Raw genomic sequence first — 256,141 nt, 5'->3', positions numbered from 1 at the left:
CTGGAAAGTAGCTGGTTTCTCTGATGTCTCCAAAGCAGAGTAGCCCAGCAATGGCTATGGGGGAGTTTGGGGACTGGAACCCAGAACCGAGGCTGCCATGGCACTAGGCTGACCAAGGATGACCCGCCTGGCTAAGTGGACCCGAGGTTGCCTGTCCCACCTGCAGGGGTGCTTTAGTTGAGAGCCTAAATGTGCTTTCTGATCCTCAAGCTGTGTGCTGAGGAGCTTCTCAGCTGCCCCCACCCCTGCTGAGGAAAGCTGACTCAGCTGAGCACAGAGTGCTGGCCTGTCCTCCCTGCTACTCAGGAGGCTGAGGCAGGAGGATCTCCTGAGCCATGAGTTCAAGGTCAGACTAGGAAACAATGCAAGAGGCCACTTCAAAAGAGAAAGAAGAAAACGTGGACTCTGACTCTTAACTTCTTTAAGACAAAGAAGTGAAACCAGTACTTCTATTTTCTAATCCATGTTATTTTTTAGTTTCTTTTCTCCCTCTGTTTTGATCTGCCACTCAGTCACTCACTCATTCTTCTCCCCTGTCTTTCATGGAATACTGAAGGTGTGGGGACCCGACACTGGGGGAATCACATGCCTCATCTCTGACTCACAGTCCTCGGGAGCTGACCCCATTGTCCTCCATTTTCACAAATGGGAGACTGAGTTTAAAGAGAGTGACCGATGGCTGAACTGTCCAGAGGTCCAGCCTCAGAGCCAGGTGCAGGCAGAGTTGGTTTGGTTTGCACGCTGTGCTCCTTCCAGGTACCAAACCAACTCTCAGCATCGGTTTATTTCTCTGTTCTCTCTTATTTATTTCCGGGATTTTAAATTATCTTCCTCTACTTTTTTGTAAATTATATATCCTGTTTCTTTTCCTTCTGGTTGGTAGCCTATATACTATAACACATATGTATAACTTCTAGTCTAAAATTGGTACCTTTACCCTTCTTCCAAAAACAAGAGCCTTAGAATACCAGTAATCTTTTGTAAACTATGATCCCTGGATATTTTTGTTGTCTATTTTGTTTTAGTAATTTTTTTAATTGTAGTTCGTCCATAATACCTTTATTTTATGTATTTATTTTATGTGGTGCTGAGCATCTTAACCAGCGCCTCACATGTGCTGGGCAGTCACTCTACTGCTGAGCCACAACCCTAGTCTCTTTTGTTGTCTATTTTAATTCTGCCTTTTAACTGAAAAATCTTGCTTTACATTGGCTTGGATTTGTCACATATTCATTTCATCCATCTAGGTCTTTTGTTTGGGGTCCCTTTCCTTCTGTCTGGTGAATGACACTTGATATCCTTTGGTGGGGCTCTTAGCTTTTGCTTCTCTGGTATGTCTATACTTTACCTATTTTTTTTGCTTCATACTGGTAAAAGAAACAATCCAATAGGATAGAAATTATCAATATGTATGCTCTGCCACGAGACCAGCACACTAACTTCATACTAGAGGTTCCAAACATAGAAGTTAACTAATGGGATCAAAATAAAGACACATAAAACTCAATTTACCTTTTTCTTGCCCAGCTCAGAGACAGCTCCTCCTGGCTCATGCCTCCAGGCATCTGGCGGTAGTGAGGTTTACATAAGAGACCAGCAGGAGAGAGGAAGAAGCACGCCAGAGAGTGGGCTTTTATTGGGAACAAAAAAAAATTCAGGGGAAAATTCCATCCAAAGAAGGTCAAGGGGGACAGCATTCCAAGGTCAGGGTCAGTGATTGGTTTCCAGGTCAAAGGTCAGTCACACCCCCACATGGACAAGCCCTCACACCTGGGAAGGGTGGGGAAGGCTCTGACACAGCTGGTCTGAGCACCTCACACCCAGTCAGAGAGGTAGACCAATCAATCATGTGGGAGAACAGCTTCCCACAATATGCCCCAAACATGGGTGTGTATAATTATATAAAAAGACACTACTCCAAAGGGAGCATCAGATAGACCTCAGTATAAAAATTTGGGTGATTACAACACATCTCTATCACCATCAGATAGACCATGCAGACATAAACTCAGTAAAGACTCTTTAGACCTGAGAAATATTACAAATCAAATGGATTTAACAGACATCTATAGAACATTTCATCCAACAAGAACAGAATATACTTTCTTTTCAGTGATTCATGGAACATTCTGCAATATAGACCATATTCTAGTTTCCAAAAAAAATAGCAAATATGAAAAAAATTTCCTTGCATCTCATCGTATCACAATGGAATGACATTAGAAATCAACAAAACAGTCAGGTAGGATGGGGCATTACTGTAATCCCAGTGGTTAGGGAACTGAGGCAGAAGAATTGTGAGTTCAAAGCCAGCCTCAGCAAAAGAGAGGCCCTAAGCAACTCAATGAGACCCTGTCTCTAAATAAAATACAAAATAGGTAAGGCTCGGGATGTGTACCAAAAAAAAAAAAAGAAAGAAAGAAAAACAAAGAAAGAAATCAACAAAACAAAATCCTACGAAACTATATAACACAATGGAAATTGAACAATATGCCTGTTGAATGATGATGGGTAATAGAATGAATGAAAGGAGAAATTTAAAAATTCTTAGACTCAAATGAAAATAATGACAGAATATATCAGAACCTTGGGGACACTATTAAGGCGATTGTAAGGGGAAAGTTCATCCTATGAGTACCTACAGGAAAAATCAGAAAGATCCCTAATAAACGACCTAATGATGGAGCTCAAGTTCCTTGAAACAGAAGAATGAACCAATTCCAAAGCCAGTTGAAGGAATGATGTAATTAAGATCAGAGGTGAAACCAATGAACGTAATAAAATATACAAAGGATCAATGAAACAAAAAATTGGTGTTTTGAAAGGTAAAGATTATTAATAAGTCCCTAGTTTCTATTTTAGACAAAATAGAGAAGGCCCACATTAACAAGATTGTGATGTAAAAGGAGAAATCAATACATTCTCACAAAAATCCAGCATATCATTCAGGAATATTTTGAAAACTTACACTCTTATACATTATAAAAACCTCAAACAAATTGTGACATTTCTGACAAATATAATCTTCCAAAACTGAGTCCAGAGGACATGGAAAACAGAAAAAAAAAAAAGACTTGTAATGCGATAGAAGCACCAATAAAAAAAAAAAATTCTTCTAGCAAAGTAAAGGGAATCCCCGATGGACTCTCAGTGAATTCTACATACATTTAAAGAATAACATCAATACTCCTTAAATTATTCCATGAAAGAGAAATAAGTGGGATACTTCCAAATTCATTCTATGAAACCAATATTTACATTCACACCAAAACCACATAATGATACATCAGGGAAAGAAAACTACAGAAAAATACCCCTCATGGACTTAAAGCAAAAAATACTAATAAAATATTAGCAAATCATGTTCAACAATACTTTACCGCATAAAGATGTTTATCTTGTTCCATAAACACAAGGATAGTTTAATATAAACCAATAAGTGAACATAATTCATCACATAAATAGACTGAAGGACACATATTACTTGCCTTAGTCATCTCAATAGAAGAGGAGAAGGTCTTGACAAAATTCTGCACCCATTTATGATAAAAAAACAGGAAAAATTAGCAAGTGTAATAAACAAATTTAGTAAAGTAGCAAGTTCCTAAATTAACATACAAATAATGAATGGCCTTTCTGTACACCAATAACTATTCTGCTGAGAATGAAATTAGAAAAACAATTTCATTCACAATAGCCTCAAAAATTACCTAGAAATAAACCCAACCAAGGATGTAAACGATCTCTACAATAAAAACTATAGAACATTGAAGAAAGAAATTGAAGATGACTTCAGAAATGAAAAGACACCCCTTGTTCATAGGTAGACAGAATGAGTATCATAATTAAAGTAGGTCTACTGCCAAAAGCAATATGTAGATTCAATTAAATCCTCCTTCAAAATACCTATGATATTCTTGACAGAAATAAAAAAAATAGGAAGAATAAAAGACCCAGAATAGATAAAGCAATCCAGGCCAAACAGCAATGCTAGAGGTCTTGTGATACCGGACTCAAATTATTGTATAGAGTTATAGTAATTTAAAAAAAAGTGTATGGTATTGGGATAAAAAACAGACACAGAGACCAGTGGTACAGAATTGAAGACACCAAGACAATCCCACACATCTACATTCGTCTAATCCCTGACAAAGATACCAAAAACAGAGACTGGAGAAAAGATAGCCTATTAAACAAATGATGCTGGGAATACAGTTACCCATATGTAGGAGAATGGAGTTGAGCCTTGTGTCTCACCAGGCACAGCAATCATCCTAAAATGGATTGAAAACCTAGTAGTTAGAACAGAAATTATGCAACTCCTAGAAGAAAATATAGGGCTCACACCCCAGTGTACAGGCACAGAAGATGACTTTCTCAGTACATCCCTGAATCTCAAGAAATGATGCCAGGAATAAATAAATGGAATGGCATCAAATTTACAAACTTCTACACAACAAAGGAAACAGTTAGGAATGTGAAAAGACGACCTATATAATGGAGTAAAATCTTTGCTAGCTACGCTTCTGACAGAGGATTAATATCTAGAATATATAAAGAGCTCAAAAAACACCCCGAAGTCAAATAACACCATTAATGATTGGGTAGACAAAATAGACACTTCTGGAAAGAAGAAATACAGATGGCCAACATAAAAAGATGGAAAAATGTCCAACCTCATTAGCAGTTAGGGAAATGCACATCCTTAGAGTCCGTCAAGATTCTCCTTTTTAATACTTGACATTGAAGCAATTAGCAAATGGTTAACTCTGTTGACTCTACCTTCAAACTCTATGGGAATCATTTTCTCCGCATTAAAGAAGTCTCTAGACCTAACCATGATCATTCTTGTTCCTGGAATAAGTCGTCTCATCCAGGCTTCTACATTGAGTTTTGGTCTCATGTATTGTTCAGTTCAGGAGGCTGAGGGGGGCTTTGAGGCTGCAAATGGGCTAGGAAAAGTTGTCCAGGATGAACGCTCAGCATGATGCCCTCACCACTTATGGCCATCTACACCTGACTCTGAAAAAGATCACCAACCAGGAGCCTGCGCAGCCATCGGCCTCAGTGGCTGCCCGAGCTGGCCGCCCGCTGCCCAGTGCTTCACCTATTTTTGAAAGATGGTTTCACTGGGTACAGAATCCTAGGTTGATAGTTACTTTATTTTCTTTTTTAAATTTATATTTTTATTTACAAAGAAATTTTTTGTTGTTGTAAATGGACAGAATGCCTTTATTTTATTCGTTCATTTTTATGTGGTGCTGAGGATTAAACCCAGTGCGCCACGAATATGCCAGGCAAGCGCTCTGCCCTTGAGCTACAGCCCCAGCCCTTAATTTATTTTTTATTCTAATTTATTCTATATGACAGCAGAATGCATTACAATTCATATTACACATGTAGAGCACAATTTTGCATATCTCTGGTTGTGTACAAAGTATGCTCACACCATTCGAGTCTTCATACATGTACTTAGGGTAATGATGTCCATCTCATGTCATCATCTTTTTTTACCCCCATACCCCCTCCCTTACCCTCCTACCTCTTTGCCCTATGTAGAGTTTCTCTAACCCTCCTATGTCCCCCCTCCCAACCCCACTATGAATGAGCTTCCTTATATCAGAGAAAACACTTGACATTTGATTTTGGGGGGATTGGCTAACTTCCCTTAGAATTATGTTCTCCAACTCCATCCATTTTCTTGCAAATGCCGTGATTTTATTCTCTTTTATTGCTGAGTAATATTCCATTGTGTGTGTGTGTATGTGTGTGTGTGTGTATGTGTGTGTGTGTGTATATATATATATATATATATATATCACATTTTCTTTACCCATTAATCTATTGAAGGGCATTTAAGTTGGTTTCACAGTTTAGCTATTGTGAATTGTGCTGCTATAAACACTGAGGTGGCTGTATCTCTGTAGTATGTTTTTAATTTCTTTGGATATAGATGGAGGAGTAGGGTAGCTGGGTCAAATGCTGGTTGTATTCCCAGTTTTCTAATTATTCTCTATACTGCTTTCCAGATTGGCTGCACCAATTTGCATTCACACCAGCAATGTATGAGTGTGTCTTTTCCCCCATATCCTCACCAACACTTATTGTTGCTTGTATTCTTGATAGCTGCCATTCTGACTGGAGTGAGATGAAATGTTAGAGTAGTTTTGATTTGCATTTCTCTAATTGCTAGATATTGAGAGCCACAGCTGAATGAGCCCCAGCAAACTTCCAGCTGCCAGCTGATGATTGGCTCACAATGGCCCCAGCAAACTTCTAGCTGCCAGCTGATTGGCTCCTCTGCGGTGATGCTCATTGGGCTGTTTCCACCCACGTGACCCAGCCAATCGGCCTCAAGAGCAGGAGGAGCGGTGAGAGGCTTGTGGGAAGCCGGTGGTGGCAGTTGGGCTCTGAGGGAATTCCTGAAGAGCTCCTGTGGTGTGGCGTGTGTGTTCTAAAAATAATTTAGTTTCTACTTGATAAGTGGCTCGTGAATTGTGCCCAGCCAGACTGTGGCATTTGGTGGCCCGTAAGGGGAACCACTGAGGGTAAGTGATAAGGTAAACTTCTCGCCCCTGAGGGCAGGTTGAGAGGATGGGTAGCCATTTTAAGATTCTTCTTTTGTTTTGTTTCGTTTTTGTTTTAAGTTGCCTGTCCCTGGAGATGTGTAAGATGGAAGAAAAACTGCTCACATCTGAGGAAAAACTATTTGCGTCTGAGGAACAGATAGGGAGAAAGGACAGATGGACATCTCAGGAGAATATAAAGGCTGATATAATGATGTTTTGTTGTCCCACTTTTGTTTCATTCTGTTTCAGTTTTGTTTGGCGTCATCTTGTTGGGTTATATTATAGTAGAAATATGAGATCAGAAATTAGTAAAAAAAAACAAGCCAAAAGAGCGTTAAGTAAATTGTTAGAGGAAGGAGGCATCCCAGTATAATCAAGAGCAGTCAGGGCATACGTTGATACAATACAAAAATGTAGCTCATGGCTTTTTAAGAAGGAGTCGTTAAATATATCACAATGGGACCATCATGGTGAAGATTTAAGGGAAAAGGAAAAGAAAAACCCAGGAACTCTGCCAATTGGCACATTGCCATTGTGGGCATTGGTATCTTGTTTGCTTAGTCCAAAGCCTTCAGTTCAGACAATGGTAGAGGAAGGAGAAGACATATTGATTCAAGTAAAAGAGAAGGTCTCTCAAGTTAGTCAAACAGAGGAAAAAATTCAAGTAAAAGAGAAGGTCTCTCGAGCTAGTCAGAGGAAAAAATTCAAGTAAAAGAGAAGATCTCTCGAGCTAGTCAGACAGAGGAAGAAAGTTTAGAGCAGAAAAAGCCATCAGGGGAAAAGTTACAACAGGAGACTGCTACTAACACCTTTCTATCACCAGAGGGCATAAGTGTCCAACCAACAGAGCCACCTCTACAGGAGACTGCTACTAACACCTTTCTATCACCAGAGGGCATAAGTGTCCAACCAACAGCGCCACCTCCATATGCTGGGAGGCCCCCAACCCCCGTAGTTGATAGATGGGATCCTGAGACAGGATCTCAAATATTAACATGCCCTATATTTGAGCAGGCAGGAGGGCAGCGAATTCATCATGCTTTAGATTTCAAAACAGTGAAGCAGCTAAAAGAGGCTGTAACAACCTATGGTCCTGAAGCACCCTTCACTGTAAGCTTGGTCGAATCCATTATCAACTTGAACATGACGCCAGCAGATTGGGCTAGTATGTGTAAAGCTGTGCTAAATAGAGGACAATACCTGTTATGGAAGGTTGCCAATGAGGAATTTTGCAAGGAAATGGCTAGGTGAAATGCAGCAGCTGGTTATCCTCAGAGAAATCTAGATATGTTGTTAGGAAAGGGACCTTATGAGGATCAGCAGCAACAAATTGCATATGATCCTGGCGTATACGCACAAATTGCTGCAGATGCAGTTAGGGCATGGAAGACTTTACAAGGACATCGAGGTTTACAAGGTCAATTATCTAAGGTAATACAAGGAGCTAATGAATCTTATGCTAAATTTGTAGATAGGCTTACTCAAACAGCTACCAGAGTTTTGGGGAATACAGAACAAGCAATGCCATTAATAAAACAACTGGCTTATGAATAAGCGAATCATTGGTGCAGAGAAGTCATTAGACCATGGAAACATGAAGATTTAAACACATATATTAAATTATGTAGAGACATTAATGAACAAGGGCAAGTCATGGCAGCTGCAGTACAACAGGTTTTAGATGTCAGGCCAAAAACATGCTACAATTGTGAACAAACAGGACATTTTAAAAGGAATTACCCCATAGAAGGAGGGTTTAACAAAACTAGGTATCAAAGGAGTAGAATACTGGGTAATTGCCCACGATGCCATAGAGGGGGACATTGGGCTAATGAATGCCGTTCTCAAACCACCATAGAAGGTACTCCCTTATGAAAAAAATGAACAAGGACCAGTTGCCTATCCACAATATCGTGGAGAAAGGCATCAGGCTCCATTGCCAAAAAATGGACAGGGAGGCCCAATGCTCTGAGTCCCAAGACCACAAATATACGAAGCACTGGAGGAACCCAGCAACCCCATCAGGGTAGTGCCCAGGACACATTGTCCATTAAATCCCTTACTAGACAAACCAGAGGAGGCACAGGATTAGACATCTGCACCTCCACCAGAACAGTACTAACTCCAGAGATGGGAGTTCAAATCATTCCCACAGGGGTAAAAGGACCTCTTCCCAAAGGAACAGTAGGCCTATTATTGGGACGCAGTTCTTCTACTCTAAAAGGACTTATGATAAATCCTGGGGTAATTGATCCCGATTATGAAGGTGAAATAAAAATTATAGCCAGTTCTCCAAAGTGTATATCAGTAATTTGACCAGGAGATAGAATAGCACAGTTACTAATAATACCAAGCCTACATGATAAATTTTCCAGTCATGCTGTAGAAAGAGGTTCCAAGGGATTAGGCTCCACAGGTGCAGATTGGGCTATGCTTTCTTTAAATTTAGATTCTCGCCCCATGCTAAAACTAAATATTCAAGGATATGAATTTAATGGGCTACTGGATACAGGTGCAGACCTTAGCATTATCTCTCGTCAAGAATGGCCAAAACATTGGCCATTACAACAAGCCACTCAAATGCTTCGAGGCCTAGGAGTGGTGACTAATCCCCATAGAAGTGCAATGGTATTAGATTGGAAGGATCCTGAAGGATGTGAAGGAACTATACAGCCATGTGTATTGGATCATCTTCCCGTAAATTTATGGGGACGAGATGTCCTAGATCAATTAGGTTTGACATTAACAAATAACATCAACCAAAATGCACCCACTATTATGACTAGACAAGGTTTTAGGAAAGGAAAAAGATTAGAAAAACAAGAACAAGATATAGCAGCACCAATACAAATAGATCAAGGAACGGACAGACATGGGTTGGATTTTCAGAAGGTGCCACTGAGACAATAAAAATTACTTGGAAATCAGAAAGACCAGTATGGGTTCCTCAGTGGCCCCTGACTAAAGAAAAGATACAAGCAGCCCATGACCTGGTCAAACAACAATTAGCGGAAGGACATATACAACCTTCTGTATCTCCCCATAATACTCCCATTTTTGTCATCAAAAAGAAATCTGGTAAATGGAGATTATTGCAAGATTTAAGAGCCATTAATAATGAGATGGTTATTATGGGACCTGCTCAATTGGGGATTCCTCAATTGTCTGCTTTGCCAAAAACCTGGTATGTTTTAGTTATAGATATTAAAGATTGTTTTTTTCCATTCCAATTCATCCTGAGGATAGTCCATGTTTTGCATTTACTATCCCTGCACTGAATCATGAAGGTCCTGATCAGAGATATGAATGGAAAGTACTCCCTCAAGGGATGGCTTACAGCCCAAGTATGTGTCAAATTTATGTTAACAAGGTAATCCAGCTACTTAGAAATCAAAATCCTGAACTACAAATATTTCACTATATGGAGGATGTTATTATTAGCACACAAAGATAAAAACACATTGCTAGAATGTTATGCTACACTTACAAACTTATTAAAAAATTATAATCTAGAGATAGCAATAGATAAAGTACAATTAAATTTTCCAATTAATTATTTAGGAGTTCTATTATCCTCAACCAGGGTCCGTCCACCAAAAATTCTAATGCGAGTAGATCAACTCAAATCACTTAACGACTTTCAAAAGTTATTAGGAGACATAAATTGGATAAGGCCTTATCTAGGTATAACAACAGGAGAGTTGGGACCTTTATTTGATATCCTAAAAAGTCCATCAGATCCAAATTCACCCCGAATGTCAAGGCCTGAAGCAAGAAAGGCATTAAAAATCATTGAAACATATATGGAAAATATGCATTTGGATAGAATTGATATAAGTTTGCCTTTATTATTTATTGTACTACCAACAAAAAATATTCCTACAGGAGTATTTTGGCAAGAAGGTCCATTATTATGGATACATTTATCTTATTCTCCTAACACTATTCTTACTAGGTATCCTGAGGCTGTAGGACAATTAATACTCAAAGGAATAAAAGAAGCAAAGGGAGTGTTTGGAATTTCTCCCAATAAAATTATTACTCCATATACTATGAATCAAATTGATGAGTTAGCTAAAGAGTTAAATACTTGGGCAATAATCATGTGCAAATCTAATGTTTCATTTGATAACCACTTACCATCTAATCCTTTATTGTCTTTTTGGTCAGTGCAACCTGTAATTTTTCCAGAAATGACAAGAAAAACACCTATCATGAATGCTCCAAATATATTCACTGATGGGTCAAATAATGGTACAGCAGCAATAGTTACACCTGATCAAACTTTTACATTTTTAGTACCCAAACAATCAGCTCAAAAGGTAGAGCTTAGTGCAGTATTACAAGCTTTTGTGATGCTTAAAGATTCTGTATTTAATTTATTTTCTGATAGTCAGTATATAGTTAATGCTATAGTATCCCTTGAAGATGCTGGTAGGATTTCCCCTTCCTCTACTGTTTTCTCTTTGTTTTCTGCTATACAAACTCTATTCTGGGACAGAAAAGATCCATTCTTTATAGGACATATCAGGGCACATACAGGATTGCCTGGAGCCCTTAGTTTGGGCAATGATTTAGCAGATAAAACTACATATGACATACATATTTTCTCTACACTAGAAGAAGCTACAAATTTTCATAAAAAGTTTCATGTCAATGTTAATACTTTAAAAAAGCATTTTAAAATAACTAAGGAACAAGCTAGACAAATAATAAAACAATGTCAAAATTTTGTGACCTTTTTACCACAAGTTAATCTTGGAGTCAATCCTAGAGGACTGATACCTAACCATATTTGGGAGATGGACGTCACACACTTGCCAGAATTTGGAAAATTAAAATATTTGCATGTTACAGTTGATACTTCTTCTGGATTTTTGATGGGATCCCTTCATGCCGGAGAAAAAACTAAAGATATTATAGCTCATTGCTTACAAAATGTTGCCACTGTGGGGCATTCCAAAACAGTTAAAAACAGATAATGGTCCTGGTTATACTTCTACCTCTTTAAAACAATTTTGCTCATCATGTGGCATTACTCATATAACAGAAATCCCATACAATCCACAGGGACAAGGCATAGTTGAAAGAGCTCATCAAACTATTAAAATGTACTTATTAAAGCAAAAAGAGGGAATTGGAAAGGGGTATATATCCCCCAAGGATAAACTTAAAATAACCCTTTTAACATTAAACTTTTAAAATTTGGATTCATCAGGGCTTAGTGCTGCAGAGAGGCATATGTGTCCAAAAAATGTACATAAGCCCCAGGTACTTTGGAAGGATATTCTAACAGGACAATGGAACAGTCCTGACCCAGTGATTATCTGGAGTCGGAGGTCTTTTTATGTGTTTCCACAGGGAGAACAGCAGCCGATTTGGATTCTAAAGAGATTAACTAAATCGATTTCTACAGACCAAAAAGAAGATGATTTGGCTCAAATCCATAACAGCTGATATCCAAAACTCCAGTTTGGCTATCCTTACATCTGCGACAGAACCAGGATGCTTTTTTCAATATTTATTTTATCATTGCCCTTTCCCACATCATGAAGTTCTATTTTGTTTTTTGAGCTCATACAGACCTAGGTTAATGGTTTGCTGATCAGTTCTATTTTTTGGCTATAGTGTTTTTAAACATTGCCATGGAGATTTCACATGTAAAAAGTTATAAGGCCTTTACTATTATGTTATGTGTTGTATGTATTATATTATGTGTGCACACTTGTGTTTTGTGTTGTATGTTTGCATGTACGTATGTCCATACATCATACATGATGAGCGATCATGAAAAAATGGATCCAAATGTATTTTTTTTATTCATGTGATTTAAATGGTTTAATTTAAATTGGGTAAACAGCTGTTGAGGATTGTTTTAATATGTGAACAAAAAAGGAGATTAACAGATCTGTTTGTTTACTTTCACCTTTTCTTTTCATTATATTTAATAATTCTGTTCAAGATAATGTAAATTTTTCAGAAAATTGTTTTCTTTTAGTGCCTTCTGGAATGTTACATAATTTTTTCTTTAGCCATTATTGCCAGAATTCCTATCTTCCTCCCAGTGCCGGTGAAGACAATGATAAAACCAATCTACAGCTTCTGCAATAACCATCACTGAACTGTTTGCAGAACGTGCCTTGACTATCACTTGTATGCATTGTGAACTCACTTGTATGCATTGTCAACTATCTGTTGGTGCAGCGACTTGTGGTAATGTTGGGGTATTTATGCTGATGGTGTCATCGGTGGTACAATTTTTCCAAAAGGAGCCATCACTGAACTGCTTGTAAAACTTGCCTGGACTATGTATCACTTGTATGCATTGTGAACTCACCTGTATGCATTGTGAACTATCTGTTGGTGCAGCGACTTGTGGTAGTGTTGGGGTATTTTTGCTGATGGTGTCATCAGTGGTACAATTTTTCCAAAAGGAGCCGTCGATTGGCTTGGTATATCCTCCTCCCTTCTGCTTGTCATGGTCGTTCAGCTAAAATTTGGGGGCCAACAGAGGTGAGGCAAAGAACCTCACCCCCACCCCGGCTGTTACAAAGACCTATCCACTGGTGTGGCTGTATGCTGGACCATGAGTCAATGACGGGTAAGATCCAATTGCAATGGTACCAACCTAAGACAGGAGGCTGATGCCTTGAGGTCAGCTCATCCAATGACAGGTAAGGACCATATGTACTATTGGACAACCTAAGGCAGGCACGGTCCCTAAGCCACATGCTTGTTGTTTAAACAGAGAGGGGGAGATGTTGAGAGACACAGCTGAAGGGACCCCAGCAAACTTCCAGCTGCCAGCTGATGATTGGCTCACAGCGGCCCCAGCAAACTTCTAGCTGCCAGCTGATGGGCTCCTCTGTGGTGATGCTCATTGGGCTAATTTCCCCACCCTTTCAGACCTTGGAGCTGCTCATTGGGGGACTTTTTTGGCTCCGCCCATGCGACCAAGCCAATCGGCCTCAAGAGCAGGAGGAGTGAGGGGGGCATTTGAGAGGCTTGTGGGAAGCCGGTGGTGGCAGTTGGGCTCTGAGGGAATTCCTGAAGAGCTCCTGTGGTGTGGCGTGTGTGTTCTAAAAATAAATTTCATTTCTGCCTGATAAATTGCTCGTGAATTGTGTCCAGCCAGACTGCGGCAGCTAGAGATATTGAACATTTTTTTCACATATTTGTTGATTGCTTCTTGTATATCATCTTCTGAGAGGTGTGTGTTCAGTTCCTTGGCCCATTTATAGATGGGGATATTTGTTTTTTGGGGGTGTTTAACATTTGGAGTTCTTTATATACCCTAGAGATCATGCTCTATCTGATGTGGTATTGGTAAAAATTTGCTCCCAAGATATAGGCTCTCTATCACCTCACTGATTTCTTCTTTTGCTGAGAAGAAGCTTTTTAGTTTGAATCTATCACATTTATTGATTCTTGATTTTCATTCTTGTGCTATAGGAGTCTTATTAAGGAACTTGGGGCCTAATGTGACATGATGGAGATTTGGGCCCCCTTTTTCTTCCAATAGGCATAGTGTCTCTGGTTTAATTCCTAGGTCCTTGAGTTGAGTTTTGTGCATGGTGAGACTTAGGGGTTTAATCTCATTTTGTTGTATATGGATTTCCAGTTTTCCCAGCACCATTTATCTAAGAGCCTATCTTTTCTCCAATGTATGTTTCTGGCACCTTTATCTATTATAAAAGACTGTAATTATGTGGGTTAGTATCTGTGTTCTCTATTCTGTACCACTGGTCTATTGTTGGGACCTCTGCTGACCACGGAAATGCAATCGCTGGGGAAAGAGGAAGAAAAACCACTGTTGGGAAATCCCCAGTCTTGTGATTCTGATTTTGTGATTCTCCATGTACCTGACAGTTAGAGCTTGAGAAATGGCTTCCATATACGTGCCTGAACGGCCCCAAGATATGGCTTCCGCAAACATAAAGAATAACTCCCCAGCAACGGGGCACACATACCTAATTGGGTATTGTTTCTGTAACTGGGGTAACGGGGCTCTGTTTCTGCAACTAGGGGAACGGGGCTCTGTTTCTGTAACTGGGGTACCTAGGCTACCCCAACTTGGGGGACTCTCCGATCTCTGATTGGCCCCTGACCTTTGCCCCCACCTCCCTTCTCCTCTCTCTATATAAGTCCTCTCCCTCCACAATAAACTGAGTTGCTGTGCCATCTTGGCTGACTCAACTCCCGACTCGGTGTGATTTTTGCCAGGCAGGGTGGCGGGCCGGGTCGCGACACTCACCCTCTCACTCAACCCAGAGACACTCACTAGCTTGTCTAGTGATTCTCCTCAACCTCCGTTGGAGGGCGGTTCCCACAGTCTATCAGTCTATTTTGGTGCCAATACCATGCTGTTTTGTGACTATTGCTCTGTAGTGTAGTTTAAGTTCTGATATAGTGATGCCACCTGCCTACTCTTCTTGCTAAGGAGTACTTTAGCTATTCTGGGTCTCTTATTTTTCCAGATGAATTTCATGACTGCTTTTTCTATGAGCAATGTCATTGGGATTTTGACTGGAACTGTATCATATCTGTATAGTGCTTTTGGTAGTATGGTCATTTTGACAGAATTAATTCTGCCTATCCAAGAACAAGGGAGATATTTCCATCTTCTAAGATCTTCTTTAATTTCTTTCTTTAGTATTCTGTAGTTTTCATTGTAGAGGTCTTTCACCTCTTTTGTTAGGTAGATTCCCAAGTATTTTATTTGGGGGGAGGGTTATTGTAAATGGGGTAGTTCTCCTCATTCTCACTTCAGAGGAATTGTTACTGACACACATAAATTCATTTGACTTATGGGTGTTGATTTTATATCCTGTTCCTTTGCTGAATTTATTTACTAGTTCTAGAAGTTTTCTGGTGGAATTTTTTGGGTCTTCTAGGTATAGGATCATATTGTCGGCAGATAGTGCTAAATTGTGTTCTTCTTTTCCTATCCATGTCACTTCGATTTCTTTTGTCTGTCTAGTTGCTGTGATCAGTGTTTCAAGAACTATGTTAAATAGAAGTGGTGAAAGAGGGCATCCCAATCTTGTTCCAGTTTTTAGAGGGAATGCTTTCAATTTTTCTCCATTTGGAATGATGTTGGCCTGGGGCCTAGCATAGATAGCTTTTATGATGTTGGGATAGGTTCCTATTCTCTCTAGTTTTTCTAGTGTTTTGAATATGAAGCAGTGCTGTATTTTGTCAAATGTTTTTTCTGCATCTATTGAGATGATCATATGATTCTTAATCTTTAAGTATCTTGATGTGATGGATTATATTTATTGATTTCTGTATGCTGAACCAACCTTGCATCCATAGGATGAACCCCACTTGATCATGGTGCACTATCTTTTTGATATGTTTTTGTATTTGATTTGCCAGAATTTTATTGAGAATTTTTGCATCTATGTTCATTAGAGATATTGTTCTGAAGTTTTCTTTTTTTAATGTGTCTTTGCCTGGTTTGGGAATCAGGGTAATATTGGCCTTATAGAATGAGTTTGGAAGTGTTTACTCTTTTTCTAGTTCACAAAATAATTTGAAGAGTATAGGTATTAGTTCTTCATAGGTCTTGTAGAACTCAGTTGTGTATCCATCCAGTCCTGGGCTTTTCTTGGTTGGTAGGCTTCTGATGGCATCTTCTATTTCATCACTTGAAATTAACCTGTTTAAATTGTGTATATCATTCTAATTGATTTTGGGGAAATCATATAAGTCTAAAAATTTGTGGATGCCTTCGATATTCTCTATTTTATTGGAGTACATGTTTCCAAAATAATTTCTAATTAATGTCTATATTTCTGTAGTGTCTATTGTGATATTTCCTTTTTCATCATGTATGTTAGTAATATGAATTTTCTGTCTCTTTCTCTTTCTTAGCATGGCTAAGGGTCTGTCAATTTTATTTATTTTTTCAAAGAACCAACTTTTTATTGTGTCAATTTTTTCAATTGTTTGTTTTTTCAATTTCATTGATTTCCGCTCTGATTTTAATTATTTCCTGCCTTCTACTGCTTTCGGTGTTGATCTTTTTCTAGACTTTGCAATGTAATGTTAGGTCATTTATTTGTTGACTTTTTCTTCTTTTAAGGAGTGAACTCCATGCAATGAACTTTCCTCTTAGAACTGCCCTCATAGTGTCCCAGATATTTTGATATGTTTTATCTGTGTTCTCATTTGCCTCTAAGAATGTTTTAATCTCCTTGATATCTTTTGGAACCCATTATTCATTCAGTAGCATATTATTTAGTCTCTAAGTGTGGAGTAGTTTTTATTTTTTATTTTATCATTGATTTCTAATTTTATTCCATTGTGATCTGATAGAATGCAGAGTAGTATCTCTACTTTTTTGTTTTTGTTAAGTGTTGCTTTGTGGCATAATATATGGTCTATTTTAGAGAAGTATCTGAAAGAATAATGAAGGCTTGTCATCAGAGAAAATGCCCGTTTATTGAAGAACAGTTCTGCTTATTTTTAGAGCTGAGGGTGGTTTTATAGTTATGACAGTTTAACAGTTTAATGGTTTGACATTTGCATGGGGTGCTTTCTGTCTGGTGGGTAAGGATCATGTGAGCCAGGAGGGATAGTCTGATTGGTGGGTAGGATCATGTGAGCCAGCAGGGCTAGTCTGATTGGTGGGTAGGATCATGTGAGCCAGTAGGGCTAGTCTGATTGGTGGGGAAGGATCATGTGAGCCAGCAGGGCTCACCATTGGACGGCTCTTCTCAGGGGATGGAGAAGTTAGTCTTTGTAGCCCAGGCGACTCCCAACAGGATCCATGTGCTGCTGAGAAGAAAGTGTATTCACTCATTGAAGGATGAAATATTCTATATATGTATGTTCAGTATAAGTTATCAATTGTATTATTGAGTTCTATGTTTTCTCTGTTTAGCTTTTGTTTGGAAGATCAATCCAGTCATGAAAGAGGTGTGTTAACGTCACTCAGAATTATTGTGTTGTGGTCAGTTTGACTCTTGAACTTGAGAAGAGATTTCTGATGAACATAGATGCTCCATTGTTTGGGGCATATATATTTATAATTGTTATGTCTTGTTGCTGTATGGTTCCCTTAAGCAGTATGAAATGTCCTTCTTTATCTTTTTTGATTAACTTTAGCTTAAAGTCTACTTTATTTGATACGAGGATGGAAACCCTGCTTGCTTCCACAGTCCATGTGAGTGGTATGATTTTTCCCATTCTTTAACCTTTATTTTACTTACGTCTTTTCCTATGAGATGAGTCTATGGGAGGCAGCATAATGTTGGGTCTTTTTTTTTTTTTAATTCCATTCAGCTAGCCTATGTCTTTTGATTGGTGAGTTTAAGCCATTAACATTTAGGGTTATTGTTGACATGATTTGTATTCCCAGCCATTTTTGTTTATTTTTGTTTTCTAACTTGACTTGGTTTCTCCTTTGATTAGTTTTTCCTAAGCGTAATGCCTCTCTCTACTGATTTTCATTGTCGTTTTGTTGTAGGGACAGACAAGGCAAGGCATCAAAGATAGGAGGAAACAGTTTTATTTGGCTGCAGCCAGGTCAGAGGGCACAGCTTTTGCTGTAATCAATCAATGCCCTGAACCCTGAGTTCAGGTAGTTTCAGAGTTTTATACCCAGCATGTAAGGGGAGGGGCTCAGAAGTTCACAGTCTGCTGAAGTCACATAAAGCAGCTTTTTTCTTTCACTGTTCTGGGCAAGTTAACACTTCAAGGATAGCACCTGAGAAGGGGAGACCTTCTCCCCTTTCTTTCCTCCCTCTGCTAGCTGTTACCATGGAGCCCAATTGGTAACTTCTCTTCTCTTAGAAATGTAGACATCTCTGTGAAGCCCCAGCTCACAGGCAGAGGCCTTGTTTACACATTTATACAAACTACTATACTGGATACATGTTTGTGGAAAACTAGCAAGGGGGTGTCCAGCACCTGGAGTGGTGATTTTATCCCACCAGTGGCCACGTAAGACAGAGCAACACGAAATTAGTGAGTTTATCTACATTGAACTCTTTTGCAGAGACTCTTTTCTTGAAAGTCCTAAAATCAGCCATGGTGAAGATTTCTGGAGAAGCCCAGTTAAGACTTTTCTGTGGAGAAAGGGGGTGCCACTATAGTTTTTCATTTCCTCTTCATAGACTTTTTCAAGGATGTTCCATAGTGCAGGTTTTCCAGCTGTAAAATTTTTAACTTTTGTTTATCATGAAAGATTTTTTTCATCATCAAATCTAAAGCTTAATTTTGCTGGATACAAGATTCTTGGTTGTCGTTCATTTTCTTTCAAAGTTTGATATATGTTGTTCCAGAATCTTCTAGCTTTCAGGGTCTGGGTTGAAAAATCTGCACATAACCTAATTGGTCTCCCCCTATATGTAATCTGATTCCTTTCTCTTGTGGCTTTCTCTTGTGGCTAATATTCTTTATGTATTCTGTATGTTGGGCATTTTCAGTTTCAGTATAATGTGCCTTGGTGTGGTTCTGTTGTGCTTTTGTACATTTGGAGTCCTATAAGCCTCTTGAATTTGGTTTTCCACTTTATTCTTTATGTTTGGAAAATTTTGGGATATTGTTTCATTGAATAAGTTGTTCATTCCTTAGGTTTGGAATTCTATGCCTTCCTCTCTTTTTATGCTATCCCATATTTCTTGAATGTTCTGCTCATGCTTTCTTACCATTTCCACTGTGTGGCCTATATTCGCTTCAAGGTTATATATTTTGCCTTTATTGTCTGAGATTCTGTCTTCCAAGTTGTCTAATTTGTTGGTGATGGTTTCAATTGAATTATTAATTTGGTTTATTGTTTCTTTCATTTTGAGGATTTCTGTTTGATTTTTCTTTAGAACCTCTATCTCCTTCTTGAAGTAATCTTTGGCTTCCTATATTTGTTTAGGTAGCTCTTTTTCAAAGTGATCTTTTGCTGCCTGCATTTGCTCTCTAATATCATCCTTTAATTCACAAACCATTTAAATTATGTTCATCCTGAACACCGTCTCTGTCATTCTATCTGCGGTGCTGGTCATGGATTCTAATAATGTTGTTTCTTGGCTTGTTTGGGGACTTTCTTCCCTGTCTGTTCATGTTGCTCATGTGTCTTCCCTTCTAGCTCTGTGGATTCAAGGCATTACCATTTTTACCCTATAGGCTTATAGTGCCCCTGTAGGGTTCCAAAGCCTCTCCTTTGAGGGGAAGGACAATGTTAACAGATCCCAATACAAACAATATGCCACCTAAAAACAAATAGTTGGTAATAGATGTTTACAGTTTGATCACAATGTACCGAAATGGTGAATTCAATTATCTTCTACAATAAAATCAGTAAGTTTGTAAAAAGGTTACAGTTTCTGATGGTGGACAAAGAACCAGGGGTGAGGTGCAGGACGATATGCTGAGGAGGCAGGAGGTGAAGATATAGAGTTATTATATCTTAGGAAGTGTGAAAGGGAAATCTAAGTAAGAAGAGGAGTAACAGGTGAGAGGAGAAGAAGTAATTTTAGGTAGACAAGTAACTGGGAAGACAGTAGAGGACATGAAACAAACACCCATAAATATTAAGAAAAATAAATAGGTGAAAATATTAAAAATTGGAGAAAAAAACAAAAAGAAAGAAAGAAAAGAAATGAATGTACAACACAACTGTAAGATACTACTCAGTCATCTCAGGCCTCAGTATCCTAATCCATGCAAAGTACTTGGTTTCACATAATTTGGGGACGTGAGGGCAGAAGAATAGGGAGGAACAAGAAAGAAAAAAAGAAAAAAAATTCTCAAGGGAGAAACAGGGATTGCTTCGGCTGGAGATGAATATCCTTCCTGCGTCCCTTCTCATCTGGTAGGTGTGTTGCCTGTTGTTAGCTGGTGTCTCCGCCCTCAGGATGGTGGGTGGAGGTAACCAGGGAGGGAGGGTTGGTCCTGGGTGAAGGGCACCTGGAAGTGGGGTGTGGTACCCGCTGGTCCCCGAGGGGAGACTGCACCTCAGGGATCTCTTTTTGGCCTGCTCCTGTGATGTGAGCACCTGGTCTTATCTCCTTATCTCACCTGAAGACCTCCAGCTGTTGGTCTCTAAACGGTATGGCAGGCGCCCTCTCCCTTCCCTTTCTCTCTGGGGTCTTGTGTGTGGCACTTGGGGCCTGCTGTGCATCTACCCTGCTGAGAGCTGTTGTGTGTTGGGCAGTCCCTGTGCCAGGTTAGCGGCTGCTGGGAGAGGGGGAGGTAGAAACTGGGTACCTGGCCAGCTGGAGTTCCAAACGGGGAGTTGCCCCCACTAAAGATGGTGATGAAGGTGACCCAAGATGGAGGTCTTTGCTTTCAGCAATGGGGTGTTGGGTGGGGTGGGGGTGCCAGGCGATGGCGTTGGACGATGAGTTCAGAGACTCGGTCTGTGGCATGCAGCCTGTGGCTGTGGCTTTCTTCAGAGCCTGTGTGAAGTTCCCCTTGCAGGCAGGAGGTGACCCAGGGAGCCCAGGTGGGTTGATGGGCGTCCACACAAGAGTGGCAGCTGGAGATCCAGTGTGTGGGTGGCTGTCGGGTGTCCTATGTGGGAGCTGCATCCAGGAGTTCTGCCCAGGTGGGTGGCCAAAAGTTATGCACTGGTGCTGATGCCAATGGTCCTGCTGGGCCTCCGTAGTCCTGCATGGGCGAGTAGTTGGGAGATTGACTCTGAGCTGAGTCAGAGCCCTGCACGGGCATGGTGGCTGTGATTACTTTGTAGAAGCAGGACTATCACTTGCAGAGAAGCAGTATTGTCACTTCTTGAGTCCCAGGTCATGGATCAACACACAGTGCCCCCTCCCCTGGCCCACCATGCTGGATCCCATAGTTACTTTCTGACTTCTGAGATTCCTATGGGGTCTGTCAGACCGTGGCTCCTTCAAAGGCCATCTGTCCCCTGTCTCCCAGTGCCTTTAGAAAATATGCCCCTTCACTGATTCTATACAGTATCACTATTGCATGTTGAGATAGATTTATTTTGGTTTATCTTATTCTGGATACACTCGGATGCTTGCTTTTGTAGCTTTCTTCAGCTCTGCAAGGTCCCCAGCCTTTACTGTCTCACCAGATATCGCTTCTGCCCCCCTCTCCCACTTTCTCCCTTTGGACCTGCTCTGGTACCTAGGAAAGACTGGCCTGCTGCCTGCATGCCTGTTTTATTTGCTTCTTTATTTATTTTTCTTATTTTCCTTCTTCCTAACTTTGTATGCTACATTCTGGGTAATTTCTTTTGGTCTTTCTTTCAGTTATTTCAGAATTCCTTTTTAGCTATATCTAACTTGCTTGATTTGAGTTTTAAATTTTAACAGATATATATTTTTATTTATGGAGGTTCTAAACATTCTTTGTAGCACAAACTTTTTTATTTTAAGACAGAATAAATGTAATTATTTTTTATTTTATTAGACAGCCATCTCTCTGTATCTGCAGAGACTAATTCCCGGTCCCACTGTGGATAGGAAAATCTGCAGATGCTCAAATCCCTTACAAAAATGGCAGAGTCTTTGCATGTAACTTACACAGACCTCCCTCTGTACTTTAAATAGTCTCTATGTTCCTTATAAAACCCAATGCAATGAAAAGGCCATCTAAATAGTGGTTATACTGCATTGTTGCAGAATATGCTCAGGAGATAATAATAATATCCAGGGACAAGTCTGTGCCTGTAGCTTCCAATATCCCAGCTTCTACTCCTTCTCCCCGCGAGTCACCTGCCTGGTTTGTAGTCCTAGAAATGTCGCTCTGCTGTTCTCACCTCGCTGGGCTGTAGAAGGCTTGCTGTTTCTGACTGCTTCTCCTTGAGACATGCCCCTTTTTCGTGATTTTTTTTTTCTTCTTGGAATGCCCTTTTCATCTCTTGACTTGGCAGAATCCTAAATGTGTCTGAGACCAGCAAAGATACCCCCTTCTGACTGAAATCATTTTAGATCTCTCCAGTTGGATGCACTCTCCTTCTGTTCAACCCTGTGGCATTGGTTTCTGTTCTTGCTGCGCCCCTCCCCTGACTCAGGCAATGGCAAGGCCCTACTGAGGTGGATGGCGCAAGGCGTCCATCCTCTGGAGGAGCGAAGGATGTTTCTGGGAATGGGCTGGTTTGTTTTTGTATTCCTTTAATAAGTATAGTTGCGATTTCTCATATGACCATTAAGTATGAAGGAAAAAACATGACTTTCCCAATTAATGCAACTACTTCTAAAGAATAGATCTGTTTGCTCTAAATGCAATGATTCAGCTGTGGAGCGTAAACTGTTAATGTCTGATGAAAAACTCCCTGTATTCCTGTCAGGGAAGTTTTTGAGAAATTAAATTAAAATCTAGAGAATAAAAATTAATGTTAAGACAGATTAGTGCTTAGTACTGGGCAACTTGTTCTTGTTCCTGTGCACAATGGTTTGTGCTCTTACTCTTGTTTGATTAAAATTAATAACAAGTCAACCACTTGCCGTAACCATGGCACCGGTTCCAGTCAGTAAGTCAAGAAAGAATAGTCAAGGTATAGGCCAATAGTTTGGGACATTTGTAACTATTATTAAAAGTTGACTAAGCAGAAACTGCTCAAAACAAAACGCAAACTGAAAGTACAAATGCTTGCTTATGTATAAGCCAAGATACATTCTCTTATTCTAATTGTAGCTACGTAATATTTTGTTTCTTTGAATAATGATTCCTGTTTCGTAACCACAAAGTACTGTGAGCCTGCCAAAATGAAAAGTATATATGATCAACTTCACAAGTAAAGATTGGGATCAGCACCTTCACTTTGGTGTCTGTGTTGTTTCTCCACCCCCTCTTTCGCCGACTCCTCACTATCCCTTCGTCTCCTGAGACCCCCTGTTGGAGCTAGTCTCTTACATGTTCTCTTATGCCACTTTCCACACTCTGCTCTGAGTAATCTCCCTTGTGTGTTTGTCTCATTTCTAGTTGGCTCTTCCCAGCACCTGGCACCCTTTATTCATTCAACAAAGACTGAGCACTTACTGTGTGCCAGGCATTATGCAAGTTTAGGGTTATTAAAAGCCAGTGGAACAGGCAAGGTTCCTCAGAGTGTGTGTGTAACACAGTTATTGATCACAGCATGATATCCTTTAATGAAACAACAGATGGTTGATTGCAAACATGTATGTTTTGAAATAGAGATAAATACAAAGAAGATCACGATGAAGAGCCCACAATCTCCCAGCCAAAATAACTAGTGTTGAACTATTATAAAAAGTAAAGCCAGTGTTCCCTGGGATAATGGGAATGTATACCACTGGTGGTGGGTACTGCTCCCCACCCTTTCAGTTCTCCTAGGGTTGTATGTGTGCTAACTTTCCTATCATGGGGGCGGGGGTGTTGGGGGTGTGGATTTGGAGATCAGAGCCATCAGATGTGGGAAAGGAGGGTGTGGTGTGGGCTTCCCAGCTCTCCCATGCTGTCATTCCCGTATCTAGATCTGTAACAAGCAGGCATTAAGTCCACACTATTCCTGAAGTCACTTCTGAGGCTGGAAGCCTCAAATAGAGCTCCAGATCTCTCAATGAATAAGAGTAAGCTGTCAGTGACAACTTCCACCAGATGGCGCTAAGGTGCAGCTGGAACCTAAGGTTTAGGCTCCTGCAGCCAGAACCAGAACTCCCACCAGGCAGCAAACAGGCCCAGTGGTGCTGTTTCATGCATCTCTCAATAACATCGCTCTGGTTTTTATTTGTGTATTCAGACTCTATTGACTTCCTAATGACAGGTTTTACTGTGCATTTATAAGGCTGGGTCATGTGAATAATCCAGAAACAAATGAAATCGCCTCCTTTTCTGCCTCCACAGTTGCTGAAACTGCTCAGTTGGTTCTCAAATTTTTGGAAAAAAATTATTATTCCAATGTCTGTACATAAGCACCTGCTTACATATTTTATCTCTCCTGCTTTTGCATATACATATTTAATATAAAATGATCATTCTGTTGTGTCAAAACGTATCCCGGCTGTTTCCTTACCCACATACTATCACATTATTTCATCTGATTCAAGTCCTATAGGTTATTTTGGTGGTTTCCAATATTTTGTCATTGATACTATTGAGCATAGGGTCCAGGATATTTGATATTTGCAGGATAGTGCCAAATTTCTCTCCAGGAAATTGTGCACACTCCACAGCACTGATCATACTCAAACATTTTCATCTTTGACTGCTTTACAGATGGAGCGTGCTGTCTAGTTCATTGTGTGTGCATCTTCTCCAGCTGAGAACCTGGCTCAGAGATCTCTGCACCTGTGGGGAAAAAGTCCCAGTGGTGCCCTGACTCTTCCTGTCCAGCAGAGGGCGCGGCCGACTTGAAGTGAGAAGCGGGTGAAGTTCCTTGTTCTTGAATATGACTATGTGGTACTAGGATTGAATTTGGGACCTTGTGCATGGGGAGGCGAGCACTGTACCAACTGATCTATATCTCTGCAGCCTCCTTTGCAGAGTTTTAAAGTGGATGCCACACTTGTATGAATAAGTCACGGCTACCTTCAGGTGTCACTGGCCATCCTATGTATATGGTGAGTGTCCATTTTCAAAGACAGGGGCACGAGTTGCCCCATGTTAGCTTAAACTCTACCTATTTCCAAGAGCTTCTTAGGCCATTCCATATTTTCTGTTGATTCACTTGTATTCCATCCCCTCAAGCTTCAAATTTGGGTTCCTTAAAACACCCAGTTACTCCAAGTTGCACTAAGTAAGGTTTGAAAATTCTATGTAGATTCCTTTCTTGGATAATTATCCTTTATATCACTGTTAAGACTATCAGCATTTTCCAAACTCATCTATCACCATGCAAAACCAATGAATATTTAGCAGCCCTAATATTTGTGATACTTGGTACTTAAGTGTAGGGATGTTGTGTTGATGAAAACAGAGAATGCATGTAATTTTTAATGTATAAAACATAATCAGGGCTCAATTAACGTAGAGTGATTGTTATGATGCCTGGCTAAAGGTCCTGCTGTATCCTGAGCAATGCTCACAAATTTAAGAATACAACTGGATGTGCCAGCTGGTCTTTGGTGATGCCCTGGGAGTGTCAATGGTTGTCATATCCTTTTTCTTTTACATGGTCATTCATTTGGGGCCAGTGGATGAGGTGATGTGAATCTAGGTAAGTACAAGTTTGCTGGCCACAGCTGGCAGCCTACAGAACATCAGGCACATTCTTTTCAGGCAGGGTGGGCAAGATGCACCTCCTTTGACACCCAAGTCCTAGTAGTGTACACCAGCGGAACCAGGACACCGCTCTGGTTCTTGGGGTTCACTCTGAGTTGCTTTGATGTCTTGCTAGACAGGATATAGGGTGTCATCAGAGTCCTGGCATTCGAAATGGTGACATCTTAAACTCCCTGGTGACAGTGAGTTTCAATTCCCACAATCTTTGGGTCCTGAGCTAAGGACCTGGCACCCACACACCTTATTTTCTAAGTTGCATGGGTGCCAGGACCTTATTTCACCCTGATGAGGCTGAGGAAGAATCTCTCACAGGAGTCCTTTAGCCCCAAACAACATATCTCAATTTGAATCCAAAGGAAACAGCTGCTGTTTCCTGTCTCCGAGTCTTTCCAGAAAGACTGCTGCCCTCTGAAAGAAGCATTAAAGCTAGTGGGCAGGATCCTGAGGAGAAGGAGTGCTATGGAGTAGCTGGGAGTATGGAGTGGGTCCAGGGTTTGTGTGCACTTGCCCAGTTGCAGCCTGATATTCTGGGCCCAACTGCTTTACCCTGAACAGAGCGTGGGTTCTGTCCAAGTTCAGGACAGAACTTGGAAGCTTTTCAGCCACTGGTGTAGCCAGTGCCAAAGGTTCCTCTCAAACTGGCATGACCCATGATAGGCATGGCATTCAGGAAAGGAGGTAGAGTTCTCTTGCCACCATGTTGCCAGCACATTCTAGGCATGATGGGCAGGCTAGAGAGCTGATTTCTCACAAAAAGGGAATGATATACATCAATGAAAATGAGGCCCAAGGGGTGATGAAATGAATTAAGATAAGACTGTCTTCCATAGGATTCTAGGCTTTGGTTTCTAACACTTAGGGGTGAGGGATTCCAAAAATGGCTGTAAAACTCTTGTACATGCCTCTCATCAAGGTGTGAGGTTCATGTCACCTGCCTGGATAGACTGGGAACCACTTCACACAATACATTAGGATGGAGCTGATACTGTGTGACCACCAAGGCTGGGGGTAACAGGCACTGGGGCCTCTGCCTTGCCCCCTGGAACCTGTGCCCCGGAGCCACAAGCTGCCAAGTTCTATGTCCAACTCTCCTGAGGCTGCCACACTGGGGAAGCACAGCTGCATGGAGAGGACTCATCCAGGCACCCGACTGACAGTCCTGCTGAGCTCAGTGTGCAAGGCATCCCGGCCCAGGTGCCAGACATGTGAATGAGAGGCTCAGGATTCTAGTCCCCTGCGGTCAAGCCCCCTCATGTCTCCAGTCTTCCTAGATGAGAAATCAAGAACAAGAAACAGAGACAAGCCACCTCCCCCGTCCGCCCACCGTATGCTGTCCTGTAACCATATTCAATCAAAAAATTTTGCTACTAAGCTTTGAGGCAGTTTGTTATTGGGCAATCACATCCAAACCAGATTGTGATGGTGGTGGAAGCCCCTCCCACTCCATACCTTAAAAGCTAATGTCCTTGAGGAAAAAGCATGTCTGTTTATTCTGTTTTATGCCAAATAACTGTTCAGTTTATGAAGGATTAACACATGGCAGTGTAACACAAGGTCGCAGGTTTTATGTGGAGTGCATTTGTAGTTGGTTTCTCTGCAAAATGTGATACAGTGTGTCTCCTTTTTCTATCATGAGAAGAAGGGTATTCCATGTCCAGTGTTGAGATGGTTTAAAATAGTGGAAAATTTTAGACACAAATGTTTCAGTAGATGAAAAGAAGGTATTTGTATGCTCTGAGACAACAGAAATACAGAGTTGCAATTTATTACACATATCAGGCTCTGCTCTAGAGACTTTACATCCTCCCATCCATTCATCCAACCAGCCTGCCAACCACTGAGAGCAGGGCAAAGGACAGGTAGCTGAGTATCAGAAACCAGGAAATAGCAGACAGCTCCTCCCCATCAACTGGGTTCTAAGACCTCCAGAGGGCAGGAAGGACTGCGCTTTCCAACACAAGCCATCACTCCCTGGATGACTCTTCCTGCCTTTGGTTGCATTGTCCAGAAAGAAAGGAAACCTAAAATCTACAAAGGGGCAAAACACCCCCGCTCAGATGGGCACTGGCTATGGGTCCCCTCCTCTCCAGGGGACTCTCTCTCTCTCTCTTTTCTGTCTCTTAAATAAAATTTACTTTTTACTCTTGCCTCAGTGATCCTCGGTGTTTACTCTTCGAAACTGGGGGGCCGAGGACACATCCTAATTTTCAAGACAGGTACCAGCTAAGGGCTCAGCCGGGATCTTTATGAAGGAAGCTCCTCTGCACCCCATATCTTCCTGGGGTGCTCCTTTCATTGTGGGAGGCCATCCTCGCACGTGATTTGAGTTACTCCCTGGCTGGGTGAGAGGCACTTAGAGACAGCTGTGTCAGAGCTTTCCCCACTCTTCTCATGGTCCTGGGGCTTGTCCATGCAGAAGAGTGTCTGTCCACTGTCCTGAAGACCCAATCATAATCCCTGACCTTGGGATGCTGCCCCCCTTAAACTTCACTGAATGGGATTTTCCCTGGAAGTTTTTGTTCCCCAATAAAAGCCTACTCCCCGGCGTGTTCTCTCTTCTGTAAACCTTGCTTCCGCATTAGGTGGCTGGAGGCGGGAGTAGGAGAAGCCATCCTGGAGCTGGTATTAAAGGTAATGAGAGTCGTGTCTCTTTATTTTAAAACTCCCTAGCATTTACTCATGAATCGAACCTTCTAAATGAAGCCAGCACTGATCATGTGGCAGAAGTAGCGCTGTGAAGTGAGGCTCTTGAGTTAAATTAACTAGGTTGAGTTAGGAAGCTCGCTATAGAATTACAGAATTTGTGACATTTTTAGGGTCATGGAAGTACCAGGCAGTTTTGGGATCTAAGGGACTTTAAAAAAAATTTTTAATAAAGGGGAATTCAACTTCTACTGATAAAGACATGTATTTGACTATTTTAGAGACAATAATTATTCAGAAGGGAAAGGAAGTTAAAAAGACTCAGTTGCTACAATTCTTAAAGGTTGTAGGTGAATTTTGCCCTTGGTTTTGTGACCAAGATTCAACAAATTTACATACATGGGACAAATTAGGAAGGAAATTACATAAAATGTGTCTTCCTAATGAATTACCTGGAAACTTTTGAGAATATTCAAAAGGAGTGGAATGCATTAGAGATCTGTCTTTTTGATTGGGGGGGGGCATAGTCTGTGGCCCCCTGAAATCTATTGAAAGGTATTCAGAGAGCCATTAAGTCTATTCAAATGGAAAATTGCCTGAGGCTAAGGAAACCTCTTTTCCTCAAAGCCCGCTTAAAAAAAAAATCCAGGGAAAATCCCATCCAATGAAGGTTAAGGGGGACAGCATCCCAAGGTCAGGGACTACAATTGGGTCTTCCAGGCAGTGGCCAGACACACCTCTGCATGGACAAGCCCTTGGGCCTTGGAAAGGGTGGGGAAAGCTCTCACACAGCTGTGACTAAGCACCTCTCACCCAGCCAGGGAGTAACTCAAATCACTGCGAGGATGGCCTCCCACATTTCATGCTGAGAGCCATAGCCCAGTCAGAATGATGCATGGCATTTTTGCCAGAAGTAGTGGTTGAGAGGTGATGCCAGCGAGTTATGGCGGAGTTCCCATTGAGTTCCAGTTGAGCTCTCCAGGGGATTCCTGAAGAGTTCCCAACGGTTGGGGAAGTGCGGGAGGAGGGATTTCCTGGAGAGGGATTTCTGATAGTTTGTTCCTGCTTCAGTGGCTCCTGATTTGTGCCCAGCCAGACTACGGCAATTTCAGTCTCTCTTTTTTTTTTTTTTTTCTGAAGGACAGTAATGTGCACCCATCACCTAATTCCACGCAGTTATTGCTGGCCACCCTTCTGCAGGACTGGGTTGAGAGGTCTCACAGCCCAGGTGTCATAATCACAGGTCCTGCAGGTCAGGCATGTTGGGTTCTGCCCAAGCTGTTCTCACTGCCCTCTCTAGGCTGACGAAGTCACATGGTGTTAGATATCTCAGTTAAGATATATCTTATGGGGACATCTGTGTTATTATAAAAACTGGAAACTCTGACATTTACAAGCCAAACAGAGGCCAAGTCCTCCCTGGCTGGGGATTGTGGCTCAGGGGTTAAGTGTCCCTGGGTTTATCTATCTTGTTTTCCCCCCTTCTCCAAAGTGCAGCATATAGAGACTTAAAGGCTTTTTCTTTGTATTGTCACATCTCTAAAAATCCATTTCATGTTGAGGACGCTGTGTTTTTCTTGAGTGGCTCTGTTATGCTCGAATTTGGGACCCCCAAAAGACCACCAGAGACCCAGATCGATGTAAGCAGCAAAGAGGTGTTTATTGCAAGCTAGCTGGGTCCTCTGCACACACACAGCAACTGGTGATGCTGAGAGGCCACGAACCCAGTGTTTGCAGCAGTTTCATACATTCTTTGGAGAAGGCAAGGATCCTCACATACATCATAGCATCTCTTAGCAAATCATCACACACCGCGGGAAAATCAAATAACAACTCTAAAACATGATTAGCGTGTCAGGTGGCGGGAAAGAATCTGGAAAGAATTATTGGTTAGTTCAAGGGGTTGACACACTTAAAATTGATTGGTTTAAACCCTGAGCATGTTGCAAGGGGTGAATGTGCCAAGCTGCAGGGCTTCTAGTTTAGATATTGGTCACCACACCTAGGTGGGGCATCTGGAATTTCAGATATTTGGATATCTTGGCCTATCTTAGGCGATCACCATCTGAGGCTTTCCCAAGAACTGTTTCCACAGAGCTTTCCTGGGGTCTTTTCTTGACCTTAGGACTGGGGTTAAGTTTCAGAGCAAAATGAGGTCCCAAGGAGAATGAGGTTGCTGAGGTCTTTCGGCTCTCACGTGTGTATGAAGTATGGTGTCAGGAACTTCGGTTGTTCTCTTGTCGACACCCTTCTCTCCTTTCTCCCGCTTCTTCCTTCTTTTCCTCCCTCTCTTCCTTTCTTTCAGCAGGAGTCTGTTCCCACTAAGGACCTAGGGGGCTGAGGAAACCCCACACAGAGGACTGGCAGAGAGATCAGTCACAAGGCAGGTGGGACTCCAGAGCAAAGGTTTTCATGATGCGCCTGCCATAGTTTGGGAAGGACGTTTTGTGGGTCGCAACATTTGCCAAGAAACTTCTGTGCTGCCAAAGGACTCCTGAGAACCCGGGGACTAAGCCGGGATGCAGCAGGTGGCGCCCCAGTGCCAGTGTGGATGGGTCTGCTCCAGTGTCCCTGTCCCTATCACTGAATAGAAGTGGTGAGAGAGGTGGAGTTGGTGGCCTGCCCCTTCTTGGAGTAGGTCTTGGCTGCTGTGTCCTGAAGTGCCCCCCTTCCCGTGCGGGGGAGGCCTGGACTCCGTGATGCGCTCACCTGTGCGGTCATCACAGCGCAGGTCACACCTAGGGTTCCTCCCGCTTGCGTCACGAGTGGGCGAGCTAGGCGATGATAAAACCCCAAAGCCCTGTCGAGGCACCCTGTCTTTTCCCCGAGGCCCGCAGCCGTCTTCCCCTCGCGGAAAGCTGGGGACGGCGTTTTCCCCGCAAAGCAAAGGGACACCGATCGCGAGTCCGCCCTGTGCCAGCGCCTGTCTCCAAGTAGGTGCCACCCGCCGCTTTGCAGAGGAGAACGCCGCGGGGCCTTGATGCACTTTTCAGCCTCAGCGATTGGCGCTGAAGCCCTGGGCACTGGCTCTCTCTGCCTGGAAAAGCCCCGGCCGCTTCCGCCCTGCAGGGCGCCCCACCAGAGGGGTTCCCAGCGCTGATCCCGCGCAGGTGACCACAGTCTGTCCTGGAACTCGCTGGACGCAGAGAACCGGCCCTGCGCTCCAGGACGGCTGGGACAGGAAAACGGGCGGGCCCAGGCCCCAGGCTGTGCAGAGGATCCAGCCTCCATCCTCCACACACAGCCATGCCCTTCCTCAGACCTAGTTTTCTGGTCTAGGGAAGCTCCTCCGTGAGCCCCGCCAATTGGGAGAGAAGACCTCACAAAGCAAAATTAAACCGCGGAGGGCACCATGGTCTCTGGGTTGCCCACGGATCACCCGTCATTTGATGTCAGGAGGCTTATACTTTAGGACGGGAACATAGGTGAGGACTATTTATTATCTAAGGACCCATATTCTATAGAACTGTGGCCTTGAGCCAGGATTTGGTCTAAGACCTTGATCCCCTGACACCCTCACTGATGTCCAGTGAGGTGGCTGCTGGTACAACCACTGTGCACATGAAACTGGCTCAGAGAGGGAGGCGCTCACCTCTGCTGGCAGCAGGACCCTTTCCTGGTGCCCCTTCCTGCTTCCACCATGAAGACCTGGACCTGGGCCTCTGCCCTCGTTGGAGACTCCTACCCCTCCTTCCCTCAGTTCCCATCACCATCTGCTCCAGACACCAATAACCCCATCCCACGCTTTCCACCACAGGACATCTAGACTCCCTGGCAGTGATGTGTGCGGAGAATTTTAGCCTGGATGATGATGATGATGATGATTTTGTGACGAGGGATTGAACTCAGGGGCTTGTAACCGCTGAGTCACATCCCCAGCTCTTTTCATTTTTTACTTTGGGACAGGGTCTCATTCAGTTCTGAGGGCCTCACTGAGATGCTGAGGCTGATTTTGAACCTGTGATCCTCCTGCCTCAGCTTCCTAGGCCACTGGGATGACAGGACTATGCCACTGCACCCAGCTTAACCAGGAGTTTGGCAACCCCTTAGGCTGGACAAGGAAAAACTACAAAGAAATGAAATGAGCCAAAGCCGCAATCTATTGAAATGACTCAGGTGTAGCCAGCACAGGCCCTGGCTCACTACATGTCCTTAACAGATTCTGCTCCTTGAAGTGGTGGCACATATGGTTGCAGCTAGTTAGGGACACAGGAAGTGCTGAGTGCATGAACTTAAAGGAAGGGGCAGATGACTAGTGGGTGGAATCAGGAGGATCATTGAGGCCAGCCTGGGCAACACAGGGAAACCCTGTTGCAAAATAAAGTGAGGTGGGGCGGGGATGCGGGCGGGGATGGTGACTGACTGTTTTTCTGGGTGGTGCTCCCCAGGGCCTTGAGCAGCGCTGGGCACTGAGCGCTTCTGTCTTTTGCAGATGTTCCCCCTTCCTCAGAAGGAATGCAGGGAGCCTGCCACCTGTCTGGGCTCGGCCTCCACCCAGGACATGGGCCGATACTGTCAGGGTGACGTGGAAGGAGAATGCTCCAGAAGAGCAGAGCTGAAGCTGCCAGAGCTCTGTGGAGTTGGTGATCCCATCGCCATGTTCTCCTCTGCCAGCTCCTGCCTGTCCTCCAGAGGCAGAGTCATCAAATGGTTCTGGGACTCGGCGGAGGAGGGCTACAGGACCTACCACAGGGATGAGTATGACGAGGACAAGAACCCCAATGTGAGCAAAGCCCTTCCCAGGCCCAAGAGGGAACTGCGGGGCGGGTACCTTCCTTGACTGCTGGGCAGCACCCAGCTGGCACCTGTAGGGGAAAATCACGGTCCTCTGCCTCCAGGAGGGCTTCTGATGGAGGTCCTAGAGGCCCATAAGCAGGGGCCTATTATAGTGACCCCCCATTTATAATTAAGGGGACAGGGACTTTGAAGGAAGAGTTCAAGAGCTGTAGAGTGATCCTGCTTGGATAGCCTGACAACCATTCACCTTGATTTTGTTTTCTTTTTGTGGGGCTGGGGTTAGGATCAAGCTCTCCCTCATGCCAGGCAAGTGTTCAACCCCCGAGCTGTCCCCACCCCCAACCCTTCAACTCTGGAGCTAGGACAGAGCTGGGTTCAGTGCAAGATGGTTCCGTTTCTTTCATTCTCTGCTCATCTCCAAAATCCGATAATTATATCTGCTGCAGAAGAGTGGAGACTAAATGGGATTTATGATGGGATTAGCCCAGGGCTTGCTCTGGGGTACAGGGAATAAATGTTGCTGCTATTATAGTGATATTATCTGCCCAATTATTATGAGGTATTACTAACTACTGTTAGTAATACCTGCACAGATCACAGCGATGCACAAATTACTCTTTAATAATCATTATATCTTCAGCATCCCCCAGGTACCAGCCGCTCTCCTAGGTGCTGGCAGTTTTAACAGTGAGCAAGAACAAAGTTTTTCTCTTCTATGCATTTATGTTCTGGGTGGGAGATAGCGGACAGACAAAAGCATCTCTACATAATATAAGGTTATAATAGCTGTAGAGAAAAATAAAGCAGGTGAAGTGGATAGAGAATGGTGTTAATGTTGCTATTCAATAAAAGTGGCCACAGATAGTGGTCACCTATTTTAATGAGGTGACATTTGGACAGACCTGAAAAAAAAAAAGGGTGAGAGGTGGTATTAGCTATCAATTGCTGTAACAAATTCCTTCAAATCTCAGAAATTCAGGTAGGAAGAGTTTCAGTTTCTGGAATCCTGGTGGGTGCCTCACATTCAGGATTGCCCTGAAGCGGGGGGCTGTGGGGACATCTCCCGGGGGAGGGACAGGGAGAGAGTGGGGAGGCGCCATTTGCAAGCTCACTCACCTGGTGACTGGAGGGCCTCACTTCCCTCCACAGGGGCTTTCCCACCAGCCCACTTCCTACCTGGCAGCTGCTTTTCCAGGGCAAAAGACCTGGGAGAATGAGGCCAGGTGTTCCCAAGACGAAGCCACAGACTCTGAATTACCCAATCTCAGAAATGGCATCCCATCACGTACGCATATTTTATTTTGTTCATCAGAAATGAGTCGCTAGGTCCAGCCCACATTCGAGGGTGTGAACAGCAGGAGGTGGGGATCCCTGGGAGGCACTGTAGAGGCTGCTCATCAATGGGAGTGAGCCATGTTGTACCTGGGGAGGAGCCCAGGGGGGAACCATGCTGGATGGTTCAAGGGACATAAAGGGACCATTGGTCTACTGAGAATCCAGACTGGAGGACTGTGAGGTTTGAAGGTCATGAGGTGGTGTGGTCATAGGTCCCATGGGTGTCACGGACCACTGTGAGCCTTCTCATGTTGGATCAAGTGGGCGAGGAGGTGTTGCAGGGAGATGCGATATGGCCTGATTTCTGTTTTTAAGAGATGCCTTGGACTGTGCATGAGGCTGGACGACAGGTGAGGGAGTGGGGAGGACAGGAAGTGGAGAAGCTGGTGGGTGATGGGGTTGGGCCAGGATCTCTGCAGTGGAGCTTGGCAGCTGGTGGACTGTGCGTGTATTTGGAAGGCAGAGCTGTCAGGGTTTGCAGGTGCATTGGCTGTTTGTCCCCCAGGGGGAGATCACAGCCCCTTAGGTGTCTTCACCTCCGCTCATTCCAGGTCTACGTTTCATCTTTCCTTCTTCCTTTCCTCCCTTTCGCTTCCCTTAATGCAGATATCAGTAGTCAGCTGGGGGGAGGGAGGTGCACGGCAGGGCGGAGGGTGGCCCTGTGTCTCTGGGGACTGTAAGGGAGAGCTTGGGCTAGGCCTCCCATCATTTCTCTCCTATGAGAATAAAGGCCTTCTGGGGTGGGGATAGGTGTTGTGTAAAGGAACACCTGTGGGGAACACCTGTGGGGGAGGCCCACAAAGGACAGACACAAACACATGGGGAAGGTGCAGACAGACAGAAGGGTGGCAGACAAAGGAAGCCTACCCCTCTCTGCCGTTGTCTCTAATTACCACAAAAGTTACATATTACCCACCACCAATGACTACACTTTAGCCAGTGTTCCTGTTAATCCCAAGTGCTGAGATAAGGTCCAGGTTAATGGGGACACAGAGCCTCTGTCTTCAGAGGATGTCACTGTGTAAACCAGGTGGTGCATCCACATAAAATAGCTCAGTGGGGAATTACTGGGCATTGAGCTGAGAGGTGCTTAACCACTGAGCCACATCCCTGGCCCCTTTTGGTATTTTATTCAGAGACAGGGTCTCACTGAGTTGCTTAGGGCCTCTCTAAGTTGCTGACGCTGGTTATGAACATGCGATCCACCTGCCTCCCATTCCCGAGGTGCTGGGATGACAGGTGTGTGTCACTGTATGTGCCGAGGGCTCATCCTTTTGACCTCCACCTGGTTTCTGATCCTGGAGAACATGGTTCTGTGTGTACATTCTTTCATCCTGTAAACATGTATGGATTCCTGCTAAGCAGCTGAGAGATACTGTAAGGTCCTGGGTGAGCATCTGCCTTTAGGAGTTCGCCTGCAGCAGGCGAGTAGAGCATGGACTTCTGTCCCCATGGCCTGGAGCAAAAAGTCAGCAGTGCTCTAGAGGGTGACAGATCAAGAGCCATGGAACCCAGAGAAGAAAAAGCCCTTCTAGGTGGGATTGGGGGGCAGGCTCCTGGAGGAGATGGCACTTGAGCAGAACTTAGAAATGGGAAGAGAGAGCCTGGGGCCAAGGGGGCAGGGATGGAGTGAGACCGGGAGGGGTGGCGGGAGGGCAGGGTGGCAGAGCTCCCGATTGCTGACCCTGTGGGCTCCTTTCGCGGGCACTCCTCTGCCATGCTCACGTGGCCCCGTTCCTCTCCTCTCCAGGGCGTCATTAACTTGGGCACCAGTGAGAACAAACTCTGCTTTGACCTGCTGTCCAGGCGGGTGAGTCCAGGGGATCCCTTCTTTGGAACACTTGTCCCTAAAGGACCTGCTGTGGCCTCTTGGCCTGGCCAGGGAGTCAGGGGACCCAGGTTGCCTTGGGAACCACTTTCTGGGTGATCTAGGCCCATCTCTTCCCTGAGATCCTCATTCTTCATCAGTTCAGGCTCTGCCCCTTTGGTCCCTCCTGCTGTGTTGGGTCCCTCACTCCAGGGGACTCAGTGCCCTGCTTTTTTTGTTTGTTTGTTTGTTTGTTTGTTTTTGTACCAGGGATTGAACCCAGGGTGCTTAACCACTGAGCCACATCCCCAGCCCTTTTTATATTTTATGTAGAGGCAAGGTCTCGCTGAGTTGCTTAGGGCCTTGATGAGTTGCTGAGGCTGGCCTTGAACTCTCGAGATCCTCACGCCTCAGCCTCCTGATTACAGGCATGTGCCACATGCCTTTCAGGGGGAAACCAAAGCCCTAATTTGTGACTTTGCCAATTTCCATGATCAATTTCAAGCTCCTGTGTGCCATCCCAGCACAGAAGGGTTGGAAGAGAGACATGGTGGCCCAAGCTCATACATGTTCCCACCGTATAGACCATAGAAGTCACTTTGAAAGTGGGGCGGCGGCACAGTGCAGGAAAGCAGGAAGTGACAATGCTCATTACCTTACTTATAGAATCCTTGACTAGGTTTTAAGCTTAAATTAAATTAATTTTAAAAAATGACTGATTCCAGCATAGCTTGCAGCATTCCTGGAAATCTGGGAAGTTCCTGGATGTCATAATCCAGTTCCTTGAGCAGGGGGTCTCCAGTTGGAGCTTGGGTTTGTGGAGGCAGCAATGCTTCCCCAGAGGACAGCTTTCCAAAGGAGAAAAATCCAAGCCGCAGGGGGTGGGCTGTAGGGAGGGTCTTCAAAGCCTGTTTTCCCTAAAGCCAGCTCTTCCTGAGACAGCTCAGCACTGAAAAAAAATAGAAGCTGAGTCACATATATAATTTGAAATTTTCTATTAAAAAGTTAAAAGAAAGCTTGGTAAAATGAATTTAATAATTTATTTCATTCACATGGTGTAACTAAGACATGACCATTTCACCATGTAATCAATAGAACGACTGTCAACATAGTTTACATACTTCCTCATAGTAAGTTTTCAAAATCCAGTGTCTCATTTAGACTCACCACGGACCAAGAGTTCAGAAGCCACAGTGGGCCATGGGGACATGTGGGACCAGCTCTGAGGGATGCCAGGAGGAGGGAAATGGCTGGACACGTGGCTGATCCCATTCCTCTGCTCCCACCACCCAAGGACCCTGCGTTATTAGTCCTTCTTTGACATTTGGCCTGTGATGCCCTAGAGGTCTAACCAGCACCTGGTCACAGAGGTGATGGTCCAGAAAATGCCACCTTTTCCACAGCGTGATACTAAGCCAAACCTGCCAGAGAGCAGTGGCCCCAGTCCTTCTAGAAGTTGGAGCCAAGACCGAGGTGACAGCACCCTGCTCCCTCTCCTGGCACTGTCTGTGCAAGCCACACCTTTTTTTTTTTTTTTTGATGGCAATGTTGTATGAAGAGACTCGACCAGAGTCCAGATTTCTGGGTTTGGGTCTCAGCTATGCCACTGAATGGCTGTGGGACCTTGGCAGAGTCACCTCACTGTTTTAATCCTCAGTCTCTTCATCTGCAAAATGGGCATGGGACATGCTGTCCCTCTGGGGTTTCTCTGGGACTTGCTGCTGTGTGGAAGCAGGAGGCAGTGGATCCCTCAGCCCCTCCCTCTCCTCTTTGTCCCCAGCTGACTCAGAGTGACATGCTGCGGGTAGAGCCGCCCCTGCTGCAGTACCCTGACTGGAGGGGGCACCTGTTGTAAGTACTGCTGTGGGACAGTGGATCTCAACATGGGCGGTTTTGCTCCCCCAGGGATGTTGGGCAAGGTCTGGACACAGGTTGGAGGGTCATAACTTGGAGGTGGAGATGCTCCTGGCCTTCAGTGGGTAGAGGCCAGAGATGCTGTTAGACCTACTATGCACAGGACAGCTTCCCCAACAAAGAATTGTCCAGCTCCAAATATCAGGGGTGGCAGGTGGAGAGAGCCTGCTGAAGGCCAAGGGCCGAGTCCTGGAGGCCTGGAGATCCTGGGGTTCCCTGCCCGTCCCCTCCCGGCTCAGGAGCTCCCAGTTTGGTTTCCATGGACCTGGGTCTGACATACAGACAGGGCCTTTGGGTGAGGAGTCTGTTCTTCTTGTCAGTAGCTGATAGAAGCCAGATCCCATGTCGGGCAACACTGATGCTTGGCTCTACTGGCTGAGGAGAGGGGTTCAGTGGCTGAAGACTTGATCCCAAGACTGATTCCAAAGCTCATGTTCTTAAACACAGTGGTTAGCGTGCTGAGCCTGGAGACAGGCTCTAGCAAATGCCTTGATGCCTTCAGACGTGTATTTTTTTTTTTTTTTGATGCCTTCAGACGTGTATTTTTTTTTTTTTTTTGGTGCTGGGTATTGAACCCAGGGAACCTTTACCATTGAGCTACATCCCCAGTCCTTTTTATGTTTTATTTTAGACAGGGTCTCACTGAATTGCTGAGGCTCTCACTAAATTGCTGAAGCTGGCCTAGAATTTGAGATCCTACTGCCTCAGCCTCCTGAGTTCCTGGGATTACAGTGGCTAAACCTGTTTCCTTATCTGTAATATGGAGATATAATAGCAATAGTAATCACCGTGTAGCATTCTCAAAATAATATCTGTGTAGGATAAATGTAGAACTACAGGGAAAGAAGACTCAGTGTATGTGGGAGGGGTTAGAGGGACCTGGAGGTGGAGATTCAGGACGAGCATAATCCCCATGTGGGAAATGAGGGGAGAATAATGGCAGGGGCCTGAGAACTCCCAGAGGAGCTTTGGGGTGGCCAGTGGTCTGAGGACCTTCTGGTAAGCACGGGCTATCTGTCGGCCTGTTCTCTAGCCTCCGGGAGGAAGTGGCTAAGTTCCTGTCTTACTACTGCAAGAGCCCAGCACCCCTCAAAGCAGAGAATGTGAGTAGCCCCCTCCTCTGCTCGTTCCTGCCCTTTAGCTCTGCTCCCACTCTAGGCTGGCCAAGGGCAAGGTGGGTTGGGATCAGCCTGTCAATCTTGATTTGTTTCACAGCAGAATGAGTGGGCTGGGATTGGGGCTCAGTGGTAGAATACTTGACTAGCACGAGTGAGGTACTGGGTTTGATTATCAGCACCACATATAAGTAAATAAATGAAATAAGGTTCATCAACCGCAAAAAATATTTAAAACAAAAAAGAGAATGAGCAATGCCTGCTCCCTTCTTGACACCTGCCCCTAGATGCATTTCTTTTAATTTCTATGTTTTGGTATTGGGTATTGAACCCATGGCTGTTTTATCAAAGAGCAACGTCTCTAGCCTTCATTATTTATTATCTTTATTTTGAGACAGGGTCTTGCAAATTGGCTTTGGGTTTCACGAAATTGCTGAGGCTGGCCTCAAACTTGCACTCTTCCTGACTCAACCCCCAAGTTGCTGGGATTGCAGACGTGCACCACTGCACTCAGCTGGCCCTAGATATTTAGAGTTGGGGTAGAATCTCTGCCCCACATTGTGCTGTGAGCCCTCTTGGCCTCCTCACCTTCAGGCAAGACCCTCTGAGTGACCAGCTCCTGGGTCTTGCTCAGGTGATGAGAGCAGGGTGCCCTCAAATGACTTTGGCTGTAGGGGAGGAGGGTGTTTGTCTAGACAGAGCCCCAGGATGCTGAGGGGGAACCTGACTGTCTTCTGTGCTGAACTGGGACAGAGGTTATGGGTTTTCACTCCCTCTTGGAACTCTGTCATCCTGTCCCTTTATGTCACCCCCAGGTGGTGGTTCTGAATGGCTGTGCCTCTGTCTTCTCTGCTCTGGCCACGGTGCTATGCGAGGTGGGGGGTAAGTGAACTCAGGGTCTGCTCTAAACTGCGGTCTACACGGGTAGGTCCCCCAGTTGTCTGGCCTCACGGGCTGCCCAATGTGCTTAGAATAGAATACAGGAGGCCACTGAGGTCTTACATCAATGGCTTGAGGAGACTCCCAGGGCGTGGCCATACCAGGGGAGGGTAGAGGAGCTGGCTCTGGGCTTTCTGCCTCCTCCTGTGACACCATGGCCCAGAGCAGGAGGAACAGGAGGAGGTTACCTGGTGCCATCTCTTTTACATCGGGGGAGGGGAGTGGGGGAGAACTTCCCAGAAGGGTCTCCACAGAGCCCCTTTGTACTGACCTACAATGACTGAACCCATTGCCAGAGCAGTCCTGGGGCAAAGGGGAGGAGGGAGCCAAACTTAGTTTGTCCCTGACGGCTGGGGAAGGCCTGCCATCCCCTCGTGTCTTAGCAAGGAGGGACACTGGGATGGCCGTTGAGTAGGCACCAGCCAGGCCTGCTGCACAAGCCGTGCTCTTAAGACCTGGCCTTGGTCAGGGGTGTCTGTTGCCAGGGACAGAGGCCTGTTCACCATGGCTTCACCAATACTGGTAATGGCCGGGGTCTATTGACCATGTTCTACATTCCAGGCCTTGGCATAAGGCTCCACACATCCATAATATCTCATTTAACCCCACAGTGTCCCAGGGAGGTTGGTTCTATGGCAAACCCATTCTATAGGTGAGGATCCTGAGGCCCAGAGGTTAAGGAACTGTCACAGAGAAAGAGATAGTCACCAGGAAGATCCCTGGTCAGAATATAATAGACAATTGCCAACCCTTTCTAGAATAATCAAAGAAAGGGACCTTCCCAACAAAAGTTCAGCACAGTCCCCAGCATAGTAAGTGCTCAGCAATGTTAGTCATTAATTGCAAAAGATCTTGACTTACGGGTTTTCACCTTGACCATGGTGTGAAGGCGTGTACAGTCAGTGGGAACTGTACTACAGATTTTGAACTGTATTCCTTGTCCTTGCTGGCGGTATGTGCTACTATATTTTCTGCTATGCTGGGCAGTGGAGTGAGCCCAGCTCCCAGGCAGCCACGAGATCATCGACACCCCCCCATGGCTAATCTGGGAGGTTTGGCAGGTCAGGTGGATTAAATGCATCTTTGACTTAATGACGTTTTGGACTTACGTGGACTTATCCGAACAGAACCCCCATAAGTGGAGGAGCACCTGTATTAGGAAGGGGACCAATGTCAGTGGCCTGAGCTTTAGAGTTTTGGGAATTGAGCTGGAGCGTGTTCCAGATGATACTCCAGGATGCCCAGGGGGTCAGGAGTGTTGCAGCCAGAGGATGACAGGTCCTGCCTGTTCCTGTCCCCAGAGGCTTTCCTGATTCCCACCCCTTACTATGAAGGCATCACGAGGCATGTTTATCTCTATGGCAACGTCCGACTGGCCTATGTCTATCTGGACAGTGAGGTGAGAGTTCCTGCGTCCCAGGTGGGCCTGGGCCTTCCCCTGGCCAGGGATTTCTGGGCCTGAATTGTGGGTGGGCACGGGAGGAAGTCCATGCCGAGGGCTCTGGAGCTGCTGTGGAAAGGGCTTGGAGCCCTCCATTGCCACATGGCTGCCTGTGCCTGGGTCCTGGAGGGTCCCCTGCTCTAGGCTCTAAGATTCTTGGGGTCCACATAGAAGACAAGAACCAGCCACCAAAATAAGGGTGATGGACAAGGGACAGAGACCTTTCCATGGAAGCCCTGGGATCCTACCAGAGGACCCCTGCGGGCCTCTGCTGGAAACCTGAGAGCCATAAGAGGTGTCCCTGCTGTGACTTGTGGATGGAGGACAGGAAGAGGAAGTGGCCCCACCTGTTTTCCAGGGACTGATCTGAGGCGATGGGGGGTAGGGACCTGAGAACTCAGGGTTGGGGGGTCCCTGAATTTGGCTGGAGACGTTGGTGGGTCTTCTTCCAGGTCACCGGGCAGGACACACGCCCCTTCCAGCTCACGGTGGAGAAGCTGGAGACGGCCCTGCAGGGAGCTAGATCTGAGGTCTGCAGATGAGTCCAACCAGGGCTGGGAGTGGGTGGGTCTGGACACAGCCTGGACCCCTCTTCCCGTGGCTCATCTCCTGAGAGCTGGTTGGTGGCCATGATGGGGACACATGGTAGTGTGGTAGCACAGAACCTGGAGCTTCTGCCCATTGGAACAAGACCCTCATGCCTCTGTGTAGAGAGTCAACCCGGGAGCTTTGTGGAACGTGCCCCCTCTCCCCACTGCCTCTGACTCGGCTTCTAGGGGTCAAGTATGGAGCTGGGGGACTGTGGGTTAGTGAGTCTCCTGAGAGGTGGAGGGGTGGTCCTGTTCACTTAGAGGGGATTGAAATGCAGAGGGCCCCCTTCTCTGGTGGCTCTTTTTTGTCCGCTTTTCAACCGTCTGTCTACTTGGGTGATTTTACCTTGGACCTTAGAGCGGTCATGTGTTCACTGTAGGAAAGTTGAAAGTTGCACCCGTGCCCTTGAGTTTTGCAACACAGGCCCTCTCCTGGCTCGTGGGCACATTCCCCTCTGTGCTCTGTGTTGGTTTCCTTTTCACAGTCAGCCCGATGCTGCAGATGTCATTCTGTGTCCTACTATGCTTCAGTGGGTCCTGACCATGTTCCCAGGACACTCACTTCCCTGGGAGCCACCAGGGATCAGCCCCATCTAGTGGGTCTGCCTGGCCTTGGGGAGGAGCTGAGGTCTCTGCCTGTGGATGGTTTCAGGGTGTCAAGGTCAAGGGCCTCATCCTCATCAACCCCCAGAATCCTCTGGGGGACATCTACTCCCCGGGAGAGCTGCAGGAGTTCCTGGGATTTGCCAAGAGGTGAGTCCCCCGCAGTAGGTACTGGGTCCATCCAGGCTCTGGGGTGGGCTCTGCTACAGGCCCTGCGCCCTCTCACCCCATCATGGGCTTCTACCTGCCTTGGCCTCTCCCTGGCAGCGCGGCAATATGAGGGTAGGGCTTTGCTGGATTCCATTTCTCTCTGTTTCATGTTATTTTTAAAATTAAGCTCTTTGTTGTTGTGGAGGTGCTAGGGATTGAACCCAGGGCCTTACACGTGCTAGGCAAGTGCTCCACCACTGAGCTTCATTCCAGCCCTTTTCAAAGTTTTATTTAAGACAGGGTCTGGCCAAGTTGCCCAGGTGGACCTTGAACTATCCTCCTCCTGTCTCAGCCTCCTGGGTGCTGGGATTACAGGGGTTGCCAGTGCACCCAGCATCTCTTCCAAGTGATAGTAATGGCTTCCCTCACTGCACGGCCCAGCCCTTTGCTTGCTGTTTCTTTTAATCGTCGTAACAACTCCATAAGAAATAGACACTTCATGATCCCAGCCCTGGGAGCCCTGGAGTGGACACGTCAAGAGTCGGGCCAGATTTGAATGTGGGTCCGTCTGCCTTGAGCCTCCTCCTTAACTGTTCCTCTCCAGGGAGGACCCGAGGTCAGGCTCTCCCTGACAGGGCTTCAAGCTCCTCTCCCCTTTGCTTTGTAAGTGCTGCTTCCTGCTTGAGAAAATAGGCAAAAGGAGGGTGTTCCTGGGGAAAACGGGTCTGGACACCCTGGGTAGGCGGGTCCCTCTGCGCTGTGACACGCTGCTCCCTGGAGCACATGTGGCTGTAGCATGTGGCCCAGCTCTCCTCCCGCCCTCTGCTCGCGGCAGGCACTCGCTGCACGTGATCGTGGATGAAATCTACATGCTGTCCGTGTTCCAGGAGTCGCTCGAGTTCCGCAGCGTCCTGAGCCTGGAGAGGTGAGGCTGCTGGGCTCCGCTGACCGCCAGCCCCACTGGCCTCTCATGGCTGGGCCCACAGGGTGTGACCTGGCCAGGGCCATGCTGCTCACACCTAGCTGACCCAAGGGGTCCTCAGGCCCCAAGAAGGTGGTGGCTGGGCTGCATCCGTGGGTTTGAGATTGTTCTGTGGAGACCCTGAGACCTCCAACCCGGGGCCCTAGGACTCCAGAGGGCACATGGGAAACTGGCTGCTGGCCGTTCCTTCGTGTCCAGTGGAGCGGCGGTTCCTCCCCCCTCCCTCCATCCCTCCCTCCCTGCCTCCCTCCTTCTTCCTTCCTCTCATTCATGGAGCAAATAAGTGCTTTGGGCTCTTTAAATTCGTGGCCTTATCCATTAGATTGCGTCTGAGCACAGAATTTATAAACAAGATACCTTGGACACACTTGGACCAGATCGTCTGCGAAGTCTGTAATCTGACCCCGAGGCAGGATGACAGTTCCTGCTGTTCCTACCGACTTTTCTGCCCTGCTGTGGCCTTTCTGTCACTTGTCTCTCAAAAGCTCTGTGAGGACGATGGCATGTGGAGTGTGACTCCCATTCATTTTATGCATCAGGAGAGTGAGACACAGAGAGAATAGAGATTTGCCCATGAGCCTTGGGTAGTCATGGGAACAATATCTATGGGGCATCTCTCTTGGCTTGGTCCTGTGCTAGTGCTGGGGGACATCAGTGATCGACCAAGACCTTGGCCCTTCTCATGTAGAACCTTTGATAAACCCCAAACCCTAGCAGCACAACACCCAGGTAGTCATTTTGACCTCGGTGGTGGCAAGTGCTAAATGGAGAATTGTGGGGAGCTCTGGGATGGCCTGCTGGGGTACCCCACTGGCTGGAGTGTGTTGGGAGGTCTTTGAGGAATTGACACTTGAGCTGTGTTCTAGATCAGAAGTTGGCAAATTTCTCCTCTAAGGGGCCAGATGGTACACAAATTTAAGGCTTTACAGGCCTCATGGCCTCTCGCTCAACTCTGTCGTGCACATTCTGTCAGCCAGTGAGCGCGGCTCTGACCTGATGAAACGTTATTTAGGAAAACAGACCCCAGGTAGATTTTCCTGCAGGCTGTTGTTTGCTAACCCTGCTCTAAAGGATGCACAGGAATTGATGGTTCTGAGAGATGGAAACAGGGCCAGGACCCAGGACCAGATCCGTGCATCCATCTCCTCATTTGTTCGTGGAAATGGGCCTGGGCGCCCTGGTTCTGGCTGCCTCTGTTCCCACACTGTGCCCTCTGCAGGCTGCCGGACCCCCAGAGGACCCACGTACTGTGGGGCATGAGCAAGGTGAGTGTCTGGCTGGCTCGGGGAGTCAGAGAGATGGGAGGCAGACAGGTGGGTGGAATCAGCTCCCTCTGTGGAGGGTGGCCACAGCCTCGGCTGTCTCTTCTTGCAGGACTTCGGCATGTCCGGGCTCCGCTTTGGCACGCTGTATACAGAAAACCAGGACGTGGCCACCGCTGTGGCTTCCCTCTGTCGCTATCACGGCCTCAGTGGTCTGGTCCAGTACCAGGTGGCACAGCTGCTCCGGGACCGAGGTGACTTCCTGGGTTGGTGCCCTGAAAGGGGATGGAGGGTTATGGTCTGTCTGGGACCAGCCCGGGATCAGGGGTGCTTTTCCAATGAGAAGATATTAGGGTGGTGTTTAAGAGTGCCGGCTCTGGGTCTGCATTGGGTCCAGGCTTTGCTCTGTCTCTTCCTGGCTGTGTGTCCTATTATGTGATCTCCATGAGCCTCAGTTTCCTCATCTGTAGAGCAGGTATCATAATGGTGCCTGTCTTGTAGGGTGAGTGTGGCACTTGGTCCAGGTGAACTTGTGGTGTGCACCTGTGGTCCTAGCTACTTGGGAGGCTAAGGCAGGAGGATTGCTGGAACCCTGCAGTTTGAGGCCAGGTAAATAGTGAGACTGTCTTAAGAAGAAAAAGAAAGAATGTAAAATAGGAAATCATTATTGTTAGCTCTGAGCACTTAAAGAAGAGAGTAGAAACTACTAAGAAATAGTTGTTAATAGTCGAAATCCCTCTCCCTCTGTGCCTGAATCCTGCTTGCATGTTCAGAAAGCCAGGTCAGATGGCAAAGGGACCTGTCATGGCCACCATTTACTGAGCCCTGCAGGTGCTCTTGCTGTATCTAATTTATCCCTCCCCAGGACCCTAGAAAGCTCAAATTCTTATATTTTCCTCATCATTTTACAGATGAGGAAAACAAGGACCAGATACCCCACCTCCACTGTAACATGTAACAGTTTTAAAAATAGAGGCAACGTCTCCTGCTGACCAGGGGCAGAGCAGCTGGAATTCTCATGCATTGCTGCCCGGAATTCACATGGTTCAGCCAGTTTGGAAAGCCCTTTCGCAGTTGCAGGTTATTCATGACTAAAACACTCAGGGTCACTCAGGAGAACTGGGCTAATTGGGCTGCGTGAAATAACCACACAAGAGACAGAAATACCTTTTTCTATTGGGGGTGCTGTGATATGGCTCCCCTGATCTTAAGGGGGGGGGGAGAGAGAGAGAGAGAGAGAGAGAGAGAGAGAGACAGAGACAGAGAGAGAGAGAGAGACAGAGAGAGAGAGAGAGAAGCAGAATGTGCTGACCCCTTTTATTGAGGAGAAGCTATTCAAATGAGGCATTTCAGAGACTGAGTCTAGCTTCATGATGTCCACTGTAGCAAGTTGACTGACACCTGGGTGGGTCACACCCAAGTGCAGAGTAAGAAGGGGACATACAAAGGATGTTTCCATAGAACATTCTATCCCAAACAGGGCAAAGGGGTAATATCACAAAGGAACAGGTGAGCGTAGCTGGATCCATGGGGCTGTAGGAAAGCATGCCCATGCACGAAGACACATTTGCTCCACCCTGAAGATTGGGCTACCATCTGTGGCTACCTAGGCAACCAGATCACAAGGTGACCCACAATGCCTCACCAATCAGAAGGGGAGACAAATGCTGGTCATGTACTAGGTTGGCCTCTCATAGGCAGTTTCTCATAAAAACACTGACCAAGCCACCCGGCCATCCCACCTCTAGATAGTGCACACACATGCACGCAAAGACCCACGTGGAAATGGAGCTGGAAACAATCTGGTTGTTCTTCCCTGAGTGAGGGGTATAGACACCACCACATGGGCACATCCACGCCATGAAGTGCTTCTGCAGTAAGATCCCCGACAGCACAGATTCGTCCTGGAGGTGTTAGGCTGGTGAAGGAAGCTAGTCTCAATGGATTACATACCATAACGCTCCACTTCCTGGGCATTTTGCAAAAGGCAAACTAGGGTGATGGAAGCAGATAAGGTTGTGGGGCAGAGGCCAATGATGGTGTTTTCTGGAATTAAGGAACTATTCCTAATCCTGCCTAAGGTGGGTTATCATCCACAGAGCTGCACACCCCTCAAAAAGAGGTCGATAAAAATGTGAGGATCAGAGAGGTGAATTTGTCAAAGGTCCCCCCTCTTGTCATTGCCCAGATGGGATCTGGCCCTTGGTCTGTGTGGCTCCGAAGCCTCACTTTGTAACCAGGTACATCTTCGGTTTGCTCTGCATCCTGAGGGGCTTTGTGCTCTGGGCTCCTACTGGGCGTGTGGAGGCTGGAGCTGGAGGCCTTAGGGTTGAGGGGGGGCCTTACAGGGACCCCTGAATTCCTGCGCCTCCTGATCCTCCCTCCTCCTCACCCCATCAGCCAGCCTGAAGGGCTCCATGGTCTCAGCAGCTGTGACCTTCTGCTCTTGAGACTAGCAGGGAGAGAGGGCTGAGGGAAGACCTCTCTTTGGTTGCCCTTTCACTCAGACTGGATCAACCGCGTGTACCTGCCTGAAAACCTTGCCCGGCTCAAGGCTGCCCACACCTACGTCTCGGAGGAGCTCAGGGCCCTGGGGGTCCCCTTCCTGAGTCGTGGGGCAGGTCTCTTCATCTGGGTTGACCTGAGGAAGGTGAGCTGGGGTGCAGGCTGGCGGGGCGCAAGATTTCCTCCAGCAGGTGAGAGGCCTGGGGGTCTCCTCTGTGTCCTGAGCCTCTACCCGCCCCTTTCCAGTACCTGCGCAAGGCCACCTTTGAGGAGGAGATGCTGCTGTGGCGCCGTTTTCTGGACAATAAGGTGCTGCTGTCCTTTGGCAAGGCCTTTGGGTGTAAGGAGCCCGGCTGGTTCCGCGTGGTCTTCTCAGACAGGCTCCACCGGCTTCGCCTGGGTGAGCAGCCACCTGTCCCTGCCCCTCGCAAGGGTTTGCTGGTCCCCACCTGTGCAGCACCAGCGCTCACAGCCCTCACTTCTTCTCAGGGATGCAGAGGGTCCGGCAGGTGCTTGAGAGCAACCCCAAGTGACAGAGGAAGCCCCTCCCTGGCAGGTCCGGGAGCCCAGGACCAGGGCAGATGGGCTGCTCAGTGTCTGGTCAGCAGCCACTGCCTCCCACCTGGACCACCTGGATCAGGGCTGCAAGACGGGCTGGACTTGCCCCGAGGACCTCTTTCCTGCCCGTCTGGGTGGCAGCAGGAGACTCCTTAAGCCGAGCTTCATCTTGGCCATTGCTGTCCCCTATTAAAGAACCTGGGACCCGTAGACGTCTCTGTGTCTCTGTCGTGAGTCATTTGTGGAACAGGGGAGTGGAGAGGGCTCCTGGCCACCGCCCTCAGCTCCAGGAGGAGGGCAGAGCCCACAAGCCACCTGGACCTTCTTGGAGATGGCGTCTGCATGCTTCTTTGTTGCCAGGAAAACAAGCCAGAGGAGCAGCGCACACAGAGTACACCAAGAAGGAAAAGGAAGTGACAACCTGCTAGGGGAAGGGGGCAAAGTCAGTCTGTTCAGATCTGAGCACATCAGGAACCTAGTAAGGTCTCAGCTGGGGACCAGTGGACAGGACCCCAAGGTGGGAGTCAGGAGGGGCTTCTCAATGCGCATTGAAGTGGCCTCTCAGGATTGGGGACTGGAAAGTAGCTGGTTTCTCTGATGTCTCCAAAGCAGAGTAGCCCAGCAATGGCTATGGGGGAATTTTGGGATTGGAACCCAGAATCGAGGCTGCCCTGGGGCTGGGCTGACCAAGGATGACCCGCCTGGCTAAGTGGACCCGAGGTTGCCTGTCCCACCTGCAGGTGTGCTTTAGTTGAGAGCCTAAATGTGCTTTCTGATCCTCAAGCTGTGTGCTGAGGAGCTTCTCAGCTGCCCCCACCCCTGCTGAGGAAAGCTGACTCAGCTGGGCACAGAGTGCTCGCCTGTCCTCCCTGCTACTCAGGAGGCTGAGGCTGGAGGATCTCCTGAGCCCATGAGTTCAAGGTCAGATTGGGAAACAATGCAAGAGGCCACTTCAAAAAGACAAAGAAGAAAACATAGACTCTGACTCTTAACTTCTTCTTTAAGACAACAGAAGTGAAACCAGTACTTCTATTCTCTAATCCATGTTATTTTTTAGTTTGTTTTCTCCTTCTGTTTTGATCTGCCACTCATTCACTCCTCATTCTTCTCCCCTGTCTTTCTTGGAATACTGAAGGTGTGCGGACCCAACACTGGGGGAATCACATGCCTCATTTCTGACTCCACAGCTGACCCCATTTTCCTCTATTTTCCCAAATGGGAGATTGAGTTTAAAGAGAGTGACCGATGGCTGAACTGTCCAGAGGTCCAGCCTCAGCGCCAGGTGCAGGCAGAGTTGGTGTGGGTTGCACACTGTGCTCTTTCCAGGTACCAAACCAACTCTCAGCATCGGTTTATTTCTCTGTTCTCTCTTAGATATTTCCGGATTGTTAAATTATCTTCTACTTTTTTTTGTAAATTGAATACCCTGTTTTTTTCCTTCTGTTTGTTATCCTATATATTATAACACATACGTATAACTCACTAGTCTAAAATTAGTCTCTTTACTTTTCTCCCAAAGATAAGAGCCTTAGGATACCAATAATCCCTTATAAACTATAATCCCTGGCTATTTTTGTTGTCCCTTTTAATTCTGCCTTTTTTACTGAAAAATCTTGGTTTATATAGGCAATGTTTGCTTTGATTTGTCACATATTCATTTCATACATGTAAGTCTTCCATTTGGGATCACTTTCCTTCTGTCTGGAGTATAACACTTGAATGTCCTTTGGTGATGCTCTTAGGATTTGCTTCTCTAACATGTCTATACTTTACCTCTTTTTGAGAGAGAGTTTTACTGGGTATAAAATCCTAGGTTCATAGTTACTTTCTGACTTCTGAGATTCCAATGGAGTCTGTCAGACCGTGGCTCCTTCAAAGGACATCTGTCCCCTTCTCCCAGTGCCTTTAGAAGATATGCCCCGTCACTGATTCTATACAGTATCACTACTGCATGTTGAGATAGACTTATTTTGATGTATCTTTTTTTAAGAGAGAGAGAGAGAGAGAGAGAGAGAGAGAGAGAGATTTTAATATTTATTTTTTAGTTTTTGGTGGACACAACACCTTTATTTTATTTTTATGTGGTGCTGAGGATAGAACCCAGTGCCCTGCGCGTACCAGGCAAGTGCGCTACCACTTGAGCCACATCCCCAGCCCCTATTTTGATGTATCTCATTCTAGATATACTCAGATGCTTGCCTTTGTAGCTTTCATCAGCTCTGCAAGCTCCCCAGCCTTTACTGTCTCACCAGATATTGCTTCTGCCCCCCTCTCCCACTTTTCTCCCTCTGGACCTGCTCCTATTCATAGGAGAGACTGGCCTGCTGCCTGCATGCCTGTTTATTTATTTATTTTTCTTCTTCCTAAGTTTCTGTGCTACATTCTGGGTAACTTCTTTTGGTCTTTCTTTCAGTTATTTCAGAATACATTTTTAGTTATATCTAACTTGTTTTGGTTTTTTTTGAGTTTTAAATTTTAGCAGATATATAATTTTGTTTATTGAGGTTCTAAACATTATTCTATTTTTTATTTTTAAACTATTTTTTATTTTTAAGACAGAATAAACACAATTGTTTTGTATTTCAAATAGAGCCATCTCTCTGTATCTGCAGAGACTAATTCCCGGTCCCACATAGGAAAATCTGCAGATGCTCAGATCCCTTACAAAAATGGCAGAGTCTTTGCATGTAACTTACACAGACCTCCCTCTGTACTTTAAATAGTCTCTATGTTCCTTATAAAACCCAATGCGATGAAAATGCCACCTAACTAGTGGCTATGCTGCATTGTTGGAGAATTATGCTCAGGAGATAATAATAATATCCAGGGATAAGTCTGTGCCTGTAGCTTCCAATATCCCAGCTTCTATTCCTTCTCCCCGCGAGTCACCTGCCTGGTTTGTAGTCCTAGAAATGTCGCTCTGCTGTTCTCACCTCGCTGGGCTGTAGAAGGCTTGCTGCTTCTGACTTCTTCTCCTTGAGACATGCCCCTTTTTTCGTGATTTTTTTTTTCTTCTTGGAATGCCCTTTTCACCTCTTGACTTGGCAGAATCCTAAATGTGTCTGAGACCAGCAAAGATACCCCCTTCTGACTGAAATCATTTTAGATCTTTCCAATTGGATGCACTCTCCTTCTGTTTTCAACCCTGTGGCATTGGTTTCTGTTCTCTTATGCCACTTTCCACTCTCTGCTCTGAGTAATCTCCCTTGTGTGTTTGTCTCATTTCTAGTTGGCTCCTCCCAGCACCTGGCACCCTTTATTCAATCCACAAACACTGATCGCTTACTGTGTGCCAGGCATTATGCAAGTTTGGGGTTATTAAAAGCCAGTGGAACAGGCAGGGTTCCTCAGAGTGCGTGTGTAACACAGTTATTGATCACAGCATGTTCTCCTTTAATGAAACAACAGATGGTTGATTGCAAACATGTATGTTTTGAAATAGAGATAAATACAAAGAAGATCACGATGAAGAGCCCACAATCTCCCAGCCAAAATAACTAGTGTTGAACTATTATAAAAAGTAAAGCCAGTGTTAATGGGAATGTATACCACTGGTGGTGGCTACTGCTCCCCACCTTTTCAGTTCTCCTAGGGTTGTATGTGTGCTAACTTTCCTATCATGGGGGCGGGGGTGTTGGGGGTGTGGATTTGGAGATCAGAGCCATCAGATGTGGGAAAGGAGGGTGTGGTGTGGGCTTCCCAGCTCTCCCATGATGTCATTCCAGTCTCTAGATCTGTGACAAGCAGGCATTAAGTCCAGACTATTCCTGAAGTCATTTCTGCTTCTAGAAGCCTCAAATAGAGCTCCAGATCTCTCAATGAATAAGAGTAAGCTGTCAGTGACAACTTCCACCAGATGGCGCTAAGGTGCAGCTGGAACCTAAGGATTAGGCTCCTGCAGCCAGAACCAGAACTCCCACCAGGCAGCAAACAGGCCCAGTGGTGTTGTTTCATGCATCTCTCAATAACATCACTCTGTGTTTTTATTTGTGTTTTCAGACTCTATTGACTTCCTTGTAACAGGTTTTACTGTGCATTTATAAGGCTGGGTCACGTGAATAATACAGAAATTTAATGAAAATGCCTGCATTTCTGCCTACACAATTGCTGAAACTGCTCAGTTGTTTCTTAAATTCCTTGGAGAAAAAATTATTATTCAAATATCTGAACATAAGCAACTGCTTACATATTTTATCTCTTCTGCTTTTGCATATACATATTTAACCTAAAAATGATTATATCTGTTGTTTGGACCATGCTGTTGTATTAAGACGTATCCTGGCAATATTTTCTTATCCACACACTATTACATTATTTCATCCAAATCAAGTCCTATAGGTTATTTTTGTTCCTTCCAATATTTTGCTATTGATACATATTGAGAATAGTGTCCAGGATATTTGATATTTGCAGGATAGTTTCCTCCAGGAAAGTCTGCACACTCCACAGCACTAATTATACTCAAAGATTATCATCTTTGACGGTTTTTACAGATGGAGTGTGGTGTCTAGTTCTTTGTGTGTGCATCTTCTCCAGCTGAGAACCAGGCTCAGAGACCTAGGAGCCTGTGGGGAAGAAGCCCCGGCGGTGCCCTGACTCCTCCTGTCCAGCAGAGGGCGCGGCCCGGCCGCTCCCGCATGCGCAGTGAGCGGTGTGTCAGATGCCGGGGAGCCTCGCAGCCGGCGCGGTGTTCCCAGCTGGCTCGCGCAGACCTGGCCCTGGCGGCGGCCCCCACCTCCCCGCCTTCGGACCCGGGCGGCCGTGGCCCGCGCCCAGCGGCATGAGCCGGTGACCGAGCGCGAGGCCGAGCGGAAGGCAGCCGTGGCTGAGGTGAGCGCGGCGCGCAGGGGCCTGGCCCCGGGGTGGGCGCGCGGGCAGCCAAGGCCCGGGGAAGGCCACCCCGAAACGACTTCCGTCAGTGGGGACGCTAGGATTCTGGCACCCGCTTCCGGGCTGCGCCGACGCCGCTGGCCTCCCCACCGGTCCCCCTCGCGCGCTGCCCCTGCCAGGCCTCTCTTTGCTCCCGCACCCCTCCGACTCCTGGCTCCCGGCTGCCGCCCCTCAGGCCGAGGCCTTGCGCCCCTGGGTGCGCCCGGCGCACTGCTGCGCTCCTGGGCAGGGCTCGCACCCCGCGGAGGGTGGCCAAGGGCGTGCTGGCCCTGGGCGTCGCCTGGAAGCTCAGAGGCCTTTGGAGCTTTGTGCCGGTGGTGGGAGCAGATCTCGGAATAGTGTGGAGACTCCAGGAGTTGCTTGGGGAATCGCTCCTCCAGGAGGGTCCTGTGCTTGTTTGTCCTGAGATAGAAATTATCTAACTTTTCTTGTAAGTGAGTTAATTGTCCTAAATACTTCAACTGGCCTTGGTTTATATGTTTCAGAGCTCAAAGTCTATTCATGGTAATAAAATATACGATTCCATTTCTATCACTCTTCCCTTTCCCAGACGCAATCCTCCTGGTTGCGAGCCTGTGCCGGTGTAAATGGACAGTGGGCTCTAGAGCTAGACGCCTGCTGTGTTTGGGATTCTAACTTTGACATTTTCTAGTTTTGTCCTATTGGACAAGTACTTGCCTTTACTTTCTCCATCTGTAAAATAAGGGCAGTATTCGTTTGTCACCCAGCAGTGTTATGAAGATTAAATAAATTAACACTAATAAAGTGCTTGAAACAGACCCTGGCGTGTAGTAAGTGCTCAGTATAGTTACTGGTTATTTAGTGGTATTCATTGTATTAATTACATTATCATTTCCACAATTAAAAGGCACAGTTCTTTTAAATTGGAAACCATTTTTAGAGGCAGTTAGCCATAGTGTAATTGTAAAGAATCATCAGGCAAGGCAATGAATTGTGGATTTTCCTGCTTTTGCTCATATTTGGTTCCTTTGGTTTTTGGAGCAGATTGATTAATTTCTAGTGTGGCAGTGGTCCTGGAAGGCTGTTTGGGCTTCTCTAAAAAGGTTAAAAAGATAAGAAATTGCGATTCGAAAAGTTGGACTCAGCTGGGTGTGGTGGTACATGCATATAATCCCAGCAGCTCAGGAAGTTTGCAAGTTCAGCAATTTAGTGAGGCCCTAAGCAATTTAATGAGACCCTGTCTTAAAAATAAAAAAGGCTGGGGGGGGGAGGGGGGAGGGGATGTGGCTCAGTGGTAAAGTGCCCCTGGGTTAAATACCTGGTACCAAAAATAAAATTAAATAAAAATAAAAATGAGTAAAAGGATTGAATATGGTCTGAAACACAGAAGAAATGCTGTTCAGGCAAATTTTTGGAATAAATAATTCCAGGAACAGAAAATGCATCTCATCTTGACAGTAGCTTGGGGTTAAAGGACTTTTCCAGTGACTCAGTGCCCAGAAGACTCAGCTATCCAGAAGATTCCAGTGTTTTGCAGGGATGCATTTGATGTTTTTAAAGGAGGGTGAAGTTTGCAGAGCTTTGATTTGAGATTCCGTTTTTGATCCAGATTGCCGTTATGTGGAACAAACATTTATTTGCAGAAGTTTCCTTTCTTTCTGTCCCCTTCTGGGCCTGTGACTTCTTGCTGGTTCTGAGCGTTCTCTTGGAATGGAAAGATGACAGCTCATTTCCTTGGTGATGGTTTTAGAGGTATCCATCTTCCTGTACTTCAGCATGCAAAAACTCCTGTGAAAGTTGGTTCTGTATGTTATAGAGGTGCAGCTGGGATGCCCCGAGTCGGAACATCATGGGTTCAATCTAGGCAGGAAGTTTTACATAAGGGAGGCAGTTCAGCACAAGTTTGTGAGGGCAGGTGCAGGGAGCAGGGATGTTCTTTGGATGTGTTTATGTGTGATGGGTAGTGGGAGAGGAGGTGTTTAGGGGTGGGTACAGAAAATTCAGAAATAGCTAGCCTTTTTCTCCCTTTTGGAAACTTTTTCCAATTCAGCAAAGACAAAAATTAGAAGCCCTCACCATGTAATAACTCAAACCTGTGTGCCAGTGGAACTGAGGAGGAGAGATTTGTTCATGTAATGAGTGTTTACGTTCTGGACTTGGTATTAGCTGGGGGATACTGAACAAGACTCACTGCAAGAAAATCACAACCAGTAGGGGAGACAGACTTGCAAGTATGTAACTAAGGTAACACTGGAAGTGCTGTAATGGAGTGTGCAGAAGGTAGGTGGCTTCTCAGAGATGGTCTCCAGCTCCCCGGCTTTCATGTCTCACCCCCCATTTCTTTTATCACAAATGCTTACTCTGCCCCAGGTGTTTGCCATAGCCTCAGTTTTTATTCTTCAGAGGCTGATGCAGACTCTTGGGCATTTGCTTAACTGTGAAGGATACTCAGGAGCGGGGAGGAGTGTGCATCTAAGGCTGGGCTTTGGTGGGGAATGCCCTGGCTTCCAGTGCATCTGAGGTATGTTCTGCTTCAATCTGCAGGGGTTCCTAGCCAGGCTCAGCTCTGTTTGCCTGGCTCAGTATGGTGACCAGCTCAGTCGAGTATCTTGAAGGCTTTCTGTTCTTCCCTGACACTCCTCCTTATTCCCTCACTCTAGCTGTCTGGATCCACCTACATGGGCAAGCCATCCAGGTCCAAGATGTTTTTCTTAGTTTGGCAGACCACAGACTAAGGCAGTGGCTCCAGAAAGCAGGCCCTGAGAAGAGTACTTTGAAACTGAACCCTTCACCCTCCGGTGGCAGCAAGGACCCCTTTATCAGTGGCAGTGAGAGGCTGGAAACCCCTGGTGCTCTCTAGTATCACAACTGTAAGACTCTCAGGATGGAAGTTGGGAGGAGATCCAGGTAGGAAGCAAAGCAGTGGCCAGCACGGTACTCTAGCACTGAGGGTGTGTGGCCAGCGGTGGTTGTGAGGAGGGAGGGGTTGGCTGGCTCCTGTTGCATCCATTAGAAGCCTTGGGTTAAGAGAATGCTGGGCTCAAGTCAGCCAGATGTCAACCCCGTGCAGCGTAAAAGACAGGAGTCTCTGCAGCCCTCTCTCCTGCAGCTGGAGGACAGACTGAAGTCAGGCCCAGAACTGAATCGTGATTGTGGCAGAACTCTAAAGGAGGCTGAAGGCGCAGCTCTCACTGGTCACCTCTTCTACAGCAGGGGCTGTGAGAGGGGAGAAGCACCAGGATGGAGAGACTGGGTGGAGGCGCTGAGAACTGTGAACTCCTGCTCTGCCTTAGACCCGGGGCCAGCAGAGCTCCTGCCCTCCGTGGCAGAGGAGAGCAGCCTCTTCTAGCTTGGCAAGGGCAGAGCCCTCACTGAGGTACCAGCTTCAGGACCAATGCTTGTCGTCCTCAAGATCTCCCTCTCATCTCAACATGACCTTAACCGGGAGGCCTGCAGGCCCTGGCTGGCCCTGGCTAATGTGGACCAGTAGGTACCTGGGGTACATGTGGAGCAAATCTTCTACAAGTGGGGTGGGGGGAGAGTCTGTTACCATGGGAGCGTTGTCTCATGATCAGGGTTTAAGGACCTAGCAGGACAACTGCTTGAGGCCTGCACAAGACAGTGATGTGTACTAGTGGTTCCCACCTGGCGCGGTTTTGTCTCCTCTGGGAGGTTTGGCGGTGCCGTAATTGGCAGCGAGGCTGGACTCACAGCCTGGCAGGCAGTCTTGACCCATTGTTCTGCTAAGAGAGCATGGTGCTCATGAGGGCAGTGTAGGTGGGCAGCCAGTTAGGGTCTTGCCTGATTGTTTAGCCTGGCAGAATCAAGGGCTGGCAAGTAGAAGCTGAGATAGAAAGATCACCTGGTGTTCTGACGTGAGCCAGAGCTCAGACCCATGTCCCAGGGACTAAGGGGGAGGCTAGGTCTCTCTGAAAAAGGACCTTGTAACATCCCTGCCAAGTGTAGACCAGCACCCCCACCCTTCTGAAAGGGAACTGCAGCTCTTTATCAGGACAACTGTAGAGGGGGGAAAGGATAATGTCCAGACCTTTAGAGGGCTGTGCAGTACAGAGTTGGAGCTGATCCTAGGACCAGACAACCCCTAGCAAGAATGGATGGGAGCTGCAGGTAAATGCTCTAGCTTCCCAGCCTCCTAAGGGCCAGCATGGAGCCCATGTGGTCGTCAGAAGGCCTTTAGCTACCTCTACCCACAGCAGTAACCAACTACTGGCTTTCCATTGCTCCCCATCTCTCTCCTTGTTTCCTCATTCTGGCTTTCAGAGATCACTTTCCAAGCAAATAACTACTTGCATGCCTTACCCTGGCTTTGTCTCTGCTGACCTTGAACTTGAGAACCTTCTGCCTCCATCTCCTAAGAAGTGCAGACTATAGGCATGCACCACATGCACCACTGTAGCCAGCTTTATTTTTTGAAAAAGCGTTTAAATAATAATAATAATAATAATAATTATTATTATTTTGGGTTTGTTGTGATTATCTTTTTTATAGTTCATGAAAACTAGTAAAATTTGTATGCGGATACTTTTTTTTTTTTTTTCGGGTTACCGGGGATTGAACTCATGAGCACTCAACCACTGAACCACATCCTTAGCCCTATTTTGTATTTTATTTAGAGACAGGGTCTCGCTGAGTTGCTTAGGTCCTTTCTGAGTTGCTGAGGTTGGCTTTGAACTTGCAATCTTCCTGCCTCAGCCTCCCAAGCTGCTGCGAATTTTCTTTTTCTTTTTGGTGTTTTATTTCACAGTGAAACCAAATGATTTATTTGTGCTAAATGAATGGAAATACTTTCCTCTATTCCTCTATACTTATTTTCTTTTCCTCTAAGCAATACAGTATTTTGTGGCTATTTTGCTAAGATAGTCCTATAATGTTCCTCTCAAATAGTATTTTCTAATAGTATTTTGCACTTTTAAGATACTTATTCAGGCTCTTAGGAGAGCACATTAAAAGGGAAACCACATTGGTTCTGTTACAATCCCATTGCCCCCTACAGCAAACATCAAAGACCACATCAGCCACTGGTGGGCTGGACACTTATGGGCTCATGTTAGAGGGGCCAACTTCTGGAGATCAATATTAAGGATAAAGGAAAGAATTACACCTTACAGGCAAGAATTATCCATCCCATGTATGTGGAGAAGATACAGCTGTCTGATTGGTTACTTTAGACTATCCGGTTTACAAGAGACATGGGTGTGGATTTAGATTGAAAATAACTTATAAAAAGTGTATCTGTAGAAAGCTCTACTAAAGTATAGGATAATATCCAGACGTGTTGAGGCTGTTGAGTTAGGGTCTGAGCTGATGCTAGTACCAGGCAACCCCTAGCCAGAGTGAATAGGAGTTGTAGGTAAATGCCCTAACTACGTCTGGGGACACAACACACACCTGCTCTGTGTGTGGTAGACACTGATTCATCCAGCTTCCCACTCTACACTGAAAGTTAGATTTTCAAAGGCCTGAGTTTTAGTGCTGAATTCTTGGTATGTTTGGTAAACAACATTATAATTGGAGGTAGGTTCATGGAAAAACAAAAAAGACATCCTTTTTGTTTTATAAACCTAAAAACCAGGAAAATGAAACTCTGAGACTATCCGAAAGTTTCACATTTTTGCTGTATCGCTGAGTACATACAGCGAATACTCCAGCAGGGAATGAGTGTGCAGTAGATTCAAGGAGAACACTGATAGATGGTCATGGGATTAGTGTGGTGAGCCATAACAGTGGCTGTGCTTCCAGCCAACATTTATAACAGGAGCTGGGAAGCCTAGACAATCTGTCAGATCCACATATGCCAAGGAAGCAAGCCTTTGGCATTGAATAGATTGGCTTTGATGGACATGTCCCGGCTTGAAATTCAGACAAAGCATGTACATAAGGATCCTTTTACTGTTCCCTTAATCCAGTTTCACTGTGTGTAAAAATAGCATTTTTCAAACTGGGTGCTACAACTGATCTTATATGTTAGGGCCCAGATTTATAAAAAAGCAATAGTATAGCAGAATAGGAAAGTAGAGGATTCATTGCATGTGTTTCCTGTATGCTAGGGTTAAATGCCATTTTATGAAACTTATTACAATACACACATGTCTGTGTTGGGTGACAATATTCAATGTACTTCATGCTCCAGGTTTTAGGTAGAAAAAAAGATTGAAAACTACCGTGTTGTTTAATATTAGGAAAGGTTTCAGACATGATTGCACAAAATAAGCACCTGAGGAGCTTGCTGAGTGACTGATTCTATGACCCAATTAGACTATTAAGAACAAGCTCCAGTCGTGGGCCAGGGAATCTGCTTTAACATACTCCCTGTGATTCTCACCCTTGGGATGTTTGGGTGCCACTGATTGGTGTATGAGTGGCCCTTGTGAGTTCCTTGGGAATTTTTGCATGTGGGCCAGTAGAGAGCAGCTCCTGGCATGCATTTGTCCTCACCTCTCAGCACTTTCTCTAGGAGGGATACACAGAGTTGCAGGGAAGCCATATCATAGGGTAGGCCTGGAGGTGGTGGGGCCTAGGGGCAGACTGGGAATGTCCTGCTGGTTGTTAGAATGACAGATGTGAAATAGCTCTATGCTCATATTTCTATTATAGAATCAAGTTAGCAAGTGGGGTGTAGTAGTGCATGCCTGTAACCCCAATGACATGGGAGGCTCAGGCAGGAGGATTGCAAGTTTAAGGCCCGCCTCAGCAATTTAGTGAGGCCCTAAGCAACTTTTGATACTCTGTCTCAAAATGAAAAATAAAAGGGGCTAGGGGTGTAGCTCAGTGATTAAGCACCTTTGGGTTCAATCCCCAGTACCCCCCTCCCCCCACTAATCAGCATATGTTGAATGGCTATTGCTTTTTCCCCAATTATGAGAATTGTTAAGCTTAAAATTCATGAACACATGTACACTAGCCCATGACAAGCTAATTCCTTGATATGTTCCAAATCATGGTCTCAAGAGAGATCAAGTTGAAATCATTCATGACTTTCCAGCACCTTTTACTCAAAAAGCTAACGATGATTACTGTCATCAAGACTGGGCTGCCCTTAGCCAGGGGCCATGAAGCAGTAGTGCTGTGTGGGCGGTGTGGGGAGAGCTTCATTTGTCCTGAGCGAAGTGAGAGTCTGAGCCTCTCAGTGTCTTCCTGTTACAGTCAGCTGTCTCACAGATCAGTGAGTGGAGTGGGACCCTTGTGTAGACTGGGCTTTGACACGCGGAATGCCAAAGTGGCTTGTCCAAGTCAGTGGTAAGTCAGTGACATGATGTAGTCACTCTGCAGGCTCTGCTCTCCACACAGCATCTAGGCATCACAGCACCTAGAGAGTGGGCTTGGTGAGGAGCTTGGGTTGTGCTCTTCAGGGAGCTCCACATTTTCAGCTGAGGATGAAACGTCTTTCTTTAGTCTCAGCCCACGATGCTTGTTGGCTGTTCTGGTATTTACCTACTGCTGTGTAGGAAACCACCCCAAAACTTAGTGACTTAAAACATCCGCCACCAGCTCATGTCCCCTGCTTCTGCAGTCTGCACAGAGCTCCCCAGCGGTGGCTGCTCTGCTCTGCAGGATTTCGGCTGGATCCTCCTGAGGGCACTTGGGAGCTCGGCTTCCTCCTAGGCTTCCTCCTAGTGTGACTGCTGGAAGAGCTTAAGGGGACAGAAGCAGAGGGTGTGGGGTCTCTGAAGGCCTGGGCTCAAGCCTCAAGTGTCACTTCTGCCACCTTGTTATGCTCAGAGAAAATCATAATTAGCCCAGTTTCTGGGGGGGGAGTTCTATCTTTTAATTGCAAAAGTGTCACACACATTTGTGGACAGGAGGAGTGTTCACTGTGCCTTTGGAGAGGGGTCCACTGCACTTTCCCCTCTCTCCTCCCTCTTCCTCTCCCTCCCAGGATCTTCCCTGGCCTGTTCGTTCATTCAGTCCTTCTTCCATCTAAATGTGCCCACTCTAACCTCCACTATCAAACATCAACATATATTTTGTTTAAAGACTAAAGATCTTCTCTGATACCCTTTGTGCTTTTCCAGTGCTTCCGAATGGTGTTTTCACATCTGTGTAGGAAACCACCCCAAAACTTAGTGACTTAAAACCATATTACAGTTTTTTCCTTTAAACAAGGACGTCATTTGCCACACTAAGTGCTTGATTTTTCTTGTTTCTCTCCCTGGTGACCAGGAGTGTGAGGAAGAGGCTGTCTGTGTCATTATGTGTGCGTCGGTCAAGTACAATATCCGGGGTCCTGCCCTCATCCCAAGAATGAAGACCAAGCACCGAATCTACTACATCACCCTCTTCTCCATTGTCCTCTTGGGCCTCATTGCCACGGGCATGTTTCAGTTCTGGCCCCACTCCATCGAGTCCTCAAATGACTGGAGCGTGGAGAAGCGTAGTGTGCGTGACGTGCCAGTGGTCAGGCTGCCAGCCGAGAGTCCCATCCCTGAGCGAGGGGACCTCAGTTGCAGAATGCATACATGTTTTGATGTCTACCGCTGTGGCTTCAACCCAAAGAACAAAATCAAGGTGTATATCTACTCTCTGAAGAAGTATGTGGACGACCTTGGTGTCCCGGTCAGCAACACCATCTCCCGGGAGTATAATGAACTGCTCACGGCCATCTCAGACAGCGACTACTACACCGACGACATCAACCGGGCCTGCCTGTTTGTGCCCTCCATTGATGTGCTCAACCAGAACACACTTCGCATCAAGGAGACAGCGCAGGCACTGGCCCAGCTCTCCAGGTACCACACTTAGAGGGCCAGTGCCTGGGATAGGAGCACTTCTCCTCCTGAGCTGGCCTCCCTGTGCTGTCTTCTCTAGGAGCAGGCAGTGGGCAGTGGGCAGTGGGCCGGTGGTGGTAGGGTGAGGCAGTCCTCATCTCCAGGGCCACTGCCGTTGTTCCCAGCTTCGTAGTTTGCAAACCAAGGATGGTTCTTCTTCCCATGCTTTTCCTTAAAAAATGTAAATACACTGCCCCCCGCCTGTCCCAAGCACTGACAGACACACATTTATGTTAAATAGCAAAAGAAGAATGTAGGATTAATTCTATAATTCTGCCTCTAAGAGGTAGTCATGATCAATATTTTGATGTTACTTTTCAGTCATTGTTTTGTATAAAAAATATACACGTGCGTGTACATCTTTTAGTCTTTTTTTTTGTCAAGATCGTATCACATAAGACATGTTTTTGTTTGCTTTATTTCCCTTAATATATCCAGTAAACATATTTCCAAATAATTTCATGTTCTTGTATTATATAATTTTAAATGTTGCATGATACTCCCTCTTATTTTTTATTTTGTTGGTATCAAGGATTGAACTCAGGGGCACTTAACCACTGAGCTACATCCCTAGCCTTTTTTAATATTTTATTTTGAGACAGTGTCTTGCTGAGTTGCTTAGGGCCTTGCAAAGTTGCTGAGGCTGGCTTTGAACTTGAGATCCTCTTGCTTCAGCCTCCCAGACCACTGGGATTACAGGCGTGCACCACCGTGCCTAGCTTACTTGTGCTAAGTGTAGATTTCCACAGATGACAATGCCAGCCTCTGACACGTCGAGAACACAGCTGGCCTCAGGCTGTTCTCAGGCTCTTTAAATTTTAACAAAATGGTGCACATTTTTAGTTTTTCATTGGGAGAAACGGTTCTTAAGTGGGCACACTTGAAGTACACGTCCACCTGTTTTTCCTTCCACGGATTCAGACTAGTGCCTTATGTACTGTTGGGACTTGTGGGAATCTGCTTTGCTCACTTGAGACATGCTGGCTCTCTGGTGGCTGCCTGTTTCTTCAGGATTGTCATGGAATTCTCTTCCACATTTCATTTCTAAACAGGTGGGATCGAGGTACAAATCACCTGTTGTTCAACATGCTGCCTGGAGGTCCCCCAGATTATAACACAGCCCTGGATGTCCCCAGAGACAGGTAGGCATGTTTGGGGCTGTCCCAGAGATGGGTTTCAAATGCAAGATCCTTTTATTCCTGTGAGATTGTGTTCCTGAGCCTGCTGGGACATTCTTTGTATCGAAATTGTTTATTAAACTAGAAATTTATCCTATGCACTTTTCTCCTCAAGGCATAGAGGATGCTGGGGACAGCCAGTTAGAGCTCATGTCTGAGCATTGCCTCTAAAAAGCTGTCTGTTCTTAGTTTGGGTCATGCTTTCTGACTGGAGCACCCCAACTCCCAAGGCAGGTTGAGGACTGAATTCGTCAGCTCTCCCTGAATTTGGCAAATGCTCCCTCCCAGCCTGGTGGGCGAGGAGGGCGTGGATGAATAAAGTGATGCTTGAGGCATGTGATGTGGGGTGATGTGGGGTCTCTGTCAGTAGATTTCTTCCCCTCTTTCCCTCCCTGCATTTATTTTCCTCTTTCTCCCCCACCACCTTCTTGCTCCCTTCTTTTCTTCCTTTCTGGTAAAACTCCCCAAACAGGCAGATGTCATGACTTAAGATTGTGACTTTGATCTCACTCATGATATTGCCTGCCCTCTCATGCGCTGACTGAATCACTTTGGCCCGAGTTTCTTGGAAGGCTCCAGAAGGAAGTGCTGCGTACACCTTCTTCAGGGCTTTGAGGAGAGCAGCGAGCCTGACCCCAGACGAGTGCGCTGGGCAGTGTTTGAGGTATAGATTGTTGAAGTTCACTGTCTTGTTGGCTGATGTTGAGCAAGGCTGAGAATAGCCTGAGCCAGCCTTGTTCTTGGCTTGACAGAGGCTGACCTTGTCATTTGTGGAAATCTACATTTAGCACTACTTTGCCTCAGAAGATTGTTTTCTCTAAGTGAGTTTTTCAAGTCAGCTTTGAGTTTCTATCTGGAAATACAGATATCACTGGAAGAGACCATGCCCCAGACTCCCCCTTCACTTTGGTGTAGAAACCATTTTGGACACCAGAGGGCAGTGTGGTCACACGTAGGGCCTCCTGGTCGGCTCTGCCTAGTGAGATACACTGGCTCTTGAATGGATTTGGTTGTCCTGGGAAAGGGAGATAGATGCTTCTGAGGACAGAGAAGGGAAGGGAAAGAGCTGTGGGGAGTGCAGTGTCTTCCCTTCCTCCTCTGGCTTTCTTTCCTGAAGGTAAATTTCTATGTGGGACATTTCACATTTTGGTGTGCATCTGCATGGGAGGTGGATTTTATTTTTATGAAGTGCACATGTTAAATGGGGTTTCATTTCTCTGTGGAGAGTGTCAAGTAGACAGGAGAAGTTTGTATTCCTGCTAGTACTAAGGTTTCAGGGATAGGGAAGGTCACATTGTTTTCTCTGTGTGTGATTATGAGTGATTGTAGTGTAGCCAGTGACACGTCAGCATGGGGCCTGCTGTGCCCTGCAGTGGGGTATTTCATTCTGAAACTGGGGTGGCATCTGTGGGGCGGGGAATAGTAGATTTGTTTGTTAATTTTTCTTATCCTTTGTCTTTGCTCCTGGACTCAGAGGAGGCAAAAGCCATGAGTGTAGAATGGTTTTATCAGGGGCTGCATGTCAGTTGTTCATAAATTAGATGACAGAGTAGATTGCTTTAAGATATCCTAAAGTCTACTGTGGTGGTGTGACTTCTTAAAAGTCATTTTACTCAGGGAAATACAAGGACCAGGACTGAAGGGAAATATGTACTCAGCAAATATGTCTTTTGTGCTCTTTTTAAAAAAATATTTATTTATTTGTTCTTATCAGTTTTACATGACAGCAGAATGCTCTTAGATTCACAATAGTCTCAAAAAAAAAAAAAAAAAACCAAAACCAACAACCTCAAAACAAACTTGGAATCAATTTAACAAAAGAGGTGAAAGACCTCTACAAGGAAAACTACAGAACACTAAAGAAAGAAATTGAAAAGACCTTAGAAGATGGAAAGCTGTCCCATGCTCTTGGAAAGGCAGAATAAATATTGTCAGAATGGCCATACTGCCCAAAGCACTATTCAGATTCAATGCAATATCAGTTATTTGGAAAAATAAAAGACCCAGAATAGCCAGAGCAATCCTTAGCAAGAAGAGTGAAGCAGGAGGCATCACAATACCAGATCGTTTGTGCTTCTTAAATCTGTTTCTATTTCTCTTTTAATCTTTGAAAATCAGACACATGATACAAGTATACTTTCTCTGCACCAGAGTAGAGTGGTGTGCAGTGTATAAAGGGTAAAATATTTTCACTTTTGGAAGATACTCATTGTTAAATGTTGTGTATTTTTCTAGTCTTTTTCTATTAGACACAAATACACGCATACCCATTTTAACTTAGGTGGGACCTCCACTGATGTTAGTTTTGCTGAATACATTCTGTAATAGTGCTACTCCTTGGGTTTTTATTATCCTTTCTTTGCATGTATCCCTTACAAGTGTCTCTACTCTCATGTGGGTATATATGTATTTATTTGAACTTGTTCTGAAAACTTCCAAACCTGTACAAAAGAAGAGAGTAGGTCAGTGGACCCTACAGCCCACTGTCAGCCCCACCAGCTCTGTTGGAGGTCAGTTGCATCTGTGCTCTGCCCCTTCGTCCAGGGTATCCCAGGCAAATCCCAGACATTTCATCATTACCTCTGCAGATGTTTCCAAATTAATCTATGTACGATGTGGGCTTTTAAAAAAACAACTAAAATATGATTATTTTCCTATTATTAACAGTACTTCAGTATTATCAAGTAAACACCAAATATCTAGCCATTGTTCAAATTCATTTGTCTCATAATATTTTTTACAGTTTGACTCAATAAATAAATAAGAATGACCAAGGTTGGCCTTTGTGTTGCAAAACTGAAGCTTTGTATTTGAGCGGTTTATGAGTCTGATTATGTGAGTGGCCTGAAGGCCAGCAGAGGATGACCCTGCAAGCTTGCTTTGTCGAGGTGAGGTGGACGCTCTGTAGAAGAACTATGAGGAGTTTGTGCCAGACTGCAGCTGGCCAGATGAGAGATGGAGGCTGTGGGAGAAAGGCTCAGTGACAGAGGAGATGTCCTCGAGTGGGGAGCCCAGGAAAGTGCGAAGACTCTTGGACCGACAGAGTGCTCAGCCTGCCATGAGCCTGATCATCACACTAAGACTTTTTCAACCGCAAGTCTTCTATTCGATCTCTTGTAGCTTTAGGCTGATCCAAGGCTTTTGAACTGATTTCTGATTTGGGAATCCGTAATGGGAAAACAGAAAGTGCTGCTCAGAATTCTAAGTCAATGTAAAACATGTGTTCTGTAAAGCAAGGGTGCTTACAATGTTTTCTCCATTATAACACCATGGAGAGCTTGGCGGAGGAGACTGTGACTTAGATCTCAGGCTTGTCAGTAGCAAGGCTGGGCGAGGCGAGTTGACTAACTGCAGGCAGGCTTTCTGAGATCACAGAGATCGCATGTGTGTGATCCATGACAAAAGGCATGCTTCAGACTGCATGCTGTCCTGCTGCCACTGCATGACGCCTGCCTTATTCCCCCAGAACAAAGTAACAAGTTGGTGGTCGAGGGACAGAGTAACAGAGCTTCCTCCCTACATGCACTCACAGCCAATTCGCCCACACCCTGCCTTACCTGGGCTGCCTGGTGCCTGTCTCTCGGAGCCCTGTCTGCTTCTCTGCACAGAGGCCATGGCCACGTGGAGTCTGCTTGCCATCATGGCCATGGAACCCACCCAAGTTCATGTTGGATGGATTCGAGGCTGCATGCTAATCAGGAAAAATCAGACCGTATGTTGGTACTCAGGGTAGTCATTACAGTTTAGAGAGTAGACTGGCAGCTGGAGAGGTTTTTATCCTGCACATTACCTCACTCACCAGTTCTTGGTTTCATAAAGCTTAAACAAACACAGTGGGATTTCTAGGGGTGGTTTGAAAATCTTTGAATTTAAACTGGTCATGTTAGAAGGGAATGTAGGTTGTCATCAGGGCAGGGCAGGGATTGGTAGCAATCAATATTGCAAAAAATGTGGTTTCTCGGTTCAGACATTTTGGCTTAGACGCTATAGTATGTGCAACTGGCAAAACTGCCCCAGAAAGTGATTTCGATGAGTTTGGGGCCCCTGGGACAGAATAACAATAAAAGTTGGTGTGATATACACCTGTTTCCTTTCTCTGATGAAGTGTCATTGTACTACTTGCTGGTTTCAATTAAAAAAAAATGTGGTCACTGTTTTCTAATTAAGGAGAATAATAGCTAGTGCAGGCCAACTGCAGGAGAAGCACTGAAGGCCTGATTCTGGATTCTGCTTCCTGAACAGGGAATTGGGTTAATAAGACTCAGTGGCTGGAAGGGACAATGTGAGCTGGCAGAGGCTACATGATTGGCATGTGGCTCTGGAATGACAGAGGAAAGTGCTATGCAGGCCAAGGCTGGGGAGAGGCTGGGGTATATGTGATATGAGTCGTGAGACTTTCCAGCCACCTCTGCTTTCCTTGTCATTTTCTCCCAGGATTCCAGGCAGAGGGGTGGGAAATGCCCCAGCCAGTCTTCCTGAGCAGACCTGCTGTTATTCCTGTTGCTGTAAATGTGTTTAAGAATAAAGTAGGACGTTGGGGAGGGAGAGGGGAGTAGGAACTGAATGAGGTGGCAGAGGGGTTATTCGTAGTGTCCCCTGGGGTATGATGTATTTTAAAAAATGGAAAGTAAGAAAGAGTTTCAGGCCTGGGGGAAGGTTGGTGATTCAGGAATAGGATGCAGCTGGAGTCCACGAGATGCGACATGAGTGTGGAACATTGAGCACAGTGTCTTAGAGAGCTGTGCCTCTGTCACTTCAGCTGCTGTTGAACATTAAGACTCAGTCATTGCTGTCCCTGTCACAGAGCTTATCGAATGAAGGCCTTCTTTCTTTCTCATTGTTCGATGAACCTTGCTTTCAGGGCATTGTTGGCTGGCGGTGGCTTTTCTACGTGGACTTACCGGCAAGGCTATGACGTCAGCATTCCTGTCTATAGTCCCTTGTCAGCTGAAGTGCATCTTCCAGAGAAAGGACCAGGGTAAGTGCCTCCTGTGCACGTCCAGTGTGCCTTCACAGAGTCTGGGGGACGCTGCAGCTTAGCCTGGGGGTTTCCCAGCAATCGCAGCATTGCTTTGAGGTCAAGTCTTGAGTGTGCCGTTGGCCCCAGCCACCCCAAGATTGTCCATCCTTGGTCTTTCACTATCTTGGTCAACTCCCAGGCTGTCTTCCAGGTTTCCCAAACCAGGACTCTGCCACATATCTAACTCCTTCCTTCCCTTTACCAATCCAAAATAACAGCATGTCCTTTGACTTTGTATCCAAAACATGCCTCAGAGCTCTCTATCCCTCCTCCCCTCTGCCCACAGCAGGCTGCTGTCACCGCCCTGTGGGCTCCTGAATGGACCCTGTTGGGCATCCCTGACTCCAGCTTGCTGCCCTGCGGCCTGGTCCTTGGTCCCACACTCCTGGAAGGACAGGGCCACCTCCCTGGTGTGTCTGTCAGGGTTCTCTGCCATCTGACCACTCCTTCTCGAGCCTTTTCTCTGAGAACATTTTTTTCCTTTTATGTTCTTAGTATGGGCTTTGCTCTCCCAAGTTTTTCTGGGCTGCAAGTACACTCAATTGCCTGGAAATCTTTTTCCTCATCAGTCTGATGTCCTGCTCGTGCTTTAGGTTTCACCTCGAAACCACTGGTCATGGGCCAGGTGGGTGCACTCTGTTCACTCTGCATTACGCTCCCATGGCAACCGGCCCTTCTCAAAGGTGCTTGGTGTGCTCTGGCATCTGACTTGCTCAAAACCTGTCTTCTCTAGACTTTGGATTGTGTCCGTGCAGTGGAACAGAGGCTGGGCCTGTGTTTCAGCTGCTGCAGGGTGTCTAGCGTGTATAGCTGGCTCATACTTAATATGTGGAATCAGTGGAAGGGTCTGCAGCAGGGATGTGGCAGGCCTTTGTCTAACTTTTTAGCTGTAGTCTCTTTAAATGTTGTGTTATTGGGCTGCAGTTGTGGCTCAGCGGTAGTAGAGCGCTTGCCTGCAGGGTGAGGTCCTGGGTTCGATCCTCAGCACCACATAAAAATAAATAATAAAAAAATGTTGTGTTATTGCATGATGAGAACTCCATGAGCTTTAAACAATGCTAATGAAAACTCCTTTTTAAGTGCCAACATACAAAGGTGACTGAAATTACAAACCTGAAGATATCATACCCATTCACAGAAGCTGAGTGTGATGGCACACACCTGTAATCCCAGATGTCTGAGAGGCTGAGGCAGAAGGATCATAAGTTGGAGGTCAACCTAGTCAATTTACGGAGACCCTAAGACCCTATCTCAGAATAAAATAAAAATGGCAGCTGCAGGGAGGTAGAGCTTAATGGTAGGTCATGTCGGCATCAATCCCCAGTACTGCAAAAAACAAACACAAAACTCATGCTTGGTGGTAGAAATGGGTCTTAAGGGAATAGTTGCTTGGAAACCATTAGAACCATCCTCTGAGCATCCCAGGTTTCCCCTTATCAACCTTCATGGGAGAGAAAGTAGCTCTTCTCCATGTGTGTTTTACTGGGGGACCTGGAACCAAACTCTGAAACTTGGGGGGGCCAATGTTGTTATTTAGTCAGTGCACAAATCCCAGATCAGCTGGAGACCTTTTTTCCTTGTCCTTCAGCAAGTGCAAAGAGAGACTGAGTTGTTCATGAACTTGTCTCAGATTATCTTCCTGAATTTGTTTTTATTATTTTTGAGTTGAGGTTAATTCATATAGTATAAATTCATTGTTTTAAAATTATAATTCAGTGATTTTTAATATACACCAAAGTTGTGCAACTGTTAGTACTATTATTTAATTTGAGAACATTTTCATTACTCCAGAAATAAAATAAAATAAAATCCATACCTGCTTGTAGTCACTTCTAATCCCTACCCCAGGAATAACCATTCTTCTCTTCTGTCTCTGTGTCTGACTACTCTGGATATTTTCTTTAGATGTGATACAATATCACATGCAATATTGTCTTTTCTTCTTATCACAAAGTTTTCAGGGTTTATCCATATTGTAACATGGAATCAGCATGTCATTTATTTTTTGGCAGAATAGTATTTCATCATTTAGATACATATACCATATTTTCTTTATCGTTTGATGTATCATTTTGTATTAGTTTATGGAAATTGGAGTTATTTTCACGTTTTATCTACTATGAGTAATGTTGCTATGAACATTTGTATATGGATTTTTAGGTAAACCTGTTTTCAGTTCTGTCAGATATATACTTAGGAGTGGAATTGCTGGGCTTTGTGGGAACTCGACATTTTAACTTTTTGAGGAACTGCCGGACCATTTCCCATGGTGGCTGTACCATTTTACATCCAATTGACAGTGTATAAAGGTTCCAGTTTTCCACACCTGTGCCAACACTTGTTATTGTCTGCATTGATTCTAGCCATCCTACTGGATATGAAGTAGTACCTCATTGTGGTTTTGATTTGCATTTCCCTAATGATTAATAATGTCAAGCACCTTTTCATATGCTTATTGGATGTTTATATTTGCTTTGGAGAAATGTCTATTCAGATTATTTGCCATATATCTCCTAATATATATGTATTGGTGGTACTGGGGATTGAACCCAGGGCCTCATGTGGGCTAAGCTGCATTCACATTCTACTACCAAGTACATCCAGCTCCAGTTACCAATTTTAAAATTCAGTAGTAGTCTTATAGAGCTCTGAGAGTTTTATATATTCCAGACACTAGATCCTTATTGGATCTGTGATTTGCAAATATTTTCTCCCATCCTGTAGGTTGCTTTTCACTTTGTTGATAGTGTCCTTTGAGGCACAAAAGTTCTTACTTTGATGGAGTCCCACTTATTTATTTCTCCTTTTGCTGCTCATACTTTTCGTGTAATATTAATGTTTAGGAAACTTGCCTGATCCAGGGTTGTAAAAATTTACACTTATATTTTCTTCTAAGAATTTTAATTTTTCAGCTCCTACATTTATGGTTGTGATTTCTTTCAAGTTAATTTTGTATGTGGTGTGAGGTAGGAGCCTAACTCCATTATTTTGCATGTAAATAATCTTGTCGTCTTAGCATCACTTGTTGAAAGGAGTGTTTTCTTATTGAATGGTCTTGGTATTCTTGTTGACAGTCAACTGTACATAGATATATGCTTTATTTCTGGATTCTTGGTCTATATTGTCAATTCTAATGCCAGTACCACACTGGCTTGATTACTGTAGCTTTGTATTTAGTTTTGAAATAGGTAAATGTGAGTCCTAAATTTTTTTACTTTTTTAAGGTTTTTCTGGTCAAAGTCTCTTGCTTTTTAATTATTTTTGTTATACTGTAACTTGAATAAGAACAAACAAAAAATAATCTAAACCCCTTGTGCTTATACAACTATAAAACTAAGACAAAGTTACAAGTTAAATATTAACATATTTACAAAACTTATAGCATTCACATTAACACAATTTAATGCAATAGATGAGTTTTTCTTTGAAATGAAGTTGCATCTTTTAAGGTGAATATGGCGTTGGCAGTGGTCTCATGGGGGTTAGCAAGCCTATGCTGTTGTATGCCGAGTGTCAGTGTACCTTTTACTGTATGCTTTCTATTTGAACCCCTAGGAAGCTTACCTTTATATAACTTATTGTTATATATTGTGACATCATTTATCTTCATCTGAAATGTGATATGTGATTCATATTTTTCACATTTTATTATGAACATTTTTGTGTGAACATAATGGTTACCCATCACCTAGATCCTACTATTTGCATTTGGCTATAATTGCTTTGTATGATTTACATTTTAAGTTTTTCCCTCTTCTAATTGGCTCACTAAATACAACAGTTTCTCTGTTGCTATAACTGAGTACCATACACAGAGTAGTTTATAAAGAATAAAACTTTATAAGACTTATTGTTTTGATGGTTGGGAAATTCATCATTGGGCCGCTGTATCTGGTCAGGTTCTTCTTGCTCATGGGGACCGTTGAGTCCCAGGGTAGTGCAGGGCACCGCGTGGCAAGACAGAACATCCCTGCTCAGGCCTCTTCTCCTCTACTTCTCAGGAAGCCACAGCCCCATAGGATTAGGGACCCACCCTGGTGGCCTCAGCTAACCTAGTTACCCTCCAGAGGTCTCATCTCCAAATACCATGGTCAAATTAAGTTCCCATGCTCTTAACTCCACAGTAGGGATTAAATTTCAACATGAGTTTTGGTAGAAATATTTAAACCATCATTAAATGTGAGCAAAAATATGCCTATTCTAAATTTTTGATTGCCATCAAAATAAAAATACTAAGAATTCTTATGGGGAATTTATAGATTTGTAGACTAGAGAAACTGATACAGTTCAGTACTCTGTTTTGAAGCTTGATTTCTGTACATTGAGAAAGGGTGGTCTGTAGCTTTATAGTTAGTTTTGAAATAGGTAAATGTGAGTCCTAAAACTTTTTTACTTTTTTAAGGTTTTTCTGGTCAAGGTCTCTTGCAAGTTTCTGACTTGTGCCAAGGATCTTAATTTGGCATGTTTTTATAGCACGAATATGAACAACTATTGTAAGTAGAAAGGTTACTCCTCTGATTGATGCTTCTGTGAGCATTTACTAAATTAGTTATGTGATTAAACAAAAAAAAATTACCCTTTTTCCCTTTTTTTCCTGGAGTTCTGGAAATTATTTAATTCAGTTCATGGCGAAGCTTTATGGAAGGCCTATTTGAACCAACTCTTGGGCTCAACAAGGTGAAGGAAGTTAGCTTGTTCCCCAGGGGACATTTGGCAGTGTATACACAGTTTTGATTGTCACCACTGAGGACTGTGTATGCCAAGGGACCCTGAGGCCCCCGTTTCCATGACTTGTTGGGGGATCCGGCGACTCGGTGTGTGGCTGTGCTGGTGGCGTGGGTGCTCTCTGCTGCAGGGGTGAAACTCAGACCCCCAGCAGGAAGCAGGTGGTCAGCACGAACCATCTGCTTTGCACGGTTTGCTCGTCGAGAGCCTCTCACCAGTTCAGAGGATGATGGGGACCTTCCCCGAATCCAGGTTCCCAGAAGCCAGTCAAGGAGCCAGTCTTAGAAGCAAGTCTTTCAAAGGACAGAAACTAGACTTATGACATTGGCTCTTTTGCACAGTCCCCCCCTCCCACCAGAGCAAGTGAGTGCCAGCGTTGGTGTGGTACAGCTGAGAAACCCCGGAGAGGCAGTGGGCATGAGCATCCGTCTGTCGGGGGCTCGGCTGCCTCTGGCCTGCCTTAGGTACAGCTTTCTTGAGACCGCTTATTCTGTTTGCTGCTGTAATCCAGCTCTGTTCTATTGGTTTAGGACTCTTAATTCCCTCCAGATTTAATCCAGGGAAGAAAATGCTGAGAAGATTTAGTCAAAACAAAAAGGAGAACAGACTACTTGGAGCAATAAAGATCATTTTCAAATAATTAATGTCAGAGACTTAAACTGTTATATTGGTGGTATTTTCCTAGTAATTTGAACTCTAGTTTATATGTATAGATATACTGAATTTAAGATCTTTAACTAGATCACTGAAGGTTTCAGTTAGTGTGTAAAGTTCTGTGGTTCAGTCGCTGGGTAAGGAACCTGGTGCAGTGTCAGTGGAGGGCTGTGTGTGTAGCGGGGCTCGTGGGCACCACCCTCCACTGTGGCCCAGGGCTGGGTCTCTGGCCTGTGTCCAGTCTGGCAGCAGAGGCATTGCTTTCATAGAGAACCCCTGTCCCCCAAACAAAGGACAACCACAGTAGGTAAAGACACGTCTTCCAGGAACCTGGGCCAGGGCAGGGTGGCTTTGCTGCCCTACGTGAGAGTTGCTTTCTGAGGGAATTCCCACACCTCCCGAGGTTACAGGAGGAGTGAGGGGAGGGAGGGCTGTTTTTGTTTTTATTTTAAATCTCTCCCAGTAGTTTTTCAATGGGAAGCCGAGGATTGTTGCTATTGATAGCTTCTTCTCACAGCTGTGTTGGCCCCAGCTGGAATTCTTGTCATTTTCCTTCTAAAAGCAACTGAATTGGGAGTTTACCTCCATTACTATTGAGGGCAACTTCAAGTTCTCAGCATGATTTTACTTAAATTTAGATATCAGGCTGCTGGGAGGAAACATGAAAGGCGTAGCTAATAATTCTAGTCTTTGAAAGAAAAACAAATCCACCTTTAAATTTCGTTTGCTTAAAACCAAAATGAGCATACCCCCTCAAGCTGCCTATCGGGTCAGGGAGGGCCAGTAGGAGGGCAGCAGGGGAACACGGTCAGCCTCTTGTTCACATTTGTACGTCCGTGTGGGAGACAGAGTCCCGTGGAGTGGGGATCCCGTGCTCCTGGTAACAGCGTCTGGAACAGAACTTTGTTTCTTAACAGTGAAATCTAACTCTGTGTCTGTCTCCTCAAGAGTTGCTTTGGGCAGTGCACACAGACATCTCTGTGTTCCGGAATCTATGTAGGTGGATCTTTGTGTCTGTGCATCTGAAAGTCGTGCATCTGAAACTGGTGTTGGCACCGCCAGTTCTGTCCAGCACTGCAAGGTCTTCTGGTCTTCTCTGATTGCATATTGGTTGCTCCCTTCTCTGGCTCCCGTCATCCTCAGTGTCTTTATGGGGACTGATGGACCTTTCCATGTCTTTCCATGTTTGTACATAATCAGGCGTTGCTGCCACCGCTTCATGCTGCACAAGTCCTCCTCACCTGCCCAGACTCTCTCCCATGCTGCACTTCACTACTGTCCCCCCACCCTGCTCCACCTTCCTCATGCTTCTCAGTTCTAGCTCTGGAGTGATGCTACCATTGCTGTCATCCTTCTGCCACCTGGGCACTTTTGCAGCCTGCCCAGGCTTTGGCACTGTCTGGGCTGCCCACCTGCCCTCCTAACCACATCCCTTGCTGGGTGGCCACCACAGCTATCCCATTGCCAGTCCCTAGTGTAGAAGGCCTGCTCTCCCTTCTTGGGCTCTGATGCCCTGTGCCAGGCCATGCACTGGTCTCTAGTAAGTAGAAGCTCTCGCCTCACTCTGGTTTCAACATTCCAGGTGCGCTGTCTCCTTCACCATCCCTGCCATGCAGAAAAGGGACCAGTCTGTACAACTAACACAAGCTCTCTCCCTGACGAGCCTTCCAGAGCTTTCTTCTCTCCACCTTATCCTCAACCTCTGGATCTCAGCCCACCTAGGACAGCTCTGTCAAGTACAACTTTATTCGAAGAAAGATGGCCTGTATTTGTGTTTTCAGTTCGCCACCAGCCACACATGGCTATCGAGTACTGGAAATACAGCTAGAGTGCCTGAGGAACTGGATTTTAAATTTTATTTAATTTTCATTAAGCCTAAGTGGCTGCCAATAGCTGATTTCTCCTAGACAGTGAAGTTCTAGCAAATCTGCTGGCCCTGTTCTGTCCTAACTGTAATGTGGGAAATGCCCTTTTGCTCTTAGTTCAGCTGAACAAAGAAATTGCCAAAAGAGAGAGTCTGGGGGGGGGGGCGGTCACAGAGCTGGCTGTGGAGGATGCCGTGCCCCTCTCTGGGCTTATTTAGTGGCTCTGCCTGGTCGGCAGGTGTTCACCTTCCTTACCTATTGCTTGGTGACCCCTGCCCTGGAGCTTCATGCTCTAGGAAGGAAACTGACCTCCTCAGCTGGAGAGGGTCTCTTCTTTGGTTGTGGGTTTCTATGATAAGGCTCTCCTCAGCTGGAGGCTTCAAATAAATATAAGAAAGTAAGGGGAGAAAAGCAAGCAAGCAAAATGGAGATGAGTTCACAACCCGCAGGCTTTTGGTTCTTCCTGAAGCATGGTGTCATCCCGGCTTGCCTGATGGTGCTGCCCATGACACGCAGAGCCCTGGTGTTTCTCTGGGCCTGAGCCGTTTGGACTAGATGTAAGCGATGCTGCTTGCGGGTCCCGTGGTGTTTCATTTCTTCCTGGACCTGCTGTATACGTGTCTTCTCTTTGGTGGTGATTTCTGGTAGTTCCTCTTCATGCCCTGGACTTTGGCACTGTCTGGGCTGCCCACCTACCTTCCAGGAAGTAATTACTTTCCATCTTCTCCCCAAAATCTTTCCCTTGACTTCAGACTTACTAACTTACTTTGTGTTCACTGTTATTTATTTATTTGAGGTTCAGTCCTACCTGTTGCCCAGGCTGGCCTTGAGCTCCTGGTTTCAAGTGATCTTCCTGACTCGGCCTCCTGATTAGCTGGAACAACAGTTGTGTGCCACTGTGCCTGGCTTTTATGTTCATATTTCTGTCTCTTATGGAGGTCTACATAGCATTAGTCTCTTAGAAATCCTTTTTGCCCTCCATTTCCTTTTAAGCATCGTTGGACACCCATGCTTTGGGAATATAGATTTTTCTGCTTCTAATTTTCAACTTCCATTACTGTCCTTGTGGCCTTGACATTGGGGATTCTTTCCTTGGAGCCTCTGCCTGGTGTAGGGATGCCGTTCCACTGTGCTGCCCGTAGAGTAGAATCCCCCACCTCCCTGTTTGAAGAATGCAGCCAACTCTCAGTTTCTTTTCAGAGTCGAGAGTCAGATTTAACTAATGATAACATTTTGATGTTCTTTCCAAATAACCAGTCAGTCAGCTTCTGTTCTCTGCACACAAATGTATTCATAGCATGGGTTCCAGGCATGTACTCATAGAGTGCTGTCTAGGCTTGGCATATAATGAGCACTTCCTTACAGCACTGAGAACTTTCCCAAAAAACTTTTATGATTACATACTATTTCAGAATGTGAACAAATAATACCTTATCTTCTTCCAGTATGTAATATTTTAAATATTCAGTAATGCCACAGAGTATGATTTCCAAAAGACAAAAATCAGTGGATATCAAGACTGGTAAGCCAGCACTTGTTGCTGTGAGTTGAATATCAAAGTTTGTTTAACCTTGACTGACATACCAACTGCAGGTTTCCAGTCACCTTCTCTTCTCTTTGTAGTCCTCGGCGATACTTCCTCCTGTCCTCTCAGATGGCTGTCCATCCCGAATACAGAGAGGACCTAGACGCTCTGCAGGCCAAACATGGAGGGTCGGTGTTGGTGCTGGATAAGTGCAGCAACCTCTCAGAGGGCGCCCTTTCTGTCCGCAAGCGCTGCCACAAGCACCAGGTCTTCGATTACCCGCAGGTGCTGCAGGTGAGTGTTGTTCATGACCTCTATTGGGCTCAGGAGAAGTCACTTCCCGGGGCTGCAGCTGATCCTAGCAAACAGAAGTTGTTTGTTTTCCACATGCAACTAGGAACATTACCCAAAGGGAGAAGAAAATGGAGTATTGCTCTTTGCCATGAACTAAGACCTCCAGGTGCCGGGGTGTATGGTGTACTGTGTTCATAGGAAGCTTGGTCTGTGACAGTTCAGGCTCCTTTCAGATACTCACTGTATTTCACCAGTGCAAATCTGGTAGATGTACAGGAAGCCACATGGACAAAGCAGGCAGGTGCGTTTGCTCTTACCTCTGTGTTCCTGGGCCATCTAGAGACATCCTTCTTTAAGGTGGCAACTTGCTTTGCCGGCCCTGCTAGCCCACAAGACTGCAGTCAGCTATCCCTGGGAGTGCAGGGTTTTGGGGGTTGTTTTCATTTTGGTTTTGGTGTTTACTTCAATCGTGTGTACCTCCACAGACAAAGGCAAACCATCCCTTTAGGGGTGTCTTAGAGGTGAGTGTTTAGCATCCAAGGGCACAGGGGCTGGGGAAGGAGAATATGAGCCTCGTTCATGTAAATATTCAAAATTCAGAATTGTTCAGGAGAAATATCAAGGAGCTAGTGTGATTTTTTTTTTTTTAAATCTCCCGAGAGTGGGCCCATGCTGAGATTGTTAAAATATTTTCTCTCAAGAAACGTGGCCTCTTCCTCTGGAATGTCTGACTGATAACAGTGGTGATGTGAGCAGGAGTAGTTTAGTAACCCTGTCTAGACAGAAGTGGTTATCACACTTGTGTCCACATGTGGGCGCCACTCGGGCGGCGAGCCTTCCACCTGCAGCTCCAGGTGCTGCCGTCTTGCTCCATCTCCCTCTCTCCTCTCTTCTTTCGTTTCTGAACTTTCCTTTTCTCTAGAGATTAGATGATGTTTTACTTTTCAACATTTTTTTTTTCTCTGAAGAGGTACAACCTGGGAGAAACTGAGTGTTCGGGAAGGAATTGTCCCTTATTCTGGTCCCCAGCTGTCTTTCCTCTGTTCCTCTCTCATTTTCCCAAGCACTCCCACATGTGGGGAGGCATTTAAGGGAGGGAGTGAAGAAGAGATTTTTTTCTTGACATCTTTCTTTCGTTGGGTTCATTGTTTCTAGACAAAACGTGTCTGTCTTCATGTCTTTTCAAAGGCATTGCATTCCTAATTGAATGTCTTCTGCGTGCAGACACTGCTAGAAGCCCTGGGAGTAGGAAGATGAGTGGCGATTCCATCTCTCCCTTTAGGTGCTCCTCCAAAGGGCCCTGTGTTCCCCGGCAAGGGGGGTGTGGTAAGCACTGTAAGCCGTGTCAGCAGTGGCCCTGGCGTGCTCACGCAGTCCACCAGTGCTAAGGGAAGCTAGGCTGCAGGAGCTCATGAGGTGGCCTATGCCGAGGAAGACTCTGGTTGGCTTTGAACCCGTGCAGAACACCAGTTCAGACGTCATTTAAATGACACTGCAGAGTGGCAACATAAAGGCTCACATTAAGCTTGTCAATGTTTGATGTGTGTGAACTATGGTCTTGGTCTTTTCTGAATCTAGGTGCCTCGGTGTCGCTTGGTTTTACGCCTTGAGGGGGCTCATGGTTCGAGGGATGGCAAGGCTGGTTGGTAATCCCTACCCTCTGCTTGTGCTCTTGCAGGAGGCTACTTTCTGTGTGGTCCTTCGTGGTGCTCGGCTGGGCCAGGCCGTGTTGAGTGACGTGCTCCAGGCTGGCTGTGTCCCCGTAGTCATTGCCGACTCCTATGTTCTGCCTTTCTCTGAAGTTCTGGACTGGAAGAGGTGGGTATTTCTGTCTCGTCAACTTTAGCTGGTAGGTCTGCAAGCAGTAGAAATCAGCAGCCCCTTGGTGACTGTAATGTGTACCTAGGCTGGAGAACGACAGGGCGAGCATCTGTAATCTGAAAATGCAAAATCAGATATGCTCCAAAATTGGAAATTTTCTGAGCACTGTCATGATGCCACCAGTGGAAAATTCCACCTCATATGATAGGTCCCGGTCAAAATGCAGGTGTACTGTGCAGTTACCTTCAGTTCACGAATGTAGGTTGTATATGAGGCCTAAATGAATTTCTTGTTCAGTCATGGGTCCTGTCCCCAAGATGTCTCATTGTGTATGCAAATATTCTAAAATCTGAAAACATTCAAAATCTTAAGTACCTGGTCTAGCTTTTTGAATAAGTCATGGCCCACCTGTATTCCTTTGGTCTGTTCTGTTGTATTTTCCATCTGGAGACTTAGCACATTGGCTTAGAGCAGTTCATAGATTGAGGCCTCTGGCCCAAATTTGCAGGATGGCTATTTCTGTAAGTAAAATTTGATTGAAACTGTTGTCATGTTACTTGAGTGATTGCACAGAGACTGTGCAGCTTACCAAACTATTTGGCCCTTTCCATAAAGCAGTTCTCAGCTCCTAGCCCAGAGCAGTAGTTTTCAGCTGATAGGGGAGTAGGCTCACCTGAGAGGAGGAGGAGTTGTTGTTGTTGTTTGTTATTTTATGGCACTGGGGGTTGAGCCCAGGACCTTATGCATGCTAAGCAGTCTCTCTTCCATGAACTACATCCTCCCTATTTGAGATAGGGTCTTGCTAAGTTGCCCAGGATGGCCTCAAACTTGTGATTAGAGAGCCTCAGCCTCCCAAGTCACTGGGATTACAGGTGTGTGCCACCACTTCTGGCCCTATCCTTGGGGATTCTGAATTTTAAAACCACCCTTAACCTGATTTGTGGCCTCCACAGACTGCCATGGCTACAGAATTTCTGTTGAATTTGTACAATGTACTGGCCAGTTTTGCAGAGCCTCTGCCTGGGGGTATACTTAGAAACATCCCCAGGGATAAGTACAACCGGGATCCTGCCTTGTGCTATTCCTGGACTTGCCCACTGTTCTCAGCTTTATTTCCCTGAGACTTTGGTGGTTTGTGTTGCAAACTGATTCCTTAGTTGTGTCCCTCTCAGTCTTGCCCTTGCCTCAGATGCTTGACTGCTGTCTTTATCTCATGGCTTTTTTGATTTTTATCCAAGTCTGATCTCCCCAGGTATTTGAACAATTTAAATAGCACTATTTCATTCGTTTGGTTATTCATCCCATATTTATTGAAAGCCTATTGTGAATAACACAGTTTCTGCTTCTGAAGAGACAAGGACCTGGGGGTGGGGTGGGGTGGGAAGGCAAACCATTGATTAAGGTTGAATATCCCTTGAGCATTCCTTATCGGAAATGCTAGGCACCCAAAGTGTTTCAGGTTTTAGTACATTGGCATACACATAACAAGATATCTTGGGGAAGAGACCCAGATCTAAACATGAAATTCATTGAGTTTTTTGTTTGTTTGTTTGGGTATGGGGGATTGAGCTCAGGGACACTTGATCACTGAGCCCCATCCCCAGCCCTATTTTGTATTTGATTTAGAGACAGGGGCTCACTGAGTTGCTTAGCGCCTTGCTTTTTTGCTTTGAACTTTCTATCCTCCTGCCTCAGCCTCCCGAGCTGCTAGGATCACAGGTGTGCTCCACTGCACCTGGCTCACTGATGTTTTATAATCTACCTTATGGCCTGAAGGAAATGTCATACATGATTTTGTGCATGAAACAGTTTCACAGTGTGGAATTTTCTACTTGTGGCATCATGTTGGCACTCCAGAGTTTTCAGATTTTGGAGCATTTTGGATTTTGGACATTTGTATGAGGGATGCGCAACCTGCCCAGCTTTCTGTGATGAATGCCATGGCAGATGTATGCACAGGGGCTGTGAAAACCCAGAAAAAGGAAGAATGTACGGTTATTCACTATATTGTAGAGAAGCGATAAGCTACTTCTAGCATTTAACTGCCTATGAAAACATTTATTGAGCACCTTTTATTTGCCAGGCATTGTTAGGAACACAGATACCAGAATGTGCAAGGTCAAACCTTTGCTCCCAGAAGCTCATGGTTTTTAGTAGTGGAAGACAAACAACTATGCCAGCAATTACCAAAACTGTGACATGACATAGCCCTGGTAGGACGGGATGCTAGAAAAGGAGGTAGCCATTGTTGGCGGTGGGTCAGTGAGGGCTTCTCAGAGCTGGTGATTTGAGCTGGGCATGAACGCCCATTTCTATGAGAATAGACCTGCTTGGGTAGTTGTGATTATGGATAAGTGGTGGAAAGGCCTAGGTTTAAGTCAGATAACCGGCTCTGTTACTGGCTAGCATGTGACTGTGGTCAATTGTTTACTCTTTTTTGAGCCTCAGTTGTCCCATCTGTATAGTAGAAATGGTTGACATGTTTAATAAATGCTTATCACATGGTTACTGCTAGGCAACCTGCCAGGTGCTTGGGCCGTGGGCAGAAATGGGTTAGATTTTAATTAACTTACACAAGCATAACTCTACTCAACGTCCTGCAGGCAGTAGTGGAGTCCTCCTTTCCCCTGTCACCGTGACTCATCCTGAGCACGGCCCTGCCCTTCCCTCACCAGCTCTCCCCTGTCCTCATACCTTGCCAGCTTCTGCAGGGGTCCTGGAGGTCTCCCTGCTCCTGAGCTTGCTTCCTGTAGTTTTTCTGACACTGTAGACCGCACAGTCCTGTGGGAGCATAATCACGCTTGCCGGGCCTTTGCTTAACACCTCCTGGTGGTTTCCATTTGACAGTACCCTGTCCTTATTTGCTTTGCTGTGACCTCCCTCTCGTCTCTCCTTGGCTCCTGGTGTTCTCCATCCTGTTTACTCTACTCTGGCCGTGGTGGCTTGCTTGCTTGCTTGCTGTTCTGGGAACATAACTGATGTGATGCTTCCTGCTTAGTCCTGCCTGGAGCATTCTTCCCTTGGCATTCCCGTGGCCTGCTTACCACCTCTCCTTCCTTGACTGATTTGTCCTGTTGTGTTCCCAGTGTCCAGCACATAGTAGGTCCTCTATAAATAAATGCTGAATAAGTGAGTGGATTTTCATAGACAGCTTAAGGGGGAAGGCAATACAGTTAATGCAGGGAGCACAAAGGAAAGTGGAAAGTAGTGTGCCTGGGAGGTGGGATTCACATGCACAAGCCCCGTGATAGGGCAGAGTGTGGTGTGAAGTGACTGAGAGAATACCAGTGTGACGGGGCCCACGGTGGGGTGGAGGGAGGAATGAGAGCTGCTGAGAGCTCCCCAGAGAAGGCTGGTCAGGAGGAGGGATGGGGAGAGGACCTCCCTGTCCGGATGTGGCTGAAGCAGGCTCGGGTGTTGTTTCTGCTCATACGAATGAAACAAGACTTTCTGTAAGAGAGCTTTCCGTGGAGGGTGATGTGTGCACACTGCTTCTCTGTTGTGTCCAGAGCGTCTGTGGTGGTTCCCGAAGAAAAGATGTCAGACGTGTTCAGCATTCTGCAGAGCATCCCACAAAGACAGATTGAGGAAATGCAGAGACAGGTGAGAGCCCAAGGCCAACAGCCCCGTGGGGAGGAGGCAGGGTGGGGATGACATGCTGGACGCGGTTCTTGGACACAGGGACAGCAGTCAAATGCCAGAGTGGGGTTTGTCTCTTCCCTGTGTCAGCTCACCAAACCTAAATGATAGGAGAGCAGGGCCGGGCGAGTTGCGTCAAGTAAGGTTCAAAATGTTAACTGTCTGGGATGTTCAGGCTCCACTAGGGGAAGCCTGTTGTGGTTCAGGGATGCCAAGTCGAAGCCTTCGGGAAGAAGGTTCACAGTCACAGCAGGTGATGCTGCTCATGACTGAGACAGGGAGTCTGGCCGCTCCAGGCAGTGCTTCTGCGTGGCTGTGACGTGACGGTGGTGCTGTGTACATGACCTCGCTTCCTGGGTCAGCGGCCTTGGTGACAATGCTCCCTTCTGCCTGGTGGAGCATTCGCCCTTCTCCGCCTTTCTCTCCAGACTTTTCCTTGGGCGGCTCTGACTGCCTCAAGGACTCCTCTGGGCTGCCCGGTGAGTCCTCCTGGTCTTTCCTTCTCTTAGAGTAAATCTTACTGGGATTAGAAATTTAAAAGTCTATCCCCAAATTGGTAATATATTTGTTTTTTTCTGTTTCCTTTTATTTTAAAAAAAAAATCTAACTTTTTTGTATCTTTGTTTATTTTTATGTGGTGCTGAGGATCGAACCCAGTGCCTCACATGTGCGAGGTGGGCGCTGTACCACTGAGCTACAGCCCCAGCTCTGTTTCCTTTTTTAAAAATAGATTTTTAAAACCTTTTTATTGTTGTCACATCTCTGCAGGAGACGGCAGGGGAAGAGCCCGGAGTGCTCTGGGCACGCATCCTTGGGTTCAGCTTGGCTCCCCCATCCCCTTGTTCAGCTCGGCTCCACTTCCTTGGGGGCCTGCAGTTACCCTGGCCAGAAAAGGGGCCTCAGGCTTCTGAGTGAGGGGGACAGTCACCTGCTGTGCCCTGAGGAGGCTCTGGGTTGCGGTGCTGCACTGTTGGCAGGCTACCCTGCCCCCCTGGGCCTGAGTGTTGGTGACCACTCCTCCCTCCCTCAGCTCCCACACTTGTTGCTTTGGTCTCATCTCCCATTCTTTTACATAGGGCCACACAGCATGGAGGGAGAAGGTAGTGGAACAAATCCGCTCATTTGATGGCTGGGAAGCTGGAGGTGGGGAGAGGGAGGGTGAGGGGGAAGGGACCAGGTCCCTTTTATAGTACACCCAACAACCTGGAGACTCTCACTAGGATCCGCCTCTTAAAGGTCCTACCACCCCTAGAATCACCATTTGGGAGTCGAGCCCTCTATACGTGGGCCCTGGGACATTTATCCAAAGTACAGAAATACCAAACTTCCTATCACACAGTAATTAAGTCTGTAGGTTCTTAGATTGTCTGTGTTGAATGCCAGCTCTGCTGGATGCAAGCTGTGTGCCCTTGGGCAAGGATCTACCTACTCAGAGCCTCAGAAACCTCATCTGTGAAACATTTTGGCATTTTTTTTTTTTGTACCAAGGATTGAACTCAGAGACACTTGGGCATTGAGCCACATCCCCAGACCTATTTTATATTTTATGTAGAGGTAGGATCTCACTGAGTTGCTTAGGGCCTTACTAAGGTGCCAAGGCTGGTGTGAACTCTCAGTCCTCCTGCCTCAGCCTCCTAAGCCTCTTGGATTACTGGTGATGCCACTGAGCACAGCCAACATGTCGGCATGATTGGAAAACAGTCCAATGATGAGCTTCCCTGCTGGCTGTGTCACAGTGTGCTCATGTTTACTTTAAGTTTTTGGGCTTCCCCCTGTTGCTTAACTACTGACATCATTAGGATTATAAAATCACTTTTGAGATCTCTAGATTTTTATTCTGAACCTGTGGTTCTTAAAACTGATGTAGAGGAGAATACCCTTTGAAGCATCAGGGTGTTTGTACTCCTTGTGTTACGTTTTGTGGCATCTGTATTTATGAACAAAACTAATTATAGAATCACATGCTGAATCATATTCCATAAGAACAAACTGGGGAGGTAAAATTGAGCAGTTCCTGTACATTTACCTCTCTTCCCCACCACCCTACCAGTCCTTCTGGTTGAGAAAGAGTCATTGATTTTCAGACCAGCTCACCGAATACAGTTGTTCTGCAGGAACTAGAGGCCTGAGGCCAGCCTCCGGTCATTTCAGTGGTGGGCTCAGAGTCATGAACTGTTGAGATGGAATGAATGCAATCATTAAAAACAGGGTGCTGTACACTCTGTGGGTTCCAAGAGACACACTTGGAGTCAGAGGACTTGGGCTGGAGCCCTGGCTCTGTCCCTATTAATTACATGACCATGGTAAATCACCCATGCTGCTAGGCTCTCATTTTCTTATTTATGAAATGAAGGGCTTGGCTAAATTATCCCTCATGTTCCTTGGAGCTATTTAAGAACTCCACGAAACTCCTGTCCCAGCAAGACCGTTGCTCTCCCTGAACAGCTCAGTAGTCATCTCTTCTCCCACAAACACCTCTGTTAACAAGGGGTAGTTCCTTCTCTGGTGGCGGACACCCTGCGCTATGCCATCTTACACAGGAGGGCTTCCCGGGCCCTCTTTCCTGGTGCTGCTATCTGACTGTCCACAGTTCTCCATTGGTGCCCTGTTGGTTTGCTTCCCTTTCTCTAGTATTCTGTGATCCCAGACTGACCTCTTTTCCCTTCCAACCCTACATTCCTAGACTGCACTGATAGCAGCTAGCTGTGAGATGATCTGGTTGAAGTAATTCCCAGTTAGGTATCAAGGATGACTGGGTTCAAGTGCTTCTAGATACCAACAGCATCTTCCCCTCTCCCAAGCTGTGACAGCTAAAAATGTCTCTAGACATTGCCAGAAGTCCTCCTTGGGGTCAGGGGAACAAAATTCCTTTAATTGAAAACCACTATACTATTGATAATGTGTCACCTGTAAGATCAGAGAGTGCGTTAGTCAGCTTTGTGTCACTGCAGTGGAGTACCTGAGCAATTAACTTATCAAGAGAAAGGGCTTTTTTAGCTCACAGTTTGGAGGTTCAGATCCAAGATCTGGCAGCCCCCTGGTGTGGCCTCTGATGAGGGCAGTAGATGGCAATGGCAGAAGCACTTGGAGTGAGTGGTCACTCCACTAGTCGGGAAGCAGAGAAAGAGAGGACGGGTCAGGGCCTATGAGCCCCTTTGAGGGCACACTCCCAGTGATTTCCCTCCCCTGAGGCTCCGCAGCATCTCCCGTGCTGCCTGCCCTGAGACCTTTCCCTGCGGACCTTTAGGGGACTACAGTAAAGAGAGTGAAGGTTCTTTTTGTTCTGTAACAAAATATGCTGTTTCTAAACTATGCTTGTCATTTTGCCTTCTGTTTACCTTCCATCTGTTTAACTTGACCTTGGCAGGAGTAAGTAAAAAAATAGTCTCCACCTGATTCTGAAAAACTGCTGAATCTTAGTGAGTTCTCTTAAGGAAGGACAGATTTGGGCCATCTTGTAAGACAGGCATGAACCTTTTGAGACACCTGAGGCTGATAGCTTAATGCTCCTAGGTGATTGCCAGAATGAACTGAGGCTGAGGAAGCAGGCCCTAAGGGAGCTGCATGGACAGCTGTCACCAGCAGAGGTCTCCATCCACTTTTAGGTGACTCATTTCAGTGTTTGAGTCTTTCCAAGAAGTCCCAAATGCCCTGAGCTGCTATTCTTCATAGGAGTGTCAACCTCTTTGCTGCTCAGTGAAGAAGAAACAGTGCTCAGCTCAGGGGTTTGTACTCCCTGGATGAGAGAGAGAATGAGTTTCTGAATCAGTCCAGAATTGTGGGGTGGGATCTTGGTGAGAAAGGTATTGCAACAATAGTCTGCACCAAGTTTGGGGTCAGAAAGGCTGTAGTCGCCTGGTAGATACATGGCCCAGGTCCTTACTGAGCTGGGGAGTTCATTTGTTAAGGGAGAAGAACATTCTTCCTGACAAGGAAAAGAGTTAAATTTCCTCTTGACCTTAGCTGTGGTTGTGCAGCTCCCTGAGGTTAAACGTGAGGCTGGAGCTGCGAGCTCAGCGAGTGCCGTAGTTAGGTGAGCAGGTTGGAGGAAAGGGAACAGAGAAGAGTGTGTCTGGGAAACACTCCCGCAGGCCATCAGCCAGCAGTGTCCACACACAGGCACTGGACAGCCTTGAGGGGCTCACGAGGGTTTTGGGGTGAGTTAAACAGTTCCTTAAATCATTAGAGGATAGTAGTTATAACAATGTGAAGCTGACTTATTGGTTGCCCTTTATGAGCTAACTGGCTAGCCTAGCCAGTTGATTTTTTTGAAGGCCTAGGTGTTGTTTTCCTGGGGAGTATGGGTGATGGTAAGGAATCTGTGATTCCACCCACAATGAGGACTAGTCATCTGGAGGATACGGTACGCGCTCAGAGAAGGTTGACAGGATGACATGAGCTTTCTGCAGCATGTCAGGGGCTGAAGTGGGAGGAGGAGTCAGCTAACATCAGGACAGATGGATTGGAAGTAGCATCTGAGCAGGCTTAGGATGAGGCACTTTCTTACTCTGGAAGGCAGGAGGAGGTGTGCAAATAAACATTTCTCTATAGTCAAATGGCACGTACTTATCCCAGGCCCCTTGATCTACCAGAAAAGGCAGACAAGTGAGGGTCTTGGCAGGCTGGAGGGACTCAGGCTGTGTAGTTAGGAATGTCTGTGAGGTGGGAGGGAGGTGTAAGTGGATCCCCAGTTTATCTGTTGAGCAGAGTTTCCAAACATTCTTTTATTGGTCAGTGGCTCCACCAGCAGTGACCTCTCCCCTCAGCCACACTAGGAGGTGGAAGTCAGGAGCCTGCCTTGCCTTTGAACTCTTCTTTGTACTCAATTGGCTGGGAGCCTTTGAGGTGGCAGAAACATTCAGCATCTTCTCTCCTCTCCAGCCTTCACACACGGGTAAGTTAAAAGGCCACTTTCCCTTCAGCCTGTGACCCTGCCCCATCCCGCAGACCTTCAGGTTTTCCTGCTAAGTGTACCAGCTATTTGTGCTGCAGAGATATCATGGACTGCTTAGGAAAAAGTCAAAACACTCTTTTTAACAAAATAAATCCAGGTGTGTGGAGCCTTCCCTACCAATGCCTCTCCCAGTAGTGAGCTCTAGCTGTGATCTGGGTACCACATGCAGGTGCTTTGTTTGTAGAAGAGCCGTTACCTGGGGGCTCCCATTTTATCTTATTTACACACAATCTTAACGCATTGGATTATGATATTTGGTTTCCAGAGTCATCATAGTTTAGAAGCCACAAATCTGAAGGGGGATAAAAAGGGGGACTACAAGCTAGGGTCTCTGCGATGCCAGTCTGGCAGCCTCCTGACGGAAGCCCAGGCAGTTTCTCAGGGTTCACTGTGTCCTGGGCGTATCGTCAGAAGATGGCAGAATCCCTGGATTCATAGGAGTGCACGTTTGTTTGGTTTTCATAGTTTGGCTTCTGACCTCCAAACAAGCCTTGACATCAATCTGAACATTGAAGTCTCTATTTATTCCTCCCACAGTTGTTGCTAATGGGCATCCTAATCTTTTAGCTAAGGTTTAGTTTTGTTTAGCATATGTATTTTTAATGTTGGATCTTATATAATGTGCTTTGTAAAATTTTCAGTATAGACTGTTGAAGTTTTTTTTTAATTTTTTTTTTCAAGTTGTCAATGGGTCTTTATTTATACATATGTGGTGCTGAGAATCGAACCTTGTGCTTCACACATGCCAGGCAAGTGCTCTACCACTGAGCTACAACCCCAGCCCTGAAGTTTTTCTTTTTAAGAAGTGTTCTATGATTCGCTTCAAGGTATAAACCCTCCCGTGTCTGGAAACCTTGGCAGCCTAGACCCTGTATTGTCTGCGGGTTCCGGTGCTGTGGGCTCAACTATCCTGTCCCTGACAGTTACACAGCAGTCTGTGTCCATTTCTCCTTCATTCCCCACCCCCAACACATGTGTAGTTTACAGAGCAGACTTTCAACAGAAGAGTGAGATAGGCCGTTAGAAGAGTAATCGGAATTTTTTATGTGAAGACACTGAGGATAAAGAGACTTGAAGTAATCCTCCCAGGACCACACGCATGTGAGGACAGGCGGGAAGACACCCCACTCTGCTGCTCACAGCTGTTTAGACCGCAGCGGAGCTGGGCCTGGACTGCGGGTGAGGTTGGGCTGAACTCCCAATAATTCAAGCTGACTGCTTATTGACTAGTCTTCTCCCAAAAGTGGTTGCTTGAGACAGTTAAGGCTGGACACATCTCTGGAAATATATTTGGGGGAATGTGGGAAAGGTTTCACTTCTAATTTCTAGGATTATAATGTCTGTCATTCACCCCACCCAGCTATGAAATCGAGAATTTTTTTTTAATATACATAAACTAGATTCTCAGGGCTTTAAAAAAAATGCCAATGATTCCTTTCCAGCCCCTATGTGCCACTCCAAGCTGTGTTTCCCAGTCTCTTTCATCAGGCTGGGGTGTAGCTCAGTGGTAGCGCGTGTGCTTACCACGCCCGAGGCTGGGGTCAGCCCTGGCTTGCAAAAAAAAAAAAAAAGTAGAGCTACTGCATTGCTTCTCCCTTAAACAGAGCTGGCCGACCAGTCTTGGTGTTCTTCCTGTAAAGTGAACAGGCACTGTGATTCCCACACAGAGCAAGGCCCTTTGGCCCCTGAGAGAGCCTAGGTGGATGGAACCATTTCTGGTGTCTTTCAGATTTCCTAAGATTCTTTTCGGTAGCACTGAGAACTGTGTGTTTGGATTTTCCTGTGTGTATTATTTGGAACTCTTAAGGAAGAGCATTTTCATGTCTGTATGAGTTTAACTTTCTTTTTTCCAACTTTGGTATTAAGAACCTTGTTGGAAAAAGACTTTTCCCAAGTATCTGATGGGAAGCCAAGAAAAGCATTTTAATAGAACTGTCTCAAATTTATAGTGCACTGGGGCCCGTAAATAAATTTTCCTGTCTTTAAGGTTTGGACTGATTTGCAGTTGTTTTGTATAGCTTCTGAGATTTAAATCCTCACAGTCCAGATGGAGAGACCATAGAGCTGCCCTCCCTGGCAGCCTGGGTAGATCTTGTCTGAGGCAAATAGAAGGAAGTAGTGCGTGGGACTCCGTCTCTACTGGTAGCTTTTCTTGCTGTAACACCATTTTCAGTTGATCTGGTAACTTTTCCTAGAACAGCTCAACTTAAGCATTCTCTAAATTTACAAGAACGAGGATCCTTAATTTCATACTGCGATGAAATCAAATAAATATGTTTTAAGCATCTGTTTTGTTCATAATATTGTGTTGGCATATTGAGGAGATTAAAAGAAACCCAGGCGTGGATCCTGTCTTTAGAAAGGCCTACAGGTCACAGGTGAGAGGGCGTTCGGCAGGGTGCAGATGACGAGTCCAGGAGTGCTGCTTGCTCAACTGTGCTGAGGGGTGTTAGGAGTGACCCCTGGATGAGGGGAGTCAGGAGGTTGGGGAGTCTCGAGGACTAAATAGTCTGTGGGAGGAAGGGAGGCTGATCTCTGAGGCTGCTGGCCTCCACCTGAGGACACCTCTGTGGCAGAGGTGAGTGGGTAAGAGGTGCTGGGTAGGGCAGACCTGGTATAGGGAGGACTGAGAATAACAGCAATAGGGAACTTTTAGAGAATTGGAAAGAAGTGAAGTAGCAAGTGGAGAAAAATGAAAAGATGTGTGAAGAAAGTAGGGAGGCTGTGTAATAGAAGAGATTTAGAAAAAAAGAAATCAAACCTTAGAAATTATGCAACCCATCCCTCCTTTATCACAAATGACCAGAAAGCCCTAGAGTCCCAGAGGTGTTGAGGACACATCGATCGCTAGGGACGAGGCTGAGCTGGAACCTTGTCCTCCTGGTTCCAAGTCCAGTGGTTTTTTTGTGGGTGAGGGGCATGGTGTACTGTCAGGTCTTCCACACTCCAGGTAATTATTCATTGATAGACCATGAGGACAATTCAGTGCATCATGACTGGTGTTTTACTATCATGATAGGAAAACTGTCAGAAAGCAGTTTTACATAGTTAAGGGTAAATATTTCCTGAAACCTTTGTTTCAGGTTGAGTTGTCATAGAAAATGTATTTGTGTGTTTCTAACTGTGAGTCTCAGTCCAAAAAGTTGAGAAGGATGGTAGTAGAAGGCATGTGGGCCTTCAAATTGGAGAGGCCTGAATTGGTCTCCGCCGTCTGTTTGCCAGCTTTATCAGTAGGGCAAGCTTTCCCAGGCTCCAGTTTTCCTATCTAAACTCATTGATTGGCCTGGTCCCTGGTCCAGGCCAGCCGGCAGGCATTTGGGAGAGCTCCCTGGGTCTGCATTTGAATTTTGGAGGAAGGCTCCTAGTAAGGAGTGTGGTCTTGAGGAACCACAGCAAGTTACCGACACTGATGTTTTATGCATTTGTTTTTGGGCTTGGAAACTTGAAACAAAATTTTGTCCTGTGAATTGGGGTGTTCTTTTTACATCTTGGCGTGGAAGGCGGTTCACCCCTATGTTTTTCTATTAGGATCAGAATGGCTTATGGGGGGGAAATCAGTGATTCCCTAGCTCGCCTTTTTGTTTCAATCCAGTGGTACCTTAGGATAAGGTATTACTACTCTTTTTCTGCTGTCCAGTGAAAAAAATTTTATCCTTTGTCTTTTTTCCCTTCGTCTAATCTGTTCTTTGCCATATTATGATTTTATTCATTTTTTTTTGAAATAAAAAATTAGAAACAAAATGAACTTGTAGAGGAAAATTTTTTTAAAAAAGAATTGATATCTGGTTGATGAACAGCTGAAGACCTAGAATCTAGTGAGCATGAACTATAAATAAGGGGACATTTTGTGGGGCTCTGAAGGACTGCTCAGATACCTTAGAAACACAGCTGCTCACAGTCCGTTGGAAGGAGAAGGTTCTGGTGGGATTCTCAGGCTGTACTCTGGGTCTCCCCTTCTCTTCTCTTTGCTACTTCAGCTTCCCTTCCCCCAGCCTTTTCTCAACAGCTCCATCCCATATTTAAAGTCCCACCGGAGAGCAGAGAGGAGCCCCAGCCCCCAGATGATTCAGGCCAGGGGCTAAAACACTCCCATAAATCTGTGGCTCATTTTAGTGCCACGTTAAAACAGTGTGAGCGGCTGGTTTCCGTGGCCCCTGCCCTCTTTCTTTATGAGCTTCTTTGGCTCTTCTCTATAAAGAGGCCCTGTGGAGTCATTTGAAAGTTCTTATCAGTTTGCTGACAGCTATATGGGCCTTTCTGCTGAGTTCAGGAGCTCAGGCGGGTGTGTGAAACTTCTGATATTAAAATTGAAGAAAAATGCCAGGCAGAAGGGACCTGGTAGTGGAGCAGCAGTCTGGAGGGGAAAGTCTAGCCAGGTAATTAACCTCTGTGGGTCCTGACCCTGCTGACAGTGTTGGCCAGAGAGGGTTTCCATGGGCTTTGGTTCCCGTCCCACGATCAGAAAGTGCCACTCCCTTGTGGTCTGTGCTTCTGGGCCTCTGCGTGTGAGGTTGGCAACCCCAGGGGGTTAGGGTGGCCAGGTTGGCAGTCTCATTGGCTAGATCTCTGGAGGCAGGTTCTTGCCAGCTCCGGCCTGTCTGTGTCCACAGCATCGCTCTTGTTGGATTTGAAGGGACTCATGCCGTCTGCCATGCTGCCCCTTTTAACGCGGATTGGTAATCGTCCCCGGGTGCTTCCTGGAGACCGAGTCCCCTGAAAAGGTCATCCTGCCGTGCTGGGCCTCCTGCCTTCTCCCTGCCTTCTCCCTGCCAGGGAAGGGGCTGGAGGCCGCCTCTCCCTCTCCCCTGCCACTTTGCCTTTCTTTCTTAGCTGGAAAACTTTTGCAGCGGCAGCTGAGGGAAGGAAAAACCATTACCTGGACTGTGGCCAGCGGCTTGATGGGAGCTTCAAAATCTTTGGCATCTCCTGCCCAGAATGTTTTTCCAGGCATTTCACAAAGATCATCCTTACTCTCCACCTTCCAGCTCTCCAGCCTCGATTTCCAGAGAGCGAGGGGAGGGCGCACGTGCCCTTAGAAAGTGCTTGGTGTCTTCCTGCTCCTCTTCTGACTAGCTTTAGGAAGGGGTTGGTAGTGATAAGCAAAGTACTATGGACTTTTTTTTTTTTTTTAAAAACTACTCCCATTCCTTTTTGGCATAAATATGTTATTTTTCCCTTTTCAAGTAGTTTTGGAAGTGAGCAATTTTCCAAGTGTGTTCAATTTAAAACAGTCGTTTAACTTGAGGTAAAAGCAAGGACTTTTGGTAGTATGTTAGTCAAACATAGAACTGTTAATCTAGGATTATCATTGAGCAATCAAAAAATAATTTTATTACTCCCAGCAAACAATAAAAATACTGATTCATTTTATTACTCACACAGCTCCTGTAGGGAGAGTAATTAGGCACAGAAACCAAATGAGCGGCAAAGCAAAACCAAGTGCCCCGAAATCCAAAGTGGGAGGGTTACTTTTCATCCTTTCCTGTGATTAAATGGATACCCTGCAGTTAGTTCAGAAGTTTAATTTAGGGCCAGAGCTGGGTGTAATCACAGTATAATTTTAATGTGCTAAATAACTTAGATGTGTGGGAGTTGTCGTAAGTGGACAGCCACGGGCATTCTTCAGCACACAGCCCTCTCCAGGGGCTAGGGTGGATGGAATGGCCACCATTTCCTTCTTGGACATTGGTTAGAGAACTGTCCCTAATCAGTGGGTTAACCATGATTATAATGTAATGACCCCCCAACATGGGGTCTGGCTTCAGGAAATGGCCTCTCTAATAAAGGTGTTAAATATTAATTTTCAGGGGCTGTGGCTGTGGCCTAGCATGTGTGAGGCACTGGGTTCGATTCTTAGCACCACATATAAATAAGTAAATAAAATTAAGATCCATCAACAACTAATAAAAATATTTTTTAAAAATGTTAATTTTCAGTCTGTATTATAAGAAATGTCTGGCTCTTTGGGGCCCATGTCCCACAGGGTGAAACTGTTTGCCAAGCAGTTCTGAGAAGCAGGGGTCATTGCAGGAAATGCCTCGTAGGTTTTGTATGTATCACATACCTACTTAGAAAAATATCTAGGTTTACAAATGACTTGTAAACGATCAGTGTTGATATGTTTGGTAGAGAATTCACTTTTTTCAAGCTGATTCACGAAATAACCCATTCTGTTTATTTGCATGACTTAGTACGCTGATGCTGTGACAGGCTGTGAGTATCAAAATTATTTTTGGCAGGGTGTAATTGTAGTTTGTAACAACAGAGTTCTCTCACTCTCTGCTGCTGGTCTTGGGAATGTGACAGCAGTCACATTTGTATATTTCATTGTCTTCATTTGAGGTCTGTTAATGCTGAGTCAGGCCAGATTGCTAGAAATTAGCTCCATGTAACCATTTCTGGCAGTATAGTTCTCTCTCCGGAACACTTGGAGGCCAGTTTGTTATATTTAAATGTGTACTCACCGCCCTTTCTGATTAAGGCTTTAGTAGTAGGAAAACACTTTATCTTTCGGATTCTGTTGCTTTTTATGGGAAGGAGCAAGTGGTGTCTTTTAAAATGTTTGAAGTCTGTGTGTGTGTTGAAGGGATATTAAGCTTCAGGTTAATTTTGTCAGGCCTTCATGGTCTTAAATATATATCACTTTAGAAAGACCTTCGAGGTTTTCCTTTTGGTTATAAGTTGCTGATGAAGGTTGGGTGCAGCAGTGTGGCACCCTGGCATTTGATGGAAATGAGAAGCCCACATTGAAGGGGCTGAGGCACATCCTCCGGTTGCCATGCAGAACGTGGGGAACAGCGGCCAACCGTGCTCCCTTCAGCTTAGAATAGCCACGAATCTTCCCGACTCTGCCGCGTAACTGCAGGGGGTTTTGTAAGTGACGTGGCTACAAGCACACTCTTTGGAAGGTTTTAGATTGGAAGCTATAGAAGAGGAAAATTGCCACTGTCTAATCAGCTACTGAAGCAATTTCTGAGATGAGGGGGTGGGCTGGAGTGGGGTCGGGACCTGAGGGACCAACTCTGCATCCCCCTCCCACTCCGCAGGGCTGCCTGTGCTGTGGTTGGGTGTGGCTCTCTGGAGGCCTGGCACAGTGGACCAGCCAGCCCTGCTAAAGGCACATGACATCTTCAGGTGGGAAGAGCAGGCATAGAAAGTGAGCAGCACAGACAGGGCTCAGCTGTCCCCATGTCTAGTCCAGGGAAGTGCTCCGCAGCCCTCAGTGAGAGCAGTCCTGGAGGACTCGCGTGCCTCTGGTCCAGTGGAGAAGTGGCACATGGCATTGGAGCCACATGAGTCTCAGATTTATTTTTTTCTAGGAGTGTGTGGTGATGGCGGAAGGGCTGCCTGGCAGCCTAACTGCTGAGTTAGAATTTCATGCAAAAAAAAGAGAAGAAACTGCCAAAAGTGTCTCCTTGCCACACAGGAAGAGGAACTGAGTTGAGAACCTCTCCTGGACCTGGCTGTCACCATGGTAGCTTAGGGGACGAAGAGAGCTTTCGGGCTCTGCCCTGAGTTCCTTCTGGTGTTGGTGTGCGTCTGTTTTCGGTAGAAGGGACAGGCCTTTCAAGTGGGCCTGGTTGGAGTAAGGCTTGTTTTATATTCGCCTTTTCAAACAATCGCATGCTTGCTTTCTCCTGGTTTTAGCATAGCAAACATGGGAAGTCTCACCCCAGGCAGATTCCTTTACGGTTGGTGGACCCAAGTGGTGCTCTTATTTATTTGTTTTTGATGACACATCTTGATTAAAGGTTTCCAATCCACATTTCAGCTCTTCCATGGAAGCAGCCGGCAGAGAGAGCTGGTCATTTGCTAATCCCTTGAGAGGCTCCCTGATCTGGCCTAGGGAACAGTGGTATTTGGAGGTGGGATGACTCAGAAAACTGGGCACAGTGGAATGAGTCTCTAGTCTCTCTGCCAAGAAGGTTGGCCAAACAAATTTTATTGGTCAGTGGCTCCTGCTTTAGTAACCTTTCACCCCGTGGCTCTTGGAGGTGCGAGCAGAGGCCTCCTTGCCTTTGAACTCCTCACGGCTCCCGCCTCCTCAAAGGCTCCCAGGCAGGGGCTTGTGTTTTGCTTGGGACCTCGCCTCCCAGCAGGGTCTCAGTGGTTGGGAAAACTGATCCACCCTGAGAACACTGACATATTTGAAGGTGATACCCCTGAGACTTGCAACCTATGGCTTTCTATTTCAGGAGCTGTCTGTCACATGTCAAGAAACATGACTCGGGTTTCCCCGTTTTCCTCTCTTCCCTTCTTGTCTCCTCTAGGATGGGAGGTCACAGCACTGGGGCGTTTCCTGAGCATTCACAGCGCCCTCTTTTACCTCTCGTCCTTTCACCTTTCTTCTAACCTGCCCCAGGTGCCATTTATCTTGAAAGATTTTTTTTTAAGAGGGCAAAAGCATGCAAGTCCCGAGCCATCTTTTGTGTCTGGGAGCATAATTAATGGTGAGGATGCCCAGGGAAGGTGTTATAGGACGTCCATGTTCAGTCCCACTACCTTCAGATCAGATAGGCCTGGTGTCAGACAGCCCAGCTGCACTCTGCAGTGCCTCTGTTTCCATTCCAGTGCAGGGAAAACGGGCTCTTACAAGAGGACTTAGAAATAGCGTGGATTACTTTCCCACATCTTCTGGGTTCTTGCCTGAGGAGCAGGAGCCAAAGCTCACCCAGGTACTGTGGACGTTAGATGACTTCAGCATAGCTTCTTTGGGAAGAAATTCACTTCTCATTCTGAAAACATTGACAGAAAATCCCTCTTCTGCTTATGATGCCTTTAGCTTTGACAAGGAACTAATGATCTCTGTTGAGATCCTTTGCTTTTCTAGAATTCAAATATGATGCTCTTAGAGATAGCATGATCTTTGGTAGGAAGGGCTATCTAGCTGGGTCTTTTTCTGCCTCAGAGAAATGGTTAAATGTGTTGCAGGTGCCCAGGTATCAAAAGAGCTAGGTCTGATTTTGCTGCTATCTTGTTCCATGTCATATTGTCCTGTGTGTGGTCACGAGCTCACACCTCCCACTTGGCAGGGGCAGGGGATAATTAGTGTTTCTGTCCACTACCCTGCAAGAACTGCAGTGGGCGCTCCCTTGGGAAATCTGGTCAGGCACCTGCTGTTCTCCATCTTACAGAAGGGAAACATAACCTCAGAGGCTGAGTAGGTGGCCTGAGGGATTGGGAAAAGTTAGTGGCGTGTGATTAAAAAGCATGAAGTTTATTTATGAAGCTCTATTTTTCTTTGTTTAAAGCACCTTTGAAACTGTTATAATCATCTGAAATATTTATAAGATGCCTACTTTGGTAAGAGAACTACATTTTTCAGAGTTGTATGAGCTGTGGCCCTGGTTCTCAAGCAGTCTTAAAGGGGGCAAATATAATATTCGTTAATGTCTATATTTGTTTGCTAGGGCTGCTGTAAAAGAACATTACAAACACCAGAAATATATTTCTCAAGAGATGGCAGCCCAAGTCTAAGATCAAGGTGCTGGTGGGTTGGATTCTCTGAGGCTTCCTCCTGGCTCCCTGTTGGCTGCCTCCTGCTGCCTCTTCACGTGCTGTCCCTCTGAGCTCATGTACCTTTTTGTGTCTCAATTCCCTTTTCTCATAAGGACATGGATTGCACAGGGGTCACCTTAACAACCTCATTATAACTCAATCACCTCTTTAAAGTCCTTTCTCCAATACAATCACATTTTAAGTCACTGTGGGTTGAAGCTTCAACATTCAACTTTGGACACAGTCCAGCTCATGCTGATGTCTACATCAGGTACAAGAGACAAAGCCAAAGTGGTTGATTAGTGGCATAGTTAAGAAAGGATTCATCCCTCACTTTGGAGTCTGCTCCTGAAGTGTGTTTTCCTACCCCTCCTTGGCTCCTTACTGGGGAGAAACTGTAGTAATAGTGTAAAGGCCAAAATGACGACAGGAAGAGTCATGGTTTAAGCATCACGCTGTTCATGAAAACACCAAAACCTGGCCTACTGGGCCAAAGTCAGAATTTGTGAGCCCACTCTGCCTGGATGTTACCCAGTTAGGTAGCACTTATGTCAAGGTCCCTAATCGTAGCAGGATGGTGAGTCTATTATTAAAAAGTTTGTTAACTTTTACTGGTAAAAGTTCAGGTTTAGGTTTTCTTCTTTTTTTACGATATTAATGAAATGATTCTTGGAGGTAAGTTTTTTTTTTTTTTTTTTAATTAAAATTTTGGGGTTGTGGCTCGGTGGTAGAGCACTTGCCCAGCATCTGTGAGGCACTGGATTTGATTCTCAGCACCAAATATAAATAAATAAATAAATAAATAAAGGCCCAACAACAACTAAAAATATATTTTAGAAAAGTTGACTATTACAGTTTATGTTCTAATTCCAGAAATGGAAGATTGGAGGCATAGTACGTATACTAGATTGAGAGTTTTAGGCCTTTTACAAATGGTTGAGAACTTAGAAAGACTTGATAACACAGAAAACCTTATAGTAGAAGTGATTCTTCATTCTTGAGTCTGTGTTGCTCAAGATGGTTGTTTGGCGGAGTGGGCAGGAGAGGAGGACCCCTATCCTGAGGAGACTGCTAATTACCCGGTGACACACTTGCCTCGCCCAGATGCATCAGCTGAATGATCACCCACCCCAACACATTCTTGCCCATCCCAGCCCTCGGAGTCAGCTGGTGTAGTGGTGAATTATAATAAAAAAGAAATCTTTGGGACAGTGTTATTTAATACTTTTCTTTTTTAGTGTCAGAAATCAGTGCCCCTTGGCCTAGCTAAGTCATGGCCTTTCCTGCCTCATCTATATCTTTTTTAGAGTGTTGGATTCTACTTGGCTGATAGCCAGGGCACAATTATTTAAAAGACTAAGGAGACAGTGGTTTCTAAGTTCCTCTTCTGTGAAACATGTAAATATCCCCTGCTGAAGTGTTGGCTGTCGACCCATTAATAAAGCTCACTAGCTGCCCTCTCTCAACAAGAAGGCAACAGATGCACTGAGTCCTGAGTTGAGGGTATCTGTTTTTTTTGACTTTTTTTTATTTCCCCTCTCATACTCTGCATTGTTTTTTCGGTAGCAAGTTTGTTGACATCACTGGGGCATTTGACATTCTGGTTTTGGACCTGAGAGACGGGAGTTATCTTTAAGGAAGTAGTTTCTTTTATCTGATTGTAACCCACTACTTTTCAGGTAATGTGGGTTCTCCCTGTCTCCCCTCCAAAGAAAGTCACTTTCAAGGGAATGACTTGTGCTTCACCAGGCTTGGAGAAGGCACGTCAGAACACCAGGGGTGGGCACGAGAGGCAGAGGGGTGACAGTCAGTGTGTCTGTCACCCTGTCCTCCTCAAGCTTCTTAGGGTGTAACTTGGGTTCTTGGAGTAACAGGTCACTTGCCTTCAAATATCTCGATTTCATCATCTGTTTTTATATTTTTTGGTAAGGACTAGTTCCCACATGCACTAGAATAGCCATGGAAAAGAGATCAAGGGTGAAAGTGGGTATTATGTTGCTTAAATACTGAAGAAACTTCTTGGTTATGGTCATTCTTAGAAGTGTCCTCATTGCCACTCAAGATAGACTTACAGCAGTTCTTTCACTGTGGTGGGTCAGATGTTAAATACCTCTCTTAAATTAGCTCAGAGGACATGGGTTCAGGGCTGGAAGAGAGGCTTCTGGAGCAGCTGAGCTTGTTGGGGTGTTAGGAGTCTGGCTGTCACTGCGTGGACCCCGGGTGAGCTCTGCAGGCGTTGGCACAATATGTGCTTCAGCCCCCGAGTTAACAGGAACAGGGGACCTCCATGCACCTGTCAGTGGCTCAATTTTCTTGTCATAAAGAAGGGATAATTCCCTTGGGTTGTAAGGCTTAAATAAATTAATACAGGCGAAGCACTTAAAATAGTGCCTGCTGTGTAGGAAGTGCCTCCTCTGGTCAGCAGATACTTACTGAACTCCTGCTTTATGCTCAGCACAGCTCTGAGTGCAGGGGTGTACCAGCGAACAAATGGGCAGAGATCTCTGCATGGAACATGCATTTCTTGGGGAAATACATGTAATATGCCAAAGAGCATCATCCATATCTGGGGTCATCGATGTTGGATGCCCATCATCTGTGAGCATAGATCTGCTCTTCTACCCTTTCTCTGGGGCATTTGTCCTGACACTGAGATGTGTGTCTTGGGGATGGTTTATAGGCTGCTTGCCTGTGCCTTCTCTTTCTGTTTTCCCTCTAATTGCAATGTTAGACTGGGAGTGCCCGTCCAGCATTTGCCTCTCTGTCTCGTGTTCTAGTTCTTTCTCTGTTGAGAACTAGGAGTTTAAACTCTTCATAGGAATCAGCCATGTAATCTGCCATCTAAACTTATAAAGAGCTTGTGAAGATGTATTGATGCTTGAAAAAACACCTCGTCTCATTAAAAACTCTTGTGAACTTTGAGCACAGTTGTGCCCTTAGAAATTATTGCCCTGGGTTTCAGCATTTAGGTTTCCCTTGCATTCTGTAATTGTTAAGGAGTATGTGTCGTGGCTCTGCACTGTGGTGGAACTAGCTGCCTTTAATTCTGTAATCACTGCCCCCGCCACTCCAAGTATAAATACTAAGCCTGGAGATGAATAGAAGGAATACTTTGCTTCCAAATGGACGACATGTGCTTATATATGGACCTTTGGGGATTTTCCGGGCAGCTCTACTTGAGACTAGGATTTGAGTACTGATCCATGTACTTTATTGTTTTTCTAACCTTTGAGTGACTCATAGTTTAGGATGTAAAGTAAGATCTAGAACGCCTAGAAATTAAGGTACACAGAGGGAAACCATAGTGTGCTTCGTATGGGATAGGACTGCTGCTAGTGTTGAGAGTTCTTCAAGAATTCTCTGGAGAATGCTCAGGAGAAGTGGCCTGGATGACAATGTGAAACCCCTTTTATTTCAGTGCCAGGAAGATGGGATTGACCTGGGGGAGGTTAAGAGATGGTTAACAAAAATGCTAGGGGTGGAGAAATTTAATATAGAGGAGCGAGTTCTGTGTAGCCAACCTAGGGCAAGGGTTGTGAGCAAGCTCTCAAGGTCCTGAGGAGGGCGAGGAGGAAAGGGTCCATTTGTATGCCAGTTTCTATTTGTTAGTGTTCATGACCTACCTACATACCAACTGGGTAGAAGCTATTTTTAAAAAGACAGGCTGGGCACGCTTTGGCACACACCTGTAATGCCAGTGGCTCAGGAGGCTGAGGCAGGAAGATCACGAGTTCAAAGCCAGCCTCTGCAGAAGCAAGGCACTAAGCAACTCAGTGGGAACCTGTCTCTAAATTAAATACAAATCAGGGCTGAGGATGGGGCTCAGTAGTCAAGTGTCCCTGAGTTCAATCCTCAGTACCCCACCCCATGGGAAAAAAAAAAGATAGTAGCAGTAACCATCCACTGTGGATTCTAAATTCAAATATATTTTTAGAAGGAAATGTAGGACAGGAAAACTGAGATTAAATTCTAGGAGAAACTAATTGCTAGCAAAAACTACTGGCTGTGTATGGAACCCAGAAGAGGACCTAGTGTTCCCCAAGGTGTGCAGCCTTAGATCTCGCCCTGGGAAGTGGCTGCTTGAAAATGGTTTTCAGCTGTTCCCAGGAGCAACGGGGCTTAAAATAGAGTCTCCACTGGTTTGGCCAAGTCTAGTCTTGCTCTGCGGCTACTGGAAAAAACTAGCTGTGACATTGAGGGTGGAGTTCTGCCTCCTTAATTCATTCCAATTTTCTGAGACTCCAGGGCCTTGCTCCAGAGGAAGGTTAGGGTTCTAGTGTGAAGAAGCTGGGAGAACGTGGGAGCTGCCCCCAGCTGGGGTGTTCATGGGGATTTCTTGAATCATTGCCTGTAGGTGGGAGCTGGTAAATTTTGCTTGTTGTTATAAACCTGCAGTCAAATTTTGATCTATCTGGAAAGAAAATTTTGTTCCCCAATAAGATAGCAGTAGGGCAGGGAATAGTTACTGACCGCTGTGAAAAATTGTGTCAGATGGATTAGAAGAGCCTCAGGATACTTTTTAAGGAGGAAATGAATATTGAAGTACAAATAGAGGTATTTTTTTAAAAAAAATTAATGCATTTTATTTTTTAGAGCAGCTTTAGGTTCACAACAAAATGCAAGAGAAAGTAGAATGTTCCCATACAGCCCCTGGCCCTACAGGTGCACAGCCTCCCCCCAGTGACATCCCACATGCCACAGTGATACGTTTCTGACAGCTCATGCACCAATGTTGGCAGATCATGTCCCCCAAGTCCATAAAGTTCACATCACCCTCTTGGTGCTGTGCATTCTGTGGGTTTGGACACGTACTTAGTGATGGTCTCCACCAGCACAGTACCACGTGCAGCGGTCTCTTGCTCTCAGAATCCTGTGTTCTGCCTGGTCGTCACTCTCCTGCCATCCCTGGCAGTCACTGATCTTTGTACTGTCTCCGGAGTCTGCCTTTTCCTGAAGCCTTATGGTGGAATCCTGGTGTATGGCTTTTCCGATTGGCAGCTGTAATTTAGCAGTATGTGTTTACATTTCTTCTGGGTCTTTTCCTGGCTTCACAGCTCATTTCTTTCCAGCCCTGAGTAATGTTCTACTGCCTGCAGGTACCACAGTCTACCGGTTCACCCTCAGAAGAGCATACTGGTTGCTTCCAGGTTTGGATTATTGTGAATAAAGCTGCTATAAATAACTGTGCACAGGTTTCTGCATGGATCTAAGTTTTTAGTGCATTTGGGTGAATAGCAAGGAGCATAGTTACTGGGTTGAGTGGTTAAGAGGTGTTTACTTTTGTAAGAAACGGCCAGGCTGTCTTCCTAGGGGTCTGTGCTGCTCTGCATTCCCTCAGGGAGTGAATGGCAGTGCTTGTTGCTCCACATCCTCACCAGCATTTGGTATTGCCAGAGTCATGGATTTTGGCCATTTTAAAAATTGTGGCTTTTTTCTTTTGTTTTGTTTTTAGTTGTAGATGGACACAATACCTTTATTTTATTTATTTATATGTGATGCTAAGGATTGAACCCATTGCCTCATGCGTGTTAAGCGCTCTACCACTGAGCTACAGCCCCATCCTGGATTTTAGCCATTCTAATTGGTACATATTGTGTTGAATTTGTAATTCCTTAATCCATGTGTTTAGCATCTTTTCATATGCTAATGTCCCATCTGTATAGCTTTTTTGGTAAGTTTTCTATCCAGGTTGTTTGCTAATTTTTAAAATCTGGTGTTTCATCTTCTTATCGTTGAGTTTTATGAATTATTTCGAATAGCTGTCCTTTATCAGATATGCCTTTTGCAAATATTTTCTCCCAGTCTGTACTTGTCTTTTTTAAAAAAAATGTATCTGTACTGAACATGTATGGACTTTTTAGTTCTCGTTCCTAAACAATACAGAATAATGACTCTTCATGCAGCATTTACATTGTATTGGTATTATGAGGGACCTAGAGATGATTTGCAGTGGACAAGAGGTTGTATGTAGGTTGTAAGTGAATGCTGTTCTTCTTCCTTAGCACATCATTTTTAAAGTCATTGCCCTATAGTTTGCACTGCACATTTACAGCTAATCCAGTTCTGTTTTCAAACAATGGTGCCCCTTCCCAGGTGCCTGTGAGGGCAGGTCGCTCCCCTCCTTCCCTCCTCTCCTGCATCAGCATAACAGTCCTGTCAGTTCACAGGAGCTCAGGTATGTGGACACACGCGAGCACACGTGACCAAGAGGTGTGTGAACACACGTGAGCACATGTGTGACCAAGTGCATCGTGGCTGTGATTATCTCGAACAGCTATTAAAAATTTTAAAACTACTTATAATTTGACCTTTGATTATTCTGTTTCTGATCTATATCATTTTCCTTCTCTTTGGAGAACTTCTTGTAGACATCTTTTGCAAGGTGAGACTGCCAGTGACAGACTCCCTCATTTTTGTTTGTTTGATATACCTTTTGCAAATATTTATTTTTCCTTTACTTGTGAAGGATAAAGATAATTTTGCAGGATAAAGAATTCTTAGATTGTTTATCATTTTCATTTCAATTTTAAATTGAATATTTTGCTCTACTTTCTTCTTGCTTAGATGGTTTTAGAAAAAAGATGTAATTCTTTTTTATTTTCTTTTGCGGACCTGGGGATCCACCCAGGGCCTCACACGTGAGGCAGGCGCTCCACCACGGAGCCACAGCCCAGCCCTGGCATTATTCTTGTCTTTGCTCCTCAGTAGGTAGGGTGCCTTTTTCTTTTCTGGCTTCTTTTTTTAAAATATTTTTTTAGTTGTAGATGACACAATATCTTTATTTTTGTCTATTTTATGTGGTGCTGAGGTACAAACCCAGGGCCCCACATGTGTGAGGCAGGTGCTACACCACGGAGCCACAACCCCAGCCCCTTTTCTGGCTTCTTTTGAGATACTACTCTTTGATTTCCTGCCGTTTGATTATGATACACTTAGGTGTAGTTTGTTTGGGAGTTTTGTTTTGTTTGCATTTTTTCTGCTTGTTCTGTGAGCTTCCTGCATCTGTGAGCTGGTGTCTGACGTTAATTTAGGGAGGTTCCCAGTCACAGTTGCCTCAGATATTGTTGCTGTTCCCTCCGCTGCTGCTCCTTCCCCCAGTGCAGCCGTTACAGGCGGGACATTCTTGTTCCAGGGGCTTGGATATTCCGTTCTGTCCCCTCTCCCTACTTTTTTTCCCCTCTTCTTTTGCAGTTTTGAAGTTTCTCTCGTATCTCCTCCAGCTCAGAGATGCTGTCTTAGCAGGTCTGTGAGTGAGCCGTTGGAGCCTTCCTCACTCGGCAGGGTCCCTTTTCTGTTCTTTCTGAGACTATCCTGTCTCTGCTGACGTCGTCCATTTGTTTTTACATGTTGTCCGCTTTTTTTTTTCTTTCTTTTTTACTAGCACCTTCAGCGTGTTACAGTTATTTTAAATTCCTGTTCTGATAATCCCAGCATCCCTCCTGTGTCTGATTTGGGGTTGGATGCTTCTTCAGTCTCTTCAAATTGTGTTGGCTTTTGAGAGGCTTTATTTTTTTGTTGCAGTCTGAACAAAGTGAGCTGGTTGTGAGGAACTCTGGTAGGCAGGCATGGGAGGGGTGTGTTCTTTGTGCCCCCGGAGCAGGTCTCAGTGTTTTGGTGAACCTGTCACCTCATCAGTGAAGTTCAGGAATGCTCCTAGTTGCCCATTCCTGGGGGGCCAGGGGCACCCATGAGTACAGGGGCCACAAATGGGTATTTCCGCAAGTAAGATAGGCTTCAAAAAAAAGCCCAGAAGGTTAGGGTTTGGTAAAACATTTCTCTTGCTGCAGGCCTTGTTGAGTACAGAATGCTCTGCAGTGTTTGAAAATGACCTTGTCCCCCACCAGCCCCTTGCCATAGCACCAGGGGTTTTTCTCTGATAGTTATTGTGAGAACCTGATTGAGTTCCTGGTTATAAAACTCACAAAGCATTGTCATCCCCCATGCCTGCGTTCCCTTGGATTTTTTTTTTTTTTTTTTAATTATTGGACTTGTCCATGCTGAGCCTGTAGTGCTTTGTCCATCCAGTTCAGGTTTTCTGGTTCCCACAGGAGGTTTCTGGCCCAGTAAGTCATGATTCTCTGTCTTTACCGTCTGTCCAGTTTGGGGGGCAGTGTGTTGCTCTCTGACCTCAGTCGTGTGAAGGGTCTGAGAAGAACTCTTATTTCTGAGGTTGTTCACCTTTTTACTTGTGTTAAAATAGTGGTGACCTTGAAACTCCTTAGATGCTAGACTGGAGACCAGTGTCCCTTAGGGTTTAGTCGATGCAAGAAGGGAGGAGAGCTTTCTAGCAGAAGGGGTACCATGAAGAAAGCAATGGTCACAAGTTTGGGGGCCTGTGAGCTGTGCAAAGGGACTTCCACAGACTAATAGGAACATGGTGCAAACAGGAGGCTGTGCGGAACAGATCCTGGAGGATGTTGACCGTCAGGCAGAGGAGGCGAGTCTAGGAGCATTGGGAGGTGAGTAGAGACAGCAGTTTGTCTGGAGAGTCTTTGAATTTCAGGTGTGGAAGAGTTCTTAAGGATCGTGTGGTCCTATCTCAGTTTTCAGATATGGACACTGAGATTCTGAAATGCTAAGTGACTTGTCAACATTTTTATAACTAATTCATGGCAGAACCCAAATTAGGGTCAGATTAGAGTCAGATCTATCCTGTTCTTGTCCTCTTTCCACTACCATGTTAAAGGTAATGTCACAGACAAGAGTGGCAGTTGCGGTCATCTTCCAACTGACGCTCAATTGCGTAGCCAACGATCCTAGTTTTCCTGGGACTCATGCTGCATCTGTACATATCAGAGCCATTTAATCATCCTTGAATAGTCGGGGCCTTTCTTACTCACTTAGAACATGTGGTGTTGGTAATGGTACTCCTTGATGAAGTGTTTGAGAAACATGTTCTGTGTAATTAAGGACATTCAGAGAAATCTGTGCTGGTGAAAAGCCTTAATAGGTTCGCCCAGCCTGGTTATATGTCTGGCTGCAATTCTGGGTTTGCTCTTCAGAGCAGTTTTTTGACAGGACCGTGATGAAAAGAACATGTACTTTAGGGTTAGACAAGATACCTATGAGTTATGGGTCTGTCCGTTACAAGCTTTGGCCAGGAGTGAGTCACTGTTAATCTTTCAGAGCCTGGCTTTCTTATATTTAAAGTGGAGCTGTGTCAACTATAGGATCATTATGAAGGTCAAATAAAATATGTGTATCCTGTATTTAACTGATTCTAAGACCCATATTTTTTCACATTTAAAAATTTCAAATATCAGGATTGTGTTACAGTTGATACAGTTTTAGCATTGTGCTGTATTTTAATTGAAAACTTTTTCTTAGTATTATATAAAATAATGATGTGTCTTCTAATCAGTGGTGTCAAGCAGCTATGCCATATTAACATAGATGCAAAAGGCCTAAAACAAAATAATGCAGAAGATGTAAAAAGGGACATAATATATCATTACTACATGAACCAGGAATTCAAGGCTGGTTAACATTCAGCAAATTTAATCAATGCAGATTACTACATTAACAACATAAGGGGAAAACCCATCTTATAAATGTAGGAAAATCACTTGATAAAATTTATCAGTAATTATTGAGAAAACGTCTCACCTAAAAGAGGATTAGAAAGGAACTTCTGCAATTTGATGAAGTATGTTTACAAAAATGTTATAGCTAGCACTATACATAATGGTGAAACATTGAACACTTTTCTCAGAGATTGGGATCTTGCATTTAGTAGTGTACTAGGCGGAAAAAAAAAAAAAAGAGAGAGAGAAAGAAAAACCACAAAAAATTAGAAAAGAAAGTCAGACTTTCCATCTGAAGATGATGTGATTGTGTACTCAAAAAAGCTGAAGAAGTCTGCAAACACTACTGAACCAATATGTGAATACACATATAGCACAATTGCAGGATACAAACTGTTCAACTTTAAAGAAAATTCAGATTTTTATTTTGTTCAGTGTTTTCTTGTTGTGAAATGGTTTATGGGATTTTTTTTGACATTCTTTAACTTAACAGAAGTGGAATATTGCTATTAATTTTATTAAGTAAATTTTTTAATCACTCACTTCCTTGATTCTAGGATTACCTTGCATATTGTTAGCTGATTCTGTAGAGTTTTCCAGTTAATCATATCACCAGCAAAATTGATTGCTTTTGTATTTCAGGAAATGAAGTCCATATTATGGTCTTCACGTATGAGGACAGTATCAGGAGGAGATTTAACTGACTATAAAAGAAATCTCTACTAGCTGTGGCTTAAGGAAATACGGGTCTATCTGTCTCACCTTGAGAGCAGCCTGGAGGTGGGTAGTCCAGGGCAAGTGTGGTGACTGATCGATGACATTAGGGAACCTGGCTTTTTCTGTTTCTGCTCTGTCAACTTCATGTTGGTCCTTGTCTCAGTCACAGTGCACCTGCTTCACCTGCAGCCAGCCACATCTGCCTTCTCGGCAGACAGAAGTGAGAGCAAGGGAAAGAAGGAAGAGGCTGACTGCTTGTTTAGGAATGCTCACACATCCAGGGAGGACACCTCACTGACCAGTGTTGTATCACATTGTCACTCATCACTCAAGGAGAGCTGGGAATTTAGTATTTTAAATGGATTTTGTTGGCAAAGATAAAGGAGGTAATAGATGATTAATAGTCTACACCAGGACTGCAGGAGACCTGGGCCGCGAGAACGGACTCTGCTGCCATCGTGTGTGTGTGTGTGTGTGTGTGTGTGTGTGTGTGTGTGTAAAGTCTCACTGCTTCAGCTGGGATGTAAGGGTTTTTGTTTAATTTATGTAAAACAATCATCTATAGCTGACTACTTCCTTATTAGCTTTCATAGATTTTGATAGATTTTTCAGCTGATTCTTTAGAATTCTATTCATAGCCCAAAATGCTTGGATTTATTTTCATATTCCTTTTTTCTGTTTTCATATTCATTTATTACTTCTAATTTTCTTAAATTTGTTTCATTCTTTTCCATACTATCAAATTGGACATTTACTTATATTTCTCTACAGTAATTCTATGCAGATAACTGAGTAAATTTAAAGTATGGAACTAGAAGGAATTTCAGAAGTATATGAGGGCTCAGATTTCATCTCTGAGATTTTAAACCTAAAAAGTGGCTATAGGGCTGGTGTTGTAGCTCAGTGGTTGAACACTTGCCTAGTCTGCCTAGGCACTGTGTTCGATCCTCAGCACCACATAAAAATAAGAAGACATTGTGTCCATATACAACTAAAAACAACAACAACAACAACAAAGAACTCTTAAAAGTGGCTATATATTTTTCTCTTAAACAGATGAGATATGTTATCAGTCTTCAACTTAACATTTAAGGCAAGTGTTAGATTTTTTAATTTGAGCAAAGTTGTTAATAAGAAAACATTTCCATTTTTCCCCTAGCCACATTCCCTATAGAGTTAAGGATTTTAGTGGGATGCCATATTGTATGTGTATAATAAGGTTAAAAATTGTAATGTTCAATGAATACAGATTCAGAATTTTTAATCCTTTCCAAGTACACTGAAAATGGTGTGCTGGATTCTTTGATACTCCTTCCTCCAGGAGGTGGAGCTTTACTACCTCCTCATCCATGTGGACTGACCATAGTGACTTGCTTCTAAGGACTAGCATGTGGCATGGGCACAAGAGTAACTTTACAGTGGCAGATCCCACCGTGACCCTTTGAGCAGGGTCAACATCACTAGTAAGTCATGTGGACAGCACGCGTCCCTGACACCACGGGAAGAGAAGGGTACATTACCTTTGACCTATACTCCGAAATCCATATCATCAATATCACAAGAGAAAACAACAGACAACCCCAAATGGAGAAACATCCCATAAAATTCCTGACCAGTGCTATGCATCAGTGTCAATCAAGGTCTTGAAGGGCAAGGAGAGGCTAAGAAACGGTCAATGACAAATAAATCACTGTGGACTCCTGGATTCTTGGAATAGATAAAGGGCCTTAGAAGAAAACTGGGGAAATCTGGAGAAGAAAAAGTAGTTACAAGAACTGTACCAGCGTTAACCTTTTACTTGCGACCCTTGCATCACGGTGATATGAGACATCAACAATAGGGCAAGCTGGCTGAGGGGTGTTTGGGAACTCTGTACCACCGCTGCAGCCGTGCTTTCAATCTAAAACTATTGCAAAATAAAATGTTGAAAGGAAAGCAGTTACAACTTTACATGACAGAGAAAAAAAATAGTTACACCTATCAAAAAGTTATAAGAGGAACTCTGCTACTCTTGTGTGAATCAGAGGCTGTGGCCTTGTAAATTCCAGTTAATGTCAAACACGTGAGTTCCTAAAGTACTGTGTTCAAGTTAGAGGCGAAGTTGACGGGGCTGGGAAAACTGTACCAGGTGATGGAAGTGTGGAGGCTTCAGGTGAATCAAAGGCTTTAGGGAGGATGCAGGTGGAGGGAGCAGGTAAATAGCTCCAGAAATAGAAAGTGAATCAAAAGTGCTCCCACAAGACTTACTAATATAGCAAAATTAACAAAATAAATATTTTCTTAAAGAAAAAGCTGGTATTCTGATAGAGCCCAGGTACATTAGTCTTTCTTGCTTCAGAAATCCTTTATTATTTTTAGGAAGGTGAATTCTGCTTGAAGCTTGTTCTGGAGTCCCTGAGTAAAGCTGTACCCATGTCCCTGAACTCCCTTTACAGACCACCTGCAGCGGAAGTGCCTGTGAGGGGCTTTGTTGTTGTTCCCTCTCTAATTTGAAGTAAGCTGTCATGTGACTCCCATGTCCATGACAATGGAGCAGCAAAAGAAGGAACAACTAAAAAGGTCTTGGTATAGTGATTCTCCACTAGAAGTAAGGATGCTGGATTATCAGTTGACCTCACCCTGGAGTTTTTCCCACTGTCAGATAAAGATTATTAGAGGCCAGCCCTGGGGCCTCTGGTCTGTTGTAAGGCTGTGGGGAAGGGCGGCAGGTGGGCTCCCTTCTCCTGTACCCTCACTTTACGATTGGTGGTGAGGAGAGAAGCAGCAAGGCCTTGGGACGCCTGGGAGGCTTGAAGCTATACAAAAGGAAGGGAGATACGGGGCCCCTGGTACACATGTTTGGAAAGGCTTAGAAGCCTTTTGGAGGTTTTCAGGTTCACCCTTAAACACAGCTTTGAAAAATAAATCCATGAAGCGTGGAAATATTTTCCAGTCCTTCACCTGAAATAAATGGTCTGTCAGGGTTGGTGTGTTAAGAGAAAGTTTCCTGTACTGCAGCTTTCTTGAATCTCCTGCTTGCTCAGAGGGAGACGGTACTTCAGCATTTTTAACAGTGCAGCATTCTGAACTTCTGGAGGGAGAGGAGAAAGCTTTATTAAATCTCTGAGGTTCTTGAATCTCTTTAATTTTGGAAAAGCCTTAGCAGCTGTCCTTTAAATATATCTGTTGCCTTGTTTCCACCCCCCTTTCTCTTCTCTTCTGGGCTCCCAATTATAAGTATTTAGGGTGTTTGATATTCTCATACAGTCCTAGGATACTCTGTTTGGTTTTTGCCTTTAGTTTTATTTTATTTAATTGGCATATGTTAATCATGCATAATGAATGCGTTTCGATACACATGATTGTGTAATGATCAAATCACACACCTGAATTGTCACCTCAAACAAATGACTGAATTATCTACTGTCTCAAACATTTATCATTTCTTTATAATGAGAACATTCAAATCCTCTCTTCTAGCTATTTTGAAATATAGAATATGTTAGCTGTGGTCACCTTGCTTCAATGGAATACCTGAACTAACTCCTCCCAACTCTGACTTCCTACCCATTGACCCAGCTCTGTCTGTGCACTCCTCCCCTCCCCCACAGTCTCTGGTGACCACTGTTCTACTCTTTTCTTCTGTGAGATCCGCTTTTTTACATTCACATATGAGTGAGATTGTGTAGTATTTGCCTGGCTTTTTCACTTAACATAGTGTCCTCCAGGTCATTCATATTGTCTCAAATGACAGGATTTCATTATTTTTTTTTATCTGTTTAGTATTCCCTTGTGTATATATACCATACTTCTAAACCACATTTGTCTGTTAATGATGGACACGTAGGTTGAATGCCTGACTTCCACGACTTGGCTACTGTGAACCAGGCTACAGTGAGCACGGGAGTTCCGGTATCCTTTGGACATGCTGATTTCCTTTCCTCTGGATATGTACCCAGTTTTGGGATTCCATTTTTAATTTTTTGAGGATCCCTATAGTGTTGTCCGTAATGACAGTACTAATTTACAGTCCCAACAGAGTGTTAGATTTTCCCTTTTCTACATCCTTACTACCATATATTTATTTATTTGGTGGTGAGAGGAGAGTGTGCTGGGGATTGAACCCAGAGGTGCTTCATCACTGAGCCACATCCCCAGAGGCTTTTTACTTTATTTTATTTTAAAGAGAGAGTGAGAGAGAAGAGAGAGAGAGAGAGAGAGAGAGAGAGAGAGAGAGAGAGAGAGAGAATTTTTAATATTTATTTTTTAGTTCTCTGTGGACACAACATCTTTGTTGGTATGTGGTGCTGAGGATCGAACCTGGGCCTCACGCATGCCAGGCGAGCATACTACCGCTTGAGCCACATCCCCAGCCCCCGGCTTTTTATTTTTTATTTTGAGACAGGATCTCACTGAGTTGCTTAGGGCCTCACCTGCTGAGACTGGCTTTGAACTTGAGATCCTCCTGCCTCAGCCTCGTGAGCTGCCAGGATTACAGGTGTGTACCTCTGTGCCAGCCATTTTTTGTCTTTTTGGTAATAGCCATTCTAACAGTGTGAGGCGATATCTCATTAGAGTCTCAGTTTGCATTTCCCTGATAATTAGTGATGTTGAACTTTTTTCATAAACCTGTTGGCCATTTGTATGCACTTTCTTTTTTTCCTCCCAGTGCTGGGGATCAAATCAAACTCAGAATCTCACACACGCTATGCAAGTGCTGTACAACTACCATTTGTCTAGTCGAGTCTTCTGCCTATTTTTAAACTGGATTATTTGAGTTTTTTTTTGCCACAGTCTTCAGTTCTTTATATAACCGGGGTATTGTCCCCTTATCAGATGCATAGGTGGCAAATGTCTTCTTCTGTTCTGTGGTCATCTCTTCACTGTGTGGATGACTCCCTTCACTGTGCAGAAGTCTTTAGATTGATATAATCTCATTTGTCTGTTTTGCTTTGGTTGCCTGTGCTTTTGAAGTCTTATCCAAAAATGTCATGAAATATTTCCCCTGTGTTTTTTCCTCATAGTTGCACGTCTTTTAATTACTGCTTTAATCCATTTTTCTGTATGATGAAAGATAGGGGTCCAGTTTCCTTCTTCTGCATGAGGATATCCTGTTTTCCCAGCATCATTAATTGAAGAGGCTGTCCACTTTTCGTGTGTGGTATTGATATCTTTGCTGAAATCCATTGGCTCTAAATGCATGGACTCGTTTCTGGACAGTCTGGTCTATTGCATGGACCCATGTGTTGATACCATGCTATTTGGTCACTGCAGTTTTTTTTGTTGTTGTTTATTTTTTTAGTTGTAGTTGAACACAGTATCTTTATTTTATTTATTTATTTTTATGTGGTGCTAAGGATTGAACCCAGCACCTTGCATGTGCTAGGCGAGCACTCTACCACTAAGCCACACCCCCAGCCCCAGCACTACAGTTTTGTAAAGTGTTTTGAAGTAGATATTGTGTCTCCTCCACTTTTTTTTTTTTTTTTTTTGCTCAAGAGTGCTTTGGCTATTTTGGGTCTACTGTGATTTTATGTGAATTTTAGGGTTTTTCCCCCCTATTTCTGTGGTCATTAGTATTTTGAAAGATATTGCATTGAATCTGTATATCTATTTTATTTTACTCTTTTTTCCTACAAATTTCTGTTTCAGTTTGGATAATTGCCATTGTTCTGTTCAAGTTCACACTTTCTTTCCTCTTCTGTGTTGAGGGTACTCACAAGCCTGTTGAAGTAATTCTTCATTTGTGATATTATGTTTTCACTTTTCATTTGACTACTGTGTTTCCCATCTCTTGAAAATTCTCATTTGCTTATGCAGTTTTCTGCCTTTTTCACTAGATCCTTAAACATATTAATTAGAGTCATTTTAAAGTTCCTCTAATATCCAACATCTTGATCATTTTGGGGTCTAGTTCTGTTGGCAGCTGTATTTGATGACAGTGGGTTGCTTTCTTGCTTTTGTTTCTGATAAATTTGGTTGAATCATGGACATTGTATGAGAAAACAAAAGAGTCTAAGGTAAATATGTTCAGAAATGGGCCAACTTCTCAGGCCATTCGTGTGGAAGGTTGGCTCAGCCTACTCAGAAACACGGCAAGTGGGTTTGGGCGCTTTGCACACCACAGATGTCAGATGGATCGTGGCCAGCTGCCGCCGCCTTGTGCATCCACACCCCTGCGTTTCCAAATGCTCACCTAGCCCTCAACTTCCACTGCAGGTGCTATCTTTCTCCACACTCCTGCCTCCTCCGCAGTGATGGACTGAACTATTGCTTGCTCTTGGTGCTTGGCACACAGTGAGACAGTGGGATTCTTGGTTCTCTGGTCCAGCCTCTGTCCTGGGCTTTGTGCTGGAGCCTCCAGGAAGGTGCCTTCTCAATGCTCCTGCTCCTTCCTCTGGCAGCTCGTACCACCCTTCATCTTTGGGGGGGTCTTGGGCTGGGGGTTTCCTGCCCTTGCTGTGTCAGTGCAGGATCCTGACCCGGGCTGGTGTTCCTGCTCATCCCTCTTGGCAGGTGGCAATTGCTCCCCCCCACTCGACACCTGGTCTACCTTTGCCTGGCATTGCAGGGAGGATGTCCTGCCCCTCAACCCTGAAGGTGAGTTGCCTTCTTGCAAGGCGTGTGATGGGGCAGGGGTTCCCCGATAACGCCTCCCCTGCCGCGAGGTGGAAGGCTCTACCGGACCGATGTTCAGCTGCCTGCTCTTTAACTGGGTGCTGTGCTAATGCTGAATTCCGGAGTGAGCAAGTGAGTAGAGCAGAGGTATTCCTGCTGGGGTTCCCAGAGGGGACTATCCACTTCCTTGGCATCTTCGTGTCAAGCTAGAAGGCACGTGTCATTGACTGCTACACCTTCAGCGTGAAGCGCTGGCCCACCCCTCTATGTGTGCTTGCTGTTTCTGAGTCTCATCTGACTACTTGGGCTTCCCCACTGTCCTCAGGAATTGGGATTCATACCAGCTCCCCTCTTCCCTCCATCCTTCTCACTCTGGACATGCTGCAAGTGTTGAATGTATTGTCACGTAAGTTCGAGAGACCCCACGGCTCAGGCTGGGTGTGTTGGGAAGCTGTCGTCCGCTGGTCGCTTGTCTTGCACCAGCTGAGGAGAGGCTCTGCAGACTTCCTCAGTGAGTCTCCACAGCTCCTGAGATGCTGCATCTCCACCCAACAGCTGCAGAGGACACCTCCAGGCTTAGGAGCATGAACTGTGCACGGTGCTCCCTCACAGGGGTCCCTTCTACCTTAGCACTGTCTCCTCTCAAATGCTTGTCACTCAAATCCCATTGGGTTTTCATTCCTGAAAATTAAGATACTAATTTCATTTAATTGATATTCAGACTGAAATCATGATTTCACTTTGGAGTTCCTGTTTGGTGTGATAGTTTTAAGCCAGTCAGTCCCTGCCCTCTAGGCACTTCTCTGTGGGAAGGTGTTCTGCTGTGAGTCTGCATGTTTGAAAACCACAGTGCTGACTGTTTAACCAAGAAAGGTTAAAGGCCTTGTTCCAGGTCGTGTGCTGTGACCTGCTCATGTGTGACAAACACTTCAGCTGAGTAGCCGCCTGGGCTTCCAGTGGCTGGGAAGGTGCGTAGCTGTGGAACAGCCCTCACTTACACTTTTTAGACAGAAACCTGGTTGTGTTTTGGGGGGACCGGGGAGCATCGTCATTTCTTTGCTCCATGAGAACAGAGGTGCTGTGGCACATTGCCAGCATAGCTGAAGACTCAGCTCCTTCCTCTCAGTGGTCAAGTAGCTGACACGGGCCCTGCAGGGCCTGTGAATTATCACGCCTTTTGAGTACTTTAAGTTGTCACAGTGCTCCTGCAGAAACAATTAGGCCTGAGAAACTCACTTACGCTCAGGCTGAGGCATTTGAGCTGTGATTGTTGGCAGCACCTGCTTCCTTTCCATGTGACTTGCCATTTGTGGACAGGGAGAGATGATTTGAGACATCTTGAATTAAAAGCTGTGTTCCACAATTGTACCTTTGGCTGGTATTCTGGGTAGATCTGCTACCAATTCTCTGTTTTCTGTTAATCCCCAAAGCTGCTCTGCAGTGGATCACTTGGGGGCATAAAGCTTTGGGGATGCTTGGGTGTGGTTTAATTGAATCCAATTTAAATTATTTTAAAAATACGATAATGGACCCAATTGAGTAGAAAGGAAGACAAGTATTCAGGATATATGTGTGTTTATGCATGAGCTCAGGCTTGTTATTAGGTTTTACTGCTTGGAAAAGATCATTTCCTTAAATCTCCCCTGTGTTGGTACTCCTTATACTCCAGAATGGGGTGGGAAGAGGTTGGAATTGAGAGTTAGGAGTCATGGGTTAGAATTTTGATTCTGCCACTTAACATTTTTGTATCTAGTTTCCTCACATATAAGATGAAGCTTGAGTCTGTCCCAAGTAAGTAACAAGATGGCTATAAAGAGTAGATGAGATCATGGGTATAAAAGTTTACGCTTTGCAGCAGGTAAACTCTAACATTTGCAAGGATATTAGTTTAAAAAAGAAAGAACCAGTTTTTATGCTCAAGGAACTCATGATCTAGCTGAAAAGAGAAGAGTGACCATCTGAAAACCACAGAAGGCAATTTTCAAAGGAAGCCATTCTCAAGCAGCCTGTGGTAGGACCTACCTGAATGGAAAAGCTCTCAGTGCTGAGGCTTTCCTAGGAAGGAAGATGGTATTTGAGGGGACCAGTTATCTCTGTCACAGATGAGATAGGTTCTCTCAAGTCTCATGAAATGTAAACATTTTGCGTGGTTGATGGGAAAGAAGCAGCAACGTTAACTAAAGTACGAACGCCGTTGCAGTGATAAGGGCTTCTCCAGGTGGCAGTGCCAGACAGCCAGCTGTACCCAGATGGCAGCTGCAGGACAGCAGCAGTAAGCCAGATGCTCTTGGCTCAGTCTGCACTTCAGCTTTTCCTTGGATAGGAGATCCTTGTTGTGATGCTTTGCCTCCTCCTTATTAAAAGAACAACACTCACATAACTCAGAAGGTAGCATTGGCGCTTGACTCATAGTTGAACACTCACCAAAGAAAAAGAACTCAAACTGGCAGGTTTAATTAGGAAATATCTCTTTCTTGCACCTCTTTTGGCTGACCTTCCCGTTCCCCAGGTTAAGTTTTCACATGTCCATGCACTTGCATAAGCTGCTTAGCCTCTGGTTTCAGTGGAATTAAAGACGTGAGTGAAGCTGGACAGCTCGTTTAGATCGGCATCCTGCTTCTGTTAGGGACTGAGATGAACCTCTGCTTGGTAAGAACTGTCTTCTTTCAGAAGGCTGTATTGGTCCACAGCAGAACAGCTGATAATGGAGTAACATGCTAGTCAAAAATAGAGAACAAAGCTATGCTTTTCAGAATAGACAAAGCACTGTTTGGAGGCACTGGAGATAGCCTGTGCAGTTGTGAGCTTGAGGGAGCCAGAGTATGGAATTACAGCAGCAGGCAACAGTGCCTTGGGGCTTAGTGGTCTCAATTAGGGGCTACCAAAGTATCTGGGATTTCAGGGACAAAAATCCAAGAGAAGACAGAACCTCAAGGGAAGAAAGCGAAACATGTGCATGCAGCCTTCCCTCCAGGTGTTTGCTGCTTCCCAAGTACATATGGCCTGAGAGAGACCCAGGAGCCCTGTAGAAAGTGGCAGCTGGGAGCTAATGAGCAGTGCAGGTAATCCAGCATCCATGCAGAGCACTGTGAGATAAAGTTGGTGTTCAAGGCCTGACAAGGGAGAGGTGTCGTGGTAAATACCCTGGCCTTCAGGTGGAGGTCCAAGAGGGTCACACATTTGGAGTAAAGAGAGCTAGAATAAGCTAACTGTGATGTGGCTAGAAACTGCCTCTGAGTGCATTAAAGGGGTCTCACTGCGTTCTCTGTGGCTGCCATGAGAATATGCCAGACTTTTAGGAGGAAAATAACCCAGGTCATCCAAACCCTCTACAGTTGTTCAAGAGCATGCCTGACATCCAATAAAGAATTAAAACATGGGACTCGGGTTGTGGCTCAAGTGGTAGAGCACTCGCCTGGCATGCATGAGGCACTGGGTTCGATCCTCAGCACCACATAAAAGAAAATAAAGATATTGTGTCCACCTAAAATTAAAAAATAAATATTAAAAAAAGAATTAAAAACATGCTAGAAGTTGAAATCAGATGACAAAACTGAAGAGAAAAAACAGACAGTAGAAAGAGACCAACAAGTGATTCAGATATTGAAGTTATTAGTCATTAACTGACTGTGTTCAAGAACATAGAAGAAGAAAATATGAGTAAGATATAAGATCTACTTTAAAAAGGTCTGGTTTGGGGTGTAACTTAATGATAGAGTATATTTGTAGATTCATGAGGCTCTGGGTTTGACTCAGCCCCCCTCAAAAAGGTCAAGTAGAATTGAAAAATACAGGATTTGAAGCTAAGAATTCAAGATGTGGGGTTATTAGTAGGTTGGACACCAAAGAGAAGTAAAAATTTTTTTTGAATTAGAGGGAAAGTTAGAAAACACCCAGATGAAAACAAAGAGAAGAGAATAAGAGACATGTGGACACAGTAAAAACACTGTGAACTGTTTCACACACGTGTACTTGAAGTCCCAGAAGAGGAAGAGAGAGTGAATGAAGCAGTATTTAAAGATTATTTGCAGAGAGTTTTCTAAAATCAGTGAAAAACACTGAACCACAATTCTCAGGAAAAATTCCAAAAACCACATCTAGGCACATCTTAGTTGAACTATATAAGCCAAAGACAGAGAAAAGCTTAATTGTAGTCAGCAGGAAGGCATATTACCTTCAAAGGTACCCTAGTCAACCTCAGTATCAGTAAAAATGTGTGTTAAGCCAGAAGACAGTGGAGTTATATCTTGAAAGTTATATCTTAAAAGACAATGAGTGTCTAACTAGAATTCTTTACCCAACAAAAATATCCTTCCAAATTTAATTGGATTTTAAAAAGTTTTTAAACCTGTAAAAACAGAGAATTTGTCACCAGCTGATCTGCAGCAAAGGAAATAACAAAATAAGATCTTGTGGTAACAGGAAGGTAATTTGAGATGGAAGCTTATATGCATGAAGAAAAGAAATGGAAATATATGATAAATATGAATTTACTTTTGACAACAATAATAAGGTTTTGTAGGATTTAAAATATGTGAGTAAAAAATATTTGACATTGATACAGAAGATGGAAGAAAGTTTTTGCATTGTTTGGTAAGCTATAAAATTGCTTATTTAAGATACAATAAAAAAGTATCATTAATCTAATTTAAGATATAATAAAATAGATTAAGGATACTTTGTTAGGATAGCTACTAAAAGAATCATGAAAGACTAAATAACCAGCAAACTAATAAGTAAGAAAAATATGGAGTAATTATGTGTGTGTGTGTGTATGTGTATATTTAGTTAGTTAGTTTTAAAGGTGAGAAAAGAAAAATGAAGGAACAAAGAATAGAAGAGCAAATAAATGGAGTGATCAGACACTTAAACCCAGTCATATCAATACAGGCTATATGTAATTAGAAGCTAAAGATGATTGGAGATGATAAAATATTAAAAACCAATTACATGAGGACTGCCCCACCAACCACCTGACCCATGCCAGAGCTCAGGCCCTGCCCCAGGACCACCCTACCAACCAGCAGACCCATGCTGGAGCACAGGCCTAGCCCACCTCCATCTTGGGAGACTGCAGCCATCACCATAGCCCTTCCCACGCAGTATCCTCCACCTTGGGACAATAAATGGGGCCTGGAGACAGCTACATCTCTGAACAGGCAGCCCAACCTTTCAGCCCCATCTCTGAAAGTGGTTGCATCCATCTTGGGACACCCCCACTGCTATCTTGAGTTACCTCTGCTATTGCCATTTATGGTGGGACACCAGCCAGGGTCTAGAAGCCCAACACCAAGGTGAGGTACAGGTCATCTGCAGGGACACTATAAGATAGGGTAGAAACTGAAAACTTCAGATCCTCACTGCAAGAAAGGAAGACACATATACAACATGAAAAAACAAGGGAAGAAAGTGCCCAAAACAAACCAAGATAATACAATGTTAGAATCCATTGACAGCACAGTTGATGAAAAGTCAGAGAAGGAGTTCAGAATGTACATAATTAAAATGATCTCCGAATTAAAGAATGACACAAGTGAGCAAATACAGGCAAAAATTGATCATTCCAACAAAGAGATAAGGGAGTAAATTCAGGTAACCATTGATCATACCAACAAAGAGATAAGAGAGCAAATACAGGTAGCAAAAGATTACTTCAAGAAAGAGATAGATTCTGAAAAAAAAATCAGAAATCCTTGAAATGAAGGAAACAATAAATGAAATAAAAAAACTCAATAGAAAGCATCACCAACAGACTAGATCACTTGGAATACAGAATGTTATATAATGAAGACAAAATATACAATCTGGAAAATGAAGTTGACCACACAGTGAAGATGGTAAGAAAACATGAATAGAGCATCCAAGAATTATGGGATAGCATTAAAATCTAAGTTTTATCAGGATAGAGGAAGGAGATTCAAATCAAAGGAATGCACAATCTCTTCAATGAAATAATATCAGAAAATTTCCCAAACATGAAAAATAAATTGGAAAATCAAATATAAACTGTAAGATACAGAAATCCCTCATATCATGCTCAAAAAAATTAAATTTAATTTAAAAAAATCAAATACAAGAGACAGGATACCAAATGTACAAAATTACAATAGATATACATCAAGGCACATTATAATGAAAATGCCTAGCATACAGAATAAGGATAGAATCTTAAAGGCCACAAGAGAAAGAAATTAGATCACATATAGGGGGAGACTAGTTCAGATCTCAGCAGATTTTTCAATCCAGACCCTCAAAGCCAGGAGATCCTGGACCAACATATACCAAGCTCTGAAAGAAAATGGATGCGGATCAAGAATCTTATAGCCAGCAAAATTAAGCTTCATATTTGATGACAAAGTTGAAACCTTTCATGATAAACAAAAGTTAAAAGAATTTACATTGAGAAAGCCTGAACTACAGGGCATTTTCAGCAATATATGCCCAGAGGAGGAAATGAAAAACAACAATGAAAATCAGTAAAGGGAGGAACTACACTAATGGAAAGGCGAATCCAGAGAGAAACCAAGTCAAGTTAAATACTATAAATAAACAAAAATGACAGGGAATACAAATCATGTCTCAATAATAACCCTGAATGTTAATGGCCTAAGCTCACCAATCAAAAGACTAGCAGATTGGATAAAAAAAAAAAAAAAAGAAGACCCAACAATATAACAATATGCTGCCTCCAAGAGACTCATCTCATAGGAGAAGACATCCACAGACCCAAGGTAAAGGGTTAGGAAAAATCATACCACTCACATGGACTGTGAAGCAAGCAGGGTTTCCATCCTAATATCAAATAAAGTAGAATTCAGGCTAAAGTTAATCAAAAGGGATAAAGAAGGACATTACATACTGCTCAAGGGAACCAAACACCAACAAGACTTAACAATTATAAATATATATGCCCCAAACACTGGAGCATCTACATCAAACAAACTCTTCTCAATGTCAAGAGTCAAATAGACCACAACACAATAATTCTGGGTGATTTTAACACACCTCTCTCACCACTGGATAGATCTTCCAAACAAAACTAAACAAACTATAGAACTCAATAATATAATCAATAATTTGGACTTAACAGACATATATAGACTATTCCATTCATTAACAAACGAATATACTTTCTTCTCAACAGCACATGGATCCTTCTCCAAAATAGACTATATGTTATGCCACAAAGCAACTCTTAGCAAATACAAAAAAATAGAGATACTACTCTGCATTCCGACCATAAGGACTGAAATTAGAAATCATTGATAAAATAAAAAATAGAAGCTACTCCAACACCTGGAGACTAAACAATACCCTGTTGAATTATGCATGGGTAGCAGAAGACATCAGGAAGGAGATAAAAAAAATTCTTAGAGGTAAATCAGAACACCAATATAACTTATCAAAATCTGTGGAATATTATGAATGCAGTACTAACAGGAAAGTTCATTGCATTAAGCTCATTCATTAAAAGAAGAAAAAGTCAACAAATAAATAACCTGACATTATATCTCAAAGCCCTAGGAAAAAAAGAACAAACCAACACCAAAAGTAGTGGAAGACAGTAAATAATTAAAGTCAGGGCAGACATCAATGAAATTGGAACAAAAGAAACAATTCAAAAATTAACAAAAGAAAAAGCTTGTTCTTTGAAAAAATAAATAAAATTGACAAACCCTTAGCCACCCTAATGAAAAGAAAGAAAGAGAAAACTCAAATTAATAAAATTTATGATGAAAAAGGAAAGATCACGATAGACACTATTGAAATACAGACAACAATTAGAAACTATTTGAAAATCTATACTCCAGTAAAATAAAAAAACCTCAAAAGATATCGAGAAATTTCTAGAGACATATGATCAAACCAAACTCAGTCAAGAGGACAAACACAATTTAAACAGATCAATTTCAAACAAGGAAATAGAAGATGCCATCAAAAGCCTACCAACCAAGAAAAGCCCAAGACCAGACGGATTCATAGCTGAGTTCTATAAGACCTACAAAGAAGAATTAATACCTAATTCTCAAATTATTCCATGAAACAGAAAAGGAGGGAACCCTTCCAAACTCATTCTATGAAGCTAGTATCATCCGGATACCAAAACCAGGCAGACACATCAAGGAAAGAAAATTTTAGACCGATGTCCCTGATGAACATTGATGCAAAAAAATTCTGGTAAATCACATACAAAAACTACTTTTAAAAGTAGTGCACCATGATCAAGTGGGGTTCATTCCAGGGATGCAAGGTTGGTTCTAAATATGGAAATTAATAAATATAATTCATCACATCAATAGACTTAAAGATAAGAATTGTATGATTATATCAATTGATACAGAGAAAGCATTTGACAAAATACAGCACCCTTTCATATTCAAAACACTGAGAAAACTAGGGATAGTAGGAACATGCTTCAATATTGTAAAAGCTAAATATGCTAAACCCAAGGCCAGTATCATTCTAAATGGAAGAAAATTGGAAGCATTCCCTGTAAAAACTGAAACAAGTCTGGGATGCCCTCTTTCATCACTTCTGTTCAACACAGTCCTTGAAACTCTAGCCACAAAGTTAAAAGAAATGAAGTGTCAGAGAAGGAGTTCAGAACGTACATAATTAAAATGATCTACAAATTAAAGATTGACTTAAGTAAGCAAATTCAGGCAAGAATTGATCAGCAATTAGACCAAAGAAAGCGATACAAAAGGAAAAAAAGAACTCAAACTATCATTATTTGCTGACGATGTGATTCTGTACTTAGAGGATCCAAAAAATTCCATCAGAAAACGTCTAGAATTAATAAATGAATCCAGCAAAGTAGCAGGATATAAAATCAATACCCATAAATCAAGTGTATTTCTATACATCAGTGATGAATCCTGAAAGAGAAATTTGGAAAACTACCCCATTGCCTCAAAAAAAAAAAAAAAAAAAGTGAGAACCAACAAGAAAGGTGAAAGATCTCTACAATGAGAACTACAGAACACTAAAGAAAGAAATTGAAGAAAACCTTAGAAGATGAAAAGATCTCTCATGCTCCTGGATAGGCAAAATTAATATTGTCAAAATGGCCATACTACCCTAAGTGCTATAAAGATTCAATGTGATTCTAATTAAAATCCCAATGTCATTCCTTACCAAAATAGAAAAAGCAATCATGAAATTTATTTGGAAAAATTAGAGACTCAGAGTAGCCAAAATAATCCTTAGTAAGAAGAGTGAAGTAGGAGGTATCACAATACCAGACCTTAAACTATACTACAAAGCTATAGGAACGAAAACGGCATGCAATTGGCACCACAATAGACCAATGGTACAGAATAAAAGACAGAGAAAAACCTTTTATCTCATACTAGACAAGGGTGCCAAAAACATATATTGGAGAAAACATAGCCTCTTCAACAAATAGTGCTGAGAGAACTGGAAATCCATATACAGCAAAATGAAACTAAACCCCTATCTCTCACCATGCACAAAATTCAACTCTAAGTAGATCAAGGACCTAGGAATTAGACCAGAGACCATCCACTTAATAGAGGAAAAGTAGGCTCACATCTTCATCATGTCAGATTAGGCTCAGACTTCCTTAACAAGACTCCTAATGCACAAGAAATAAAATCAAGAATTAATAAATGGGATGGACTCAAACTAAAAAGCTTCTTCTCAGCAAAAGAAACAATCATTTTGTGAAGAGAGAGCCTACATTTTGGAAGCAAATTTTTGCCACATGCATGTCAGATAAAGCATTAATCTCCAGGATATATAAAGAACTCAAAAAACTTAACACCAAAAAACCAAAGAACCCAATCAATAAATGGGTTAAGGAGCTGAACAGATACTTCTCAGAAGAAGATATATATTTGATCAACAAATATATGAGGAAATGTTCAGTATCTCTAGTAAATAGAGAAATGCAAATCAAAACTACTCTAGGATTTCATCTCATGCCAGTCAGAAAGCAGTCATCAAGAATACAGACAACAATAAATGTTGGCGAGATGTTGGGGAGGAAGACACACTCATACACTGCTGGTGGTACTGCAAATTGGTGCAACCAATCTGGAAAGCAGTATGGAGATTCCTTAGAAAACTTGGAATGGAATCACCATTTGACCCAGCTATCACACTCCTCGGTCTATACCCAAAGAACTTAAAGTCAGCATACTATAGTAACACAGCCACATCAATGTGTATAGCAGCTCAGTTCACAATAGCTAAAATGAGGAAGCAACCTAGATGCCCTTCAATAGATGAATGGATAAAGAAACTGTGGTATATATACACAATGGAATATTACTCCACATTTAAAGAGAATAAAATGATAGCATTTGCAGGTATTTGGATGGAGTTGGAGAATATCATGCTAAGCAAAATAAGCCAATCCAAAAAATCAAAGGCTGAACATTCTTTCTAATAAGTGGATGCTGATCCATAAGGCAGGGGGCGGGTGGTTGGGAAAAATGGAGGAACTTTGATGAGGCAAAGGGTAGCGAAGCGGGGTGGGAGCAGGCGAGATGGTGGGATGAGATGGACATCATTACCCTAAGCACATGTATGACTGCACATATGGTGCAACACTACATCATGTACAATCAGAGAAATGAAAAGTTGTGCTGCATTTGTGTACAATGAGTCAAAATACATTCTGTCATATTACCTAATTAAATAAATAAATGTTTTAAAAATCTGAAAAAAAACAACAACCTTTTTACAAGATACAAGCTTGGGACAAACTTTGAGTGCACAAAATTTGAAAGTAAAATTTTGGAAAAATTATACCTATATGTGCATATACACATGGGGGGCTCTTTTGGGGTGCTGGAATGTTCTCTTACTCGGTAGTAGTTGCAGGATTATGTACTTATGAGAAAATTCATTGGTCTGTTACATTTGAAACTTCTGCAGTTTACAGTATGTATATCTTTAAAAAAAAAAAAAGACAAAATGGACTTGATATAACACATTGGTATTTTCATCAGCACAGTTTGTCTTATATCTAAATTGACTCCAGTGTGTATTGCATTCTCTTCTGACTGCATTTGGTGAACGCACCCACTGATGGAGCTGGCTTGCACAGCAGGGAGCATTTCCTAGGCACCCCCATCTTGGGAATGAAGGAATCACCTAGACCCAGGTCCAGCACCTAGTTCCCCACTGTCTGGCTTGCTCACTTACAGCACTGCTGTTTTCTTTCTAGGCACGGTGGTTCTGGGAAGCATACTTCCAGTCGATTAAGGCCATTGCCCTGGCTACTCTCCAGATTATCAATGACCGGATCTACCCATATGCGGCTATCTCCTATGAAGAGTGGAATGACCCTCCCGCTGTGGTGAGTGCGTTCAGTGCTGTCCCACCATGTGAGACATGGTCAAGCTGTCAGGGTGGGAGAAAGGAAAAGGAACTATAGTTGTAAAGGTTACTTAAATTCTGTCCTTCTAATGTCCTTCTGAGATGAGAGAGTGCTTTTTAAACGTGGGGACTGAATTAATTCCGAACTGCTGACAAAATAAGAAACGGGGAAGCAGCAGCTCCAGCTTTTTCTCAGTGTGCTTAGGAAGACAGTCTGTTTATTTATGGTCTAGATAAGTGGGGAGGCGTGAGTCTTGGAAATCAAAGACTTCCTGATGATTTTTGCAGTCCTAGTGCTAAGAACTCTTGAAAAAGTTCTGGAAGCAACTCAATAATAAGCTTGTTTAGAGCCTCCTCTCCCCGCCGCGCTGCGTGCTCTGCGTGTGTTATGACAGTTGACATTCCGACCCCTGGGAGGAAACCAGTGGGCGAGTGCCATGCCGATGCCGCAGCCCTTTGCGTTGCCACAGTGCTTGCTGTGCCTTCCAGAGAGAGAGGGCACAGACAGAGGCTGTCCTTGGGGCTCCTCCTCGCCTGCGGGTCGCTAGGCACTTGTGCTGTGGGGAGTTGCCTTGCTTGTCCCGAGTTGGCCTTCAGCTAGAGCTGCAGGCTGCTGCCTACTGTCTTAACGCAGGACCTGCTTTTCTGTTCCCTGCCCTGCCCTGTCTGTCCATCCTTCCTTCTTTCGTCCAGCCCTTTTTGAGTGGGGACTAGGTTTTAGGCACTCTACGAGGAAGTCCTGTCCTCTCTGCCATTTGGGAAGCTAGTGAGGGAAGCTCCGTGTGTAAGTCCTGTACCGGGGTGGACCACAGGGGCACAGGGCAAGTGTCGCACCTCCTGGGACGCCCCTTAAGGGGATGAGGACATATGCTTGTGGCAGAAATAACAGTGAGTACCTTTTGCCTGATGAGGTGGCATTTCCTCTTCCCATCCCTTCCTTGAATCTGTTTCCAAAGGTGACCCCTCACAATGTTTCCATTCGTAATTAAGCATAATTACATATTTAAAAATGCAAATAGTATCACGCTATAATTTTTTTTCTGCACCTGCCTTTTTTATATTAAGGACAGATGGTAGAGTCGCTTCCATTTCACTCTGTAGAGGTGTTTTGGGGTGTCTGTATGCCACTCTCTTGTTTGGGGTGCCTATGTGATACATCTATTATTGGCAGACATTTAGACTGTTTTCTTTTTTCTACTTTCTAATAGTAAGTATATATATAATACAAGGGACATTCTTTCTTACCTTTGCATGTGAATATGTGAATATGTCTACAAAATTAATTCCATCTGATAAATTGCTTAAAGAAAACACATTTTGAATGTTGATAGATAGTAACCAATTGCTCTTTCAAAAGCCTATAGTTTCCATAGGGAGCATTTTGAGTGTTCTGGTTCTCCATGCCTCAGTAACCCTGAGTTCTTTAACTTTTGCTTACCTACTTAGGTGAAAACCAACCTTTCATGTGTATTTTTCAAGTGGAAGGTCAATACCTTTATCAAGTTCCCCCAAATAATCCCATTTGTGTTTTGGTTGATATTGAATTTTTAGGTTGTTTTAGGCAGTACTCATGGTACTTAGAAAGTGTCATGGACAAAGGAGAGAAGGAGCCATGGGCACTGTGTAAGGTCTTACTACATGGAAGATTTATCTTTCTTGTTGTATATTTAAAGGTTTTATTGTTATAGGTTGTTCACAAGTCCTGATTAATTTTTTCTTTAAAAAATACATTTTTTTCTTAAATTTTTAATCTTGTGTTCTGATAAAGGAAAACTTTCTGACTTGATAGTTTCTGCATGGTTACCATTTGTGTAAAGACATATTTTGGTTTTTGTATATCAATCTTGTAACTGTGCTCTTCCTGAATTCTATAGGTATTTCACTTTTTTAAGGTGATTTTCTTACATTTTTTTAGATAAATAGTTATATCTACAATTGCTAATTTTTCTTCTTTCGATATTTGCACTATTTTTCTTTTATCTAATCGCATCAACTAGTACTTGTAGAACAGTGGTAAACAATGATCTGAAGAGAAGGGCAGACCCTGTTCAGAGAAAGGGAGAAAGTTTGATTCCATTCAGAAGGAACCACAAACTCAAAGGTGCAGGGGAATAATGGAACGGGTGGGTTGGGTGACTTCAAGGAGCCCGCATGGCAGGAGGCAGGATGTCCTGAGGGGGAGAGGCTGGGCTTGGAGAGGAGCAGATCGTGGGACAAGAGGTGTCTGCATGAGGGTTTGCAGTGCTTTCTATGGACTGTGGTCACTGCAGCTTCTGAAATAGGGTATGCCATGGTACGCATGCACAGGGACCAGCCTGTGTGTGACAGCCGTGTGGAAAGGGACCGTGTACAACAGTGGAGGCAAGGTTGGAGGCAACAGACTGCTCCAGGGACCCAGGAGAGAACTGAGTGAGGACAACTAGAGCCGTCTCTGGGTGGCTGACTGCTCTGACTGGCGAGAGAGGGAGAAGTGGAGGAAGACAGAGATATATTGTGTAGTTTATCCAGAGAGGGAATTTGGACATGGTGAGGGGACATTGGGATCCAGGCTCCATCTAATGGCAGGGCCTCCCCAGGCTGGCCGCCGTCTTCCTCTCCAGGACTCTCTCCCTGCTCCCTTTCAGCTTCTAGATTTCTGGCAGCACAGTGCTTCCTTCCTTCTGTGAACACCCCGTGCTTTCCTTCTCTGCGTCTTTGTGAGGTTGGTCCTCCATAGCACGCCTTCCTCCACCACCGACCCTACATGTCCACATCTTAAGCGTCTCCCAGGGCCTGCTCTTACACGTCTTCCTTCTCCGCCTTCTCCTTGTAACTCTTAAAGCACATTATCTGTTTCTTTCCTAAAAGTTGTAAGCTTTTCTAGGACATTTCTAATTTACCTTGGTATTCATCATAATACCCATGATAATTTAATTCAGATTAGCCCTATGATATATAAAAGGGGGAAGGAAGGATGGAGAGAGGGAGAAAGGGAAGCAGGGATCAGGATCCCAGATATAAGCCAGCCAACACTTGTTCACAGGCCAACGTGATATCCATTATTTTATTTGACCCTCATCCTGCTGGAAAAGTAGGTAAAGTGACCCTGTTTCTCATCTGTGAAGTGGTCATAGTGAGACTGACTCACCATGTCTGATGACTTGTCCAAGGTCACATAATTATCAGGTTGTATAACTGAGAACCAGGTCTTCTACCTACAACTCACCCTGTGTGACCTGTGGGGTTCTGTGGGAGCCATTAAGCCTCCTCTGGGCCGTTCCCAGCATATGTGCAAGTTTAAGCCAAAGAGTATCGCATGTGTTCCCCTGCAGGAGAACTCACGGGTGGTGGTCATGACTCAGAAAGTGTGAAGTGGTGGGACTTTATCCTGGGCACCAAGAGAAGTTTAATAAGAATAAATGGTTGGAATTTTAGTTCTCTTTATAAGAACATGGACTAGGAGAAAATATGAAATTTTGTAGTTTTTAAATAGGTGTTTTGGTTGAGTATAGAATGGTTAAAGTGGGGGCTAGGGTTGTAGCTCACTGGCAGAGCACTTGCCTAGCATGTTCAAGGCCTGAGTTCCATCCTCAGTGCCTCAGAAATGGGCAGGGCCGGTGTCTAAGTGCTGAGCTCTCAACATGGGAAAAAACATGAGCATAAAAAGCAAAAGCTTTATGTATAACTAGGAGAGCTATTATGTATATTTTTCTTTAACTCTTTCTTAAATGGTCCTTTTTAGAAGACTTTGGTGTCTGTCATGCCCCAAGAGCTTAGGTGATGAGACCTGATTTAAAGCAGTGGCCTTACATTTCTGTATCTTCAGAGAAGCAGTGAACAGGAGGCCTGAGTGCTGGTGATTTATAGTTAATTTCCCCCCCTTAGAAACATTTGACCAACTCTAGATGGGGCTACTCTGAGCCCAGTCTGCAGGGGAGTCTCTCCCTAGATTCCATCAAATTTACAGTGTCAGGCACCCAAGGTGGGAGGAGGTGTGGATCGTGGTCAGTAAATCAAGGAATGGTCTGTGCTTCTCAGAGATGTGCTGTTGGAGTCTGCCCGGAGCTGAGAGTCTTCTGTTGGCCAGATGCAGCTGCCTTAACTTCATGTGAGAACGGCCTTGGTGTGAGGATGACAAATCAGTGTGGTGTGGCCTTCAGAGGACTTCTGTCACCAAGTGTTTTGTGGTTCTTATCTGTAAAATGAGGCCGATTACATGAGCCACACTAGGCCACACCCTCAGAACATGATAGAATTGGCCGCATTCGTTCTCGACCATAGCCTGGAAGCCGTGGGTCTGTGTGGATTGGAGGCTTGGCCCTGGGTTTTGAATGGTCTCTCAGGAAGGGTTTCTCACCACTGTCGAGCTTCATCGCCACAGAAGGATGCGTGTTTTTATTGCTGATTTTCTTAGCTCCTAACATCTAGGATGCCTGTATTTTTTACCTTCTGTTTCTCTGTCGTCTGATCTTTCTTTCCTTTTCGCACCTATCAGCAAAGCTTAGTTATCATTCTTCACAGTCTACTCCGGCTTTGCTTCGTGGTGCCATTTCTGGCCTTGCAGAGGCCTTGGCAGGCCTTTGTCCTTGAATCTGGAGCTAACCAGGATAGCTGGATCTTTCCTCAGTCGCCCTCCTTTGCCTTACCTTTGCTCCGCCAGATACAAGGAGATAGATAGACATACACGTTAAACTGAGAATGTTCGGATTTCTGGCATGTGCCACTAAACAAAATATTCTCAGTGACAATTTAAAAAAATCAAATGTAATGTAGCCTTAGATTATGTAGTGAAATATTTCCTGTGTTATTTGTCTACAGTATGAATTTGCAGCCCATATTATCAATATTTTTATTTTCTCTACTCTTTTGATAGGACCTTGGGTTTCTTTCAAGTTTTTCATCATAAGTAATCCAAATGAAGATACACCCCATTTTTCTGTTGTGCATTTACCATACCAGACCTGAAACAGAAAGGGGAGGTTGGAAATGTCCTCATTGATGAGGAATTCAGAGAAGTGACTTGAAACAGATTACTGTACCCATCATGAGTGAGCTTGTTCCAGTGGAATCTAGCCAGCGTGACACCTTGACTGCCATAGTCTTGGATCAGGGCTGGGGAGTGGCGGAACCCTCACCTGGCATGTGTGGGGCACTGGGTTCCAGCCTCATCACCACATTAAAAATAAATAAATAAAGGTATTGGGTCCACAACTGAAAATATATTTTTAAAAACGCCTCAGATGACAACTGCATATTCACGTGGACCTCTTCGAGCCTCAGCTCAAGTCCAGTTTTTGAAGAGGGAAAGGGCAAGGGATCGGCTTGGTGAGTTACCCAGAACAGTTGATGGGCAAGTCCTGTCCATAATATCAGAATCAGAGTTGGGGAAAGAATGTGGGAGAGCTTTTGGGAGCTCTTGCAGCAGCTCTCAAGTGTTAGTGTACATTAGACTCTCCTGAAAGACCTGTTAAGGTACAGAGCCCTGCCATTTCACCCCAAGATTCACATTGGCTGCATCCAGGGCGGAAGTCTAGAATTTGCATTTCTAGCAAGTTCCCAAGTCTTGGGTGCTGATGGTGGCTGATCTGGGAACCATATTTTGATGTGGGATGATTTATTGTCTGTATCCTAATTCACTGATGAGAGAGGGCTTGCTTTCGTTCGTTCTTTCTCTCTTTCTCTCTTTCCCTTTCCCTCTTTCCCCCTCCCTATCCCCCATCCATTTCCTCTTCTTGACCCCAAGGCACCTATGGGAAGCATCCAGAGATTAGGTTCAGGCTGCATCTATTTCAACTGCTTGAAGAACTCAGGGCTGCCTGTGCTTAGATGCCCAGATAGCGGCCCTCGCTCACGAGGGTTGTGATGATACAAACAGCTGAAAATATCACTCAGCTCTGAATACTAATGAGCAATAGATCATCTGCCAGCTGAGGAAGTGCCAGCTCAGATGTATGAAGCAGAACTCTGAAGTTGAAAAGGTACCAGGTTAACAGTCTGTTAGCTCAGCTCAGCGCCCTTGAGCTTCCAGGCTGTGGAATGTTTCTCTGGAATTCGGGAGCCTCCTGTGCCCCCCAGGAGGCCTTCTTGGCATATTCTCAGACCTTTCTTCTTCTTCTTGCTTCCTAGACATGATAAAACTATGTATGGAATTTAGGAATTTTTGCTTGAATTTTAGATAACTTTAAGCTTTTTGAAATCTTATTGTTTTTAGAGACATCATATTTATTGGATTCCATTGCACAAGTGGTCCAGGACACTACTCTAAATTCTAGACCTTTCCATGAGGGCCATTTACTCCTGTGGAAACAAGCTAGACAGCCATGGGTGATCAGCAGTCAGGGAATAAGGAAAGCTGAGCTGGGTCTGCAGTGGGAGCGTTGGCTGATTCTGATCAGATACAAAATGGAAAAGACTGGGTCACAAACCAGGTCTGGGTGGAGCATGTATAAGGAATATGAAAGGATAAACTTGGGGATGTCGCTACGATGATCCTGTGAGTCAAATCCTTTGTACGAGTATCTAGGCCCTTCCCAGTAGACACAGGCTAATATGCCTGGTTAGGGTATTTGTATCTGTGTGGCCACCCAGATGCTGGATGAGTTGTCACACTTCCTGTCCTTGGATGTGGTCCTGTCTCCGCTGTTTACTTGTAGTCCACTTTTGCGGCTCTGGCTTTCCTGGGTCAAACCCCTGCTTCCTGACACCCCATGGCTTGTGGATAGGCAGCAGGTGGAGTAGTTCTTAGAGCGTGCGGGAGCTTGGTCTCCCAGCAGGGTCATCGAGAACACACTCACAGTTTTGGCAAAGGCGTCCTTCGTGCACCAGCTCTCACTTATTAGCACATCCGTTCCCTTCCTTTGGTTTCAGGAGCCACTGTGGTTCTCCCTTGAGGTCTGCTTAGGTGATTTACACACAAGCCACCAGGAAAACTCAGTGGTTAAGTGTTCTAACCTTAGGATGCCTGGAGAGGAGAGGATCTCAGCCCAGGGCCATAGGGCCCTGGAGGTGATGGAAGGAATGTAAGCAGGCATCAGATACTGAGCCACAGGGATTTGTTTGGGAAGCAAGGAACAAACACTCGAGGGGGAGCACAGGCTGTCTTAAGAGGGAGATGTGCTTTGGGGATTGGGGGCTTTTAAAGGAAACTTGTTGAGGGGTGGGTATGGGAAGGTGTGTGGGAATGACATTGGTCACAGGACAGTTGGTGGTGTCTGGCCACCTCAGGATCCTTGGGGTGATGTCATCTCCTTTGTCTATCAATACTTCACATTGGGTAAGTACCCATTAGGATGGGTTTCAAATTTCCCTGTGTTCAATCTAGTCTAAAAATGTGTGCATTAGGGGCCAGTTTTCCTAAGTGGATGAATTTCCAGGAACATTGAGATTGTGGATGAAAATTTGCAGATTCCCAGGATGAGGGAGCCCCAGGCCTGGCAGAGAACTAACTGGCTGGGGGGAGAGGCCCAGGAGCTCTGGCCTGAAGCCCTTGGAGTGAAGGTCCAGTCACCTCGGCTTGCCGTGTATCCTTCATACCTGTTTTTATTTCTTTTAGCCTGCCTCAAGGAAATGAATCTCCAGTCCTAATATTCTATCCTTTTACATGTCTCCAGATCAGTAATATTTGAGTGTAATTTTCCAAGAAATGGGCCATTATAGCTATAGATTAGAAAAATTTCCACATTGTTTTTATTAGAGGTTGATGATTCTTGGCTTTTTTGGCTTCTCCCTTTTTTCTCAGCAATATTGCTTTTATGTTTTAAAAATTAGTATGGCTTCACACATGTATTCAAACAGTCAAAGTATAGAATAAAAATTAGGGTCTGTTCCCAGGGGCAGCTGCTTTTAACTCAGCTTTCTGCTATTGATTTTTCTATTTCCCCACAGAATGTGTACATTGCAGTCTTTTCACTTTTTACCGAGTGTCACCTGGCTCCTTCCAAGTGAGCAGCTTTTCCTGTTCTCTCCCCTTCACCTGCACGATGCTCTCCTCCCATCTTGCTTTTGACTGTATCGTCATTTTTCAGTATATGTATTGTGTGCATTATTAGGACTATATAAATATTATTTTCAACTAAACCAAGTCCTATTGATTAAATTTCCTTTCATTTTTTTGCTCCAGATCAAAAACAAATTTTTATGATTATTAAAGCATATTAATTATGCAGATCAATGGACTTCATTATGACATTTCCATACATGTATATGTTGTGTTTTGGGCCTGACCCCCTCCCTCCTCTTCTCTCTGGCCCTCCTCTGTCTCCCCTCCCATTCCCCTTTCCTAATGGTCTTTCTTCTGCTTTTGGGTCACCTATTGTTGTTGTTTCCACATGTGAGAGAAAGTGTGATATTTGACTTTCTATATCCAGCTTATTTCATGTAACATGAAACTCCATTTCCATCCATTTTCCTGTAAATGACATGATTTCACTTTATTTACTGCTGAATAATACTTCATTGTATATCTGTACACACACATAGACATACACAGACACACCAGCTTTCTTTGTCCACTCATCAGTTGATGGGACCTTGGATGATTCCATTTCTTGGCCATTGTGAATGGTGCTGCCATAAACATGGGTATGCGGGTATCTCTCTTATATGCTGATTTCATCACCAGGAGTGATGTAGCTGAATCATATGTGAGTTGAGTGTGTGGCTTTGTTTGTTTGACCTCCATTCAGCGTTCCATGGTGGCTGGTGGAATTTACCATTTACAGTTCCACCAGCACTATGTAAGGATTCCTTTTTCTCCACGTCCTCGCCAGCATTTGTTACTTTTGTTGTTGATGATAACCATTCTGACTGGGGTGAGGTGATACTCAGTGTGATTTTTGTTTTTATATCCCGGGTGGCTGGAGATGTTGAGCATTTTTTCATATATTTATTGGCCATTTGTACTTCTTTTCAGAAGTGCCTGTTCAGGCCATTTGCCCATTTTTGATTAGATCACTTGCTATTTTACTGCAGGTCGTCTCTTCCCTATTGATTGTTTCCTTTGCTGTGCAGAAGCTTTTTAATTTGATGTAATCCCATCTGTCAATTCTTGTTTCTGTTTCCTGAGCTGATTTTCCTATTCTGGAAGTCATCGTCTCCATTATCTTGACGTGTTTCCCCTGTGTTTTCTTCTAGGGGTTTCAAATGTTCAGGTTTTACATTAAGGTCTTGGATCTATTTTGAGTTGTTTTTTGTACAGAGTAAAAGATAGGGGGTCTAATCCTAACCTTCTCACATGTGGATATCCAGTTTTCCCAGCACCGTTTGTTGAAGAGGTTATCTTTTCCTCGCTGTATGTTTTTAGTACCTTTGTCAAGAAATTAGTTACATTTATTCCTGGGTCTAGTGTCCTTTCTTGTATGATGTTTTATTTCCAGGGATTTAATAGTTGCCTTTTTTCTTTCTTTTCTATGGTCCTTTCACTAATTAATTTTTGCTAAATGCTCAGATAAAATAGAAAAACAGTCCAGCACAAATAAATCACAGGTTTCTTCTTTCCTTTCCCTTCCCTTCCTTCTCCCCTGCTCAGCCCTCTGCCTTTCTTCCTGGAACCATCTCTCCTCTGGTCCTCTGGGGTCTCCTGCTCCGTTTGGGCTGGTCACTCTCCAGGTCTCTTGCACAATGTTCATCCTGATCCTCAGTTTGCCCAGATTCTGGGGACCCCTTCTTTCTCTCTGCTTTATTAAATTCCTTGTTTCCAAATTCCAACAACTTTTTTTGGCTGATTTTTTTCCAGTAGTTTCCCAAGAAAGGGACTATGGGAGATAAATTTTCTGTGTCCTTACATGTCTGAAAATGTTTTTATTCTGTTTTATATTTGATTAATAGATGGACTAGTGTAGAATTCTGGTTTAGGTGGATTTAATTCTCAGTTTTAGAAATATTGCTGTAATATCTTTTTAGGGGTGAGGGGGCGGTGGGTACCAGGCTTTGAACTCAGGTGAACTTAACCACTGAGCCACACCCACATCCCTATTTTGTATTTTATTTAGAGACAAGATCTCACTGAGTTGTTTAGCACCTCTCTTTTGCTGAGGCTGGCTTTAAACTCGTAATCCTCCTGCTTCGGCCTCCCGAACTGCTGGGATTACAGGCATGAACCACCGGGCCTGGCTTAATGTCTTCTTAACCTTTCCATTTTATTATTGAGACATGGAATGTCAGTCTGACTCCTGGTCTTATATTTGACCTTATTTTCCTCTTGGCAAATTGTGTTCTGAAATTTTATCATGATATATGCCCTGGGGTGAGTAGTTTTTGCTAAGAGTACTAATGTAGGCCTTTTTAAAAATGTAAATTCATGTCTTTCACTTACAAGAAATTTTCTTTTATTTCTTTATTTTCTTCTGCTGTTACACAGATGATGCATGTACTAGATTGATCCTTATTTTTCTTGTCTTATTATCTCTTGGTTTTTTTGTTCTAATTTTCCAGACCTTTTTTTCCCTTGGTGTTGTCTTTTAACCTTTCTTGAAATTTTGTTCACTTGTAACACATAAGAGGGTTTTTGAAATTTCTAGTTAATCTCTTTATAGCTTCTATTCTTGTTTTAAGGAGGCAGTATTTTCTCTCTCTTTAGATATTACTGTAGTATTGTTTTTATTTTTCTTGAGCTCCTTTTGTTGTTCCCTTTAATTCCCTTTTCGATATTTTGGTTGTTACTTTTTTACTGGAAGCTTCCTTCAGATACCTGGTGATTGCTGGAGCTCTTCTTATTTGAAAGCAGGCTCTGAGGGCCTGTAGGGAGTTCAGTGCTGGGCTAGTCTTCCCGACGGATGGCCTTTACTTAGGCTGGGAAGTTGGGGACTGGTTGTTTGTCCAAATGTTGGTGTTTTTAGGTTGTTTCTTTTGGACAAATTCCTTGATCCGGAGAATCATCTTTCTGCCCTTGGGAGGGGGAGGATGGCTAAGTCTGGGCTACGAGGATCTAGGGAGCTGGATGAGGAAGGAGACAGTTCTCATCTTTCATTTCACAGATTCTTCATCGACTGTTCGGTGTGGTGCCTCACCCAGCCTTGCATGCTTGGAGTCTGGGAGTCTGGAATTTCTCTAAGTTATTTCCCCAGAGTATAAACCTCTCTTCTTCTGCAAAGGTTGGGTCAAGAGTCGGCCTGTCAGTGCATGTCAAGTTTAAAGAGTCTTGGGGCCAACAGTACCTCCAATTCCTGAGTCTTGTTATTATCCTTGAAAGGTTTAGCTGACTTGCTTACTCTATTTATTTGTATTTGCTTTGCTATGTAGTTTATTGTTTTTCTGTCTGTATTTCACTTGTTTAAACAAAGTTTCCCTTTTATTTATTTAAGACAGGGTCTTGCTATGTTGCCTACCTGTATCTCAAACTCCTGGGCTCAATTGATTCTCCTGCCTCAACCTCCTGAGTGCGGGAACTATGTGCATGTGCTCTCATGCCCAACTGAAAATCTGGTTTTGTTTGTTTGTTTGTTTGTTTTTTGTTTTTGGTGGTCCTGGTGATTGAACCTAGGGCCTTCGCATGGCAAATAAATGCTCTATCCCAGCCCTGTGTTTTTAATTTTAATTCTTTATTCTTACATAGTTCAGATTAAAGTTCAAAAATGGTATGGAGTGTTTCTGTGCACCCCTCATCCAGATTCCTCCATTGTTAATAATTCATCACAGTTGCTTTATCCTTTTTTTTATGTGTGTGTTTCTGAACATTTTAGAAGTTGCAGAGGTAATGCACCTCACACCTAAAACGTTCTCAATACAGAAGTATGACACAGTTATCAAAAAGCATTAGGAAGTAGTGTTGAGTTGTAGCTCAGTGGTAGAGTGCTTGCCTAACATGTGAGAGGAGGCCCTGGGTTCAACCCCCAGTAGTGCAGCGGTGGGCAGGGGGAGTTAAAAAAAATAAAGAGGTAAACATTGACACATATATTTAACTATAGACATTATTTAGATTTTGTCAGTTAGCCTAGTGATGTCCATTAAAGCAAAAGAAAATCTTAACCCATGCATTACATTAAATTGTATTTTCAGCCTTCTGTAGAATAGTTTCTCAAACTTTGTTTGCCTTGCATGATATTGACATTTTTTAAAAAGAACATGTTAGTTATTTTTCAAAATGTTCTTCAGTTTGAATTTATCTGATGCTTTTGCCCAATTTGATTCAAATTATAAATTGTGGGCAGGAGTATCACAAAAGAAATGAATTCTTGGGGTATCATTTAGGAGGGTGGTGATGTGAATTTGTTCCAATGCTGATAATGATAACTTGAGTCACAAGTTTCTTCTGGGTTTCTGCAATGTCAATGTGCCATTCCCTGTCGTCAGGTATCTCATGGGGAAGGAGTTTGAGATTATGCCAATAACCTGTTCCTCTTTAGACCTTCATCCCCTGACTTTAGCATTTCTTGAAGACTCTTGCCTGAATTGTTACAGTGGCTGCCAGTTAGTGATTTTCTTCTTATGTTCCGTCCACTTTGGAGTGATGTTTCTTCTTTAACCTGAGGATTTTACCTTTAATACGTTTGGGAAAATTCTCATTTTCTCTGTGAATATTCGTGTCTGATTCTCACTCCTCTCTTCTCTGGAATCCTATTGAATTTGTGTTAGATTCTCCGGTTCTCTCCTGGCCTTTTGTTTTGTCAGTTTCACTTTGCTGTTTCTTGGATTTTCTTCGTTTTCTTTTCCCTCTACTACTGGATGATATTTTTCACATCCATTTTCCTGTTTTCTTCAGCTGTGACTAACATGTTTTTACCCATCTGTAGTGATTTAAATTTCAGAGTTTGTAAAGTTTGTCTGGTTCTACAAATCTGTCTCCCTGGCCTTTATTCCTACTGTCTTTTTCCCCCCTTATGTTTTTGATTCCTTCTTTATATCTTTAATCATTTGGGACATTTACTTTATATTCTCTGATTATTTTCTGAGTTCCGTGTCAGATCTCATCTTGTCATTCATCTTCTGCCTGTTGCTTTCGCTGTGTTGTTTCTCGATAGGTTTTATGATTTGAGAACGTGAGTTCATCTTCCCTGAGGTTCTGTGGAGATCTTTACAGCCTGGGGTAAAGGGATATTTCCCAGAGGAATTATTTGTTCACTCTTTTTTTTTTTTTTTTTGCTGCTTCTAGGCATTCCAGAGGTACCACAGAGATAAATCACTTTCCACCATTAATTCCTCAGTTGGTGTTTTCATTCTACAGAGTTCATTAAAGCCCAGACATGTTTGAAGACTGACTTCTGTTAAAGTTACTAAGAGGAACCTTCCAGCCCCATCAGTACCCCAAGCTCAGGTTCAGAAAGGAAAGTGAGTTTTGCTGCTTCCACATACTAGTTTCAGGCCGGCCTCTGATGGCGCAGGTCTTCAAGAGATCTAATTTATGGTTGGGCACAATGGTGTAATCTCAGCAACTATATATCTCAGCAACTCAGGAGGCTGAGGCAGGAGGATCATAAGTTCAAGGCCAGCCTCAGCAACTTAACAGTACCCTAAGTAATAAAAGTGCTGGGGACTTAGTGGTAAAACCCCCATCCACCCCCCAGGTTCAATCCCCAGTATTAAAAAGAAAAAAAAGTTCTAGCTTATGTGTAAGTCTCACCTTGCTCTTCTAGGGCTCAAAGTCCTGTCTGCCCTGCCAGCATCAGCAGGCCCAGCAGCCACGCACTCCCCACCCCATGCCTCCAGCCCACCAGTCCTACCCGGTCAGCTCATCTAGTTTTCTCTTCAGTTTTGGTCCCAGGGACTTGGCCGTATATTCAAAAGGATTTTATTTATACTCCATCCTGCATTTCTGTGTGTTCTAGAATTATCTTCTAGAACTTTTTAATGCTGGTCAGTAGTGGTGTGCTTGCCTATCTCCTTTGGCCCTGAGGGTTCGTGCCTGCTTTTCAGAGAGAAGCAGGGGTGACCATGGCAGACAAAACAGGAGGCCTTGTTAGAATTCCAGGGAAATTGAGATTAAGAAACGACCACATCGTGGGGATCCTCCTTCCTACTCTGTAGCTTTAATGATGGTGGCTGTGCCCTTATCAGCTGAACACTGAACAAAAACGTTGATTTTCTTGGTCATGACTGTGTTGGTGTTTTGAGTGTGGGCGCCCTAGGCTGTAATTCAATCATTCCCAAAAGTTCCTGTTTACCAAGCCGGAGAAGCCAACCAGCTGCCAACACACATTTTTACACCCAGAATGAGCTCCTCTTTCAAACTATGTTTTCAAAGCATGGGGTGGTCAGGTGAAAGTGTGAATCTGTTTACCTCTCGTGTAAAGTAGCAGTGTAAGCCGTCGTTAACACTCTTGGACACTTTGGTTCTGGATTATAGATCAGCCTTGTTTGTTTGACTCAAACAAGTTACCAGATTTTTTGTTGAGACATTTCTTTCAGATGTTTTCAGTATACTTATGAAGTAACAGATCAGGGGAAATGGCTGCCTATTTGAAGACCGTATTCTAAAAATAATCCAAATCTTTTGCACCGTCAAACAGCTGAACCATTATTTTTAATATATCAAATTGTAAACCAATAAAATCAATGGTGTGGCATCTTAGCCAATATCTTAAGTAATCATACCATAGATATATTTAGTGAAATTTATTACTTGCAGACTGATATAACTCATGAATTATTAAAAGGATCAACATATGGAGCTCTCTCTTTCCTCATTCCAAATTCTTTTAATATGGCTTATGTTGAGCCATTTAACTGGCTTCTGTCCATCCCACTGATGGAGGCCATAGCCAGATGAGGCTCTTATAAATGTCTGGCTTCCTTTCCAAGCAAGAAGAGGATGAAATGTCAACTTTTTCCTCTACTACCTGAAAAGCAATCAGCGGCCACCCTTCCTGCTCTTCTTGACAGCAGTTTGGCATTAGAGAAGAAGGGTGGGCATTTAGCCAAATGCGAATTTCAGTGCTATATAAAGAAAAAATTGAAGTAGCTAAAACTTGCATAATAACAGGAATTTTCGGGAGGCACTCAGATGGGTTTAACCTGGAGCCTGCAGCAAGCTGACTACAGCCGAGACACTTCTGAACTGCAGGTTTTAGGCCCCTCTTTCCTGGCGATGATCTGAGTGACTCTTAGTGCAACAGTTTGCCCATCTGTCACGCTGGGTTTAGGGCTGACGATAGCAGCTCTAGTAGAATAGCATAACAGTTGGTGACCAATGACCGACTGGGGTCAAGGGCACTGAGTAGGACATTTTGGAATAAAACCTGAGTTCAGAAGCATTTATTAGTTTGACCTTGTGAGGTTTTTTCCCCCAATATTTATTTTTTAGTTGTAGTTAGACACAATACCTTTTCTTTATTTATTTTTATGTGGTGCTGAAGATTGAACCCAGGTCCTTACACGAGCTAGGTGAGCGCTCCACCACTGAGCCACAGCCATAGCCCCTTGAAGGTAAGGTGCAGGGTTTTTTATTTTATGAAATCCATTATCCTTGCATATAAAATGGGAATAATGTTTATTTCATAGAACTCTTATGAAAAATTAATGATATAGTCTGTGGGGAAGAATCTTAAAAAGTAAAGTGTTGTTATTGATAAGGCCACTAATACACCGGTCCTTTGGTGTGTATGTGAGGTTGGACCCAGGACCCTCATGGATACTAACACCCACTTACACTCAGGTTCCTTTTATAAAATGGCATGGTGTTTGCACATAACCTGTGCATACACTCCATGTACTTTAAATCACCTCTAGATTACTCCTAACCCTCATCCCACCTCAGCACTGTGTGAATGGTTGTTATACTGGGATTGTTTAGGAAATGATGGCAAGGAAAAAATGTCTGTATGTGTTCATACAGATGCAATTTTTAAAAAATATTTTTAAACCATAGTTGGTTGAATCTTTGGATGCAGAACCCTGCGGTACAGAGGACTAACTAGGAATGCTTAGTCATATGGAAACGTAAACTTAGAATTGGACGGGCTCCTGGAGAGGAAGATTTTGAGATTTGCAGCAGGGTGTTGTTTGTACCTAGATCAGCGCTCTTACACCTTTTCTGTTGTCTTATCCTTGTGGCCCCAACAGCAGCATTCTGTGAACCCCATGCTTAGAGATTAAGGAAGTGAGCCATATTTATTTCAAGACCCACCTTATCCCCTCATTTTTTAGGTTAGGAAATGGAGGTCTGAAGGAGTGTGGCAGCTTATCTGATGTGCACATTCTCTGCCCACCCTTTCATCTATTTTAATGTACTCCTGAATTTCCATGACAGTTGTGTTTATCGTATGTATAAACTTGGCTCCCAAATTAAATAGGAAAGACAGTGGCACATAATTAGATTTACAGAGTAAATACAGGAAGACTTCTGACCAGGCTTTATGATGGACTAGATAGACTAAGTGGCCCTCCCAGGTGGACAGCTGAGTTGCTGAAGGAAGTGCTGTGAGGTGGCTTTCCCTGTTGTGACCTGGCTTGAGAGTGAGCTGTGTGCTGGCCCCTGAAACAAGGTGGGGCTGGCCACCCCGGGGAGTGGGAGCCACAGCCACTTTCACTGTGAAAATCTTTACAGCTCTGGGTGATGTGCGGCTTTGCCCGTCGCTGGGCCAGGTTGGGGATGGGGAGTGGGATTGGTCACTTGGGACCCGCCCAGGCTGGGAAGTCTCATAAGAGCTTCCTGGACAAAGCCAGGACTCAGAAGCTCTGTGCCTTCAGTGAGAGGATAAAGCACACCTGTCTGGAGAACTGCAGCCCCAGCCAACCATGGTCACCAGTTCACACCACAGGTGTGGTCTCAGCAGGGAGTTTGGTGGAGCATGGCCCTGTGTTGCTGGGAACTGGCAGAAGCGGACACGGACCCTGCCTTGAGGAACCCACTTTCAGTCCATGAAGGTCCAGGGAAAACAAGTAGCCCATGTCAAAACCACAAAGCCAGGAAGAAATAAGGCAACATCCTACGTGAGAACCACTGGAGTCACAGGCCTGGAAGGACTTCCAGTTGTTAGATATTCGATTCAGTTATTAGAACAAAGAAATAATAGATGGAAAATGTGGAGAAGGAAAGTGACCTGGAGGTCAGAGGGATAAGGTCCCACATTGTCTAATCAGAGTTACAGAAGGAAAAGAAGAAGCATTTCTGAAGGAAGAATAGCTGAGAATTTTTCAGAATTGTTAGTAACACCAAGCCATGGACCCGGGAAGATCAACAAACTCAGCAGAATAAGCAAAGTGAAGGCACAGCCCGGTGGCCATGGTGAACTGCAGCACAACAGTGGACACACGGAGCTTAAGAGCATGTGAAGGAAAAGGGATGAGAGTAGGGACGTTTGACCCACTCTGATGACCCCAAAGTCCATCTTTATGGTTCAGTATCTTTGCATATCAGAGTCAATGCCTGTCACTCCAGTGTACCCAAATGTCCACCGCACCTCATAGAAAGCTTATTTGTGAACAGCTAACTGTAAACAGGTTGCAGAAATTGAGAGTTGATGACCTGCTGTCTTTCTTGGTTGTCTGAAACCTAAGAGGACTTCTAGCCTTTGCTTTTCTTCATCTTCCATGTGTCTTTTTCGTGTGTAAGCTGGGAGTTTGGTATGATTTAGTATGATTCCTATTTTTCAGAACAACCATTATTGTTGGGGAGTGAACTGAATTAAAGACATGAGGCAGCAGGTAGACCTCACTCTTGATCTTTTCTCTTGAGCTAAGAGATTCTTGTTGAAGACATCCTGAGGTCTGTGACTCTCTGGTTTCCCCACTCAGCCCACACCCGGGAGAGTCCCATGGGTAATTGGGGCTGTGGAGGCTTAATGGTTAAGTCAGCACCGGCCACATTACTGATTGCCCCTTTCAAATCTCCCAGTAGCCATTAACATAAATATCATCTCACCACTTGGACAAGGGACACCACCCTTAAGCGTCAGTGATACGGTGCTGGTGATTAACCCCCTCGTTGCTGTTTGCTTCAGAGGCCTTAGGTATATCCACTGATGGGAAGTCTCTTTGAACTTAGAGGAGAAACGAAGGGGTTAACTCCTTTTGGTTTTGCCCTTTGACCACTTCAGGATGAGAGGCATGATGAAATACTTTTCAAAGTCTTCAGTGGAAACACATCATGCATAATTGGAGCAAAAAAGAATAAATCAAAGCTTTTTCCCCTTTTAGTCTGGTAATTCATAATTGAAACCACATTGAGGTAAGGGTTGGTAACTTCAAAACAGCCAAGAAAAGTACCCTTTCTATCAAGGTAGGAATAGGTAAGGCTGCTCATTACCAGGCTCAAAGCTTCTGTGCAGCAGGCCCCTTCTCTCTCTCTCCCTTTCTTCTCTGACTTCTCGTTCTTTCAGGCAAAATACCTCCATTCAAATCAAATATGGGTTGACTCAGATGTCTGCCGAAAGCTGCTAGTTTCACAGGAAGCTGTGTACAACCAACTGCCCCCCACCAACAGTGACCAGTGGTAGTGAGATGCTGAACCACCTGTGTTTTACTTGGTGCCTCCCGTGCTAGAGCTTGGCTGGGGTTGGCTGAGCGCATCTGTCCTAGGCAGGACAGGTAGTTGTCCTCACCTAGCTCTAGCAAGAGATTCAGAAGCTAGCACAAGCCATTCCTGTGCACTGTGCTTCCTGTTTCCTGTAGCCAGGATGGCTGTGGTCAGGCTCAGGTAGGGCTACTGGGACCTTTTCAGCTGTGAGAAGGTGAAACAAGACTGCAGTGGGGCCGAGAGCTGCTTCTGGGTTGGATTGCTGGAGGTACAGCTGATTGCCAAGAGTTTGGGTCTCTTTCTGAAGGGGAAACTCTTCTCCTGGGGGTTGACTTCTAAGCTTAGTCTCCTAAGGACTTTCTTTCAAGACATCCTGAAACCTGAGCCACCAACTCCCTCTTGCTGGTTTGGAAAGCACCAGAGCTTTCCAGAAAGTGAAGGAAAGAACTTTCCGACTGTGGCCTTGTGACCTGATCCTTGTTGAGGCTGTGAGGGTTACTTTGATGTGACTGCAATTTAGCAATGCAGGATTTCTTATTGGAGCTTCTATAATTAATATGCATTGTCTGCCTGAGAAGTGGAGGCAGGAGGGTGGGCCAAAGATGAACAAGGCAGAGGCCCGCGCACGGTCACGTAACATAACCACTGCTTCAGTTTTCTCCTTCCATCCTTGAGCAGCTCCCTGGAGTCTGTGTGGAAATTGCATTGAAGCAGGACTCAGAGATGCTGCTCTGGTGGCCGGGCCTTGCCTCTTCCCAGGCCTCTGTTGCCAGGTGCCTGTTTCCGTGCCCCTCTGGCCACAGTGGAGGTTTAATCAGGCATCAGTTAATTGCCAGCATTGTTTGCCTTTTCCCTGGCAGAAGTCAGAGTCTTGAGTAAATTACGGAGATTTAAATTTGCCTGGTTTCCTGCAGAAAGTGAGGTCAAGAGGTCCCAGACTGTAGACACTCTCTGTGGCCAGCCAGCAGGGGGTCAGTTCTGAAGGGTATTTTGGAGGTGACTAAATGTCATTTTTTAAATGTCCCTCTCCAGTAGGATTTTCTCTGGGGGTTGGTTTGTTGACCTTCCCCAGTGGAGCGGAGCCTCTGTGAAGGCGTGCACCCCAATTAAAGCAGCCTTTCTCCACTGAGTTCCTAGAGCAAATGGGATTATGTCTGAGGAGGAGAAACGCAATTGGCACCAAAGCCTCATCATGGATGGGCATTTCCTACTTACGACCCTTTGAATTAGAACATAAAGGTAGCTGTGCTAATTTATCAGTAAAATAATACTTAGAAAAGTTTCAAAAGAAAGAATAAAGCTAATTGTGTAACTTTTTAAAAGTTTCTGCCACACAGGGCTCCTCACAGTATGTCTTCAGCTGCCTGAGTCCCCTCGTCTCTGCTCCCCTGCTCGTTGGGACTGACCCTGTTGGACCTGTGGCTTCCTGCGTGGCTCTTTGAGCACCCTGTTCAGTGCGCCAGCATCTTGGGCCAGTCTGCTCCTGCTGCTCCTGCAGATGCTCAGGGCTGCCTGTCTCCCGCGGTAGCTGGAGGTTGTACGGGCCTCTGTGCTTCCGTCTGAGGATGCCCCATACCTTGCTGCTTAGAATTCTGCACTGTGATTTGCCTTTTCACCTTTCTGTCTTCCCCACCCGATTATGAGTATTTTGAGAGGAGGAAATTAGTTCATCTTTTCATTCTAACATCATCCCAGGTCAGGAAGAGGCGACTAAATGAATGAACATGGGGAGTGCTGATGCCCGTGTGCTAGCAGACAGGCAGGCAGGAGGAGCCCACGTTGGGATGAGCAGGAAGAGGGTTTGGTTTGGTTTCAGCTGCACTCACGGCCTCTGTGCTGAGCTCTTTGCTAGGTATTTGGGTGCGTAGTCTCATGCTGAGCTCTTTGCTAGGTATTTGGGTGCGTAGTCTCATTTAGTCATCGTTACTTAGGGATGTAGGTACTGTGGTCCCGTTTTACAGATAAGGTACTGATGCTGCTCACAGAAGTAACTTCACAAAAAGAGTAAATGGAAAGAAAGTCCCAGGTGAAAGCCCTCATCAAACATCCCTATAAAATTCCGTACTTTAGGGGCTGGGGTTGTGGCTCAGTGGTAGAACACTCACCTAGCATGTGCGAGGCCCTGAGTTTGATCCTCAGCACCACGTAAAAATAAATAAAATAAAGTAATTGTGTCCAACTACAACTAAAAATAAATGATTTTTTAAAAAATTCTATGCTTCAGCTTCTTGGTAAATGCAATAAAATGAACCAAGTTGGGGAACATTTCAAAGCATCCCTCATTTGAGTGTGGGCCCCTGATCCTATATATACTTGAGGAGCAGATAGAACGTAACCTGGACCCTCTGGGACCTACTGATTTTTTTTCAGCAAATTTTTGAGTAGCGGTAGGTACTGTGCTCGGTACTGTGTGTTATGGCTCTTGCTTTCATAAAGCTGAAACAAAGAGTAAAGAAAAGAGAAAGTGCTGGAAATAAAGACTATATTGGAGAGGAATAAGTAGAGGTAGGATCTAGATAAAGCAGGGCTTTAAAGCATGTGAAGTAACAACCGAGGAGGAATGATTTCTTCTAGAACTCTGGTGCTGAAGGGCTCTCGGGTGGCTTAGGTGAGGCATGCAGAGAGCAAAGCCCGGAGAGAGGGTTACTCACGTGTGATCAGCGCTGGCTGCTGTTTTTCCGCTGTTGTATGTGTGGGGTGTGTTATGTGTACTGCGTCTTCTCGCCTAGGAGGCGGTGGTGGTGGTGGTAGAGTTTTATAGGCAGAAAATCTGAGGCCCAGGAGAGCCATGCGCTTTGCTGGGTCACGGCTGGTGAGTGGAAGAACCTGACTGGGACCACTGATTCCCACGTTGCCCCAGACACAAAGGCTCCCTTTGGAGCTGTTTGCATTTATGCTGGCCGTGTGTCCCCCAGCTGAGCTCCGGGCAGCTCTCCATGGCTCCTCTGCTGCCTGCTGCCCACCCCACCCCCCCGTCCATGTCATTGTGTGTTTTCTGTGTTCATGGGACATCGTGGGTGGGATGTCAGTGCTGTCATGTCCCTGTGCTCTCCCTGGCGTGCTGCTTTCTCCAGTTCTCAAGCCCTACCTGGGTGGCAGGTGGGTGGTGTGGAAAAGTTAGACACCAGGAAAAGCCACTGTCCACTTCCTGCCCAGCATCCCTTCCTGTCCTCCCCCTTCCCTAACAACCCACTTCCCAAATGGAGCCGGCAGGTTCACCACGAGACCAGACCCATTGTCTTCTGGAGGCACTGGGCAGAACTGGGACGTCTTTCCAGGGACTCCTTGGTTTCTATTCTGGGGCATTCCTTTTCAGAAACCAAACTCCACCCCGCTCAGGGAACTTTCTTTTCTCTGAGTGTCACGGTGGTATTTAGGTGTGTTGGTTTCTCCTCCCTTCTCCCCTAGAACAGACCGCATTTTGTTGGAGCTGTAATAGTTTTTCCCTCTGTGTCAATGGTGTATTTACCTTTCTAAATGTACGTGCTCGCTTTGTCAGAGTGTCATATATTTGGAGTGTTTATGTACTCTCGGAAGTAGTATTTGGGTGGGTTCTTTCTTGTTGGTCCATTTGATAACAGGATTCAGAATTTTCAGGAGTTTTGTCCAGAGAGGAGCTAGGAGAGGTGGAGCTGGCTTTCCCCACACTTTCCCTTCTGAAGTCTGTGCAGTAGCAGCACGATCTCTGTATTCTGCGGGTTGGTAAAGGAGTACGGGTGGGGAGTGCAGGGAGGGCCACCCAGCTGGTGTTTTGGAGTCAGGTGGCTTGGGCTGTTGTCCTCGTTCCATGACTTCCAGGTCACACAGCCTTGACTACTCTCCACTATTCTTACTCCTACAGTTCCATCACCTGTAAAAGGAAGCTACCACCATAACTGTCTTGAGCCTTGTTGTGGGTCTTAGTTGAGCTAATACTTGTCAAGCATAGTGCCTCACACTTAGTAAATGCTCAGTAAATCTTGACTGTTTCAGTATCACACATTAGATTATCTTATGCACATCTTTAAAAATCCTTTTAGTCTCTTTTCCATTTAAAATGGTATCCATCAAGTGTAGAGCAGGGAGTATCGTATCAGGAAGGTCAGGGTGGGTTGAGGATGGTAATGGCAGGTAGACATAAACCATCCTTTGGGAATTAATTGAAGCCTAAATGTGGAGCTACTTACTGAATTCAGTTTCCATAAAAGTCGGGAAGATATGAAGAATAAGACTCAGATCGAAAACTGAAAAGGGTTCCTAGAAATGTAGTCAGATGCTAGGGCATAAAAACAAAAATCTAGGGTCTTCCTGAGACATTACCAGTGCGTAACATCATGGGAACAAGGTTGCACTGGGGAGATAACCTTTCTATTGGGTCTCTTGGTTGTGAGAGCCAATTATGGCATCCTGTGGGCATTTCAGCCTTAATGTGCTGATTACATCAGGACTCCAGGAATCCCCCGCCCAGTCTCCTGCAGTCCCTCCCATGTGCAGCCCATGTGCTTGTGTACATCTCCTGCCCCGCACTGCTCTGTCTGGCAAGCAGCTGTAGTCGGAGACTGGGGACGGGTGTCCGTTCGTGGTATGGATGCATGGATAGAGGGGACCTGGGGAATCCAGAGTGTGGAGAGGGAGTTGGTCCTGAGCTTTCAACATGCTAACCTGATCATGAGCATAATCAGTGCTATTGCGTTATATACTCACAAACGTTTAAAATGGAAAATCAAATTGTGTGTATTACCAGTTTCAAAAAACCAATAGGCCAAAACCCTTATAGTCTTTAAATAGGTGGATTATATAGTTTATGAACTATATCCCAATAAAGCTGTCAAAAAGTATAAGAACATTTTAATAAGCTTTTCCTGTTTAGTATTAGTACAAAGGTTTGTTTGTTTGGTTGGTTGGTTTTTTTGCGTACATTGCTATGTTTAGATAATTTAATGTTTTATTGGTAGGAGAGAGATTGGATTTCTTTCATTCCTTTTTAAATTTTATTTTGAACAAATTTCAGACTTAGAAGTTTGAGAACTGTTCAGTGAACTCATGCCCGCCACCAAGAGCCACACACTGTGAGCAACGCCTCAGTCCCCTGTGCAGCAGTGCATGCCCTGAGGTGCCCTGAGGTGGTAATGGTTCTGGGTGCTGTGTCTGCCTCTGTCCCTTTTGTTGGCCCCACTGTGCTCTCTGTCCTCTGAAGTCCTCGCCTCTTCCGTCTTGCGCACTGACGCTACTCCGTTTCTTTGGTAGAGCCGTTTCCTCCCTCCCGGGTGTGTTCTTTTCCTGGAGTCTCCTGTTAAGTGGATGCTGGACCTCCTGGATTTTCTCCCCTGCTCTCTCGTATTCCTCAGCTATCTTCTTGGTCCCTGGAATGCAGTAAATTGTCTTCATCTCAGAATCCTGCCCATTTAGAGAATCTTTAAACTATCATGTTTTTCATGTCCAAGAGTTCTTAACATCTTTGATAGATCTTTATAAATAAAAATAGCAATTTATTCTTTCTCATAGATTAAAAAAATATTTATCTCCCCAAAGATATAACTTGCTGTTGGTTGATTTTAATTTCCTTCTGCTGCCTCGGGGTCTGTTTGCTCTGAGTGCCGTTTTTTCTTTGCTCCTTTGGTTTCTGTCACTCCCACCAAAGATGCTCTTGAGATATCTGTGATGCTAGAATCTGTTCATGATGAAGAGGGGGACACTAAAAGCTGAGAGGAGTACTCTGTGTGGCCCACTCATGGCTGGAGGGTGTCGCCGGCAGACGGTGTGCCAGGCTGGCTACATGGCTTCAGGCTTGGGAACTGAAGGGGAGGAAGGCTGCAGGCTCCCCACTCGTCGGGTGGGCTGTGACGTGTGTGCCTCAGCTGTGCCTGTGTTCCAAGTCTGGAGCGTCAGTCTCCTCAGAACATAGCTGTGCTGTGGCAAAGAGTGACACTCTGGCTGCATCTGGTAAGGGCACACTTGTGGTTCTGGGTCTCCAGCTGCTTCTGGTAGAGGTTTCTGAGCAGTCCTCGGTCACCTTGCCACTCCTCCACCTCACGAGGCACCGGGCGACCTGGCGAGCTTACCTCCTGAGCCTCTCAGGGCACCCTTTCCCAGGTCCCCTCCGGCCCTTGGGCCCTTCTCCAGCCCTCTGTGTGCATCAGCTGCCATGCTGCTGATTTGGGGCGGAAGGAGGCAGGTGTGTGTTGTGACCTGTCATGTCTAACTCAGTCTCTTCTCTGCTCCCTTTTCACTGGTCTAGAGCCCAGCTTAATCCAGGGGACCCCACGCAGGCTGTGCAGGGGGAAGACTGAACGGCCGCGAGGCTCTTGCCATGATGGTGGTGAAAGCAGTCAGCTGCACGGCTGGGTTTGCCGATGGCTGGGGTCAGCCTCCTGCTGCAGCGCCTTCCCTAACTTTCTGACCTGTCCTTTTGCAGAAGTGGGGCAGTGTGAGCAACCCGCTCTTCCTCCCGCTGATCCCGCCGCAGTCGCAGGGGTTCACCGCCATTGTCCTCACCTATGACCGGGTCGAGAGCCTCTTCCGCGTCATCACCGAGGTGTCCAAGGTGCCCAGTCTGTCCAAGCTGCTGGTCGTCTGGAATAATCAGAATAAAAACCCCCCAGAAGGTAAGAAGAGTGAGGAAGATGCATTTAGGAGGCCCTGCCTCAGGCGTTGGCCAACTCTCTGCTGATGGACTGTGGATGGCCAAGTGATGCCAGTTAGTTTGAAATGAATCTCTCCCTTTGCCAGTAACAGTGTCATCTGTGAGGCAGCGTGACCCCACTTCTCTCTTCCCCATCGTCTCGTTCCTTTCTAAGGTGGCCTGTTTAACTCCAAGCCCTGGCACGCTCTGTAGCCACATGTGTTTGAGGGCTGAGGGGCGATAGGATCAAAGGCGACCAGCCCTGGGAAACAGATCTCAGCCCCCGGCCATCCCAGCTGATTTGTTTACATGGAAACTCAGTTTAAGAGGCATCAGTCTTCTCCTTCCTTATCTCAGCTCTGATGCCGTGCTGTCCTTCAAAACCCACTGAGGAGGATGGCCTCCCTTCCACAGGGAAGGAGGCGTGCCGTGGAGGCCGGGACTCAGCTCCTAAGGGAACTCGAACTGCATGCTGCCACCGAGTCCTCCTTAGTCACTCTGGCCCTCGCCTGGGCCACCCGTGTAATCTGCTGGCTGGCAGCTAGGATCACAGACTGTTTGATTAATTGGATTTGTTTTTAATTCGGGACGCATAGAGTACGTTCCACCTGCATTTGGTTTCTCATTCGGTCTGTCTATTACTGATCCTAATCCCAGGGACTTCAAAGCTCCTGCCATTTATAGCCTATTAAAGCCAGGAAGTTTCTGATGGATTAGAGCAAGGAATGAGTTTGAAGTTTGTAATGTGCACCACTGTCACCGATAAGGTCTAGTTTATTGCCTGACAGTAGTATCTGTGCTTTTTATGGCTAGTCCTTTTAATTGGTTATACTGAAGTCAGGAGAGTTGACCCTAGAAACTTCCAGTAGTAGATCTGTAGTCTAGGCCGGAATGAGACCATATTTCTGTCTCTGTTAGGCAAATCAGAATTTGCTCAATAAAATTCTTTAGTGTGTCCTGAGACATTTGAAAAATTGTACTTCATGAGATTTTTGTTTTCTGAAAGAATCATCTGCTCTCTTTAGGTTCACAGAGTGCCAGGATGAGTGAATCAAATGCCTATTCTGACGAGAGTCCTATAATGTACCTGAAGCATAGCTGCTTTTATCATTACTATTATTGCTGACCAGCTTTCTGATCCGGGGTTTTTTCTTTGCCGCCTCACTGCAGCATGGTCAGTTTTCTGGGTTTTGCTGTGTTTGGCTTCTAATAAAGGAGAAGGAGAGGGAGAGGTGGAAAGGAAGGCGCTGGCGTCACCTAAGGAGGGAGGAAGAGCCAACGGGGCAGAGATGGAGGAGCCCCAGAGGATCTGTGTGGCGGGCAGGGTGGGCAGGGCCCTGCACAGGCGGCCTTTCCCAGGGAGGTGGGTCGGACCCCTGCTTTGCTTGTCGGGCCCTTGATGGGTCGTGTACACTGTGGAGGGAATGTCCCTGTCACTGTGTTCATTCTCATGCATTTGTGTCTCCAGCTTAGCCCACAGCCCTCCTACAGGGAAGGTGGAGCGGCAGGATCTGGAGCAGAGGCCAGGGACACACTGGTGACTGCACATTCCAGAACACCTGTGTGTTCTAAAACACCGCCGCGTGCTCTGTAACACATGCAGTTATCACTTGCCAATCAGAAATAAAACAAAACTAAAAAAATGCCAAGGAGCCTTCTTATACCCCTGCTTATCAGCCTCTTTGGTCATAAAGTGAACTCAACATTGTGAGTTGGAGTCACTCTTCGGGGCAGGTGTGGGAAAGGAGGAATCTTTTTCTTATGTCTCAGCCCAGGCTTGTGCGCTGGCATGGCTAAAGGCAGAGTGTGGGCCAGCTTTGGAGCTGGGTATTCAGTTTTAATTTTTGGTAGACCCTACTAAAGAGTAGTGGTTAATTTTATGACCAAGAGTTTAGTTTATTTTTTAAATATTTTGGCTCTAGGGAGGAAAGAGAACCCTTAACTGATGAGGCCCTCATTTTGACACGTGTTGATGGACTGGCTTTTTTCTGACGGTGGTTTTCGGGTCGGGGCTCTGGCTCTCGCAGTGCAGCTGTTGGGGGAACACGAACCATGCTGATCTTCTGTGGGCGTGTTCAGTTGGTCAAGGGGCCGTCAGCTCTGGTCCTCCTGCCAGCAAACGCATCTGATGTTCCAAGTGTAGCATTAGTGACATGTATATAAAAAAAAAAAAGGCTTTGAAATTTTAGAGGTGAAAGTGATGTTTTTCACTTTCTCTACATTTACTAAAATAAATATTGTGGTTCACGCGTCTGCTGCTGGGAGGGCTGGCGCAGGCGGCAGTCTGCGCCCTCCCACTTTTTTTCCTGGATCCAACCAAGTACTTTTTTCTTTTGGTTACAGTTAACTCTAAATGGCTAGGTTTGAAGTAAATATTGAAGAGTAGGCAATAGAACTCTCTAGTGAGCTTTCATCACAGCAGTTTTGAGCTCTGTCAATATGAAGACAGGCTCCTGCTTTTCCCTCCTAGCTCCTCAGTTGCCGAGCCTGGTAAAGGCATGGGCCCAGCCTTTGTCCGGAGGAAGCTGTAGCACTGTACACTTCAGAAAGGGGAACTCAGCCTTAGTCTTAATTAATCCAGGTATAGATTTGAATTGACATTAAGGGACCCCCAGCTTCAGATGTGACCCTCACAGTCCTTAGTGGGCAGGGTGGGCGCTGTCAGGATGGTCAACCCAACAGGGCAGCAGGAGCCAAAGCAGCAGCTACCTTCCGTTGAGCTGCATTCAGGGTCCTGGGCACCAACTTTACACTGAGCAACTTGGGGACTTCTGAAGCAGGCTAAAGGGTTTTTGTGTGGAGATAATCTAATATTTTACTTTGTGTATATGACAGTGATTGGCAAGATAGGCTTGGGGTTATCTTCAGCCAACCTGAATGTACTGTAGTACTTTTGTCAAGTTACAGAGAATTCCTCTCTCACATCTCTCTCAGCATCCAACATGGAGAAAACTATTAATTAATATACTTTTAAAAAGACCTGTGTCTGCCAGCTGTAACCCCAGCTGCGGGGGAGGCTGGGGTAGGAGGACTGCAAGTTCAAGGCCGCTTCAGCAACTTACGGAGACCCTGTCTCTAAATAAAAATATAAAAAGAACTGGGGTATAGCTCAGTGGTTAAAGCACCCCTAGGTTCAATCCCTGGTACAAAAAAAAAAAAAAGAGGGGTCCTTGACACAAGGAGTTCTTTTTCTCCCATGAGCTGGGCCAAAGCTCATACTGTGAAACTAACAGGTCACCTGTCTCAGCTGTTTATCTTTCAGAAATTCAGCAGTGCCTTTGAAGAACCATTTTTAAGTTACTTTATGTGAATAAAAGGTAACACTTGTAAAGTTTTGCCTGCTGTAGTTCCACAGGATGAGATATGAGATGCAAGGGCATGCTGTTGCATTTGGAGTTTGAAGGAGTTAGGCCTCATCTAGGCTCTGCAACAGAGCAGAGCCTGGGAATTTCCAGCCTTGACACTGTTTCCTTCTGTGTCCTGTCTGGACCTCTTTAAGGTATCAGCAGAGAAGTGGAGTTCCTAGGGCTTCCCAGCCTCCCCCTCTGCAGATGGTGATGGAGCAGTGTTGTGGCTGGTCAGTGCACGCTGCTCTACCCAGGAAGGAGGCCACGCTGGGATGAGGAGTGAAGAGGACTTTGTACGTGTTACCTCCAGTCCTTATGACAAGCCTGTGAGGAAGCTGTCATTATCCCCATTTTATATACATAAGAAAGTGAAACTCAGTCAGTGACTTGCCTGAATCAAAAGCAGCAACGGGCAGAGACAGAAGTTAACACGGGTCTCTCTCAGTCGGAAGCTCCTGCCAACTGCATCCTTTTAGATGACCATTTCAGTGCAGGAAAACCCTGGCTCTCGTCTGTCTCCTCTCTGATTTGGGATCATATAGAGGAACTAGCTTCTTGTTAGGGCTCACAGAGAGACAGAGGATCAATCTATTCAGTACTAATAGGGAGAGAAGTGTCTTCCCTTTTCACAAATCTGCCTTGCAGTTCTCTTCTGTAGTCCCAGTCCTAATTTTTTTTTTTAAAAAAAGGTAAACTTTCCAGAATTAAAATTTCCTGTCAAGGTCATAGTATTAAGGGCATGGCTGCCCATTTGTCCCTGACCTCCATAGGGGGACACTGAAGCCTTCCCTGTCATGGAAGTCGAGCTCATTTGAAAAAGGAAAGAGTCCAGGAAGCTGGGAGTTCCCTTTAGAACCTGTTAGATGGTGGTCCTTGGACACTTGGCCACTGAAATGGAGGCTCCTTCTGTGGAAGCTGTGTGCTCCGCAGACCTAGCCTACGAGGAAGGAGTCGTCACGTTTCTAACACAGCCGTGATTCATTCTGCATTTCCATCTGTGCCCCATATCATCCCCCTGGCTTTCATCACTCTCTAAAACTTCCCATCAGAGACTTCACAGGAGCAAGTCAGCTCCCTGGGGACGTTGTCTCAAGTAATTCTTTGGATACATGTAGCTGGAGAGCGTGGAAGTGCCTATCAGGCCAACATGCCATCCACGCCCTGGGCGAGAGCCCACCGTCCATCATGGGGGCTTGTTTCTGCTCCCCCAGAGCAGCAGACCTGTTCTCTACGCGTGGGGGAAAGGAGCTGTTGGTTACCCTGGGGAAGTGACATGGCAGAGGTTCCATGTCACTTAGTTTTGTGAGCACATGAGACTCTCTGAGTTCTGGGGCAGGGGTTCTGCTTATCTAAACATGGACATGGGTAGCATGAGCTTGGCCACCACTACGCCAGGCTCGAGAAACCCTCTGGTTCTAGCAGCAGACACAGACTTTCAAGGGAAACATAGCTGACCTCAGGCGGGTGTCTGCCATGCACCAGGAGCTGTGCGGCTGAGCACCTGTGGTCCCGCTTAGTTGGTCATACAAAGGGGGTCGCCAGTCCTGCCCCACAGTCGAAGAAGCAGGCTCAATGTGGTGGACCTGTCTGGGTTGTCCAGCTGGCTAACGGGAGGCCTAGGCTGTTGCACGACTGTGTTCTTGCTGTGTTTGCTGCTGTTCTCTGGAGTCCTGGGCCCATAGAGCTATTTTCTTTAGTCCTTCACCTGATGTCAACTAGAAATCTGACCAGAGTTCACGCATTTCAGGCAAAAGGATGCCTTGTGTTGCTGAAGTCATTTCAGTCCATCTGAAGACAGTTTGCAACATCAGGAAACTCTTGCCCCGTAACTCACCTAGTGAAAGTTAGGGTTCATAACTGGAGACCATGGGGAAAATTCCCTTTCATCTGCACTACAGTCAAGGTTCCCTTAGAAGACAGAAACCACACGGTGATTTGAATAGGAAAATTTTAATATAAATAGTGATAAACATACAACAGAATTTGTCTACTAACCTGATAAAGAGAACTTTAAGATCATAGGAAGCTACATACACATATGGTTACTACTGGAGGGACTACACCAGGGGCAGCCAGAGGAATGAGGAGTTATGCTGCATTTGTGGACAATATGTAAAAACGTAATCTACTGTCATGAATAACTAATTAGAACATATAAAAAATTTTTTTAAAAAGAGACTATAGGAAGTGACCCTGGGAGCCCAGTCCCCCACTGGGCCTGAGGTTCCACTGTGTTGGGAAGAGCAGAGCGGGGGCCCAGTGCCTGGGGAAGCTTGCTCAGTGCCGCAGACCAAGACTGAAAGCAGGAAACCAGCCCTGCTCAGACTCCCACGGAACCCCATGGCAGTGGCCTGGGTGGGACAGGGCTTGCTGGAAACTGGCAAGGGCTGCAGTGGAACCCACCCAGAGATGCCCAGAACCCACCCAAACTGTCTTCAGATGGACAGAAATGATTTCAGCAACCCAAGGCAGCTCAGACGTGGAAAAGGAGCAGCAGGACCGCAGAAAAGCCCCTTCCTCCTGCGTGTGAAGTGCTTTGAGCTTCTGGGTCACTTTGAAGGACATGAAGGAATTCTGAAGCCAAAACGTTTGAGAACCAGTGGTCTAGAATGTAGGGCTGTCACCTTCAGCTGGAGAGTATAAGTCATGGTTTAAAGGATCTGGGAATAGTAGCTGTGTGTCGGGGATTTTATTTATCTGAGGTAAGAAGTGAGATGCAGGGAAGGAGGATGCCTGCTGGTGAGGGTGGCTGGACCTTCCGAGTTCTGCTCCACATGGGGGGAAGCAGGGAGCTGCGCTGGCCTCACTGTTCATTAGGGTGTATTGCCAGACAAGTTTCTTAACCTCTCTGAGTCATATAAATACTACATTATAAATAATTTCTGCCTCTTAGGATTGTCAGGAGGGTTGAATGACAGTAAAGGATCTGGCACGTATCACTTAAGTAATCAAGGTCCCCATCTCTGCTTATTTAATTATATGAGAAGAAGGGACTTGCTTGAGATGCATAGTTGATGCAGAACGCAAGTCTGGGTCTCTCACTTATCCCAGAGATACTTACTGATGATGTGCCGGGAATGAAGCTAGAGGTGGCTGCTGTCATAGTAAGTGGCCGTAATCCATTGCCCTGTTTCTTTGGTCTCAGGTTCAGCCCTTTCCCAAACCTACTTTTTTGGAATTGACCACTTTTTTAGGTTCTTTGCTGTAGGCTTTTTTGAAATTCAGCTGATCTTCCTTGACCCCAGGGCCTGCCCCTTCACAGCCCCCTCAGGACCGTAGCAGGGCCGCAGCAGTGCCCTGGACAGTGGTGCTATGGGGCTCACAGGTCAGGGTTCTGCCTGCAGCCAGCTGGGCGGCCTCTTCCCCTGGCCTTCCCTGTCTCCTTCAGTGTGGTGACTTGGGAGTGGACACAGGCATCTTGGGGCCTCATGACTCACAAAAATTAGATATTCCCCTTGATTACATAATGCGTTTTTTGAAAGTGGTGTGCCACTGGGCCTTCCTGTTCTTGACAGATGTTATGTGAACAATGAACTGCCTCCCCCAGGAACCCCAGGTCGTGGACATTGCTACTGTAACAGAGAAAGATTAACTTCATGTTCTGCTAAATGCCGCATTCAAAAGCAAAAACCTATGATTGAATTGCTCCAGTCATTTCAAAGTAGAATGGGAAAAAAATGAGAGGCAAGACATGGGTTGGTATTTCTTCATTATACAAGAAAATCCCATATAGCTGGACCTGGAAATTGGATATTTACCCTGTGAATTGATTGTGATGAGAAACCAAACCTAGTAAGTCGGGGAGGAAGGAATGAAGTGCTAGGCCTTGGTCCAGCACTATGTGCTCTTGGGCCGGAGGGTCTGGCTGGTCTGGGAACAGCTGGTCTGGGACCAGCCTGGAGGGCTCTGGGAGCCCAGTGTGCTAGCTGAAGGCACGGGGCTTCCTGGCATAGCTTCAGGCAGGTTCTGAGCGGGGCGTGGGGTCAAGGAGGTGTGTTGCAGAGTCTTTGCCCGAGGTGGTGGAGTTCTGATACTAAAGCGAGGTCCTGAGCCCCTCTCCTCCCGTCTTCATGACCTGGGTTGAGTCGTTTCACTTCTCTGCCTCTCAGTTGTGAGCCGTAGCCAATGAACTTATCATCGTTAAGGCAGTGTTATAGTTAGTAGTGTTGAAAGGATGCGGAGAGGGTAGAAATACGTGCATGTGTGTCTGTTTCCCACTATTACAAGGACACACGTGTGAGACACCCCCTCCCGAGTCCTCGAGCCTTTGCTCATGGCAGGGGGCTAGAGATGTCAGCAGTTTCTTCCAAGTACTGACGCCCTTGCCGCCTTATCTCCTCATTAAAGGCTAGACAGTAGTCAAGATCTTGTTTTATTTTTCTTCTAGATTCTCTCTGGCCGAAAATCCGGGTTCCATTAAAAGTCGTGAGGACCGCCGAGAACAAGCTGAGTAACCGCTTCTTCCCTTACGATGAGATCGAGACAGAGGCTGTGCTGGCCATCGACGACGACATCATCATGCTGACCTCTGACGAGCTGCAGTTTGGTTATGAGGTGAGCAGCTTTTAAACAAGATGGGAACAGGCTTTCTATTTACAGCTGTTTCCTTGTCTTTCCAGAAAAAAGCATTATATTTCATTCTCCAGGGTCATGATTTCTAAAATCTCCCAGTGGAGTTTAAACACCAGCCATGAGAATGTGGATAGGAAACTGATCTTTAAAACCTCAGGGAAAACTCAATTCCAAAATGACAACTGGGCCCTCCTCTGATTGGGAACTCCCAGGGAGAGTCCCAGGGGACATTTTCAAAGAGCGTCCATAGCATTTAACAAGCACCTAATTGATGTCTCCTCCAACAGCATTTCCCTTGACTGGGCAGCTGGGCACCACAACAGTAAAACGAACTCAGTTAGCTAAGACTCCATGACGCTGACAAACAGAAAACAGACCCCGCTGGTGGCTGGCGCTCTGAGCTCTCAGTAGAGGGGCCGGCCTCCTGTCTTCAGGGAGAAACACTCCCCATCCCTGCGTACTCCTGCGGCTGATGGATTACGCTGGGTTCAGGGGTTAAGTATGGAGACCAGCAAAGGTCTCCCCAGGGGAAAGTGCCAGAGCCCAGGCCTGGCGAGAAGCAATCCAGTTGACGAGACCTGTCAGGGAGGATGTGTGCAGCCTGACGGCGACAGAGGCCTGCGCGGCAGGGGCGACCGCAGTGTCAGCGCCAGCACAGTGGAGAATAAAATCAATGAGGTCCAGCTTCCACAGGGGAAATTGCTGAGATCTGTCCTCCGGGATCACCCTGTCTTTGGGAGAGAGGAGCCATCTTCTTTAGTTTACTCAGGATTTGTTGAATTTGGAGTTCTCCAGGATTCATGAAATTGTGTTACACAAAACCATATTTACTACATATGTTTAATATAGAAATTTATTTTAAAATCTTTAAATCAAAGGTGGATTTTATGAGTAAGAATAAGGAATCCCACCACCATCAAAATCAAAAATTAAAAACTTAAGTTTTCCCAAATTTTTTTTTTAAATATAGCACCATCTGAGTGTAAAAAAAAAAAAAAAAAATAGATAGTTGTGTAGTACTGTGAGCACTGCAGAATTGACTAGGGAAAGGTGTGAAGAGTAGAATAGCCATTAAAACATCTTTTTGGATTTATTTTCATTCATAGGAGATGACCTGTACATCATTACATCTAGAGTATTGGTGTACTGTGGTTCCCATTTTTTTAATTTATTCTGATTTGTTATACATGATGGCAGAATGCAATTCATTTCATATTATACATATAGAGCACAGTTTTTCAAGACACTCATTGTACACAAAGTAATTTCACACCATTCGTGACTTATACATGTATTTAAGGTAATCATGTCTAACTCATTCCACCATCACTCCTACCCCCTTGCCCCCTCCTTTTCCGTCCTTCCCCTTTGCTCTATCTAAAGTTCCTCCATTCCTCCCATGCTCCCCCCCAATCGCCATTATGAGTCAGCATCCTCATATCAAAGAAAACATTTGGCCTTTGGTTTTTTGGGATTGGCTTGCTTCATTTAGCATTATATTCTCCAACTTCATCCATTTACCTTCAAATGCCATGATTTTATTCTCTTTAATGCTGAGTAATATTCCATTGTGTATATATACCTATATATTCATTACTGAAGGGCATTTGGATTGGTTCCACAATTTAGCTACTGTGAATTGTGCTGCTATAAACATTGATGTAGCTGTATCCCAGAAGTATGCTGTTTTTAAATCCTATGGGTATGAAGCAAGGAGTGGGATAGCTGGGTCAAATGGTGGTCCCATTCCAAATTTTCTAAGGAATCTCCATACTGCTTTGCAGATTGGCTGCACCAATTTGCAGTCCCATCAGCAATGTATGAGTGTGTCTTTTTTCCCACATCCTCGCCAACACTTATTGTTGTTTGTACTCTTGATAGCTGCCATTCTGACTGGAGTGAGTTGAAATCTTAGAGTGGTTTGCATTTCTCTTATTGCTACAGATGATGAACATTTTTTCATATGTTTGCTGATTGATTGTATACCATCTTCCAAGAAGTGTCTATTCAGTTCCTTAGCCCATTTATTGATTGAGTTATTTGTTCTTTTGGTATTAAGGTTTTTGAATGCTTTATATACCCTAGAGATTAGTGCTCTATCTGATATGCTTGTGGTAAAGATTTGCTCCCATTCTGTAGGCTCTCTATTCACCTCACTGATTGTTTCTTTTGCTGAGAAGAAGCTTTGTAGTTTGAATCCATCCCATTTATTGATTCTTGGTTTTAATTCTTGCGCTACAGGAATCTTATAAAGTAAGTTGGGGCCTAATCTGACATGATGGAGATTTGGGCCTACTTTTTCTTCCATTAACTTGCCTGCTTATTTTCTCTAGTCAACTCATGGGAAAAAAGACTAATTTTTTTCTGCCAGTATTCTCTCTCTTTGTTGCATGTAATGGCTTCAGACAGTGGCAAAAGCGAGGTGGAAAAGGAACGTTCAGAAAGATGTAGCCAAGATGGACAGAGTGCTGCCTATTTGGTATTTCCAGTTGGTCTAATAAAGAAAGATGGGTGAAATGCATTCCTGAGGCTTCTTTCAACCTTGAGTTGAAACCTTGAGATCTCAGGAATATTGACCCCTGGGACCTTTTTCAACCATGAGCTTGTTCATGCAGGAAAGGGTTGGATGAGAGGAGTCTCACCACTGTCCTCTGATGCCTGGGTGGATTCCACATCACCTCTGAGGAGTTAGCATATCCTAGAGGAGTGAGATCAGGAAGCTGCCTCATCTCTGTGGGCCTTCTCCAGATGCTGGGGAAGGAGCACTCTCATAGCTACCTTCTGCATACACGACTTCCTGTATTCCTCTCACTTAGTGTCCTTAGCTTACCCACACTGCCTTCATTCTTTCTGCAAATGAAAAATACAAAGAAGGTGTGTTTTTCTCATTCTGTGATCAGACTAAACAAGGGCACAATGGTGTACACTGTGATCCCAGTAACTCAGGAGGCCAAGACAGGAGGATCACAAGTTTAAGGCCAGCCTCAGCAACTTAGGCCCCAAGCAACTTAGTGAAATGCTATCTCAAGAAATAAAAAGGACAGGGGATATAACTTAGTGCTAAAGTCCCCTGGGTTCAATCCCTAGTACCAAAACAAAAGAAAATAAAAAATATTAGATATTTTGCCTGAAATTTTATAGCCAGTAAGTGGAAGAGTTATAATTCAAATCAAAGTTTAAACCAATCTGAATTGAAGTTTGACTGGAGTTTGTGCTATCAATTGTCTTCAAATGTTTACCCTGAACAACATCTGCCAGAGACCACTGGTTCTCCAAGGTAGCACTTAGAGCCCCGAGCAGGTTGCTGTCTATCACTAAATGATTCTGAAGTTAAGGCAAACAGATTTCAGACACCCCTGCCATTGATGCTTTTTAGGGTCATTATCCTAGTACTTCTGTGTAGTAAGTAATGTTATGGCTACCTTAGGATACCCCTTGACCAAATTTCTTCCTCGTTGCTGTGCAGTTTATGACCATGGTCAAGTTATTTAATCTCTGTGTTTTAGTTTATTCTTACATAAAACGGCAGTGACAGCAGCTACTTGCAAGGTTATCCTGTGCATCGGTTAAGGTGACATAGGGCCTACCTACCGCGTGGAAAACACTCCACAAGTACCTGGGGAACAGAAGGTGGCGTGCCAGACAGCTGCCTTCTGCCTGCCACCACCATTCCCTTCCTGACGCTCTGACTTTCATTACTCTGTTCATGAATCTGCTGTGATTCATGAGAGAGACTGCTGTTTTCATTATTTAGAAGAGGGTTCTTCTCATAAGATGACAGACTCCTAAGTCCTCTTTTTTACTGCCAAAGTTTGGGATTGATTTTCATCTAGGAATTGGGAGCAGGCCCCCCTGAGTAAGTAGATCAATCCATCAATCAATCACTTAATAACAATTTGCATCCTAGGGGAGTTACATTAGAACCCACACCACTCCTTTGTGGCACTTACCAAATAGATGCAGTCTCTTAGGATTGTGTGCGTTGTTAAGTTCTGCTCATTATTCCACCCTCAGTTTAGAGGTTCTCATCCCAGAGATGCTGTCAGAGTCCCCACTCTACATTAGGTTCCTAGCACTCTATACCTCCTTCTAAAGAAAGCATTAATTGTGAACTATGTTATTTAGTGTCTGCTTTTTCTTCTAGAGCGAAAGTGCCATTGGACAGGATCCATGGTTGTCTTGTTCATGACTGTATCCTCCATGCCTGACTCAGTTCCTTGCATTCCATAGTTACTCCGTAATATTTGATGAATGAATAATCTCCCATTACCAGCATGAATGTAAAAGATGTGAAACAAATGACCTGCATGACCTTCTTCTTTATGGTGATTCATAATCTAGACAAAACCATTTTGTGAAACAGCTTAAAGTTTAAAATTTTAAATATCTTTATTAGTCTATTTTTATTGCTATAATAAAAATCCCTGAGGCTGGACACCTCTATTTTTAAAAAGATGTTTATTTTACAGTTTCAGGAGACTCAAGGGCAAGGCAGCAGCATTGGCTTGTCTGGCAAGAACCTCAAGGCAGATAATGTCACAATGGCAGGAGAGTATGTGGAAGAAAGATCACATCTCAAAATAGAAAGCCAGAGAGCAATTCAGGGGTCAGCCTCTCTCTTACAATAGCTCATGCTCAGGAGAGCACAGGGGACCCATGAGAGCTACCTTAATCACCCTTCTAACAGCAGCACTCACAATGACATGAGAACCTTCCTCTGGGCCCCATCTGTTAGAGGCTCTGCATCACCAAACTGAGGATCATCCTGTCACACACGAACCCTCTGGGAAAAACCATGTCTAGAGCATAGCTGCATCTACCATCTGACTCAGCCATTCTTCCTACAGGGTTTTCCCTAGAGGAAGAAGAACGTACCTCTACACACAAATACTTGTACACTAATATTCATAGCAGCTTTTATTTGTGATGTCCAAAAACTGGAAGAAGAAAATCCCCGGTATCTGTCAGTAGTTCAGTGGGTAAATAAAAAGTGATACAGCTATCCATGCAGTAGAATACAGCTCAGCAGTAAATTGGAATGAGCTGTTAATACACAGATCATGAATATTTTTCAAAATAATTATTCTGAGTTAATGAAGCAAGATGAAAAAGAGAATGAACTTGGTGATTCCATATATTTATGTAATGGTAGGAATTCAACATGGTGACAGAAAGAAAGTGGTTGACTAGAGAAAGAATGGAGAAGGTCAGACTATAAAGAGTAGGTGGAAAAATAACAAAGGGGGCCTAAGAAGAGAGGAAGTAAATATGTTAATTTTCTTAATTGGGGTGATGGCTTTACTGACATGTTAAAATATCAGATTATACACTTGTAATGTTCATTTATCATATGTCAACTATATTACCAAAAGTCTGTAACAGAAAAAAAATCACTTACAGTCTTGCAGTGAAAAAAAAATTAAATACTTAAAAATTTTAACAAGACATATGTCAGATAAGTCTAGTGAGACTCAGATGGTGCCAAAAGAAGCTGCAGAACAGGCTCACGATGGGAGGACATGCTGTGCCAGGGATCCTGGGCTTACTGTCACCAAGAGGCAGCTCTTCACACCTCGTTCTGAAGGTTCAGAGCAGTCCCCACCAGAGCCCCCAAAAGCTTTGAAAAGCTTTGGTTACTGTCATGAGATTGGCAAGCTAGCTCTACAAGGGAAAAAGACAACGCTGCAGGACTTCTGCCTAATGTGAAGCCTTTCTCTAAGCTACAAAGGTCAAGACACTGTGGTGTCCGTGTGACTTCAGACACAGGTCAGTGAAAGAGAAATAGACCACACACACACACATACACGCACACGCACACCATCAGTTCACGTTCAGCAAAGAAGTCGACTCAGTTCAGTGTTGAGAAGACAATCTTTTCATTGAATGAATGGTACTGCAACAATTTAACAGTCATATGTTCAAAAAAAATTTGAGAGCTGGGTATGTAGCTCAGTGATAGAATGTTTGCCTAGCGTGTGTGAGGCCCTGGGCTCCATCGCCAGCACCACCACGCCCCCAAAAAAATTTTTGACCCTTGCCTCTTACCATATTGCAGAAATTTAACACAAAATAGGTATTGGATCCTAGTTCCAAATGCAAGAACTAATATAAAACTAATTGAAGCCTGTCACAGTGGCACAGACCTGTAATGCCAAGGACTTGCAGGGGATGAGGCAGGAGGATCTCAAGTTCAAGGCCAGCTTGAACAACTCAGTGAGTCCCTGTCTCCAAAAAAAAAGGACTGGGATGTAGCTCAATGGTAGAATGCCCCTGGGTTCCAGTACTACAATAAATAAATTAATAAGTTAATTGCAGAAAACAGGAGAAATTTTTAGTGTACTAATGCAGTGATTCTTAAATCAGAGACAAGTTATGACATAAAAAAGGTTAAGTTGAATTTAATAAAAATTAATACCACTTGGAAAAAAGACTTCTAAGAAAATAAAAGAACAAGTCATAGACTGAGAAAAGTATTTAAATATATAAAGAGCTCTCAAAACTCAAGAAAAGAAGATGAAGAGTAACAAAAGCAAAAATAGATGATGAACTGCATCAAATTAAAAAGCATCTTTATAGTAAAGGAGTCAGTGAGCAGAGTGAAAGACAACATTATTCATCATAATAGCCAAGATATGAAATCATCCAAAGTGTCTATCAACTGATGAATAAAGAAAATGGACATATATATACAATGGTGTACTATTGGGCCTTAATAAATAAAAATCTGTCAATTGCAGTAACATGGATGAATCTAGAGGATGGTTATACTGTGTGAAATAAGCGTGGTAACTAAACTATGTTCTAGAACTGTGCCACGCAGCCGAAACAGTGCTCAGGAAAGAAATTTATAGCATTAAATACTTGTGTTAGAAAAAAAACAAAGATCTATAATCAATGGCCAAAAGTTCATTCAATCTTTAGGAAACTAAGGAAAAAAATGATAAACTAAACTCAAAACAAGTAAAAGAAAAGAATTCATAAAGGTAAGTGCTAGTATCAGTGAAGTAGAATACAGACCAACAGAGAAGATTAACAGGTCCACAGATTGGCTCTTGGAAAAGATGAACAAAATGGATCAACTGGCTGGACCCTTAAAAAGAGAAAGATAAGCCAAGTGCTCATTATGAGGAATACAGAGGAATTAAAGGAGTATTGTCATTACAGTCTCACAGGAATTAAAACAGTACTATGAAAATTTATATGCTTTGGAAGACTTCTTTGTAAATTACAAATTTGCACAAAACTCAACAAAACATATGGGTAATCTTTTGTTAAAGAATTTGGGTTGTTAGAAGTTTCCCACTAAGAAAATTCTAGGCCCAGATGGCTTTACTGGTGATTTCTTGAGGAAAGTATAAAGGTTCAGCAGGAAGAAAAACATGGGGATGATTAGCTTGCTGAGTTTTACTTAGGGATAAGGCCACCCACAAGCTACTTGGAGCTCACAAGTGACTTGTCAAACACATATCACCCGTTCAGTGAGTGGCACTAGTATGGTCAGAACTCCTTTCCTGCTGTTCTCATTATGCCGTGCCACCTAAGAAGACTTCATATAAATTGTCCTGGTCCCTACCTCTGTGCCATTCAGAATCATTTGTTAATATTTCTCCTTGATAACGATAAAAACATCTGAGCACTTTCTTTCAGATTCTTACAGTCACAAATAAGAATTCTGTATTTCAGGAAAACAGAATCCATATTAGCTGTTTCAACTGAATAAATTTAATATATGAAGTTCTCTGATATACAGATGTCAGAGCTAAAAACAAAAAGATGAAAGTATATAGAGTTGATGACTTCAAGAAACATCTGTGGCCCACAGGACTGGAGGAACAGGAGATGCTGGGTCATTAGGACCTAGAAGCTTGGAGTAGGTGTGCCCAGGGCTGAGATCTAGACTCCTGAGGGGGGGGGGGGCACTGGCTGGCTCTTGCCAGTACTTTTAAGGGGGCAAGAAGAGGTTGATTCTGGGAGTGTTCAGAGGGAGGTCAGAACCACCTGCAGCTGTGGGGTGAATGATACACTGTCAGAAAAAGTGAGAAAAACAGAAAGAAGGTCTGTTTATTTCCCTGGTTTCCTATCTCTCACTACTGCCTCCTATGACAGAATCTAACAGGAAACCACCTAGTAAAGGTAAAATGTAATGTGTACAGTCTCAGCTTCAGCATCACAAAGCAGAATTTAGAAAGGGGGAAGGAGAGGTGGGCTTCAGGACAACAGATTAACAACTAGCACAGTCTGCCTCTTCCACTATTGAGCATCTTCACCCATCCTTCTGCACTCTTTAAATATGAGGTATCCCCAAAAGCTCCTGTGTTAATGCAGGAGGGGAAAAGATTAGTTTAGGAGATCTCTAACCTACTCAGTGGAGTGATCCATTTGTTGAATAATAATTCAAAAGGACTACTGTACTGGGTGATGACTGGAGGCAGAGGGGACATGGCGCAAGAAAGTTAAGTCCAGGGGGACATATCCTTGGGGGTTATATCTTATTCCCCTGACTCCTTCCTCACTCTGTTTCCTGGCCACCATGAGCTTCAAGCCCTTCTGCCATAATGTTCTATCACACCTTGTACCTGCAGCTACAGAGTAGGCCAACCATAGGCTTAAACCTTCTGAAACCATGAGCCTGAAATGAACTTTTGCTCCTTTAATCTATAGTTTCCAGGTATTTTGGTGACAGCAATAAAAATCTAACTAACACAGAAATTAGTACCAGAAGTGGGGTCATTATTATGCCTAACCTGACTATGTGGTTTAGAAGCCTTTGGAACTAACTGGTGTATGGGAAGATTCGGGAAAATGTTGAAGATGCAGGCTGGAGAAATCTCAGAATATTATTCCAATATTATTCCAATATTCTGAGGTTTCTCCAGCCTGCATTTCCTTTATTTTCCCAAATCTTCCCATACATCAGTTCCAAAGGCTTCTAAACCACACAGTCAGGTTAGGCACAATAATGACCCCACTTTAATGGGCAATTCTGGTGGGATCTCAGAGGAGCAGAATGTTGATGGGAATGTGGAGAGTAAAGGCGGTGCTCATGAGGTTTCAGTGGGGAATAAGGCCTCTATTTGAGGCCTCATTCATGTTACATTCTGACGAAGAAGTTGTCTCCATTTTGTTCATGTTACGTTCTGGTAAAGGAGTTGTTTCCATTTTGTCCATTTAAAGGTGGTGAAGTAATTAATCTGTGGAGGAAGTTCAGGGAAGCACAACATTGAGGTGGTTGCGCGGTACTGCTGACAGCATTTACCGAGGTTTACTCTGAGAATTGGGATTAAAAAAAATAAAGCAGAGCATTTTTGAAACTTGCAGTTTGGTCAGAAAAGTGCACATAATTTGGGAACAAGGAAAGTGTGGCTGCTGAAGAGATTACTACTGCTAAAGAGAAGCTAAGTACTTTGCACAGAGACAGTAGGGGGAAATGCTTTTAGAGCATCTCAGTAATCAGCAAGACCACACCCATGGCAGGCTCAAGGGTGCCGATGTGAAAGTTCATTTGAGACCTTGGGTACATCTTCTTCCACAGGGGTAACTAGAAAGCTATTCTTCCAGCACTCAGAGGCCACTGTAGCCATGGTCCCTGGGGTCTCAACTGCTGCTCAGGCTGGTGGTAGACCCTGACGTCATCATGTGGTGCTGATTCTGCAGGAATACTGGATGCTAGAGTCAGGGTGTCACAGAGACTCCCACCAAGAGTTCAGAGGCAGGTCTGGGTGGCTGGGCAGAATGTAATAGGATTGGAGTTCCTGTGGGCAGGTCCTGAGAGGATGATGCACGGAGATGTGAGAAGGAAGCCAAGACTGTAGTGGGACCTGCAAGATTAAGAGATATCAGTGATGTGTGTCATCTGCTAAAGAAAGCTGCTGCCAATGGGCAGAGCCAGGCTGAGAGAGGCCATGTGGCTGTAACCAGCAAGGCCATGGCGGGGGGTGGCTGCTCAAGCCCTTGGAAACTTACATCCTGCCAACATGTACTCTGGATGCTTGATGTGGAGTCACAGAACCTCATGTTTGTACAAGTGGGTTTCAGTCTTACTTTGGTCCTGTCCCTTTCTGTGCCCCTGTTTCTCCTTTTTGGAATGGGAATGTACACTCCATGCCTGTACATTGGATGTATGTGACTTGCTTTTGATTTTAACCAAGAGTTTGCCTTGAGTCTCAGAAGGGACTTTGGACTTAGATTTTGGGGCATTCTTGGAACTGTTATGATGATGAGCTGGGTACGGTGGTGCACGCCTGTAATCTTAGCGACTTGGGGAGTTGAGGCAGGAAGATATGGAGTTCAAAGCCAGCCTCAGCAAAAAAACGAGGCACTAAGTAACTCAGCGAAGCCTTATTTCTAATAAAATTCAAAAATTGGGCTGGGGATGTGGCTAAGTGGTTGAGTGCCCCTGAATTTAATCCCTGGTACTCCCCTCTCAAAAAAAAAAAAAAAAAAAGATTATGAGAAATTTTGGAGATGGACTAAATTCATTTGCATTATGAGATGGACATGGATTTTTAGAGGACAAGGGCAGAATGTTCTGGTTTGGGTGTTAGGTGTCCCCCCAAAAGCTTTTGTTTTATTGCAGGAGTTGAAAGGATTAGGTTATGAGAGCTGTAAACTATTCAGTGGATTAATCCATTTGATGGGTTAATAATTTGGAAGGCCTACTCTACTAGCTGACGGTAGGCAGGTGAGGTATGGCTGGAGGAAATAGGTCACTGGGTGTGTACCCTAGGGAAAACGTCTTGTCGCTCCTTCCTGGCTGCAGTGGATAGACAGCACTCCCTTGCCATGCCCTTCCTCCACCATGTACTGCCTCACTCTAGGCCCAGAGCAATAGAGCTGGCTGACTCTGGCTGAAACCGTAAGCCCAAATTGAATTTTTTCTTCGTCTACTTTGTGTTTGGTCACAGCAACGAAAATCTAACACAAACTCAAGAGCTTTCATAACGGTGACATTAAAAAGAGTCTGTCCACCATTCGTGGCCTGCACCAAGCATGGAAGGCAAGTGGCAGCACTCCCCTTTCACACCTAGAGTGGCAGGAAGATCATGGAAAGGAGAAGGTGGAAATGGGATTCATCAATTTGTGAAGTCCGGGGCGAGCTTCATGAAACTGACTAGAGTCAACACAGGAAAACCTGTAAGAAGTAAGCTACGGTGCCTCGGCTTCCTGTTTGCCTCTGCACGGCGTATAGGTTGGGCAAGACAGAAGAGAATGGCTTTCAGTCTGCAGCCCACAAAAGTGAGCCTGAACTGTCTGTGAAATAGAAAAACAAGAACCAACAACTCCTAGCAGTGCTCAGAACATTCCATAGTTTCTTATCTTTCTAGGACCAGGAAAATTGCAATTTCAGTGAGATAAGATAATTCACAAATGCCAATACCAGATGAGGCAGATGTTGGAATTTTGACGAGGATTTTAAAGTAGCCATCATAAAAATGTTCTAATGAGCAACTGTGAACACTGTTGAAACAAAGGCTCAGCAAAGAAACAAAGCATATAAAGAACTGAAAATTATAGTGCCCCAGATTGACACTGTCTGGATGGGCTCAACAGAAGAATGGATATAACAGGAAAAACAAAAAACAAACTTGAGATAAATCAATAGAACTGTCCAGTATGGACAACAGAAATAAAATAAGTTAAAATAAATGGATAGAGCCTTGGGACCTATGGAATAGTCAAGAAGTACATAATATTAGTGTCATTTAAGTTTCAGAAGAAGAGAAGGAATGTGGGGCTAAAAAAATATTTGAAGACATAATGGTTGAAAACTTCCACAGTTTAGCAAAAGACATAGACTCAAGACACAAACTCAAGAGCTTTCATAACAGCAACTTAATGCTTCCATTTGTTTTAAAAGGTCTCTGTAAGAGCCAGGTGTGGTGGCTCACACCTGTAGTCCCAGGGAGAAAATTTTTGTAAGCAAAACCACAAACAGCCACAGAATAAGTTGTATACATCTATATAAATTATATAAGAAAAGGCATCAGTTATGGCAGTACTTTTTTGGGTTTTTTTTTTTTTTTGAGAAAACAGAAAAATTTTATTGCTTTGCTAGCAAAGGAGAAACAAAGGAGACTCCTGTCCCAAAGGCTATGATTCTGCCCATCAGCAGGAATAGGGGACTTTTAAAGAGGTGATTCAAAGGCCACATTCCACGTTCTCTGTTGAGTTGTAATTCATTTGTTAATTTGGGAGGTAGTCATTTCTGAGCACTTCTGTGGCAGTACTTCTTATTTCAAATAGTAATCAGTCGGAGGGCTGGGCTGTGGCTCAGTGGGGGGAGAGCTTGCCTAGCATGTGGGAGGCACTGGGTTCGATCCTCAGCACCACATATAAATAAATGAAAAAATGAGGGTCCATCAACAATTTTTAAAATATTTTTATTTTAAAAAAATAGTAATTGGAAAGGAAGAGGAGAGGGAGAATCCCTTATATATGTGGATATAAAGGCATAAGGAGGAAGGAGTTCTGGCCATCGCGACCTTCTTGGCGCGGATCTTGGCTGCTATTCAGAACTGTCTTCTCCCACCACCCACCGCCGCTTCTGCCCTCCCTTCTCAGCCAGCACTTCGCAGCCTTCCTGCTGACTCATCTCCTAAATACCTCCAGTACCCTTCAGATCATTTCTTATTTTGTCATTTTTGTGTTTTCCAGGAATCTGTTCATTTTATGCGAATTGAAGATGTATTTGGAGAAAATTTTTGTAATATTATGTTATTGTTTAGGATTTGGAATGATGTGCTTTTTTTTTTTTTTTTATCATTCCCAACATTGGTAATTTTTGTTTTTTTTCTTTTTCTTGGTGAGTCTTGTTAGAGGTTTATCAATGTCACAGTCTTTTTGAGGAAGCAACTTTTGATTTTGTTGGTTTTCCTCTTGTATATTTGTGTTTGTATTTAATTACTAGTCTTTGCTTGACTGATTTCATTCTCTACTTTGATAACTTTAGTTGCTGTTACTTTTCTAGCTTTTTGACTTGATAGCTTAAACATTATTTTAATATTTATTTTTCTAAAACATACATTTAAATTTCTCTTTAATTGCTAATTTAGGTAAAAATCTCAAATTTCCATGTGTCATGTTTCTTTTATCCTTAAGTTCAAGGTATTTGTTATTTTCATTCTATTATCTTCTTTGACCCATGACTTTTGTCAAATTTTTAAGTTATATTTTTCTCATTGGTTTCTGGTTTGATTCTTGTGATCAAAAAATATACTCTCTATTAGTTTATTATTTTGAAGTTTGTTGAGACTTTCTTACCCAGTAAAGGTCTGTTTTGGTAAAAGGTCTATATGGTAAATCTACATGTACCTAAACAGAGGGCTCCTTCCGCACTTGGGGATGTGATGTTCTTCCCAGGTCAACTGGGTAAGGGAAGGCACCCCAACACTTTTAATTTGAACATAACCAAAACATCCGCTTCTTGTTCTTCCATAAACAAACACCCACATTTCTTCTGTGTTTTCTGTAACCTGTATCATATTTGTAATTGTTAAATTAATTATCTTAGTTTATTAAAAAATGCTTAAGTACAGTATTTGCTATGTAAGAATCAAAGAAAACATGCAGCAACCCTTTCCTACTGTACAGAGAAAATTTAGAGAAACGCAGAGAGATAGAGGAATCTCCCCTTAGGGCCTTTTTGATAAAGGAAAAGACAGCCATCCTCTGACATCTAGAGTAGTTTTACTAGTTGTGCCTGGAGACAGAAGAACAGAGCAAGTGAGTTCCTGAGACCCCTTCAGTGGTCATTCTGAAAGATCAGAAGTACTGGCAAGATGCAGGAGGTGCAATTCCATGCGGAAGGGCCCCAGCCTGCTACAAACAGAGCGTCAAATTCCTCCTCTTTCCTGTGAAGCGTAGAGATTGCATGTGTAGGACCCACAGCATATTAGAAGGGAGGACGGGGTGGATATTGGTGGTAGAGCGCTCATCCGACACACACAGGCCCTGGGTTCACCACCCAGCAAGCACTGCAGTAAAACAGCACAACAAAGTTGGAGAGAGATGCAGGAGTCGCCTTAATGGAAGAGACCAGAGCAAATTAGGGTGAGCCAGGGCCTATTTTGCTCAAGATTCTGATGATGCCTCTACTGAGGCATGATAGAAACTCAGGCTGAGAGTTTTACATTTTTCACAAATGTGAGGGCATTCTGAGGCAGTGCTTGCAAAGGGTTGGAATGATTGATTTACAGAGTCTATTTTGTTTTATTTTTTTGTTACTAGGGATTGAACCCAGGGGTGCTTAACCCCTGTGTCATATCCCCAGCCCTTTTTATGTTTTATTTTGAGACTTGAGCTTAGGATCTCACTAAGTTGCCGAGGCTGGCTTCAAACTTGGCCACCTCCTGCCTCAGCCTCCCAAGTTGCTGGGACTACAGGTGTGAGCCACCACACCTGGCTCTTACAGAAACCTTTTAAAACAACAGGCTCCATGACGTGTTTAAGGGACACAGAGCAGAGTTACAGGCCAGCTCACAGATCCCACCCTTAAAGCTGCACGGAAGAAATTTAAGCCTAATGAAGAGGTAAGAGAAGCAAGAAAAATGATGGGGACAGTCTAACGGGAATACAAGCTGGAAGTTGATAGTCAACTCCAGCATTCCTTTCCAGAGGTTGTTAAGCCACACAGTGCTTCCTGCCTTTGTCACACCTTAACACAAATAGGTGAGGTTGGTACTGCACCCAGGGGAGCAGACGAGGCTGCTTGCACTGGGTGACTACTACCCTCGCCTCACTGCAGATTGAATGAGAGGATCAGTTCTGTAGGCCACCTGGCTGATACCTGTTCATAGAACCCCATTTGGAAAGCTCTGTTTAAAAGAAACACAGGGTCAGAATGTGAAGGGACCTTAGAGGTCAACCTGTCTTCATCTGCATTGCTGAGGACACAGGTGCAAAGAGGCTAAGTTACTTAAGGTGTTAATGTTCACTGAGTCCAACCCTAAGGCACGCCATAGCACTTGGGAGTGAAGGGCCAGACCACTCTTTCCTTCCAGTGTCTATGACCTGAGCACACAGGCATTTGGACCAGGGCTTGGTATCATTATTTATTTACTTGGAAGAAAACTCAGGAGTTATTTGCCTGTTTAGATGGGGTCATGTTCCCTGTTGGAAGGCAGAAGACCTTGGGAATTATCCTATCCCCTCTCCAACCCTGAAGTCAGGAGCTCGGAATGATCTTCCCTGGCCCTGTGTGTTTCTGACTTGTTTGACAAGCTCTAGTGAGCTACCAGATGTGGAAATTCTTTTCAGCCTGGGATAATTTATTTATCTGTTTATGTACTTTACCAGGAAAGTATCTATTGAGTTCTTGATACTCATTTTCGAGGGACTCCTAAGGGAACAGTAGCAGTGTATAATGTTACTCGAATGTTTGATTTTTTTTTTTTTCCAAGTCTGTCTGCTTTTATTTCAGACCTAAAGAGCTGGGAAATAAAAAGCAACTTATTTCTACTCCCCTCCCCCGCCTCTGAGAGACAGTTTAAAACATGTGGTAGAAAATGAGCCATGGAGACTTGGCTGAATGCATGAACCTGTGAATTTATTTTTCCTTTCATACTTTGATCCACATTTCCAACCATAAAAAATTATTAGTAGCACTTAAGTGTTGGACATTTTTCACCTGAGAGATGTGAAAAGCTCTTGGCTAGTAATACTGGTTATAAAGTCAGGACTCGGTATGGGAGCGGGAGTCCACAGGAGCAGCTGTGTGTGTTGTTAGGCACGGAACACAGAGGCTCTTCTCTTTATAGCCTGGCATCCCGTAGGTGGTAGAGGTTGGTGAAACCTCTTGGGTGCTAATAAATTATGAGAATTTGTATTATTTTATTCACAACTGCCCAAGGTAATGGCAATTATATTCTCTCAAAGGATCATGGGAAGCAGCAAAATAGCTGGAATACCCCATTATTTTCACGAGGATATGAAACCACCTTTGAGTGGCTTTCCTGATGTTGGAAAATGCGAATGAGCTTGGCCATTGGATGTGACTGTTGTGACTAGGAAGGGTGTTTGGGTTGACAAGGGAGACTAGTTGGTGAGGCAGTAGAGGTAGGCTCTGAGGCCAGATGCAAAGTCTGCAGGGGGTACATGACCAGGATGAGGCCACAGGACAAATTCACAATGACCGAGACCAGTTAGAAGGAGTGGGAAACCTGGAGACTTGGTGTTAAAGCGGATCCAGGGGACTGAGAGGAGCCGCCTCCCCAGACCTTCGGCGTGGCTGACGGGAGCGCTCCAGAGCTGACTCTGCAGCATTTACATGGTCAGCACAGTCAGTGGTGTGTCCAGGGAGGGGGACAAGAGGACAGTGTGTGGTTCCAAATATATTCTCCCCCTTTTCTCTTCTTATGAGAAGGCTGGAAGATGGAAACAACCTAAACTAGAACATGATTTTGTAAGAACTTTCAGAGGGAGCAGAGAGCTTTCAAAAAGAGCAAGCTCTCTGTGTTGGTCTATGGGTCCGTCCTGAGCCTTCTGCCAAGGAGGGTGCCACAGTTACCAGGTCTGGGAACAAATAAATGTGAAACAAGTCTTGAACTCATTTCCCACAGGCTCCTGGCCATGGTCCTTCTGTTAGGGAATTAACTGCTCAACCCCCGACATTCACACCCCAAGTCCTACATCTGGAAAGGTGCCCAGGCTTCTAGGAGTCAGGAGGGTCTCTGCAAAGGGGGTCCCTGTGTTTGTGATGGCCCCACCCATCTCGCCCTGCGAGGCCTCTGGCGCAGGCTCACCAGTGCATCTGAGACCCCGAGGAACCACACACAGGGAGCTGGAGCAGGGTGGCAACACTCAGGGCAGTGGTCCTCAGGGAAGAGCTACTCGCCTTTGCCCAGGCTTCCTGCGTCACATAGTGAGACTGATGAAAAGGGACCCTATACCCAAGAACAGGGCCTGTGCCAGCCTCTGGTCATCGGGAGCACTTCAGGCTTCAGAGAGAAGCAGCACCACCCCAGCCAGCTCAGCTGGTTGAGCCTTCTCGGGCCTGGCCTGGGAGTGAAGGGGCAGGTTGGAGCTCAGGGCCTTCCTTCTCTTCCTGGGTGATGGGCTGTCGCTGCAGGAGCCAGCAGCACCACATGCCTCCCGGGGCCAGGTTGGTTCTGCATGTGTCGTCAGACCTTGCTGCAGCTGTCCCCATCAGCCCTGTGCGGGGTTTGACTCTAGAGCTTTACAGTGTAGATGGATCCATTTTACCAAAAGTGAGCTTTTATAAAACTAAAAATACTCGGGCGTCGTGGTTTGCCCTCTTTGTTAAGTATCTGAAGTTGACAGCTATGAGCTCTCTCAGCCCGAAGGTCTATTTGAGTGAATGTCGGTTCCCCGAGTCCCCTTCCTGAGTCTGGACATGACATCGTACAGTACTGAAAAGGGCATCTGTCTGTCTCTTACCTCTGATTTCAATTTTCTAAAGTACCCAAAGAGTTGCCATTACAGAGACTCTTGTCCTCAGAAGAGACAGTGGCCAGGGGCTCATTTCTGCAAGTGTCCCCACCTGTGAGACAAGGAGCACTTCCTGAAGAAGACGCAGGAAGCATGAGCAAAGGCAAGTCGCTCTTCCCTGGAGAACCACTGCCTCGCGTTGCCACACCACTCCCGCTCCCGGGTGCAGCTTGTGGAGCCTGTGCTGGCTGTCGCATCTTCAGCTCGCATTGATTTACACCTTGAGACCCACGGCTGGGAGGGACAGCCGCGCGTGTGCCCCGCCGCAGCAGGAGTGCTGCTGACAGAAGATCCTGAGTCGGGCCAGAAGCCTCAGAGGTGCTGAGAGAAGCTGCAGTGAGTCTGACCTCTTGGAGCCATTCGAAAGCACCCCGGCCACCGGAGAGCAAGTCAAACAAATATTAAGGGAAGGAAATGGAATATGTATGCTGAACACTGAAATAACATCTGACCGTTTCAGAAAGCACCCAGTTGGGAATTGCAGTGAGTGGCACTTTTTTCTTCCCCACTGAGCAAATTAAAACAGTAAGTTCAGAATTTGTTGACATAGCCATTAATGAAACATCACACGTGAAACTGGCGGACCCTTGTCCCAAAGAGGAGGGCATGCACGTCAGCTCTGGTCCTCATCTAAGGCGCCTCCTCGCAGACTCCCAGCCAAGCCAGGCGGGTTGGCCATAGCGGGTTTCCCGTGGGAGCCAGCACTGTGCCAGCGGGGCTGCAACAAGGAGCTCTCAACTGCTGCACCCCGAGCCTCTGTGGCCACCCCTGGCCTCACCACCTTCCTGTCCCCCACACCATCCGGGCCCCGTGGCTTTTGTGCCTCAAGAAGCAATGCTCAGGTTATTTTAAAGAGGCATCAGTTCCCTGGATGGTTATTTGTGTGCTTTCCCTCTTCTTGCCAAAAAGGAGATGTCTGCAGAGATATTCCAACCCTGAGAGGATCCATATGTTTGAGAATTATTGTTCCAGAGCTGCCTGTTGTCTCTTTGGGATTGATTACCAAGAACTTCGGCTGTTACAGAATTTGGCCTGTGGTTTCAGGGCATGGGGGATTTATCTTCATGGACTACTTATCTGCCCTGATTGTGATAGAGATGCTTAACGGAGGTGCGTGGGCAGGACGCGGGAGAAGGCCAGGGGAGACGAAAGCCACAGCAGCTCCGGGGCCCTGAACTGCCCAGCTCCCTCGGGAGGGCAGTGCCTATAGCCTTGAGAGGACAGCCGTGTCATCCATTGCAAGATAGCACCACTGCTGCAACCACCTGAGCTGGCGGCAGTTGGTGATTGCCGTCGCTCTGTATGGAGTGAGTCTGCACTGGGGAAAAATAAGAAGGAAGAAAACTTCTAAAGGCTCAGAGCAGACCCTGACCTTAGAGATGTCACAACTGTGAAATGAGTCTCTAGAAAGCAAGAAGAACTGGCCAGTGTGATATTTATGCTCACCTCTCAGATCATATTTATTTCTTGGTGCTTGAAATTGGTGCCTGGGGTTCACATCAATCATGAGTGCAGTGTACTGCGCTGTCCGTTGGCTGGTTTAGATCAGGACTTGGCAGCCTTTACAAGTAGTATTTCTAGGTTCCCAACTGGTCTTTGGGTTGAGCTGAAGATTTGAGGGTTAGGTGGAGGTCACAATCATATGTTGACACCCTGCTCTGGAGAAGGAAGGAAGAGGCCACCTTCTCACAGCCAGGGCCACCAGTCACGTCCATAGCAGAGAACTGGGCTTGACTGAAAAGCTCAGCTTTAGTCTGGTCCTTGCAACAGGGATGGTGTCTGCCTCATTTGCTGCTCTGTGCCTGAAGCTGGTTGGCACATAGCAGAGGTGCTGTGAGCACTGAGTGAGTGAGTTCAAGGTGTGGACTTGGAATTTATTTGTCAATATACTGTGAGTAAATTACAAGGAATTGCTCAAAGTTCAATGACCCCATATTCTGTAATCATGGAAGTCTGGTCTTCTACTCCTAGCTCACCAGACAGCAAAGGGTAATCTTGTTCTGATCACTCACCTGGTTGGGAGCAGTGAGGATCTCAGTCCTAACTTGTAACTGAACTTTCTTTTTCTTTCTTCCTATAAAACCCGTGTAACTCTCTTCCTGTTGCTGCTGCCCACCCAGCCCTTCCTGCCCTCTGCCTCTACTTGGCCTTTCCCCTGACCCTCACTTTCTGTTCTTTCCTTGTTTCCTATACCACTGGCTTTTCTAAGTTGCTAGCCCCTGGTAACAAGACACATGCTTTAATGTTTTACCCACTTCCTGAACCACAAGACACTTATTTTAAGATAACTGTGAATTCACATGCAGTTATAAGAAACAGTACAGCAGACCTATGCAGCTCAAGACACTTTTAGGGCTTTTGTGTCCTAAACGTAATTGGGAAAGCTGGTTTTAAATGAAAGGTACAAATGCAGTTCAACGGAGGAAGGATAGCTTTCTCAGCAAATGTGCTAGAAAATTGGAAATGCAAATGCAAAAGTTTGACTAAACCTTACACCCTGTACAAAAATTAGCTGAAAGGAAGACAGTCTTAAATGTAGAACAGAAAACCATAAAGCCTTTAGAAAAAAAAAAAAGGATAAAATCTTGAAGGTCTGGGAGTAGGTGGAGAGTTCTTAAAGCATGATCCATAAAAGGAGAAATTGATAAATTGGACCTCTTTTGAAAAAGACCTTCAAAGAGGATGAAAAAAAAACTGCAGACTGGGAGAAAATATTTGCAAACCACATATCCAACAAGGGACTAAATATCTAGAATATGTAAGGAACTCTCTGAACAGTCCAGTTGGAAGATGGGCCAAGCACATGAACGGACTTGTCACTGAAGAGGATATACGGATGGCGGATAAGCCCATGAAAGATGTTGAGTGCTTTAAGCCAGCAGGAAAATACAAAATCAAACCGCCGTGAGATCACCACACACCTATCACAATGGCTAAAATAAAAAATAATGACAACAGCAAATGTTGGTGCGGACACAGAGAAACCAGAGCCCTCCCTCCTGCATTGCTGCAGAGCATGTGAAGTGGTCCAGACACTCGGGAAGTCTGTTGGGTGGTTTCTTGTACAACTGAGCATATAGCTACCTCAGGACCCAACAGTTGCATACTTGGGCATTGGCCCAGAGGAATGGAAATTTATGCTCACACAAAAACTTACATGTGAATGTTTGTACCAGCTTTATTTGTAACCACCAAAACCGTTTCTCAGCTCAGATGTCCTTGAGCGGTGGAGTGGTTAAACAAACTGTGGTGAGTGCATACCATTGAACACTACTTATAGTGAAGGGACATAGACATCAGATACATAACACAGCTTGGCTGCATCTCCAGAGAACTGTGCTGAGTGGAAAAAAGCCATTCCCAAAAGGTGACATACTCCATGGTTCTCTTTCCAACCCTCATGAAATGACACGATTGTTGACACGAGGGGTTGCCAGGGGTTGGGTTGGTAGTTGTGTCCTAAAAGATCAGCAGAGGGCTGGTTGTAGTGGCACACACTTATAATCCCTACAACTTGGGAGGCTGAGGCAGGAGGATCGCAACTTTAGGGCCAGCCTCAGCAACTTAGCAAGGCCCTAAGCAACTTGACAAGACCCTGTCTGAAAGTAAAAAATGAAAAAAAGACTGGGGCTCAATAAAAGTGCCCGAGATCAATTCCCAGTACCAAAAGAATGGCTTGATAGGGGGACCTCTGTGCTGGTGGAGAGACCTTTGTACCTGGGTTGACTCCAGTTTGATAGCATCCTAGAATTCTGTGAGTTGTTACCCCTGGGGAGACTGGGTAAAAGAGACATAGGACTGCTGCATTATTCCTTAGAACTGCATGTTATCTCAAAATAAGATGTTTCATTAAAAGAATAATAGGAGCTCAAGAAGCATCTGCATAAATGAATTAATAAAATAGTAATACTCAAGTCTCTTCATACCTAAACAGTGACTTTAGCTGGCTATTGGATTGTCTTTCTAGAACTTGTTATTAGCTTTAATTTTGGGGCCAGGATACCAGGGATTGAACTCAGGGGCACTCAACCACTGAGCCACATCCCCAGCCCTATTTTGTGTTTTATTTAGAGACAGGGTCTCAACCGAGTTGCCTAGTGCCTCACCATTGCTGAGGCTGGCTTTGAACTGTCAATTCTCCTGCCTCAGCCTCCAGAGCCAGTGGGATGACAGGCGTGCACCACTGTGCCCAGCCAGGCTTAATGTTTTGAAGATGGGGGAATATCTCTGGATTTTTTTTTTTTTAATGCTATGGAGAATATCAGTTGTGACAGTTCAGGCTTTATTCTAGCTTTGCAGGTTTCACAAGCTACCCAAAGTCATCATTTGGAAATAGGTGGAATATGAATTAGTAATTTGAAAGCATCTTTCTGCTGCTTGGTCCTCCACCAAGAGGTTCTGAGGTGTAGTAAGCACACAGGTTGGGCACCAGGACACACGGCCTCGTGAACTGTTTCGGAACCTCTGTCGTCTCGGGACTGCAGTGTTTGTGGTCAGTATTCTTCTTGTCTCGGAACCCAAGGAACCCGAGGGGCCTGGCCAGTTTAGGGTAGCATCCCTGACACAGTGACAAGTTGCTGGGGCAGCTGCTTCCAAGAGGAGAATCAACTTCCTCCTTGCCAGACACAACTGGTACCTTCATCTCTGTCATTTAAACTGAACCTCAACAAAATCAACTGGAAATTTCAAAGCAATTTCTGCTCGCTGATCAGGACTTAGGAAAAGAGCAACTTAGCTTCTTGTCGCTGTTTCTCCTTTAACTTCACCAAACAGTCTCCTGAGAGCAGACTTCGAAATAGCACCACCCACCCTGGAGCTGAGGTTATGGAAATAAAAATGATGTGGCGTGTAGGGGGCCTTAAGGAGCACCAAATCAGCAAAACCTTGACCTGCGCCTGACCCGTCTCTTCTCCTCCTGCCCCGTCATGCACACCTCCTCCTGTTGTCTCCTGAGAGATTCATAGCCTCCTGAAGAAGAGTGGTTGGGTTTCATCTTTCGCTCAGCTGCTGTGGGCTTGCTTTTCCTTCCCTGCCCCAGAGCCTCCCAGATTCCAAGGGTCCAGAAGGCTCTCTGATGTCATGCAGCAACGCACAGCAGGCCACACAGCTGATGGGAGTTGCTTCTCTTAATGGTATGAGCATGTGGCTTCTTTTGCTAAATGGGAACGTGTTCACAAGGAGCCTTCAGCTTTAGAGCATGGGGCTTTAGAGCAGGGGACACAGGGTTTATCATTCAGCCTTTTCTTTGGAGCCCAGGGCCTTACATATGCTAACGCCCTCTCCCACTGAGCCACTTCCTCAGCTGGGCAGAGGGTCTTGTCTTGTCCTGGGCCTTTCTTGCTGCCCCAGGGTTTTTCAACCTGGTTGTGGGGCGGGGCAGTGTGACTCCTACACCCTGCCGCTGGCACCACAGAGCAGAAGCCCCTGGCGCTGAACATGCGGTACCTTGCTCTAACCTCTTCCTTTTACAGGTGAGAGACCAGACTCCAGGAGGTGAGATCCTCTTGGAGTCAAGGTGAGGTGGAGTCAGGTCTTTGTGGGCAGGACTGGACAGGGTTAGGTCTAGTTCAGGCCGACCTGGCAGCCTACCTCGCACAGCATCTCCCCTCCAGGCCTCAGTCTTTGCGTCTCTGCAGGGAGGAACCGGACTGAGTGGTCTCTGGCTCTGAGAGGGCCTGGGCGGGACCGGCAGCTCACCCTGCATGCGTGTGCCTTCTGTTGCTGTCCACAGAGGGCCATGGTCAGACCACCTGGCGAGCTGGTGCAGCTACAAGGACAAGGCAAGTGTCTCAAGGCCAGCTCTCCAGGAGTGTCTTCCCAACAGTGGTGGCCCCTGGAAGATGTCCTCATGCACATTCCTCTGTCAAGTGGCCCAGCCCAGTCTGCCCTTTGGGCCTCATTGCTGCCTCTGACCTCAAGAAAGAACTTGAAAGGACTGGGCATCGTGCGCCCAGCACCAGGCTTTCCCTGCAGCTGCGCTGAGCCAGCGGGGCCACTGTCAGGCCCCAGAAGCCTCCCTGTGTTACTGGATTTCCTGTTTGGCTTATTCAAAGCAGAACCCTGCTCCAAGTCAAGAAAGCCTCACAGGCAGACTGAAGCGCCCCGCAGGTAGATCTCAAAACAGTACAGTTCGCACATGTATTTATCAAAATTAGGGAACTCGGGGTGACAGCTCCTGGGCTCCTCTGCTCTAGTGTCTCACATCAGCATTTATTAATTGGGTCCCAGTGTGAACCAAGGCTCTCGAACTTTCTGCAGAGCACCCCTTGATGAAAGCCTCCACCTTCCAGTGTACTACTGAGCATGCGCTGAGAACTAAGCCAGCCAGCCCCCATCCACTGCCTTTTCAGGAAATTCCAAGTGTGAAAGGTGAGCTTTGTTCCCAGAGGGCTGAGAGCAAATCCTATAACCAACTCGGCTGTGGAAACCAGCTTGGAATTGGAAGCCAGCCAGCCACCCTTCCCCATCTGGGCAGCTCGCAGGACAGAGCTCGAGGGAAGAGGCTGCTCGTGCAGAGCCATGTGCACGCTTTGGGTTCCTTGTGTCTCTGCCTTGGTGGACCCACGCATGTGACCCCGGGGGCTGAGCCACACAGATGGTCAGGGGCTGACAAAACAACACCACTGCTGGGGGCACACCTTGGGTCCGGTGGCCCGTTTCCCCTGCCACTCCTCAGCCCATCTCTTGGCTCTTGAGTCCTGACCCTTTGCCATCCCTCCCACCTGGCAGAGTCTCCCTGAGGGACAGTACCTTTGAAAGTGTGATGACTGCAGGGGCCGCTGCAGAGGGGCTGTCTCCCTGGTGCTGACCCGTGGTTTCATGACTGCACGTCCCAGATGGACACCACCTGCTGCTGCGCCTTCCCCTCCCCAGTACGTCTGGAGCTCACTGTGGTCTGCACACACCCGGTTTAAAATGCAGCTCCAGGTGGCCCCGTGAGGACCGTGTGTCATGTACCCTCATGTGCACAGCAGTTGACAAGGCAAGCCAGGCGACCTACAGACCCACGGCTTGAAACACATAGGTGATGGCCTGGCTCCGCAGGAACAGGTCATCAGGAGGAAAAGGAGGACTCTAGCACTAAAAGCACAGTAGTGGCCTCTTAACCCAGCCCCTAGTGTCACAGGTGGCAGGATGAAGGCGGGCGCCTTGAGGAGACCAGCACACAGCTCGTCCCTGGCAGAGTGCGTCCTGGGCTGCTTTCCATAGGATGTGAGGGTCAGCTGGGGCGGCCTCCTGAGGCCTTTCAACTGGGAGAAGATCTTGGCTTGATCCTGTAGTAGTGGGAAGCCACAGAAGACTTCAGGGGTTGGGGGCAGGGTGTTTTATTTGTTGTAAAAGAACTTCAAAAAGGCCAAGTAAGCACAGCTGGAAGTCTAGAAAGGTGAAAATTCCCTAATCAGATAAGAAGTGTTTGGGGCCAAGATTATAAAAGTTAGAATGGAAAGAACAAATGGCGGGTGGTGTTCCCTGGTTATGATCTGCTTCTGAACAGAGGTGTGGGACAGCCCCAAAGGTGAGGTCTGTCCAAATTACCACTGCGCCCCTATGTGAGGCCTAGAATCTGCCCTAACAGGCGGCGTCTGGCTTCCAGGGCATATGTGACTAAACACGGCGAGGACATTGCGGCTGGAGGACTGTGGAGGACTGTGCGGTCCAGCTGGCGAGTCCCTGAGGGCCGTGATGTGAACTGTGGTGGAACACTGCTGCCAGCACTGCAGGGACACACGCAGCTCCCCAGGGCCCGCGTGCCATGCCGTGGCAGGAGGCTGGCCCCAGAGCATCCCCCGGTAGGAGGAAAGGAAGGCGGGCCGGCGGGCGTGGAGGGGGGCCTGCCCTCCGCCTGGGAGGAGTGCTCCTGGGCACATGACCCGAGCTGCGCTAGGCTGGCCGGCACAGAGGGCCCTTCCCCTCTGCTTCCCTCCATTGTGATCCTGGAGTCAGCAGCAGGGTTATGGATGAGGTGACAAGGATGGTGTCCTGATTGGATCCAGCTGCCTGGAGTGAGCCAAGGGCAGAGGCTCGCGGGAGGAACCACGCAGGCTCCTGAGGAATCTGAACCTCAGGACACCTCTGATGCCGCCACAAGTGCTGGAGTGTGGCTCTCTGTAACCCAGCGCCGCCACATTAAGTCCCTCTGCAGAGAAGTCAGCCACAGTGAGAGTCCCTCACTGCAATCTGACTGCATGTGACCCTAAGGCTGAGCAGTGGTGACGATGGTGGTGAGGCATAAGGATGGTCGCGGCACCCGAGGGCGAGGGTAAAGAGGAGGCCTCACGGAGATGACCTGAGCTTCTTGTGCGTGGCGCATAGGATGCGCTACCTTCAGGGAGCAGAACCTGACGGGTGTGCCACCCGCGCCCCCACCCTGCCCTCCCAGGGTCAGTCACGTGACCTGGGCCCTCGGAGGCGCCATGGTGAGCGTGGCATGGTGTGCGTGGAGCGCCGGGCGTGCGGTGCCCGGGAAGGGTTGGCAGGGCCTTCAGGGGAGTCCCCGGCCCAGCAGTGGTCACGGCTCGCATAACTCTGCTGCTGCTCTGGGCTCTATAAAACTGTAGCAGTATCATATTATTTTAATCTGCTGAAATACAAATCCAGAGTGGAGGGAAGGCAGCAGTGCACACTGAGGAAATGTCTGACAAGGGTTCATTTGTCTGCAGCTATTAGGACGATGCCTGTGGCCGATTAACTCTGCTGGTTGCCACCCGGCGTTAATGAGGCTGCGGCAGAGAGCTCAGAGGTGAGCTGCTTTCTCACCAGCCTGACCACGCCCAAGACCCCCGTCAGACAGCTCGTAAACAGAGACAGGGTCAGCAGGGGGACTGGGCAGAGACAGTGTAATGACTCAGCTAGTGTCCCTCCCACTCCTGGAAGAGCGCTCAGAGAGGCATAGCCGCCTGAGGACTGCTGTGCTCCTCACACCCCACCATGAGAACTGCTGCAGGGTCCTGAGCTAGGAGAGCTGAAGAGGGGAGGGTGCCTTCTCTGCTCTGGGCTCCTTACCTGCTCACCTGCTGCGTGCTCAGCAGGTGTGCGGAGCATAGTCACATGCAGGGCAGTTCTTTGTGCTTGGAATACTTCAGCAAATAAAGACAGTCTGTCCCGGTCCAGTGTGACTCCTACCCGAGGAAAGTGGGTGGAAGGCCTGTGCTTCATGAATATGGAAGTAACTGCAAAGAATAAAAGTTCGGTAAAGCAAAGCAAGGGCTTGAAAACAGAGGGTGTGGCGGGCGTTTGGTTGTGGGTGGTTTGGGCCTTGGATGCGAAAGCCCAAGAAGCCCCTTGGGTAGTTGGCAGTGGTGATCTGACCCATGAGAGGGAGCCGGCCTTTTTCTTTTTCCTTCGATACTGGGGATTGAACCCAGGAGCACTGTACCACTGAGCCACATCCCCAGCCCCTTTTTTATTTTGAGACAGTGTCTCACTAAATTGCTGAGGCTGGCCACAAATTTGTGATCCTCCTGCTTCGGCCTCCAGAGTAGCCTGGAATACTGGTGTGCACCACTGTGCCTGGCTAGAAACCAGGCTTTTGAAAAGCAGGGAGAGCCTTCCAGACAGAAGAAGTAGCCAGTGCAGAGGGCTTGGGGTCTAGTCATGATGGCAGAGCAGAGAGACCTGGTGTGGGGGAGAACATGGTGAGAGAGGCAGGAAGGGTGCAGTAGCAAGGCATTTCTTGTCTTCCTTTGAGGGTGGGACATTTCTTAAAGATTTTCAGAGATATGTTGAATTGTGTCCCTTTCACTTCAGAATGTGACTGACTGTATTTGAAAATAGTGACTTCTCAGATGTCACCAAGTTACAATGAGGTCACCAGGGCGGGCCCCAACCTAGTATGCCTGGTGTCACTGGGGAAGCTGGCCGCATGGTAACAGGGCTGGAGTGATGTGGCTGCAAGCCTGTGGTGCCAGGGCGGCAGGGCAGGCTCCCCTGCGGGCTCCGCAGGAACACGACTCTTCGGGCACCTGGAGTTTAGCTTCTCTTCTCCTGGTGTTCCAAGCCCCGCGGGTGTGCTTTTTTGCTACCGCAGCCCCAGGAGGCTAAGAAAAAGGAAGAGAGGTACCACACACTGGCTCTCCCTCCAGAGTGGCAGTCGGGAAGCCACCAGTTACTCTGGCTTGAGACCCTGTGGCTTCCATAAATACATATGTAAATATACAATGAAAATAATTATAAAAAATAAAATAGAGACCACTGGTCGGATTGCTGTGTGCTGAGCACCTTAACGTTCGCTTAGACGTGGGTGGTCTTTCTAGAGGTGTGTGCACGCCAGGGTCTGGAAGGGCGGGAGTGGCAACCAGGGGACAAGGTAGAAAGAAAGCTGTCACAGGGTCCTAGGGAGAAATGGTGGTGGTTGGAGCTCCAGGGTGTGGTGGGGGATGGTAAGAGGTGGTCAGAGTAGAGCAGCAGGACTTGCCCATGGCCTGGGAGGGAGGCTGGGAGGCAGAGGCCGATGCCAACACCTGGGCTGGAGCAGTGGGCTGGACCATTGACTGAGGTAGCAACATGGGGGTGACCGGTCGGGGACGTGAGATTCAGAGTGTATTTTAGATGTGGTAGCGAGGGGGTGCCTGTTTGTCCAGGCAGAGGTGCTCATTAGGGGTTGTTTAGCTCAGGAGTGTCCTGGCTAAGCATAAAGTTAGAGGTCGTCAGATTAGAGTTGGCATTTAAGGAGATGAAAACTAGACACAATTCCTTAAAGAGAGAGAACTTGGAGAAGAAAACAGGGCCTGGGCTTGGACCCTCAGGAACCTCATTACTTAGAATTCTGCTCCAGGTTGAGAAACCAGCAGAGGAGAGTGAAAAGAGGCACAGGACGGCCAGCTAATGTCAAGGCTCAAGGCTCACTCACGAATGGCCCTTCTCTCTCTTAAAGGTTACACTATTGTACATAATCACACGGGGCGGGGGGGTTGGCAGTGCCTCATCCCCAGTGTGTGAAGTTGTGTGTGAGCCAGCAAGACGGCACCCAGGCCCTCCCCCAATGGAGAAGCCACGGTGTGTTCTCAGTGGGCTACGGAGTATGAAGTCAGACAAATCCTGTACACTTTAGGCTTCTAGTAGGACGTAAGAATGGAGGTGTGCTCAGGAAAAATAGATGTTTTTTAAAAGAAGACTTTGGAACTTTTCATAATCACCAATTTAACACGAATCAGGGCAGTTGAGTTTCAGAGTTCCATTTATTCTTCTTTTGTGTATTCATTAAAAATGGCCACATGTGGTGGCACACACCTATAATCCCAGTGACTTGGGAGGCTGAGGCAGGAGGATCACAAGTTCAAGACCAACCTCAGCAACTTAAAGAGGCCCTTTCTCACAATAAAAAGGGAAAGAATCCAGGCGTGGTGGCTTACACCTGTAATCCTAGCAGTTTGGGAGGCAGAGGTAAGAGGATTGCAAGTTCAAACCAGCCTCAGCAAAAGCGAGGTGCTAAGCAACTCACTGAGGCCCTGCCTCTAAATAAAATACAAAATAGGGCTGGGGAGTTGGCTCAGTGGTTGAGTGTCCCCAGGTTCAATCCCTGGTACCCCCCAACAAAGAAAGGAAAAGAAGTGGGATGTAACTTAGTGGTAGAGCTCTGGAGAAGCTCTGGATTCAATCCCTAGTACCACCAAAAAAAACTATTTCATTATTCACGTGTTGGCTAAACTCAGTAAGCTCCTCTTTCACATCACTTGAAATTTCCAAGCATATCAAGAAGTTTGGAGGAAATCAGAATCAACCTCTATCTTTGAAATTTGGTAGAAGGGACGGGCCCCTGTTAAGACTGACTGCCTTCCGAAGCCCACTCTGCCCTTCTTAGTTGGTGAAGACTCAGCCCTCGGGAGGCTGCTGCTACCCGCTGGGTAACTGCACTGAGCAGCTTTCTCCTGAAGGGGAATTGATGTGACATGATGCGCTTCCATCCTTAGGTCTGGCGGGAATTTCCTGACCGGCTGGTGGGCTACCCCGGTCGTCTGCATCTCTGGGACCATGAGATGAATAAATGGAAGTACGAGTCGGAGTGGACGAATGAGGTCTCCATGGTGCTCACTGGGGCAGCTTTTTATCACAAGGTGAGCGGGCGCAGGCTGGGGCCACTGGGTCCCCTCTGACAAAACTGAGGAATGACACCTGTTGAATTGGGCCCAATGGATTTTTTCATATCTGCTGCTGGGTTTAGGGAAAGTGTCCTACTGAGAGGGCTTAGAAAAGCCATGTTGTGTGATATTCCTTTTAAAATAAGTTTGTTATTTTTTAACTATACAAACAATACATGCTCCTAGTACAAAGTACAAAGATTTGTAACACTAAAATGAGTAACAGTCACCCTAATTATGTCACCTAGAGAGCCGCATCTTGTCACTGGGTGTGTTTCAGCTTGCCTTTTACTTACTTATCCACACACTGCATTAGCTTCCATCACTGAGACAAAATGCCTGAGAAAAACAACTCTGAGAAGGAAAGATGGATGTGGCCCATGGTTTAGAGGTTTTAGTCCACATGGGCTAGCTCCATTGCTCAGGCTTTGGGCCTGAGGCATGGCAGAAGGGTGAGGTGGAGGAAAGCAGCTAGCTGGTGGCAGCCAGGAAGTGGAGAGAGGGAGGGAGAGGGTGGACAAGATGGTCCCTTCAGGGCACACCCCAGCCTGCTCCTCTCGAAGGCCCCCTCCTCTTGCAGTTTTCACCACCTCCCAATAATGCCTTAGTGGGCTAATCCACTGATGGGCTCAGAGCTCTCAGGATCCTGCCACCCCCAGAACTTCCCCTCCAAACACTGCTGCCTGGGAACAGGCTTCAGCATGCCTTCTTCTTTTCTTCCCACCTGACAGTATTTTAATTACCTGTATACCTACAAAATGCCTGGGGACATCAAGAACTGGGTTGATGCGCACATGAACTGTGAAGATATAGCCATGAACTTCCTGGTGGCGAATGTCACGGGGAAGGCTGTCATCAAGGTAAGAGGTCCTGCACCCACTGCTGTGCTTTCTTGGGCAAGTCGCCACCACCAAGCCTGAGAGGTGCTTGCAGCTATAAGACTGTGGCCCCAGGGCACAGATGCTTGCACAGTGACCAGGCTGTAGTGGTCCTAACATTCCCAGCTTTTGAAAGTATGTTGCCCACATTAAAAACTGAGAATATATGAAGATCCTCTGAGGGAGTCTTGTACATGACAAAACGACTATTTATGCCTAAAACTCAGACTTGGCTCAAAGCAGAACCTAGATATGTAGAGGAAGCCCCCTTCTCTGTGTGGGTGGGATCATCGTGACCTTTCTTCTTCCTGGATTATACCAGAAGTGGGCAGCGCAGACTCCCCTCAGAGTCTGCCTGGAGAGCCCAGATTCCACAGGAGCTCACGCTGGAATCTTGGGGTGGCATTTCCATCGATTGCACACGATTAAATGAGGAGCCTGTGAAAGAGGACAAGTCGCCATCTTCCCCCAGGGCCTCCATGTCCCCCAGCTCTCTAAATGACTCAGTGAACAGCTAACTGCAAGAGAAATTAAAGAAAGTGAATTCCACCCCGAACTTTGTTTTCCATGCTGTTGGCTGTGGCTGCTAGCTCTGGACAGGTGTCTTGCCCCTTAGCCTCGCCCTGGCTAGCTGGCCTTCTTGTGCTCCTATCCTTCCCTAAGTTGGATGGAAGCGTAAGGTTTGGGAAGCTGGAGGGGCAGTCAGGGAAAAGGATTCAGAGGGGAGGGACGATTGGAATTTTTTTTGTGACTAAAGGGAACTGCAAAAATAAGCTGTATCTTCCAGAGTACAGTGCTGCTCCTAGCATCTGCCATTAGCTGAGAGAAGGAGAAAGAGTGCCTGTTGGAACTGAGGTTATGGTGAAAGTTATGGGAAGCTGTATTTCATCGCCCGTGTGGCTGCAAGAACAAACGGTGTTTATACAAGGACCTTGGCAGTGAGAAAACAGTCATTAAACAGGAATTAAGGAGCTTGTCATCACCACTTCTTCCCAGTTACAGAAGGCAAAAGCCCTCCAAGCCTCTTTTATTGGGCCCTTGTGAGTTCTGTTGGCTGAGCCAGCCCGAGCTGAGCAGAGGAAGGGTGAGGTGTGCGTGTGCGTGCGCAGCATCTCTGCTTACAGCCGGAAGCGTGCAGAGTGGGTCTCAGCTTGACTTTTAGAGTCCGTGGCGCTGAAGCCAGATATGTTTTATGCTCCTCTGTCAGGTGACCCCACGAAAGAAATTCAAGTGTCCTGAGTGCACAGCCATTGACGGGCTTTCTCTAGACCAGACACACATGGTGGAGAGGTGAGTGAGCCTCAAGCAAGTCTGCCCCAGCCCTGATCCCCATTTCCTGCCCTGGGCCTGTTTATGGGACTTTGTTGGAGATATAAGGACAGCAGCTGGTAGCCATAGTCACCTCCTTGGCACGGTGGGAATTGGGTTAGTTCAAGCCCAGGTCACCCAAAGAATTAATTTGGAATGCTACTCACTCAATTTGTAATGGCTGGAAGGGCCTTAAAAATATAGCTGGCCTTAAGCTCCAGAAGCCAGATTCTCCATGTGGCCTAAGCAGTTAACTGTCTACAGTCACTGAGTGGAAGCTAGTTAATTCCAAGGAATTACTGGATTGTTTCTCAGGGTAGCATCTCCATGTAAAAGCTTGACTAGAAAGAATTAAGCCAAGCCCACCAGAGACAGATTACCTTTGCTGATGTTACCAAAACAACCTGCCGAGAGCAGATCCAGAGCCAGGGCAGCTGTGAAGGAGTCCCTTTGTTTCTATTCCTCCATTACTCTACAAGCACACGCCTGTGTGGACGTGATCCTAGATGTGAAGACACCAGCAGTGGGAAATGTGTGACTTTCCTTCAGACCCCAGAACCTTACACTAGACCTGACAGTTCCCACTGTGCCCCCAAAGTCCCCAAGCTTCACAGTGCCTGAATCAGATCTCAGTCTTCCCGGAGGCAGCTCCTTACTCGTGGCAGCTGGCTTTGCCGTGTTAGTGGCACTATTGTCTAAGGACCAAAATGCACTCAGAGAATGTTCTAGTGACCTTTTGGAATGAGATACCTGGCTTGAATTCCCACAGATCTTACGCGCATCTGCTTGCAGAATTGCATATTTCTGAAAACCATGAGCCACAATAGATCCCTCAAGCTGGAGGATTTTTTGGTACAGGTTTTTCCTTGGCCTTTGATGTTTTTATAATGCTTTACTCGTTCTGATTTTCCAAATAATCTCCTTATCCTATCATCTGTGACTTACCTAGATGAAATTTCCCTTACCAATTGTTGGCGTGAAATAGTACATTATTGTGTTTTGGGATTATCGTCACTGGTAATCATAAGTGTCACAGGTAAGGGTCATGACATTAACAGCCAGCCGTAGTCCAGTTGGAAAAGGCCCCATTAGTGGTTCCTCTGGAGCACGTGAAGTTGCTCTGGAAACCATCTATTCTCTGTTTGAGGAGATTCAGCACGTTAAGCCCAGAGGTGATTGGGTTAGATGGTGGGGACACAAGGGAAGGAAGTGACAGGAGGAGGGTTGACCTGACGATGGCCTTGAAGCTCGCTGAGGCTCCTCAGCTCTTCTCTGCACCCCTGAGGCCACAACAAATGCCAAGAGGCTTAAAAGACAAAGTGAGAAAGGCACCGAGAGCAAATCCAGTTCAGTGCCCGCTCAGGACCCTGAGCAGAGGAACAGCCAGTGACGCCTGCTCTCTAGAAGAGACCTGGGAAAGCAGAGGTCTATCCAGACACACAGGCCACGTGATCCCAGATGACCTGTGATAATGCCCTGAGGGAGGCTCAGAGGGCTGACTCCTTGCTGGGTTAATGATTCAGAGTAGCTTTGTAAAGGAGGTGACACCTGATGGAGACCTTCAAAAATCTCTAGGATCTCAATTAATGAAACTGGGCAAGGAGAAGGAGAGGGGCCAAGGATGCCTGATCCACAAGTTCAAGTTCATTTGGCGGGCAATGTGAAGTTCATTTGGCCAGAGCCAGAATTCTGGCCTCTTGGTGTCAGAGTGCAAGGCCCTTTGAACCTTCACTCAAGGAGCTCAGAATTTTCCTTCAGGCTCTGGTAACTCTGCGTCACCCAGGGCTTGTTGGGGGTTTTTGTTTGTTTGTTTTACTCAGAGATTGAATTCAGGAGTACTTAACCCCTGAGCCATATCTCCAGCCCATTTTATTTTTTATTTTGAGACAAGGTCTCACTAAGTTGATCAGGGCCTCCTAAATTGCTGAGGCTGGCCTTGAATCAGCTTATCCTCCTGCCTTAGACTCCTGAGTTGCTGAGATTGCCACTATGCCTGGCTTTTTTTTTCACCCAGGGTTTTTGATCTGTTGACTAACTTGATCAAAGAATTGCTTTGAAGTTGGGCATGGTGGCACACACCTATAATCCCAGCAACTCAGGAGGCTCAAGAAGAAAGAACTCAAGTTCAAGGCCAGCCTGTCTCAAAATAAAAAGAGCTGGGGGGTGTGGCTCAGTGGAAAAAGACTTCCTGGATTCAATGCCTAGTACCATAAAAAAAAAATTGCTTTGAGATTAATTTGTAAGTAGTGTCTAAAATGGGATGAAAAATGATAAGATTGTAGAAAGAAGACCAGTTGTTAGAAACCTTGAACTAATTTGAATGTGGAAAGAAAGTTAACAAATTAACTCTCAAGAAAAGGAAGAGGTGCCGGAATGTGGTTTTCAAATGGACAGGTATGAAGAGGTACAGACAAGGAGTCAGCAGATTACTTAGATTTGGAGTCAAAAAAAAAGTCGCAGTACCTTTAACAGTGTGCACAGTGTAGTGGAGGGAAGGGGCACTGTTAGGGCACACTAGAGGGTTAGCCTGGGTGAGATTGAAGAATAAGGTGAACGATTCTGAGGCCTTGCCCTCTGTGTGGAGATCTAGAACAGTGACCAGGCAGTTAGAAACGTGGAAACAGACTGCAGAAAGGTGTTTGAACTGAGTCTGTCTTCTGCCCAAGAACCACAGCCGACTAAAGAAAAGCCAGGGCAGACTCTGGGATATCCTCACATTTAGGAGACCGAAGGCGTAACTGGAAACAAGCAGCAGCTGTCGGAGAGGCCTGCAGGCAGGCGGTGCCGAAACAAGGAGGGAGCAAGGGTCATGCAGAGCAGGCCTTGGCACGGGGTGATTATTGGTGACCTTAAAAAATACTGTCAGAGAGTGACGCGGACGAGGCTCAGAGCCTGAGCTGGTGAGAGAGGAGTTAGGCAGGGAAGCGATGCTTTTGAGAGATTTAATAGGGAGTAGACAAATAAATCAGCAAAATGTTTTGGGGTTACAGATTGAGGTGCTGGGCCAGTCGTGGTGGTGCACAGCTGTAATCCCAGCAACTCGGGAGGCTGAGGCAGGAGGATTCCAAATTCAAGGACAGCCTCAGTAATTTATTGAGCTGTCTCATAGTAAAAAATAAAAAGGGCTGGGGATGTAATTCAGTGGTAAAGTGTCCCTGGGCTCAAAAATCCAGCACCCCTCAAAAAATAGATCGAGGCACTGGATTATTAATAAGGTACTGAGGACTGTGGTATAGCTCAGTGGTAGTGTTGCCTGCCTAGGATGCCTGAGCCCCTGGGTTCAATATCCAGCACCAAAAAAAAAAAAAAAAAGCATTCATATTGGGAGGGAGGAAAACATGATTTAAGCCATCTTGGGTAGCCTAGGAGAGAGAGTTACAACTGCAGAATTGTTCACTTGTTTTAGTTTTAATATTTCCCTTTGCAGAATGCACATTTACATAAACCAGCAGAAGTGGTAGCCACTTACCAGCCTCTGACCTTGTATTTGGGCGCCTAGATCTGAAATCTCAGTTGTGTAGGAGAGTAGTTTTTTACTACCCAGCATCTATTTCCAGAATCAACTATATCTTCAAGAATCAGAAGAATTTATAGTGGTTCATTTGCCCAGTAACTTTACCAGAGCAGGTTTACTCGGCAGACAGAAAGCATTCATTTAAGAAAACATAATATTTTGATTCAGATCAATCTTTGTTCAGAGTGTGAGCTTGTCACTCATTAGATTGGCTTACCTTATCTGAATTTCAATCTCTTTGTCTACTGAGATGGGATGTTAATATGTACCAAATCCCAGGGCCCATTCCCAGGTTCAGCAAATATTTATGAGCATCTTAGTACCCAGCAGTATGTCAGGCACTGGGATAGAGCTCCTGTAGCCCAGGGCCTGGCAGTGTGAGTTTCCACCCCAGTTTCCCTGCACTAGTCCTGAAGGCTCCTGGTCACTCTAGGTGATGGGATGTGCTTTAGAGAAATACAAAGCCCGTGGGCCTTTCCTCCCGGACACTGCAGCACTGCCCAGCCGGAGACTGGCAGTTCTGAGCAAGCACACTTGATGCGAAAGCAGCAGGAAACCAGGGTAGCCCAACCTCCCCATCCCAGTCACCCAGCCAGGCTCTCCTGCCTGCTGTTCCCTGCCCCAGACCTCCTGGATGGAAAGCAGCCGGCTGGGGAAGGGTCTGCACCCGCTCCCCTGTGCCAGGCTGTGTGCGAGGAGGAAGCGCCTTCAGAGCGGGGTTAGCCAGGGTTTCTGGCAGCGGTTCAGGCTGGCCTGAGCCCCAGGGCATATCGCCATGGCCCATGCCCTGCTGGAAGATCTGGTTACAGAGGAGACCTTGCCATTAATACTCTCCCTGGGCCATAAAGTGCCACCCTCAGCCAAGAGCCAGGGGTATCCATGCTGGGCGCGGCCGGGCTGGGCTGGCCAGAGCCTGTGTGCGCAGCACCTGGAAACTGGAAGAATCTTTCCTGTTTACAGACAGAAGCACTGTCAGAAAGTAAAACCTGTAGAGATTTGACTTGATTGGCCGCTGCTTTGACCCTGTGGTTTGAAGAGAGGAAAGCTGTTGTCCAGCGCTTGAACCACATCACCTAGAGTCTTCACTCTCCCCGCAATTCTTCCCTGGGTCTGGATGCTGCCTGCCCCCCACCTCCTGAGTCTCAGGAAAGAAACTCAGATACTAGCAAGTTATGGTGGAGTCTGATGCCAAGAGCCAGGTTCTGCCCAGTTCTACCACTTTCTAGCTCTGGGTCCTTGGGCAAGTTACTTAGCCTTATTTTCTTAATCCATCACCTTAGGATAATATAAACCCAGTCCCTGGGCAAGGGAGAGGGATGGGGAGGGATATTTAAGGAATCTAGAGATATCTATGTACAGCTGGCCAGGAGTAGACTCTCAACTGACTCTAACTTCCAGCTCCTCCCTTTGGAGCCTGGAATTACACTAGTAGTTACATTTGTATAAGATCATAATTAAGACTTCAGCCTCAGGAGCCAGAATGCCTGGGTTTGGCTCATGGCTCTTCTAGGTTTTCGGACCTGTCAACATGTTACTTAGCTTCTCCATGTCTCAGTCTCCCCCAGGGAAAATAGGAACGAGAGGCCATCACACCCGTTACGAGGAGAACTGGAAGCACTGCTAGCCTGGCAAGTTACTTAACAGTGCAGACGACGAAGCCAGCTACTTGTGGTGTCAGTGGGCATGAGGGCACGTTAGCTAAAAACTCCAAGTGAAATGGTTCAGATGTTTCAGAAACATAATGACAAGGGGAAAAACAGTAATAGCAATCTTCTTTATTAATGGTTTCTTCCTGGAGCCAAGTTCATCCATGCAAACTTGTTGATTAAAATAACTGGAAGCCAGGCTTTTGGTTGTACTTCCGAGGACAAAGAGATTGTGCCAAGTCCGCCTGGTGGGCAGCTGGCCAGTTCCTGCTGCAGCTCTCCAGAGCCGAGGACCTGCCATCTGATGCCATCTCTGAGGTCCCCTGACTGCAGACACGGCTTCCCCAGGCCTGGCTCCACCCCAGTTCGGTGCTGACCTTTCTTCTTGCCCAGCTGCCACACTCAGTTGGCCTGATTGACCTGCATCGTCCCTAAAATACGCCTGGCTCAGTCCTCTCCGAGGGTTGCTGACCAGCTCCAGGCGGGGTTGAGCCAGGAGATGCCTCTCCTCCAGTACCTCCATCAGGAGCTGTTGTCCCAAGTTGGCAAGGGTGACTAAAATCACAGATTAGGCAAGCAGACCCGTGTGAGCTCCGCCTGTCAGAGGAGCTTGTGCAGGCGCCTGGTCCTTCCTGGAGATGGCCACGTGGAGGCCCTGCATGAGTGCTGCTCAATGAACCAAGTGTTCGTTGTTTGAAATTGAGGTTCGCTGCCCTTCTTCCCTCGCTGCCCACTGCCACGTGGGTGGGACCCTTCTCCTGCCCTTTAAACTTCACTAAGCTGAACTCAGATCCAAGTCGCTTTCCTTCCCACCCTCCTTAGCTGGCAGAGATGGGGTTAAGGTCTGTTGGCAGCTAATCCACCTGGGTCTGAGGCCTGCCAGTGCTGAGCTGGAAGAATGCCTGGAATTTGAGGGGGAGGGGGAGAGATCCTGACCTGTAGACCAGCCTCCAACCGCATCGCATCGTTCACTTTCTCCCCCGAACTGAGCCTGGACCCCCAGCTCCTCCTTGATCCCTACCTCTCCATCTTCCCCGGAGCCTGGCAGCAGGCTGAGTTTCTCTTGTTGATGGGAACACGATGTATTTTGCTTCACCTCTCAGCCTCTCAAACACTTACCTTCCCCACCCCCTTTGCCCCGCTCCCACAGGTCCGAGTGCATCAACAAGTTTGCTTCTGTCTTTGGAACGATGCCCCTCAAGGTGGTGGAGCACCGGGCTGACCCCGTGCTATACAAGGACGACTTTCCTGAGAAGCTGAAGAGCTTCCCCAACATCGGCAGCCTGTGAGGTGTGCCGCTGGGGCCGGGCAGAGCTGCTCCAAGCCGTACTGTGGGGCAGAGGGGTGCGGTGACAGACTGGACTCCGCGCACCCACTCCCACCTTCTCAAGATCAGAAGCCAGAGGCTCCCGAGCCCAGAGCCCTGCAGCCACACCTGGGTCCTCCTGGCCTCCAGGGTTCTCTTCACAACAAGTGGGAAGGAGCCTTGGTGGCACTGGACTTGGCTCCAGCACGTTCAGTTCCAGGTGAGCAGTCTGCCGACAGGCCATGGGACTACACAGTGGAGGAGCCGGCCAGCCCTGAGACCGTGTCAGAGGTGCCCCTCACTTCAGTCATTGTCCACCGGCGAGTCGTGGAAGAACAGCCAAGCCCTGGATTTGGTGCCAACCCAGACTTCTTCATGGGTTTGGTCTGGGCCTGGGCCCTGGGGCTCCAGGCGCAGGCAGAGGAAGAACGCTGACTGGGGTCCCGTCAGTTCCATGAACTACTCTTTGGTGCAGATTTTATATGATTAAAATTATTTTTTACTCCTTTTATTTTATGTCTTAAGTGCTGATTCTTGGTGATCTGGGACCCATCCTTCTTTCGTGCACTTGCCTCGGCCTCTGGCCTGATGACAGTCTGGGAGGACGCACCAGGAGGGGCTCTAGTGCCAAGTGCATCAGGCATGAGAAGGCCCCGGTCATGAGCGACCTAAGAGCAGGGGCTCAGAGGCCTCCACAGGCCCCTCACTCCCGGTCAGCGGCCGTCCATACTGCCTCAGCATGCTGGGCCACCAAGAGTACCCTCTCGCTGCTGTGGAGTACCATGTGGTAAAAGCTGAAGGGGGTGTGACCCCCACCTCAAGGGGATGCCAGAATTCCCCTCTTCTCTTGGTGTAAACGTGACATTAGCCAGGGAGGCTCTGGCCAACGTTAAATGCTGCTGTAACAACCACTTTGCAACAGTTGCTGGTACATTTAAATCATTAAATTTCAGCATTTAGTAATACTGCACATGTGTGAATTATACCTCTTTAAGCCCAGTTGATGAACAAATCTACTCTGGCAAATGTTAAATGTTATGGATTCGAAACAGATTTATCTGGCTCTAATATTAAGATTAGCCACAGTTTGGGCTTCAGCCATAACACATGTCCCCAGAACACAGAATACATAACAATTTGCTTAGAATGTGGATATAATTACAGAAAGCCAGCCAGTTGTGTGCCAGTCGGAGCCCCTCTCACACCACCCATTGTTCTGTTGAGTGACAAGAAGGTGAGCAGGGACAGCCCTGTAGTCTAAGGGTCACTTCACCTGTCACCCACAGCCTTGGAGCCAGAGGATAGTTTCAGAAGAGCAGAACCCAAAGTAGAAAGCCCAAGAGCCCTCCCGCTGGTGTTCAGGAGAGGGACCCTGGAGCTGCTGCCAGGAGGGCGAGCATGCTCTGTCCCTCGGTGCATTTTGCAGATGTGGATGTGGGACCTTGGTTTGCTCAGCGTCGTAGAGCTGCAGACGCGGGTCCCTGATGAGCTTTGTCTAGGACGATGTGCACCAGTTGTAGGGACGTGGGAAGGCCTCTCACTCTCGTTTTCAAAATCCTGGGGCTGGTGTGATACAAAGCCAGAAAAAGGGATTTCTGTTGTCACCAGGTCCCAGAGCTGGCAGTCAGTGAGCCCCTCTAACTTTCTAGGGGGCTGCTAGCTTGTCCCAAGACATGGGGCATGTGTGGGGAGCCTCCATTGAAATCCCCACTGAAAGCCGAGAGCTACGCTTATGGTGGGTAGGTGTGACTTTGCCCTTAGCTGAAGGTCCAGAAAGTTCTGTGCTTTTGCTCCTCACTTAATGAGCTACCTTGGTGGTTGGTGTCTTACCCAGTTCTTTTTCCCATAGGTTCATGGGTTTGGGGTATTTTTCAGCCCTGCTTGGCCCTTTGATTTTGAAATAGGAACTCTTTCATCTGGGTTGATTGGGTGTCTCAGGGAGCTGTGTGACTATCACCTTTGTGGGACCATTGGACTCCAAGGACATCAGTCACTTAGCTGGGCACAGCGATGCATGTCTGCAATCCCAGCCACTCAGGAGGCTGACGCAGGAGGATCTTAGTTCAAAACCAGCCTCCACAAATTAGAGAGGCCCTAAGGAACTCAGTGAGATTCTTTCTCGAAATAAAAATGGCTGGGGATGTGGCTTGGTGGTAAAGTACCCCACTATTTCCAGAAGCATTGGGGTTAGATCTTGCAACAGAGCAATTTCTACCACATCTTGGGCTCTCAAAGCAAACCTCCAACATTCTACCTACTAACGGACCGAGAGCAGAATCCCGTAGAAATGCAGGACAGGGCTCCAGCAAGCGGTCAGCATTAGAGGTTCCAAGGGCCATGGGCCTGCATGCCCTCGTGAGTGTGCTCCTGAGCTGCCAACCAGCAGGCCTCACCCGAAGCTTAGGTCGGGACATCTGCCCCTCGGATGCCATGGAGCCTGCTTCAGAAGCAGAACAATATGCTAATTAAAATGTCATGTTCTGGCCTACAGCAGACAACAGCTGGTTTTAGATTAAGAAATCTTTTTTAAAGAAGTTGTGTCCTCCTGGCCTATAGAGACAGCAAACTGGCCCTGACCCAAGTGTGTGCACTGGGCCATTGCCTTGGGCCCTGGGGACATCATGGGATGGGCCCACTTGGAACTCCAGGGCTGGAAATACCATCTATTTTTTCTGATTAACATTAGACAGTTGTTAATGTTTTTATCTCATGTATTTCACCATGTCTCACATGTGTTTAAGCCAAAACCTCCTTCTCTGTGAAAATTAAAGAGGGAAATAGCAGCTTTGTTCTCTGAATCTCTGGTTCCTTCCTGCCAGTGACGCTCTCCTGTCCTCTCTCTCTGCTCACCACCACCAAGTTCAGAAGTAACCACTTGGCTTCTCGGCCTTGTCTACTTCAACTGGGCTTTGAACCCATGGGTCTCAAGGCCTGGCTCCTCTGCTGCCCATGCAAAGGTGACCCTCCAAGATCCCCTTTTGTGATCATTGACTGAAGGAGTCACCAATAACCCTCCATTCCCAGCTTCCACCGCCATGATGGCCTCTGAGTGGCGTCACACAGCAAAGAGGCGGGAGTGTCCTCATCACGGGGAGAGCGGGCTCCAGGTGAAGGTGATTTGGGCTTAGAATCCAAGAACCCCTGATGGTTTCCTACGCAGAAGGAAGAAGAGGACTAAGCAGAGATGGGGGGTGGGTGGCTGGGTTCTGGTGAGGCTCCCCGGGCTCTGCAGGCAGGAGCTGGGCCTGGGGGAGAGACTGGCCATAGAGGTCCCGCCAGCACCCACCCTGGGCCCAGGGAAAGCAGTGTTTTGGGAGGCGCCCCTTTTCCTTCCCCTTGGCCCAGGCAGTCTTCTGTTGCAGTAAGAGAAGCCACAACAGGCTGCTCCCCAGGCGTCCCTGGCACAGAGAGGCAGGGACAGAGTGCCAGGCTGGCCCTGGGAAGACTCTGGAAGCTGCTCAGCTCTCCCTGCAGGGCCTAGAGACACTGCAGCCCGTCCCTGCCCAGGCCCTGGGGCTCCGCCCTAAGCCACTGTTTGCTGTCACCCAGGTCCTACTTCTCAGTCAAAGCAGGGGCAGCGAGGGCCTGTGTGCTGACCACGCGTGCTCTGAGGAGCTAAGAACAGGCGACCCGAGCTACTGGCTGAGCAGAGGCAGGCAGGCAGGGTCCCCTCTAAATACCAGACTGTCCCTCTCTTCAGGGTGGCAGCTGGGAGACCATATGTAGAAGGCACGGACCTTCTCGGCCTCCTCCACCCCCATTAAATGGGCTCCCGGGGATCCCAGCTGTGGCAGTTTGGCTCTGGGATCCCCGGGAAGGTGTGTGGGTCTAAACAGGTGGCCCGTGTTGTGGCTTTTCCAATCCAGGCTCACCGTGGCTGGCAGCAGGGAAGACGCTGAGGGGGAGCATGGCCCCTCTCCCTGCCCCAGGCCTCCTTCCTTCTCAAGACACAGCGAAGACACCAGCGTCCGTCCGCGTCTGCCTTTCTGCTTCCCAGATGGGCCACATTTCAAGGGTCCAGCTTCTTCCTTCTGCTCTAGACTGGCTGGACCCCTGGGAGCAGCCCTTCCGCCCCCTCAGGGCAGCGCGTCTGCTGCGGGCTAGCTCAGGCCGGAGCCGTCTTGTCTGCACCTCTCAGGAACTGCGCACGGGGCGGGCACAGAGCCTGCGTCTCCCACCAAAGCACTCAGCCAGGTCTCGCCACCAAGGAGAGGGAGCCTTCCCGCTTACCGACAGCTGCAAATCCTGTCACCAGCTGCCACACCCGAGGACAACTCCAGAGGCTGTGGAGTTCTGTGAGCATGGCTGAGGCTGGACCAGGAGAGGCAGCAGAGTGGTTCTTCAGTCGCCCTGTGTGCTGGCACAGAGCTGAGACACCGCCCTGCCCTCAAGGCCGCGGTGGCCGCAGGTGTTCATGCACTCAGTGCTGCAGCCCATCTGTGGGCCAGGCCTCGGGCACAAGTGTGTCTGCCCTAACTGTAGACGAGGACTCCCGACCCCCTTCTCCAGTCTCTGGAGGATGCAGGGTGGAGGCTTCTCCTCGTACCTTCCCTTGAGTTGTACCCAGGCCCGTCCTGCATTTGAGGGAACCCACTCCTGTGCCTCAGTTTCCCCAACCAGATATTAGAAATAGCAGGAGCCCTGAGACCCGGATGGTGAGAGCGGACGTGTCTCCGGTCTGTTCCCCTCACACCAGGCCTTCCACCAGACGTACCTGGGGATGCTGGAGCCAGCCCTCTCTGGCCACTGTTTCTGCTTCCCCTGTTGCCAGAGAGCCTGGGGTCTGGATCCTGTCTGGCCCCGTCAGGGTGGATTACCAAATGAGTGGTTCTTGTGCCCCAGTCCCTTTCCTGTGCTATAAATAAGCCCATGTTTATTTTCTTGTGTTATTGAAATGAGCACTTGTGATTTGGGCCTCTTTTGACGAGTGGAGAGAGCGTCCATCCGGTGCCTGGTGAGGGCCCTGCATGGCTGGCTGCTGTCTGAAGCTATTTGGAGTCCTCTCCCTGTGTTTTGGATGTGGCTTAATTTCAATAGAGAGGGCTGCATGCAGCCCTGTATCTGCTGATTTTCAGGTTTCAGCTTTCTGCCAGCCTCACTGCCTGCTTAGAAGTCAAGCTGTGTTTCTCATTAAGGGGATAACAGCCACAATTGAGGTAATTAGCGAAAATTGTGCATTGGTGGCAGCAGCTCCTATAGGATTTCCAATGGTCTTTCTCTGGTAGATCCTGCGGGGCTCACCTTCATCTCCTCCCCCTGCCGACCCTGAGCCAAGTACCCTGTCCCAGTTTTCTGGATGGAGTCCCAGTAATTTCTCTCCTAACAAACAGCCTTGTTCTTGTCACCAGTTTGGTTAGGCATCTTGACAACATGGCCGAGTAAGGATTCCGTTAACTCCATCTTCTCCGGTGCGTGGAGGATTCCAGGGATCTCTCTCTTTTTTCATAGTGTTGTACCCTTGTCCTTCTTTGGGAGTTACAAGGATGAATCCATTAATGTTAATCCATCGTTGTTTCGTTCGCATCCTGTCGTCTGTATCATCTCAGTGGAGAAGACCTGGGACAGTGCTGGGACAGACAGGAAATGGCTGGGGACTAGGAGATGTTCTAAGTGAGGAACTCCACAGGCGACTTTGGCTTCTTCGGGCTTTAGCAATACACCAAAAGCATCCCAGGAGACCGTGAGGAGGACACAGCCTTGTTTAGGTGGAACTTGAGCTAAAGACCATTATCTACTTCTCAGGACAGATTAGCCTGGTAAGTCACTCAAAGATAAACTTTCACAGACACACCCTGAACCCACAGTGTACTAATGAAGGAATTGCATCTAACAATACGATTTGATTAACTTTTAGAGAAGGGACCAGGAGAAAGTAAATTTTTACTCACATAAAAATTTCTAAGCCATTCATTGCTAAAGATTAAAAAGAAAAAGCTGATATGATGGGTTCATGCAATCAAGAAATATTTATTAAGCGTTTGTTATGTGTGAGACGGTTCATGAGGGTGCTGCATTGAACAAGGCAGAGTACTACTGTCATCAAGCTTGTGTCCTAAGAAGACAAACAAGAGAAGGAAGTGAGCCAGGTGTGGTGGTTTACACCTGTAATCCCAACTACTCAGGAGACTGAGGCAGGAGGATCACAAGTTGGAGGCCAGCCTCAGCAACTTAGCAAGATCCTGTCTTAAAAGAAATGACGAGAAGTTATTTGGGAGGAGGGTCTGTTAGATAATTGATGGACATAAATGAAAACAGTAGAAGACTCACAGATAACTCCTAGATTGTCCTGAGGAAGCCAGGGTCACCATCACTGGAACATGGCGGACTGACAGGAGGAGGGAAGGGAAGCACTGGGAGACTCACAAGCTCTACCTCACCATGTTGGTGTCGGACGTCGGAGGAGCAGTCATTCAAACAGGAGGGAAATTAGGACTGAAAATACAGAGGGATCTAGAACCTTAGGACTAGAGGAGATTACCCAGGGTCAGGTAAAGAAAAGGACTGTGACCGAGCACGAGGGCCACCAAACCTCTTATAGGTAGAGAAGAAAGGGAAGAACTATAAGGGAGACATGGAGTGGGCAGTGAAGTGGGAAGGAAAATAGGAAGGTGTCTGTGACACAGAATGTGACAAATTAAAAATGCATATTGTAAACACTAGATCAACCACTAAAACTATTTTTAAGATGTGTAGTTTTTAAGGCAATAATGGAGATGGAATACCAAAACCATGCTCGATTTAAAAGAAGTCAGGAGCCAGGTATGGTGACTCAGACCTGTAATCTCAGCAGCTCAGGAGGCTGAGGCAGGAGGATCAAAATTTCAAAGCCAGCCTCTACAACTTAGCAAGGCCCTAAAGGACCTAAGCAACTTAGCAAGAACCTGTCTTAAAATAAAAAAATAAAAGGGTTGGGGATGTGACTCAGTGGTTAAGTGCCCCTGATCCCAATCCTTGGTACCAAAACAGAAAAAAAGAAAGAAAGATGAAAGAGTAAACAAAGAGCAAATGGGACTAATAGAAACAAATAACAAGATAATAGACTTAACGCATTAAATGTAAATGGCCTAACACTGTAATTAAAGGACAGAGATTATCACTGTGCTGTGGTTTGAATGTGTTCCTCAGAGGTTTGTAGACTAAAACCTCAATTTCCAGTGCAGTGGTGTTGGGATTTGGGGCTTACCAGGAGGCGATTAGGTCATGAGGGTCCACACTCATGAATGGATTGTTGCTATTCTCATGGGAGTGAGTTCTCACAAGAATGGGTTGCTTAAAAAGCCAACTTTGGCTTCCTTGGCTCGCTTGCACTCTTCCATGTCATAGTAAGATGGTCCTCACCAGAAGCCAAGCAGAGCCAGCACCATGCTCTTCGATTTCCTAGCCTCCAGAACCACGAGCTATATAAAATCCTATTCTTTATGAATTACTAAGTCAGTGGTAGCAAACAAAACTCAGTTGAACAGAAAACCATTTATGCACTGTATCAAGAAAATAAGACACATTTAAGTTAAAAAATAAAAGGGTAGAAAAAGGTATACTATGCAAAACTTAATCACAAGAAAGTGGGACTGATTATATTTCCAGAGAGAAAATGAAACATTTTATAGTGATAAAGGGAAATATTCATCAAGAACACAGAACAAGAGACAGTTCATTAATGCATCAATATATTGAATAACAGTGCTTCAAAATATATAAAGCAAAAACAACTAAAAGAAAAATAGAAAAATCTATAATTATATATAGATATCTCAAAATTCTTGGTAGAACAAGTTGAAAGAAAAACTCAGAAAAATATAGATGGTCTGAATAATGTTATCCACCACCCTGGCCTAATTGACAGTTATGAAATAACTCAAAGGCACCTGCAACATTCATCATAAATGTGTTCAAAAGTGAATCTCAATGATTTTATCAGAATTGACAACATTAAAAAAATCCTCTGACAGTGGAATTAAATCAGAAATCCCCAATAGTTGGAAATTAAGTAACATTTCCAAAAAAATTATGTAGTAGGTCTATGGATGTAGCTTAGTGGTAGAGTACCTGCCTAGTGTACACTAGACCCTGGATGTGATCCCCAGAGCAAAAAAAAAAAAAAAAAAAAAGTTAAAAAAGTTTTTTAAAATGCATGGATTAGGGGCTGGGGTCGTGGCTGTGGCTCAGCGGGAGAGTGCTCGCCTGGCATGTGGGAGGTGCTGGGATCTATCCTCAGCACCACCTAAAATAAATAAAATAAAGGCATTGTGTCCAATTACAACTTTCAAAAAATATTTGAAAAATGCATGGATTAATGAAGACACAGAGGAAATTAGAAAAATAGTCTGAACTGGGTGAAAATTCAAAGTATCAAAATGTGTGGGTAGAGGACTAAGATGGGGACTTACAGCTTGAAGAGCTGAAATCAAAAAAAAAGTCTAAAATGACCTAAGCTTCTACCTTAATAACCCAGAAAAAGAAGAGCAAATTAATCAAAGTAAGTAAAATGAAACAATAAGAAGCAGAATTAAAGAGACAGAAAGTGGAAAAATAATGAAGAAAACTCAATTAACCCAAAACGGGTTCTTAGAAAAAGTCAGTCGGTGCTCAAGGCCATTCAAGGAAATCCAGTAAGATACAAATCACCAGTACCAAGAACCACGGAGCAGAGGGGAGCACGTCACTGTGGTCCCAATGTTTGTGTTCCCCCGTAGTTTGTATGTTGAAACTTAATCCCCAGTGCAGTGGTGTGGCAGGTGGGTACCCGGGAGGGGACTGAGTCATAGGATCAGTGCCTTATAAAGAGGCCCCGGACAGCTGTTTGTCCCTTGCACCAGTGAGGACCCATGAAGGTGCTGTTCATAAGGAACTGGCCCTCACCAGACACCCATCTGCTGGCATCTTGACCTCGGACTTCCCAACATAGAGAAACGTGAGAGTAAATTCCTATTGTTTATAAATTACCTCGTCTAAGGTGTTTGTTATAACAACCCACGCAAACCAACAAATAAGAATAACTTCATATGAATAAATTCTGCAACATGGACACAACCATCAAAGACATAAGTTGACAAAACCTCATGAGTGAGAAATAGAAAATCGGAACAGCCCTGAATCTGTCAAAGAAATCCCCATTTCAAACACCCTGCGGAAAAGTTCCAAGTCCACGTAGCTTTACTGGCAAATTCTACCAGACGATTGAGGAAGATGTAATATCAATCTTAGGCAAGCTGTCTTCAGAAACTGGAAAGGGAGGAAATAGGTACTGACTCATTTTAAATGGCATTATCGCCCTAATACCAAAGACAGACAAGAACATTACTAGAAAACTACAGAACAATGGCCACACACACACACAGTCCTTAACAAAATATTAACAGATTGAATCCAGCCACATAAGAAAAGATACAACATGACTAAAGAATACAAAGTTGCTCTAAGACTTAAAATTCAATATAATCCACAATAGAATAAAAGATGATGAACTTGACAGAGGAAGAAAAAGCATTTGACAGAAATCCACACCCATTTGTCATTTAAAAATACACACAGAGAGAAAACGCACATCTGCACGAGGACTTGACACAGAGGCTCCCAGCAGCTTTACTCTTAAGAGCCAAAAACCGGAAGTAAATGTTGAAGGACAGATGAATGGGTAACAAATCTCGAAACAATGGATACAAGCTAGCAATAAAAATAATGAACTACTAAGACACAAAACATGGATGAGTTTCCTAAATAGCAAAGCAGAAGCAGCATGCATGTGTGAAGTTCTAGAACATTCCAAACCCATCTAGTGGGACTGGGCGGATCAGCGGTTGCAGGGCTGGAGACTGGCTGGGAGCCGGCACAGGGAGCATCCTGGAGTGAAGGGAGTGCTCTGTATTCTGACCGTGGTAACTGGGCACATGCATCGATGTTGTTCAGATTCTTCCGATTCTTTAAAACTCGAGTGTTTTATGGGACATAAGTTATACCTTGATAAAGTTGGTCAAAAGAAAGCTGATCCTGAAAAACTGTCATCTTCCACAGTCCCTTGGATTTGTGGTGGACGTTATCCCTTCCCTCCTTCCCTTGCAAGTCTACAAAGGACCTGGGTGCTCTGATTGCAAGACGTCTCCCTGGTGTCTCCTGTATTGCCCTCCCTGCGGGACGCACGGTGCCAGCTCCCCAGCTGACAGTGGTCAAGGGCTCGCCCTGGGAGAGTCACTGCCCAGTGCTGCAGATCAGTGGCGAGGAGGAGCGTGTCTGTCTTTGCAGAACGTGGGATCCATGCACACGGGGGAACTAATCACTTATGTCTGCCACGCAGCGTGGGGTGTGAGGAGGGGGTCACGTGTTCCCTGCTGGGGAAGGAGGAGGGCTCCATCTGACTCCACGTTCACCGTGGGTCCTGGAGTTAGAGGGAGGAGATGGACGGAGTGGACAGGGGTGTGCAGGAAGCCTGGGGCGGGCATTTGGACCAGAGGAGTCGAAAGAAGGTAAGATAGGAGAGTGTCCGGGGTTGCGGGAGCACCGAGTCCAGGCTGGGGACTAGGCAGGAGGAGGCTGGGTAGAGTTGGGGCTGAAGCAGGGTTCTCCATTCAGACAGAACCAATAGGAGACTCACAGCTAAGTGAGAGGGTGCTGTGGTTTGGATGTGAGGTGTCCCCAAAAGCTCACATGTAGACTGCCAGAGGGTTCAGAGGGGACATGATGGGGCTGAGACAGCCCTAACCTGTGAACTCATCCCAGATGGGTTAGCTGAGGGGTAACTGAAGGCAGGTGGGGTGTGGCGGGAGGAGTGGGGCACCGGGCACGTGGCTTTGAACCTGGCAAGAGGAGCTCTCTCTCTGTCCTGGTCATCATGTGAGCCTCTTCCCCGCACACACTCTTCCGCCGTGTCCTGCCTCACCTGGAGCTCTGAGAACGGAGCCAGCTGTCTATGGACTGAGTCCCTGAAGCCCTGAGCCCTCAAATAAACTTTCTTCCTCTAAGGTTGTTCTGGCCGCGTCCTGTTAGTCACAACAGGAGAAAGCTGCCTAAAGCAGAGGGGGCTGTCAGGGGGATTGGCTCACAGGATGATGGGGGCCGAGAAGCCCCCTGTGGGGCAGGGGAAGCTGGAGCCCCTGGGGTGCCTGTGCCGTGACAGTCCAAATCCCAAACCCCAGAAGCAGAGAAGCCGATCGTGTTGTGTTCTGAGGTCCAAGGCCTGAGAGCCCTGGGGAGTGGGAGGGCTAGGGAGAGCCAGTCTCAAGGCCAGGGAGTATCAAGTTCTAGTCCAAGGCCAGGAGGAGGAGCACGCCCAGGAGAGAGCCCAAATCCTCTGGCCTCCCTCTCCAGGCCTCCAGCAGACTGGAGGGCGTCCACCCACACGAAGGCTGGCCCTCTGCACTCAGCACCAAGTCACACCCTGTCTCCAGACTCACCCGGAAGCCATGCTTTCTCAGTTCTCTAGGTACCCCAGGATACAGACAAGTGGACACCCAGGTTTCCCATCACGGAGTCGAAGTTAAAGAGGTGGGAACCCGGCCCCAGGCAGAGTGGGCTTCCCAGGTGAGGGTTCTGTGAGCACTGTGGGCAGAGCCGGCCTTGCGGCGGGACTGGTGGTGGGAGTGGGATGTAACCTAGAGCAGCAGCCTAGAAAGTGACACGGCAGAGCAGTCGCCAGGCCGATCTGGGAAGTTGGTGGGACGGTTTGAGAACCTTTGGGATACAGAGACGGGAAGAGCAGCCACTTGTCCACTTCTGTTCCCTTCCCTCGTCCCCGTAGCACACACCAGCCACTCACAGACTGAAGCCTTACCCCTCAGTGTTACAGGGTTTGGAGGTGATAAAAGTTAGTGAGGTTACAAGGGTCATCCTTAATTTTGTAGGACTGGTGTCCTAAGAAGAGGAGGGGACACCGAAGCCATGTCTCTCCATGTGCATGCCCAGAGAAAGGGCCACATGAAGACACAGAGAGAAGGACCTACACAAACCTACAAGCCAGAAGAGAGGCCTCACCAGAAACCAATCTTCCAGCTCCGTGATCATGGACCTCCAGCCTCCAGAACTGTGAGAACATAAGGCTGTGTTTTTCAAGCCACACAGTGTGTGGTGTTTTGTTACCGCAGCCCACAGAGACTAATACACTGCTCAGCAGCCCCTCACCACCCTGCCTACCACCCAGCCAGTCCCACAGACATGGTGTCAGGATTCCCCGTGCTTCATGGAATGTGACACGCCTTGTGAGCCTTGGACACCCAGCCCTCAGCCACCTGCAGGGACATCAGCCCCACCGCCCTTCCCCACCCATGGGGTGCATTTTTGCATCCTTAAATATTCCAACTCTCAGACTTCATAACTGCCTTGTGAGATGAACAGGAAACTGTCGTCTTCACCTTACAGCAGAAAATTGTCACTGAAAGCCTTTTAGTGGCTTGCTTGAGACAGCAGAGCTACAAGTTGCAGTCAGTTCTTTTAAACAGTCCCTGTCCCTCCGTCTCCAAGCAGGCTCCTGGCCCCTGCATCGCCAAATTTCATCCTGACCAGCGAGTCTCCATTTCCACCCAAACCCACCCAGAGAGGAGGGGTGGGCTGCCTCCGTGTCCCTCAGGTTCTTATCCTGGTCCCTGGTCCTCCCGACTCCGTTCTCATTCCCCCTCTGCCCATAACGCAGCCTGACCCCACGGTCAGAGCACAGAGCCCTCCTTGAAGAGCCTGGAAATTGCAGAGGTGCATTGTGGGTGGAGGAGAGGAGGGATGGAGGGGGCTTGTGATGCAAACAAAAAGACACCCAGCAGCTGCGGCAAGAAGCGCATCCCCACGGGCTTGGGGCGAGCCCAGGCAGACCCGTCAGGGCAACACCTTAACACATGGCGCACACATGGCCATAAACCGAAGCGCCTTGCGGGAGTTCGCCCTTCCTCGAGCCTGTTGGTCTGCGATGAGCTAGGAAAAAAAAAGAAAGAAAAAAGAATCTGGAATCACACAGAATTCCTGGGAAAATTTCAAGTCTCACACTGCATTGTCTCTGGCAGCGGCCTGTATCTTCCCGCTTGCTGTTAGCGCTATTTTGGGAAACTGGCTATTTGTGGGGCCTATTGTTCCCTAGCTGCTGAGCAGGCAAGTGTGGACCAGGAAGGAGAAGCGCCCCACTCCCTGCTGGCCAGGGGGATTCTGCTGTCCCGCGACCAGCCACCTCCCAGCGCCCAGAGGTTGGCGATGAGTCTCTTAGATCAAGGCTGGGGTGGCCGGAGCCTTGGCCACCAGCAGGTTCTTCTGGGGAGGAGTTCTCTGCAGGCTGCCCTGAGGCCCAGGCTGAGCGTGCAGGAGGTAGGACTCACAGATGGCCCAGGGGGGACTAGGAGAACTCAGATTTGAGCCACAGATCAAGTGGAGATAGGCTCTAAGAGGAGCGCTGCTGGACACAGGCCCTCTCGCGCCATCTTGGGGGGCTGGCCTGTGCTGGCCCAAGGAACACTAAATACAGAGGCCAGGCTGCCCGCCAAGGCCGCGGCTCATCACGAGAGCGCGTGAACCCTGGAGGAGCACAGTCCAGTGGAGCCGAGTCCTCTCCAGGCCCATCCCGGGGCTCGTCTCCTCCAGCCCTCCCTGAGGGGGCCCTGAGCCTCCCCTGCGCTCCCCCTTCCTCTCAGAGTCACAGCCCAGCACCTGGAGGTTTCTTTCATTCAGTCAGGACCCAGGAGGCACAGGGGGAGTGGGCAGGTCACAGGTAACACCTGCATCCTGTCCCGAGGCCATTACAGATGGCTCTGGGGAAGCTGGGCGGGAGCCTTGGGGGCTGCTGTCAGTTGAAGGCACCCCACAGGGTCCGCAGCAGCCTGCCATTTAGGAGGGCCACACGGCTCCGGAACCATGAGCTGTGCTGGGTGGCCACACCGTGAGGGGCTGGGCCTGAGTCAACAGTCAGAGGGGCCAGCGGCCGTGTCCTCCCGAGGCTGCAGTCACCCTCCGCCTCTGGTTCCACAGCCACAGACTCAACCAACTGAGGGGCGGAGAAACCTGAGCCCTACTGAGCCTGGGCGGCTTTGGTTCTTGTGATTCCCTGACAACGTGGCAGTTACTTCCCCACAGCGCTTCCACGTGCCTGGCCACCGAGCTCCTCCAGAGATGGTCTCCAGTGCATGTGGGAGGGCCGTGTGGGTGTGGGCACCATTTTGTCATAAGGGCCTGGTGTCCTTGCATGTGGGTGTCCACAGGGGGTTCTGGACCCCGTCCCTCATGGATGCCAGGGAAGCAGTGGAACCTGACCTTGAGCCCTAATGTGTGACAGCTGTCGTCTTCATAAACAAGTTTCCAGGCCCACCTGAAACCCAGCGGCTGCAGTGAACATGAATGTACTCCCCACAGGAACCAAATCTAAGATGCGGCTTCAAGAAGGACAAGGAGAGGAAGGAGAGGCTGAGGAGGGGTTTCCTGTGGCACTCACAGCTGGGAAGTCATGGTCCTTCTGTCACCATGCCACATCAACTTACAAAAGACCATGCATGTAGATGAGCCACTAGACCTGCTCAAGTTGGGGAACAAGACAGGGGCAGGGCCATTCCACGTTCAGGTGGGGGAAGTAAGAGTTGGCCAGTTTGGTTTAAAAAAAAGAAACCGGCTCCCTGCCTCTCACAGAGAGGCCAACGCCCCTCCAGAGTCACTTGGTGCAGGAGCCGCAGCAGGAACTTCATCTTTTTTCTTTAGAGCCTGATTTTAAAAACTCCATTCCTACAGGAAAGTCCCCTCTGCCATAAAGTGGCAGGGCCCGGCTGTGGCCTGCCTCTCCGGGAGGCCTGTCCTGTCCTCTTGGTGCCAAGCAGCAGGACCTCCAAGCCCTGGCTCCTCTCCTGCTTCCAGAACAACCGTGGAAACAGTGGCACCGTGTCATCCGGGACACAGAGTGCTGCTCAGGAGACCTTCCAGGCGTGGTCTGCACCCGAGACGCCCCAGAGGGGGGTCAGAAGCTGCCGCCAAGACCCCTTCCGCTGCCTGAGAGGTGCCCCTGCCCCCTCAAGCTGTGCAAGGGACGAGGGGGGGTCGCAGACCCTCACGGGCCACGTACCCCTTTGTGCAGGAGCATCGGCCGCCACCTGTTGTTAATCTAGCCTGGTAATCCATTCTGCACTGTGTCAGCAGTTCAAAAGGGCACTGTTAGTATTTTTTGCCGACTTCAATTAATGTGAGATTTCAGAGGCTCCTCTGATCACATTTCATCTGTCACAAGTCAGGAACAAAACACAGATTCCAGTTGAGAGGAGGAAGGAGAAGGAGTTTATTGCAAACAACAACATCCAAACAGTCTGGGCTGTGCCCAACAAGGGGGTGCTGGGCGCATCCGGCTGTCCCCGCTCTGTGGTGCCCCTCGCCTCAGCCCCTAAGTCCCCTTCTCACCCAGTTCCTCCCCTCCCCAGAAGATGTAAGTGCAATAACTTACTTTAAAAGGCAAGAACGTTTCTTTTAATATTTGCTATAATGTAGTTACATGGTGGTATAGGCAGTGAAACTTTATGGAACGGACCTCATTTTTTTTTTTTACATTTTTCTGAATTTTTAATGTATTTTTAATATATATTCTTAATATTCCACCCCAGGCCATTAAGCTACAGGGAAAGTTGCATTTATACGGGGTTAAAATATCTTACAATGGGAACAGTAAGTACTGGTTGAGGCTCTGGTTCTTCTAGCACTCGGCTCTCCCCAACCACGGCAAACAGATCAGACGCTGAAAACCGTCCTTCAAAATCAGTAGTATCAAGACCTAGCTCTGTGTGAGAGTGGGGGGCACAGACAGGACCGGGAGCGCAGGAAAGTCGGCTTCAATGCCGTCGATATTGTCCAGTGGGGGCACCTTTCCTCCCTGCAGCATCCCCAATCCGTGAAGCAGGGTCGATGTGACTTTTGGAAGTGGGCCTTTTGTCCTCTTCTTTCAATTGTACAATCGTGGTTTATTATCCTGGGGGCCAGTTCGCCACCATCCTCCCCCAGCCGGGCCTGTCTGCCTCTGCGCCTGGCGGTCAGGGCCCTCCAACAGACCGGGGGCCACCGATGTCTCTCAGAGATGGTCTCCCCAGGTGCAGCCCGAGTGAGCGCGCGACGCGGGACGCATGGTGGTTCTCGTGGAAGTGTTCCTTGTCTATCCGGCCAAATTGGGGGAGTGGGGCACTGGAGCTGGGTCCAGCGTGGTCACAGAGGCGTGTGCGGGGGACGCCCTCAGCTCTTGTGCTCCTGCCCCCAGCAGTGTCTTTGAACTAACCCGGCCGCCATGCTTCCCAAAGCTGGAGCATGGTTGAGAGAGCAGAGAGTCAAGTACAGCTAAAAGAACTCAAGGGGAGGTTTGAAAGCCCACGTCCTGGAAGTGCCACTTCACGCTGAAGTCACCCCTCTCGGCACCCCCAGCTCTCTGGCCCAGGCCCTGGAGGAGGGCCCGGGTGGTAGCAGCACCTCAGGAGGAGCCTTGGAGGCCGAGCCACGCGCCCTGCTGGGGACACTGCCCATGCAGCTGCCACCTACCCGTGACTTCATCTGAAAGTGGCCGTCTCTATGGACGTTGGGCAATAGCCAAAGGACATCCTCCCCTCTCCCAGCGGAGTGGCTTAGCAGCGAACCCTGCAGCAGGTAGAGCTCCCTGGTCCTCCCGCAGGAAGCCAGGGGCACAGTCTGCCAACCGGCTTGGCACCTCGGGCCGCTGTGGGGACCCAGCTGGGAAGGGGCCAGGCCCCGCAGTTCTTTCCTGGAGAACTCGGCTGCCCGGGAGATGCAATGGGGCATCAGGGAGCGCCACATGGCGCCGGCCACCTGGCTCCAGGGCCCTCTCTTTCAGGCCCCAGTTACTTCTCACTTAGGCCCGGGTCACTCTTCTCTGGGTGCGAGGACTATAGTGACTGAGGGTGTGGACTTCCTCTCCACCCAGAGGCTGTGGGGTCTTAGAGTGGTTAGAGGGACCCTGGAGGGCTGGGACAGGCTCACGGGACAGGCCTGGGGGAGATGCACAGGGCCACTTCCCACCCGCATGTCTAGTCATCGACACTTCCTGGCTGCGGCGGAGGGCAGGCGGCGGCCATAGCCACAGAGCCTTTTCCTAATAGGGGCTTTTTGTTCTTTGGGGTTGAAGTTTGCCTGGCTCGGATCTAGCTTGGCCAAAAAGCAGACACAAGAGGACTGAATGCCAGAAGCCCTTTCTGGAAGAATCCACCAAGAGTCCTCCTTCCCTCCCTCTCCTGGGACTGTCCTGTTCCCCTGCTCTTGGTGCCAATTCTCTCCAGGGGAGAAGACAGCTGTGGTGGAAGGTACTCCCGTGGCCCTCCCCAGCCACCAGAGCACTGAGAAGGAGCAGGGGACCACCCCGCCATGAGCGTCCTCTCCTGAGCTAGATTCTGGGGAGAAGGAGTTATTTCCATGGACCTCAGATCTGAGTCACCCCAAGATCCCCAGCACTTGACACCCGGAAAGCCAAGGCTGAGGAACATTCCATGCACTGTCCAAGACCCTTGTCACCTCTCCAAGGTGAAGGGACAGCTGTGGTTTAGAGTGGTCTTTCTCATCCCAGGGGAAGCCCAAGCCAGATCCTCCTCTCGGGTCTGGAGCAGGCGAGGACACAGGGGAGGAGACTCCACCCCCTGCACCTCAGACAAGTGGCAGCCCCAGGGCGCTTGCTCCTCAGGCCCGCTCTCCCCCAGCCCCACCCGGGCTCACTCTGTGTCCCACCCTGAGCCTGGTGGCCCGGCCCTCCTTGTGGACAGGTAGCAAGTACAAAAGACACAGGCTTTTCCCAGGGAGGGTGTGACTGCCTCAGGGACCTGCCTCAGGGACGGCTACTGTGACACAAGCTCAGGAGGACTGCCGCCAAGCCCCGGCTGTGGGGGGCAGGTCAGGCAGACAGGGAGCCCCCTTCCTGCAGGCAGGAAGCCTGGCTTCAGGAGGGCGTCCTTACACGTGAATGCCACCTGCCGGGGAAGGTTCTGGACAGTGCGCTCCTGCAGCAGAGGGCGTGGTTAGTCTGAGGATGGAAGGGTCACCTGCCTGGAGGTCCAGCAGAGAGAGCCACCGTGGGCCTAAACCTAGCTTACTGTTCCGGGTTGTAGGTCCTTCCACTCCAGGACACTGCTGAGCAGCCCCGTGAGTGACCAGGGCAAGGTGAGGAAAGGACGAGCACCAGATCCTCCTGCAGGGCCCTAGGGAGGGGCAGCACTGACCGGGTGGAGAGTGGAACAGCCCAGGACCCTCACTGTGATGATGGCCATCCGGCAGCACAGAGGAAGGGCTGCAGAGCCCCTGCCTCACCCGGCGCTTCCCCGTGCCCTGCCTTCCTCCCTCCAGCACCATGGGGACCCTTGGGGTCTACTCCTCAGCCCCCCAGACCCGACTCTCCCCTGCAGTGTCCACCAGAGGCAGCATGTCCCTTGAGGAGGCTGGCATGCGTCTCCCCTGGCCAGGCCAGGCCACCCCCTGGCTGCCGGTGATGCTGGATGGCAGCAGGGTCCTCCCATCCCCAGGGATGGCCAGCGCGGGCGGATCCTGGGTCTTGAAGTGGGGTTCCGTGTGCTTTCAGGGAGGGGAAGGGCCAGCAGGTGGGGGCAGGAGCCAACTCTGCAGGGTGGCCTCAAGTGCACAACCATCGGCCTGGTGACCAGTGGACCCCACAGAAAAGGGAAGAGTGGACAAGCCCCGGCCGACACTCTGGGTCTGGAGGGGACTTAGTTGGATTCCAGGTCACACTGGGCAGGGAGCAGGAGGAGAGGGCCTTCCGTCTACAATGGATGCCAAGCTGCAAGACGTGGCCCCCCGGCTTCCTCGCTGCCTTGGTGGGGCGCAGAGGGCCACCTCAGGGCCGGGCGGCTGGCCTGCTGCCCCTCCCTCCCAGCAGTCCGCAGGGCCTCAGACTCGGGGTGGCTGAAAGTGCTGAGGGTCAGGCCCCTGGACAGGCCAGGTTCCTAGGTGGGAGGCTGGGGGCCTGGGAAGCCTGGGCGGAGCCAGGGCCCCGAGGTGGGGGAGGGCACGGGGCCGGACGGGAGGGGCCCTGTCATGTGGCCCAGGAGATGGCCGCACTGTGCTCCTTGGCCTTCATGCGCAGCGCCGCGATGCTCGAGGTCTTGCGGTCCGGCTCGCCATTGAGCTCATAGCCGTTGAGGCCCGGGCTGAGGCCAGCCGCTCCGAACAGGCTGCCCATGTGCGTCTGGCCCACGTGGCTGCCAGCCCCAGAGACACTCAGGAAGTCGGTGACACCGCTGGCCCCAGAGCCAGGGGGGTGGGCGTGAGGGGACATGCAGGCAGGCACCGGGTCACAGGGGACCACACAGGCCGGCACCGGCGAGGCAGCCCCGTTGTTGCTGATCCAGGACGGGTTCTGAATCTGGAGAGAGCGCAGGAGAGGAGTCAGGGCTGCTGAAGGGCCCCTCCAACCACCTCTCCGCCTCCTGGTCCCTGGTCACAGAGGACCTGTGCTGGAGCGTCTAACCTTGAGGGACACTAGCTGCCCTGTGGGGTGGGGTGTACGCTCTAAGGTGGTCAGCAAAAGGCTGTCCTGATTTCAGCAACCGCGTCAGTCACCTCTGTCCCTCCCGCAGGCCTAGGAGGTGAGCTGACCTCGGCTCAGAGTGCCTGGCGTCGGGAACGCAGGCTCCGGGCTCCCCAGCTGTGGTGGAAGCAGAGGCCTAAGCCAACCCAGGCTGGGAGGGGCCGCCTCAGGTGTGGACAGATAGGGCCACGGCTGGACGCCTCATCTCCCATCAGCACAACTGTGATCCCCCCAGTCCCACTCTGCGTGTCCACCTTCCTCTGGCCTCTAAGCGTTTTCCAGGAAGCAGATCTGGGGTGCAGAGGACCAGCTTTGAGGAGCAGGCTGTGCGCCTTGCAGCCACACGCTTGGATTCTTCTGGCCTTGGCAGGCTTCTGCTAGCCTGCCCTCTCCCTCGTGTGGACACACTGCAGGGAGCTGGACTCGGATCCCACCGAGTGTTCTAAGGACATCAAGGAGTGCCTGCAGAGTAGCCTTGCTGCCCTCCCTGTGAGCCCAGGAAGTGGGCTGCTTGGTCCCTGTCGGAGAAGCAATCTGGGCCTGGGGCTTGGGGGCTGCAGGTGAGAGATGAGCAGCGCCCGGTGTGGGCTTCCCCCTCCAGCCCCGAGCGCAGATGGCAGCGATCAAGCCCAACAGCCAGGGCTGAGCTTCCTCCTCCCAGGACAGTGGGAGGCTGGGTTACGGTGGGAGGGCGGTGAGAGGGAGAAGAAAGAATGCAGAGGGGCCCGGGCAGGTGGTGCCCACGGGAGACACCGCATTCCTCAGCCTCACTCCAGGCCTGACCCCTGCCCCCGCCCCATGAATCCTGGGCTGGTGGCGGGAGGTGTGGAGCTGGTCCAGGTGGGGAGCCGAGGATCAGCGGCCCGCAGAGCACAGGGAGGAGGAAGGGTCTTAGGGGCACCTGTGCCGCCGCTGCCCGGGAGATGGGGCTGGGGATGGGGCAAGACCTGGGGCTGAGCTGGAGACCATGCAGGAGGGAAGGGCCTCTGCCAGACAGGTGAAGGGTGTCAGGAGTGGACTCGGCCAAAACTACATCGGTGCAAGTGTCCTGGGTGCCTGGCTTCACTCACAATGCTCTGGTCCCTTGTCACCTCACTGAGGACTCTGGGACCCTGGCTCAGGTCTGGCTCACAGACATCCAGGGGCCAAGGGGTCATGGGCCTGGAGACCAAGTCCCTGCCCAGCAAGCTCCTCTGGGAAGCTGTGACCCCAAGGTGCCTTTGCATCATCCAGGTTTGACCCGTGGAAGCCTGACAAGGGGACAGAGGCAGAGTCTTTCATCTTGCCCCATTTACAGGGAAGAAACTGAGGCTGGAGAGCTGGGGACCTCAAGAAATGGGCAGGACGTGGGCCTGGGAAGGACTGTGGTCCTGGCGCTCAGAGTCCATGGGCGTCCCAGCCTGGCCATAAGCCCTCCAGATCTTAGAAGCCCCTTTGCTAGGGACACTCTGAATTCCACTGAGGCCTGGAGGGCCCTGGCCTTCCGCTTGCCTTGGTCCCTCTGCCCATAGAAAGAGTGGCCAGCGAAGCAGAGAAGGCCACTCTCGCCCCCACCTCCCCTCCCCGAAGCCCAGGCACTCGTGATGACCCCAGGCAGAAACAGCTGTGGCGCCACACGGCAGAGACAAGTTGGCATACACCTGGGAGGGGACTAAGGCCAGCTGGAGCCTGAGAGCCACCTCAGGGCCCCAGGCTCTTCCCAAGGGTACTCTCCTCACCAGGGCCTGGGTGCGGGCCTCACCTGCGCGTAGTTCTCAGCCCGGGTGAGCAGGGGCAGCTCGTAGGCCGTGGAGAAGTGGGTCCGCACCTGCTGCATCTGCCCGAAGCGCTCCCTCTTCCTCCACTTGGCCCTCCGGTTCTGGAACCAGACCTGCAGGACAGGAGTGCCACAGCGTCAGGCCCACCCGGAGCCCTGGTCCTAGTGTTCCCCAAGCCACACCTGTCGCAGGGCATGTGTCGGGGTCACAGAACCTCAGATGAACTGCCTCCGTCTGTCTCCAGAGCTCACGATCTAGAATCATCTTCACTGAGCCAGGAACCCCATTTGTCGAAGCTCTAGAGCAGGCCAATGTCACACACAGGAAACGAGTCCCGGTCATCTTAGCAGTCACCTAACCAGCCCCTAGAAGGTGCCGCCCGCTCTGCGGTGGGCCAGGCTTCCTGGGAGAACAGCTAAAGGCCTCACACACCCCTCTAGAAATCCCTTCTAGAAAGGCAGAGTTTGGGCGAAGCTCTCCACAAAGCCAGTCCCGACGGCCCAGATCCAGCTCCCGCCTCCCTGCAGCCTTGGGGCTGGGAATGGTCTCCCAGCTCAGAAGTTGCCCGCGTTACCATAGGTAAGGCCCTGGGGGTACGGGGGGTCCCGTGGGAAGCTGTCGGGAGGCCCCTGGGAGACAGCACTGGGCCTGGAAGGAGGGAAGCCCTGACCTGAGGACAGCGAGACATGTCCAGGAGGCCTGAGGAGGCCACTCTGGGGGACATGGTGGAAGGGGAGACGCAGAGCTAGAGTCGCATTGTGGGGGCCTCAATGCCAAGGGAGGGCTCTGTCCCCCATGCTATCCACAGTGGCCATGGTGAAATCTGTGCCGAGGGGCCTGGCGTACACCTGGCTGGGAGGAGAGGCCCTGGCTAGGTGCATGGGCTGGTGCTGGGACTGAGTGGCTGGTCCTGTTCCGTGGCGGGAGCCTTTCTGGCAGGCCGAGCGCCTTCTCCAGGCTCATGGCCAAGGGCTCACCTTGGGGCTGGCTACCTCTGGCCTTGACTGTGATGGAGGAGTTGGGGGGGGGGCAGAGGAGGGAGGGGGAGCGAGGGGAGGACTCGGCTTCTGGCCGGGTGGCTTCAGCCCTGGGCGCTCCCCCAAGGGAGCTGTCTGCCAGCCTACTGCGCCCTGCCAACGGGCACTTCACAGGCTCAGATGCAAGAGGGCGTGCCCCGCAGCGCACTGCCAGAGGGATGGAGCACCGCCTCTTCAAGCTCTCCCAGCCCTGGCCTCCCAGGACCTGGCTTTCCTGAGGGGCCAGGTGGACGCCCTCCCCACCCACTGGGACGGCTGCCGCCCTAGGGACAGGGAGCTGCCTCTCCAACCCTCTGCTGGGAGCCCCGGAGCTTCCCAGGAGCTTCCCCGGAGCCACTGAGGGGCTCCCGCAGCGCGGCCTGGCTGTGCAGGGTCTAACGTGGTGTCTAGGGCCTGCGTGGCCACCGGCTCGGCTCCTCCCTCTGTGGAGCAGGACCTGTCAGTGTGACCAGGACAGGGCCCACAGGAGCCTGCAGGGAGCCCTAGCGGGTTCCTGGCCCTCCTCGCTGCCCTCCTGGCTGCCTCCTGCTCCTGGGGGGAGGTCACTGAGGGGGATGTGTGTCTTGGTTAGTGGGGGCAGGGCAGGGCGCAGGATGGCGCTTCCTGCTCCAGAGCACTTCCCCTTCCTAATCCCACGTCCACATGTATGCTCCCGAGAGCGCACGCGCGCGCGCACACACACACACACACACACACACACACACACACACACACGCGCACAGCACCCTTCCTGTGACCTCCCCGAAGACCAGCCCCCTCCTGGGCTTGGGGTCTCAGGCCCTGCCCTGGAGCCCCCGGGGGCCTCTCTTCCCCCTGGAGCCTGGGTCCAGGCCCAGGCCGCCCACTGGGAGCCAGGGGCACGCGGGTCTGCTCTCAGCGATGCTGAAACGGGATCCCCTTTATCAGTGGCTGGGTGGGGGCGGGGCAGGATGGGAGAGTGAATCAGAGGAGCTTGTTTTCATTTCATGTTTAATTTCCTGCAGGCTGAGCTCAGCCTTTCCGCTTCTTCCTCAGCCTCCCAGGGCTTTCTGGGGAGAGCTGGGGGAGGGGACCTCCGGAGCATGGAGATCTGTGGCTCTTTCTTTCCACGGGGAGCGGGGGCAGAGGCAGGGGCCCTTTATGGCACTGCCTCTCCTGGTGTCTCTGGGCTCAGGTCCCCTGGGCCTTGGGAATGTGGAGGAGGGCGGGTCACCCTAGGTGGGTGTGGAGGGAAGAGGGTGTCTGGTGTCTGGCCAAGGGGCCTACAGTCAGCCCCATGTGGAGTGTGGGGCCTTGGGGGCAGAGAGCCGGGAGGGGGTGGGGCGAGGCCCAGGGTTCTCCTGAGGACCAGGCAGGGCTGTGCGAGGGGGTGTTGTGTGGGGGCAGGGCCAGGAGCAGGCCTGCCCCCTCCTCAGCGGTCCTTTGACCCCAGGTGAGGCCAGATCACGGCCCCCCCAGGTTGGCATGGCGGGCTCCACGTCCTTCCGTGCCCTGGGCGGTGAGGGGCCTCTGGCCTCATGCTCACCTTCCTCCCTGGCCTGCAGCGGGCCTCTGCGCTCACAGGCCGGTCCCCTCTGACAGCCCAGACGGGAGGAGAGCCCACCGTGCTCCCCGTCATCTCCCATCCTGAACGTCGCGCCCAGGACCACCCCGCTCCTGGCCCACCCGGGGCTGGGCCCACTCAGCACGGGCCTCTCCCAGGACCAGGCGGTGCAGGGCCCACTGTCTTGGCGGAGGCCTTGTAACCGCAGCCCATCTGGGGCCAGGGCGGGTGGCTCAGGGCGGGAGGCCCCTCTTATTGTCTTCAGACACACCAGCTGCGGAGGGAGACTGGAATCCCAGACAGCAGAGAGGCCCTCGGGCCCCTGGAGCAGGGCCAGGCCCGGCTTCTTCCCAGGAAAAGTCCATCCTGGGACCCGAGGCCCTCGTCCCACCACCACGCCACGCCAGGCCGCGGGCTCACCACCAGCTGAGAGGGGCTGCAGAGGAGGCCTGGGGCTCCACCACGGCCCCAGGGCCCTGCAGACTCGGAGTGCAGCCCAGAGGTCTGACGCACATGGCCATCCCACCCACCTTGCTGCCTGTGCACAAAGGAGAGCCTCAGAACAATCTGGCTTGTGTCCTGGGACAGCGAAGTCAAGGAACCCAGGACGGGAAGGCGGGAGTGCCACTGGGTCACTCTTCACTTTAGACCGTCTCTTCCCACCTCTGCGTCTTCTTTCTCTATCAAATCAGAAGGTCAAGGGATCCTTTCCAGAACCACCATTCGGTGTCCCATCATCTTCCCGTTAGAGGGTAAGCTAGGCGACATCAGACTTTCTCTTTCTGCTTTGGCCGCCAGGAAGCTCACAATTCTTGCTTAATGCCAACTGTGAGCCTTAGCCAAGGTATCTGAGATGATTACCTCCCGTTTCACGACACCATTCTTTATCTTAGATCAAAGTGAGAAATCTTTAACTGTTCGACTCTGTTCTGGAAGGAGGCCTGTGTATGTGTATGCAGGAAGAATATTCCATCTGCAGTGTACGGCGGTGGCTAACACATGCTCTGTGATCCCAGGCTGTCCTGTGCTCCTGGGGAATGGGCTGTCCTTCTTTAGGAAGCCTGGGTGCAACACACACACACACACACACACACACTCGCACATGCACCGCACGTGCACACTCAGGCACACGCGTGCGGAAGTGAAGGAGAGCACAGCACTGCGGGGTCTCCTGACAGGGGCGTCCTCTCACCTACTCAGGCAGCTGTCCCCAGTCCGTCAGCTGCAGCTGAGGTCGGGTGCTGGGTGGGGCTCCTCCCACAGCCGTGCAGGTGAGCCTCTGAGAGGCAGTAAAGCCCAGGCCACCTGCCCCCCCCCTTCACATAGGCTCGACCACGTGACACCAGAGTCGCTCTGAGTGGCCGCAGCCTGGAGAGCACAGGTCCATTGGTACCTGCTGGACGTTGTGCATGGAAAGTTCTGGACTGGATTTCCGATGCCTTCCTGGGCCCGATCCTCCAGCACGTGGCTGGCGTCGGGAGCTCTCACGTGCCTTAGAGCCACCCTAAGTGGCATGTCCCAGCCCCAGTGCCTGGGGCCTGTGGAGGGGCACAGGGGTCTCGGGGGTCCATACAGCTGGGTGGCACTGTGCTGCGCTGATTAAAGAGAAAAATCCTCTTTGCACTCGGGCTGCTGATTTTTCTGGCCCCCTGGAGGGGAAAACTGCCATGTGACAATTCTGTCTGCCATAGCTAAATTGGTGCAGGGATGGAATTCAGGGCGATCTACCACTGAGCCACAGCCCAGCCCTTTTGATTTTATTTATTTATTCATTTGTTTGTTTTGTTTTGGGTCTTGCTAAGCTGCTTAGGGTCTCACTAAATTGCTGAGGCTGGCCTCAAACTTGTGATCCTCCCGCCTCAGCCTCCTGAATTGCTGGGATTACAGACGCGTGCCACCGCACCAGGCTCCCGCCTGCGTCTTCTGACATGCTCTGGGCTGGGGAAACAGCCTGCGTGTGAGATTTATTTTGTGTTACACCAAAGCTCGAACTTTAGCCTGTGATTTTTGCCACTTGTTTGAGGCTATTGAGAGCACTTCACTTTTAGGTCTTTCTTTGCTATGACCTCACGCGGGGAAGGGGACACATGTCTTCTCAGAGGTCGATGGCTCTGCAGATGTCTGTGTCTTGCCCTCGTTGCTCTGAGTTCAACCTTGCCTGGGTGGTGGGGACACAGATGACCACTTAAGGGATTCAGGTTCTGGGGCAGGAGGTGAAGTCCTTTAAGCCGCTCATCAGTTCTATAAAGATCAAGTGGACGGTGTGGCGGGGCGGCCTGGTTTGGCCGTGTGTGAGGCCGAGGTGGCTGGGTTGTGGAATGTGTTGGTCTGAGTTGTGTGGCGGAGTTGTGTTGTGAGGGCTGGTGGGGACTTTGGAGTTGGGCGGTGGCGGAGCCTACTGCGTAGCACGAGGGCCGGGGATACTCCCCAGATGTGTGGCCTTGGGACCTGTCAGAGGCAGGAGGAGGCAGCCACCCAGGCGTGGGGAAGACCTGGGCTGTTCTGCTTCTGCCGTGGGTTGCCGTGGACGCCTGTGTCTCCCAGGCCTCCCAGAGCTGGGGCGGCCACCCTGCTCCTTCTCACAGGGATCTGGGTCCAGGCAGCGGGCTCCTACCCCTCGGCTGTGGCCCTGCTTCTTTTGCCCCCTCCCCAGCAGAGGGGCCTGTACTGACGTGGCTGGGCACACGGTGCTGGGGAGCCCCAGCCTCTGAGGGGTGGCCTCTGGGCACGGAGGCCATGGCCCCAGCCCCTGCTCCGGGCCCCGCCCGGGCCCCACTGACCTGCACGCGGGCCTCGGTGAGGTCGGTCCTCATGGCCAGCTGCTCGCGCGCGTACACGTCGGGGTAGTGCGTCTTCTGGAAGACCTTCTCCAGCTCCTCCAGCTGGTAGCTGGTGAAGGTGGTGCGGTTCCGCCGCTTCTTGCCCTTGTTGCTCTCCGAGTCCGCCTTCTCCAGGGGGCTGGGGAGCTCGGAGCCGGCCCGGTCCTGGGGCCCCTTGACCCCAGCCTCCTTCACACTGAGGTAGCTGCTGTCCATGCCCACGGCGTCAGGGTCGGGGGGCAACTCCGGCTCCCCCAGGGAGCTCTCTTTGGCTGAGGGAGAGGAAACGAGGTCAGACAGTGGCCGGGTCAAGCCGGAGGGGAGAGGAGCTGGCCCCGCCGTCCCCCTCCCAGAGGAGACACAGGTTCTAACCCCCCGCTCACCATTAACGTGCCCTGAGGCCTGAGCAGGCCCCCTCCCTCCTGAAGCCCAGTGTCACCTGGCTCTGAGCTGGCCCATCTGACCTGTGACGTGACTCCCCCTCCTCCTCTAGAGGACTCCCTGGGCAGGACACCTCTGGGCATGGAGGGTCAGGCCGGTGCCCTAGCCTCCCGGGGGAGTGGAGAACTCAGTAGCCATGTCTGGCCCCTGGGCTTTGCGGGCACCAGGAGAGGCCGTCACCAGGGCAGCCTAGTCTCATCCGAGGTTCAAAGACGTTATGGAGCCTCTGTCCCCGGACGTCACTGCTGGGGTCACCACCTGCCACAGGGCCTTTCTTCCTTGGGAGTGGACACAACTGAGACACGGGCCTCACTTCCTTTCCCAAGCCATGTCCTGCCCACTGTGACTGAGGCTGTCCAGCACCATCCACCAGAGGCCAACATCTGGGCCTGGGGGACTGTACACAGCTGGGAGCCTCCGCCTGGTGACCCAGGGGGTCTCCCGTGGCCAATCCCCAGAAGCTCAGGGCCGTGTGGAGCTGGGTCAAGCCCTGCAGGTCAAGGATGAGGAGATGGAGGCCGGGCTGGGGCAGGGGGCAGCAGGAGAGTGCAGAGAACAGCAGTCCACATCCAGGGGGCCTGGTCACGTCCCGAGGGGGCATAGTTGCCTCATGGCAGGGTGCAGGGTGTGGGCCCTGGGGCCAGGGTTCGAATCCCACACCTGCAACTCCAGCTCTGTGCTCCCGACAACCTCCATGCCTCGGCCTCCCCCTCTGTAAATGGGGGTACGGACACCCGTTGGGTCTTCCCCACCGTGGCTGGGCGAACGGAGGGGCTCTCAGCACAGGGCTGGCCACGCGGGCTCTCACCGTGGTTGATTCCCGTTGCTGGTCTGGACTTGCAAGCCCCTGTCCCAGTTGGCACCAGAGGCCCCCAGCCCTGTGACGTCTTTGGAGGGGCAGACCCAGGGCACAGCGGCCTGCACAAATGCCCGGGGTGGGGGGGCAGAGATGGGGCGTCTGGGCAGGTGGGTGAGAGGCCCACTCTAGCCACAGTCCCCCGTCTTGGGGCCAAGGAACCCGGCTGAGAGCAGCAATGCGCACAGCTGATCAGAGCGGGGCGCATTTGAAACTCCACGTGCGCCTCTCAGATGATTGGCACGCGCATGCGCGCTGTGGGAATGAGCAGCGCCCTTCCACCCTCAAGTCAAGCTCTTCTTCTGCAATGGGCTCAGAGGCCAGGACGCGTCCTCAAGCCCAGGTGGACTCCATCCCCACCCCCGAGGCTGAGGTGTCACTCTCCGTCCTGGCTCTGGGTGCAGCGGGGCAGCCGAGAGGGACACTTTACCTCTGTCCCCCGCTGTCTCCATGGCATTGAGGAAAATCGGGCAGAGGTGACTGCCCAGAGTAGGTCTGGGGACAGCTTTGGAGGCCATGCCTGGCCCCATATAGAAGCCACCGGGATGGTGAGGGCCCAGAGCATCACACATGACACCCATGTGAGCCCAGGCACACCAGCTGACCACGGATCGGTGACAGCTTCATGTAAACTGCAGCTGGCAGCGGGGCTGGGAGCTTTCAGCACAGATATCTATCTTCTTGGCAGACAAATAAATTTTATGTTTTGGGGTTTTTTTTTAAGGAAAGAAATCCCACCCAGCCTCACCCAAAATAAACATCTCCGTTATGCAACTTCCTGAGGCCAGACGGGGGTGGCCCTTGTCCCTCCTGCTGCTCCCAGGCCCCAGCCTGGAACCCCAGGGACCCCCGCAGTCTTCTCTGGCTCAACCTGGGACGGTGACCACCCCACAGTGGGGACTGTGGCCAGCAGGGCAGCTCCGTCTCAGAGAAGCCAGGGCTAGGGGACCAACCCCAACCCCCGGTTTAACCTGAGGGAGACCCGGGCTGGGGAGAAGGTGGGACCTGCCCGCTCATCCGCAGCACCCCCTCAGCCCAGGACTCCTGCTTTCTACCCTGTGGGCCCCGTTCCCAGGGAGAGAAGGAATGCAGGGCCTCAGGGATCCTGGGGTCCTGCTCTGGCCATCCTGGGGGATGAGGGAATGGCACAGCCTGAGAAGCCCAGAGGGAGCTGGCTCTGGATGCAGAAGCTCCACCTCCACAGTCAGGAACCAGGGCCCAGCTCTGCCCGTCTCGGACCCCACTGAGGCCAGGTGAGTGGGAGAGGAGGCCACGCACCTTACGTCAGCGGGCAGACCCCACGCGGAGGGCGAAGGACCAGCAGGGGTGGCTGGCCCTGCCACAGCCTGCGGGGCGCCTCCTGCCTTGTTCACCTTGGAGGGGGAGGAGGAGGGGGAGGGGGAGGGGGAGGGGAGGGCGGGGGCCTGGGCGGAGGGACGGCTTCTGGAGGAAGATGGAAGAAATCCCTCCAAACTGGAGCGTCTTTGAGTACTAGTCACTCGCTTTAAATCCTGAGACTGTCTCCAGTTTAGAGGATAAAGAAAAGCTCCTCCACATTCTGCAGCCCCCACCTGCTCCGACGACAAGCCACGGCCCTCCCCGTGCGGGGCCTCAGATCCCAGGCTTGGGTTCCGCCTCGGCCTCCGCCCCCGCAGCACCTCCACAGGTGCTGTCCCTCAGCTCGGGTGCCGGGGCTGTCTGACCCCAGGGGTGGACCTTGTGCCCTCAGAGCCGCCCGGCTCTGTGGCCTGCAGTCTGCTCGATGCTCCTGGGCCTTCCCGACAGCCACGTGGATGTGGTGGCCCCTCCACAGGCTGCCCTCCTCCGGGCTCCTGCTTTTCATGTGGCTCATTTGAGACAGGTGCATGATGGGGACGAGGTGGGCAGCATGCTGGGCCCCAACAGGAAGCCAGCAGGTTCCTCTCAAAGAAATAATCTGGAGGGTCTGGCTGGACAACCAGCCTGGCCTGGTGCTGCTCAGAATCCAGCCTCACTGCCCTCGGGATAGCCACTGAGAACAGAGGAGATCCTGCCACTCAGGCCCGGTTACTCCTGACCAGAGACCACTGGCCTCTTGGCCCCCCATAACCCCTGCCTGGAACACCCCTCTTTTCCAGTTGAACTCCAACATCCAATGATGCCTCCACTCCTCCTCCAGGAAGCCCTCCCGGAATGCACAGCCCCTGTCCCCCGCTCACCTCTCCAGTGACTGCCTATGCTTGCTGACTAGTGTCTAACCCAGCCTCACTGTCCAGCTCTGCCTACAGAATAACAGTTCCCTGAGGACACAGCCGTCACGTGTCCCTTCTCTGCTCAGGGCTTTAGCGTAGGGTGGGGCAGCAGCAGAGTTGCAGTGAGAGGCTGCCTAAGAATCAATGAACAATTTCTAACAAGAAACCTTACCGGGCTCTTGTTCTGCCCAGCTGACTTTGTGCACCCACTGTGTGCTGGCCCCCTACAGCACATGCGCAGAAAGTATTAACCTCGCAAATGAAGGAACCAGTTCATCCTGCTACATGGAGAGAATAAAGCAGACCAGACGCATTAAAAAGAGGAATGTAGAAATGCATGTCACCATCCAGGGTTCACAGCCTGTGGTAAATGACTGAGGGACAGCGGGAAGAAGAAGGACCAACACAGATCTCGAGGGACACGGGCAGGAAAGGAGAAGGGCCAGGGAGGAAGGAGAAGCAGGAGGTGGAGTCCCAGCAAGGTGTGGTGGTGCACGCCTAGAATCCCAGCAGCCTGGGAGGCTGAGGCAGGAGGATCATAAGTTCAAAGCCAGCCTCAGCAACTTAGTGAGGTGCTAAGCACTCAGTGAGACCCCACCTCTAAATAAAATATTAAAAAGGGCTGGGGATGTGGCTCAGTGGTGGACTGCTCCTGTTCAATCTCAGATACCAAAAAGAGAGAGAGAGAGAGCAAGAGATAGAGTGTGTGTGTGTGTGTGTGTGTCTGTGTGTGTCCGGAGATCCAGGGAAGGCAGCACCCTGCAGTGGAGGGAAGCACCCAGGGCACTCGCTGCCAGGGAGCCTTCTCCAGGCCCAGGCCCAGCACCGGACCAGGCTAAACAGTACCAGGGCCCGCCTGGGTCCAAGGCACCATCCATGGGCTGCCTTCTTGGGACCCACTGCAGCAGCCTCACATGGACCCCAGACCTGCTGGCCACTGTGCCTAGAGCAGGAAGGGGCCTGGTGGGGCCCTTCCAGGGCCAAGGTGGTGGGGCTGGGGCAATGTAACCCCAGTGGGTGCTGAGAGCCATTACCAAGTAGGAATGACGCATCGAAATCCTTGCCAGCGTACCCCACGTTAAATGGACTTGCCTTGGAAATTTGCTGCGACCTTGCTTGTGTGTTTGAGAAAGGTGACCCTGCTCAATCACCAGGGTGGATCCAGGATTAGGGTGTACCCTGCAGGAAGTATCCCCATCCTTGGGTTTAGGACGTGACAATAGGAGTTTTAGGGAAGTTGGAGGTTGAAGATTATTCCTGCTGGGAGTAGGGCGTGCCTCCTGCCTGAGTTCCCGCTGAGTTCTCTGGAGAGAAAGTATTTAGGACTTGAATTGTGCGGGAGATGGGGATTGCCCCTGGACCTGTGTGGAGGCGGTGTGAGAGCTGGAATAAAGAATTGCTGTTTGAATCTACAAAGGTGTGTGGTGGCTCGTGATTCTGGTGCCAAGCGGAGACCTTGGCAAGTGGGCAGCTTCCCCAGTGTGAGTCCGGAAAAAGCCCCTGACTGCTGAGAGGAATCAAGTCAGGGCGCATGGGTGACCCCAAATGCCAGGCCTGCCCCGAGGCCCCCACACCCGGGTGGCCCATGTTAACTCCGTGCACCCCTCTGATGAGCATTCGGCCCAAGCTCTCACTGTTCCCCAGGAGCCATAGGCGGGGGCCCCCTCCTCGCCGGCTCCTCTGGGGACACCCAGGCCCACACCACGGAGCCCCCTGTTTCCAGGCCACCCGGCCCTGGCTGGGGGGTTTCAGCTCGATGGCGGAGCGTCCTCCTCCCCTTAGCCACACCGGCTCGTCTTTGTTCAACCCAACATCATTCAATCTAGGGAGCCCTTTTGTTAGGGTGCGTTTCTACAGTCGTTTGGCGAGTTGGGGTGCTGGGAGTTCTATTGGCATTTTCCCTGGATGTGCACCCCAGGTCGTGAGGTACAGGAAAGGAGAAGGGCAGGGCCAGGGAGGAAGGAGAAGCAGGAGGTGGAGTCTGCTGTCGGGGTGGGTGTGGGGACACACGTGCACCGCTCGCAGATGGGTCTGTGGAGTGTGCATGGGGCCATGGTCTAGCCTGGGCACAGGAGTGGTGCCTTGCGCAGGCGCAGTTGTGTGGGGGCGTGGTCAAGGGCTACCCCTGCACATGCCTGGGGGTGGGGGGGGCATGGTGTGTGCGGCTGCGCACTGGCCGTGCCCGGGAGCCCAGGGTTACAGGGTCTGAGACATTTTATCTCCCTTGGTTTTGATCACATCTATTTTCCCTCCAAACACCTGCCTTGTGGGGTTCATGCCGCTCCCCGCTGTTCTGGGCCAGCCGGCCCCACGCCCGTGGCCGATGCGCAGTGGCCACGGAACCTCCTTAAACCCCAGAGCCCGCGGGGCCTGGCGCTACCCCAGGGCACTGGCCAAACCCACCTGTCGGACAGCCCTGTGGGGGCGGGGAGGAACCACTGGCCTCTGTCCAGAGCTCCGGGGTCCCCTGTTTTACCTCCAAGGAGAGGGACAGCAGGAACCGGGGACATCTCGGCCAGCGCGTGGGACACGTCTGTGCGCCAGGGGCTGCCACTCTGCAGCAGTGCGGCTGGAAGCCCCATGCCCAGGCCAGCGGCTCGGAAGGTGACGCCACACCTGTCACCAACACCCACCCAACAAAGCCCTAAGACACTTCTAAACAAGGAAAGTCACGGACCAGAGGAGGCTGCGGGGATACGAGGACCAAAGGGAAGGAGGTGTCCCGGCGCGAGGACACCAGGAAAACGAGGAGCGTGGAGTCTAATTAGGACGCATTTTTTTAACATATTAATAAATAAAGGTGGGAAAACTATTTGAGTCACCAGAGAAGATACACAGGTGGCGAGCCAGCGAGGAAACGGAAAGCACAGGGAGACCCCCTGCAGCCCTGGACCGTGGAATAGGGAAACCTGTGCCCTAAGTCACAGAGTGCGGCCACCTGGGACCTCAGACCCGCAGGGGGAAACCAGTCTGCAGAATTCAGCCGGTGACACTCGGGTCACAACCGGCAGTCCCACTCCCCCACCTCCGTCCTAGTGTAATGAAGCCCCAGCGCAGCTTTGTTCATGGTCACCCCAAACTGAAACGCACAAGTGCCACCATGGGGATCTGGAATGGCCCCGAAACCTTGTGTGACAGTTTGGTCCTCAGCTTGGTACTTTTGGAAAGTGGTAGAACCTTTTTTTAAAAAAAAAAATTCCATGTTTTTATTGGTGCATCATAGTTGTGCGTGGTGGGGTCTGTTGTTACGTGTGTCACACGCACACATCACCTATAACTTGGCCAGTGTCATTCCCAGTGTTTCCCCCTTTCCTCCTCTCCGCCCTCTTCCTTGTCTCCTTCCTCTACTCCACTGACCCCCCTCCATATTCATGGGACCCCCCACCACATATCTTTTTCCTCTCTAGCTTCCACAGGAGAGAGCACATATGACCCTTGACTTTCTGAGTTTGGCTTATTTCATTTAACATAATGGTCTCAAGTTCCATCCATTTTCCTGCAAATGACACAATTTCATTCTTTTTATGGTTGAGCAGAACACCACTGTGTTTCTACACCACATTTTCTTTATCCCCTCATCTGTTGGCGGACCTGGGCTGGTTCCATAGTTTGGCAATTGTGAGTCGTGCTGCTGTAAACATGGGTATGCATCTGTCACTGTGGCACGATGACCTTAATTCTTGAGAATAAATACCAAGGAGTGGTATAGTTGAGTCATATGGTGGTTCTGTGCCCAGTCTTTTGAGGAAACGCCATGCTGACTTCCATAGTTGTACCCATTTACAGTCCCACCAACAGGGCACAGTGTTCCTTTTTCGCCACACCCTCTCCAGCATTAATTATTGTGTTCTTCATGACTGCCATTCTGACTGGTGTGAGATGAAATCTTAGTGTAGTTCTGATTTGCACTGGAAAGTGGTAGGATCTTTAAGAGGTGGGGGATAGTGGAGGTCATAGGTCACTGGTGTCATGCCCTTGAATGGGATTGTGGGATGCCAGTTTCCTCTCGCTCTTTACTTTCCAGCTGCCATGAAGTGAGAATGTCCTTCTGCTTCATGCTCCTGCCATGATGCTCAGCCTCACAATAGGCCCAGGGCAACAGGTGGCCAACTGATCATAGACTGAAACCTTTAAAACTGTGAGCCAAAATCAACTTTTCCTCTTTTTAGGTTGATAATCTCAGGTATTTTGTTATAGTAACAGAAAGCTGACTGATACACCAAGCATCCTTCAGCAGGTGAATGGATAAGTAGGCTGTGGAACATCCACGTGGTGGAATAATACTCAGCAAGAAAATGAACCAACTATTGACACAAAGACACAGATGAACCTCAGAAGCAGCATTCTGGTTTATAAAAGTCCCAGTTTCAAAGTTTACATAACACATGACTCCACTTAGTTACATAACATTCTAGTAAAAGCAGAATTACAGGTTCAGAAAGCAGATCACTGGTGGCCAAGGGTTAGGACTGAAGGTTGGTCTCCCCAGGGGTCCCACGGAGGTGATGGAACTATTCTGGACCTATGATGTTCTATATCTTGATTGTGGTGGTGAGCACCTAAATCTACCAACGTTATTGTACGGTTTTTAAAAATGCAACTAAAAGTATGAAATTATGTTCAAATATATGAAGGAAAAAACTAAAGAAAATATTTATATGCCTTCACCAGAAATCCCACATCTATATCCTGAAGAACTCATTCATTATGGGCCTGAAGAATTAACAGAGAAATTCCATCGTGGTGTCCTTCTAGTCTATAAAAACCTGAAGCAGGCAGCAGTAGGAACGGCTAAATAAAGCAGGACGCCCCGTAAGTGGAAGACCTTTCCCGACAGTCTCTATCCTGCAGTTTCTTTCTGGGCATTAACGTGAGTCAGTGTGCATTCCCTTGGGCTCTTGTCTGTCCTCCCTCCCTCCCATGACGGGCGTCTGGGTGGATGTGCCTCCCTTTCCCTCTGTCTGTCTCCGCGGAGCTGACCTTCCGCAACGGCACTGAAGTGCTGCAGAGACGCTTGTCTCCTGTTAAGTGAATCTCATTTTGACAAGAAAGTGGGGAGGATGTGGAGTAGCTGTCGTCCTTAGAAAATGCTAGAAGTTTCCAGAAATAGGAATATGGGTTGACCTTGCCCCCACCCCCGCCTTTATTCCTGGTCTGAATTTGTCTTCTGCTTGTTCTTCTGAGGACAGGTTTGGCCACGACCTGAAGGCGCCACCAGAGTCCCTGCGCTGGGGCCTGCGCTGATGGGTGCTGGGCTCTGTGACGAGGGACCCGTGGGTGGAGGGAGGTCAGGGCGGCTGTGAGAGAGGCCCCTTTTGGGGTGGTGGCCACTGTCCTCACAGAGTGGGCCCTGGTGGCTCTGGGCTCGGGTTCAAGTCCAGACAACCTGCCTCCTCCTTCAGGCTCAGCACGGCCAGGGGAGGCTGCGACCTCCTGATCTCACTGCTCTCGCGGGGAGGCCCTCATTAGGAGGCCAAGGACAGCACAAGTCCAAACCGACAGCGAACACTTTATTTTTTTTAAAATATAAGAATATGCCCAAGATTGCATGGAAAACCCTTTAAAAAATGATTTATTCTGTATGTGACACTCGGTCACTGGAGCTTCCTGGGTTTATTGTCATTTGTTTGCTTTTTCCTAGAATTGTCAGCCCTACAAATCAGGGCCCTGCAGGGGAGACTGGCCCCCCTGCCTGCACCCAGCTCCCCTCCCCCCCCAGCTCCCCCCTCCTCCGCCCCCTACACTGCACAGAGCCTCAGGCCTCCAGGGATCTGTAGCCACCTACCCCCTGCCAGGTACGCCCTTCTCCCCTTGTGTGTGACTAGCTACTGTCCTTCTCCTTCACTCTCACTTTGGTGGCTTTAATTTACTTTTCCACTACAAGTAGCCATCTGTGTTCTACAAGAAAGTTTCAAAAAATCAAGACAAGCCAAGAGAGGCCAGGCACAACGGCGCACACCTGTGATCCCAGCCGCTAGGGAGGCCGAGGCAGGAGGATGATAAGTTTGAGGCCAGCCACAGCGGTTTAGCAAGACCCTGCCCCAAAACAAAACATAAAAAGGAATAAGGATGTAGCTCGGGGGTAAAATGCCCCTAGATTTGGTCCCTAGTAGCGCACACATATACACACAGGACAAGCCAAGAAAAGAAAACTCTCTCTCTCTCTCTCTCTCTCTCTCTCTCTCTCTCACACACACACACACACACACACACACACACACACACACACACACCACATTTTAGTGAAAGTTCTTTTTGAGCTAACCCTGTTCCCTGTACATCTCTCCAGCTGCATGGGCCCCACCATAGGAAGCAACTATTTTATTATCCACTGGTCCTCTTCTGACCGCGAGAAATCAGAGCAAGCCTGTGACGGACGTCCGTGTGGCTGATCTCTGTTCAGTCCTGGACATCGCCTGAGAAGCAGCTCTAAGAACCAGAACTCGTGAGTTGAGCCACGGGCCCATCCTCAGGCCCACTACCCTCCAGAGGTGCGCCCACGTCCTCAGCTACCCACACTGGGTCCCCCTCTTCGGGGCCAATACCAGGCCTTACGGTGTTTTCTAAATGTTTGCAACTGTGAGGTCTTATCTTAATCTGGGCTTATGTATTGTTAATATGGCAAGAGCTTTTAGTTTTTGTATCTCCTCTCCTGTGCCAAGGGTCACCCTGCTTCTTCCCTGACCTCCAAACACTGAACTCCCTGCTCTCTGGCGCTGGCTGGGGGCCTGGGCCTGGTGTGAGCAGGTGCTGGGGACACATCCAGAGAATTAGGGTAAATGACTGTGCACGCCTGCCTGGGAGGACAGTCCCTGGGTCCCCTTCTGCCCTTGGTAGCACGGGGCCAGCTCTCGGGCCCTGCTGAAGGGGGCAAGGGCACCTACAGGAGAGGACCCTGGGCCCCAGGGCTGCATTGACGTGGGATGAGGTTCTCCTCTCAGAGCCTCTGGCTGCCCAACTGACCCAGGAGGGCCTCGGTCTGCAGCCCATGGCTTTGTGGGGGGCTGCTGCATGGGAGTGGGGAAAGAGGACCCGAACCACCAGCCACCGGCAGGACATGAAGGCCTGGAGGTGACCCTGGGCACACCTCTGGGCCTGTTTCCTCCTCAGATCAACAGTAGGGGGTGACAAAGGGCTAGGGAGGGGCACAAGCTGCAGGAAGCCAGAACTGGGGAGGAGCACTGTCCTGGCTGCCACCCGCAGGGCTGGTTCCCTGGCCCCTGCATTAGGGTTCTAGGACCCAAGTCCCCACCAGGCCAGATGGAGCTGCAGTGGCTCACAGTGGCCACCAGGAGGCACTGCAGTTCTAATAAAGTGTTGGGGGGGTGCCTGGGCCCGTTCCCAGGTGAGGGTCCTAGAGGTCTGGTTGGGGACCCGGTCCCACCTGGACGGATGTGCCAGCCAGAAGCTCTTCAGCCCTCTACACCTCTGGACCCAGAGAGAGGAGGCAGGTCCCTGATGGTCCTCTCCAGGTCCCCGCCCCCCTGGTTCTCAGGGGCAACTTTCAACACCTCAAGCTTCCCTCAGGGTGGCCCCGTTGTTCAGCTGAGTGTCAATGCCAACTGAGTGACTGGCCTGAGACGACCCCTTCCTGGAGGCCCTGGGGACTTCTGGGCCTCCAGCCGCCCTGGCGCACAGTAGGTGTTCAGGCAGTGCAAACGCTCCCTGAGACACCCCCTTGTGGTGGCCTTTGGCTTTCCTTGTGGCCCCAGGGTTCTGCCCGAGACACCTCCGTAGAGGCAGGTGCCCCTCGTCTGGCGCCCCTCCCTCAGACGGAAGTTCCGGGGGTTCCTCCTACATGGGGGGGTTCCCCCTGGTCCAGGGGTGGAGGGGCCTTCCCAGAGCCAAGGAGGGGGGAGCTCTCACAGAGACCCAGAAGTGAGCTTATGCTTCCAAGATCCCGGAGTGTCCCCCAGGTCACGGTGTCCCACACCTACTGCTGTGTCTGTCACCCGTGTAAGACACTCCCATTTCACAGCCCCGGAGACTGAGCCCACAGGAGGTCAGTGGCCAGTCCAGGAATGAGCTCGTGGTGGGAGGCAGAGCTGAGATTCCAACCTGGGCCTGGAGCACTCCCACTGGACCCTCCTGGGTGGGCGCCCTGATGGCACTGAGTCGGGCAGACAGGGACAGGGGCCAGGAGGAAGGGAGGAGAGTCAGGAGGAACCGCTCAGCTCCTCTCGGCTCCCTCTGGATGGGCCCCACCTGTCCCATGTTCACGGTGGCCCTGGTGAAACAACCCACCGCGTGAGACCCATGTCCTTGGCCACAGGACCCCAGCCCACGGCTGTGTCCTGTTTAGAACCAACACCACCAGGCGACAGGACCGCACCTGTGAGCTCTTGGCCACGGTGTGTCTGCCACTCAGTCTTCCGGCGGAGACACACACTCGCGGTGGAGGGAGCGCAAAGGCGGAGAGACGTCACCACGTGCGGAATCGGCCCAAGGGGCTCCTGGGGCTTGTTGGACTCAACTTATGACTTTTCCCAAAGTGAAATCAGGTCAAAGTAGAAAGTTTTCAGACAGCCTTTGTGAGCCAGGGGGAGGAAGCCCCCGACCCAGGCCTCGTGCTCAAGGGCTGGCTGGGCCACCGCGCACAGGGCCACCGTGCACAGGGCCACACGTGCACGGCCGACACCTTGCCGTCGGAACCCCAACCCTGAGGCCTGCTCTGGCACACCTGCGCCCCTGGCCCTCGCAAAGCCCTCGCTTGCAAGCGTCCCCACCGCAGCGGCTCGTTAGCCAGGGCTGAGCGGCTGGCGGAACTTCAAAGTGAAAATGTCCTTTGATTTTTGAGCCCCCTGTCATTTCAGTTCTTCTAACTTGTCAGAAAGAGGCAAGTGTCCTCGTACCCCAGAAAGTGCTGGAGCGGGGCCTCGGGGCTCAGCCTGCCCAGGCGCCCACGGCCTGCTCCGTGCTCATCGTGCCCAGCATTCCTCTCCCACCCTGGGCCCTGCTGCATTTAGTCACTCTCCAAGGTCCCCCTGGGAGCCGTGGCCTGGTGGAGGGGACAGAGGTGTAACCAGCACTGTCAAGTGCTGTGGGGTCCCAGGGGCAGGAGCGCAGTGCCCCCTGGACCCAGGCACAGGATGAGCAGGTGGCCGATTCCGGTGGAAAACGTCAGAAGAGGCTCTTGTGCTCAGGGTCAAAACCAAGGAGGACCCAGCGCGGTGGCCCACGCCTGTCAATCCAGCAGCTCAGGAGGTGGCAGCTGGAGGATGGTGAGTTCAAAGCCAGCCTCAGCAACTCAGCGAGACTCTGTCTCCAAATAAAATACAAACGGGGCTGGGGATGGGGCTCAGTGACCAAGTGCCCCTGAGTTCAAAGCTGGTACCCAAACAAAGCCACCAAGGAGGCCTGGCAAGGCTTGTGGCTTTTGCTGGTAAAAGAATACACCATGCCCAGCCCCAGACGGTGCAGCCAGGACGACCAGTGAGAGGCCACGGGAGGGGCTGATGACAATAACAATGTCGTCCTTGGAACGTGTGCCCATCCACCCTCCGCATTATTTGGCCCCGCAGGCCCATGAGGCCAGTAGGGTTCACCCCAATCCTCAATGGAGAACCCACGGCCGTGCTCCGGACCGACTCTCCCTACAGGGGCTGGGATCTGAACCTGTTCTGCCCCCGGCTCTCCAGGGGTGCAGTGACCTCTTTCACAGGTAGACAGCCCTTGGAGGGACCAAGGGAGAGTCCCCCCGTCCCAGGGGACACAGTGGAGCCACAGGAACAATGTCCCTCTCAGAGGATGGATGCTGACTCAGCTCCAGGGTCCCCAGGAGAAGCCCCAAGGACAGACGCAGAGGTCACCTTCCGGAGCCGTGGGTGGGCAGGTCTGGTCCCTGCAGGGGACTGTCCACCCTGCTAGCTGCTGTTCTGGGGCAGTGAGACCTTCCCCAGCTCCCCATGGCTCAGGGTGGCCCTGGTCTTGAGACACGAGCTCTGTCTCCAGCTTGTGTGGCCAGACAAGGACCTGGCACCTACAGGGAGGGACGCTGGCCGGGCCACCACCCAAGAAGCCAAAAAAGCCTCCCGCACTGTCCTGTCACCCCAACGGTCAGCCCCGCCCCTAAGCTTAGGGACCACCCTGGGCCACCTCCTCCCCCTCCAGGCAGGACCAGGACCCCACGGCCCCACAGCCTGGCAGAGGCAGGACTGGGACTGAACCCCCGCGTCCCCCTCCAGCCTTACGGCCTGCGTGTCCGTGGTCCCCTCCCCTGCCACCCGACTGGGGACCCAGAGCAGGGCCCTGAGCATCCCTCCCCTAATCCGACCCGAGTCACCCCTGACAGGAAAAGAGCTTGCATCCTGGCACCTCTTGGGGACCCTGGGATGTCACTTTCTGTCCCAGGTCAGGTGGGACAGAGGGCCTGGCGTCCTGGGCAAGGTGAGCTGAAGGCTGGGCAGCATGGGGAGCGGGAGGGCCTGGGTGGGCCTGGCTCTGCCCCTCGCTGGCTCCTGTCCTTCCTCTGTCACTCCCACACCACAGGCGGGCAGCCAGGCGGTGGGGACAGAGCTCAGGGACACAGCGCTCCCCTCAACACTGGCCTCGGTCAGCAGACAGTGGCTGGACGTAGCGGGCAGAGCAGAGCAGGGAGCCAGGCCCAGCCTTGGGCTGGGGGCTGTGTTCCCCGGGATGTCCTCAGGTGGGGAGGCCACTGTGGGGGGCCGTCCCCGCTCTGCTCAGCCTGCGCTTCACACAGGACTGGGAGCTGGGAGACCCCCCATCGGGAGGTGGGCAGACCAGGGAGATGACCAGGGCTGCTCCCACGCCACCATGTGGCTCTGCCACCATGGGGCATCCTTGGGCAGCTGACCTGGCCTTTGGGTGCCTGGGTCTCCTCACCTGTGGAGTGAGGCTGGGAACTTCCCGGGTGGCCACGGGGTGAGTGAAGCGAGGGCCTGGACGCCCACCCCCGGTCAGCTTCCCGTCCAGAGGCGCCTCGTGGACCTGCGTGTGACTGTCATCTGGGGACAAGTTGGGCTGGCACTAAGAGTGAAGGCAGAGTCACTGCCCGCCGGGTCCCCCACCCTGGGCCCCTCCCTACACAGCCGCTCTCCAGTTCCAGTTTCCCCAGCTCCATCAACCTCTGTCCAAAATAGATCCCGGGGTCCCCTCCAAATCAGGGGACTTCGTCTACGTGACAAAGGCTGCAAACCACCGTCAGAGTCGGATGCCAAATGTCAGTTTCTTCCGTCATCTCTGCTTTAATAACTTTTTTGGGGGGAATACTGAGGATTGAACCCGGATATGCTCTACCCCTGAGCTATATCCCAGCTCCCCTCCCTTGTTTTGAAACAGTGTCTCACGGAGTTGCTGAGGCTGGCCTCAGGCTTGTGATCCTCCTGCCTCAGCCTCCCAAGTAGCTGGGATTGCAGGAGTGCCCCACTCTCCGGCATACTTCAGTAACTTTTCAACAGTGGAATCCTGGCAGCCTCCACCATTGGACAGCACCCTAACCAAAGGCAGGAAAGCTCTGTACCCCTCACCTTGCCCAGAGTCTAGCTCCAAGCCTCCCCGGGCTGAGCTGTGTGAGCCTCAGGTTCCTGGATTTCTCAGGCTGCAGGAGTTCCATGTCTTCCCGGAAGGGACTTGTCTGCCTCACCGACACCCAGGGTTTTCTGTCTCAAACGTGTCCCTTCTAAGCTAAAGAACCATTTGCAGCCTGGGACAGAAGGAGGATTCTTCCCCCTTGGACAAGAAGGGGGAAGGTAAGCTGCGTTGGTTTCAAGGCTCCACCTGCTGAAGCTGATAAGGTAAGGGCAGAAAAGGCCAATTCATTTTTGCTTTCAAAGAAATCCCACGTTGATCATTATGAAATGGTCAGGAACCCAAAGCTCCCAAAGGCTGACTACACCTGAGCTTTTGGCTAGCGTTTCTGTGTACACAGCTGGATTGAAGCAGGGGGTGCCGAGGGTTCTGCCCATCACGTAGAGGAAGTGTATGCCGTGGTTGGGATGGTCCATGTCCCCGCAGGCCCGTGTGTTAAAGGCCTTGTCCCCAGGGTGGCGCTATTGGGAGGTGGTGGAACCTTCAGGAAGTGGGACCTAGTGGGGGGGGGGAGTCCTTAGACACTGGAGGTGTGCTCTCTAAGGGAATTGTAGGACCCGAGTCCCTTCCTCTGTCTGGTTGCTGGCTTGCAATGGAAGTGGTTTTGCTGTACCATGCAATCCTGCCCTGATGTGCTGCCCTACCCCAGGCCCAAAACAATGGTGCTAATCAATCATGGACTGAGACCTCCCGAACTGTGAGCCCAAATAGACTTCTTGTCTCTATACGTTAATTATCTCAGGTATTTTGTTACAGGTATGGAAAGCTGGTTAACATACTTTCACTGACTTCTGCTCTCTCAGATTACAAAATCATCCCTATCAGTCTCTGTTTAAATTGCATCAGGTGTGGCTTCTACCAAGAGTTTCCTCCACGGGGGATGTGAGAAAAGTCCATTCTTTTCAGCCTGTTGGGCTTCTCTGGGAGTGAATCTGAAGCAGTAAAAATGCACGTGGTGTAGCATAAAACTAGGTTCTAAGGGCTGCATCCTGTGGGACTTGGATGAAGCAAGGGTCAGGCAGGTGTCAGGTAAAGTTTCCCTAACCAGCTCTCATCCCCGGCCTAGGGGCGGATGCCAAGCAACCCCTAGCCCACGCCAGCTTCCTCTAGTCTAGAAAGCAGACATCCGGGCAGCTCCTCCTTCTCACCCCGGCAGCCTCCTCTCCCTGGGCTGGGCTGGCCAGCTTCTGAGTACGGCTCTGGAGGGATGAGGGAGCTCAGGTCAGGCAGAGGGACATGTGGCCATTGCTCAGGGGTCAATGGAAGTGCGGTGGCCCACTGCTGGGCTGCACTGCAGACCCTTCCCAAGGGGCAGAGGCATGCAGAGGGCAGAGCCCCTTTGGCTCCAGCGGATCTGAGTTCACGTCACAGCAGGACACTTGGGGAGGTTCCGCCCACGCTGGGCCTCGTCTCCTTCATCTGTAAACTGGGGGTATAATGTCTCCCAAGACCTCTGAGTGGAGGGTCCTCATGCAGGTCTGGCCCAGGGCGGCAGCTCCGCAGGGACAAGTGGGGAAGCCGGGCCCCCAGGGGCTGCAGGAGCTCCTGACGTGGCTGATTCTCCGCAGAGACGAGCACCACCTCGGGGCCTGGAGGTCTGAAGCTCTGAATCCAAGGGACCCAGAGCACAGACATTCCAAAGGGAGGGGGGAAAGGAGTGCCCAGCTCAGGGTCACGGGCACAGGGTGCTGCAAGCCAGGGAGATGTGAGCTGAGGGGCGGGAGGGACCCGCGTCCTCTCCCCAGTCCTGCCTGTCCCTGGGCTCAGCAGACAGCAGGCTCCACCGGACATGGCTCATTTGTATTTCAAAAGACTTTGTCAGGCGCTCCTGTAGGTTCAGTAATGCTGTTCCCTTTCTCACCCTTGGCATCTGAGTCAATGAGAACTGCCCACCAAGGTTCTGGCCAGCCTGAGGGTTCCAAGAACAGTGGACGGTCCTGAGGTCACCACTCTGAGCCAGGCCCTGTCCTAAGTTCTGCACCCATTTCGCCTATTCAAGCCCCACAATGTTCCTAAAGGTCGATATTATTTTAATCCCCACTTCGCAGACAAGAAAACTGAGGCAAAAAGGAAAACTCACTGTTTGCCAAGGCCACTCGGCTATTCAGGCTGAAATCTGCTTCCAGGGCCTTGGCTGCAAGGGCTTCCCAGAGAGGAAGCCTCAAAGCTGCAGACGGCCGAGCAGAACAGGACTTCTGTGATTTCCCAGAACACTGGAAATTGTGCCTGTGGGGTCCCTGGCTGGGAGGCCAGGCTCCCACAGGGCCCTGTTTAATTACCTGGGCTGGGGGACCCTAAGGTGGAGGAGCACGTGACAGCTGCTTCTCTGCAGTCCCCTCCCCTGTGGCCCACCTGCTCGGCCCCTGGAGTCCTCGACCCTGCTGCTCTCGGGATGACCAGGACAGGGAAACTGGACAGCCACTTGTGGAAGAACGCAGGTGGAGCCTCATCTTCTGCCATGTGCAAAAATCAACTCAAATGGATCAAAGACGCCTGAGCGTTAAAACTGCAAAGCTATCAGGAGAGGACGCGCGGGCAATCTTCACAGCGTGGACGTGACCAGCGGCTCCTTGGCCGTGACAGCAGAAGTACAGGAAACCAAGGGAGGACATCGAGACCCCGGGCTTTACCCAAATTGAAAACTTTTTGTATAAATCAAAGGACACAATTCAGAGAGGGGAAACCCTACCCAGAAAAGAAGCCCACCCCAAAGATAAAATGTTCTCGGACCTCATATCTGATAAGGGATCACTACCCAGAATATAAAGAATTCCTACAACTCAACCAAAAAAAAATCAAACAATCAATTTCAAAAATGGGCGAAGGTCTTGAACAGACATTTCTTCAGATAAGTCACACAAATGACCAGTAAGAGATGCAGTGGCCAGGTACCAAGGACGACTGCTGGATGATTCCGCTTCAAGGAGGTAGCGCTGAAGGAGCTCATCACAGACAGAAAGCAGGGCCAAGGTCACCAGGGGCTGCAGAGCAGGAGGGGGCAGTGGACACTGTTGAGTGGACACAGTTTTGGTTGGGGATGATGAAAAAATTCTGGAAACAGAGATGACGGTTACATGACATTGTTTTGTCCTCAATGCCCCTGAATTGTGTGTTTAAAATGTTAAAATGGCGGAGCATGAAGAGAGAGAGAAACCAAGGCACTTGCAGGTAAACGGATGGAGCTGGAGAACATTATGCTAAGTGACGCAAGCCAGTCCCCAAAACCAGATGCGGAATGTTGTCTCTGATACGAGGATGCTGACCCATAATGGGTACGGGTCAGGGGACCGTGGGAGGAAACTTCAGATAGAGCCAAGGGGAGGGAGGGGAGGAGGGGGGGTGGGAAAGATGGTGGAACGAGACGGACGCCGTCACCCTAAGTACAGTGTGAAGACCCGAATGGCGGCACTCTACTTGGTGAACAACCAGAGACATGAAAACGGTGCTCTCTGGGTGTACGATGAACTGACGCATTCTGCTGTCCTATAGAACAAATTAGAATAAATAAATGAATTTTAAAATATGTTAAAATGGCAAATTTTATGTCATGAATGTCTGACCACAGTTTTGTTTTTTTTAAAATCATTCCTAATTAAGATATTTCAAATCTGTTTCTCAAGGCCATACTGAGCACTGACCAGGCACCCGGCAGGGCCTTGCCTCTCCTGCCCCTCAGTTCCTGCAGAGGCTTTCCCAAAGCCTGAGCCCCTCAGCAGGTGTGCCAGGCCCCCGGCCACTCCTCCAGTCCCGCCCAGCTGGTGGCTGCATTGCCAGCCTGCTCTGCACGCTTGGTCCCTGTTCCTTCCTTCCTTTGCTTGGTGTTCTGTCCAGAGGGCCATTTCTGGCTCCTTAAACTGAAGACCTCCCAGGCCCACTCTGAGTGGCTCTGCTCAGGACGCTGCAGGCCCCTGGCTGCCCTCCGCGGAGTCCCACCCACCAGGCTCATGGCCACCGAGCACGGGGCTGCGGGCCTGTGGGCAACGGAGGACTCTCCCAGGTGCCTCCCACAGCCCTGCTGGTGCCAACCGCCTCGCTGGTGAGGAGGCGGCGGCCACCTCTGTCTCTGTGCACGCCATCCCCCAGGGCCTGCTCCCTGTGACAGTGGCTGCCACCCCGAGGGCTGACCGCACGCTGGCTCAGGTCTCAAGGTGTCAGTGGCCTCCTCTGGTGTCACCCTCCCTCAGCCAGGCCAGGGGACAGCCCCATCACTCTCCATCTGCAGTGAGGGGCCTGTCACTGAGAGGGCCAGAAACCCGGCCACGGTGGTCAAGGTCCTGCCGTTTCAAGTGCTGGGTGGGGTGTCATGCCCAGGGAGCCCGCAGGGAGCCCCTCCTGGACGTGTGCCCGTATCAGCTCCTCTGAGCCTCGGCTGGGTCTGCGGAAGGGGCCGCAGTTCCCACGGCAGGTCCTGCTGGGAACTCAAGGGACCCCTCGTGCTCGGGTGCCCACAGCTGCCAGTGCTGGGGCGGGGGATGGGGAGAGAGGGAGGGTGGGGAGGGCCCCCTGGAGCAGGTGGGCGGGGGCTGTGGCTGCAGAGCACCTGGTGGCATTCCTGTGGGGGGTCTCAAAATCCCAGGGCGGGGGCAAGAGCAGAGGGGGACTCAGCACTTCTCAGATGGCCCTGCAGACGACAGCAGGAGGGAACAGGGGCTCTGGATGGGCTGCCGCCAGGAAGGAGCTGAAACTGGCCACAGGCAAGACACGAAGACACCAGGCCAGTGCGTCGGGGGGAGAGCCACCTGGCCACAGCTGGCCCGGGGGGTTGTGGTCACTGGTACCAGGCCTGTGGCTTCCGAGGTGAGACGAGGGGAGTCCAGGGAAGGAGGTGCTCTCCCAGTGCCAGGGACAACACAGGGCCACCGAAGACCTCCTGTCCCCACGCCACAGGGTTCCCATGGGAATTCATCATTCTCCACCAGGTACAAGAGGACCGACTGCAAGTCGGTTGTCACCAGGTCTCCACTTAAAGAAAGGGGGAGGGAAGATTCACAGTGATCCCAGACGCTCAGTCCGTCCGTCCATCCACCACCACTCGGCATGGCTGCTCCAGCCCTGGGGGAAGAGTCGGCACATGACGGACACAGCCCCCAGCCGCTGCTCTCCCGTTTCCCCACAGACGTTCCTCAGGGTCACCGACCCCGACCACAGGTTCATGCAGAAGGCCTCATGGCCCTGTTCCGAGTCCGGCACCCGCTCTCACCTGGCACAGGTGAAGCAGCCACCCCCAGGTCAGAAGCAAGTCTAGGGCTACAACCTCCTGCGTGTCAGGTCTGCCCTTGAGCCGCATCCCCAGAGTGTCCCCCAGATGTGATGGGGGTCAGGTTTGAAAGACCCCCATCTTTCATCTTCAGATCATCTGGGAGAGGATTGGGGTGACCTTCAAGTCTAATTAGGATCATCCTAAAAAAATGGTACTTTTAGGCTTCTGGAATCTTCCTTCGTACCTGGGCCACCTTGGGAAAGCTACTCGTCCTGTCTCAGTTTTCATCTGTGAAATCAGGAGATGACGTGATCCATCCTGTGGGGTGGTGATGGGAGCAAAAGCACACGGGAACCCTGACGCACGGGCGGGCGCGCTCAGGGGACTGGGGCCACCGCAAGGTCAAGCAGCAGCAGAAGTTCCGTCCCAGCAGCCCGAATCCCTCTGACCCCATGACTGTCCCTGCCCTGCAGATGGCAAGCTAAGGCACGGAGCCAGGTGAGACATGGGGTGCTGAACCACCGAGCCACGTCCCAACCCTTTGTAATATTTTATTTAGAGACAGGGTCTCACTGAGTTGCTTAGGACCTCGCTAAGTCGTGAGGATGGCCGTGAACTCATGATCCTCCTGCCTCAGCCTCCTGAGCAGCTGGGATTCCAGGCGTGGGCCACACGCCTTACCCTCCTGCAGGCTGGCCCAGCCATTTCTTTATCCTGGCACAGTAACTTGGGCAGAGGGATGGGGGTCCTCCTCTGGAGGATCTTGGGGACCCATCCATCCACCTCCCTTAGTTCCTTGGGCTCAGGCCTGGAATGTCACAGAGATCCAAGGCCTCAGAGGCCATCGGTGGTCATTCAGGATCCATGGGAGGGGAGGTTGAGTCCCGGGCGACCTGTGCAGCAGACACGGGTGCATGTGTCTGCCCTGGCCAAGGGTCAGCTCCCTTCTTGAGCTGGGATATGAACCAGATGTGGAGGCACACAGGGGCCCACACCAGGGCCAGGTGGCGCCCTGGACACCAGGAAGGCTCGCACACCTGGAGGGCCCCAGGGTCCCCATCCTCACTCTAACCTGATCAGGGGCTGGGGCGTGGCTCAGTGGTACAGCACTTGTCTGGCACACGAAGGCCCTGCATGGGATCCCTGGTGCAAGCGTGCACACACACACACACACACACCAATAAAATAAATAGATAAAACCTGACCAGAACCCCCCACGGCCATTTGCAATACCCAACACCCTCAAAGGGAGCACATGGGTGGGGAGCAGAGAGCTTGGCAGGCAGGATGTTCCCGCACCTCTGGGCCCACGGGAGACCTCACCCCGTGCTCACGGCCTCTCACACTCCTCCCTCATAGGCAGGACAGGCTCAAACAGTCCCCTGGGCAAATGAGGTAAGCAGTGGCTGTGCTAAAGGCACGCAGCTATTGCTCGGAAAAATCAAGACTTGCACCCAGATCTGCAGAGGAAGGGTGGGGAGAGGAGAGGAGGGGGACAGAGCTCTGGGGGACCGCCCAGCTTCCTTTCCCTCCAGAGCCCTCTCCTACTGGGGGACGGTCCCCTACCTAGAAATCTGGGCTAGGGGGTGGGAGGTGGTTTCTAATGAGCCGGAAACCCTGGCCCCTGGCCTGCCCTGTGCTGCTCGTCGGGGGCCGACCCCCTCTGCTGGACTGCGCTGGGGGCTTCCTCCATCCCATGCCCCACCCCCGGGCAGGGGTGTGAGGTTACTTGTCTGTCTCTGCCCTTGGACCTTGAGCAAGGCCGCGTCCAGCGCTTCTTAGAATCCCCCACAAGGCTTGGCACAGGGACAGGCCAAGTTGGGTGAGCCATGAGTAAGTGGAATCAGCTTCTCGGTCCCCGGCCTGTGAAACAGGACGTTCCGGCCAGCACAGGACCGTTGTCTCTTCCAACACTGAGTGGGAGTCCCCCAGCATGACACCGGGGCTATCGTGTGAGCATGTTGGGGGTGCCGGGTTCCTGGGTGCCACCAAGATCCCCAGCAGCAGGCAGACAGCTTCGGGGAAAGGAGGAAGCCAGTCCACCGCCTCAGGCACCCCCTGCTCTGCGGTCCAGGCTCTCAAAGGAAAGCAGCCTAAGGACAGAGAGCGGCGGTCCCCGGTCCCACGGTGGCAGGCTCGCCTGTGGGATGGTCCCTGCAAACCCACCAGGAACCCACGGGGCCTCTCTCTCCCATTGCTCCCCTATTCCCCAGGAGCTGGCCCTGTGTCTGACTCACTTCTGAGAGTGTGGCCCTTCTGGAGGCTGCAGTGAGGAAAGGGACCAGTTGTCCCCAACCCCTCCAGCCTCCCCACCCACCAGCAGGAGGAGAACTTGGCAGGGACTCCACTAACCTGGCTGTGGGGCTCCCTATCTCCTTGGGCCTCAGTTTGCTCATCCACTAAATGGGGTCTGCAGTGGTGTTTCTTCCAATGAACCACAAAGGACAGTTGGCACCCACCAGAGTGGGGAGGTGGTGGCAAGCCTCTCTGCAGGGCAGGTGGGCTGGATGGACCATATCTGTGGGCCTTAGGAGGACACTGGTCTTGCAGGGGACTGGCTGTTCACTGAGTCAGCTGCCCCTCTGAGCCACAACCAGCTCCTAGTGTCACCGGCTCCCCTGGGAGCAACTTTGGAGGTGGGCTATGTCACATTGGCACTGGAAGGCCTTTAGGGCCACACACAGGTGCTCACCAGGTATGAAGCTCATGTCCTGGAGCACACAGACTGGGGACAGGGCACTGGGGACACGGTACCGAGTGCCCATGAATTAGTGTGTCCACTCACAGACTCCAAATGAAACGCTAGGTCTTCATTCATCCTTTCAGCCATTGAGCATTTGATAAGCTCTACTGTATACACCAAGGAGGACACCAGCTCTAGCCCAGGGGACAGCCTTCTGTTTGTTCATGGAGGAGAAGGTCTGCCCATAGTAGGTGCTCAGTGAACATGGAGATAGGGAAGGTACAGAAAGGAAGATAGGAAGCAGGTCTCTGTCCTGAGAGCCAGGACCAGAGCCCCGGCTTGTCATGTGAGCATGAGAACACAGGTGCCTCACACCTCTCCACGCTTACACTCCAGTCCTGAGTGTGACCCTGCCCTCAACACCATCCGCTAGGACTTCCAGTTCCACTTTGGGTCCTGGGACCCCTGCCCACTGGGACCCCTTCTGCTTCTAGAGAAGACTCTTCTGCCACCCCCAGACAAAAATGTAGGTGGGAGAGGGGAGGAAGGAGAGAGGGGATTTAGGTGGGCCCAGACTGGTACCAGGGCAGAACCCCAGGAGGCCTTTGGACATCATCCGAACTCCAGAATTCCCTGGAGCTAAAACTCAGAGCTGGAAGCCCAGCGGACTTCTCCAAGGCCATGCAGGGCACAGGGACAGGGAGAGCTGAGACCCACAACTCTCACAGCTGAGGCCCTGTGCTCCTGCTCCGCCCTGGTGGCAAGTGGAACTTCAGCCCAAACCCTCCACCGCCCTTGGTGCTCGCTCCCAGAACCAGCTGTTCACCCTGACCTGAGGTCCGAGGTCCAATTCTCTAGGAAGTGCTTATGGTGACACCCACTCTCTGAGGCCACCAGCTCAGGGGGAGAATCTTCTCCAAGAGAATGCGCTTTACGGGTCCACGGACCACAGGCTCCTCTCTCTCTCAAGCTGGCACCCTGGTGCCCGGCACAGGCAGCCTTTCGGTACCAAGGTTGGTACCAAGGTTGGTACCAGCGTAGTTTCAGCAAAGGCAGGTACCTTGTCAGGCAGTGGCGCCTCTTATCCAGATGAGGCCCTATCTCCCAGAGAACTCCCCATCAGAAGCTTACCCCGGGCGCCACAGAGCACGGCGGTGACCCTGCCAGCTGTCCCTGGAATCAGAAACTGCAGCCGCGGTCGCCCAGCACAGCCGCCCCGCTTTCCCACAAGCCACCCTTTCCCCAGAGCCTCTCTGGGCGGGATTCTTTCCCTCTGAGCCCAGCCTCAGCTCCTCTGCCACTCTGGTCCTTGGTGCTGGCTGGAGGGGGGTGGGGTGGAGACGATGGTCCTTGCTAAGGTGACAGAATGCACTGGGAACAGGGAGGATGAATCGGAAGTGACTGGGGTCCCTCAACACTTCCTGCACACCATGAAGGGTTCTATAGCACCGCTGAATTTTTGTTAGCCTATCTAGGGATGCCACAGCTGCCCCCAAGCTAGTCCACCCCTCTACTGGGTGAACGGAGCATCTCAAATGGGGCTGAGAGGTGCTGGGGTCGCATCTCTGGAAGGGAGACCCCCGAGGCGAGGAGTATCTCTCATCTCAAAGAAGAAACCTCAGATATGGGGGCTTGCGGCTGGGGTGAGGTGTCTCCTCCTTTCCCTCCAAAGGGCCCTGTTTGGAAAAGTACCTTTTACTTGTCTAGCGGAGCCTTGGCGATGGCCCACTGCGCCTAAGCAAGGGGGCCCCGCTGGCCTCCGCTCTGGATTCCCAGGACGGTATCTTCACTTAGTTGGGTGCAAGCGGCTGTGACTTCCTAATCTGATGACCCTCTTTCTCTGCTCAATGTGGGGAGCGCAAAGTTGCCTAGAGGTGTCTGGAGAACCCCGCTGCTGCAGGCGCACATGGCCAGGTGGCGCCGGGCAGGCGACGTCCGGACCCGATGTCCAGACCCGGGCTGGCGCTCTCACCGCCCCACCCAAAACGGAGTCCGGGCCTCTGTTCCCCTTCCGGAGCCAGGGCTTTTCGGGGGACACTGAAGCTGAGAGGCAGAGGGCTCTGTCCCTTCAAGCGCTCGCGCCTCGGTTCTCGCCTAGCGGAGCGGCGAGAGGCTCACGGCTAGAGCGCGGCCTCCGGTCTCCGGGTCCCCTCCCCGCGGAGCCGCGGCGGCTTCAGGCAGCTCTACCCTCCTCTCTCTGCCGGCTGCCTCGGGGCGAAGAAGCCAGAACCTCGGACAAACGCGGCATCCCGCAGCCGCAGATGCGTTTCCACTTCGTATCAACTCGCCACCGAAACAAAGGCGCGCGCGCAAAGCTCGGAGAGGAAAGGGGCTGAGGCCGGGTAAAGGTGAGTGCGCCCGGCTGCCCCTCCAAAGCGAAGTCCTTGGGGACCTCGGCCAGATTTTACGTGTGACGTTGTAACTTGTTTTCCCACCGCGGCTCGAGCGGCAACGGCGATTGCCGGCTCGGGGCTCGGGACAGCCGGGCAGCCCCGCCGGGGTCCTGGAGAAGGACGGAAGTTCGCGGTTGTAACCTCGAATTGGACTCAACTGCGCAAACGCCCGGGCGTACAAGGTCACCCTTCTCCAGGAACAGTGACACAAGGAACAAGATCAGCTCCCGACGCTCCGAAGGACCTCTGGAGTTCTTCTTAACCTGCGTTTCTTCCCTCGAGGGAGTTTGTGCGCGTATCTAACCCGCGATGCTTCTCATCTGGATCCACGTGGTAGTGACGCGGATGTCCACGTCCCTGAGAATTCTTCAGACTTTCCAGGCAAGCGCTTGTGCTTCGCTAAAACGTAAATTATAATAAAGAAGAAATTGTGCAGGTCGATGATTTAAAAGGATGCCAGACTTTTAATCCCAGCCTTCCGTCTGCCTGGTTAAAAGCCCGTGTGTTGAGGCGGGGTTGTTTGTGCAGGCTGGTGGCGATGGAAATTAACAAAGTAAAAATCAAAAGCATCTTCCTTCCCCTCCTTCTCCCTAAAAGCCGCCCGGGGGTCGCTGCCCTCGGGATCAGTTTTCTCCAGCGCTTTGCACAATCACCGGCCGCTCCTTTGGCTTTTGCCCGCCTGGTTTCTCCCAGTAGCTTTTGGATTTCTCAGATACAAAAAAAAAATCCCGGTTCTTGGCTAAATTCAGTACACCCCATCGGAGTTCACACATTTCGCGGTGCGTGGATCGTATCCTCCATACTCCCCGCATCTAAACGCATTTAAACACTGCGTCTAATTCGAAAAATCAGGACGCGCCCCTCGGCGGCGCCCCAGGGCTCGGCCCGGCCGCTGCCTCCCCGCACCTCGGCGCTGAGGGCTGTGTCTTCGGGGACCGGTGGGTGTGGAGGGAGCAATTTGCTCGCAACGAAAACCTGCGTGCACCGAACCGAAAGCGAAAGAGAAGGAGGTGGCACGGCAGCTCCCCGCGTCCCGGACGCACCGGCAAGGCCTGCCACGCCGGCGGAGGCTGCGCGAGTCCAGCCAAGGGTTTGGGGACCAGGCGCCCCGAGGTCCGGTCCCGGGGACAAGGAGGCTCTTCGCGCCGCGGAGAATCGTCCCATCTCTACTCTGGCCCGTCTCCCGGGGCTCACGCGGCCCCCCAGAGTGGGACCGGCGAGGCCGAAGCGCCATCAGGGCGCCTGACGAGGTCGGCGGTGCCGCACGCGAGGACGCTGGGGCTCTTTCGTAAAAACGCGAATGTCCTGCACTCGGAGCAAAGTGCAGAGGCCCCTTGATCATGGCCCTTTTAGAACTGACGGAGAAACCGAGGTTGAAGACGGCGTAGGGACCCTGAAATCGGCAGGGCTTCTGTCACCTCCTCGGTAGACCCCTCTGAGCAGCCCGGGCCCGGCCGCGGAGACTTCCGGGCCCTGCACTCTCTCGGCTGCGCCCGGGTGCAGCTTCCAGGCCCCGGCGCCCTCGCGGGGTGCCCTGAATGCGGGCAACTGTACCTGAAGCGGAGGCTTCGGAGTCTCCCCTTCAACTGGAACTGCTCTGGAGACCGACCCCCAGGACCGGGAGAGTTTGGGGTTCTCAACAGTCCGTGGTGGGGAACCGGATCAGCAGGACCAGGCCTAATGCCAAGGCTGTTTCCAGGCTCTTTCCCATGCTCCTGGGAACGTCTCAGGATTTTTTTTTTTTCCCTTGAACTTCATTCCCCGCTTTTGAGAACACTTTCATAACCCTGAGAGAGGGCGTGTGTCCATGGGTGCCTCCTGCGTGGTGGCAGATTGGAGACCCTTCTGCTTGCTACCTCTGTGAAGGGCAGCGCTCTGCCTTTAACACCTTAGTTTCCCCTCCTTCCACACAACGTGCCTAATCCCTTTCCTACAAAAGATGAGAAATCTCCTGGTCAGAGAAACTCAGTTGCTAAGTGGGGTGTTGGGGGTGGGGGGACAGAGTTGGCTGGGTGGCCTGCACTGTGCCTCCATCTTAGGTAGCAGGGGCTTGGGGGCCTACAGGGGTTGGTGCTGTCTTTCCTTCCAATCTCTAGTTTACTACTTTGCTAGAGCAGTCGGCGGGGGCTTGCTCTCTCCTCAGAACTGAGCACTCCAAATAGCACAGAGACCCTGGGGAATGCAGGAGGGGGCTCCCAGAGGGACCGCTTGTGACCCAGGAAGCCTTTTCTATTACTGCCCCATGGTACTGATGAGGAAAGGGGGGTTTGGTGGAGTTACTTGCTCTCGGGTCACACTGTGGTCAGGGGCAGTCCCAGGGCAAATGGCGGGCCCTTTCCCTCAGCCCCCATGCCTAATGCAAGTAGAAGGGCCAGCCTGGCAAGTGGGGCCCTGAAGGTCACAGAGAGGCACGGAGCCCTCTCCCCTTTCTTTCTAGGCACCTTCTCACCAGGAGTTTGGGAGTTGCTGAGCTCTTCTCTTGCCTAATATCTTGGCCCCCTCGGAGGTCTCCTTGGTGAGTTTCTTTCAAATATGAAAAAGCAAGTGCCCAGAGAGGAGCCCTGTGGGTCCCCTGCTCTGCACAGTGATCCTCCACGGGTCCCCTCTGGGACCTGCTTCACTTCACAGTGAAGTGAAGTGACTGACAGGGCCTGGGCCCCTGGGGCAGGCAGGCAGGTGCCTGTTGGACAAGGCCAGGAGTGCCCTTGGCCTGTGTGTGGAACAAGCACCTGGTGGAGCTGTGGGTGGCTGGGAGCTCAGTGCCTGATCTCAGAGGTGGAAAGGAAAGGCAGAGGAAGTGGGGAAAGGCTACCAGATCTTTCTAAATCTGCTTAGTCCTGCCCTGTGGGTTTGGGAGTGTGGGGTTTGTTTGAGGCCACATGAGTGTGAGGACTTGACCCATAAAGAAGTGTGTGTGTGTGTGTGTGTGTGTGTGTGTGTGTAGAATGCAAGTGTAGACCTGTGTATGACTATGGGAACATCTGTGTGTCCATGCCCACCTGGGAGCTTGTTCTCAGCCTTGGAGATAGCAAGTTTGCATATGAGAAAGTGTTGGCCTTGGGCTGTTTTCCTAAGGTTATTCTGGTCACCAAGGCCTCCCTGTCCCACCTCTGTCCCCAGGCCTAGTGCCTCTACAACCCACCTGGATTAGGGCAGCCAAATTCATTGCCCAGTCAAGGGTCAGCTCCTCTACACAGGGGCCTCCTGGAAGGCCAAGGCCAGGCCTGCGGTGGTGGAGGTGGTGGAGGTGGTGGTGGAGGTGGTGGAGGTGGTGGTGGTGGTGGTGGTGGTGGTGGTGGCGGTGGTGGAGGTGGTGGTGTACTCTGAAGAAGGCACCTCCTCCCTTCAGTTTCTCTCCCTTCTAGTTTGAGGGTCCCCCATCCCTATTCTGCGGAGGAAGACAAGGCCAAGGCTCTCGGACTGTTCTGGTTTCCAAGCCCCTGAACGGCTCTCTCCCCGGCCCTGGTGGCTGTGCCCTGGGGGCCCAGGCCTGCGTCCTGACGCCGCGTTCAAGGGGGCTTAGAGGTCATTTAGGCCAGCTCCCCGGGGTTCCTTGCGGGCCTACACCAGGACCTAGATTCTTCCCTCTTCCCACAGTCCTACACCATCTGGGGCTCCGTGGCTTCCTGCCTTCCCGCCGGGTCCATCCTAAACCATTGTTTCGAGCCCAGCCGCCTCCAAAGATCGCCGAGGGAGAAGCGCCCAAGAACTCTTGCCCGCCGCCGTCCTCGCTGCGAGCAGCGCTCCCGACCCGGGCTCGGGTTTTCTGGGATCTCACAGTCTCTGGATCCGCTCTCACGTGGCGATGCTGTGCGGCGGCTTCCAGCGCGCCCTCGGCCGACTGCGCTCCGGCTCCCCGCAGGCCCCCCGCACCTGCCACGCTCTTACCTGCGGCGCCGCGCGAGGAGCCCCGAGCTGGCGAGGAGCGGGACCTCCGCAGCCCAGGAGCCCGGGACCCGAGCGCTGCGCCGCGATTCCTTCCAGCCGCGCGCCCTGGGCCAGGACGAAGCAATCCGCTTCGGATCCAGCCCCGCCGGCAGCGCACAACGAGCGGTTTGGGAACCGGCGGAGAGACCGGCAAAAACCAACTCCTCGGGCGAGTTTAATAACCAAAGCACTGCGCGACCTAGGCCGGGGGTACCAAGGAGGCAGAACCGATCCCGCGGCCCCCTCGATGCGGTCGATCCTCGTTTTCCAACCCAGAATCACCCACCGCTCGCCCGCGCCTCCGCGGCCCGCAAACTTGTGCCTCCCGCAAGCTACGTGGATTTCGGGGGTGGCGAAGCAAGGACCCCCGGGCCCCAGCCCCAGGTGACCGGCGTGTGCACTCACCGTAGCAGGGGACCTGCAAGGCCGCGTTGTGGCCGCTGCTGCCTTCCTGAAGTTTGAGGCTGCCGTCCGGGGGTGTCTTGCAGGCGCCTCGCTGCAAATAAAGATGCGGCTGCTGCGCGGGCGGCTGTGACTGGGGCGGCTGCGCGGGCGGCTGGGGCTGCGGGGTCGGAGGCTGAGGCTGGAACTTGTTAAAGGAGCCCCGCGCCCCGGCGCCACTCTCCAGGGGTGCCGCCAGGTCCTGCTGCCCGGCGCCGTAGCGGGCCCGGTTCTTGGCGTCCCCAAATCCCTGCCCTTTAGCAGCGGCCGACAGGAAAGTTGCGCCGAACTTATCGCCGCCGGGGAATCCCCTAAAAGGCGACGAGCCCTCCCGGTTCTGCGACACCGGGCTGTAGTAGGCGTCCATGGCAGCGGCCGGCGACTCGCAGTAAGAGACGCAAGTCTCAGCATTCATGCCTGGCTCGCGCGGGCGACGGGCGGGGGCGCCGGCGAGGGCGCGAGGACGCCACCGCGCGCCTTGGCCGGGAGTTTGGAGAGGCGAGGAGGCGGTGGCTGAGCACTCCGCGCCCGGCCTGCTCGCTGTCTCCCTCCTCCCCCTCCACGCCTCTCGCCTCTCTCGCTCTCTCTCCTTCCTCCCTCCCTCTCTCTCTCTCTCTCTCTCTCTCTCTCTCTCTCTCTCTCTCTCTCTCTCTCTCTCTCTCTCTCTCTCTCTCCTTTCTCCCTCACCACAGCTGGCCCAGGGAAAGACCGGAGAGCTGTAAAAAGATTCAGATGTTTCGGAAAGTTGACCAGATCTCCCAAACCCTCTTAAGGTTTTTGAGGCAGAAAAAAAAAAAAGTGATTTTTTTTTCCTGACTTGCTCCTTCCTGCTCCCCTCCTTCTTCCCCTCCTCCTCGCTCCCTATTCTCCTACCATCCGCTCGGCCCCCTTCGTTCCTCTTTTGTGAAGATGCTGCTAATTCTCTAGTGGGAACCGAGCTGGAGGCCCCTAGGGCTTTCGGATTTTAGGCTGGGATGGGAGGACAAGGTGCCAATTCGCAGTTCATCATGGGAGCCCTGGGGATCCGTTACCTTCCCACCTCTGCCTAGAATGGGGGAATGCAAATTTTGGTGACAGGTTTAAAAAAAAAAAACGAACGAATTTTGACATTCACAATTGGAGGGGCAGCCGCCGGCCTGCGAGTGAGTGCAAGAGTGGTTTGGACCCTTGGCTCCAACTTGGCACACAGCTGCCAACAGGCTGCTGGTACCTCTTCCTAGGTTTCCATCCTGCCTCCACACTCTGGTTTCCCTACAAGATTGACTCACACTCCTGGGCCCCCTGCACCCGCTCCTAACCATTCTCCTGCCTTGTGGGGCGCTGGCGGGTGCTGCAGGGTCTGTGCTCATTCAACCACTGCAGGGACCCTCGGCCTGGCCGGCTTCAGAAGCTGGAGACCTGCTAGCTTTGCCCCACTGTTGTCCCATCACTGGGGCTGAGGGGCAGGTGGCCTCTTCTTTCTCTGGCCCCTTCATCCTTCGTTGAAGAGCTTGGGGCTTGGGTTTGGTGGGTTGTGGTTTTCCTACCAGCTTGTCCCAGAGCCTGCACACACCCAGGGAAAAGAACTCGCAGAGACCCTTCCTTCCATGTGGCTCATCATGGATCGCACCTCACCACAAATGTGAGTGATAGAGCCTGGGGTCCCCGGTTTTCCAATACGCCAACTGAGGTTCAGAGAGGTCACCAGCAGGGGTCACACAGTGAGAAGTAGCAGCACCTATCTTGAAACCCATGCAGAAGTTAGTCCTGCCCCCCCATGCTGACAGCCGCGCCCCAAAGAGATGAACAGAACTCCCGCTCAAATGGAAGGAAACCAGGGGTCCCTAAGCTGCAAGGCAGATCCCTGGATGGGAGAGGGACCTCAAGAGAGGGGTGGGGGAGGGGCAGGTGAAAGGACAGAGGGCCTGATACTCTAGACCCCAGCAGGTGTGTGTGGGGGGGTCAGCATCTACATGCAACCTCATCTGGGCTAATACTCACCTCACCCCAACCTTTGGTACCTCTGGTTCTTGCTCACAGGATCTCACATCTGGTTTCCATTGCCAGTCTACCTTGAAGCACTTGTTACTGAAGATATTCCTCAAACCAAGCCAGGGGTGCCCAGGCCTGAACTCTTCCCCTGCAGCTGTCAGGAACCTGTCTCTCTGGCCAGCAGGCCCAAGCCATACAAGGACCTTGTATTATTTAGGCATCTATTTTGCCAGAAATCACCTGGAATTGGCCACACAGGGGTCACATACCCATTTTGCGTATGGGTAGACTGAGTTTTAAAGACACCAAATCATCTTCCAGTCTGAGATAGTAAAAAAAAGTGGGCAAACCTACCATGATTCCAAATACTCCTGTCCAATCAAAGTTTCTTTCAGTTCCTAGAAGCTGGTTCCCTGGACTTGGAATGATCCACACCAACCCTGTGCTTTTTGTCTGACTTGGGGTTTGGAGTTCCTCTCCGTGGGTGTTGATGCTAACCTTTGCCTCCTCTCCATTTCAGACCTGTGGTTTTCCAGTTGCCTGAACATGCGCACATCCCCATCCTGTCAGTCAGTGGTTCCTCCAGGGCAGCCCTTGTAGGTGTCTGGTGCCCACAAATATCTGTAGAATCACATGTTCATGCTGGGCTTGCGCAACCCTCAACCCTCGGCTTCTCCCAATCTTCCAGCGCGGTTCCAAGAGTCCTGGGTTTCCTCTAGCCAAAGACAATGAGTTGCCATTCACCTCCTCTTCCAAAATCAACTGTCAAAAAGTCATAGCGTGCGGGCCCCTCCTGGGCCTGTGCCCCAGTGGAGAACAGCCAGTTCCTTCCAAGCGGGAGCCAGGGCTGCCTTGTCCCCCGCAGGGCTTGGCACCACGCAGGTGCTCGTCAAATGGGTGTTGAATGAATGAATGAAAACGTCTGAGCTTCCTAGAAGCTTAGAGACTTATTTTTTTTGTCAAGGAGTTGCAGTCGCGCAGGCCATCCCAGGCTCCCGAGTCCAGGAGCCAACTGCAGGCACGGGGCGGGGGGTGGGGGTGGCCTCCCTTCCCCTTTCTCACCCCGTTTTATTCTGGAAATGAAGCAGAGGAGTGCAGAGCCCCGGCCAGGCACAGCTGCCATTATGCAATATTCCCAGTCGCCTCTGGGCCAAGTGCACTCAAGCCAAGAATCTCCTGCATCCCAGGAAGTTTCTGGGCTGCCTCTTACATCTCCCCAGCCCGGGCTCTAATGGCCTGTTTGCTGCTGCTCGTTATTCAAGTATTTCTGGCCACTGCAGGATTCCATCCCTGGGCACTCTGGCACTCATTCAGTGCCCACCCTCAGCCAGGGCCCTTTAACCTTGGGGTGATCACCTTGCACCCTCCATATTGTTCCTTACAGATGGCCTGAGAAGGAATGAGCATGTCCCTGCCTACAGGTGAGGAAGGGCTGCAGCTCTGCTGTGTCTGTGTGATGACATTCCAGGTGGCTCCTTTGAAACCATCACA

The 256,141-nt window shown here is 48.1% G+C and overlaps 3 protein-coding genes and 1 long non-coding RNA gene across 5 annotated transcripts; 3 read left to right on the top strand and 1 right to left on the bottom strand.

The window, feature by feature from the left end:
- The first annotated feature begins 31,690 nt into the window (after positions 1–31,690).
- Positions 31,691–48,510, top strand: LOC101961260 (1-aminocyclopropane-1-carboxylate synthase-like protein 1). The gene is given in 16 exon segments (XM_078046193.1): positions 31,691–31,789; positions 32,797–33,087; positions 36,187–36,246; positions 38,024–38,094; positions 39,191–39,260; positions 40,088–40,154; positions 41,513–41,610; positions 42,105–42,182; positions 42,895–42,995; positions 43,831–43,920; positions 45,197–45,242; positions 45,352–45,493; positions 47,747–47,889; positions 47,991–48,144; positions 48,234–48,260; positions 48,263–48,510. Coding segments are annotated over 15 exon segments (1,671 nt in total). The 5' UTR covers positions 31,691–31,789; the 3' UTR covers positions 48,496–48,510.
- Positions 48,511–52,943: 4,433 nt separating this feature from the next.
- Ext2 (exostosin glycosyltransferase 2) lies at positions 52,944–196,871 on the top strand. 2 transcript variants are annotated; one of them, XM_005330038.4, is made up of 14 exons: positions 52,944–53,132; positions 61,335–61,900; positions 62,992–63,081; positions 67,979–68,095; positions 77,005–77,200; positions 78,879–79,018; positions 82,531–82,624; positions 125,148–125,279; positions 150,061–150,250; positions 158,002–158,168; positions 187,541–187,684; positions 188,440–188,568; positions 189,794–189,876; positions 196,205–196,871. In XM_005330038.4, exons 2-14 carry the CDS (start codon positions 61,365–61,367, stop codon positions 196,341–196,343), a joined length of 2,157 nt encoding a protein of 718 aa, XP_005330095.1. In that variant the 5' UTR covers positions 52,944–53,132; positions 61,335–61,364; the 3' UTR covers positions 196,344–196,871. The 2 variants fall into 2 exon arrangements, with proteins under 2 accessions (XP_005330095.1, XP_077902318.1); XM_078046192.1 differs by lacking the exon at positions 67,979–68,095 and having other exon boundaries at positions 53,000–53,132.
- A 14,685-nt stretch (positions 196,872–211,556) lies between these two features.
- Alx4 (ALX homeobox 4) lies at positions 211,557–253,229 on the bottom strand. The gene is made up of 4 exons (XM_078046191.1): positions 252,644–253,229; positions 222,919–223,229; positions 217,564–217,692; positions 211,557–215,657 (listed from the first exon to the last, which is right to left on the bottom strand). Exons 1-4 carry the CDS (start codon positions 253,092–253,094, stop codon positions 215,328–215,330), a joined length of 1,221 nt encoding a protein of 406 aa, XP_077902317.1. The 5' UTR covers positions 253,095–253,229; the 3' UTR covers positions 211,557–215,327.
- Positions 230,697–236,781, top strand: LOC144377046 (uncharacterized). Its single transcript, XR_013437604.1, has 2 exons — positions 230,697–231,297; positions 232,775–236,781. It is a non-coding gene; the product is annotated as an uncharacterized LOC144377046 (long non-coding RNA).
- Positions 253,230–256,141: the final 2,912 nt, after the last annotated feature.

This window comes from Ictidomys tridecemlineatus, chromosome 4 (genome assembly GCF_052094955.1).
Source record: "Ictidomys tridecemlineatus isolate mIctTri1 chromosome 4, mIctTri1.hap1, whole genome shotgun sequence".
NCBI classification, from domain to species: Eukaryota; Metazoa; Chordata; class Mammalia; order Rodentia; family Sciuridae; genus Ictidomys; species Ictidomys tridecemlineatus.
Note: the sequence above shows the minus strand (reverse complement) of the source record. Positions and strands in the feature narration are given on the sequence as shown.

Bases quoted from the DNA above. Each gene is read 5' to 3' on its own strand.
- Alx4 (XM_078046191.1), bottom strand. From the start codon at position 253,094: ATGAATGCTGAGACTTGCGTCTCTTACTGCGAGTCGCCGGCCGCTGCC. The intron at 217,693-222,918 runs GTCAGTGGGGCC...CCTGTCCTGCAG, and splicing joins TCACCGAGGCCCGCGTGCAG to GTCTGGTTCCAGAACCGGAG. The intron at 215,658-217,563 runs GTGAGGCCCGCA...CGCTCTCTCCAG, and splicing joins GGGCTGAGAACTACGCGCAG to ATTCAGAACCCGTCCTGGAT.
- Ext2 (XM_005330038.4), top strand. From the start codon at position 61,365: ATGTGTGCGTCGGTCAAGTACAATATCCGGGGTCCTGCCCTCATCCCA. The intron at 63,082-67,978 runs GTAGGCATGTTT...CCTTGCTTTCAG, and splicing joins CTGGATGTCCCCAGAGACAG to GGCATTGTTGGCTGGCGGTG. The intron at 77,201-78,878 runs GTGAGTGTTGTT...GTGCTCTTGCAG, and splicing joins ATTACCCGCAGGTGCTGCAG to GAGGCTACTTTCTGTGTGGT.